This window comes from Loxodonta africana, chromosome 23 (assembly GCF_030014295.1).
Source record: "Loxodonta africana isolate mLoxAfr1 chromosome 23, mLoxAfr1.hap2, whole genome shotgun sequence".
NCBI lineage: Eukaryota > Metazoa > Chordata > Mammalia > Proboscidea > Elephantidae > Loxodonta > Loxodonta africana.
In genome coordinates, this window is record NC_087364.1 from 67,378,220 (window position 1) to 67,666,577 (window position 288,358).

Genomic DNA, 288,358 nt, shown 5'->3' on the forward strand with positions numbered 1-288,358 from the left:
GTGCAGTCCATGCTGAGAACCACTGTTCTAAGTAAATATTTGACTTTATCTATTCAATGTAATCTGCAGACTAAATGTCCTCAATTTGTTTTTCTGCTAAAAAAAAAAAAGCCTGACAATACACATAATTTGTACTATAAAGCTCCTGTAAATCATACTTGTGTTACAGAAGAACAAAATTTGGAACCTCATGTTTTAAACTTTAAAATGTATGTAAAATTTGCATTATACTTTAGTTATATTCCTTTCTCCTCTCTCCTTGTTTCCCTGTCTTCCTTCAACATTTAATAGGAGTTTACCATGTACCAGTCACAGTGACAGACACCAGGGAAACAGATGAAAACAAGAAAGACACAGTTCCTATAGTCCAGGGGAAAAATGGTAATTAATCAAGTAATTACCGCAAAACCTGATGACTCTGGTGATAAGGCAGTACAAGGTACCAGGTAAGCGGAGCCCAAACCAAACCAAGCCCATTGCTGTCGAGTCAATCTCGACCCATAGCAACCTATAGCACAGAGCAGAACTGCCCCATAGGGTTTCCAAAGCTGTAATCTTTACGGAAGCAGACTGCCACATCTTTCTCCCATGGAGCAGCTGGTGGATTCGAACTTCCAACCTTTTGGTTAGCAGCTAGCACGTAACTACTGTGCCACCAGGGCTCCTTGCACGCAGAGCAGGGGCTCTGAATCTCCTGGAGGAAATAATGTTTAAGTTGAGACCAGGAGAGTGTATATGAGTTACCTGGGCAGATGATGGGGAGAAAAGGGCCCAGACAATGGAAGCATCAAGTTCAATGAAGAAGCAAGGGAACTGAAAGAACATGAGAACGCTGGAGAGAAAAGGCTGAAGATAAAGGCAGGAACTAAATTAGGAAGGGTTTTATAAGCAATGTTAAGAAGTCTGCACTTTATCCCAAAAGCACTGCAAATCTACAGAAGACTTTAAGCACATGAAGGACGCGATTTCTCTTTCTGGAAGATAATTCTGGCTGCTATGTAGGGAATGCATGGCTGCGTGTGTGTCAGGTGGGGCGGCAGGGGGGACAGTAGAGTCCTTAATAAGAGGGAGTCAGGGAGACCAGTGAACTAGATGCAGACACAGTAGACCAGGCAGGGGATAATGGTGAACCAAGTAGCATGGGGGTAATGTGAATGGAGAGAAGTAGACTATTATTATTTTTAATTTTATTGTATCTTAGGTGAAAGCTTACAGTGCAGATTTTTTATTAAAAAATTTATACACAAATTGTTTTCTGACATTGGTTGTAATCCCTGCAATATGTCAACACTCTTCCCCTTTCTCTTTCCACCTTGGGTTCTCCACATCCATTTGTCAGTTATCCTGTCACTTCCTGCCTTCTAGTCTTTGCTTTTGGGCAGATGTCACCCATTTGGTCTCATATACTTGACTGAACTAAGCACGTTCCTCACGTGTTAGTTTTTTTTATGTCGTTATTGTTGTCAGGTGCCGTTGAGTAGGTTCCAACTCATAATGACCCTATGTCCAACAGAACAAAACACTGTCCCGTCCGGTGCTATCCTCACAATTGTTGCTATGTTTGAGCCTATTGTTGCTGCCACTGTGTCAATCCATCTCGTTGAGGGTTTTCCTCTTTTTTGCTGAACCTCTATCTTACCAAGCATGACGTCCTTCTCCAGGGACTGGTCCCTTCGCGTAACATGTCCAAAGTATGTGAGACAAAGTCTTGCCATCCTCGCTTCCAAGGAACACTCCACTGTACTTCTTCCAAGATGGATTTGTTCATTCTTCTGGCAGTCCATGGTATATTCAATATTCTTCTCCAACCCATAATTCAAAGGCATCAATTCTTCTTCGGTTTTCCTTATTTAGTGTCCAGCTTTCCCATGCGTATGAGGTGACCCAAAGTATCACGGCTTGGATCAGGTGCACCTTAGTCCTCAAACTGACATCTTTGCTTTTCAACACTTTAAAGAGGTATTTTGCAGCAAATTTGCCCAATCCAAATCTTCCCTAAATCTGACAAATGCCCTCAACTCAGTGGGAAGTTCTCAGGGTTTAAATAAAAAAGCATATAATACTGATCCACTTTTCTTTGGAGCTGGTTTCAGCTATGAGTTCCTTGAACAGCTTATCTGATTGGCTCCCTACCTGGTATAATTTTTGCATAAGGCCAAAAATAAAAACATCTAACCACTGGAGAATAATTCTACTAATTACTGGCTGGGAAGAAATTTCTTTCAGACTTTTCTAACTTGTATCTGGGAAGAAATTCTAAACAACAATCATGTAGAAAACACACTACTAAGTCTGCTAGAGGTTCTCCCATGAACATTGTAAAATAAAATGTAACGATTTAATTCCAGGTAAGACCAGGAATAAGACTCAATCAAATACTGTAAAAAGAGAGTATCCATACAGTGGGATATGACTCAGTCATAAAAAAATGAAGGACTGACAGACATGCTACAACATGGACGAACCTGGCAAACATTATGCTGAGTGAAAGAAGCTAGACATGGAAGGCCATACAAGATTCCATTTCTAGGAAATGTCCAGAACAGGCCAATCTACAGACACGGAAAGCAGATTAATGGCTGTCAGGGGCATTGGGGAGGGGGGAATTAGGAACGACTGCTCATGGGTGGGTACAGGGATTCTTTTTGGGGTAATAAAAAGGTTCTGGAATTATATAGTGGTGATGGCTGCACAGCTCTGGGAACCTATTAAAAACCACTGAGTTGTACACTTTGAAAGGGTGATTTTGTTACGTGGATTATATGTCAATTAAAAAAAATAATCTTTTAAAAGGGGGAGAGGAGTCTTGAAGAGAGGTCTGGCATAAAAAGAAATTGTTCCAAGGGCTCATGAAAGGCATGGAGTTTGGTATTTATGTTGGGAAAAAGACAAAGGGTAGAAGAAAAAAGCATAGAAAAGAGTACACAATAATTTTATCCTTGGGGACTTGAACTGAAAACACAAAGAACTTTGAATTATACTTCGTATACTTTAAGACAAATCACTTTGGCCTTTTTGAAAAGTATATGGTGACTTGCTCATTTTTTTTTTCAGGTACTGAAAAAATACCATCTGTAGTCTTTTTTGGTTTTCTCTTCTCCATTCTATGAATCGTGCAAGAGTCTCAGCTGCAAATGAAGCAATTCCTTATACTGCAGCATTTAAACTTGCTGGACCTTTGTAAGAACTTTGTGTTTATTTGGGATAAAAGCATACGGGTTTCAGGCTATACCAAGAAATCATATCCTAACCATCTACACTTGCCCTGATGAAACTCAAAGACTTCCCTGGATTTTCTTTTCCTCATTCTCTGGATTTCAATCTCTGTGTTTTTAGTCTTTGAGCTAACCGAGAAGCCTTTTCGTTCTGTGAACTAAGCACATTCCTTCAAAACCACAGGCATCCGCTTCTCATTGGGCTTAGGACAATCACAACACTGGAATGCAGGTAAGAGAGACCTCAATTTGCTTTTCCCATCACACCTCCGGTTACCTCAGGGAACCCCACTTCAACGGACAAGGGGTAAGAATAATTTCTGCCATCCTGGCCGTGTCCGAGTATTCTACAGTCCTCTGTAGTGATCTAGCCTTTCCTCTGCACGTTTCTACAGTGCCAGCCACTGCATCCTATCGGAGTTTTGCCTTCCAGAAGGTGGAGTTTCAAGGAAAAGTAGTTCCAACATACAATAGAGCAGACAACTCCCCTTCTCAGCACAGTCTCCTCAGCAGATCCCTTTCTGCAGCCTAATGAGCTTATGGGTTAAACTACACCAGGGGACAGAATGGCCTGAGAGCGTTCTGAACTCTGAGAAGATTTGGAATTTATCCTTTGCCTGACATACTACACAGATCACTCGCAGCTCTTAATGAATGCTTAACAAAACTGAGTCTGCACCATGTAAAAAAGAGTTACAAGAGGTTTTAAATTTTGCTTTGTTTTTCCCATTAACAAAATGCAATACCTAAGTGGATGAATTATATAGCTCAGGGTAAAAGAGAAAAAGCATTAAGATTAGAAGATTTAAAAGATCTCATATGGTTGGTTAAAAAAAGAAAAAAAAAAACCCATTGCCATCGAGTCAATTCCAACTCATAGTGACCCTATAGGACAGAGTAGAACAGCCCCATAGGGCTTCCAAGGGGTGGCTGGTGGATTCAAACTGCCGACCTTTTGGTTAGCAGCCAAGCTCTTAACCACTGTGCTACCAGGGCTTCAGAGAAAGGGCAAAAATCCTCTCTTCTGTTTTGCTTCTCTTTTTAACTGGTTGCTGGCCAGACTGTTCCATGCATAACAAACAGAACATGGCCTGTTACTCTGATGGCTGTATAATTAGTAATATTTCTAATTATAATAAATGCAATTTTTGCTATAATTATAAAAAAATAATTAATCTTATAAAAAGTTGCTTGCGTTTAGGATGGCAAAAACCCTGAGTAAAAGCCAAGTTTCAGGATACATCAATACAGCTACTCGTACTTCCGATATTTCTTTAACTTTGAGCCTATTAAGGAAAAAAAATCACTTTTCCTCTATTTCCCCATACTGGTATGTAGAATCTTATGGACTCATGCCCATAAGCATACTTCAGTCCTTTGGGTTCCTGGGCAGAGAGGAGCTAGAAAAACACAAAAACAGGAAGCCATCAGTACTCACTGATCGAATAATTAAATAGATATTACACTGCCATAAAGTTTATCACTGTTTTTGCAACCCTGAGAGCATACTGTTTTGCAAAGCGAAAAATAACAGGCTTACTCTGCTTTTATAATTAAAATTTTCCAAGCTTGTAAAGCTAACTGAACTAACCACATTAACTGTGGAGTTGAGCTCTTGTTTTTCCACTGTTGAGTCGGAATTGACTCGACAGCACAAAACAATAACATTTAAGTTTGAACACAACGTAGTGGTGGTTTTAAAGGCAAACATATTTAAATTAGAGGCAACAGAGTATGATAAACTTTCCACCCAAACATTTTCCACAGCTTGTGGAATAAAGGAAGACATGAGAGTAACCTAAGATTATGGACATGCTGGAAGAGTAAGTTAAGGAGGGACCTAGTCACATCATCTGTTTTTTAAAATGAGTACAGAGAAGAGTGAATTATAGCAGGACTTTAATACGGAAGCTGACAGAACTTCCTGGCCTGAGGGCTGTGAAAAACTACAAGGTAGTTTTACCTGTTTTCCTTTAGAGATTCAAAAGAGCAGACAATTTTCTACCTAGATGGCAATACTACCCAGAAACAGGGAACTGGCTTAATGCCTTGAGATTTCCATACTCCTTTCACTAGTGGGGAGGTGGGGGGTAAAAAAGAAGAGGGAGTCTAGACCAAGTCTAAGGAGCCCTGGTGGTGCAGTGGTTAAGCACTTGGCTGCTAACTGAAAAGCCAGAGGTTCAAATCTTTTAGCTGCTCCATGGGTACAATTCCATAAAAATTACAGCCTTGGAAACTCTATGGGGCAGCTCTACTCTATCCTATAAGGTCCCTATGAGTCAGAGTTGACTTGATGGCAATGGGTGGCTTGGGCAGACCAAGTCTGTATGTAAAACCCTTAGTCTGTCTACCTGACTCCTTTGGGGACCAAATAGTTTTGAAGAGTTTTCTAGACAGCTATATGTTTATCATCCCAAAAATAAAATTTCAGATGAAAATATTGCAAAAAAATGTATTAATATTTGTTGCCCTTTTTTCTCCTTTCAGGCTTCAATTTAAAATTATTAAGTTGCTTTTTTTTTAATATTATGAACGTCATTCAAACTCATTATAGACATCAGGAGAAGAAACGGCCATAATCCTACTACCCAAAAACAACCACCGTTAACATTTCCTCCCAGTTTCTTAGAGCATATTGGGCATAATTCAATTCAATTCAATAAACAAGAACGTTAGTAACAGTCAGCATTTACTGAGTACTTTCTAAAGCCTTGTCCTAGAATAAACCTTCTATATGTATGGGCTCATTTAGCCCCTACAAGCCAATGAGGTTAAGTGTTATTAATCTGACTTTGGAGATGAGGAAAACAAGGCTCTGAGAGTTTATCAAGGAAACACAAGAAGCCTCAGTTCAAACCCTTTTGTCTGACTCCAAAGACTGGCCTGTTAACCTCCTCACGAGATTATACCCCCTTACCCTAAATGGCCACATATTATGAATCTTAAGGGCTCCCATCCTTTACATACACTTTTAATGATTATGGAGCCCTGGTGGCGCAGTGGTTAAGAGCTCGGCTGCTAACCAAAAGTGCGGCAGTTCAAAGCCACCAGCTGCTCCTTGGAAACCCTATGGGGCGGTTCTACTCTGTCCTGTAGGGTCACTGTGAGTTGGAATTGACTCGACAGCAACAGGCTTAATGGCTTTTTCAAACTTTTCTTATTGTCAGGCTCTTATTTTTCAAAGAAGGCATATTTTCTTCTTGGGACATCCCTACCACCTTTCTAGGTTGCTCTTCCACAATTATCCAAGCTTGGAAATATTAATAACAAAACAAGCTCACTGAAATTTTGTGAAACACCATGGAGACTTCCAATGAGTGAAGTGTACAGACTCTGTAATACATACATTGGTTATTCAAGACTATTTGTCTGCTCATAGTTCTGTTCCAATAAATAAGGTATTACGATTCTGGCCTTAAGACATGAAAGACATGACACTTAAGTCTCAACGTGCATCAGCCAATCCTGAAAAATCAGCACACCCATAATCCAAAACGTTTTAATAAAAATTGACGTATAGATGTGAAGGCACGTTCCTGAGCCAGGAAACTTGGGTCATACTGGAGAGGACAACAACCACATCTGCAGATATTATGCTCAGACACAAGCAAAATAAATGTAAAATGTGCCATCAAACAAATGAGGCATGAAGTCCCCAAGGGAGAGGAATGCTTAAGCAAGAAAAGGAAGAGTCTCATAAGATGGCCTGTGCTAAAAGGTGAGCCCCAAGTTCTAAAAAGAAGTTAGCGGGACTGCTCCCAGCTCACCCTGGCCCAGAAGGTGAAGACGGCTGCACATCACAGGAAGAATAGTGGAGTAGAGAGGAGGCCGGGGGAGTTTGATAGAAATAAAAAAGACTAACCCAGCCTTCTTCTTTTGATGGGGTAAGAACAAAGGACCGAGGGGTAGAGGGAAGTTTGCTCCAAGGAAACACAGGCTATTATCTCAGGCTTGGCTGGGGTCAGCCCTGCTTATCTTCCACCCAGTGTGGCCATATAAGAAGCCTCGCGGAGCTACTTTTGTCGTATAAGCTTGGCAGGCATGTTGTTTTTGAACTTGATGACATACGCCACTACTTCCTATCAATATAAAGTTTCTTTTTGTTAGTGAGGCTGAGAAAGCTTCACTCATCAAATTATCACTATAATTAAAAATTATTTCTCATTACACTTTGCTAATATCTGATATCACAGTGTCTTGTAATTGCAGAACACATACCTGCAAGGGACACCATGGGCTGCAACGTCAAGTGTGCTTGTCTCCCACTGGACTCCGTTCCCTGGCAGTCTCTCTCCTCTCTGAGGAGAAGGAAACATGATGTGACTTCGGCCTGAAAATCTCTAATTCTTAGGTGGTGAAGTGTGGATAGAGGTTGGAGTGCAGCTTAGAGTTTGATGGCTCTAGAGGCCTTCTTGGATTGGTCTGTGGGGATAAGGCTCTCTGGATAAGGCCCTGGGTATGTATCCAAGGCTGAACCCCCATTTTCACCCTTCCACATGAATCTTCTTCCTAAGTCTGCCACTGTGTCTCTCCTATCAGGCTGGCCTAACACATCACATCTGAGTGTTTCAGGCCAATGCCTTTTGGTTACCACCTAAAAGACAAAATACAAATCAAGTGTGGATATTTACTGTTATATAATAAACATGGCCTCCTTTCCATCCTTTCACAGTTTATTCAAACAAAATTACAAAAAGGGACTGTAATCTGTATCTAGATAATCAAGAATTTACTATTGCTCCTGCGTCCCTTAGTTTAAAAATTAGTTTATCAAGGGGAGTAAGGGCATGTTTCTTAGATGCTTTGGGTACTTAGGAAAAAAACTAGTCCTTGATAAAATGCAATATATATTCATACAAGTTTGAATCCCACTCGAGCCAGTGGGGCGGGGGGGACCCATTGCCATGGAGTCGACTCTGACTTAAGCCACACGGTAAGTACTTATTATCTTCACATGCAAAGAAAAATGCATGAGCTGCCTATAACAATATAGCATTTTTAATTAAAAATCATTTTTACTTTCAGCTATGCTGTGGCTATTCACATTGTGGGGTGATTTTAAAAGTCAAAAAAACTGAACTGTCTACAAATATTCTGAATAGCAATAATATTACATTTTGAATTTTTATTTTCAAATTTGGTCGATAAGGAGGAAAAGAATGAAGAAAGTTAAGCAGTGAAAAGAAGTATCAAAAACAGGACAGTCATTCATATACACAGACAATACAAACAGCACGGGCTCATTTCCAGTTGGTTCACTTCTATTTACACGTTTAAAATACAAAACACATCTCAATCTGTCATGAAGCCGACCACATCCGGCACCAGGAAAGGAACTTCAGCTTATGATCATGATCTCAATATCCTGGCAGAGGAAAAGAAATTTCCTCTGATCTAGACGTACTTATCATTATGAATTTAAAAAAATAATATTAATTGAGAAGAGTAACTACTGTGAGATCATCAATTCACCAATGATTCAAGAGGATGAAACCCTTCAAACTGGTCCTATTTGATGTTGCGGACAACTCTCCTGCAGTGGCTTGTCTTCATCTCCTCCAGGGCTTGTTCCAGCTGCCGGACCAAGTGAAGCAGGGTAGCGGGGTCTGTCTGCAGGACCTGCGTGGTGTGATCTCCGTTCTGATTAAGGTGCAGCTTTATTGTCACTGCTGGTTTAATCTGCTGTCTGAGGCTTCTGCTTGCAAGCTTGATTTTAAACGGAACAAGAGCACAATGATGACTTAACAACCATGCTGAATACGTAATGCTTAGAATTACCCCACACCATACCCAAAAATCAAATTTCAGATGAATCATGGACTTCAAACTAAAAAGTAAACCTTAAAACCTTTGGAAGGTAAAGTAATGAGAACATATATGCAACCTTACAGTATGGAAGGATTTCTTAAACATGATATAAAAGGCACAAGCCATCAAGGAAAAAAACTGATAAATTCAACTAGATTAAAATTAATAACTTTTCTTCAAAGGATGCCTAAAGAGGGCGAAAAACCAAACCACCAACTGGGAAAAGATATTCTGCAACGCATACGTAACCAGCAAAAGATTAGTATCCAGTATGTATGAAGAACTCTTGATTTACGAAGAAAAAAAACTCAAACACTCAACAGAAAATGTGCAAAGGACCTAAACAAGCATTTCACAAGACAGCAACACAGATAAACACAGGAAAATTCATCCAATTTTATTAGAAATCAGGAAAACGGCCAATAAAACCACAACGAGATACTATTTTACACACATCCAACTGGCAAAAATTAAAAATCCGTCCATACTGAGCCCTGCAAGTAGCAGTAATGGGACCTCTCGGCTGCTGCTGGTGCGTGCTGGGAGCATACTCAGGAAAACTGTATGCCTTACTTGTAAGGCTGACAACGCACACACCCTACCGCCCAGCAAGTCCACTCCCAGGTATACACCTTACATGCTTACACATACACATTTATTCACAATAGTATTTATTTAAAACAGTCAAAAAAAATTGAAAACATCCCAAATATTCACTAGTGACATAATGAAAAAAATCAAGACTTTTCTTAAAATGAAATTCTTATCCAATGGCAGTGAAAAAAAATAAATGACAACAACATGAACTGTCATAGATGGATGTTCAAGAAAATGCTGTAACCAAAAAGTCAGTCACAGAATTAATACACACAATTCCAGTATTATAAAGGCCAAAAGCAAGTAAATCTAAAAAACATGCTGTGTAGTGGCAAAACACATGTAATAAAACTATAAAGAAGATTAATACAAAATTCAGGACAATGGTTACTTCCAGGGGGCTAGGAGAGGGGAAAATGTGGGGGAGGGGGGCACATAAGCGATTCACAGAAACTGGTTTTGTTCTATTTCTCAAGCTTGGTGGAAGGTACACTGGTACTTGTTTTATTATTATCCTTTAAATGGGTTATCTATAAATACTGGTCTCTATGATATATTCCAAATTTAAAGGACAAGTACCACTGACATATTTTTAAAAAAATATTAGAAACAATGACCAACTCAGGAGCGGTGACATTCCACCCTAGCACCGGAGTGTGTTCTCTACAATCTCCATTAAAAGGAGGCTCCTTGAAGTAATCTCTGCGATTTGTTACTAGCTGACTCAAGGTCCAGGACAGGAAATGTAGAAGACGAACCTGAAACGTCTTGTTTTACAAAAAAGCACAGAAGTTATCCCAAACTACCGAAGTCACATCAAAAGGCCAAGAAGTCAACTTAAGAGGTTTCTAATTTCAGGGTTAATTTAATGCCATAGCATAAAACATCCTGACTAATAACTTCTTCCTAATATTTCTAGATGATCTGGGCTTCCAAAGGAACCCAAGATACTGGTCCAAGGTTAAAATTTAACATCCCAAAATCATTTGGAAACAACACGCCAATCCCTTTGGGTGAGCCAGTGTCCAAACAAAATAGGTACTTTTAGGGTAAAGTATCTCTTTAAAATAATTTCTCTAATACAGAAATTCCAGGTGTAACAAATATGCAGACTATAAATATCCTATTACTCGTTACCACTGAATTATATGCTGTTTCTATTTGTTTTCCCTCTACATCTGTACTGACAGTCTATCCTCCAATTATCAGGCAACACACTATCTAAATTAATAACCTTTTCAGGTAAGTATCTATACCATTCTTTAGAATTTCTAGAAAAGAGATAATTTAACTGTGGTGCAATGTTTCCTTTATGTGGTCTTTCTGGCCCTGGGTTTACACTTCTCCCAAAATGACTGACTGAGCTAAAATCTGTCAAGTGATTGGTCTGTCTGCTACCTGCCTAAGCAGCTTGCAAGGATTGGTTGCTTTGCTAGGTGGCCTGAAATCTGCCCCAGAGGATTGGTAAGGATATAAGATAGAAAGAGATATCTGATCTACCTGTAAAGCGACTGAACTAACTCTAAGAGCTCAATGCAATCTTTCACTGAGGTTTTACATTTGCTGCCTAGCAGATCCAGGTAACCTTTCCCCCAGATTCTACCCTCCCAATCCACTGTAATTAAGGAAATGAGCTTCTTTGTGCCCAGGCTAAAGAATGTGAACACTTCATGGAAACTTCTGATCTCAGTCTCCTCCAGCTTTCTGACATTCTGGGCAAAGTGATGGATCACAGAAACTCTGTTTCTACTCTCTCCCAGAGATCCAACACTCTGAGCAAGGTGACTGTCAATCAACCATTCCTGAAGATATCCGTCATGATACTGCTTTGTAACCAACATGAACCCTCCTTGATCCCATGTCTTTCCATTATGTCTTTTAGCCAATTGATGCATTCATGTAACCAATAACGTTAAAGATTATGCTTTACTTGTCTCGCCTTTGACGGCCTTAATTACTGTAAATCAATGAGAATGCTGTAATTTTATTTTCATTGATTTACAGTAATGCACTACAATTACCAGAGACTTCTGTTTTTATCCTTGAGATCTGTGAGTTTCAGCCTGAGGTTTTGTGACCTTCCATTGCAAAGCTCTGGCTTCAATAAATCCCTTTTGATTTTACTTCAACAGAGCTGGGGGGTCTTTTCTCTACCACAGGATTGGCTGGTTTACCATCCACTATACCCACTGCTGTTGAGTCGATTCTGACTCGTTTTAAAAAGCCATTCTTGAATTAACAAGGATTTTTTTTTCCTATACGAGCAGCCAATGCACAGAGGTTTTTGGGGGACCTCCTGATCAACAAAGAAGCCATGGTGGTGCAGTGGTTAAAGCGCTCAGCAGCTAACCAGAAGGCAGGCAGTTCAAGCCCACCAGCCACATCACAGGAGAAAGATGTGGCAATCTGCTTCTATAAAGAGTGACAGCCTTGGAAGCCCCATGGAACAGTTCTACTCTGTCCCATCCGGTGGCTATGAGTCAGAATTGACTCGACGGCAGGGGGTTTGGTTTTGGTTTTGGTTCTCATCAACAAGAGCCTGGAGAGGAGTGTGTCCTCTGGATCCAAGGTCTCTGCGCTGAGAGCCTCCTGGACTCAAATAAAGGAGCTGTAATAACACTGAGCTGGTACACTGAAGACTAAGAAATGGCGGCAAGCACAGCAGAGCTGAGTGGCAGAGAAATGGTGGCAGCAGTGCAAGCAGTGGGAACTGTAAGACTGTCAATGGTGGCGATGGGCGAGGTTACCAATGAAGCCGGGCACCTCTAGGCAGGAGGTTGCCAAAAGAGCTGGTCACCTCCAGGCAGGAGGTCACCAGCAGAGCCGGGCACCTCCAGGAAGGAGGTCATCAGTGGAGCTGGGTACCCCATAAAGGGGAGGCAGCCACAGTCCAGGCCTGTGCAGACAGATGCCCAAGCAGGGCAAGCGGCAGTGAGGGGCCGAGCTGGCCTGTCTCTGGCAGTGGCCGACGTCCTAGCTGTGCTGACAGCTGAGAGGGGCTAAGAGACTGAGAGGAGGCCCTCAGAAGTCTGGAAATACGCTGTACAGGGGTTGCCTGTAAAATAGTTTTGCCTTGTCATTAATGCTGCCCTAACCATGGCCCTGGCCTAGGTCGTCCTGAAGCTGCTGGTTAAGAGCTGGACCAGTAAGCACAGGGGGCCAGACCCAGCCCAGCAAAGCCTGAAAGAGAGAAAGAGAGACAGACAGAGTGAACATCCATGCCACACCTGACCTGGGATGACAACACACCTAAGAAAGACAAAGACACACATCTGCTGACACCTGATCTGTGGCATGCCCATCCAGCGACACAAAAATGGACATGGGTAATCTGGGAAGGGTGAACGGGTCCCCTTTTGGACGTAAATGGGTTCCTCTCCTACAATGGTAAGTAGGGTACTCGTAGGGGTACAGGGGACAGGTCCAACTCAAATCCGTTCCTGCTGTCTGTGGTTTGCTTTTGATAAGTCATCTGCTCCTGTTGTTAACTGTCTACCTTCTACAAATAATAATAACAACTTCCAGCTGTCAACACTTTGCCAACTGTCCTTGTGTGTGTGACCCAACTGGATCAAACAGGAGAGTCCTCATCCTGGCAGTCTCCTGATTGCTTAGCATCTCTTAGAGGTAAAACCTGTGTGCTTATGCACACAGTCTAATAACACACTTCACACACATCTAATAACACATCATGAGGCCTAAGCTTTTCTCAAAAAGAAGCTGGATGACAGTGCTACAGGATAAAGAACAGGAGGCCGCAAAGCTCTCGACATGGGTTTACTTTCTCGTGGGTGTAAAATTCTGTCCTCAGCCCTATAAACACAGTCAGAACAACAACTTTAAAATAAAATATCACGTGTCACTGCAAATAGGAAGAAAAAAAAGGGCTATCACTGAAGAGTGCGACCTGGCAGGAAACATCAAAAAGGAAACAAGACACACAAACCATGTTTCACTCAGCTAACTTTCCTAAAAGAATTCAGTCCTATATTCAGCCTCAGAGCAAGTAACATGTGGGCCAGATAAGACCAGTATGCTTTGATGCAGTTGTAAATAGGCCAGCCCTAAAAGTGATACGCTCCTGCCCAGTCTCAGATGCTTTCACCTTACTGATGTTATTATATCATCAGCAAGGGCCACAATTGTACAGGCAATTTATGAAGCCTGGGAAACGTTTCCACTAAAAATTAAGCTATGATGATTAATTTGTCTCCCGTAGTAACCGCACAGTAATTAGACGGTAGTTGTCCATTCACTACCGGTCTCCGTAAAGACAAGTCAGTTACTCAAGAATGAAGGCTCTGTATCCTGCTGCTAGTCTCCTAGTCAGCCAGCCCGTCTTGATCTGACATGCCCATCTCCCATAAGCAGAAGAATGTACTCTAGTTAAAATCCCTTTGTAATCGTTTCAGCTAATGAGCTCAGGAACTCGTTTAGTTCTCTGGGTAGTCTTTTCAGTCCTTCAGTGCTTTTCACCAAATAAGAGACCACATTCATTCAGTACACCGTCAGCCTTAAACCGTGTCAGTCCTTACAGCAAGGCAGCAGCTCAGACTAACGACACTGGGTAAACAAGCTCTCAAGTTTAATTTTAGAAAATTCAATTTAAATTGCTAACTTCTAAAAATCTCTTCATCACGGAAAACTCAAAGCAAATTAGTAAAGCTAGGAAAAAAAAAAACTGCTAAAGGCTACTGGCCCTCAGAAGTCAAGAGACCATCCCTATACAAGATAATCACTGCTGAACGACACATACATGACCGTCCCCACGTCTCCTGTACTCAGTTATCATGAAACGACCTACAGATAAAGGTCTAAGCAGAGTCATCTCTTCTTCATGAGCCCATAGGATCTGCTGCTTCTCACGTCCCCAAGAGCAAAACTGTGCCTGATCTTTACTGTATCCACAGCACCTGGCACGACAGGTACAAGAAATATTTCATAAATTGGTTTCAGAAGCCACTTCTCTTAACCCTCTGCTAATTTTTTTATTCAGTACGGAATGCCTACTGAATGCCAGGTACTGTGCTGGGGACACAGTAGCAAATAAGACACACAACCCCTGCCCTCATGAAGCCTACAATCTGGTTTATGCCACACCTTGTGTTCACTCCTACTTAAGAACTCATCACACTGGATTATAATTGCTGCTTTTTTTTTTTTTTTCCTCCTCCTTCCACGAGACTGTGAGCCTTAAAGGCAAGGACCATGTTTCATTCACTGCCGTGTCCACAAGGCCTGACACACATCAGATGTCCCACAGTTTGATGACTGAATCTATGAAAGCATGAATGGATAAACAGGACACAAGCAACAATCTTTCCTACCGTTATCTGCACATACCAACGAATGCTCAGGAGAATGGAAAACCCTCAAGGCCATCCAGCCTATCCCAGGTATAAAACCTGAAGAAGTAGAACGGCAGCTGTGTCCTTCTTCTGACCAAATCCTAAGCCTTCTGGCTTGTCAATACTGACACCCCAGATCTTCACTCCACTGTAAATTTTCCTCTACCTTACTTTTAGTGACATTATCCTGTAATGGTAGCTGTTCTTTCCCGAAACCACCTTTACTTTAATTGCTGACTTTTCTTTCTGTTAACCACGAGTGCTGTAAGATTCAGTTCATAGGATTCAGTTCAGTTTTCAAAATATCACTCTCCTTCGTGGTTTCAGCTAATTTTACACCCAAGGTCTATGCCCACATCCTCAACTATTACAGCACATGGCAACTTAAGCCATCACCTTAAATGCCCTGAATTCTGAACTGATTAACGGAAACCCTGGGGGCGTAGTGGTTAAGTGCTACAGCTGTTAACCAAAGGGTCGGCAATTCAAATCCACCTGGCACTCCTTGGAAACCCTATGGGGCAGTTCTACCCTGTCCCATGGGGTCGCTATGAGACAGGACTCACTTGATGGCAACGGGTTTGGGTTTTTTTTTCAATTGATTAATGTCATGTGAGAGTGTGGATCCAATGGTGCCCGAACTTCTCATTTTTCAAGGGGTGCTGGAAATTAGAATGTTGATGTGAAATTTACCAACTCTTTTTAACCAATGGAAGGGCAGCGGTCATATTGTGGACATGTTCTCAATGTAGAGGTGGATTTGCTGATGATTGGATGAGGTTTTGATAGAAAGGGAGAACTCAAGAACGACTCAAAGTATTTTTGGCCTGAGAAACCATCTACTGAGATGGGGAAGACCGTGGAAGGAGTAGTTTAGGGAGGGAGGGTGGTCAGAAAAGCTAGATTCAGGTTTGGACATACTGTACTTGAGATGCCGATCAGATACCTATGTGGCGATGCCAAGGAGGCGTCAACCGTAGGACTCCAGAGTTTTGAGAGCAGGTCTAGGCTAAAGATATAAATTTGGGAATCCTGTGTATACACGGAGTGTTTAAAGCCATCAAAATAGATGAGATCAGCTAGGGAATGTAAATGGAAAAAGTATGAAGACTGAAGACTGACCTTTTCAGTGTTTCAAGGTTGATGATAAAATGGAGCCAGAAAGGAGACTGGCAAGGAGGGGCCTGTGAGGTTGGATAAGAACTAAAAGGGAGTGATTTCCCAGAAGGTAGCTGGCAAAGTGTTTTCAAGTAGGAAGGAGTGATCACTTGTGACAAACGCTGCTAATGAGTAGAATGGAATGAAAACTAAGTGATGTCAGTAGAAGACTTACATCAGTACAGTGGCAAGAATAAAAGCCTGATCACAGTGCATTCAAGGGAACAGAAAGAAAGAAAGAGCAGTCAGTGACACAACTTTTTTTAAGGAGTTCTGGGTGTAAATGGAAACAAAAAATGTGGTGGCAGTAGGAGAGATACACGGAGTGGAGGCTGGGTTTTAACCGTGTGCTGGAGGGAATGAGAAAGTGGGGCGAGGGGGAGTGAGATGCAGGAGACAGAGGCAATGATTGCTGGAACTGTGTCCTCACATGGCATAAGGGATGGATTCAAGTGCACAAGGGAATGGGCTGCCCGTAGACAGGAGCACAGGCCCTTCATCAAGAGCAACCAAAGGGAAGGAAGAGCAAGCAGGTACAGACATGGGTGGGTTAGCAGATGTCGTGGTGGGAGCATGTGAGAGGCTTCTTCTAATTGCTTCTCTTTTCATAGTCAAACAGGAAGAAAAGGCAACAGCTAAGATTGTGAACTGTGGAGACATTTAGGCTTTGAAGAAGGATATGCATGGCCTCTGCCATGCCAGAGTTTACAGTCTAATGAGAAAAACAGGTTATGCGTGAGTGAAATGACTGTCAAAAGAGAAACACAACTGCCATGAAAAAAGAAACACAGATGCCACCAGGACTTAACCACGTCCAGAAGATAAGGACTTTCTCACAAAGAGAGGCATTGTTTAAACCAGGAGTCAGCAAACTTTTGCTGTAAGGAGACAGATAATAAATATTGTAGGCTTTGCAGATCATACAGTTTCTATCACTGCTACCCAGCTCTGCTTCTGTACTGCCACAGCAGCCACAGACAATGCACAAACTAATGAGCACGGCTGTGTTCCAATAAAACTTTATTCTTCATACTTCTAATTCCCATTGTCACTCTGGTCTGCCCAAGAATGCTCAGGTTAACTTTCTTAAACGATTGTTTTAATGTCACTTTCTTACCCAAGAATCTACAAAGACTTCCTTATTGTCTGCTTTGTGAGGTCTAAATGCCTCTAACTGAATTTCTATAACCTGTTTTGACAACCTTGGAAATCTACTGCTATCAGGTTGATTTCGACTGATAGCGACCGTACAGGACAGAGTAGAACCGCCCCATGGGGTTTTCAAGGCTATAAATCTTTATGGAACAGGGTGCCACATCTTTCTCCCGTGAAGCAGCTGGTGGGTTGAAACCGCCGACCTTCTGGTTAGCAGCCAAGCGCTTTAACCTTACCTCCATTTAAATCAGGAAAAATTCACTGTAATAGCGGTTCACAAACTTTACTGAACATTAGAATTACCTGGGCAAAAAGGGAGCTTTTAAGAATCCTGCTGCCCAGGCTAACCCTCATACCATTAGATCAGAATCTCTTGGGTGGGACACAGGCGCTGGAATTTGTTAAAGCTCCCCAGGTTACTCCAATATGCAGGCAGGTTTGAGAGCCAGGGCACTCTACCACATACTCACATGCTCGTCCCTACATCCATGTGGGCCTTCAAAACTTAAACTCCTCTGTCAAGAATATATACCCTAACCATTTCCAAAGCCAACTCTTCAAATAGGGATTAGACTGGACTATAAGACAGAAAATGATACTGGTGAGGAGTGAGCTTCTTGGCTCAAGTAGATACATGAGACTACGTGGGCAGCTCCTGTCTGGAGGGGAGATGAGAAGGCAGAAGGGGACAGGAGCTGGCTGAATGGACACGGGGAATAAAGGGTGGAGAGGAGTGTGCTGCCTCATTAGGGGGAGAGCAGCTAGGAGTATATAGCAAAGTATGTATAAGTTTTTATATGAAAGACGGACTTGATTTGTAAACTTCCACTTAAAGCACACACAAAAAATTAAATACATATATATGCATACATATATAAATGCTACGAGTCAGAATTGACTCTACGGCACTGGGTTACCGGGTATAAAGAATATTACCCTATTTTTCTCTATTCATTCATCCTTCCAAAGTTTTCACCCCCTTTTGCTGAAGTTTTCTGGATCATGCTGTACATAGTGAACTCCCTGAATATCAGCTTTTTTGAACCACTCAGCACCTCTATTTAAACAATTATATTCTTTTTTTTTTCTTCTTCCAGAACCTTATGTTACAGCTATCTGTAATCACTAGTTAGTTGGGAACATCTAATATACTTCACCGGGTAACATCTTCTCCAGATGAAAAGGGGTTTTACACTTCTTCTGTGTCTCAAAGCATTTAGCACAAGTCTAATCGGCAAATAGACGAGACTCTACGAACGTCTATTAACTCGCCTTTCACTGCTTAATAAAGGGCTACAGGCAATGGTCTGAATAAACGGCTACAGGCAATGGTCTGAAAAAAGGGCTATAGGCAATGTTCTGAAAAAGTCCCTTTTCTTTATGCAGCTTTAAAACTAACCAAAGGGTGAGTCTCATAAAGACCGTGTTACTCACAAGTTAAAAAGCAGGCAAAACTAATCCATACATTAGAAGTCAGGACACTGTAGAACAAAATTCTAACTCCCAAAAAGAGACCAGACTTGCTGGTCTGACAAAGACTAGAGAAGCCCTAGGAGTATGGCCCCCAGACACACTTTTAACGCAGTACTGAAGTCACCCCTGAGGTTCACCCTTCAGACAAAGATTACACAGGTCCACAGAACAAAACAAGATTAAATGGGCACACCAGCCCAGGGGCAAGGACGAGAAGGTAGGAGGGGACAGGAAAGCTGGTAATGGGGAACCCAAGGTCGAGAAGGAGAGAGTGTTGACATGTCATGGGATGACAATCAATGTCACAAAACAAAATGTGTATTAATTGTTTAACGAGAAACTAATTTGCTCTGTAAACCTTCATCTAAAGCACAATAAAAGAAAAAAAAAAGAAGTCAGGATGCTGGTTACCTCTGGAAAGGTGGGAAGAGAGTAACTGGTAGGAGGCAAGGAAGATGCTTCTGGGATGCTGGTCATGGTTAAGTGTTGGCTTCCTGGGTATCTTCACTGTGTGGTAATTCATTCATTCATTGAGCTATATAATTATGACCTGTGTGCCTTTCTACATGTGTGTTACATTTAAAGAGAAAAGTTTTTAAAGATCAAAGCACCACCTTAAAGAAATCTGCGTAACCATCTTCTTTTCCCAAATAATCAACTTCTTACAGATTTTGCAAATTAAACTGATTTGAATATACTAAAAATGTAGGCAAATGAACACTGGTGAAATAGTCTGAAAATAAATATAAAAAAACCAACGTTTTCAATCAGAGTGTGGTTAAAGTTTGTACAGAATACAATAAGCATGAGAACATAAACTTAAAATAATTCTTATATTCTATGTCAGATTGAAAGAAAAGAAAAAAAAAGCCACACCTGTACATCTAGCCTCCACTCAAGGCTGTGGTAACTGGGAAGGTCTGGTGCCAATTCACTCAGAATAGTTCTGATCTCCTTTCTGTTGTCCAGATAGAGCTGAAGAAGTAGTCTGTTCAATTCTTCTGAGAATCCCAGAACAAAAACAGAGTCTTGGAAATCCAGTTCAGAAATCTAAAAGTGAATCGAGTTTAGCAGGGCATCAATATTTATCTTTGTCTAGTAAACGCCAAAATAACTGATATAAATAAAATACTATGACAGCCCTTAATTTCATTTCTGTGTAGTAAAAGAGACAGCATCCCTCATAGTTAAAGACAACTCTCGCCCACTATTCTAAAATGTCAGTTACTGATACATAAAAATAGAACACTTTAATGACATATAAAAAGGAAATAACGGAAGTGCCGTTTTCCCTCCTACTCTCCCTAAGCACTACGCAAAGAGAATAAACCATTTCATCAGGACACATACCATAGAAACCCAGTAAAACCCAGTCATACCACAGAAGTGATTTTAATTTACTAACAAAAGGAATTCATACTAGCAGATCATATCATAGTCAAAATGTTCAGGCATATCTTCACAAAATCAGTTACAAACCATTAAGAACACTGACATACACAAGTACCGGCCAGGATGATGATACAGAGTACCTGGACCTTTTTTAAGCAGCCCCCAGAAGGCCTTACCATGAGCTTGGAGCTCTCAGTGAGGAGGTATGTTAACCCTTCCACACCACGCTGCACGGTGTCACTACTCACACTGAGTTTTCCTGAGAAATGAGAGGCAAAAATTAGCAGATAAATTATTGTGTGATATTTATCCTTTCATTCAAACTCTCATTTTAGGAAAAAATATAATCCATTATCTCGTGTTTTCAAACACTGCAATAAGAAATGAGTTGGTCACGGTGTCTTGTTGAGACACACTCAGTGTTTCCTGAAGGTCTGGGTGGCGCATGTGGTTTGCCCACGGGATGCTAATACCCAAAAGACCGGTGGTTGGAACCCATCCGGTGGCATCGCAAAAGGCCTGCCCATCTGTTTCCATATAGACTGTTGTTGTTTTCGGTGGTGAAGTGGGATCTCAACTCATGGCGACCCCACGTGTTACAGAGTAAAAGTGCTCCATAGGTCTTCTTGGCTATCTAAGCTTTAGGAAGCAGATCGCCAGGCCTCTTCTCCCCAGCTCAGCTGGGAGGGCACTAACTGCCAACCTCTGGTTGATAACTGAATGCGAACGTGAAGAGTACATCAAGAAAGCCCTCTGGAGCAGTTCCACCCTGTAACGCACGGGATCACGCCCAGTCAGAAATGACTCCGCAGCAACAAGTTTGTTTTTTGGTTTAACCTTCTTTACAAAATTGCAGACCAATGGAGCCTGGCAGAGGAAGGACTGGACGGGGATTGACTTAGTCCGGGTAACCACCCCTCCTTTAGAGAAACACACACACACACACTTCAACACAAGCAGATGTCTGAACAATGAATAATAACCAAACACATGCACGACATTTACAGCTGACCCAGCTATTTCAGACTCTGGTGCACAAGCATCACGTCTTGAAAGGCAGGTTGTATGCTCACTTTCACACTGAGGAAAGGGGCTTAACAGACGGTTTAACAATCTCACAGCAACTTGGGGGACCGGCAGGGTTTGCGCCCTGACTGAAACGCCCTGCTGGCTTTCTTCTATCAGCAAGTCTTGGGAACAAGACCCCCGGAGTCCCAGTAGCCCCCATCTCTCCACGGCGACAGAAAACGGTCCACACCCCCCAGCGCAGCCTGCAGAGCCGCGCCCCCTCCCTTCTTACTGGCGGCGCCTTCGTAGATCTTGGGGTTCGCACCCCGCCGCAGAAACTCCACCGCAATCCGCCCAAACTCGGCGACCACTGCAACGGAAGCCAAAGGCCGTGAGCGCGGGCGCTTCTCCCGGCCCCCTCCCCAGCCCCAGAAGCCCGCCCCCTGACCCGCGTTGTCCACTCGCGGCAGGAAGGCCAGGTGCTCCTTATGCTCCTCGGACAGGTCCAGCAGCATCTTCGCGGGGTGCGGATTTCACCCCGCAGCGCCGGCCCCGCCCCTCGCTACTTCCGGATCCGGGTTCAGCGCAAAATGGCTCCGGGCGCGGCCCCGTCGCGAGCTCTGGGTTCCGCCCAGCGGCAGCCCTACGTTCGGGCGCCCTCTGCGGCTCACGCAGGGGCCAGAAGGTTGATCCATTCACAACATCTTAAAAAGATGTAATGCCTAGAGGTTGCACTGTGCTAGGCTCTGTGGGAGATGAAAAGATATTTAAAATCTAACACTCCCCCTTGGTAAATACTCTAAAGAAATAAGAGCCATGACACTAATAGACCTATGCACACCCACGTTCATTGCAGTATTAGTCACAATAGCAAAAAGATGGCAACAGCCGAAGTGGCCATCAACAGATGAAGGGATTAAGAAGCTGTGATACACACACTCAAAGGACTACGACAAAATGATAAAGAATAATGACAGCTCTGAGAAACATCTCACGACCTGAATGAATTTGGAGGACATTGCGCTAATGCAGTATATCGACAGGAACTGCCAGAAATTCAAGCCGGATTCAGAAGAGGACACAGAACCAGGGATATCTCTGCTGACGTCAGATGGATTCTGGCTGAAAGCAGAGAATACCAGAAGGCTGTACCTGTGTTTTATTGACTATCCTAAGGCATTTGACTGTGTGAATCATAACAAATTATGGATAACTTTGTGAAGAATGGGAATTCCAGAGCACTTTATTGTGCTCATGAGGAACCTGTGCATAGATCAAGAGACGGTCATTGGAACAGAACAAGGGGATACTGTGTGGTTTAAAGTCAGGAAAGGTGTGCATCAGGGTTGTATCCTTTCACCATACTTATTCAATCTGTATGCTGAGCAAATAATCCAAGAAGCTGGACTACATGAAGAACACGGCATCAGGATTGAAGGACTAATTAATAACCTGCATTATGCAGATGACACAACCTTGCTTGCTGAAAGTGAAGAGAACTATAAACACTGATGAAGATCGGTATGGATTACACCTCAACATAGAGAAAACAAAAATTCTCACGACTGGACCAATAAGTAACATCTTGATAATGGAGAAAAAGATTAAAGTCGTCAAGGATTTCATTTTGCTTGGCTCTACGGTCAACACGTATGGAAACAGCAGTCAAGAAATCAAATGACACGTTGCATTGGGCAAATCTGCTGCAAAAGACCTCTTTAAAGTGTTGAAAAGCAAAGATGGCACCTTGAAGACCAAGATGTGCCCAAGCTAAGCCATGGTGTTTTCAATCGCCTTATATGCATGTGAAAGCTGGGCAGTGAATAAGGAAGACCGAAGAAGAATTGAAGCCTTTAATATGGTGTTGGTGAAGTTTATTGAATATACCACGGACTGCCAAAAGAATGAACAAATCTGTCTTAGAAGAAGTACAACCAGAATGCTCCTTAGAAGCAAGGATGGCGAGACTACATCTTACATACTTTGGACATGTTGTCAGGAGGGATCAATCCCTGGAGAAGGACATCATGCTTGGTAAGATAGAGAAAAAAAAAAAAAAGATAGAGAGTCAGCGAAAAAGAGGAAGACCCTCAACTAGGTGGATTGACACAGTGGCTGCAACAATGGGCTCAAGCATAACAGTAATTTTGAGGATGGTGCAGCACTAGGCAGTGTTTCATTCCTTTGTATGTAGGGTCTCTATGAGTCAAGTTGATGGCACCTAACAACAACAGTAACAATGCTGAGTGAAATAAGTCAATCACAAAAGGACAGATACTGTGTGAGAACACTATTATAAAAGAACAACAAAAAGTTTACATTCAGAGAGAAAAAATATTCTTTGGTGGTTACCATTAATGGGTGGAGAGAAAGGGAAAATTGCCAGATAGAAGATACATGTTAATATTGGTGAAGGGAAAGGCAATACATAATATGGGAGAAGTCAGCACAATATGACCAAGGCAAGAGAGGACACTGAAAGGAATGCAAGAATAAAGGGCACTACTAGACAATCCTGCAACAATAGTATTAACAAACAATAATTTAGGAACGGATGCATAGGTAGATATGCCAAGAGGTGTGGAAGGGTGTAAGGGAGCACACCCACTGTCAGATACAGGTTTGGTGGTGGGTATTTTTGTATACATGACTGTAGATGTTCCTCATATATTCATATAGACAGTAGAGCACACAAGGGGCACAGTCAGGGAAACCTCGTAGACGTAGCCAAGCACGTGCTGGGATGAAATTTCTAGGGTCAAAAGCAAAGGACCATAGACTTGGGGGACATCTATTTCATAAAGACAATGTTCTGCATCCTACTTTGATGAGTAGCATCTGGGGTCTTAAAAGTTTACGAACAGCCATCTAAGATACAACGATTGGTCTCTTCACATCCAGAGCAAAGGTGAGTGGAGCAACTAGTTCAAAGGACTAATGGAACACATGAACCACAGGCTACACAATCCTGAGGCCAGAAGAACTAGATGGTACCCAGTTACCACTACCAACCATTCTGACTGGGATCACTACAGAGGGTTCCTAACAGAGCAGAAGAAAAATGTAGAACAAAAAATCAAATTCACAAAAAAGACCGGACTTACTGGTCTGACAGAGACTGGAAGAACCCTCATGACTATGACCCTAAGACACCCTTCTGACCTGGAACTGAAGCCATTCCTGGAGACCACCCTCCAGCCAAACAGTAGACAAAGCCAAATTTATTGCCATTGAGGCTATTCCAACTCATAGCGGCTCTATAGGACAGAGTAGAACTGGCCTATAGGGTTTCTAGGGGGTAGCTGGTGGATTTAAACTGCCAAACTTTTGGTTAGCAGCTGAAGTCTTAACCACTGCTCCACTGGACAAGCCTATAAAATAATTAATAACACCAGAGAGGAACGTGCCCCTTAGAATTATATGAGATCAAGAGGGCAATATTTGACCCAATGCAAAGATGAGAAGGCAGGAAGAGGTAGAAATCAGGAGCAAAGGAAACAGGGAACCCAGAGTGGAAACAGGGAGAGTGCTGACACATTGTAGGGAATGAAACCAAGGCCATGAAACTCTTTGTGTACAAACTATCAAATAAGAATCTAATTTGCTCTGTAAACTTTCAACTAATGCACAATAAAAAAAAAAAAGTCTAACACGCCTTGTCATGGAACTTACAGGAACAATATCAATAGATAACATTTATTAAGTACTAACGATGTGTCAGGAACTGTTCTTACATTTATTAACTCTAGAAAGAATTCAGAAAAACCCTATGAGGTAGGTACTATTACTATTCCCATTAGCTATAAGGAAACTGAGAGAGACGTCAAGCAACTGCAGCTAATTTTTATAGAGCTATTAGTTTGCACAGAGCTTTTGTATACATTATCGTATTTAATTTTTCTTAATTAATGCCTTCAATAGCTTTGGCCTCATTTTTACAGATGAAGAAGCAAAGTTCCACAGATTACTTAATAAGCCAGTGACAGAGCTGGGAAGAGGGTTGGATCCCTGGCCCACCCGCTCCAAAGCCCATGCTTCTACACACCAGGCTAAAAGCTGAGGGTTTGTGACAAGTTCTGCGAGTGATAGAAATTAGTATAAAGTTGATGAGGAGGAGGATAACGACTTGCAGGGTCGAGAACAATGTCTTTATTTTTTATGTTTTGAGGGTGGTTGTCATGGATTGAATTGTGTCCCCCCAAAATATCTGTCAACTTAGCTGGGCCATGAGTCTCGGTATTGTGTGATTGTCCACCATTTGATGTGATTGTCCACCATTTTATGTGATTTCCTTATATGTTGTGAATCCTACACTATGATGTAATAAGATGGATAAGAGGCAGTTATATTGATCAGGTCTACAAGATTAGGTAGTGTCTCAAGCCAATCTCTTTTGAGATATAAAAGAGAGTAACAAGCAAAGAAATGGGGAACCTCATACTACCAAAAAAGCAGTGCCAAGAGCAGAGTGCGTCCTTTGGACCTGAGGTTCCTGTGCTGAGATGCTCCCACACCGAGGGAAGACTGATGACAAGGACCTTCCCCCAGAGACGACAGAGAAAGCCTTCCCCTGGCACCGACACCCTGAGTTTGGATTTTCTAGCCTGCTAGACTGTGCGAAAATAAATTTCTCTTTGTTAAATCCAGCCACATGTAGTACTTCTGTTATACCACCATTCAATGACTAAGACAGTGTAAGACTTTGGTTCATTTTCCAACGCTCTCCTCACACAAATATAAGAAACTACAGAACTGCTAATTGATAGGAATATGACTCTCCAAATTTCACCTGTTGGTGGTGGTGACACCCGTTGGTGGTGGTAACAGGCGGGGAGAGATCATCATATGTATCTTATCAGGCTCCTAGGTAGATGTGAAAATTGGAAGCGTTGCCCAGCTCTACTCTCTGTGTCTGTCTCGTGCCTTTCATCGGACTGAAATTGTTGGCTTCTTCCACTGGGGCACAGAAGAACAGGCCCTTGGACTTGCTAGGAGGGTCTTAAAGCAGCATGTGCAGAGAGAGCACAGTTTTTACCTAGGCTGTGAATTACAGATCACCAAATGGCATCACTTTCTGAAGAGGCTTTTATTTATGCATTACTGAAAAAAATGCCCATATTAAAGAATTTTCAGAAAAGGTAAAAGCATGATTCTTATACAAATATATGATTAACACATCTCCAAGATTCTATTGAACTCATTTATGGAGGGAATCAATAAGATTACAGTAAAAACCAGTTACAGCTGGTTTAAAGGATAGTTCTAAGTACCACACATGGTTGGGGAATAAAGCATGCTGCAATGAATTTACAAAGAGACACAAAACATGTCTATCCACAGGGCAGTAACCAATTGCATTCCATCAGAATCATTTAATTTGGATTTCTATGAACAAGAATAATTTGTATTATTATTGGCTTTCTACAATTCATGGAGTTGTAAACTAGCTCAAACTCAAAGACAATGAAAGATAGAAATAAACCAGAAGAATGAGCTAGACAGGACACTTAGGTGGGAAGCAGAATAATGGCCCTCCAAAGACGTCCACATCCTAATCCCTAAAGCCTGTAAATCTGTTATTTTACAAGGCCAAAGGGACTTGGTAGATGTGATTAAGTTAAGGACTTTGAGATGAGGAGATTATTCTGGATTATCCAGATGGGTCCAACATAATCACGTGGGTCCTTATAAGAGAGAGACAAGAGGGTCCACATCAGAGAACAAGACAAAAGCAGAGGCCCGAGTGATGCATCCATGAGCCAAGGAATGCGAGCAGCTTCTAGAAGCTGGAAAAGACGAGGAACGGCTTCTCCCATAGAGCCCCCAGGAGAAATGCAACTGGGTTAACACAGTGATTTTAGTCCCACAAGGCCCATTTTGGACTTCTAACTTCCAGAGCTATAAAATAATGAATATGTGTTGTTTTACTCTACTAAATTTGCGATAATTTGTTACAACATCAATAGGAAACTAATACCTCACTAGTCTTTTTTTTTTTTTTGGTCCATTTCAAAGTATTTGACAATTTTTCCTGACAGGTTGAAAGGCCAATTGATAGAGATGGGGGAACTTAAGCCTCCTCCCCCAAAGTTAGACCTTGGCCCTGCCGCTAACGCAGTAATGCATACTATCTGAGCTACTACTGTATTTGTTCTGAGTGCAGATTTACCACTGTAATTATGAGTTATGGCAATATGAAATAGCCTTTCTTCTGTGAGATCTCAAGGGCAGAAGTGGGAGGAGGGGACATGAAGGTGGGAATTCGGGAGTAACGAAATGGTCTGGCCAAAGAGGATGTCCAAGAAGCCAAGTTACAGCCACAGGAAATCAGCCTGGGATTTACAGCTCCCCAGGATAATTTACAAAGGGGCTTTCTTGTTATCAAAGATCACACAGTTGTTTAGTGGCAATTACCTTAGTGAAAAACCAAACACTCAGATTCCAGACCTGGCTCTTTCACTTACTGCTGGTAGGACTTCTAACAAGGTGTTTTTGTGTGTAATGGGCTTAGCCTCTTTGTTTGTAAAATGGGTGTTAGGATGATGGCCACCCTTCTGTGCCTTGCAGGGCTGTCGTCATGCTCAGATGAACTCATTCACATTAGGAAATTGATAGTGATCATCAAATGAAACAATACATTAGCATTAAGCAATAGAAGGATTTGAAGCTGAAGCATTCATAATTTATAGACGTATAGTACATTGTGCACAAATGGTTGACAATGCAGTGCGTGTGATTATCCTAAAATCCATTCATTTAATTCAACAAACGTTTATTGACCAATTACTTCAAGGCTTACGCACATGCTGCACCCTGGCAATTTGAAAATGAATAAAACAATGCCTTTGGCCTGTAGGAGATCACAGGTAGAGTGAGGGAGACAGGCAACCGAGTAAGGTCAATGCTATGTGGTGAGTGATAATACTTAAGAAATGAACAGAATTACGGGGAGGAACAGAGAAGGTAGCAACGAGCTCTGATCCAATATGATCCAGGCTCAGAATAAATATCCTAAGGCAGCCTATGCATGCTAACACTAATGCTTTCCAGTTGTATAACATTTTAAGTACGTAAGTCTTAATGGGACTTCATGCTAGCTTAGTTTTTTGGGTTTTACTATCTGGGTTAAAATGAAGAAAGAATCAATATGCAGAAGAAATAGTGTTTGTTCCAGTTGATTCTGGCAGGGAATGAGGCTTCAAATCAGTCATCACCTCGAACTCTCTCTTCGTCTTTCTATCCCCCCACCTCATCCACCTTGCCTTTTCCTTGTATTTCCCCAGACGTCTTTCTCCTTCTCGGGTTTCCAGTTCCAAAATCTTTGCACAAGGCGTTTCCTTGGCTGTGTTTCAATGATACATAAAATATCAATACCCTCTGCAAAGTGTCACAGTCCAGCACCCTCTCAAGGGGACAATAGCATGGTGATACCCATCACCCCCATGAACCAACCCCTCCTGAAAGAGCCCAAGGCTGGCGCCAGTGCAGGAGTTAGCTCCTGAGCATGTTTTCTTTTCATTCTTTTTGTGTTGTTTTTTGGGTTACAAAATGCATACAGAAAAGGGTACAGATAAAAAATACAATCCTTGTTGCATTTTAGCAATTTGTACATAATCTGCCAGCCACTCCTTGGAAATCCAATGGGGCAGTTCTACTCTGTCCTATAGGGTCCCTATGAGTCAGGATTGACTCAATGGCAATGGGTTTGGTTTTGGTTTACGTAGCCAGCACCCAGAGTGTGATTCTTAGGTGCCTTCAGTTCGCTTCTGACTCATAGCGACCTCGTGTACAACAGAACGAGATACTGCCCAGTCCTGAGCCATCCTCACAATCCTTGCTATGCTTGAGCCCATTGTTGCAGGCACTACGTCAATTCATCTCTTTTTCACTGACCCCTCTACCAAGCATGATGTCCTTCTCCAGGGTCTGGTCCCCCTCGTTAGGTAGTTTCTGATAATGTTAAATGTGTATTTACTGTATAATCCAGCAAATCTGCTCCTGGGTATTTACACAAAAGAAATGAAAACATATGTCCATAAAAAGACCCTAACAATAATGTTCATAGTAGCTTTTTCATAATACCCCAAAAACCCAAGTCTCCATGCCGCTGAAATAGGTAAGCAAATTGAAGCGCATCCATACAATGAAATACGACAGAGCAACAAAAACAAAATGAACTAGTGATACAACCAGCAACATGATGGAATCTCAAGACATTAGGTTGAGCAAAAGAGCCCAGAAGCAAAAGTGAACAACTGTAAGATTCCTTGACTTGGAGTTCAAAAACAGGGAACACTTGTCCATGGCGATAGAAATCACAAGAGCGGTTACCAATAGGGGGTTGGGATTGACTGGACCGGAACTTGAAGGAACTTTTTGGGATAATGGAAGTGCTCTGCGTCTTGATTGGTCATACAGATGCATGTATGCGTCAAGCTCATTGAATTTTACACTTAAAAAAAAAAAAACACTTAAGGTCAGTATAAATCACTGTATGTAAAATTTACCTCAATTAAAAAAAGTTAATGGAAAGCAATGTTTTAGCAGAGGTTCAAACAGATATCTGACCAGTACTAGACCTAGATGGTATTTATAACTCTCTTAAAGACTTTCCCTACATAGATTTTTTTTTATTTACTTTTCATTATGTACTACATTCATAAGTTAAAAAATTAAAACAAACTCAGGAAAACAAAAAAAGAGAAACTGAAAATTCTTACTCCCATCCTTGTTCCTCATCTGCTGAGTTCCCCCACCCCACAGGCAACTACTACTCTCAGTTTCTTATATGTATTCTTCCTCAAACTTTTTAAGCAAAAAAAAATTGCCCTAAGTTTTTTACTCACAGCAATGGAGTCTGAGAAAACACGCATTTAGACACAAAACAACCTGCCGATAGTCACATAGCATTAGAATTGTTAGTATTAGAACTCCCGGTTTGCCGTCATATTTGGCCGAATCTTTGCCCAAAGTCTTTGTTGTAACTTTTCAAAGCAAGTTTTCCAGAGAATTTCCACGTGGTGTCAGACCTTTTTGGGTAGTCAGGTTGGAAATGCTCTTTTTGGCCAGGACTCTTGCTATGCCTAACTGCTGAAGCCAGGGTTTCTCTTTAAAGGCACTGCAAGAAAACAAGACGGAATTAACAAGGAGATCCAGCCAATCTTTTCCCCTTTCCCAGCTGAAAAGATGAAAATCTTTTGATTGTGTAACTGTGGCTGGTTTATCTTGTCACATGAGGTAAGATGTAAAATCGGAGGCAGCAGCCTTTCTAAAACTAGTTCCTTGTGAAGTAGTGGGACTGACATCCTCGCAAGGCAATGCTAGTAGTTGAGAGCCCACAACTGGAAACAGAAAACCGTTAATGCCATGTTGATCTCCTGAGGCTGGAACCTTTTCTATCTGTCCTCTGCTGGACATCTGCATAACCACATACTCCCTGACCTCTTCTCCCTTCTACCCCAGCCAACACCACAAACAAAATTAGGCTTTTGTCATTGATAAGGCATTGGATATTTCGACAGCCTTTAACCAAAATGTGGAGCCCTGGTGGCACAGAAGAAACCCTGGTGGCATAGTTGTTAAGTGCTACGGCAAGGGTCGGCAGTTCAAATCTACCAGGTGCTCCTCGGAAACTCTATGGGGCAGTTCTACTCTGTCCCATAGGGTCGCTACGAGTGGGAATCGACTTGACGGCACTGGGTTTAGTTTTTTGGGTTTTTTTGGTTTGGTGGCACAGTGGTTAAGGGCTATAGCTGCTAACCAAAAGGCTCACAGGTCAAATCAACCTGCTGCTCCCTGGAAACCTTATGAAGCAGTTCTACTCTATCCCATAGGGTCACTATGAGTCGGACACAACAGCAATGGGCTCGGTTTGGGTTTTGGTTGGTGGTGCAGTGGTTAAGAACTTGGCTACTGACCAAAAGGTCGGCAGTTTGATCCACCAGCTGCTCCTTTGGAAACCCTATGGGGCAGTTCTACTCTGTCCTATAGGGTCGCTATGAGTCAGAATTGACTTGATGGCAGTGGGTTTGGGTTTTTTTGGTTTCTAACTGCAATGCAATGAAACTTTATGTTTGATAGCTATTCTCTGGTTATATGCTAATAAAGACTTCTAATTTTGAATTATATGACTAATATATGACAAATTAATTTTCATATATTAAATTAACATCTCTCCACTTTCTTCACCTGGTTCACCCCTAGTTGTCCTTCAGATTTCAGCTCAAAGACTTCCCTAGGGAGGACAAGGTCCATGTTATAGACTTCTATAGAATCAAGTTCCTCTTCTTCACAGCACTTTCCTCAGTTTGCCTGTACAGTCATTTCTGTCACAATTTACTAAGCAGTTTGCTTCTCAAGTGCAGGACTGCATGTCTGCTCCCTCTCCACTACACACAGTGACCAACTGTCCACTAGGCCCCAGGGTGAGGGATTTCCTGGGAAATGCGACTTTTAGTGCTGGGAAAAGTCCTGGACAAACCAAGATGGTTGGTCAGCCTACCACTACATCTTCAGCTTAATGAGTGTTGAATGAATAACCGTTAACTGGACCATCAATTCGGCCACCTAACTGAGCTTGAGTGTTCCGTTTCAGCATAGGCATTCCAGCCCAAGCAGAAAAGGATGGTATAAGCACATACAACTTTCCCAGGCTTTTATGCATTCATTCAACAGCTATTTATTGAGCATTTACTGTATGCCCAGCACTATTATAAGTGCTGGAGATACAAAAAGTGAACAAAGTTCTTACCCCCATGCAGGAGTCAAGGAATTCAGGATGCAGGTCCAACAACAAGAGGGCAAGGGCTTAGTGACTAGATGTGTATTATCTGACAAGCTAGACTGGGAGGCTGGGCCCGCAGGATTTGGCCAATTCTCTGACCTGTCTTTGGGGATCCACCTGCCCCATTAGACTTCCTCCCTGCTCAAGCTTCTCCTACTCCTAGAATCCCCAACAAATAGGCCACTTGTCCAGAGGCGTTAAGGAGGAGTTACTCCCATATCAAGAGCAGGGCTTAGTGGCCGTGAGCAGGGCTTAGTGGCCGTGAGCAGGCCAAGCAGATTTCTTCCCTGAATTCATTTTTCCAGCTCACCCCTCCAGTCACTGCTCCAGTGGGTCCTCTATCGCCCAAAGCAGGACTGAGGGGGGCAGGCAATGCAACTAGCCACCCAAACCCAGTGCTTAGGAATGCACAAGAAGAGTAGCCCCGCTCTAGTGTCTGTGCTTTTCTAGGACCCACACGCCTACACGTCTTAGTCATCTAGGTCTGCTATAACAGAAATACCACAAGTGGATGGCTTCAACAAAGAGATGTTTATTCTCTCACAGTCTAGTAAGCTAGAAGTCCAAATTCAGGGCATCAGCTCCAAGGGAAGACTTTCTCGCTCTGACAGCTCTGGAGGAAGGTCTTTGTCATCAATCTTCCACTGGACTAGGAGCTTCTCGGTGCAGGGATCCTGGGTCCAAAGGACATGCTCTTCTCCTGACACTACTTTCTTGGTGGCATGAGGTCCCCATGTCTCTCTGCTCACTTCTCTCTTTTATATCTCAAAAGAGATTGGCTCAAGACACATCCCAACCTTGTAGATTGAGTCCTGCTCATTAACATAACTGTCACTGATCCCATCTCATCAACATGACAGAGACAGGATTTACAATATATGGGAAAATCATAGCAAGTGACAAAATGGTGGGCAATCACATGATACTGGGAATCATGGCCTACCCAAGTTAATACACGTATTTTGGGGGACACGATTCAATCCATGATGCCACCTACACAAAACAGCAAGGCCTGCCAGTCCAGGTTGCTCAGCAGAGCCTCAGCATGTGGTCCTACTGTATCCCAGCACCTAATGAAGGGGGCTGAGCAGGCAGGGAGGGGGCAGGTCATAACCCTGAGTTACCAAAGAGAAGAAATACCTACTCCAAACCCATTACATGGTGTACCCAAGAAGTGTGCATAACAGACCTCATTCTACAGGCATGTACCGGAATTGTACCTTGTTGAGGGGGTACCACTGAGAACCTCTTCTCAGGGAATGTTGGGTCATAACAGAGCACCACCACAGTTGACCTTGAGAGATTTTGTCAGGGTGCTGGTCCTCTCCTTCACTCCCTCCCTTCTTGTAATTTCCCCTGGGCCTTGGTCCCTCCTACCTGTAGCTTTGTCATTGACTCAAAAATAGCCTCTCATACTCTATCGATAGGTGCTACAGATTGAATTGTTTCCCCCCCACAAAGGATGTCGAAGTCCTAATCCCTGTATCTGTAAACATGACCCTGTTTGGGGATAGGGGTTTTCTTTTGTTATGTTAAGGAGGTCATATAGAGTAGCGTGGGTCCTGAACCTGATCCCTTCTGAGCTGTATGTTATAAAAGGGAAAACAGAGTGACACACAGACAGGGGCAAGACAGACACCAGATAAAGATACATCTACAAGCAGTCAAGGAACACCAAGAAATGCCCAGACCTACAGAAGTGGAAAGAGACAGGGATCTTCCCTAGAACCCACAGAGAGAGAGAGTTGGTCCAGCCCTGCCAACAACGATTTAAAAACTGTGAGACAATAAGTTCCTGTTCTTTAATGCCACCCCCTTGTGGTATCTGTGTTGTTGTTGTTCTCGTTGTTATGGCAGCACTAGGTAACTGAGACAATGGGAATAATTTGGTACAGCCCTTCAGGAAGGTAACTCAGAAATATCTATTAAAATTTTTAATGTGCATGTCCTTTCAACAAGCAATTTCACTTCAATTGAAATATCCTGTAGAAATATTTCTGTAAATGAATAAGTATTATATATAAAAGGACTTATTGCACCACTGCCTTCATGGTGAAAATCTAGAAACAACTCAAATTAAATCAAGAGGGTGCTGGTTAAACAAGTTATTATGCACAAAAGCAATGGATTATTCGGCAGCCATTTTTTTTTTTTTTAATGAGGTAGCTCATATCCTACAACATGGAAAAAATTTAAAGATATATTTGCGATCTATATATTTATGGGAACCCCGGTGGCACAGTGGCTAAGAGCTCAGCTGCTAACCGAAAGGTTGGTGGTTCGAATCCACCAGGTGCTCCTTGGGAACCCTATGGAGCAGCTCTACTCTGTCTTACAGGGTCGCTATGAGTCAGAATTGACTTGACAGCAATAGGGGTTTTTTTGGTATATATTTATGAATGATAAGCAAAGTAAAAGCCTTTTTATGAAAAAAAAAAAGGAGACACATACACATATCTCACATATGTAAATTGAGATACATAGAAAGTTCTAGCAATAATGGTGTATTCTGGGGAGGGGAACAGGGTGGGTGAGAAGGAGAGGAGTAGGATTGAAGGACAAGGGGAGGCTTTCATGATTTACTTTATAAATTTCTGTGTTTGTACGTTTTGCAGGGAGCATATGTTACTGTATTTTGTAATTAAAATTCTTTTTTTTTTTAAGAGCCAATATTCCATTGTCCAGGTTTCCCCTCTGCACCAACACTGCCTGTTGTCCACACAGACCTCTGCTCCACCTCCCCCATTAGATTTCCTCCTGCTCAAGCTTTCCTCTACTCCTGGAATCCCCACCTACCCAGAGGTGTTCAGGAGTTCTCCCACATGGACAGCAGACTTAGTGGCCATGAGCAGGCCAGGCAGATTTATTCCCTGAATTCACTTTCCAAGCCTGAGGCAAACACCTCCAGCAATCACAGTGGCTTGAACTTAAGGCAAGAGTCTCCTGCCCAACCCCTGGTATTTTTTGTAAAGTTAGAAAAACACAGAGCTCTACTTTTATCAAAGCGTGAAGGTCCATTAGAATCGCCACCTGGGATTACCATCTATTCCCCATCCTGTCAGGATCAAACCCTCACACTGGAATCTTCACTGCATTGGACTTCCTGGGAATCAGATAATAACTGGTAAGGAAGACAATTTTCTGGTCATACCTTGGAGATCTTTTTAATCTGTAGAAAGCCCACACTATCTTCCAGAGCCTGAGGAGTGAGATGCTCTGTGATCTCTGGCTCTAGTCGTTGTCATCTCCACACCAGCCACATGCACCCACTAACCATGACTCACACTGGCACTTGGTCTGAGCTAACTGCAGCAATACCATCTCTTAATTAACTCTAAAAGATAAATTTTTAGGAATCTAAAGATGGAGTTGCTGAATGAAATGTTGTCCAGCCAGCACCTTCATACGATACAAGATAAATTGTCTGGGGTCCTGGTTTGGGAAACACCCCCTTCCCCATATAATAAGGAACATCCAATGGCTACTTTATCCACCTTGACCTAATTTCCCTGGGCCACCATCATGAAGGATTGCATTATGGCTCTTCCCTATCTCATGGCTAGGATGCTAGCTTGGTGACGGTGGATATAGACATCAAGATGGCCATGTTCACTCCTTGTGTTTGTATTTTTTTGGCACAAGAGCTGGACTGGCTTTTTAGCAGTGTGTGATCAGGCCATCTTATTGCCTAGGTTGACGGGCTACTTCAGGTAGACATAGGTGCTTTCATGACTTTGGTGAGGGGCATGCACTAGACCAAGAAGATCCGTGGCAGGACATGAGAACTGTAGGCCTTCCCTTCCTTTCCACAGCCCACCAACAAAGGAAGGTGTGAAGGGTCGTGGGAAAGACACAGTGGAAAGGGGTGAAACAGAATGGGGAGAAAGTGGCAGATGTGAAAATAGAGAGAAGAGAAAAATATTGCAAAGAGAAAAGAAAGGGTTGGAAAGAGAATTTTCTGGGAGAATCTCTGCCGGAAGAAGTTAACCACTGCTCCCTCCAGGAGTCTACCTCCCACACTGGCCTCTTTCTTTAGCAGATTGGTTTCCCCAACAATTCCCTTCTCTGCCTTGAGTTTGCCTCTCTCTGATAACACCAATCCTTGTGAAACATACCTACAAAAATAGCACACTAGTGCAGCCTCTTTGAAAAACTGTTTGGAAGTATTCACTAAAGCTAAACGTAAACTTAGCCTATGACCCTGCAATTCCATTCCTAGGCAAAGAGTCAAGAAATGACTGCAAATGCACTCCAAATCTCAAGTACAAGAATACTCATAGCAGCTTTATTCAAAATAACTCCAAATCAGACACAACCCAAATGTCCATCAGAACCAAAGGACAGAGTAGAACTGCCCCACAGGATTTCCAAGGCTGTGATCTTTATGGGAGCAGACTACCACATCTTCTTCCTGCAGAGCTGCTGGTGGGTTCGAACTGCTGACCTTTCGATTAGCAGCTGAGCTCTTAACCACTGTGCCATCAGGGAGGAGAATGAATAAATATATTACGATATATTTACGCAATGAAACATCACATAGAAATAAGAACAACTGATACGTAAAACATATTTTGTTCAACATATTGTCTATGAATTTCATAGACAATATGATGAACAAAAAGGCCAGACATAAAAGGTGCATACCATATGACGCCCTTTATGTGAAGTTCAAGAAGGGGCAAAACTAGTCTACAGTGATTAAAAAAAACCCACTGCCATCGAGTCGATTCCGACTCATAGTTACCCTATAGGACAGAGTAGAACTGTCCTATAGGGTTTCCAAGCAGCGCCTGGTGGATTCACACTGCTGATCTTTTGGTTAGCGGCCATAGCTCTTACCCCCTACACCACCAGGGCTTCCCGTCAATGGTGATAGAGGTCAGAATAGTCGTTGTATGTCTGGAAGAGATTATTGACCGACAAGGGGCACAAGAAAAATTTTCTGGGTGCTGGAAATATTTCATATATGACCTGCGTGGTGGTTGGATGGATGGATGTAAAAATTCACCAAGCCATACATGTGAGATTAGCCCTCTGTATGCATTTTATTCAATGCTTCATAACTATTTCCAAAAAAAAGCACTTCAGATAATAGATACTGGCTGTCTTTCTCACCTGAAACCACACACACACACACACACACACACACACACACACCTGCCAACGCAGATAATTTTGCACGTTTACATCCTGCCTAGCACTGCACCTGGGCCGTAATAGGTACTTATTAGATGTTTGAAAAATAAATGCATTTTTAACACACACCTGTTGACAAAACAAATCAGCATTTCCTACCTTGTGTTTACAGCCTGATTTTTAAATCAGCTATATAACTTCTTTCAATTAATCATTTTTCTCGTCTTTTTCTAGAGTTTTAGATGATCTCTTTTTTAAATAATTTTTATTGTGGTAAAATATACATAACATAAAATTTACCGTTTTAACTTCTTATGCATGTGCGATTCCGAGGCGTTAGTAACTTCATAATGTTGTGTAACTATCACTGCTGTATGTTTCCAGATCCTTTTTTTTTAATCATTCCAGACAGAAGATGATCTATTTTTATACTCAGAGATACCTCCCAAATTATAAAGATGGAAGCTGTAAAGCAGTGTCTTTATCTGCTGTCAACTTCTGGGTTGGTTTCTGAGTTTTGCTAGTTTTACAGCCCAAATCACTCTCACCACTAGGTGGCAACAACTAGCCGAATAAACCAAAAAAACCCGTTGCCATCGAGTCCATTCTGTAAAGACCAACACAGAAAGTCAGGAGCCCTGATGGTGCAGCGGTTAAGAGCTCTGCTGCTAACTAAAGGTTTGGTGGTTTGAATCCACCAGCTGGTTCTTGAAAACCCTATGGGGCAGCTCTGCTCTGTCCTTTAGGGTCGTTATTGAATCAACTTGGCGGCAATGATTTGGCTTTTTTTTTTTAATAGAAAGGCAACTAAGTGACACAGTTTAGCCTTCTTTCTTCTTTCCTTTTCATTATGTCAAGTAAGGGGAAAAGAGTTTCATAAATCTGTATTTCTACTGTTCTATCGGCATCCAGAAAATACCTCATAACTAATGGATGGGATCTGAGATCTAATCAGAGAGTTGTCTTTTCAGTGAAATCTGATGACCAATATATAAAATTTTACCTTATGAAATAAAAAAAAAGGAGCCTGAAAATCCACTTCTAATACATTTGCCTGGCTATTTCATTGTGATCATGGATTACCTTTTTAACTGACCTATAAATATTAACATCAATTCCGTCACCGTATACAGTACAGACTTCCCTCCACTTGTGTCCCTTGCCCAGTAAGTCAGCTCAGTCTTTACGATTGTTTGTCATTTAATTTTTCCCTTCTTTTCTCTCGTTTTCATTGCCATTCAGTTTTCCCTGTGCTTTTGATGTCCCCCTCCTGCATTTTAAGTTTCCCCCTTCTCCCTTTAAATATAATTAACAATTTCTTATTAGCTTAAAAAAAAAAAAAAAGCAAGAGACCTGGCTAATTGCGACAACTCTTTTCACTGACAAGGAATCTTGAGGAACAAAGTGCTGCACAGATAGGTTTGGCCAAAAAATTAACTCATTTTGTCCTAGACGCAAAGCTAAGACGAGGTCCTTGAAGCTGGGAATTGATGTATTGGAACAACCTATATGACATGGTAGGACTTCATGGACCGTTCCCTGCCCTGTTGCTGTTTGTTGCTAGCTGCCATCACGTCAGCCCCGAATCATGGCGACCTCACGCACAATGAGGGATCAGGCCATTGTGATCCGTAGGATTTTCATCGGCTGATTTTTGGAAGTATATCCCCAGGCTCTTCTTCATCTACCTTAGTCTGGAAGCTCTGCTGAAACCTGTTCGGCATTACAGCAACATGCAAGCCTCCACTGACAGACAGGTGATGGATGCACTTGACCAGGAATCGAATGTAGACCTCCCACATGGAAGGCAAGAACCCTACCACTGAGCCTACCATTGCCCCCATTCCCCATGTTCAGCCTGTCCTATGAAAGATTCGCCCTGGTATGTTTAAAGGGAAACATTACCTTGCCACAGCTAAGCAGTAGATTGCATTCTCCCTTGGAGTCTTCCCGCTGTGCTCAGAGAAAGACGTGAAGGAGGACCTTAGCAAAAAGACGGCCCCAGGTGTTGCATAGTAATAGGATGGGTGTGAATACCCCACTTTTGACACGGGAGGGAGGGGAACTTGAGGGAGATACACATTTCTTATCAACTTTTCTTTGTTTCTCACTGTGTCAGTAGTTTTTTTCTGATTTTTTTCTTGATGTCTTTGTAATTCAGAGAACTTATTTGCATCTACCAGTGGGGGAAACACGGGGGTTTCTTCTCTTCTGCTCTGCTGTGAAGTTGCCAAAGGATTCGCAGCTTTCCTGCTCGCCCTTTGCCCCCCGAGAGGGGGTAACTTGCACAGCCTGTTTTGTGGGTCCTTGTCCCCGCACTTGTGCCAGCTTTGGGAGGTCATTTTTGGTTTGGAGAAACCATCCACCATCACGGTGTCTCCAACTCTTGCCCCGGAGACTCTGGTTCCGTAAAGCTGGCTTTTGTTAAGGCCGTGACCTTGAGCTCTCAGGACCCATTGTTTTATTTTGATATAAATTCTCATGGGGATCGAAACTTTGGGAAAAGAGACTGTGGACCACGTTTTAGTCAGCAAGTATAATACACAGTCCTTATGCTTGTGTTTGAGTGCGATGGTCAGGGGGGTTTGTCCTGCGGCATTTTTGCATTCCAGGCACAGCGCGCAGCAGTTGACAAAGGCCTTCAGAATCAACAGCTGGCCCGATTCTGCAGCTGCATGAACGGGGCATTTCGAGACATCTGCGTGAAGGGCTTCGTGGCACCATGCTCGGTAGGGGTGAACACCGACCGCCTCGTTGGGCCGCACACCCTGCTTCAGGGCCCATTCGGTGAGCTCGGCGTGCCCATAAAAGGCGGCGATGTACAGGGCCACCCTTCTCTGGTACCTGGAAACAAGCAGGAGTGAAATCAGTGGATGAAAGTCGTTATGCGAAATACTCCTGAAACCTTCTAGTTAAGATGTTCATTTCGCCCTAACGTTTACCTAAAATGTCTGCAGAGAAGGCCAACAGTAAGGCGCTGCTTAAACGGCACAGGCTCTGTTTTTCCATAGTATTTTGCTGCGCACGCGTAAATACGGTAATTCAGCAGGCTTTCCTTGGCCTGGTTGTCTGTCTTCGGACAATCAAATGCTCAGGGAAAATGTCACGCTTTATATTGCATGGGAAAATGTTGGAAAAATTCAGCACATTTTAGCAGTGTGAAAGTTCTGTAAGTTTGTTTTGTGTTTTCTAACAATCCTTATTTTCTGGCTCTCTACTGCTACCTGATCTAAGCCACCATCATGCCCTTCCCTACCACCACCAGTAGGAACGGTACTAGGGCCTCCTGACCAGCCTCTTGCCGCCTTTCATCCTCCTACGAGCCCCTCCTCACTAAGCACTCAAAAAAAAAAAAAACAGAAAAACAAACTCATTGCCCTCAAGTAAATTCTGACTCACAGGACAAAGTAGAACTGACCCAAAGGGTTTCCAAGGAGCAGCTGGTGGATTTAACTGCCAGCCTTTTGGTTAGCAGCTGTAGCTGTTAACTGCTCTGCCACCAGGGTTCCCCATTACTCAGCACTCCATAAATTGGAGGGTACTTATCCTCTGTTTTAAACCCTCCAGTAGCTTCCCTTTCTTTTAAATTCTACCCGCTCACCTTGGCCTATATGGCCTCTCAACATTGGCCTTGCTCCCTTCCCCATCCCACCGCCCATCACTCCTCTCCTCTGTCACTGCACTGGCCCCACCCTGGCCTGCCTGGTGCCCCTCCAACACCCCAATTCATCCCGACCTCAGGGTCTTTGCACTAGCTTTTCCCTCTGCCTGTATGCGCCTCCTCCGATCTCCATATTGGCTGCTGCTTCCAATCAGAGCTCGCTCAGCTTAACCATCACCAACTCCCAGAGGCCTTCCCAACCACTCTAGCTAAGAAGCACACACACTCCCATACAAAGCCAGTCACTAACTATCCCCAAGCGTTTTTCAGAGCACTTCTCGCTATCTGAAATTATATTATTTGCTTGTCTGCATGATTCTTATCAGTCCCCCTCACTAGAGTGTAACTCTTTGAAGGCAGGAACGCTATTTACTGCAGAATCCTTAGTGCTTACACAGCTTTTAGCACACAGAAGACCAAAAACACCAGTTACATTGAATCGATTCTAACTCATGGTGGCCGCATGTGTGTCAGAGTAGAACTATACTGCACAGGGTTTTTAATGGCTGATTTTTCAGACAGATCTCCAGACCTTCCTTTCTAATCTCCCCTGGGTAGATTCAAACCACCAACCTTTCAGTTAGCAGATGAGAACGTTAACCTTTTGTACAACCCAAGGAATCCTGGCATATAGTAGGTGCTCCACAAATTTTTTTTTGTAGGACTAACAGACTTTTTAAATAAAATGTTGGGATTTCAGAGGCTCTAATTTTCCTGTATGTGGAAGATTCTCTGACCTGAATTATGTGGGTCTCGGGGACCCTCAGAGTCCCCGGGTGGCACAAAGAGCTAAGCACTCAGATACTAACCAAAAGGTTGGCAGTTTGAACACATCCAGGGGCACCTTGGAAGACGGTCCTGTCCATCTGCTTCTGAGAGGTCTAAAAAAAAGTCACAGCCTTGGAAATTCTATGGAGAAGTTCTACTCTGTACACATGGGGTCACCATCAGTTGGGATCAACTCGACGGCACACAGTAGCAATAATTGGGACCCTCTTGGAGTTAGATTATAATTAATTACAGTTATAAATTAATACAGTGGCATTTTGGTTCAGACATCAGTTTCTTTTGAAATTCATTAATGCAAGTTGGCGGCTCTGAATTTGAGTAGTTTTCTTGGTCTGGGGCGAAGAGCTCCCTTCCAGTCACCCCATTATTCAAGTGGGGAGCCAGGACATCATCTTTACCTTCTCCTTCCTCTCCCTGTCTTCTTAGAGCTAATTCGTCACCTAGACTAGTTGATTCTGCCTCCTACAGGCATCTTTTTTACAGTCTGCCCACTTACCCCCTCCACCTCTCCTGGCACAGCCCCAGTTCAGGCTACCAGTACCTCTTGACTCTGCGCCCTGTCTGCCTGCTTGCCTTTCTTCCCTGCACTGCAGCCAGGGCCAATGTTCTAAAATGCACATCGTGTCAAGACCCTTCCTACCTTCAATACCTTTCTGTAACTTGAAATATCAAGTCCAAATTCATTTACCATCCTACAGGGACCTGCATAAGCTGGGCTTTTCTCTTTCCAGCCTCATCACCTACCACTAACTCTCTCTCACTCTATGATCTATACCACGTGAAACTTGAACTTGTTTCAGTTCCTTGAATCCATTCTATTGTCTCCAAGCCTCTCTGATTTCCATCTTTTTTGAAATATCTTTTTTCTTTTTCCAACCCTGATGGCACAGTAGTTAAGACCTACGGCTGCTAACCAAAAGGTCGGCAGTTCGAATTCACAGGCGCTCCTTAGAAACTCTGTGGGGAAGTTCTACTCTGTCCTATAGGTCACTATGAGTTGGCCTTGACCCGATGCAACGTGTTTGGTTTTGGTTTGTTCCACTACTTGAGTACCAATGCTTCAAGTCTCAACCGAAACTTGTCTTTCTCATGACACTTCATTGGATCCCTTAAGGCCAGTTGGAGCCCTGGTGGCACAAGTGGCTAAGAGTTCAGCTACTAACCAAAAGGTTAGCAGTTCAAATCCACCATCCACTCCTTGGAAACCCTATGGGGAAGTTCTACCCCATCCTGTAGGGTCACTGCAAGCCAGAATTGACTCGATGGCAGCGGGTTTTGTTCTGGTTAAGTCTGGTTAGTCATTCTTACTATGCATTCCCATATCACCAGCACCCATGCCACAGCACTTTCCATATTGAATGATAACAGTAACAATACCTAACACTTATACCCTGCTTACTGCATGCCAGGCCTCCTCCAAGCTCGTTATGATTAGTAAGTAATTTAGTCTCTAAAACAGTTTTTTCAGATCAGAAAAAAAAAAAACCAGTTGCCATCGAGTTGATTCCAACTTACAGTGACCCCTACGTATGTCAGAGTAGAACTGCTCTGTAGGGTTTTCACAGCTGCGGCCTTTCAGAAGCAGATTGCCAGGTCTTTTTCTTGAGGAGCCATTGGGTGGATTCAAACATCCAACCTTTTGGTTAGTAGCTGAGCACTTAACTATTTGTGCCACCCAGTGACTCCTCTATGAGATGTTGTTGTTAGGTGCCGTCGAGCCAGTTCTGACTCAGAGCGACCCCATGCTCAACAGAACCAAACACTGCCTGATCCTGCACCAACCTCTAATTGTTATGCTTGAGCCCGTCTGTCTCTATGAGATAAATACTATTATTATTCCCACTTCATAGAAGAGGAAACTGATGTACGGGGAGGTTATATAACTTGCCAAAGTTTACCCAGCTAAACACTGAGGGAGCTGGGCTTTGAACCTAGGCAGGTGGGCACCCAAGTCTGCTCCCCAACATTCTGCAATTACGTGAGTCCAGAAATTGCCTACTTGTTTGCTTCCCCCACTAGGCTGTAAGCTTGCTGAGGGCAGTATTCCTAGAATCTTGCACAATGCATAGTAAATGGAAGAATAAAAACAGCTTTGCAGTTGCGGGGGGGGGGGGAAGTGCTTTGCAGTCCCGTTTACATTATGTGAGCTCCTAGATTTTATTTAAAGATTAAGTCTAGCATAGATGGCTAAGCACATGAGCACTAAAGTTATGTCGTTAGCGTCCAATTCCCAGTTCTGTGCTTGCTAGCTGTGTGATATTGGGCAGGTTTTCTAATCTCAGTTTTCTCATTTGTAATACAAGCCAAAATAGTATCCGCCTCATAAAATGGTTATAAGTATAAAATGGAGCAATAAATATAACACAGAGACACAGAGAAAGCGTTCAATAAATATGCACTACTTTTTTTACTCAAAGTAACAATGCAGTACAATTCTTTCTTTGGATTCAGCACATGGGGAAAGGAGAGAATTATCACTATCCCCGAATGGAAATTAACTAAAAATACGTGCATGTTTTATAACATTGTAAAACTTGTTTTCCAACCTATCACTTCACAGTGTCCTCGGAGTTCTTGGTGGATGTGTGAGCGTCTGTAAAACATGATTAAAGCACCAGAGGGCGCTGTTCCAAAATACCACTGAATCAAAACCTAAAGGATAATAAAAAACCAAACCTGCTGCCCTTGAGTGGATTTCGACTCATAGCGACCTTATATGACAGAGTAGAACTGCCCCATAGGGTTTCCAAGGAGCGCATGGTGGATGCAAACTGCCAACCTTTTGCCAACCTTTTGGTTAACAGCCATAGCTCTTAACTACTACATCACCAGGGTTTCTTAAAGGATAACGCAGCCTATTTATTTGGGTTGCAGTAACACACCAGAGCCCCGGTGGTGCAGTGGTTAAGAGCTCGAAGGTTGGCAGTTCAAATCCACCAGTCGCTCTTCGGAAACCCCATGGGACAGTTCTACTCCGTCCTACAGGGTCACTATAGTGTTTAACACATTAGATTTCTACCTGCCTCTTTGAGCCCACGGCCTTCCACTGCATCAGCCACACATGCTACATTTTGTGTATGGCAAAAGTATGAATGCAGTTATTAAATGCAGTTTGAAAAATTACATCTGAGCTCAGGAAGAGGCAGCCGCTGTTTCCAGCCAATTAATTAGTTGGTGTTTTGTTTCTGCTTTGGAATAACTGAGGATAAGAAGAGCAAGGCACCTATTCTGACAGTTTTTTAAAGTGCTGTTCAAAGTCTGCCATCCAAGCCAAACTGAAGTCATCCATTTAAATAGTTGGTGTTTCTCAAGGACAGTCTACTTGAATGGCAATCTGTCACCAAAGGCTGTCAGCCCTGGTGGCATCCCTGATGTCTTTTTGCAGCAAGTATTTCAATAATAATGTCTAGTTGAGACATCCTAAGCGGAACTGTCCAGAAGCAGCACATCATCTGTGCAATCGCTTGCAGGTTCAAAGTCCTATAAATTAAAAATTACTTCAGTGACTTAGCATTTCCTTTATCTCCCATACTTGAGTACTGGTCCTTCTTCTGATAAGTAGCGTTGGACCTTAAGTTTTTGTCCTAGGAGACAACCCACGAGAAATTCCTTCCATCCATCCCAGACGTCCAAGCGAAGCGTCGTGCCTGTGGATCAAGAGAGATTCCAGTCCATCACTGTGGTTTGGCAATCTGTAAAGCTTCTAATGATAGCCTTCCCCAAACAGAGGAGTGAGTTAGATGGAAAACAAACAGTAACCTTGGGGATGCTATTTTTAGCTTAGGCATTTATTGTCTTGAAAAAGCCATTTAGCTTTTGTGCACTTCCATTTTCTCATCTGCACGATAATTGCATGTAATGCTGAAATATTTTTGCAGCTATCTTAAAACAGCCCTGTGGACATTGATTCAGTGCTGATGTATAAATGACTAGGTAAACTGAAGCCGTTATGTTGGAAGAGAAAGCTTAGTGGCAAGATCAGTGGCCTTCTTGGGCCCTTTGGTTACTAGCAGGCTCTGGGTGGAGTTGAATGATGCTCGGTAGCTAGCCTCTGGTTCTATACTTCATGAGATAGCAGGAATTCTGTGTTATAAGCACAAAAGCAATGCAATGATGCTGGAGAATTCATATGCTCCTCAAAATTCTATCCTCTCCCCCAGAAGACATGGCCTCCAGGCTCTCTGTTAACCAAGAACTAAAACCGTTCCAGAAGCCAACTCTTCAGACAAAGATCAGACTGGACTATAAAACATAAAATGATACTCACAAAGAGTGTGCTTCTTAGTTCAAGTAGATATGGGAGATTAAATGGGCAGCTCCTGTCCAAAGGTGGGATGAGAAAGCAGAAAGGGACAGGAGCTGGTTGAATGGACACGAGAAATCCAGGGTGGAAACGAGGACTGTGCTGTCACATTATAGAGGGAGCAACTAGGGTCACATAACAAAGCGTATATAAATTTTTGAATGAGAAACTAACTTGAGCTGTAAACTTTCACTTAAAGCACAATTTTTTAAAAAATCTATCCTCTCTCTCTCTTACTTAAGATTCTGGTGAAGAACCAGATGGCATCAGATGAAAAGCCAGCCCCGTGAGTTCAGAGAGTCTGCCATGGCTGCCATCTTGGGCCCCACGTACTCCAGACATTGATCATCCATATGTTATCTCCGATCTTGGATCAAAAGGAGGAAGTGATTTAGGAGATAAAATTGGAGCCATTATTCTGTGTCCTTGAGCATAAAGAATGTGACCCGGACTCATGGGGACTCACAAGGACACGTCAACTGGGCCCTGAGGCATAAAGACAATATAGCTAGGACAATCTTGAAAAACGTTTTTAGGGAATCTTTCATATAAATAAGCCAAACAGAACACAAAAGACCCACATATTTTCTACTCTTATCTTTTTTATAGGCATTTCGTGAAGAGCCAGATTTGTTGAACCAATGAAGACCTTCCTGACCGTCATACCTATACCAATGATTATTAAGAAAGACAATTCAAGACACTTGAGACTATGTTGGTAACTCCTGCCTGGAGGGGAGAGTAGAGGGTAGAGGGGTTTAGAAGCTGGCGAAATGGGTATGAAAAGAGAGAGTGGAGGGAGGGAGGAGGCTGTATCATTAGGGGGAGGGTAATTAGGAGTGTGTAGGACGGTGTATATATAAGTTTCTGTGTGAGAGACTGACTTGATTTGTAAACTTTCACTTAAAGCACAATAAAATTATTAAAAAAAAAAAAAAGAAAGACAATTCAAAACGTAGAATCACAGTGACTTGGCAGTTTTTAGCCAATCTATAAAAAGATGAAGCTTACCATGATTTTACCCATTTGTAATGTTAATAAAAAAAAAAATATGTACTGATAATTTGGTAACATCCCTTGGACTCAGGCGATAAGGCTCTGGCACCATGCTTGTCCGTTTCCCACTTTTGCTTTACCAAAAAAAAAAAAAATCTATCCCCTCCTACTTCTGTGACACCACATTCCCTTTGTCCTTCCAGCTGGTGTTTTCCAGGAATCTCCTCAGCCTTCTGCTCTTCTTACTCTACACATTCCCCGGAAAAAAAATCCAAACTCTTCCATGTGGTCGCCAAGGCCGTCCTTTCTACCTCACTCACCTCCCTCAACTCACTTTGCTTCAGCCACTCTGACCTTTCACCTGTTCTTCAAACATACTAAGACTATGCCCACCTCAGGATCTAAAGACTTAAAATGTCTTCTTCCTGAAAGGGTCTTCCTCTAGATTGTCACCAGCTGTGTCTTTCTCAAGGGATAGTGGTGGCTCAGTGGTAGAATTCTTCCCTTCCATGTGGGAGACCTGGGTTTGACTCCTGGCCAGTGCACCTCAAGAGCAGACCCCACCCATCTGTGAGTGGAGGCTTACGTGTTGCTATGATGCTGAACAGGTTTCAGCAGAGCTTCCAGACTAAGACATACTAGAAAGCAAGGCCTGGCAATTTACTTGCAAAAATCAACAAATGATCCCATTTTGCATGGGATCACTATGTGTTGGGGCTGACTTGAAGACAGGTAACAACAACAATAACAACGTGTCCTTCTCACGATTCAGCTTTCAATTTAAATGCCATGTCCTCATGGAGGACCACCCCTTGGCCACCATTGCTAAAGCAATCTGTACCACTACCACCACCCCTCTAGTACCCTTTATCTCAAGACCTCATTTTAACTTCTGTATAGCCCCTACCATCAGTACCAAAAATCAATGGACTTGTTTGGGAATATTTTTTGCATTCCTCCACTAAAAAGCAACCTTCTTTAGGCTTCAGGAGACAGCCTAGCACTCAGTAGTGCTCAATACTCACTCGTTATCCCAACCCACCTGGAGCAAAGAAAAATGAAGAACATCAAAGACACAGGAAAATAAGTCCAAGAGGCAAAAGGGACCACTTAAACCAGAGACTCCATCAGCCTGAGACCAGAAGAACTAGATGGTGCCCAGCTTCTGCCAATGACCGCCCTGACAGGGAACACAACAGGAAGTCCCTGGTGGAGCAGGAGAAAACTGGGGTGCAGAACTCAAACTCTAGTAAAAAGACTAGACTTAATGGTCTGATTGAGACTGGAGGAATCCCAGAAGACATGGCCCCTATACTCTCTCTTAATCCAGAACTAAATCGATTCCTGAAGCCAACTCCTCAGACAAAGATTAGACTGGACTATAAGACAAAGAATTATACTTGTGAAGAGAGTGCTTCTTAGCTCAAGTAGATAAAAAAAAAAAATTTTTTTTTTTAGGTACACGAGACTAAATGGGCAGCTCCTGTCCGGAGGCGAGATGAGAAGGCAGAAAGGGACAGGAGCTGGTTGAATGGAAATCCAGGGTGGAAAGGAGGAGTGTGCTGTCACATTATATGTGTATAAATTTTTGTATGAGAAACTAACTTGAGCTATAAACTTTCACCTAAAGCACAATTAAAAAAAAAAACACACACACACACTGGTTGGCTGACTATCTGGCAGCCTCAGTGACACTAATGACTTCATTCACCAGCAATGTGTCATTCACTTCCAAATCTAAATCCCTGGCCCAGTCCTCTGTTCCAACCCAGCTCCCCTTGCTGGGGATATTGACATCTGAGTGATTGTGCTACAACCCCATCATTCTACAAAACAACTTGTCATCGTTAACCCCCACCTGCTTTTCTTCTTGTATTCTTGCTACCTAAGCTAGAAATGGAAACCCTGGTGGCATAGTGGTTAAGAGCTATGGCCGCTAACCAAAAGGTTAGCAGTTCAAATCCACTAGGCGCTCCTTGGACACACTATGGGGTAGTTGAGTTATGGCTGCTAACCAAAAGGTCAGCAGGTCAAATCCACCAGGTGCTCCTTGGAAACCCTATGCAGTAGTTCTACTCTGTCCTATAGGGTCACTATGAGTCGGAATTGACTCAATAGCAATAGGCTTGCTTTTTTTTTAAAGCTAGAAATGGGGGAGTGGTTCTTCCCCCCTCCTTTTCCCCACGCCCTTCGTCTAAACAATTGCTCAGGCCTGGCAAGCTTAGCCCAGAAACATTTAGGAACTCTGTTTCCTTGCCTCCATCTCAATCAGTACAGCCCTCCTTCAGGCCTAGATTACCTCTCACCTAGATCTTTTACAAGAAGCTTCCAACAGCCACCCCCTCTCTGTATACAGGTGTCTGCTAAAACGTCTTCTCCTTTGCCGACCAACCGCCTAAAGTAGCCTCCTCACCCCGACCACATCGCTTTCTGTTCCAGCCTCCTGCTTTCCTTTTCTTCAAAGTTCTTACTCTGTTTGAAATGACATAGTTTAGATATTTTGTTCTAGATATTTAGAACCTGATGGTGCTTGTATCTCCCACTGAAATGCAAGCTCTGAGAAGGTAGAGACCTTGCCACTCTTACTCATGGCTCTGTTCCTGCTTACCCGAACAAGCCTAGCTCATAGCAAATGTTCGGTAAATATTTGTTGAATGAAGTTCTGCCTCACTCCCTAAACACTTTCTGGTCACATACTACCTACCCGATCACTTAGCTGTCTGCTAGCTGACCCGCTCTTCTCTGTGTACACCAGGCTTTTTCTTGCCTGGTGTCCTTTCTGTCTGAAAGCTTCTGACTCCTTTCCCATAGCCTTCTACCAGTCATTTATGATGTAACCCTAGCATCACCTCCTCCAAGAGGTCCTCCTTGACTATATCCCCCTTTCACCCCTCCAAATAGGCTAAGGAACTGCTTCTCTGGGCTCTCATGGTATACACTAACTCTCTTCTTTATTGAACATGCATTACTGCTTTGGAACTGCTTGGTTACAAACACTAACAGTGAACTCTCTGAGCCCAAGAATCATGGTTTATCCATTCTTGTAGGCCCTATTTTAGTTACGCCCTTGGGTTGCAAAGAGGTCCTCAAGAAAACGGGGTTTATTATATAGACAGACGATGATCTGATTTGGTGTGCGTTAGGAATCAAGGCACCTCTCATATGGTCCACTCCCTAGCTCACGCATGGGCCCCAGAACCTTTCTCTCACTCCCTCTGCATCTCTTTGTGCATCTTCTCCTCTTTCTACTGACAGGCCACCTCTCCTTATAGTTTCTGTCCCATCACAACTTCGGCATGCTCGCAGCATTGGTTTGTCATGGCCTAAACCTACGCAGTGGTTAAGCATGTGGTTGCTTAACTGCATGGCCGACAGTTCGAATCCACCAGCTGCTCCTTGGAGACCCTATAGGGACAATTCTATCCTGTCCTGTACGGTCGCTATGAGTCAGAATCGACTTGACTGTAATGGGTTTGGTTTGGTTTTGGTAACCTTACCTCATGACATCTTTCAATTCCTGCCCCTGCTGCTAACCAACTTCATTGCTCTATGTTTTCCAGTTTGAATTCACAGGACCGATAATTCATAATAATAGTAGTTAACATTCTTCAAGTGCTTACTATACGCTCTGCACAATTCTAAGTACTTTACATGAATAAACTGATTTAAAACGCATCACAACTCTGGGTCATGGGTAGTACTATTATTATCCCCACTTGACAGCTGAGGAAACTGAGGCACCAAGAGATTAAGTAACTTGCCCAGGGTTTACATAGCTGGTAAGTAATGGAACGAGGGGTTAGACCTAGGTAATTTGGTTTCTGTTTTTATCCTCTGTGTTATACTGTCTCTCCAAACAAGAATGTGTGACCCTTGACGTCATTGGACAGCCTATGGATTGACTGACTTCGAATCAAAATATGATGGCCTTGGTAGCAGGAGCTGGAGTGTGCGCATGACTTGGCTTATCCATGCATATCCTCTGGTTCAGACATGGAGTAAGTTCATAATAAATAATTGTTGTGGAAGGGAGAAAGGGAGCGAGAGAAGGGCAAGTAGGAAAGGAAAGGGAAGAAAAGGAGGGAGGGGAAGAGAAAGGACTCAGTAGCTCTTGGAGCTATACAAACTTCTAAGCCATGCTCATCTTTGTCAGCTGGGATTTTGCAACACCGGTAGTCTTAGAATCACAGAACGCTGAAGATAAAAAAGATCCTCAAAGACCAGCCCATTCAGCTGCCCTGTTATACAGGAGAGGAAACTGAGGTCCAGAGAGGTGTGTGAATTGCCTGAGGTTACTCAGCAAGCTCGGAGAAGAATTTAGCTTGGAATTCATGACTTCAGGACTCTTTCTAAAGCCTAGAAAATCTCCCCTTTCAGTTGCTTTTCACTTTTCTTTCTGTTCTTTCTCTTCGTGCCTTGTCTCCACAGGCAGACACATGCACATTACACCAATATACGTTCTCCCTGCTGGAATTGGTCCCTTCCTTTCTGAATGTTCTACATTATAACCTGTGAACTTGAAATGGAACTCTTCCCTCACTACTCCTTACTCTAGTTTTGGACTTTTGACCTTGGCCTTGCTCTCCTTTGTGAATTGATTCGTATTTCCCACGCCTGTTTACCCACAAACCCTGAGCCGCATTACTGGCCTCATTCCACTAAGCTGCCTTGATCCTGACCAATCTGGCCTTAGCTGAGAGAGTTCACTCTCCTTGCAGGAGAATTATGGACTTAATCTGTAGAGAACAATTAGCACTTCTGCAGCTATTCTGTAGAAATGCCTTGAAAAACACTGTCCAAATTATGGATCATAGTTGATACAATAGACTTACTTTCTCTAAAGCTTCTTTCTGGACTTGAACTTTCTTATAAAATCTTTAACTCCCACGAGTAGCACTGGAAATAAAAGACTTTAAACACTGCTCCAAGTGCAATGATTTCACCTCCTAGCTTAAATTATTTACTGTGTTTTTAGTTTATTGTGAACATTTCTCACAGAAGAGCATGGAAAAGCTACAGTCTGGTGTGGGGCCCCAGCTTCCTTTCTCCTCCAGAGCTGAGGCCACACAGCCTCCGTTGGAAGGATTAGCCTGGCCCCAGGTCCAGGAATCAACCCTAATTCCAGTAGGAGGGGATTTGTTAAGATTGTAGGCCAGTAGCTCAGGGGCTTGGTAGGAAGCTGGCATTCCTGTTCATCCTGCTTAGATGTTGTTCTTGTTCTAGTAACTTATTCCTCCTGACCAAGCCCCCTCCTGATTATATCCCAGAGTCTTGATATCTTACCGTACCTTTTGGGCTTTGGATTGATATCTTATCTCTGTTCTCTGAGTTTCCCTGAAACTGAAGTACCTACTCTGAACTCCATTCTCTTTTCTGTTACATATTTTCAGAGCCTCCGGTGTCAACAACCAGCTTGTCTATTTTCCTACCTCTTGTGTCATCCACTCATCCACCCATCCACCCATCCACCCATCCACCCATCCACCCATCCACCCATCCACCTACCCATCCACCCATCCAGCCATCCACCCATCCACCTATCCACCCACCCACCCACCCACCCATCCACCCATCCACCCATCCATCCCTCCCTCCCTCCCTCCATCCCTCCATCCTTTCCTCCCTCATCAGAAGCCTGCTGGATCTGCCTGAAGCTCACCCACTGCCTTATTTGACTTTGCCAATTTCTGGTTGCTAACTGACTGGACTAATCCAGGTCTCCCACCAGCAGGATTTATTTAAAGCTACTCTCAACAACAATGTCCCCCAGGTTAATTGTTTATGGATGGGTTCTTCCTGATCCATCTGCCATTACCTAGGTGGGTGGTGCAAGTGGTTTGTACTTCATTGCTAACCTGAAGGTTGGCTGTTGGAATCAACTGAACAGCAATTCGGTTGTTGTTTTTTGAGGTAGTTGCCTAGACTCAGGGCCTCAGCTCTTCCTAGCTCAATCTGTCCATTTCTGACTGAGCCCTGATTCTGAAAGCTAAAAAAAGGCTACCGTTGCTGTTGTTAGCTGCCATCAAGTTGGCCCCTAACTCATGGCAACCCCATATGTTACAGACTAGAACTGCTCCATAGGATTTTCTTGGCTGTAATATTTATGGAAGTAGCTTGCCAAGCCTTTTTTCTGTAGACCACAGGGTGGGTTTGAACTGCCTATTCTTCAGGTTAGTAGTCCATTGCAAACCACTTGCACCCCCCAGGCTCCTTATATAGAAGGCTACAGAAGACTATCTAACTTAAATTCTTTCTTATCAGGAGTGAAGCACCTCCATCAAGCCAGGTGTTTTATTTTGCTTTAATTCCATGTCTGGTAGTAAATGTTACCAGTTCTATAACTACCAATTTCAGTTCCTTACAATGAAGCAGTCCTAATTTCTCAAAAACAAAGGTAGCAATGAACAGTTTTCCTCTTTATGCTCAATTTTTGAAGATCCAGTTAATTTCTAAGAAACTTAATCAGCACCATTTATTGGATAATCCTCCCACCCCTGTTGATTTGTAATGCTTTTTTTTGTTGCACATTAAATTCCTTCAAAAACTTAGAAATTCTACTGGAAAATAGAAATCTACTTGAAAAAACTATGTTGCTCCAGGAAATACAACAGTTATTATTAAGATTAAAGTAAAATGATTGAGACTTAAGCTTCAAGGGGGAACCCTGGTGGCATAGTGGTTAAGAGCTATGGCTGCTAACCAAAAGATCAGCAGTTCAAATCCACCAGGCACTCCTTGGAAACCCCGTTGGGCAGTTCTACTCTGTCCTATAGGGCTGCTATGAGTTGGAATCGACTCGACGGCAATGGGTTTATGGGAAATTTGAAGGGCTCCTTTCTACATGAGCCCCTTCTAATGCTCTACTCTTAATTTTGGACTCTGTGTTTTTTTTTTTTTTTTAAAGAGGATCACCAAAATTTTGTAAGTTGTACAAAATCTGGGTCTGTTCACTTTTTACTTGCACACCCATCTACCGTGGGTCACACACACAACAGCAGGCACAAGCAACAGTGCCTATTCTAGGCAACTATTTCCAACCTTTTGCTACATGTTCACTGTTTTTCAAGGCTCAAGGTTCCTCATCCGTACCCTAGGGTGAATCTCTGCCCATCTGTGTTGGGCTTTCTCTTCCTGAGTGGGGCCACAGTTTCTTTTTTGGGCTTCCCCTGGCAGGGAAAAAAAATAAATAAAATAAAACATTGATCAAAACTTAAAGGGCACCAATTAAAGTAGGCTGCAATAAAAATATACTGGGTAGGCAGTACACACGATTGGAAAGAACGCAATCCTGAGCGTGTAATTACCATTAATTAGAAGGAGGAACTTGATCTGTAGTATATTTAGGAGCCCTGGTGGCGCAGTGGTTAACAGCTTGGCTGCTGACCGAAAGGTTGGCAGTTCATGTCCACCAGGTGCTCCTCGGACACCCCGTGGGGCAGTTCTGCTCTGTCCTGCATGGTCGCTATGAGTGGGAGTTGACTCGATGGCAACGGGTTTGGTTTTGGTGTTTTTTCTTTGAACAAGTCACTCAACTTTCTGAGCCTCAGTTTCCTCATCTATAAAAGGAATCAATATCCCACAGAAGGCTGCCTTGAGCCTAATGGCTGGTAGAGGGACCCTGGAGCCGTTCTGGATTTTAGGACTCGGCTTTTTCTTAATCCCTGTAATCCTTCTGTCTCCATCCACTTCATCAAATCTGTTCTCTCTGAGCTCCTCAGTAACGTTTAAGCCAGATAAAAGCTTTTTCTCACACATCGTCTTTGGCCTTTCACCAGCATCCTGAAAAATATCTCTTCATCATCTATGACAGTAAAGTCCCAGTTCTCCTCTCTCTGACAACTTTCGGCGTCTCCTTTTCTTACTCGTCTTCTGTCTCCTTGCCCTGACCATGGTGTGTCCTGAGCACCGGCCTGTGACCATCTACAGCCCTCTCTACACTAACTCTCTAAGCAACGCACTTCTCACCTGGCTTCACTCCCACTTCTGTGTGCAAGACGCTTACAGAAGAATCTGCTGACCAAGTGTCAGGTTTATGGTGGAGGAGAATTAGAAGGCCTCAGCTGTACTCACAGCTTGGCCACTAACTAGATGAGTAACCTTTGGTGGGGAAAAACTTAGTCTCTGAGTTTCTTCACATCTAAAGCGTAGGCCTCAAAGCCCAAGTGCCTTTTCTCAATTTCCCCGTTTTGTTAATGACACCGCTACTATCCTAGGGTCAGAGTTCTGGGGTTTCTGTCTCCTTAAGCATGATCCAGTATGACATCCTGTCTCTTATTTCTAAGTTTTCACTGTTAGCGACACTGCTTGAATTCAGGCCCTCATTTAATATCCGAATTCTCAAGAGTGCCATTTAGTGAATCACTCTTCCTGCCGTCTCCTCATTCGGCTCCTCTCTCTCATCTATCCTTCATACTGCTCACTCCCAGGTTCATCTTCTGCTATTCTAGAACGTATGTGGTTCCTAGTTGTATACCATACCAAGACTGAGTTCTGTGGCCTCAGCCCCAAGCCTCTCATCAATCTGACCTCAGCTCTGAGTCCCATGGGTCTCAGCGAGCCTCCTCTACTTCACTCAGAGCAGTCTCCTCCAGTCTCTCCCTCCCCTGGTGGCACTCATCTTTATGAATCTGTGGCTTATCCTTTTCTCCTGTACTGGAAGTCTGGAATGTCTGCCCCTTCTCCTCTCAGATGGTCCATATTCCCACAACTTTTTGTGCTCGACCTTACATTCTCCAGAAAGCCTTCCCTTGAGCCCTGCCGCCTACACTGAGCTGGCTTATTAGATTATACCCAATATAGCTGAGTATGTTGCATGCTTCCTTTCTACCACTTCACTGTGAACTCCCAGAGGGCAGAGCAGCTCAGGATAGTTCAGAGTGAGCTAGAGTGCTCGATGACTAACTAACTGAGCTACTTAAATCTTTTAGTCCCAGCCTGAACTTGACCGCTTCTCTAACATCTTCTGATCTTCCACTGCCTTTGGAGAAGGGGTCAGAGTTCAATTCCCAAGAGGGGGGACAGCTAGGGAAAGGAGAGAACCTGGAAGAAAGGCTAGCCACAGATTCTTTTGCCCTCCACTTGAAAACGAAAAGGGTGGACTGGCTACTTAAGGAATGCTACATAAGCTTTAGTCAAAGGCGTGAAGTATGCCAAGGAGCCCTGTCCCTTTGGAGCCCTGGTAGCACAGTGGTTAAGAGCTGGGCTACAAACCTGGCAATTCGAATCCACTGGCCACTCCTTGGAAACCCTAGGGGCAGTGCTGCTCTGTCCTACAGGGTTGCTATGAGTTTGAATCGACTCCATGGCAATGGATTTTTCCTGTTACTTTGAGGTCCTTTTTCCTTGCTTTTCCTCTAAGGCCGTGTTTTCATGGTGGCCAAAGCAGTCTACCCTGGTTATGCTCGAGCCCCTAATTTTCCTCTGAAAACCCCGGTTCTATGCCTCAGTCCTTCAAGTTCCCATTCTCAGGGGATTGATGTCTGCGACATATCCCGAGCTAACCATGTAACCATTCGGAACATTTTTGCTTTTTTCAAATCCGTAAAAGCCAGGATTGAGCCAAGCCAGTTCTAAATTCTCTTCCAGCTCTGAAATGCACAGACCAGAAGAACAGCCACTCAGGGTTTTCTTATTTATCCTCTGGGGTTTCATTAAAGAACTAGATTATAAGATGCTGGGGGACACACGGCACTGTAGCCTTTGTGGTATGGTGTAAGCCACCCCCACATTCCAGGCACAGCTGAGCCCCCAGCAAGCATGCAGAGCAGGCATGTACTTCACAGCCAGGTGCTCTGGAGACAAATCCTAAGAGTCATCCTCGGATCAAAAACAGTGGTGGCATCAAGGTTTGAGAGCTTCCATCTAGATAACATGAGAGGATAATGGTAAACAAATGAAATAGCCAGGCGGAGGAGCAATATATGGAAATTCAGAAGTTATAAAAAACAAAACTATGTAATTCCAGGATACCAACAAAGCCCTGTGTGAGAGGTCAGACTCCACCGCAATGGAAGTGCACACAGTACAACGCTACCCCAGGGTGTGCTATTTGCCCTCAAGGACTCATTCACCTCAAGAAAGTCTCTGCAAGGTTCGAACCATTTTCCAGTATGGTTAAAACAAACCCGACAGGCCTCTGAGTTGGTCTGAATACCACCTGGCTACAGCAGACACAACCCGGAAGTCCAGTAATTAAAGAGATGTTGCAACCTGTTCATCAGGGTGGGTGGGTGCTATCCCACTGAGGTAGTTGTTTGGCCTGTATGGTATTGGCCTCAGACTGTTTAAAAGGATTTTATTAAATATAATCAACTTTTTTTTTTTTTTAATCAATACTATTTTAAAAAGAGGTGGCATCAGGCAAGGTTCAAAACGCTTTGGGTCATACGCTACCACTTCTGTTAAAAAGAGAAAAAAAGAAAATATGCTTCTGTGTATGCTTAAAATATATCTGGAAAGAGAAAACAAAAAGACTAGTCTGAGTCTTGCTGGGACTTGTGGGATCACCTTGCAGAAAGCAATTTGGCCTTCGTTCTCAGTTCTTTCAAGCCAGGTCAACACCTGAGGCTAATGAGTGAGGGCTGACCAGATCAAGGGGACCACCTGGGGGCTCATTGCTGACTAAGTCTCATGCGGCATGATGTAATTATAATGGCCATCTATGGAGGCTGAAGAGTTCCCAGAACCCTAAGGCTCAGATAAGCTTCCTGGTTGGTGACCATGCACAGAAAGAGGGCAGCATGTCCCTGTTTCAGACATGGATGCTCTGGGCTGAGACCACTCTCAGGCCTCACCCTATGCATCTCTTCATTTGTATCCTTTTTGATTGTAATAAAGCTGTAGCCATAAGTGTGGTGTACTCTCTGTGAATTCTGTGAGTTTTTCCAGCAAATTAATGAGCCCACAGGGGCAGTGAGAGCCAGCAGGGGCTGGTGTCTGCCTATTTGGCAGTCTGAAAGAAGGTGTCCTTCTAACACGTGAACTCTGACCTAGCTCTGGGTGACTACCTACCTACACGTTGCCATCGAATCAATTCCGACTCATAGCAACCCTATAGGACAGAGTAGAACTGCCCCATAGGGTTTCCAAGTAGTGGCTGGTGGTTTTGAACTGCTGACCTTTTGGTTAGCAGCCGTAGCCCTTAACCACTGCATCACCAGGTCTCCTGTTGAACCATAGTCACCCAGAAAGGTGCCCTGGTGATGCAGTGGTTAAGGGCTACGGCTGCTAACCAAAAGGTTGGCAGTTCAAATCCACCAGCCACTCCTTGGAAACCCTGTGGGGCAGTTCTGCTCTGTCCCATAGGGTTGCTGTGAGGCAGAATCAACTTGATGGCCAGGGGTTTGGTATTTTGAGGTTTGCTGGGGAGGAGAGTTTGTTGTCTGGAGGCCAGGAGAGGTAAGGAGGCTTACCACTACGCCTCCTTTTGTACTTCTGGTTATTTGAACCATGTAAATGTGTTAACTATTTAAAAATACATAAGTAAATAAAATTAACAGATTGAAAATAAAAATCCAGATTTCTATCTTCTCTTGAAAAATTGGAAAATTCTTTATCAGAGAACTCCAGTGCTGAGTTGCAACTGATACCAAAAGTGCTGGGCAGTACCGATTTCTGTCTGGTAGTCCCTGAGGGTGTTACAGTCGTACATCTCCAGTCCCTGAGGGGTCCGGAGGCAGTAGACACTCACGGGGAAGCCACATCTCAGAGTCAGCAGTGTTCTCAGATCAGACACTTTTTTACCAAGAAGAGAGATGTTCTCCATTATCGGCATTGTCTCTTGTGTTACAGCATTGAACACATAGAGAGCTGGCTTGTCTTCTTCCTAAGAGGAAAGAAAAGGAGAGAACTCAGGAATGAGCCTGTCGGGAGGTAGGGATGAGTCAGACACATTTTAGAGGGTGGCTTTGAGTGCCTCTAGCTCCCACAACACGGGATGAGGGCCTTTGCTTTCTTGAAAGCTGTCTGACTTGTCTGAGTCTTGCTCTTCCATCCTGAGGCTGTGAAGGAGCCCTCCTGCTTTGAATAGTGTACAAGACTTGGCTTCTTACTTCTCAGTCTACAGACTCAGACATGTCAGAGAAGTATTTCTAATTTATATCCACACCGTGCTTTTTCAGAGGCCTTAGTTTAGAACAATAGCTCCATTTTGCTGTGATTTAATTCAGAAATGCTGTGAAATCTAAACCAGAAGTCAACTTTTAAAAGTCGTTTCTGAGAGGTCATCCTTGGGGAGTAGACCTGAGTCCAGGGTGAGAGAGGTGTTTCGAGTCTCACTTTACACTTTTCATGGTATGTACTGTTTGACTTCTTTTTTTTGTAACTGCGTGTATTTACTTTTGCTATTTAAAATGGGAAGTACTAAATAAGAAAAAAAAAGTTTTCTTTGTTCCTTTTATTTTGCAAGTGGAACCGAGATGTCTGAAGGTAGAATTAAGACAGAAAGTGTGGGGAAAATACTAATCCTCCTGTTAACAACAGTTAAATCAAAGCAAACCAGAACTAAAAAAAAAAAACCAAACCCAACGCACCAGAACTGTGCGCACAGTAAATAGGAAAAACAAGACAGGAGGGGGAGGAAGGGAGAGGGAAATATTACTACATTTTCACTTTTCTAAAAAAAAAATGGAACTGAGATTGCTTTCTTTTTGGTGAATTCAGTTTAATAATGTTTTTCTTCAACGCCCAGTTGCTAGTTTGGCAGATGGGAGTGGACCATGCTGCCTGCTAAAGAGTACTCCAGGAACGCAGGACTGAAGAGGGGCCTCCAGCAAAACTGGGAGTCTCCGAGTGATGCCAGCGGTCATCACACTCGGGTGCTAACCATAAGGTCAGCAGTTCAATTCCACCTAGAAGCTCCTCGGAAGAAAGGCCTGGCAATCTACTGCTGAAAAATCAGTCATTGAAAACTCTGTGGAGCACAGTTCTACTCTGACACACACGAGGTTGCTATGAGTTGGAATCGACTGGACTGCAAAGGGTGGGTTAAGCAAAATTGAGAAGCTGGCAACTGGCCTCTAGATTCCTCGTGGCTGCTCCAGGGGTCATTGCCCTCATCTCCTCCCTCCATCCCATCTGCTCTGCCTTCTTATCTCCCATCAGAATTTGTCTCTGGTTCCTCCCTGCTGCAAGCTTTCTAACAGATTAAATTTATTCCTCTCCTCCAAGATAACACACTGTCGTAATCTAATCAACATGCAGATCTCTGATGAAATTGAAAAGCTGCAAGAGTTTGGTCGAGGTCCCATTTCATTAAAATCAGATCTAATCACATGGAGGAGCTGTGGCCCTCTCCTGCTGAGCAGGAAGCCAGCCCAGCAAACTGAGCTGTTGGTTCTGCGTGCCAAAAGTGCTTAGGCCAATTTTTCTCGATGGCTTTTCATAAACCCACTGGACCAAATTAAGAGGACATGAGATTCACCGTTTCCCTCCCATCATGCTCCAGCTCCATGAGGCAAGTGTCTGCCTAAGCAAATTCAAGCAATACTTCTAGTCAGGCAGAAATTCCTAAGAGAATAGGTAGTAGTGGGCTGTTTGTATAAAAGTACCATTATGAATAGAAGTCAGCATTTTAAGAGATTGCTATTAATGTTGTAAATAGTTAAATCCCACCTAAAAAAAAAAAAAAAGATTATTTGCTTTATTAAAATAAGTGGTAAAGTGAAAAATTTCTTAAGTTCTATGATATGGGATAAACCAAAACCAAACCCGTTGCTGTCAAGTCGATTCCAACTCGTAGCTACCATATAGGACAGAGTAGAACTGCCCCATAGAGTTTCCAAGGAGTACCTGGTGGATTTAAAATGCTGACCTTTTGGTTAGCAGCCCTAGCACCTAACCATTATGCCACCAGGGTGTCCATGATATGGGGTAGGATACTAATTTATGTTATTTATAATTAAATGAATAACATGTAAACGAAACAGCAAAAGCCCAAGTCCTCTCAACAGCTAACTTGTTATTATATTATGTTAGAGAAATAAGTTTTAGAAAAAGATCTTAGAATATGAATAAACGTTTCTACATCTATAAAGGAACCCTGGTGGTGCAGTGGTTAAGAGCTGCCGCTGCTAACCGAAAGATCGGCAGTTGGAACCCACCAACGGCTCCTTGGAAACCCTATGGGGCAGTTCAGAAGCATCCTAACCTAAGTATACGTATAACTGACTCTGGAACAAGTAATAGCAAGGAAGAATGACAAATACCTGTCAATCTTTAGGGGAATATCAAAAGTGTAAGGAGGAAAATATTAATTATAAATGAAGCCAGGTTCTTAAATATCAAGAAAATTAATACCTACAGGCTCTGTTTATATTTTTAGCACCCAGAAACTTTGTACCATATAAATAAATAAAGGTGAGTGGCTTTCTGGGCGAACATAAAAACCCCACCAAGTCTGTAATGTATCTCGAACATCGCTCTCAGGGCACTGCTTTCACTCAGCATATGTGCCATTTTATAAACATTACTGTTGAGGGAGGGAAGACCCATTTTAAGTTCTAATGAGTCACACCATGTGGGGACAGTTCTTCACATTGGTTGTATAGAAAGGGAACAGATAGATGCTGATTAACGGCGACTCATTCACATAAGAGAAGCCATCTATCTATATGATATCCCTCCCCAGATACTCCGAATTGAGGATTGCTGGTCAGTCATAGGGAAGGAATTCAAATGCTATTCATTAAACAACACCATACACAAATCATTGTTGGACATATGTAAAATCAGATGTTTCCTTTTACAAACCAACCATGAGAAACATGGTTGGAGATAATTTAAAAAATTCATTTTCGAGTATAGTGTCTTTCTTTTCAATAAAAACAAACATGGGTATATTTCCTGGAAATAATTCCATTATTGTCTTTAAATAACAAGGGCAAACCCAATGCCATCGAGCAGATTTCGACTCACAGCGACCCTATAGGACAGAGTAGAACTGCCCCATAGCGCTTCCAAGGCTGTTAAACCTTTACAGAAGCAGACTGTCACATCTTTCTCCTGCAGAGCAGCTGGTGGATTTGAACCACCCACCTTTTGATTAGCAGCCAAGCACTTTTATCACTGCGCCGCCAGGGCTCCTAACAAAGGAACTACATAAATACACCACGCACACTAACAATGCAATAGGGAAAGCTAAAGAAAAACAGACTGAAAGGGAACAAGTTGATTTGAGTTTTGAACACTGCTGTACTTTTTCATAAGTTCTGCTTTTTTGTATTTTGCAGATTGGATTTCTAGCACCAAATGAGCAGAAACTTGCCCCAACTATTGCAGAGCAGACAAAAAGGGGAAATGATGTTTGTTTTTGTTGAACTGAGAGAGCTCTGGTAGAGATATCTTCATAAATTCCAACACTCATAGGGTGGTCATTCTGGAGAAAACCCTATGGGCCAGTTCTGCTCTGTCCTATATGTCTTCATAAGCGTCAATATTTTTCGGGTGGTCATTCTGGAGAAAACTCAATGGGGCAGTTCTACTCTGTCCTATAGGGTCGCTATGAGTAGGAAATTGGCTCGACGGCGATGGGTTTTGGTTTCATTGTGGAGAAGCTATATCTGCGGTCTAAAACAGTATGGAAACACCTTTCTTCACCATATTTTTACATACTTTTCTTGACGGCTTATCTTAGAAAAGATTGCCATTTTTTAGAAACGTGTTTTCATGTATAAAATGTAAATTTTAAAGAAACATATTTTCATACGTTTTTATGTATATTTTCACATATAAAAATATAAATTCACGTAGGTATCTCCTGGATTTGGGTGGTTATACTTAAACAGTGCCCTTTGAAAGCTAAATTATCTATCATTTTGAGTTACCTTTAGACCTACCAATATAGTACAAACCTCTCCAACTTGTCTGATAGACATCCATGCTGTGGTACCCAACTAACACAATCTGTCATCATAAAACACCTCTCATAACATTCTGAGAATGTCAGAGGGATGAACTAATTTTTACTCCAGCCCTTGGTTGGTGGAAATGTAGTTATAGTAGGAGGCAGAGAAACCAAAGGGGTCTTAGAGAGGCGAAGCCCACCTTATACTTTAGAAGTCACAACCTTCAAGCTAGGTAGTTGCTTCTCAGCCCCCTTTGCAGTAGGCACGGATGTATGACCAGGGTGCTGCCAATCAGGCCTACTTTCTACCGCACTTTGAATTCAGGACCAGTAAGGCAGAGGAGTCCTGGAGTGGGGCAAACGGCTGAGCTCTTGACTACTAGCCAAAAGGCTGGTGGTTTGAATCCACCCAGAGAAGTCTCAGAAGACAAGCCTGTTGATCTGCTTCCAAAACGTCATAGCCTTGGAAACCCTATGGAGCAGTTCTACTCCGCACACATGGGGTTGCCATGACTCAGAATCCATTGACAGCAACTAACAACTATAAGGCAAAGAAAGAGGAAGCATAGAAGGTCCTTCCTGGGAGTGGCAGCTCTGAAGCATCACTGGCGTGGCCACAGAGCTGACATCAGGGCCCAGTGCCTGCACGGAGGGTTAAGGGGTGATCTGTCTAGACTAGATCTAGGGCATGATATAGATGTCATTTCTGGCTGCATAATCTCCAAGCCTGGATCTCCGATCTTCCTGGCAGGACTGTGAACTATTTGGTGGCCTTTCAGTACGTTTATTTTCTGCTTAAATTTTCAAGGCTTTGTTTCTGCTATTTGCAACTAAGAATTCTGATATTGGATAGGGAAAAGGGCAAGAATTCTGAGGAGCATCTTGTCCTGAAGGTAAAGAAGGAGGAGTAAGGACCCAGGAAGGAGGGAATCTAATTCCTGAAATGTGTCTTGTCTAAGAGTAAGAACGTGTACTCTGTTAAAATAAAAGCAAAGCAATTTATTGAAGGCTCAAAACAGTTTGAACCAGGGACACATTTGATCTCACAAAGTGAAACCAAACACTGGTGGAGTCACAAAGGCATATTTATGAGATAAAATCAAGAATCAGGAGGCAGGAAAACACAAAGCATGGTGGGGGTGGCTAGGATGAGCGGGGAGAAGTGCTTAGTAGCTATTGGTTGGAAACACGTATGTGGGCTATTTGGATTGGCGAGTTTCCTAAATTGTAGAAACACGTGACCAAGGGTGATCAAAAGGTAAGCATAAGACATTCTTTCTGAGAACATTCTGTCAAAAATAACTTGTTTTGGGTAAAATTTCCTGAGGGCTGCTGAGGGGATTTCTGATAAGGGTCTTGGATCAAGACCCTCCCTTAGGAACATTCTTTCCATATCTTTAGTTTAACCACAGAGAAAAACTTTTCCTTCGTTACGCCCTTAAGTCTGTCTAAACGTTAATGGTTGCAGGGAAATCAGCGAAAGCTAAGGTGGAGTCGGAGTACAGGCCTAGACCAGTCATTCTGACGCCAGTCAAGTGCTGTAGTTCTGAAGCTCCCACGCAGTTTCAATACCTTTCTATGAAATTTCTGACAACAATTATGTACCGTCTTGCTGATTTTCATATTTTGCTCTTCACGGCCTTTATCTATGCATTCATTCACCACATATTTATAGATAGCCTACTATGTGCCAGGTGCTATCTAGGCACAGGGTGACAACAGTGAACAAGACTCAAAGCACAGTTTCCACAACCACACAGGTTAGAATGAAGGAGGTAAATGCTATAGCACCTCTGCACATCCGCCGGTAACCTAAGGCTTTGCAATGTGCTTCATGCCATGGTTTACGGGAACAAAGGGAACTGAACAGCATCAACAATGGATGGGCAGGGCTGCCTGCTGGAGGTACACGCCATAGAAAGTATTTCCTGTGGCTTATACAGTAGTTCTTCTCCAAGAAGGGAAAAGTTAATGCAATGTCCTTTCTCCACTATCCTAAAGTCCCCTCGCAATCACTTTTCCGAATGTGTTTGCATTATCATTAAGGGAGGAAGTGTGATATGCACAGAAACTAGGAAATGTCTTGACTATTAAAGAAACGTATTAAAGGGTAGATCACCTCTTCATCCATCTAATGTCTTCCCCTATTTTTACATGAGCAATACTTGGTAACCCATGCAAATATATAAGCACAATAACAGTATCAAATAGTTTGGATTTATTCATGGTACTTACTTACTGATGGAAACTCTGGTGGCATAGTGGTTACGTGCTATGGCTGCTAACCAAGAGGTTGGCGGTTCGAGCCCGCCAGGTGCTCCTTGGAAACTCTATGGGGAAGTTCTACTCTGTCCTATAGGGTCACTATGAGTCAGAATCAACACGATGGCAGTGGGTTTTTACTTACTGACGCCTTTCTAAAAAGAATAATTACTTACTTTACCAAGCTTTTAAACTTTGCAAAAGTTTTTGGTTCACATCATGATATTCCTCAATTTTGGCAAAACAAATTTAGAGACTCCAGCTTTCTTGAATTCTCAGAAGATAGAACCAACTTGCATAGAGTAACATTATGACCAGTCCAAAAGGAAACGTACTACTTGTATTTGCATTTATTGAATTAAGCAATGAAACAGTAGCATGACCTAGAAAGCAGCCTGTGTTATTTTGTATGTTTTGTACCTGAAGTAAATCAAACAGCAGAGAACCAGTATGAGTGCATTCTCTGAGGCGTGGGATATTCTCATGACAAGTGTTTTGTCGTTTGGGCTGTTGTTGCACATATACAGTAAATCACGTGGACTTTTGGAATCTGCCTAACTTATCTAATCTAAACAGGAACTAAAGGAGCCCTGATGTCCCAATGGTTAAGCGGTTGGTTGCTAACCAAAAGGTAGGTGGTTTGAACCCACCGTGGGAGAGAAGACCTATAAAGATTACAGCCTAGAAAACTCTATGGAGCAGTTCTACTCTGTCACATGGGGTCACTATAAGTGGAATCTGACTTGACAGCACCTAACAACAACAACAATAATAACTAGGAACTAAGTGAGGATCCCAGGTGGCATAGTGATTAAGTGCTCCGCTGCTAACCAAAAAGGCCAGCAGTTCAAACCCACCAGCCGCTCTTTGGAAACCTATGGGGCAGTTCTACTCTATCCTATAGGGTTGCTAGGAGTTGGAACCTACTCTACAGCACCTAACAACAACATATGGCCAACAGGAGCCCTGGTGGCACAGTGGTTAAGAGCTCAGCTGCTAACCAAAAGGTCAGCAGTTTGAATCCACCAGCCACTCCTTGGAAACCCTGGTGGCGTAGTGGTTAAGAGCTATGGCTGCTAACCAAAAGGTCAGCGGTTAGAATATAGCAGGTGCTCCTTGGAAACTCTATGGGGCAGTTCTACTCTGTCCTATAGGGTCACTATAAGTCAGAGTCGACTCGATGGCAGTATGTTTTTTTAAGTCAGGATGAAAACCAGGGCTTTTGCAGATAACTCTTTTCCTTCAGATCCAAGATATTCTTTTCCTTCCCAAAACCAGTGATAAGAAATTCTCTACGTGTCATTCTACTGAAAAGTGTGGTGGTTAAGATCAGGATGAGTTCCATGAACTTCAGAGTTTTTCATTAAACGCGCTGCATTGCCCAATTCCGTGACTCACATTCTGCCCTCGCTCTTAAATAAACCCTTTCACCTCTACGTTCTATTCTTGCCATTTGTTGGTGGTGGTATTACGCGCATGCAGTTGGTACCCACTCATTCTTGCCAGTAGATGTTTAGAGCTTCAGGGAAATGTTAGAGTTAAGTGAAGAGGCAGCTTGCATCACTATGAGAGAGTATCTTTTATCTGCAGAATCTGTGAAATATTTTTGTAAGTAAAACTGTGATTAAAATTTTCCTCTAGGGTCGGAAACGGGGTCAGAGGTAGGAGGGAGATTTTTACTGTGTATCCATTTGTTCCTTTCGAATTTGAGTACTGTGTGAATGTAGTACTTAGTCTAACTAAAGTTTAAAGTATTTAAATAATAATAATAATAAAACCAGAGTCAGTCCTTAGTTAAATAAAAGCACCCTGTACTCTTCGTACTATTAACACACTATCTACATCCCTGAATAGCCATGATTTAATCAGATTCCTCCATCCAGCTCAAATATGGGTAATCAGTTTATACTACTGCCTCCAAGCAAACCCTACGGGGCAGCTCTACTCTGTTCTATAGGGTTGCTGTGAGTCGGAATCTACTCGTCGTCAATGGGTTGAAAGTTCTTTAGGAGTCCCTGGGTGGTGTAAACAGTTAACAAGCCCAGCTGCCTAACCAAAAGGTTGAAAGTTGGAGTTCTGGTATCTCAGAAGAAAGGCTTGGCAATCTACTTCCAAAAAAATCAGCCATGGAATACTCAGTGGAGCACAGTTCTACTCTGACTCACAAGGGGTCACCACGAGTTGGAGTCAAATCTATGGCAACTGGCTTAGCAGTGGGAAAGGTTATCTCCATTGTATGTACAGAGCCCTGGTGGCATAGTGGTTAAGAGCTCGGCTACTAACCAAAAGGTCGGCAGTTTGAATCCACCAGGCACTCTTGGGAAACCCTATGGAGCAGTTCTACCCTGTCCTATGGGGTTGCTATGAGTCGGAACTGACTCCACGGCACCTAACAACAGTGACATTGTGTGTATACGTATTGCATGAGTTGTTACTCTGGCAGGCTTTGGATGCAGAAGCTATCCTTCCATTCACACTGTTCCTGAGAATTCTTCCCCTTCCTCACTCCTCTGGCCCTAATCATCGTGGGCCCCTGCAAGTGACCAAGTCCTTTTTCCCTCACACCTACACTATAGATCCATCCTCTGACTTTGTCCCAGCGTTGCTTGTGGTAAGCTCTGTGATGACTGGATGAGGCAGGCATCTAGAGGCCAAAGGTCCAGAGGCAGGAGAAAAGGAAAAAGAGGGAAACCCATTATAGTCTCCACCCCTACTTCCCCTTACAGCACAGATCTTGCACAGCACCAGGCATGCAAATAGAAGACAAAAGGGAAGAAGGGAAAACCCCTTTCTAAGTTAGGAAATTACTTTGGTTAAATTATCTGAAACAGTTCAAAGTGAGGCAGACAGCTTGGACAAATGCTATTCTGATCACCATACCTTCACAAAGCATTTGAGAGTTGAACAAAAAGATACCCCAACATCAGCAATACTCCAGCTGTCTTTTAGGGCTGCTCCAGCATACATCAACTCCAGATACCGCCTGCCTTGCTTGTCTTCAGAGAGAGGAATGTGGAAATAATCCTTAAAAATCAAAATAGCGTATGATGAAAACACTACATCTCTACATTACTACACTGGAGCCCTGGTGGCGCAGTGGTTAAGAGCTTGGCCGATAACCAGAAGGTCGACAGTTTGAATTTACCAGCCACTCCTTGGAAACCCTGAATGGGCAGTTCTACTCTGTCCCATAGGGTCGCTATGAGTTGGAATCGATAGCAATGGGTTTCCAGCATTACTAGACCAATGATATAATCCCTTGTCTTTCACATTTTTTCACTGAGTGTAATTTTTTTGTGACAGAGGGTAAGAAGTATTAGACAAGGGCTCTTCACTTGGAAGTCTAGAGACCTCCCCAAAATCACTTTAGGTGGGGGAAAATTACATTTTTATTTTTTATTAACTCTAAATGAAATGGAGATTTTCCTTCAGTTATGCACACAGGCGACAAATCAAAGTAGCAGTAGTCAGTCATGCCTATGTCTCTGTCACTGATAGAAATCACAGATATTTTCACATCACGTTACAGTTGCTGCTGACATCTCATTAAATACTGTGTATACTGATCATCGCTTTGCAGTAACAATTATCAGACATTCTGCTAGAATTTGTTAGCTAACGTGTTAACGATGAAGCCCATGTGTTGCTCTATCACACATTTGTTTTTTAGTATTTGCAAATTGTGTTTCAATATAACTGGCTTGCTTTTCATCCTGTGTATTTTATTTTGTGCACTTAAAGACATTCTGAGGAGTCCATAGGCTTCACTGGACTAACAATGATGTCTGTGGCACCTAAAGGTGGAGGTGCCCTGGGGTAGGAGGTCTAGATTTCAGCCACCACAGTAACTTACTGAATATCACGTAACTGTGCTTCCATGGGAAACCCTGGTGGTATAGTGGTTAAGAGCTACAGCTGCTAACCAAAAGGTCGCAGTTCGAATCTGCCAGGCGCTCCTTGGAAACCCTGTGGGGCAGTTCTGCTCTGTCCTATAGGGTCACTATGAGTCAGAATCGACTCAACAGCAGTGAGTTTGGTTTTTGGTTTTTTATGCTTCCATGAATGCTCCTTAGCAAACAGAAATGGCTGTCTCCACATTAAATGCGATTTTGTGGTCAAGACCCAAATATTTGGCTAATTCCCCATGTTAGAGTGAATATTTACAAGACATTTATAAGGAAGATACTGTGCTTAAATTGTTTCTTATTCTGACTCTGTGATCTCGATGCAATGGTCAACCTCTCTGGGCTTCAGCTTCTCCTGAGGCAACAAAGAAGTGGCCCAGAAACTCTCTGAAGTCCTCTGTCACTCTTTATAATTGCTCGCTCACCAAGAAAGGCATAGATCTGAAGACAGACACACTCTACTTGTATAGCCTACAGTGAGTGTCCTATTTTTGTCCTTTGATGAAAAATTGCAGTAATACTGCCTGGCCCGTGCACAACTTACCAGTTCCCCAAAGAGAAGTGAAACTTTTTTTTTTTCCTGAGAATGCACTGGCTTGGTTTGCTTTCCTGTCCAATACCTTCATACTTTCTATTTTCATATCAAGCTATCATGTAAGCAGATAATTATATTTTCAAAGAGTTTTAGTTCCCTGTTGTTGTTGTTGTTAGGTGCTGTCCAGTCAATTTTCGACTCATAATAATAGATCCGATAGTATCGCTACCCCGTGTACATTTTTAACTCTGCTACATAGTTAAAATTAATACACAACTCATTGGTTCAGAGACAAATTTTACATACCTTTATCATCAGCTTGACAGCCTCCACAGTTTCATCTGGAGAAACATCAAACGGCTCAAAAGATCCCTCAAAGGCTATGAAAATCCTCATTTTGGGATTGCCTTCTCAAAAAATTCTTTTTTCGAAGGTGCTGATGGATAGATGGAAATATTCCAATTCAAGGACGAAAATGACAGCCAGAGACGCCGTCACAGTCACTGCCGAAGGTGAAGTGAAAGCATGTGAGGAGACAAGTCCAGCAGCATCACAGCGTCCGGCAACACGGACAGCAGGAGCTCTGTTGTAGCAAACGTTTCTTTGCATAAGGCAGGAGTCAACCAACAGCCACCTTGTTCCTATATCACGGAAACCAGCAAACTTGATACTGGTTGAGGCAAGTGCAAACAAGGTTCAAACATGTAGCACAAGAATGCCACAGAGAAATTACACTTTTGTGATGTGCCCACCACTGAGTGACTTGAGTCTATTCAATCAAGTACAGCTAATCGAAGGACTTTTCGAAATAGGTATTTGATCAGATGCAGTGGTACCGGGTGACACAAAACAGAGTTGATTTTATTGAATGTGGTAACCCTGAAAGTTCTCTGTAAATAACTGAGCTGACGCATTCTGGTTTCCGTAACAACTCTGTATACTGGTTTCCCAGCGGTATTTCTAATCCTGCCACGGGGTACAGAACAATACCCACTTGCACCAAGGAGATGAATGTGTAGGCAAATGACTGTGGCTTTCCCTTCCCATCCCTGCATAATAGAATCTGCTGAGTACCAACGTAATACAGCTGGTACTTCTTTTTGGCCCTTGCCTTTATGCTACCTAGAACAATTGACCATTGTTAAGTCCTTCAGCCTCCCTTAGTGTTGGTGGAAAACATTTCAAATCCCACTCAGTAAGTGAGTGAAGATATCAAGCACCATCACTCAAGCCTGCAAAAAAAACATGTTACTGGAACTTAATTCTAAGACCCTGCTCTGAAACCCCTCCATATGATATACCTGGTTTAAGGCTATTATACCTGATCATTTTTTCATATACAAAAATCTTGTTCTTCTTCCTGAAATTCCTACTGACCTGGGGCAGAGTTCTCGTCTTGGCATTTCTTTTTACTCTTAAAAAAAAAAAAATTATTGTGGAGAAAAAATACGCATATGACAAAAAATTGCCATTGAACCATTTTTCAGTGTACCATTCTGTGACGTTAATTACTGTCACCGTGTTGTATCACCATCAGCACCATCTGTTTTCAAAGGTTTTTCATTACCCAAACAGAAACTCAGTACTCCTTCAGCAATAACTTTCATTCCTTCCTACAGCCAGTCCCTGGTAACCACTAATACAGTTTGGTTTCTATGTTTTTGCCTGTTCTGGATATTTCAGATAAGTGGGATCATGAAATATTTGTCCTTTTGTGTCTGATTTATTTCATTCTGCATAATGTTTTCAGGGTTCATCTCTGTCATTCGATGTATCAGATGTCATTTCTCTTTAAGGCTGAATAATATTCCATTGTATGGATATACCACATTTTATTTAGCCATTCATCTGTTGATGAACACTTTGGTTGTTTCCATCTTTTGGCTATTGTGAATAATCCTGCAAAGAACATTGGTGTACAAGTGTCTTTTTGAGTCCCTGCTTTTAAGCCTTTTGGGTATATACCTAGGAGTGAAATTGCTGGGTCATATAGTTGTTGTTGTTATTAGGTGCCATTGAGTTAGAACTCATAGCGACTCCATGTACAACAGAACAGAAACACTGCCCGGTCCTGCACCATCCTCACAATCGTTGTTATGCTCCAGCCTATTGTTGCAGCCACTGTGTCATCTATCTCATTGAGGGTCTCCCTCTTTTTTGCTGGCCCTCTACTTAACCAAGCATTATGTCCTTCTCCAGAGACTGATCCCTCCTGACAACATGTCAAAAGTATGTGAGACATAGTCTCACCATCCTTGCTTCTAGGGTCATTCTGGTTGTACTTCTTCCAATACAGGTTTGTTCATTCTTCCGGCAGTCCATGGTATATTCACTATTCTTCACTGGCACCTTTAAGCTTAGTGGGATGGCAAAACTGACCAATCCCCTTGTTAAGGCTTCATACATCTTATTTGAATGGTCCAGCCCCCACCAAGTGTTCCATGCACCTTTTTTGCATTAGCAGCAAGCTGTCCAGTCCCCTTCGTGGGCTACAAACATCTTATTTGCATAGTCCACCTAATCATTGGTGGGAGTTACAAGACCATGGTGATAAAGGCCATTCAAAAACGATCCATAGCACCACAGATCTACTTAAATAGCTGATCCCTATTCTATGAATACATAGGGTATGATGAAATTGAGGAGCAAAAAACCCTACTACCTGCCTCAGATTACACAGCAGAGTCATCTGACTCCAACCTAGGGCCTTCACTCTCATGTTGTATTGACTCCTCATTGTTTACCATTGTGGTTCAGAGCTCAGGCTCTGATGTCAATGGACTTGCATTCAAATCTCTGTTTCATTTCTCACTAGCTGCATGAGTTCAGATGAATTTTTTCATTTCTTTGAGTCATGGTTTCCTGATGTATAAAACTGAACCTAATAGTAGGACCTAAGCTTGTCATGAGGAATAATAAAATAATGTACAGAAGTACTTAGTGCAGTGTTACTGCTGCTGCTGCTGTTATCGTAATTTATTTATTTATTATTTATTTTGAAGGGAGCAGTGGAACAAAGGAGAGCGTGGGAGTGTTTGGAGGGCACTGTTCTCTTGGGGGATAGAGGGTTAGCATGGGGAAGAACAATGTTAAAAGTAAAGATGGGAAAGGTTTGAGATCAAGCTGTGCCTAACTAAAAATTTTACTTAGCACCAAACACAAAGAAATCAATGCATAAAAAGTGAAATCACTATAAAATAGCAGCTGGAGAGGTAAGGCTGAGAAGGAAGACTAGAAATAAAAAGTAGGAAAGGCTACAAATAGCAATCAACCCTAGAAATTTTTGTACAGTGTGTGTCATTTTATATTATTTGGCTATTATTACTATCTAACACACCTAGTGTCTTTATCGGATCATCTGAGCACATGGCAAATATAATTAAGCAATTCCCCTATGTCTTTCTTTTTGGAAATGAACAAATTAGGGAAGATGCATTTCATTAAATTGCCAAGATTGATAATACTTAACTATAATCAGGACGGAAGCCAGGAAATTTTCCAGGCTATAGAATTCATCATCAAATGCAAAGCCTCCTTGCAATGAAGTGAAATTGTGTAATTGACAGCTGGAATAAACTCACGCTTGATACAGGAAATAATAAGCACAAACAGGAAAGAAATCTACAATTAGGAAAACAAGCAGTATTGAGGAAAATAACAGTTACAATAGAGATAAACACAGTTTATTGTCAATTGAACTAGAACAAATAGTGGGCTGATTGAAGCACTGTGTAAGTGTCATTGTGTTGGTTGGAATATTTTATATCAATACAGGACTTTTAAATTCTAACTATAACCACTGTCCCATTTAATACAAACACATTGTATTTAGTAATCTGTTCCCTTCTGCACACACATGTTAGTACACGCACGTGCTGTTGACTTGTCTCCTAATTTGCATCTAAGTTGTAGAGAAATTTCTTAATTTTTCATCAAAGCCCCTCAGGTTAGAACAATGCCGTCTCAGATCTACTGTGTTCTCATCTTTACTGTCAAGTGCCCTATTCTATGGACTTGCCTTCTCTGCCTGAAAACTTATTTTGATCTTGCAATCTGCAAGATAGTGGCGGTAGAGGGGAGCTTATCAAAACTGAGGTGTCAATGGTTGCAGTTAAGTTGCCAATATCTGCCTTTCTTTTGAATCCAACAAAAAGACTTAATGTAGGAATTTCAGATACCATCGTAAAGTTTCCATGTGGAAAAATTTGCAGGCAGGAACCAAAGACTCCTCAAAACATACTATGTTTCAATTGCCTCATATGTATGCGAAAGCTGAGCAATGAAGAAGGAAGACAAAAGAAGTGTTTCGTTCTGTTCTGCATAGGGTCGCTATGAGTCGCAACCGACTCAACCGCACCTAACAACGACAGTACATAGGTTGCTATCCTTTAGAACTGACTCAATGGTACCTAACAACAATAAAATAATAACAACATATTATTTGGGATTTTTGCATATACATTCAAAGTGAGATTGACCTATAATTTTTCTTACTTGCGCTGTCTTGTCTTGTTTTGATATAAAGGTTATAGTGCCCTTGTAGAATTAGTCAAATAGCTTCCCCCTTTGATTCTATGAAAGTTTATAACAAGTGGATTTTCTATTCCTTGAAGGTTTTATTAACTCACCTCTGAAACCTTCTGGAGTTGATTTTTTAGGGGTGAGGGTTGCGAATTTTTGCGTACAATTTCAATTTCATTAAGCTGCTTAGGCTTCCCACATCTTCTCAGGTCAGTTTGGGCAAGTTAAAAAAATTTTTTTCTAGGAAATTGCCAGTTTGATATTTTCATAATTATTCTTGTTACTCATGGTATTCTCCTCAATATTCAAGTTGTTCACAGTATTCTCTTAAAAATTTTAAAATACCTAAAACTGTCTAAAGTTAAAACCTAATAATATAAATTGACTTCTTCTTTCCTGGTCAGTTTTGCCAGAGATTGGCATGTTTTAGTAATCTTTGATACAAATAAGGTTTTGGCTTTTGTTAGTTTTCTCTATTGCATTTTTGTTTTCTATTTCATGAATCGTTTGCTTTTGTTTTTCTTTATCTTTTATGCTTTTCTGGCTTACTATGTTGTCTTTTTCCCAACTTCCTCAGTTAACTGCTTATGTCTTTAGGTGTCAATCTTTCTCTTTTTCAGTGAGTTTTGAATTTAACCTTATAGATCTTCCTTTCTATAGTGCTTTAGCTGTGTCCTACAAATCTTGATACGCAGGTTTGTCACTGATAATCAATTTTAAATATTTTCTAACTCCAGTTATGATTTCTTCTTTAATCAACAAATTCTTTGGAGATACAGTTTCAAATTTTCAAATGTATGAAATTTGGGGGCTAATATTTGGCTTTAGTTATTGATTTCCCATTGTGTTGTATTCTGATTACAGAACACGGATTATAGATCACTGCCTCTTAGCTATTTGTTGAGACTTGCATTATGACACAATATGCTGCCATTCTGGGAAAGATTCCATTTGTGCTTGAAAATAACATGTATAGGGTGCTTTGTGTGTTCCGTGTGTTGTTCAAATATTCTATATTTTTAGTATTTTTTTATCTGCTGGATTTATCAGTTATTGAGATTGGTGTATAAAACTCTATTGTGGTCATAAACTCCTCAGCTTTTCCTTATAAGCTTGTCAATTCTTTAAATATTTTGAGGCTATGTTTCTAAATGCATGTTGGTTCAAGAATGTTATAACTTCTTTCAAATTGTTCCTAGTATCATTATTTAATAATTCTATTTATCCTAATAACAGTGGTTCTGACTTTAAGGTCTTTTTTTTTTTTTCTTTCCCCCAATAGTAATAGAACTATACTTGCTTTCTTTCAGTGGTTATTTACCTTGTATATCTTTCCTCTCCTTTTGCTGCCAACCATTTGGTGTCTTTTGAGTTTTAGTATTGCCTTTTTGTAAAAAAGCATGTAGCTAATAATCTATCTTTTAGCTGGCAAGTTTACCCCAGTCACAGTTTTTAGAGATTATTTATGTATTTCTTCCATCTCATTTTGTCTTTGCCATTTACAATTCCTTTTATTTATTAATTTCCTATCCCTTCCTTCTACTTAGTAGACTGTGCTTTCTTTATTCCCTTCTACTGGTTTGAAAATTATACTCAATTTCTCTCTCCATAGTTTCTTGTACTGCTCCCCTTCTTTCTGGGTTCTATTTTCATCTTCCTAAAGATATCCTTTATGTATATATATAGTATCTTACTGAGTTTTTGGTGAAAGTTTACATAGCAAGTCTGGTTTCCATTTGACAAATTCCACACAAATTGTTCAGTTACGTTTATTACAGCGTATCAGCATCCTCTTTAATTGTGTTCTGTTTGCTCCCTTTCCAGTGCTCTAGTTTCCCTGCCCCCTTATCTCCTCATCCTTGCTTTCGAGTAATTGTTGACCTGGTCTGGTACTAATGGTTTTTAACTAGGCCACCAATCTTACAGATAATATACTTTATTTTATGTGCCATCCTGATATTTTGCTAAAAGGTGATCATAAGGGATAGGCTTGGTTCTAGGTTTAAAAAGCATCTCAGGGTGATAATCTCAGGGAGTCCTCTGTTCTTTACTGATCCAGTTTGTCTTTTTTGTTGTTGTTGTTCCGTTTATTTAATACATATAAGAATTTGAGTTCTGCTCCATTTTTTTCTCCCATTCTATTCAGGACCAACTCTTTTGACCCTGGTTAGAACGGTCGGTGGTGGTAGCCAGGCACCATCTCGTTCTTCTGGTCTCAGGGTAGATGAGATTGTGGCTTGTGTAGACTGGGTTTCTTCTCTGACATTTTGGTTACCTTCTTAATATTTAGCTCCTGGTGAGTAGAGACCCGTAGTTGTGTCTTAGGTGGCTACTTACAACTTTTAAGACCCAGGTGTTACTCACTTCAGTAGGATGCAGACAATGATTTTTGTAAACTATGTTACATCAGTTGACTGAGTTGTCACATCAGACTATGGTCCTAAACCTTCAGACTCAGAAAACCAATCTTGGAAAGTCTTTGGTTATGTCTGAGGATTATCTGTACTTGTGTCTTCAACGAATATACATGCCTGCACCCGCATATTTGTATTTACACATATCGAGCCCTGGTGGCAAAGTGGTTAAGAGATACAGCTAACCAAAAGGTTACCAGTTCGAATCTGCCAGCTGCTCCTTGGAAACTCTATGGGGCAGCTCTACTCTGTCCTACAGGGTCACTATGAGTAAGAATCACCAACAAGTTTGTTTTTTTTTTGGTTTATAGTTATTTCTATCTGTTCTCACCTATGTGCACACCTGTACCTACTCATATACCAATTTGCCTATATCCATCATATGTGCCCAAACACTCGTTTTTACTTTGGTTGTGCTGTCCTGAATAGATTCTTTAGTTCTCTCAGTAATAGTCTCTTAGTGGTAAATGCTATCTGTTTTTCTCCCTGAAAATGTCTTTATTTTGACCTCACCTTTAAATAATAACTTACCTACACGTATAATTCTATGCTGACAGTTGTAATTTTTAGTATTTGAAGATATTATTTTATTGACTTCTAGTTTCTTTTGTTGTTATTGCAAATTCAGCCGTCGTTCCTTTGTTCATATTTTATCTTTTCTCCTCTTCGGTTGCTTAAGAACTTCTGTTTTTCTGCCATCTTTAAATTTCACTACAATGTGCTTAGTGAAGTTTGAATCTATTTCGTGCTTCTCAAGAGTGTATTTCCTGGAGTGGAATTTCTGTGTCATAGAAGTTTTTCTTTTTCAGTTTTCCTAGATAATTATTTCCCAAAGTGATAGTATCAATTTAACACTCTTGTAAGTTCTTCCATCTTTATATTATTCATACGAATTGTTGTGTGCTTGTTATTTTACATCTTTGTTAGCAAATAGAGGAAGACTGCCTCTTAATGCCACAAATAAGAAAGGAAAAAATTGAAATTGTACATCAATCATCTTGGATATTAGAGAGGGAAGCAAGTCATCTCGAGGGAAAGAAACCATAGCCGGGTCATTTGTTAAGGTATTTAACATTAAACAGACCTCTTTTTTTTTTAAAATAATTTTTATTGTGCTTTAAGTGAAAGTTTACAAATCAAGTCAGTCTTTCACCCAAAAACCCATATACACCTTGCTACACCTCCCAGTTACTCTTCCCCTAATGACACAGCCTGCTCTCTCCCTCCACTCTCTCTTTTCGTGTCCTTTTCGTCAGCTTCTAACCCCCTCCACCCTCTCATCTCCCCTCCAGGCAGGAGATGCCAACATAGCCTTAAGTGTCCACCTCATCCAAGAAACTCACTCCTCACCAGTATCCCTCTCCAACCCATTGTCCAGTCCAATCCATGTCTGAAGAGTTTGCTTCAGGAATGGTTCCTGTCCTGGGCCAACAGAAGATCTGGGGGCCATGACCACCGGGGTCCTTCCAGTCTCAGTCAGACCATTAAGTCTGGTCTTATGAGAATTTGGGGTCTGCATCCCACTGTTCTCCTGCTCCCTCAAGGGTTCTCTGTTGTGTTCCCTGACAAAGCAGTCATCGGTTGTAGCCGGGCACCATCTAGTTCTTCTGGTCTCAGGATGATGTAGTCGCTGGTTCATGTGGCGCTTTCTGTCTGTTGGGCTTATAATCACCTTGTGTCCTTGGTGTTCTTCATTCACCTTTGATCCAGGTGGGTTGAGACCAATTGATGCATCTTAGATGGCTGCTTGCTAGCATTTAAGACCCCAGATGCCACGCTTCAAAGTGGGATGCAGAATGTTTTGTTAATAGATTTTATTATCCCGATTGACTTAAATGTCCCCTGAAACCATGGAAACAGACCTCTTTTTGTTTAATTCTTCTCAACTCCTCCAAAATGAGTGAGCTTTTTTGAAAAATCCTTCTGAATGATACTTGTCTCTTTGTCTTCTGAACTTTTCACGTACTATCTTACAAAATGAGTCTACTCATTAATTTGAAACTTGGCAAGGAGATGAAAGGCTTTTCTAACCTTTGTCCAAAACTCACCTAAAAAATATTTGGACGATCTATTGATACTTTTTCAAATTTGCCTACAATGAACAGATTATATATATATACATATGTATATATTTCAAATTTGCCCACTATGAACAGGTTTTAGACATATATATATGATGTGTGTGTGTGTGTGTGTGTGCGTGCAATGGCATGTCAATACCATGGGCCACATTAACCCCTAATGTTCTTGAAAATCATAATTTATGTATCTCTCAACCTTACCGTGTCTAACCCAGTTTTGTTCTTTTTAATTAGTTCATTTTCCAAGCTATTTTCTTCCTGTTTGTGTTCCTTCAATACAGCAGGGAAAATAAATGCTTCTACAGGGTTAATATCATTCGTCTGCCTAAATGCAGTACAAATAGCACACAAATTTGTTGAGAACTGAGAGAACTATATCTACGGTGATCTGAAGAGCATATTGAAGCGGGAATTAAAATATTCGGTATTCACGATGCTTTTATTTAATGAGTAAACAAAGTACTTCTCTTTGCTTTCTTACCTGTAAAATGTATTTTTGTTCTTTACAATGTCATGCAAGAAATCTGACTTCACCTAGAAACCCATTTAAGATAGTTTAATAAAGGAATGCTTAGAGAGATCTTAACTATGTGTTTACTAGTTCTACTAATTACACTAAAAATTATGTTTATATGAATTCATAGTAATATTTCCAATCCTGGCTTTTATTCTATGATTTCCTTAAGGTGGGACTATATGTCATTTAAGTTTTGAACGTCTTCACAATCAAGGAAAATTTAAGAGTACATAGAAGAGGAAAGTACCTTTGGGCCTTATTTATTTGTTTTTTTAATTTCTTGCATTTAATTTTTGAGTAGATAAGATTCATATGGTTTGAAATTCAAAAGACACAAAGAACACGCAATAGGGAGTATTCTTCCTACCCTGTCACCTAACCACTCAGTCTCCCTGTTCCCACTTCCACCCCCACCCCTACCCCCTCAAGCAATCAAGGTTAAAATTTCAACCAATGGTGTTCCAGTGCTGGTCCCCGTGATAGCACGCCCATCCCCCACCTTTAAAGATGAGGTTGAAAAACCTGAAGTATGTAAAGGCCTCATTACCGACTGCCAATCCAAATCAAGTAGATTTCGACTCATGGTGACCCCCACATATGTCACACTAGAACTGTGCTCCATAGCATTTTCAATGGCTGATTTTTCAAAAGTAGATTGCCACTTATCTGTCTGTTTGTTGTACTATGGTGGCTTGTGTGTTGTTGTGATACCGGAAGCTGTGTCACTGGTATTTCTAATACCAGCAGGGTCACTCATGTTGGACAGGTTTCAGCAGAGCTTCCAGACTAAGACAGATTAGGAAGAAAGACCTAGTGGTGTATGTCTGAAAAATACCAGCCGGTGAAAACTTACTGGACAGCAGAAGAACACTGTCTGATACAGTGTAGAAGTTGAGGCTGTCAGGTTGGAAGGCACTCAAAATACTACTAGGGAAGAGCTAGCTGCCTTCTCAAAGTAGAGTCGTTCCTAATGATGTAGATGGAGTAAAGCTTTTGGGGTCTTCATTTGCTGATGTGGCATGACTCAAAATAAGAAGAAACAGCTGCAAAACATCTATTAATAATTGAAACTTGGAATGTGTGAAGTAGGAATCTAGGAAAACTGGAAGTCGTCAAAAACGAAATGGAACACGTATACTTCGATATTTTAGGCATTAGGGAGCTGAAATGGACTGGTATTGGCCATTTTGAATTGGACAATCATATGGTCTATTATGCCAGGAATGACAAATTGAAGAGGAAAGGGATCGTATTCATCATCGAAAAGAACATTTCAAGATCTGTCATGAAGTACAATGCTGTCAGTGACAGGAAAATATCCATACACCTCCAAGGAAGACTGGTTATTATGACTTTTATTCAAGTTTATGCAGCAACCACTGAGGCCAAAGACGAAGAAATTGAAGTTTTTTTTTTACCAACTTCTGCAGTCTGAAATTGATCAAACATACAATCAAGATGCATTGATAATTACTGGTGATTGGAAGCCGAAAGCTGGAAACATAGAAGGATTGGTAGTTAGATATTTTGGCCTTGGTGATAGAAAAGACGCTGGAGATCATATGATAGAATTTTGCAAGACCAACGACTTCTTCATTGCAAATACCTTTTTCACCAACATAAACAGCGACTATACACACGGACCTCACCAGATGGGATACACAGGAATCAAATTGACTACATCTGTGGACAGAGATGATAGAAAAGCTCAATATCATCAGTTAGAACAAGGCCAGGGGCTGACTGTGGAACAGACCATCAGTTGCTCATATGCAAGTTCAAGCTGAAGCTGAAGAAAATCAAAACAAGTCTGCGACCTTGAGTACATTCCACCTGAATTTAGAGATCATCTCAAGAATAGATCTAACTCATTGAACACTAATGACAGAAAACCAGATGAGTTGTTGAACGACATCAAGGACATCCTTCATGAAGAAAGAAAAGGTCATTAAAAAGATAGGAAAGAAAGAAAAGATCAAAATGGATGCCAGACGAGACTCTGAAACTTGCCTTTAAATGCAGAGTAGCTAAAGTAAAAGGAAGAAATAACGAAGTAAAAGAGCTGAACAGAAGATTTCAAAGGGCAGCTCAAGAAGACAAAGTGTTAAAATGACATGCGTAAAGACCTGGTGTTAGAAAACCAAAAGGGAAGAACATGCCCAGCATTTCTCAAGCTAAAAGAACTGAAGAAAAAAATGAAGCTGTGAGTAGCAATTTTGAAGGGTTCTACAGGCAAAATATTGAACAATGGAAGGAAGACACAGAGTCACTGTACCAAAAAGACTTGGTCAAAGTTCAGCCATTTCAGCCTCATAACTGGACCGATAAATAACATCATGATACATGGAGAAAAGATTGAAGTTGTCAAGGATTTTGTTTTACTTGGGTCCATCCATGATTAACACCCATGGAAGCAGCAGTCATGAAATCAGTCAACATATTGCTTTGGGCAAATCTGCTGCAAAAGACCTCTTTAAGGTGTTGAAAAGCAAAAATGTCACTTTGAGGACTAAGCTCTGCTTGACCCAACCCATGGTATTTTCAGCCACTTTATATGCATGGTGTGAAAGCTGGACAATGAATATGAAAGACGGAAGAAATGACACCTTTGAATTGTGACGCTGGCAAAGAATACTGAATATATCACGGACTGCCAGAAGAAGGAAGAACTGTCTTGGAAGTAGTCAGAATGCTCCTTACAGGGGAGAACGGTGAGACTTCCCTTAGGTACTTTGGACATGTTATCAGGAGGGACCAGCCCCTGGAAAAGGACATCATGCTTGGTGAAGTAGAGGTTCAGTAAAAAAGAGGAGGGTCCTTAATGAGATGAATTGATATGGTATAATAATGGGTTCAAAAATAGCATGATTGTGAGGATGGTATAGGATCGGGCAGTGTTTTGTCCTGCTGTTTTTTTTTTTTCTTTATGACTTAGAACCACCTGGATGGCACCTAACAAGAACACATTGCCAGGCCTTTCTTCAGTGGCACTTCTGGGGGGACTCCAGCCTCCAGTCTTTTTTTTAGCAACTCAGTGGGTTAACTGCACTACCTGGGGACTCCAAAGACCTCGTAGAAAGCATTGCTATCATATTGAAGCAGAACTAGGACCAGAATCTAGGTCTTCTGACATCCTAGTTAACCACTCTTTGCAACTTTGTAGCAAGCCACATTGCCTCTTTAAAATAAGAGCTGGCAACTGGGTTAATCAGTGTAAATGTCTAATCCAGGTAATTTAAATTTTAAAGTGGCTTGGTTTAAGGTTGGGGCACCAAGGAGGGGGAAGGCTTATCAGAAGGGCAGTAGTGGAAGATATTTTTTTGGTTCTTCAAAAGAGGCAAGGGTTTTAAAAGGATGACCTAGGGGCTGAATCACTGTTTGGCTTTTGCTGAGTCCTGGGGGTGGCAAGCGCCAGGCCCAGAGTGCTGACGTCAACGCGGCTCCGAGCCAGGCCCGGGGCAGGGGGGTTGGGGGGAGCGGGGGGACGGGACTCGGGTTCAGACCTTGGCCACTGTCACCTCTGACAACGTGACCAGGACTCAAAGGCATTGGACTCGGTCCCAGCCACCCCGATCTCAGCCTGGGCACGGTTCAGAGGCCTCGCCCTCTTCCCTTTAGCGAGTCCGATGAGTGTGGTGCAAGGAGGAGACTCCTCGGCGGCAGAGCCGGGCCCCCGCCAGTCGGATTTCGGGCTACTTCCAACAGTCAGAGTGACAACCTGGCGCTGGCCGTTCGGCCCCCCTGTTCCCGGCCCCACAGCTTCCACCCCTGGGGCCACGGTCGGCCGCAGCGCCCACAGCCCGCCCCATCGGCCGGCCTCCCTCTTCCCCACCAAGTGCGGCTTTTTCAGCACCGATCTAGCACGCTGGAAGCCCGCCCCGCCTGCCCTGCCCTTCCACGGAAGGCAGATCACGAGGCCAAGAGCGCGACTCGGCGACCTGGGCAGTCCTGCCAGCAGGGCTGGAGCGAGCGACGAGACCCGGCGTGAGAACCGGAAGCAGCCTTAACAGGCAGCCCTGCGGCCCAATGGCATCTCTCCGCCTTCGGGCGCGGGCCAATGAGGCGCGTGGGGCGGGACTTCCGTCCGGCCGCGGTGTTGTCGTCCGCGCTCCGACTCCGGGCTGTGGGGTCGGTGCGGGTGTTCAATCATGAAGTCTCGGTAGTGGCATCTCCCGCTGCGACGCGTCGGTCAGCCTGTTCGTGTCCCGGGTGCCGGGCTCCCAGGTGAGAGCCCCTGTAGGGTCTACGGAGGCCGGGGGTGGTGGGGCGGGTCGTCCCCGCGGGGCCTGGCTCGGAGAACACACCCCCTGGCCGGCCCCCCAGCGCCGGGTCTGCCCGCCGCCGACGGCCGCGCCGCTCCCCACCAGGCTTTTTGCAAAAGAGGAGTGAAAAAACAAACAAACAAACAAACAAACAAGCAAACGAAAAAGCCCGGCTCTTGGAGGACCGAGACCTCCCCTTCCCGTGTCCCTTGTGTTTAAAGTTGTTGGTTGTCGGTTTGGCTTTCCGTCCTCTGCTCCGGAGGCGGCAGGAGCTTGGGGCGGTGCCTGGAAGCCTTTTTTTTTTTTTTTTTTTTCGTCTAGCGCTCGCCCCGAAAATCCCCGGCCGGGATTGCTTGACTTTGGTTGCGGGGCTGTTTGTTTGTTTCGGGGAGCGGAGAGGACAGTCACCTCTACTTACTTTCTTTTTGCCCCCTCGAAGCTCCGATTGCACTTTGGGACGTGACCGTACTAGGGCCAGATACCCCGTCCCTGTCCTATTAAAAGCCAGCCGCTCTGCCAAGACGCTAATTGAGTTGACCCGCATTGATGAAAAGTCCCTGTCCGCCCCAGAGAGGGAGTGGACGGACACCGAAGCCAAGAGAGAGTATCGCGGAGCACAAACACAACTTTGGTGGCAGCCATTGAGTGTTCTCTGCCAGCTTTTGGGAAATCTCTCTATTTTATCTGAATCCAGTTGTAATAAAAAAAAAAAAAACAAAACTATAGTTTCACCCTGAATTTCAGCACCGTGGGCAGCTGCCCAGGTTAACTGTTGTTACCCCAAACCTGGGCGGCTGTTGGTATTCGTCCGTGGTGCAGCTTGTAAGCAGAAAGGGTAAACACCCATTGCATTCCTTTCAACAATGGTGTGTTGTTCTCCAAAGGGAACATCTGCAGTTTTTGAGACAATACAAGTAAGGCGGGTGTGCCGCCAAAGAATAGAGAAAGATCCATTCGAGATTTGAGAAGGGACTTTTTTTTTTTTAAAGCTTCATTTCAAAGTGACAAAACTGAATCGTGGTAGGAGTGAAAAAGAACTTTTAAACAAGATAAGCGAGCGCAGTGCTGCAGTGTAGGGCCAGTAGGGACTCTGGATTTTGGAATCAATTCAGTGGTTGACATAAGCAAATGAAAGAAAAGGGAGGAAAGCAAACAAGCAAGGTTCAGAGGGCATCCTGTGGAGTAAGACAATATTATTTCGTGAAGCTTTGGTTTCAGTTTTTAAAAAATTACAAAGAAATGTATGTATGAAGGCAACTTAAAGCCTAACTTAAAGCTCTAATTGAAAATAAAAACCAAAAACCAAACCCACTGCCGTAGAGTTGATTCCGACTCGTAGCGACCCTATAGGACAGAGTAGAACTGCCCCATAGGGTTTCCAAGGAGCGCCTCAGGGATTAAACTGTCGACCTTTCGGTGAGCAGCCGTAGCTCTTAACCACTACACCACCAGGCTTAATGTAAATGTGTTATGAATTATGGCAAAAATGAATGTTTCAAAATACCGGAGCCCAAATTGGGGAGTTAGCTGGAGTTCAGGATCTCAGCTCTGCTGCTTGGGAATTGTGTGACATCATCTGTAAATAAGGGTAGATTCGAGAGGATTAAATGAACAAGAATATGTCTGTTCCATAGTTAAACCTCATAGTTGTTTTGAAATGCGTGGATAGCAGCTCAGTTATTTCTCTCTGTGTAAGGAATGACAACTGCTTTATTGAAGTATTTTTCACCTCTGCCTTTATTTGAACAGACAGCTTTGTGTCTGTTCTCCTGTTAATGTACCGTAAAAAAACAACAAACTAAAAAAACAACCCATTGCCGTCGAATTGGCTCGACTCATAGTGACCTCTAGGACAGAGTAGAACTGCCCCATAGGGTGTCCAAGGAGTGCCTGGTGGATTCGAACTGCCAGCCTTTTGGTTAGCAGCTATAGCACTTAACCACTCTGCCGCCAGGGTTTCCGAATGTACCATATGTAATAGTAAATCGTGTACAAAATCTTGGTTTGAGAGGTTTAATACGAAGAGTTTGGGGTAAATTCTCATCTATCCTCATTTAAAGTTCATTTCTCTCAAGCATTTTGGAGGGGCCTAAATTGTTGCTAGCATTCACTTCTCTCCCTTGGGTATTTCTCGGCCTGCCAGAATAAGGTGAATTTATCAGAAGTTTTTCAGACACTGTTTTTAGCAAAGCAGGGATAGGACCAGGGTGTGGTAGGCTTCCGTCTTTGAATTCAGTTGGGTAAGAAGGCAGTTTATGTTTTATAGTTCTTGCCATAAAGATGTTTCAAATGATATTGCTTAGTCAGATATCGTGGTGTGTTTATTTTGTGTTGAAGTCTAAAAATGGTTGGCTTTTAAAGAAAAAGTATGATTTTGGACATTTTAAAATTTCGTAATTAGTTATGCTTAGTAGAAGGCTAATGTTTTGAACCATGTGACACGTTACTACCATATTGTATTGCATATGATAGTTTCACTTGACATAAAATAGGGAAGAAAGTAAGCTTTGTTAGTCTTCTCAAAAGGGGAAGCAGAATTAATAGAAAAGTGAATTCCTTTTAATAAATCATGATGGTGAATTATCGTTTAAAAATCCATGTATTCAGTAGATATTTATCACACATACATCAAAAATATATTAAACTTTTATATTACACAAAAATTGTTTTGGAAACAGTGAGAACATGATTTGTGTTGTCGAAGTTAACATATTATAGCATATAAATAACAACAGCAATAATTGTTCCCTATGAGCCAAATACAGTTCTAAGCACTTTGTATTCTCTCGTGTAATTCTCCCAACAGCCATTGATGTGGTAGATAATACTATTATTCCCTATTAACAGATGAGGCCACTAAGGCACCAAGGTTACATAAGTTGCTGAGGTCACACACAGGTAGGTAGTGAAAGAGCTGGGATTTGAACCCAGACATCCCGATTATAAAGCTTGTCCCTCTTGTGTCATGTTTCATAGGAGAATACAGAATGCTATGGGGCTGTTTTGGATTCTCTCCTTGCTGTTTGGGTGACCTTTGGCAAACTCCTTGGACCCTCGGTTTTCTCATCTGTAATTCCTTCCTCAGGGTTTTTGTAGGGGTTAGTGTACTTTGTAAAGCATTAGACAGAGTATGTGTTGGGTAAATTGATAGGCCGCAGCCTTTTTTCTTTCACTGAGGATATGGCCTTCTGAAAGGTTGTTAGCAGTGTGGGAAGGTGGGGGAAGAGAGGCAGTTCCATTTAGAGGATGCTGCCTGTGCAGAGGTGTAGAGGTAAGAAAGCAGAGAACATTGGCCAAGGTGGTATGTTTAGAGAGCAGCTTGGTAAAGATAGATGGATACAGATTATGGAGATACTTAAATGCCAGGTTGAGGATTTTGTACATGGTTTTTAGTTTAGAAAAGCCCTTTGTGAATATCAATCTGGAAACGGGTCCAATGGAGGAGCGGAAGCTTGGGGGTAGGAGTAGCATGGAGTTTGTAATAGTTTAGTCAAGAAGTAATGATGGTAGAATTGTAGTGGAAGGTATAGATTGGAGAAATGTTGAGATTGGCATTGAGAGCTGATATTGACTATGGGCCTAAGATACTTTTTTGGGAGGATGGTGATGCTGTTAACGGAGGTAAGGATATCATGATGAAGAACAGCTTTTGGTAGAATGTGGTTTAGAAGGAGAGAGAATGATAGGGAGTTTAGTTTTGGAGCAGAATTGTTCAGACATTTGGAAATATGAAATTGAAACTGGGAAACTTTGTATATTCCATAAAAAGAGAACCAACTAAATGTCCACATTCTGAGGAAATGGCCTATAGCATTCATTCCCCTGTGGGACAGAGTTTCACAGTGGTCGTGTGAATCCTGAAGGTCCTCAGAAATGCACTTTTCTCACTTGATAAAGGTACACCCATTATTTTTCCCTGTTGCGTATTTCGGTGTGTGTTCTGAGAAAAAGGGAGGCAAGGTAGTTGGGAGGGAAATTTTTGGAAACCTAGCAAGGCTTCCTCTTGTTATTTCAGCAAGAGAACCAGTAAATTGGAGACTAAGGATTCACACAGTAAGAACTGCAAGATTTTGTGATTTTTATAAACATTTGTTGAATTGTTTTAGCATCCCGAATTTTTTTTTGTTATTCCTTTTTTGTTACCTGGAATTGATTAATGGGAAAACCTTTAAAATCAGAGAGCCATGGTACTTGTTATGTATGGGGGGGCGACTCAGAAGAGGGGAGCTGGAGGGATTATACTCTACTTAACAGCCAAGATTGTGAGAGAAGAGCCCTCAACCATAGAAGGAGGCTTCCTGGTGTGATGGGAAGAATAGGCGTTTTGGGGATGACTCTTGGGCCCTTGACTTCAGTTTTCCCAGCCTGTAAAATGATGATGATGATGATAATGCCAGTTTTGAGAGTTGTTTAAAAATTAAAGTTAAGACATGAAAAGTGCCTGTTACGTGGTAGATAGTAATTAAGGTATTGTTTTTGTTATCATCCTCTTCACAAATGGGTGCAAACACAGAGATCCCAGATCTTATATTGTAAGAAACAAAGTAAAACATGGAGATCCTGTATACTTGAAAAGGGGCTCCTGACTAACCAGTAGAGGAAGTGCCTGTAGGCTTACTTTCTTTGCAGAGTTTCTAGGATTTGTTGCAGTTGGGTAGAGCATGTTACAGCAGTATAGTTAAACTGTTAAACAATATAATTTACCTGTCTCTGAACTATTATCAGTTTCGTGTAATGCAAGACCGAGCAAATATAAAATTTTGTGGTTGAGTATGAGTTCAAGGAAAGGTTCCACCATTTTGGAAACATTGCTTGGAACCTACTGCTTATGTTTAAAAAAAATTTTTTTTATGACGTTCATCCGTTCAACAAATATTTATTAGGTACCTACTATTTCAGGCACTGTTCTAGGCTCTCAAGAGTATACCAGTGGAGCAGCGAGAGAAATATCCTTGCCTTCATGGAGCATATCTGGGAGAAATAAGGTGCATTTTCATAATGGAAAGGTTTTAGATTTTTCTTATGCTGTGTATTTATGAAATCACAACATTTAAACGCAGTAATAAAAGTGTTATGTCAGGTTGTAACTAATTTTGTAGAGCACTTTGAAGCATATGCTTTCTTACTCATGTGTGTCTCCCCCGCCCCATTTCCTGCCACCCAGTGGAATGACTTGGGTGTATGGATGTATTTAATCCTCAGAAAATGTAGGTGTTCATTAGATGTTTATGATGGGAAGAAAGAGCTTGTCTTGAGGCTGGAAAGGTAGGCAGGGACCAGATCTTAAAGATAAAGGAATCAGCTAAATGCTGCAAGTATCAAGGACCCATGTACTCACTAGATTGCTAGTGGGGGAAAAAGAGGATACAAGGCATGGCATTGCCTTGTTTGCCTATGAGGTTGAAATGGAAATCAGGTTATACTGTAGCTGAAAGCGTCTACGTTAAGGAAATCTGGGTGTTACCCAACATGCCTACTAATTAGCTAGGTGACTTTGCATAAATACTTGACCTCTCGGTTCATTTCCTCATCTGTAAAATGAGGTAGTTGGAATTTTCCAGTTAAAAATTCTACTTTGAAGACTTCTTATAAAATGCCTATGACAGTAATGCTTGCCAGTATAGATAAAATAAAGCTAATGATTTGCTTCTGTGGAATGAGAATCAGATTAATTGTATACTCCTAGTTAGCCAACTGGACGTTTAAAGAAAGATGTCTGCAAAACAGACATTAGTGCAAATTAATGTTGTCTGCTGTTATTTGCTAAGACTGCATTGTAATTTAAAAAAGAGCAAAATATAGCCTAATATATAGTTTCCACCCTTTGCTATTGTGTAAAGGAAAAACAAGCCACAATGTTTTAGACCTTAATAAACAGTTTTAATAGTTATTTACTCTTTCTTATCTTTATTTATACAACAGTCACTTACCTTTTATTGTGCTAGATGCTAGGGATTCAGAGTCCGAAAAAGTATAGTCCCTAACTTAAGGCCCTAATTTAAAAGAGCTTAAAGAGTAATGGGAGTGATAAACAATCTTAAATTAGTTTTGTTACATTGTGGTGGCACGGTGGAGGCACAGTACCTCAAAGAATTTTTGGGGAAGATTTCTAAGATAATGCTGGACCTGAACTTTAGAACAGTAAGAGGCTGGGAGAAGAGAGAGTTCAGTAGCAGAAGAAAGACTGGAAGAATGGCAGGGGACGAAGCTGGAAATACAGGCAGGAACCAGTTTCTGAAGAACCTCTGTGACAAGTCACGATTTAGGTTTTTTTTTTTATTTAATTTTTTTTATTGTGGTGGGATATATATGTATATAAAACAAAACATTTGCTATTTCAACCACTTTTACGTGTATCATTGAATTCATTATGTTTACTGCTGTTCAGCCATCGCCACTGTTACCAGAATTTTCTTCACCCTAAACTGAATCTCTACCCCTTACTTAAACAGTAACTCCCCACTTACCCTTCCTCCCTGCCCCTGGTAACCACTAATAAACTTTGGTTTCTATGCATTTGCCTATTCCAGATATTTCATATAACTGGGATCATGCAATATTTGTCCTTTCGTGCCTGACTTATTTAACTCTGCATAATGTTTTCAAAAGATCGTTCATGGCGTAGCGTGAACTTCGTTTCTCTGTGACTGAGTGATATTCCATTGTATGTATATACCATTTTGTTTACCCATTGAGTCCCTACTTTCAAGGCTCTGGGGTATATACCTAGGAGTGGACTCACTGGATCGTATGGTAATTCTGTGCTTAACTCTTGGAGGAACCATCGAAATGCTTTCCATAGGGCATAGACATAATTGTACAGTCCCAGGAGCAATGGATTAGGGTTTTAGTTTCTCCACATCCTCGCCAACACTTGCTGTTTTCTGTTTTTCTGATAAAAACATCGTAGTGGGAGTGAAGTGGTATCTTGTGGTTTTGATTTACATTTTCCTAATGACTAAAGAAGTTGAGCATCTTTTCATGCACTTATAGGCCATTCGTATATTTTCTTTGGTGAAATGTCTGTTCAAATCCTTTGCTCAGTTTTTTGATTGGGTGGTTTGTCTTTTTGTCGTTGAGTTAATTTTCTGGATATTAAATACTTACTAGATATATGGTTCCCAAATATTGTCTCTCATTCTTCAGGCTGTCTCTTCACTTTGTTGATAAAGTCCTTTGATGCGTAGACGATTTTAATTATGATGAAGTCCTAGTTACCTATTTTTTGTCTTTTGTTACTTTTGTTTTTGGTGTCGTATTTAAGAATCCATTGTTGAAAGCTAAGTCCTGAAGCATTACCTCTGTGTTTTTGTTCTAATAGTTTCATGGTTTTAGTTTTTACATTTATTTGGGTCATTAATCTATTTGGAGTTCACTTTCATATATGGTATGAGTTATATGGGCCTAACTTCATTATTTTGCATGTGGAGACCCAGTTGTCCCAGCACCATTTATTGAAGACACTATTCTTAACTAGTTTTCTTTCTTTTTTTTAATTGTACCTTAAGTGAAAGTTTATAGCTCAAGTTAGTTTCTCATACAAAAATTTATACACACATTTTTATGTGACCCTAGTTGCTATTCCTATAACGTGACAGCACACTCCCCTTTCTACCCCAGGTTTCCCATGTCCGTTCAACCAGCCCCTATCTCTTTTTCCCTTCTCATCTCATCTCCGGGCAGAAGCTGCCCATTTAGTTGCGTGTACCTACTTGAACTAAGAAGCACACTCTCCTTGAGTAGCATTTTATGTCTTATAGTCCAGTCTAATCTTTGTCTGAAGAGTTGGCTTTGGGAGTAGTTCTATTTCTGGGTTAACAGGGAGTCTGGGGGCCAAGTATTCTGGGATTCTTCCAGTCTCAGTCAGACTGTTAAGTCTGGTCATTTTACTAGAATTTGAGTTCTGTACCCCATTTTTCTTCTGCTCCCTCAGGGACTGTCTGTTGTGTTACCTGTCAGGGCGGAAGACCCTATTCTTTCCCCAGTGAATGGACTTCGCACCCTTGACCATAGATGGGAGGGTTTATTTCTGGATTCTCAATTTTCTTCCATTCGTCTATGTATCTATCCTTTTACCAGTACAAGACTGCTTTGATTACTGTAATTTTATAGTATGGGTTGAAATTGGAAAATGTGAGTCCTCCTACTTCTTCTTTTTCATAATTGCTTTGGCTATTCAGGGGTCCTTGTACCTCCATATAAGTTTCAGGGTTGGCTTTTCCATTTCTGCAAAGAAGGCTGTTGGGATTTTGATAAGAATTGCGGTGAATCTAGAGATTGCTTTGACATGTTATTGACATCTTAACAATATTGAGTCTTCCCATTCATGAACATGAAATTCTTTCTGTTTATTTAGGCCTTTAATATCTTTCAGTAATGTCTTAATAGTCTTCAGTGTACAAGTCTTTCACTTCCTTGGTTAAATTTATTTCTAGTTATTTTTTTAGATGTTGCTGTAAATGGAATTGTTTTCTTAATTTTATTTCAGGTTGCTCATTGCAGGTGTATGGAAACTGAACTGATTTTTGTGTGTTGACTCTGTAACCTGAAGCTTTTCTGAATGCATTTATTAGCTCTAGTAGCTTTCTTGTGGATTTTTTTTTTTGGATTTTCTATGTATAGGATCATGTTATCTGCGAACAGAGATAGTTTTACTTCTTCCTCCTGATTTGAATGCCTTTTGTTTCTTTTTCTTGCCTAATTGCTGTGGGTAGGACTTCTAGTGCAATACTGAATAGCAGTGGTAAGAGTGGGCATCCTTGTCTCGTTCCTGACCATTCCTGAGGGAAAGCTGTCAGTTTTTTTCCATTGAGTATGATGTTAGCTGTGGGTTTTTCATAAATGCCCTTTATCAGTTTGAGGAATTTGCCTTCTATTCCTGGTTTTTTTTGAGTGTTTTTATTATGAAGGGCTGTTGGATTATCCCATATCTTCTGTACTGATTGAGATGATGGTGTGGTTCTTTTCCTTTGCTTTGTTAATGTGGTGTATTACACTGATTGATTTTCTAATGTTGAATCGTGCTGCGTTCCTGGAATAAATCCCAGTTGGTGATGATGATAATTGTTTTAATACGCTGTTGGATTCGGTTTACTAGTATTTTATTGAGGATTTTTACGTCTATATTTTTAAGGGGTATTGGTCTGTATTTTTCCTTCTTGTAGTGTCTGTCTGGCTTAGGTATCAGAATGATACTAGCCTCATGGAGTGAATTAGGAAGTGTTCCTTCTTCTTCCGTTTTTGGGAAGAGTTTAAAAACGATTGGTGTCATTTCTTCCCTAAATGTTTGGTAGAATTTCTCAGTGAAGCCATCTGGTCTGGAACTTTTTTGGGGGGTCGAAGTTTTTTAGTGCTGATTCAGTCTTTTTACTTGTGAATTTGTGTTTCTTTGTCAGTCAGTTTAGGTAGTTTATATGTTTCTGTGAATTTGTGCATTTTGTCTTGTAAGAGTACCTGTGTGGGGAACTGATTAAGCACTTGATTACTAACCGAAAAGTTGGTGGTTTGAGCCCAACCAGAGGCACCTCAGAAGAAAAGGCTGGTGATCAGCCTTGAAAAGCAAATTACTGTTTTACTCTGCAAGGTATGTTTGTTGGCATACAGTTCGTAATATTCTGTCAGGACCGTTTTTATTTCTGAAGGGTTGGTATTAATGTCCTCACTTTCCGATTTTAATATTTTCATTTCTCTCTTTTTTCTTTTTCGGTCTGGTTGAAAGTTTGTTGATTTTATTGACCTTTTCAAAGAACCAACTTCTGATTTTGTTGATTATCTTTATTGTTTTTGCATTTTCTACTTCATTTATTTCCTCTGATTTTTATTTCTTTCTTTCTGGTAGCTTTGGGTTTAGTTTGCTCTTCTTTTTCTCAGTCCTAAGGTTGTAAAATTAGGTTATTGATATGAGATCTTTGTTGGTTTTTTAAGGAGGGTGTTTGCTGCTAGGGATTTCTCTCTGAGCACTGCCTTCTCTGCGTCTCATAAATTTTGGTATGTTGTGCTTTCATTTTCATTCAGCTCTTAAGTATTTTCTGATTTCTCCCTTGACCCATTTGTTGTTTAATAGTGTGTTGTTTAATTTCTACATATTTGTATATTTTCTGGTATCCCGTTATTTCTAGTCTCATTCCATTTTGGTTAAAGACACTTGATATGATTTTAGTCTTTTAGAATTTATTGAGGCTTGTTTTGTGACCTAGAATATGGCCTGTCCTGAAGAATGATCCATATGCACTGTAGAATTTTGTGTATTGTTCAGTTGTTTGGTGGAGTATTCTGTATATGCCTGTTAAGTCTAGTTGGCTTGTGGTGTTGTTACAGTTCTGTTTTCTTATTGATTTTCTTTCTGTGTGTTCTGTCCATGATTGAAAGGACAGCCTTGAAGCCTCCAACTGTTATTATAGAAGAACTTTCTGTTGCTCCCTTCATTTCTGTCAGTGCTTGCTTCATATATTTTGGGACTCTGATATTAGGTGCACATGTATTTATAATTGTTATATCTTCTTGATGAATTGACACTTTTATCATTATATAATGTTCTTATAACAGGTTTTCACATGAAGTCTATTTTCTCTTATATTAATAGAGCCAAGCTCTATTTTGGTTAGAGAGCTTAACACATTTTCTTTGAAAGTAATTATTAATAAAAGAAGAACTTCCGTTTTGTTATTTTTGTGTGTATGATTTTATACCTTTTGTGTCCTGCATTTCCTTTAATACTGCCATCACTGTGTTCAGTTGATTTTTTTGAAGTGAACCATTTCGATTCCCTTCTCTTTTCCCTTTGTGTGTATTTTTTAGATATTTTCTTTGTGGTTTCCATGAGGATTACATTTAACATCTTGAATTTATAAGAACCTATTTTAACCTGTTTAACCTATTTCTTAACAGACTGGGAAGAAAGCCCTGGTGATCTGCTTCAGAAAAATCAGCCAGTGAAAACCCTGTGGATCACAGTGGTCAAATCCTGTTGTGCGTGGGCTTGACATCGGTGGGGAGCTGACTTGATGGCAGCTAACAACTACAGCAACATTTTAAGTTGATACCAACTTAACTTCAATAATATATAAAAACTCTATTATACCCCTTCTTTCTGCTCCTTTATGTAGTTGTTGTCATTAATTATGTACTCTGCATAAATTTATAATCTTTTTAAATGTTTGTCTTTTGGAATCATGTGGAACATAACTACTAAAGTTACAAACCAAAAATACCATAAAATGTCCATATATTTACCTATGGTTATTACCTTTATCAGAGATCTTTATTTTCTACATACAACCTCGAGTTATTGCCTACTGTCCTTTCAGGTCTGTTCTACCTGAAGAACTCCCTTCAGCATTTCTTATAAGGCAGATCTAGTTATCGTAAACTCAGTCTGCTTTTGTTCATCTGGGAATGTCTTAATTTTCTCCCCCCCCCCCACATTCCTGAAAGGCAGCTTTGCCAGATACAGAATTCTTGGCTTCTAGTTTTTTTCTTTCAGCTTTTTAAATGTCTTTTGGCCTCCAAGGTTTGTGAAGTGAAATCAGAATTTGATCTTACTGAGGATCCCTTGCATGTGACAATTCACTTCTCACTTGCTGCTTTTGGGATTTCTTTTTATCTTTGGTTTATGAGAGTTTGATTATAAAGTGTCTCAGTGTGGATCTTTTTTTTTTATTTAGGGTTTTGTTGAGCTTCTTGAATTTGTACATTTATGTCCTTCATCAAATTTGGAAAGTTTCCTGCTAATATTTCTTCAGATATTCTTTGTCTCCCTTTCTCTGTTTTCCTTCTGGGTTTCCCATAATGCGTATGTTGGTTCTCTTGATGGTATTGCATAATCCCATTAGCTTTTGCTCAGTTTTCTTGATTCTTTTTTCTTTTTGTTCTCAAACTCAATAGTTTTAATGGGTTTATCTTCTAGTTCACTGATTCTTTTTTCTGCCAGCTCACATCTGCTGTTGAGTCCTTCCATTGAATTTTTCATTTTATTGTTTTTCAGCTCTAGTAATTCTGTTTGTTTCCTTTTTATAGTGTCTTTCTCCTTGTTGATAGTCAAGTATCATTTTCCTGATTTCCTTTAGTGTTATGCTTGTGTTTTCTTTTAGTTCTTTGAGCATGTTTTATTGTTGTTTTCAAGTCTTCTATTCTGTCCATTATCCAGGCTTCCGTAGGGATAATTTCTCTCCTCTTGTCTTAATTAAATGGGCCATAATTTCTAGTTTCTACATATGACTTATAATTTTTTTGTTTGTTTAAACCAGGACATTACAGTATTAAAATGTGTTAGTTCTGGGCATGCATGTGGCTTTTTCAATTCCTCTGTATACATAGAGCTTTTACAAGCACTAATTTCTGCAAGAAACTGTCAGGCAGTCATAGCCTTCTGTCTTTGCTCTCTGCTCCTTCCCTTGCCATGTGTGAACTCTGATTCAGGCCAGACTAAGGCCTCAGTCTTTCAGGCCGCTCCTGGACAGATCAGAACAGACACACTGAACAGTCTGCCAGCAAGGTCGGCCCCGTTTATTCCGGAGCCAGAGGCTGGCTTCCTCTCTGAGAATGAGAGCCGTGGCCCTGCTCTGTTGCTGCAGCAGCTGCAGCCACAGTTGCCACATTGTGGGGAAGGCGGAAGGTGGAGTCGGTAGAAAAAAAATTTTTTCTTTTCATTTAAAAGCCACGCTTTTCTTGTTTCAGCATGCAGTTAGTTGCTGCATTCCTCTGCATACCTTTCATAGTTCTTACAGAGTTGATGTTACAGGTTTGTGGTTGCTTTCATCGGTGCTTCTGGACGAAGGTCAGGGTCTTAGATCTGCTTGTGCTATCGTCTTCCCAGAAAACCCACAGTTTAGTCTTAAATTTTATTCTGAAGGCTTTTGCAATCTGTTAAGGAATTTTATGCAGGGAGTAACATGATCAAGCATTTTTATACCTACCTTTACATTCCTCTTAAAAGAAAGTGATCACAAGGAAGATATTTCTGTTGTTTTCATGGTATGTTACTACTTCAAGAAATCAGTCTTTTGACATCTGAAATAAAGCCTGAGGAACAGTGTTAATTTTGTGGTTTTAGGATATCAGTAATAAGGAACTATTAGGACCTTAAAACATTTAAATGTTCTTAGCCACATTAATGAAAACTGAAGACAACTGAAGTTTGAGGGTATTCTGCTCTTTGAGATGAGGAGGATTTTGGTCAGCTACAAGAATTTGATTTCGTTTCATTTCTAAGGCTAGGAATTTGTTGAAGTTTAATTGATTGACTGTGAGTGTAGTTCATGTTCAGTTTCTAATGACTGAGATATCCAGTTAAACTTTATGGAGGTAGTGAATTTCCAGGGGGACAATCCCACAGAGGAACCAGTGATAAGTAAATATCTGGGAATACAGGTCCAGAGAGAGAGAAGAGTAGGAGCTGAACTTCTGCATTACTTAGAGATAGAAAACATGTGTTGATCTTCAATGTTGAAGAGCATTTTATTTGCCTAAAGCGTACTTGTACTTTACACATTTGACCCTCGGAAAAGAAGAACTCTTGCTTGTAATTGGCACGTTTTTCAACATGTATTATAACCGTTAATCGCTTAAAATTTTTTTTATTAACATGAAATTCACATACATAAAATTAACCATTTTGAAGTGACTAGCTCAGTGATGTTTAGTACATTCACAATGTTGTTCAGCCACCCCCCAAGGAGACCCCATACGTAGTAAGCAGTTACTCGCCGTTAGCTCCTCCGCTGGGCCCTGGCAATCCCAAGTCTGCTTTCTGTCTCTATGGATTGTCTTTTCTGGATGTTTCGTATAAATGGAATCATAATACGGGACCTTTTGTGTCTGGCCCCTCTCTCAGCATAAATGTTTTTTGAACTTAATCCGTTTATCGGATGTAGCACGTACCAGAACTGCGTTCCTTTTTTATGGCTGCATCGCATTCCTTTGTATTGATACAGCACATTTTGTTTTATCCATTCATTAGTTGATGGACTTTTGGGTTGTTCCCACCTTTTGGCTGTTGGATGTTGGTGGTTCAGTGGTAGAATTCTTGCCTTTCGTTCAGGAGACCCAGGTTTGATTTCCAGCCGATACACCTCATGTGCATCCGCCACCTGCCTGTCAGTGGTGGCGTGCATGTTGCATGATATCGAACAGGTTTCAGTGGCACTTCCAGACTAAGATGGACTCTGGAAAAAAGCCTGGCGATCTACTTCCAAAAATCATCCAGTGAAAACCCTGTGAATCACCGTGCTTCAATCCACAGCTTACCGTGGGGATGACTCAGGACCAGGTGGCATTTTGTTCTGTCGTACTGGGGTCACCATGAGTTGGGCGCCGACTTGATGGAAGCTAACAGCAACAATTCTGCTGTGAACATTCACGTACGAGGTTTTGCTTTGGTTGGTTTTCAGTTCCTTTGTGTATGCACCTAGGAGTGGATTAGCTGGCTTAGACGATGTTTTAGTTTCCTAGTGCTGCCGTAACAGGAGTACCACAGATAGGTGACTTTAAAAAGGAGAAGTTTATTTTCTCGCAGTTCAGGAAGCTAGCAGTTTGAATTCAGGGCATTGACTATAGGGGAAGGCTCTTTCTCTGTTGGCTCAGCGGTAAGATCCTTGTGTCTTTCATCTTCTGTATCCCTGACGCTCCTCAGTTCCTTGACAGTCTTTGTGTAGCATCTGTCTTCACCCTGCATGTGTTTGCCCCTGTGTCTAATCTGTTCTTTTTATAACTCTGAAGTTAATTAGGTTTAGGATTCACCTTATACTGACTTGGCCTCATTAACATAACAAAGAGAACCCAACTCCCATGTGGGATTACATCCACAGGTATCGGAGTTAGGATTCTAGCACATATTTTGGGGGGACACAATTCAGTCCGTAACATATGATAATTATATGTTTAACTTCTTGAGGAACCACCCATTTCTGTTCTCACCAGTGATGGATGAGGATTCCAATGTCTCCACCTCCTTACTAACATTTATTATTTTCTGCCTTTTTTGTTAAAGCCATCTTAGTGGGTGTGAAGCGGTATCTCTTTGTGATTTTGACTAATACTGTTGCGCATCTTTTCTGTGCTTGTTGACCACTTTTATGTCTTCTTTGGGGAAATGTCTGTTTACATCCTTGACCCATTTTTTAATTCGGATCCTTGCCTTTTTGTTGTTCAGTTGTAAGAGTTCAGATATTTTAAATACTAAAACTTTATCACATATATGATTTGCAACGAGTCTTGTTCTCTAGGTTGTGTTTTCATTTTCTTTATAGTGTTCTTTTTTAGTTTTGGTGAAGCCCAATTTATGTATTTGTTCCTTTTCTTGCTTGTGCTTTTGGTGTCATATATAAGAATACATTATTAAACCTAAGGTCGTAAAGATTTAGCCCTTTTCTTTTCCTTCTAGGAGTCTTATAATTTTAACTGCCACATTTAGGTCATTGCTCCATTTTGAGTTAACATTTTTATATAATGTGAGGTATGGGTTCCATTTCATTCTTCTGCATGTGGACATCCCAGGTGGTGCAGTGTTAAGCACACGGCTGCTAACCAGAAGGTCAGCGTTCAGACCCACCAGCTGCTCCATGGGAGAAAAGACTGGTGATCTGCTCCGTTAAGATTTACAATTTAGGGAACCCTCTGGGGTGGTTATACTCTGCCCTGTAGGGTTGTTATGAGTTGGAATCGACTCAATGGCATGCAATGATAACAACCATCCAGTTGTCCAGCATCATTTGCTGAAGACATTATTATTTCGCCTTTGAATGGTCTTGGCACCGTTGTCAAAAATCAGTTGACCGTAGATGTCTGAGCTTATTTGTGGACTCTCAATTCCAGAGTATTTTGTTGAAGTTTTTTTATATCTGTATTTATAAGTGATATTGGTCTGTAGTTTTCTTGTGGTGTATTTGTTTGGATATATGTTTATCCTATGTAAGTACCACACTGTTTTGATTACTGTAGCTTTGTACTAAGTTTTGAAATTGGGAAGCTGGAATTCTACTTTGTCATAATTGTTTTGGCTCTTTAGAACCCTTGCGATTCCATATGAATTTGAGGATTATCTTTTCCATTTCTGTGAAAAAGGCTATTGGGATTGCGTTGAATCTATATCACTTTAGGCAGTATTGGTATCTTACAGTATTAAGTCTTCCAATCCATGAACACAGGATGTCTTTCCACTTCCAAAAAAACACCCAAACCTGTTGCCATTGAGTCGATTCTGACTCATAGCAACCCCATAAATCAGAGTAGAACTGCCCCATAGGGCTTCCAAGGAGTGGCTGGTGGATTCAAACTACCAACCTTTTGGTTAGTAGATGAGCACTTAACCACTGTGCCATCAGGGCTCCTCCACTTACTTAGGTCCACTTTAATTTCTTTCAGCAATGGTTTGTAGTTTTCAATGTACAAGGTTTTCAACTTTTTGGTTGAATTTATTCCTAAGTATTTTATTTTTTTGGATGCTATTGTTCATTGCGGGTGTGTAGAAACAGAACTGATGTTCGCGTATAACATAAATTGCTTTGAATAGTCATTTACTTTGTTTTCTCACCTATATGACCTGAATCATATAGAAAAATAAGAAAGTAGAAGGTGGGACACTAAAGAATTTTATATGAGTATGAATAGGTACGGGGTGTCCTTTTAGCATAGGGTTCAGCGATTATCTGACTTAACTGTACTTGAACTTTTTCATTCCTGATGCCGCGTTACATATACTTGTTCATTATAAAAGAAGATAGAACATTTCATTTTCTTTAAACTTGGAGAAAGGTGCCAATACGTAATCCATTTTAGAAGTTAACTTTTTTGTGTGACTTAATTCTGAAGTTAAGGAGACAGTCTCAAGGATATAACCCATATATCATTGAGTATAGTTCAGAGATCCATGAATAATAAAGAAGAATGGCATGGAAGCTGATTTGAACATATAAATTATCATTGATATACATTGGTTTGAAGCCCTGGTAGCGTAGTGGTTAAGTGCTGCAGCTGCTAACCGAAGGGTCGGCAGTTCGAATCCACCAGGCGCTCCTTGGAAACTCTATGGGGCAGTTCTACTCTGTCCTATAGGGTCGCTATGAGTTGGAATCGACTCGACGGCAGTGCGTTTAGTGGGTTTTATACACTGGTTTATCTTGCCTAATTTTCCCTGGAAGCAGTTTCCAAATACTTAGCCTTAACATTTCATTATGAATAAACATAAAAAATTGCAACGTCATAAGAAAGTAAGTCAAGAAATACAAACTTATACAGTAGAATGGACCAGAAAGAAGGGGCTCTGGTGATACAGACCCATATTTCAATCCGAGCTCCAGTGTGTCAGAGGTGTCTGTCCTTGGGCAAGTTAAGAAAAATAAGAGCGAATACTTATGCTTTTTCTATGTTGGGCGCTGCTGCAAACACTTGATCTAAGTCTTAGTTTCCTTATCTTTATGGAAAGATATTGGAACCTATTGTTAGTTGCCGTCGCATCAGTTCCACACCTATGTTAATTTCCTAGGACCTCCGTAATAAACTACCACAAACCAGATGTCTTAAAACAATAGAAATGTATTTTCTCACAGTTCTGGACGGAGCCTGGAAGTCTGAAATCAGGGTGCCGCAGGGCCATGCTCCCTCTTAAGGTCCTAAGGCAGAATCTTTCCTTGCCTCTCCTAGCTTCTGGTGGCTGCCAGAAATTTTTGGCATTCCTGGGCTTGAAGCTGCATCAGTCCAGTCTCTGTCTCATTATCACCTGACCTTCTTCCCTCTGTCGCCTGTGCATCTCCAAATCTCCCTTTCCTTATAAGGATACCAGTCATTAGACCCAGCGTTACCTCATCTTAACTTGGTCACATCTGCTAACTGAAAGGTTGTTGGTTCGAACCCTATCAGTGGGTCTGAGAGAAAAAGACCTGGCAATCTGCTCCCGTGAAGACTGCAGCTTAGGAAACCCTATGGAGCAGTTCCACTCTGTCACATGGGGCCGCTGTAAGGTGGAATTGACTGGACCCTAACAACAAAAACAACAATAATATATGAAGATTAGAGGTTAATAAGGATAGCATGAACTTAAGTCAGTAAATGATGGAACCAGGATTGGAACTCTGATCTCAATACTATAGCTCTCCTTCACAGTCTTTGCAATTCAGCTTTAAAAGGTAAAGTCAATATATCAGGTTCTGAGAGAAACCAGAGCAGTTTTTTATCTAGTAAGTTTTCAGTCATCTGCACTAGTGATATTTAGATAAACCCCAAATAACTTATTTTGAACTTGTGGAAGGCATTATATGATTAAAATAAAACAATATATATATTTTTAATTTTGGAATAATTGCAAAGTTACAGAAAAGTTGTAAGAATAGTACAAAGAACTTCTTTTTTTTCCTTTTCCTGAATCATTGGGAGTAAATTGCCAACTTGATGTTCTATAACTCCTAACACTTTAGTGTAAGGTTCTTATGAATGAAGATATTCTCCTTGGAGAAACGGCTGGTATCATGGCAGGGGTAGGAAAAGTACAAGGTGGGACAGCAAAATCTTGTGCCAGAAAACAGGTGCTCAAGAATGACAGGGACATGTCAAAAACACACAGAAGCTAGCTTGAATGAGTCCCAGATGGCTAGATTAGGAACAACTTGACCATCTAGATGATAATTGCGGTGACATTATAACCTATTGAATAAAGAAGTAATTTCTTCTACTTTTGCCATACTTATATAAATAAATGAATGAATAAATAGACAATTTGATGAGAAATGGGATGACGACTGTGGAAGACAGAAAAATGGCCCCCAAAGATGTCCAGGCCCTAGTCCCTGGAACTGGTGAATATGCTACTTTACGTGGCAAAACGGACTTTACAGATATGATTAAGTGAGGACCTTTTGATGGAGAGATGACCCTGGATTATCCAGGGGCCTAATGTAATCATAAGGGTTCTTAAAAGTGGAAGAGGGAGGCAGAGAAGGAGGTTGGAATGATGTGATATGAGAAGGAAGCAATCTGCCCTTACTGGCTTTGGAGATGGAGGAAGGGGACCGCGAGCCAGGAATGTGGACAGCCTCTGGATGCTGGAAGAGACAAGGACGCCGATTCTCCCTTAGAGCTCCCAGAAAGGAACACAGGCCTACTCACCCCTTGATTTTGACCAGTGAGGTCTGTGCCAGGCTTGAACAACGAGATAATAAATTTGTGTTGCTTTAAGCCACTAAGTTTATGGTTATTTGTTATAGATTTTTTTTTTTTTATAGCAGCAGTAGAAACCAGTTACATAGTTTCAAAGTGCTCTCCCAACAAAATACTATTAATTACAAAGGGGAAATGAGTAACTTTACAGTGGAGAAACCTAGCAGACACCGTCTTAAACAATAAATTGAAATCTTAGCCCACCTGATAGGGTACACGGGAAAAATGCTGTGTCGCTTCTCAGATATTCATGCCAAAGATGTGAAACCTGAATCTTCTCCTGAAGAAATGGAAGGCAGACATACACTGAGGGAGGTTCTACGAAACATCGGGCCTATAATCTTCTAAAGTGTCAAGGTCGTTGGAGAACAAGGAACTGTTCCAGATTAAAGGAGACTGAAAGACGTGACAACTAAAGCGGTAGCGATTCTCAGCGGAATCTTTCTGAAATAAAAGGCTTAAAGAGGTAATTGGCAAAAAACCGAACGCACTTCGAAGGTTAGATGGTGGTTATATATCAATATCAGTTTTATGATTTTGGTGGATGCATTATAATTGTGATTATGTTCATGGATTGGAAGATACAGTATTGTTAAGATGTCAGTTCTTCCCAGTTGTATCTGCAGATTCAGTACAGTCCCAGTCTAAATCCCGGCAGGATTCTCCGTAGATGTAGACAAGTTATGGAAAGGGAAAGGAACTGGAATAGTTGCAATCATTTTGAAAAAGGTGAACGAAGTTGGAGGAATCATACTACCTGACTTTGAGATATACTGTAAAGCTACAAAAATTAAATAGTATGGTTTAGGTGAAAGCAAATAAACCCAAAAAAAACCCACTGCCATTGAGTTGATTCTGACTATAGGACAGAGTAGAACTGCCCCAGACGGTATCCAAGGCTATAAATCTTTACGGAAGTAGGCTGCCGCATCCTTCTCCCATGGAGCAGCTGGTGGGTTCAAACTGCTGACCTTTTGGTTAGCAGCCAAGAGTTTAGCCACTGTGCCACTGGGCTCCTTGGAACAAGATAGGATCCCAAAAAAAGGATTCACATAAATAAAGTCAATTAATTTTTAATAAAGCCTCAGAAAGGGCACTCCGATAGTTGCTGTGACTTACTTGGTAAAATAATAGCTATTTCATTGGGAGGAAGATAAAGCAGTGGTCATGCTCCAGTTCTCCCTCTGAGTTTGTTATTATATTTCTTGTATTTCTATGAATATGTTATGAATTTAATAATATTTTCATTTTTCCCACAGGTTGATTATTGGAAAAGATGTTAATAAGAGGAGGAATGTTTTGAAAATACTTTTTGTAAATTGCCTGCATATATAAAACTTTTAAGAAACTATTACAGATATTGGATTTTATAATTTTATATTCCTGTGCCTTCTACAAGGAGCTCTGGTGGGGCAGTGGTTAAGTGCTCGGCTGCTAACAGAAAGGTTGGTGGCTGGAAGCCACCAGCCAGTGTGTGGGAGAAGGTTGTGGCAGCCTGCTTCTGCAAAGATTAAAAAAAAAAAACAAAACTAGCAAAGACTCCCCCCCCAAAAAAATAAATAAATAACCAAACCCATGGCCATCAAGTCAATTCTGACTCATAGCAACCCTATAGGACAGAGTAGAACTGCTCCATTGGGCTTCAAAGGAGCGCCTATATGGATTCAGATGGCCAGCCTTTTGGTTAGCTGCTGAACCCCTAACCGCTCCACCACCAGGTTTCCTCCATGAAGATTACAGCCTCTGAAACCCAGTAGAGCCGTTCTACTCTGTCCTATAGAGAGTCATCATGAGTTAGTTGACTTGACGGCAGTGAGTTTTTTGGGGGTTTTATCTTCTACAAGGGGTTCTGGTGGTGCAGTGGTTAAGTGCTCGACTGCTACCCAAAAGGTCAGAGGTTTGAACCCACCACTCATTCCACGGGAGAAGGATAAAGGAGTCTGCGTCTGTCAAGATTACGGCATTGGAAACCCTATGGAGCAGTTCTCTGTCCCGTAGGGCCGCTGTGAGTTGGAATCCACTCGGCAGCACACAACAACATACCTTCTACGGATGGAGGGTATTTTATTTCTATGCAACGCAAATTAGTGCACCTGCACTCCTGGCGTATACTGAGTAGTGACATACTTGTGTCAGATTCCTTGCCGTGGGAAGCAGGATGTTAGTAACCCATCCAACATCACAGTTAACCAGGCTGTCACCTGAGGCTGATGATGGTGAATTGCCAGCTAACACCTGCGCCAGGATCCCACGTGGCCACTTCATTTGACCTTTATCTCTCTAAGGATGGTAGTGTGGGATGGGATCTTGTGAACACATTCGAGTGCTTGCAGAGAGAAAATGACAAGCGCGCAGTGTTAACAGCTCTGGAAACCTGCCCCTTTTTTGCTCTTTTTTGATGGCACGTTGTACTTCAGAGGAAATAATTGCATCTCCTCTCAATTGTGAATAGACTTATGAATTACAAAATTTCCTTTTGTTTGCCCATTTTTGTTGACTCATTCAGTGCCTGTGATCTTAGTGGACTTCTGTTTGCCAGCTTTTCAAAATATTGCTATGTAGTCAGGAAAACAAGATAAAAACCCTGTTTTGAATGCCGGCTGCTTTATTGTTATTTTGTCTCTGAAGAAATGGCTCGATATTATACATACAGGGGAGTGCATGAAACATCTGTGTGTGTCTTAAATAATGGTTATAAAGCAGACTGCCATCTCACCACAGCCCAGGCCAAGAAATGGAACGTTGCAAGGGCCCCAGAACGTCCCCACCCTGGTCACGCTCTCCTTTCTTATACAGTGTCCGGATTAGTGTCTGCTGTTTTGACTTTTATGATGATCACTTCCTTGCTTTTCTTTGTGTTTTTACCTCTTAAATGTGAATCCCTGTGTAATTTCATGTCTTTTACCTTTTTTAAAAAACTTCGCATAAAGGGAATCATGGTATTTGTGCTCTTTGTGACTTGCTTCTTTTACTTAGCTTTATTCTTGTGAAATTCACCCATGTTGGTCATATAGCTGCCATTCATTTTCTGTGCTCCTGAGAAATTTATTACATACATATATCATTAGTTATTAATTCCACTTTAGTGAAAAATGCTCATTGCTAAATGCTTTAATATTAAAAAGACAATTCATTGCCCGTGTCTGCATAAGGACAAGGCTACCTTTTGGGGAAGAACGGGACATGATTTCTGTCATTTAACTGTAGAAATATCCCTGATTCTATTCTGCTAGATATTTTGAGGGAAAGAGTCAAATAGTTTTTCTTTGGGGGAGGTAAAAAGGCAATTTAAGTGCCCACTAAACACTGCGAACAGTTTGTACGAAGGCCCTGATGTTGGAAAGAGTTTGATGTTTTGGAGAAACCTATTTGCTAACATTTTAAAATTAAGAATTTGTTTGCATCATATCCTGAAAAAATCTTGACTTGGAAAAATAAAATGTTAAAGCAGTTGTTATGGAATCTGAAAAAATGTTTTGGTTAATGGTAATAATTCAGAATCTTAGACGAGTCTTGTTTTTATTTTGGATGGTTTCATGTCAGAGGAATAAGCTGGTGGCCTTTTAGTTCTTGCACACAACTATTAGGCATCTTATTTTTGCTTAAAAAGTTAACAAAAAAATTTTATTTTCCTGATGAGAAACTTTTGTTCATGACAGCTTCTGAATCGTTTTGTTTGAAAGCTTTGAAGAACGGTGTTCCACAGGAATGTATCTATAGTATATGTTAGTAATTCCAGATGTCGGAACTCTTGGAAGTCATGATGCTTTTTCAGAAACAATATGAAGTTTTTTGTTAATTCTTCTGTTATATGAGTTGAGGGCAATATTGTGGTGGAAATTTTCTACTACCGCGTATGTGTTGTATACCTGTATGACCATGTGCTCGTTTGTCAATAAGAAAAAGAATCTGTTTAATGAAATGTGATTTGCTCTTACAGGCTTACAACTAAAATAGTTAATTATTTATTCACTGATTTTCCTGTTAGTGTTTGCTTCAGTGTTTTTCTTTTGATGCCCCTTGTAGCATAGGCTAAATTTTATGGAGAGAAACAAATTGGAACTACTTATCCATTAAATCTTTTCACAAATTAAGAAAAGATTACAGTTATTTTAGTGGTAAAATGTAATAACTGTAATAAAAGGTTACAGTTATTTAAGTACCAGTGAAGCTCAGGAATGTAGTTGGAGAGCCAGTGGACCTTGAGCTTACTGTGCTTTGTGGAGACAGTGGTTGTTCCATGAGTGCTGTTTGCCACTGAGGAAACCCTGGTGGCGTAGTGGTTAAGTGCTACAGCTGCTAACCAAGAGGTCGGCCGTTCGAATCCACCAGGGGCTCCTTGGAAACTCTGTCAGGCAGTTCTGCTCTGTCCTGTAGGGTCGCCATGAGTCGGAACCGACTCAACGGCAGTGGGTTTGGGTTTTTGGATTTGCCACTGCAATCATTTCTCTTAATGTAGGGAATCTCATACTGCTCCTCTCTGGCACTTTGTTTTTTTGTTTATTTTATTGAATTTGACAGAAATTGGGGCAGTTCTCTGTGGTGTCTTCTTATTTTTCTATTCCATGTATTTTTGGTAAACTGGAAGTTAGAACTAAAGGTTTGTTTCGAACTGGGTTAAAACATTTTTGTCAAGAATACATCTTAAGTGATATAGATTGAACAGAAAGTAGAATGAGAATTTGCCATTTGGTAAACCCCTTAGGTGGTGTAGTGGTTAAGAGCTACGGGTGTTAATCGAAAGGTCGGCAGTTCGGATCCATCAGGCGCTCCTTGGAAACCCTATGGGGCAGTTCTGTCCTGTAGGGTCGCTATGAGTCAGAATTGACTCTAGGGCAACGAGTTTTTTTTTCTTTTTTTCCCCTGGGTTTTTAGACAGGAAGCTGATTTCAGATAAAACGTCTGTTAGGAATTAGCAGAATTCTTTCAGATAGTAGGGATCTGGCTAGAAATTGTCTATGGTTGTGTCTGCAAGACCACTTCCAGGTTCGATGATTCGCTAGGAGGACTCACGGGACTCAGCGTATGGTCGTACCCAGTGCTATGATTCATCACGGTGAAAGGATACAAAGAAGTGTCAGCAAAGGAAAAAGGCACTTGGGGTAACTAATGTTCAGAGAAAACCAGGCAGAAGCTCCCAAACGTCCTCTTCCAGTGCAGCCATATAAGATGCATCTAATTCCTCCAGCAACAAGTTGTGACTGGGCACTAGTCATGAGTCGGAATCGACTTGATGGCAGCGGGTTTGGTTTTTGGTTTGGTTAGTTACATAGGAAGGAGCCCTGGTAGTACATTGGTTAAGCACTCAGCTGCTAACCAAAAGGTAGGAGGTTCAAATCCGCCACCCTCTCCAAAGGAGAAAGACATGGCAGTCTGCATCCGTAAAGATTTACAGCCTTGGAAACCCTATGGGGCAATTCTACTCTATCCTGTAGGGTCATTATGAATAGAAATCGACTCAGTGGCAATGGGTTTGGTTTTGGTTTTTGGTCACATGGGCATCCTCTGCCTATCATGTACCCCAAATTCCATACTCCGGGAAGGAAAAGCAGATGTTTAGCATAAATCACATTGTTTGAAAAAACAGTGTAGGCGTAATGAGCCATTCTTATCAGGGAATGATGGGAACTTTCTCGAAATCTAAGTTCCTAGATGCCAGGCAAGGGCCAGCCTGGCAAGCAGGCCTTTCTGAGGATACCAGTCTCATGCCTGCTGTGTTAACTCTCTTCTGCACAGTGGTGGATTATAAAATATACTTTACCTAAGAAGCTAATGTCAGCAAATCTATATTTTATTTTCAAGCTTTATTGAGATGTAATTCACATATGATAAAATTCACCCATTTAAAGCGTATGGTTCAGTGATTTTTAGTATATTCACCGAGTTGTGCAGCCATCACCACAATCTAATTTTAGAACATTTTTACCCACCTGAAAAGCTCCATACCCATTAGCAGTCATTCCGCTTTCCTGCCTGTTCCTTCCCCCCATACTCCCAGACCAAGGTAACCACTAATGTGTTTTCTGTTTCTGTGGAACAAATCTATACATTTAATATGTTCTAAATCTTCTACCTTTATTTCTTCTCTGATATTAATGGTTTTCCAAGATAAATATTCACAGGCATTTCTCTTCAAGTGTGTGAGTCAAAGACTCAGAGTTTGAGTCTGTCTGGAATTCTCCAAGTCCAGAGCATTTAATCAATAACAGTCATCATCAGAATTGAGATTATATGAATTGGTGCTAGTTAATGAAATGTTTTATTATAAAGGCTTCTGTCTTTGCAAACTTTGTTCTAACCTGTTTTATAGTATGCAACTGATTGAGGCTTACCAGTGAGAATTTTGATATTTACTTGGTTAACATTTAGTTTTTTCATGGTTTCTCTTTGTTCTAAGATAGGGTCTCGTGTAGAGAAATCGGGTGAGGTTGGGAGAGGTAGCCATACTGTTGCCATTAGGATGTAGAGGGGGAAAAACAGATTATAGGAGGTAAAGGGGGAAAAAACACCGCCTTGTAATAAATGACAGTAATTTTACTTTTAAAATAATCCTCTCGTGGGTACAGCATGGAAGAGTAATAAAAAGTGAGCTTACATGTGAATTTATGTGTAACCAAAGGCTAAGAAGGTGCTTGTGTTTCTTTATCGTGATTTTGATTAGAACCTGGTTTGTCCCAAAATTAGGTTAGTAGACAAGCTGCTGTTAACTGAGGGTTGTGGATGTCTCATCTGCGGTTAAAACAAGGAACTTGGAGTCAGTGTGAGTGATAAAGGAATTGGCTAACCTTAGGTATTTCTTAAACGTCCAAATCTGTGTAAATTCTAATACTTTTGAAGTACAAGCTTTTACTTTAGTGTTAATACATATTTATAATTAGAAGGGACAATTTTGGATGCCAGAATTATTATGTCAAGGGACAAAGCAGCAGCTCTCATGGTCACTCGTGCACTCATCTTGCAGGTGGTTGTCCAAGATGCTGCTCTCTATAGGAATGCTGATGCTGTCGGCCACGCAGGTCTATACCATCCTGACTGTCCAGCTCTTTGCGTTCTTGAATCTGCTGCCCGTTGAAGCGGACATTTTAGCAGTAAGTACAGTAAAATGTATTCATGGCTAAAAACATCCTTTAAAGTAAAGCTTTAAAAAAAGTTCTGAAACGATGGAGATTTGTAAGGTGTTTACGTGCCGACATACCCTGGCACATGCACACAGTTACTTGAAAGAGGAGGGGGATCTTACTTATCTTTTTCCTGGTGAATATCTAACAGATCTCATATACAGAAAGTACCTTCTCAGGTACTTCTATTGCTTTTGAGAGTGTGTGTGCATGTGAGTGTTCATGTACACATATCTATATGCTATGGGTTTAAAAATATTTAAAATGTGCATAGAAAATTCTTATCTAAGATTAGCATCAGTGAGTCGGGGAGAAGCACGGTGGTCCTGTCTTTAGTGGTGGATACAAGAGTTGGCTGGGAGCAAGATTGCTCCTCAAAATCTCCGTTGTCCTCCCCTGGTTACTTACTGTTCTGTACACTGAGAAGTGTGTAGATTTCCTATTTCTCATTTTCATGAAGGTAGAAAAAGAGAAATGAACCCTGTGTGCATTGTGTGTGTGCACACACCTATAGACACTGTGATAAGGATTTCTTGTTTTTACTTTTTGGTTGCAGCTAATTTGCTAGTTGACACTGGGTGAGAAATAGAAGGACTGAGATTTTGAAATTCCCTGATAAGGGAATAAAATTCTCCTTTTCCCTCTTCTCTTTGACTTTTTTCCCACTTTGCCTCTTTTATTCCCTGTATTGTTTCTAACCTGTGTCACTCCTTTGTCTTCCTTCCTCCTTTTGCTCCTGAAGTGGATTGTTACTCTTTCATTCAGCTGTGTGATGAACCTAACGAGTCGTGTGACCTTGATCAATTACTTAGCCTTTGCAGAGTGCCTCGGTTTCCTTATTTGTAAATGGAGATGATAACCCCAGAGCTTTGCAGTGAATATTAAGTAAGATAAACTGCTTAGAACAGTGTCTGACACATAGTAAATGTTTTATCATTATTATCTTCATTATAATTCACTCTTCACTTATTCCCTCCAGCAGTGTATGAGACCGCCTGAACTGTGTTCTTTAATGATGAGACAAAACAAAACATTAGCTGTAGAAAACAGTCACTCCTTGCCAGCAGTTTTCCCTGTGCTTCAGGCAAGAAGTATTGATGTCATGCTGTGAAGGAACTGTCCACCTGGTTGCTGCTTAAATCTGGTCTCTACGCTGACAGTGAAGAACAGAGGTTGACATGAATGAAGAGGGAGCTGGAGGGGGTGGGTTGTGAGGAAAAGTAACTGGGTTAAAGCGGAACTAAAAACTGAGACGAAAGAACTGCCTATGCTGACGTAACCCTTCAAAGGAAGCTCCCCCTATCCATTGAGTAAGAGCTTCCCGGAAACCTGAGTTTGTGGTAATACCGACTTGAGTAAGCTGAACATCAGGTTGATTGTAGCTCAGTTTTAGACAGGAGTTAGGTGTTGTTTTTGAAAAGATTAGTCAGTTTTAGGCATGCTGTCTGTATACCAGATGCCTTTTTTTGTTTGTTTGCAGTTGAATTCTCTCACTTGACTGTCAATTCCCCTACAACAGTGTTTGCCCAGCTAGTTGGTGACTTCTGAGAGGCCATGGAGATGCTAATGTAGCATGTCACTGACTAGTCAGTCAGCCCCCTAGATTATGAGTACCTGGAAGGCAGGATTGTGTTTTACTAAACTTTATAATCCTGGTACCTAGTGTCACTTATACAATAAGAATTCAGTACCTGTTTGAACCAATTACTAGCCTTCCCTTGGTGATATAGCTTCTTTTAATAGTGTCTAAATTTTTTTTTTTTTATTCCTTGGTATTTAGATAACTGTTATTTCTATCAGCAGTTAATTATTCTGTTTTAATTTCTTATCTCATCATTCCTCTTTTACCCAATGGGAAATATGAGATTGTTAATGACGTAGGTTTATGTCTAGAAATATGGTGATAACCAGATCAATGCTGAGCACTCTGAGGCCTGTAGGCCACGAGTGACTAGTCAGCTTTTAGGGGTGCCCACCATCTTGTTGAGAAGAAATATCCATCTTACGTCTTAGTTTCAGAGAGAGTCAAACTCAACCCACCTGTGGTTTACCTCTAATCTGTTTTGTGCTTCTAGTGTCTGGATTTGTCAGAGAGATTTGGTTGCCTGGTGGGTGTTTGCGAGTGGCAGTGGGCTGAGTAGCAGAGAAGTACTGGATGGTTCAGATTATGTAGCGTGGTGGTAAAGAGCCCCAGCAGTGGAGTTATGGTCTGGGTTATATCACCATTCTACCACTCTGTAGTTGCAAAACCACGGGCAAATTACCTAATACTCCGTAAGTCTTGGTTTAATCCTTGCAAAAGTATAAGAGCACATGATAGCTAGTGCTGGACAGTGGGTTAGGAGCCAGGGCTCCAGGGCCGGACCACCTGGGTTAGAATCCTGACTCCTCTAATATACTAGCATAAGTTCCTTTAAACATTCTGCGGTCAATCTGTAAAATGAGGGTGGTGAAAATAGTGGTCTGCTTCATAAGGTTGTCGTGAGGCTTAATTAAACGAATACCTATAGTCTGTTCATAATCAGTACTCCGGAACTGATACCTATTTGTTACTTTCTAAATGAAATTAAACCTTAACGGCTGCTACTTAGAAGGAGAGTTGGTCCAGGAAAAGACCTTTTTCGAAAAAAGTAGATTCAAACTGTTAAGGGATCCCAGAGAGGAGCAGCTCTGTTTTCTACTTCAGTTTTTTTTGATAGCGAACACATTTTCATTTCATGAGAAGCATTCCCTACCCACACTGAAAAAATAAAGCAGACTGAGAAACGTTTGTTTTAAAGATGTTTCTGTTTGTCTTGTTCATGATAAGAACGTGTTTTTGTTTTAAGCAATGTGATTTTAAGAGATGATGTGAGATAATCCTTATTTTACTGTTAAAGAAAAAATTGTTTCAAAATGGGTCTCAGTAACAAAACTAGTTCCAGGTCCCAGTGTTTCGAGTACTGTAGCCCAAACTAGGTATTTTATTTCTGAAATTTTAGCCTAAAAAGTGAAACTCTGAAGTAATAGAGAATATAAGATTATTTCAGTAAAGTTACGGATTTTCCATTTCCTGATTTTTAAAAGTACATTTTTTTTTAAAGTATTGCCTGCACATACTTGTATTTTTCCTTGGCCTATCTTCATAGACCAATATATTTTGCTGTGGTATCTTTGGCCCGGAGGAGTTAAATGACTTGCTCAAGTTAAATACAAAGCTGATCACATTACATTAAAGCAGTTAAAGAAAGAAGTTTTAATTAAGGGCTTAAATGATAAATTGCAGTAATGGAGTTAAATCACTCTGCCACTCCAAAACTCTTTGTAAACCATAGGACCCAAACCAAACCCATTGCTGTCAAGTCACTTCCGCCTCACGGTGGCCCTACAAGAAGAGTAGAACTGCCCTATATGGTTTCCAAGGAGTGGCTAGTGGATTTGAACTGCCAGCCTTCTGGTTAGCAGCTGAGTTTTTAACCGCTGCGCCACCAGGGCTCTGTAAACCGTGGAGCACTCTGCAGTTATGAATTATTGTTGTGATGAGGGTAATCACACCGAAGCGATGGTAGCTTCTCCTTATACTACCGGGGAGATTACCCCAGAGGTCACAGAACGGGTAGGTTCATCAGCCCGGTTCAGATGCTGAATCACAGCTTGTTCAATCAGTTAGAAGGGTACAGTGAGGAGCAGGGGGAGGATGGGTGTGCTAAGACACTCAGGACAGGAACCACATTCCCCGAATCGTGTGTTCCCTGTGGTTTGAGTGCTCAGCGTCTCCCTATGCTGCATCAGCTCTTCCTGCTGATGGTGTGGCTGGAGCCAACACCGACTTCCAATGTAGGAGAGCATCAGGGGCACTGACACCTGGCCACAGCTGTAGCTTGCTGGTTAACGGTTCAGCTGTTTTGGCCTTTATCTACATGTCTTGGCAGATGACGTGGGACCAGGATGGGTGTCACTAGTGGGTATTTCATTTAGATACAGCACAGCTGTCAATCTGGATGTGTGACCTAATCTGTGCTTTGTGAATATTTAAGGTTTTCTTAATCTTTCTGTTCTTTTCTGTCTGTACTTAACACTCTTGCTCTGTTCCAACCTTTTTTTTTTCTTTTTAAATCTATATTCAAAACAATATGCTCCATTTTTTCTGTTTCGCTTACAGGTTACAAACAACTGTCTTGACTTCAAACACATGAGTTTCACCTGTGTTCAGATGTTACTTGTTTGCTATCTATACTTAGTTTCATCTATCTTGTTTTAAAAAAAAAAAATTTTTTTTTTCTACATAGCAGAGTTGAACATTCTTAATGCAGCGAACTCTCGTTAAAATTATCATTACAGCTGTCTTTTAGAAGCACAGAGAAGCTTTGGTTTGTTTTGTTTTGGTAGGGGTCTGATAAAAATCGTAGCATAGAAATCTGTCTGTAAGGAAGGGGGAAGTTGTTAAAGAGTTTGAATACCTTCAGCTCTCTGTATATATTTCATCGTGTTTAGATTTTTCATTGTTCATCCCTGATATAAAGATATTCAGCCTATATTAAAAATGACAATGCCTTAGAAGTATGATTTAATGCTTCTTCTTTACCTGGGAAAAGGCATCTTTCATAGAGTCAGAAATCCTATAAATCTCCTCTAATAAATCAGACCCTTGTAATGTAGAGAAAATAAAATGGAACTCTCTCGCCAGAAAATCGTCTTATTTAAAAAATTCCTTGCTAGCGACTTGCCCAAGGGAAAAACTCAGAAAACAGTAAGTTGTTTAATGTTACAGAATTATTGTTGCTGTTTAATACTAATTATATGAAATAAAATCCAATTTAAGTAGTTGTGTGTGCAGTAAGTATTGTGTGGATTCTTGCTGTTTTAGTGAGTGCACATTTACAGATTTGGTTTGATTGTGATAAGCTTTGATAGTAAATGAGAATTATGAAAGTGCTGATGTAAATAATTTAATATTTTTGTTTTTAACATTATATATGAGTTGGTTTTAACTTGATTGCTTTTAATTTTTATATTTAGTATAATTTTGAAAATGCATCTCAGACATTTGATGACCTTCCAGCAAGATTTGGTTATAGACTTCCAGCTGAAGGTTTAAAGGTGAGAAAATAGCAATATAAGATGAAGACATATGGTATTTAATAAGATGACTTTTACTGCTCTTTGTTTAAAGAATGAAAATATTTCTTACTATTTATTACTATAAAACTCGTGCATACTCATTTACGTAAAGGCCTCAGACTTCAAAAGTTATAAAGAAGAAAGTGAAATTATCTGTGATCACATCGTTCTGAACTAGCCAGTGTCAACATTTTCGTGTATAATATTTCAGACCTATTTTCTAGGATGGAAACCCTGGTGGCATAGTGGTTAAATGCTACGGCTGCTAACCAAAGGGTCAGCAGTTCGAATCCACCAGGCGCTCCTTGGAAACTCTATGCGGGCAGTTCTACTCTGTCCTGTAGGGTCGCTATGAGTCGGAATCGACTCGATGGCACTGGGTTTTGGTTTTGGTATTTTCTAGGATATATACTGAGTGTGTGTATATAGGCATATGTATATTAATGTATAGGTATATTTCTGTAAATGCTTACATATAAATCTTCCTATATATTTAGTACTAATGGAAACATGCTACTTGGTTACCTGCGTTTTTCACTTAATCGTGTATATAAGACATCTTTTCATGCTATTAGATAAGGTATATTATCTATTATTATTTGCAGTAGCTGCATGGCTTTCGATGTCATGAGATATGATTGAGTTTTGAACACTGGTTTGTTAAATTTTTCACAGTATTTATTTAGGTTGTCCAGTTTTTGCTATTACAAATAATACTACAACGAATATCTTCCTTTTTGTGTATTTTGCCCATTTCCTTAAGATACATTTCCAAATTGCTTTGTTTGTGGAGTGCACGTTTAAAATTGTCTTGTGTATTTCATGTTGTCCTCCAGAAAGTTTGGGGCAATTCGGAATCCCACCAATAGCGTCAAAGACTGTCATTATTCCACACCCTCTTCAACACTGGTCGTCAAATTTTTGCTAACTTGATTAATAAAAACATCTCATGAGGTTGAACATCTAATTTTTTGCCCAGTGATTTTGTGGGTGTTGTGTGAATTGCCTATGAATGTTCTTTGCCGATTCTCAAGTTAAGGCATTCATCTTTTCCGTATTCATCTGTAAGTCTTTTTATGTATTTGAAGTAGCAGCCCCTTGTTTGCCACATAAGCTTCAGACCCTTTTTCCCAGTTTGCCCTTTATCTTTTAACTTTGTTTAAGGCTTCAGAAGCTTTGTTTATATAATTAAAAATTGCAGGTTAGGAAGTCCTTCCCCACCCCAAGATCAATCAAATCAATTTGTTATTAATTCTGTTTCCCTTTGTTCCACTTGTGTTCTGATACCAGCTGCGCATACAGCCCTCCTTCCTCTGACCTTGACCACCTGGATTTAGGTCAGCCCTCACAGGTTAGAGGGAACAGCCCTCTTTCCTCTGACCCTGACCACCTGGAGTTAGGTCAGCCCTCACAGATTAGAGGGAACAGCCCTCCTTCCTCTGACCCTGACCACCTGGAGTTAGGTCAGCCCTCACTGGTTACAGGGAACAGCCCTTCTTCCTCCGACCCTGACCACCTGGAGTTAGGTCATCCCTCACAGGTTAGAGGGAACACTCCTCCTTCCTCTGACCCTGACCACCTGGAGTTAGGTCAGCCCTCACAGGTTAGAGGGAACAGCCCTCCTTCCTCTGACCCTGACCACCTGGAATTAGGTTAGCCCTCACAGGTTAGAGGAAACAGCCCTCCTTCCTCTTCTGACCGTAACCACCTGGAGTTAGGTCAGCCCTCACAGATTAGAGGGAACACTCCTCCTTCCTCTGACCCTGACCACCTGGAGTTAGGTCAACCCTCACAGGTTAGAGGGAACACTCCTCCTTCTTCTGACCCTGACCACCTGGAGTTAGGTCAGCCCTCACAGGTTAGAGGGAACACTCCTCCTTCCTCTGACCCTGACCACCTGGAGTTAGGTCAGCCCTCACAGGTTAGAGGGAACACTCCTCCTTCCTCTGACCCTGACCACCTGGAGTTAGGTCAGCCCTCACAGATTAGAGGGAACAGCCCTCCTTCCTCTGACCCTGACCACCTGAAGTTAGGTCAGCCCTCACTGGTTACAGGGAACAGCCCTTCTTCCTCCGACCCTGACCACCTGGAGTTAGGTCATCCCTCACAGGTTAGAGGGAACACTCCTCCTTCCTCTGACCCTGACCACCTGGAGTTAGGTCAGCCCTCACAGGTTAGAGGGAACAGCCCTCCTTCCTCTGACCCTGACCACCTGGAATTAGGTTAGCCCTCACAGGTTAGAGGAAACAGCCCTCCTTCCTCTTCTGACCGTAACCACCTGGAGTTAGGTCAGCCCTCACAGGTTAGAGGGAATACTCCTCCTTCCTCTGACCCTGACCACCTGGAGTTAGGTCAACCCTCACAGGTTAGAGGGAACACTCCTCCTTCTTCTGACCCTGACCACCTGGAGTTAGGTCAGCCCTCACAGGTTAGAGGGAACACTCCTCCTTCCTCTGACCCTGACCACCTGGAGTTAGGTCAGCCCTCACAGGTTAGAGGGAACAGCCCTTCTTCCTCCGACCCTGACCACCTGAAGTTAGGTCAGCCCTCACAGGTTAGAGGGAACACTCCTCCTTCCTCTGATCCTGACCACCTGGAGTTAGGTCAGCCCTCACAGGTTAGAGGCAGCACTCCTTCCTCTGATCCTGACCACCTGGAGTTAGGTCAGCCCTCACAGGTTAGAGGCAACACTCCTCCTTCCTCTGACCCTAACCACCTGGAGTTAGGTCAGCCCTTAAAGGAAACTGTCCTCTAGACTGCCAAATCTGCCTGTGACCACATCAGAGGCACTTCAATCATTGAGTAAGCCCAAGGTTTTAGAGTATTTCTCTCAGAAATCAAGGACAAAAACCAAATTCTTTGGGTAGAGTTAACCCCGCAATACCCTAAGATGTTTTTGTGTTACGTAAATTAGTACGCGTGAGATTGTGGATATTTGTTCTAAATTGTGGATTAGAACCGAAACAGAATGGTTTTAGTTCTGACTTTCTTAAAATTTCTTACTTAAGTACTGTAAACCTATCATTCTCAATTACGGTAGTGGGCATCTCTGGGAGGGGCCTAGCAACTTTTAATGTTTTTAAAGATTTTAAATTATTAAAAAAAAATTCCAAGCACTGCATGACTATTTCTCACTGTAAAAATATTTAAATAGAAAAGAAGCATGCAGAGGAAAAAAGAAAAGCCTCCCATTACCTCTTCCTCTTGCATTGGGCACATCTGCTGCAAAAGACCTCTTTTAAAGTATTAAAAAGCAAAGATGTCACTTGAAGGACTAAGGTGCACCTGACCCAAGCCATGGCATTTTCAGTCACGTCATATGCATGCAAAAGCTGAATAATGAATAAGGAAGACCGAGGAAGAATTGATACCTTTGAATTATGATGCTGGAGAAGAATATTGAATATACTGTGGACTGGCAGAAAACAAACAAGTCTGTCTTAGAAGAAGGACAGCCAGAATGCTCATTAGAAGCAAGGGTGGTAAGACTTCTTTGGACATGTTATCAGGAGGAACCAGTCCCTGAAGGAGGACATCATGCTTGGTAAAGTAGAGGGTCAGTGAAAAAGAGGAAGACTGTTAATGAGATGGATTGACACAGTGGCTGCAGCAGTGGGCTCAAGCATAACAGTTGTGGGGATGGTGCAGGACCGCACAGTGTTTCGTTCTCTTGTACAGAGGGTTGCTATGAGTTAGGACCGACTCGACAGCTCCTAACAACAACAACAACACCCCTTCCTCATCAGTACACACCAGTCCCATTTCCCTCTTCAGAATTAAATATTATCAGGGTGTTATGTGATCTTACAGGCCTTCAGATCCTTTTCTGAATATTTAGTACTTTTTTTTTGTATTAATGGTTACTATTCATGTCTAAGAAGAGTTTTTTTTAGCTCTTATAATGAAATCTACTCTAGCTAGTTCACCCAGAAAGAGATTTATAAAGGAATAAAGATGCTCAGAGTATCACTGGGGAGCCTGGAGAATCAGTCTCCAAACTGTTTGAGGAACAAAACCCAGAACCACATTGCAGAACTGGCCTGACACAGGATTGGTGTGGCCCCTGGCCTCCAAATTACATTTTTTTTTTTTCTGACCAGGAAGCCCCTGTGATCTTACCTCAAAACATTCTGCCTGTATTTGCCACCTGAGATAATCAAAGAGATAGCCTTTATCAGACTGTTCCTTCAGCGGCCCCTTCTAGGTCCAAAACCTAATTGGTTTTTCTGATTGACAGCTCTGGGCCTGGTAGTTACTAGCCACACATGTTGCTGAGGCTGTGAGGCTGACGTGGAGATACAGTATGGGTTTTATGTGGTGGTGTTATTGTTGTTTTAGTTTACTCTGGGAAGGTGGGATTCATAGTGTGAGAAGCTGCCAAAATATGGAGAAAATTTGGAGCACTTCGAATGACAAGATACTCACTATAATATTATTCTGCAGTACCCCCCACCACTACCACTTACTGTTACGTCTTAGAGGTATTTCTATAGATCTAGCATGTTCCTGTTAAGCAGCACATAGTATTTTGTAATGTGAATGAATGTAGTTTATTAACAATTGTCCTAAGAAACCAAACCAAACCCAGTGCCGTCAAGTTGATTCCGACTCATAGCGACCCTACAGGACAGAGTAGAACTGTCCCATAGAGTTTGCAAGAGGCGCCTGGCGAATGTGAACTGTTGACCCTTTAGTTAGTAGCCATAGCACTTAACCGCTACACCACCAGGGTTTCCCCAATTGTCCTATTAAGGGATATTTTGATTTCTTATCCAGAGTGCATTTACTTCTCTAGACTGGAGGTCTGGAAGCAGAGTTGCTGAGTCAGTGGTTATGGACATCTGAAATTGTCACAGATTCTGTCACATGGACTTCCCAAGAGGTTGTACTAAAGTATTCCAGTCAGCAGTACCCGAGAAGACGTGTTTCTCTAGGCCCTGGCCAACACTGGGCATCATCAGCCTTTGTAACTTTTGCCCATCTGATGGGCAGAAAGTACTGTCTTGTTTTAATTTGCATTTCTCTGATTACCAAAGATTTTGAGCTGGCAGCCTTTTCTTTCATTCTAGCAGAAGGAGTCGGACCGCCTCATTTCACTGATGAGATGCTTAGGAAGGTCGTGTTAAGGAGCTCCGTTAACTCTTGATGACCGTGGTCTTACTGGTGCTCCTCTGGTCCCGTGTTACTGCAAATCTGGTTCACATTTACAAGATACTTCGACAAGTTTTTTTAAGAAAGAGTAGTTCAGTACCTGTGACAATATGGAGCAAACCCAGGAAGTGAAATAAGGTGACAGGGAAGAGAAAATGTTCTAACAAATTGTTGGATCTTTCCGAGTGGTTTGTACATTTGCATGACGGGCTTGGCCATTGCCCAGAATCAGAAGTCACAAATGCCAGCCTACCCATTGTCGTTCACCAGGAGGGCTTGGTGATGTCGACGTGGCTCGCTGTAGTATAATGCCTCTAAAACCAATTAAATATGTTAAAAATATAGCCAAAATAATCTTAAAATACAATGTGGTATTAGGCGATTTAGCTCAGAGATATTTACTTTTAGACCCTGCCCCGAGAGTTTAGGTGGGATATTTCCTGTAGGTCTTAGATTCTGTATTCTGTTGTTATTGTTAGCTGCTGTTGAGCCGCCCTGACTCGTGGTAAACCCTTGCACAACCAGACTGGACCGTGGTGGTCCGTAGGGTTTTCACTGGCTAATTTCCGCAAGTAGATCGCCAGACCTTCTTCCTAGCCTGTCTTAGGCTGGAAGTTCTGCTGAACCTGTTCAGCATCATAGCCACATCCAAGCCTCCGCTGACAGATGGGTGGTGGCTGTACCAAGGTGTCCTGGCTGGGAATCAAACTTGGGTCTCCTGCGTGGAAAGTAAGAATTCTACCCCTGAACCACCACTGCCCCCCTCTGTGTTCTGTGAGTTTTGTAGTATCACAGGATTCCACAGAACTGTATATAAGAGATCAGATATTTATAGTAGGACACATATCAATTGGAATTCTACGTTTATATCTCATTTACATATGCTCAGATATTAAGCTAATGGTACTTAGAGGTTTTTTTTTTTTAAGTTCTCCCCCCTTATTTTAAAAAATATCATGCAGTACAAGAAAATCGGGAAAGCTATAGCCAAAGTTTTAGCTATTTAGCTTTAGTGCAAAAATCTGTATCTTTGTATGGATTAAGACACGTCACTCTGTCCTATAGGGTCGCTATGAGCCGGAATCGACTTGATGGCGCTGGGTTTTGGGTGGGGCAGTTTTGTAGAAGTTTTAGAAGAAAGATTTTACATTTTTCCCTAGGGAAGCTTTGTTTTTAGTTACATGTTTTAATTGGCTGTTTTGGGAGGTGACTTTCCAGATAAGCTTTTTTTTTAAACATTTTTTTCTTGAGATGGTAACCTTTGTGCATCATTATTAAACTCAGTTTGTTTACAGTTTGTTTGCACAATGTTTTATTTGGAAAAAATTCAGAGCCATGAGATGGTTCTTTTTGGAAGATACAAGTTCTTTGGAAAAGTAATATTTTAAACACGTTAAAACAGTGTAACTTATGATTAAAATGACCAGTATAAGTGTAAATTTTTAATTTTCCCCTAATTAGCCTGCCCTACCACATGTTTGTTGTTAGATGTCTTTGAGTTGATTTTGACTCAGAGTCACCCCATGTGACAGTAGAACTGCCCTATAGGGTTTTTAGGCTGTCATCTTTATGGGAGTGGATTGCCAGGTCTTCTTCCCACAGAGCTGCTGGGTGGGTTTGAACCTCCAACCTTTCAGTTAGCAGCGAAGCGCCTGTTATGCCACCAGGGCTCCTTACCATGTGTTTAGTAATTATTTTATAGTATAGCATGAGATAGGATTGTATTTTTACTTTTTTTTCAAATAGATAACCAATTATTAGAGCATCATTCTTGAAGGGTCCAAGCTTTCCATGTAGATTTGTAATGCAGGTCTCTTGTCTGGTGCTCTGTCATTATCAATATAGTTAGAGTATTGGCTACGCATTGAAGGCCACTCTCTGGAGGATCAAGCTTTTCCAGGTTTCTTGTTTCTATACTTTTAAGAAGTGCCTCGAGAGGTAGAGGAGAGAGTGGTGATTACTAAGAAACTGAAAACAAGATTTCCCTCTTACAAGGAAGTCTGGGTCAGTAAGCCCAGCGTCAGGTTCCCTGAGTGCACCTTGAGTGGCAAATCTTGGTTTCAGCAACACGCCTTCTGGGCTGGCTTTGCCATGATCCTTGTATACAGCGTTTTTGTAATCTGAAGGCGAGGCTCCTGCGACTGAACCGCCACTGCCCCCACTCAGAGTATATGTATTCTTTATGCTGATGAGAAAGAAGACCCAGGGGGTGAAGGTTATGGGGTACAGATTTGTCCTTGTCTATGTCATTTTAATATCCAGAACAAAGATACAGATGAAGAGTTTTTCTTACATGATATATTTATTTTCCCACTCCATTATTCGTTAAATGAGTTCCCTGTGTCATCACTGGTTAATTTTCCACTTACTAGAGCTGTTCTTTGAAAATTAACTTGCTGGCTAGTTTCATGATTCTTATTATAAGAATTGATTTGAATGCAAAGGCTTGAGATTAGAGGAGAGATTTTTTTCCTAGTGAAGTCAGATGCCAGCGTTGCCAGGAAGTGTGGGTATTTGCAGAACCTCCTTCACTTTCTTTGCAGAGCAGATGCTCAATACGAGCTACTGTAACATGCTCTGAGAACATGCTTGAAGTTTCTGTGCTGTGAAGAGGCCTTGGTTAAGCTGACTGCTGAGTTCTTACTCTCAGGGCCTGTTAACTGTCACAGTATCGCCTTCAGTTTGTAGACTAACACAAAGGTCGGCATTCCCTCTTTGAAGGATAAATAAGGACATAAGGCCATCAAAATAAGAGTAAAATCACCTGGCCATACATAAATAGGAATTCCAATATCTAAAGACATCTTCAAACACACAAAGTTAGATGTTATAAAAAGACTCTTGAGCTTAAAATATAGAAAATATAAAATATATAAAAAGTGAATTTTGAGCTTCTAAAATAATCCTTTTACTGTTAATTTCAAAGGTAATGGTTACTCTTTCATTTATTAAATGAAACAGGGAAGATAGCATTTTATTAGTTACAGAAACTAATGAATTATTGCATCCTGGCACATTATTACTTAGAGAGGAAGGGCGAAGGTAGGGAGCAGGAGTCGGAATTGGGCCCACAGTGATGACAACGACGACGATGACTGGGAGAGAGAAAGGGAAAAGACCTGAGGGCGCTTGGGAAAGTCTACATCTCTCTTACCCATCTTAAGTGGAATTCCCAAAATCCAACCTTAGTTCCTTTTCTTTGTTTCACAGTTTGGGCCCTAGTCTCTTCCACCATCCTTGAACTCACCCACAATGTTCTATGTAGTCTCCTAGCGTCTTGGAAGTCAAAGGAGGCTCAGGTATCTGTTCTCACAAATCAGCACCCCCCCTTCCCCAGTTCATTGCTGAGCATCTTTGTTGTTGAATTAGTAGTTTTCAGTAGATTGTTTTTGCTGGCTTCCTCATTTTGATATGATACAATAGTAATTTTCTATTCTTCTACCATAAAAAAAATTTTTTTCTGATTATGAGAATAATATGTGCTCACCATAAAAGTTCTGATGATTTAGACATGTATGAAGAAGAATATGAAAACCACACATAATACTACAATCAAGCAAATACAGTGGCAGACGTTTGGGTAAAACTGTGAATTTATATATGTATTTATTCCTTCACCTAAAAAAAAAAATTATATATGCAATTTTGCAACTTTTAAATTTGGCAATATCATGGATATTTTTCCATGCTCAAGGCAGACATACTTTACTAATTAAACCAAATTTGGTTCAGAGCGGACTTCTGGGGAAAGTTTTGGTTTGAGGTTTAAGGTTTCAAGATAATCTCAGAGTAGTAGTTTTGGGTGTTCATCCAGCCTTAGTAGCTCCAGAAGTCTGGATTCCATTGAGAATTTGTCATTTTGTTCTGTTCCTCCCCCTTTTTGATCAGGATTCTTCTATAAAATCTTAGACCAAAACACTCAGTAATGGCTGCTGGGCGTCATGTAGCTCTGGTCTCGCGGCACGGAAGGCAGATGTTCATGGCGGCAACATTTCCTTCTGCGATTCCTGACTCTCCTCCTTTCTCTGCTACCCTAGGTGAATGGAGACCTATTGTGATAGCTTGGATAGCTACTTGCAAGCTTTTAAGACCCCAGGCACTGCACAATGAACTAGGAGGTAGAACTGAAGCACTAAAAGCCAGTATTAGTCCAGTTGACTGAGATGTCCCATGAGTTCATGACCCTAAACCTCCAAACCAAGAAAACAAATCCCACGAAGTGTTTGGTTATACACAAGCAACATCAGAAGCTGCTTTTTTTTTTATTTGTAAAAATAATACTACATAAAAAAAAAAAAAAAGTGTGTGTCAACTCAGCACTTTTCAGGTGTGCAGCTTAGAGATAGCAGTGATGATGGGGTGTGGTGGTGTGGTGTGTAATGTAGACATTGTCCACCAGAGGGCACAATCATTTTGTTTTCTAAAATGTCCAGCTATCTCACCCATTGAGTGAAGCAGGATCTGTGTGTGCTGTATGCAAAAGCACATACCAGCTGGCCTTTTCTTCAAGAGCTTGAATATCCTGAAATCAAAATCTTAACAATGTCTGTGTTAATTCAAAGAAAAGTCAAGGCTGCATTGAAATCTTTAAAATTTTACCCACTGTGTTGCTATTTTTAAGAATTAACTTTGATAACAGAAAGACACAAGGAGTGTCAACCAGATCTTCAGTGATGACTTTTTATTTAGACCTTTCAATGTCAATTTGAATGAAAAGGAAATCACTGATCTTATTTCTTAGCTTTATCCTGGATGTCATGATTTATTGTCCTGTCCCCCCAATGGAAAAGTTACTAGCCAACTATTTATGTCTGTGGATTAATTTAAAGTAGTAAAGTAATTTTGAGAGAAAACATTTTCTGATTTGCATATAAATGTGAAATTCTGTTTGCAGTCAAGTTAGTCTTATTTTGATTTTGATAACATAAAGGTAGTGTTTAAAGAAATCCATTTAGGTTTAGATGAGACAGTCAGTATTCCAAGACCAAGGAGGGATCAGTTAGGCATTTGCAGTATATTTCCACTCACCCAGTGTTCCTGACGTCAGAGACAAAAATGAAAAAGAAAAACAAAGAAGCATCTCCATAGGATGAAAATGTCTCCCCTGGCTTTATGCGAAGTTAGCCCTTGTTGCCCATGGATTACAATAGGCTGGAGCCCGGGCAAAGGGGTCACCCCTTCAAGGACATTTGTGAAACACTGTGAGTCGGAATCCACTCCACGGCACTGGGTTTGGTTTTTTTTTTGTTTTTGGCCTTTCTAGATGGCCTTGTATGAGGTGAGAGAGAGATGTATATACACACACACACATTACTTTTTCTTCAAGAATTTAACCATCTACATTCATAGTAAAAACAGGAATATTTAAGATACAGCCTGCAGCTGTGATCAAAAACTACCTAGTTAATTGACTGGCCTTATTTCCTTGTTTTATTAATAACAGCTCTATTGGGGTATAATTCACATACCATGTAGTTCACACATTTAAAGTCTACAGTCCAGTGGTTTTTAGTGTATTCACAGAGTTTTGTAACCATCACCACAGTCGATTTTAGGACATCTTCATCACCCACCAAAGACACCCCTTACCTGTTAGCAGTCAGTCTCCGTTCCCCACCCCTGCAGCCCCAGCCCCAGGCCACAGCTACTCTGCTTTTAGTGTCTGTAGATCTCGGGTTCAGGACATTTCATAGGAATGAACTCATTCAGTATGTGGCCTTCTGTGTCTGGCTTCTTTCATTTAGCATAGTGTTTGCAAGATTCACCCTGTTGTAGCGTGTATCAGGGCTTCTTTCCTTTTGGTGCTGAGTAATATCCGCTGGAAGAGTACACATTTTGTGTGTCTCTCCGTCAGTTGACAGATGCTTAGGTTGTTCCCACTTTTTGGCTGTCATGAATAATGCTGCTACGAACATGTTTTTCTCTAGACATATATTTTCAGTCCTCTTGAGTGTATCCCTAAGAGTGGAATTTCTGGGTCATGTGGTAAACTCAAAGGAGCCCTGGTGGTGCGGTGTTCAAGAGCTGGGCTAATAACGGAGCGGTCGGCTATTTGAACCCACCAGCACCTCTGCGGGAGAAAGATGTGTCAGTCTGCTTCCATAAAGATTTCAGCTTTGGAAAGCCTATGGGGTGGGTAGTTCTACTCTGTCCTGTAGGGTTGCCGTGAGTCGGACTCGACTCGATAGCAATGGGCTTGTTTTTTTCTTTTACCAGTAAACTCTATATTTAACCTTTTAAGAAACTGTCAGGCTATTTTTCCAAAGCGGATGCACCATTTTACGTTCCCACCATCAGTGTAGTGGTTAAGTGCTGGCTGCTAATCAAAAGGTTGGCAGTTTGAATCCACCAGGCGCTCCTTGAAAACCCAATGGGGCAATCCTACTCTGTCCTGTAGGGTCGCCATAAGTCAGAATCGACTCGAGGGCAGTGGGTTTACCATCAGTGTATGAGGGCTTCGTTTTTTTCATATCCTTAGCAATACTTTTTTCTGTCTCTCTTTTTGATTATAGGTATCATAGTGGGTGTGAAGTGGTAACATTGCGGTTTTGATTTGTATATCCTTGATGGCTAATAGAGTCTCTGGGCGGTGTAAATACACTGGGCTTGTAACTGAAAAGTTGGAGGTTTCAGTCCACTCAGAGGTGCCTTGGAAGAAAGGCCTGCCAACCTATTCCTGAAAAGTGAGTTGTCGAAAACCCTGTGGAGCGCAGTTGTGCTCGGACACATATGGGGCCCCCTGAGTCGGAATTGACTTGCCAGCAACTGGGGAGCAAAAAAAAGATGGCTAATAAAGTTGAACATCTTTATGTACTTTTTGGCCATTTGTGTATCTTCTTCGGAAAAATGTCTGCTCAGATTTTTTGCTCATTTTTTAATTTATCTGTCTTTTTATAATTGAGTTGTAAGAACTTGTTATGTATTCTGGATACTAGACCCTTATGAAATATGTAATATGCAAACATTTTCTCCCATTCTGTGGCTTATCTTTATTTTTTCATTGATGTCCCTTGAAGCACAAAAGTTTTTAATTTTGATGAAGTCCATTTTATCTATTTTTTTCTTCTGTTGTTTATACGTTAATGTCATCTAAAAAACCATTGCCTAATCAAAGTCATGAAGATATGCCTATGGTTTCTTCTAAGGTTTGTATGGTTTTGGCTTTTAGATTTATCTCTCCGATCCATTTTGAGCTAATTTTTTTTGTATAGTGTGAGGTGCGAGTCCAGTTTAATTATTTCACATATGGATACCCAGTAGTCCCAGCTCCGTTTGTTGAAAAGACTATTCTCTCCCCCATTATTTGTTTAGACACCTTATCATTCTTTTCACCTGTAATCCACTGGTGTGGGATTGATGTGATGATAAGATATGAGGCAGGGAAAGTGTTCTCTGATCCTATGATTAGGTCTTTGTCTTTTAGTGAGTTTTTGCCCCTGGGCTGTGGCCTTCACAAGTACTTATCAACTTAAAAAAAAAAAAATTTCTCCCCATTCCTTCAGTGAAACGGGAAGTCTAGAAGGGGCTGGAGTTGGGTATTTCCCTTCTCCCGTGTTAGGGAAGTGTTCTGTGATCCTATGATTAAGTCTTTGTCTTTTAGTGAGCCTTTGCCCCTGGATTGTGGCCTTCACCAGTAAGTACTTCTCAGCTTAAAAATAATTTTTTTTCCCACATTTCTTAAGTGAAACAGGAAGGCTAGAAGGGGCTGGATTTGGGTGTTTCCCTTCCCCCATGTTGGTTTGCCCTAGAGCATAGGCTATTGCTAAGGAGAACAGAGTACTATGGGTATATTAAAAAATGATTAGTTTTCCCCTCTCCTTGCCAGAAGCATGAATGGATTTTTCTCTGATCTTCACAGTGAGAACATGGTGGGGCTCCTGGAGCTAAAACTCAGGAAAGCATTGGTGGTCCTGAAGTTTGTTTTTTTTAATCTTGCAGGCCTACTCTATACTCAGTCTCTAGCAATAAGTCAGTTACCCTTTAGTTATTCCTACTGGCAGTTTGCGTTCCCGGTAAGCTATGATTCTGTGTGCCTATATCTCCATACGCTTGGTGGTTCGCCGTGTGACCCCAGCTTAGTGATGGGTCTGAACAGAGCAGGTTATTTTCAGGGTTTCCTTGTTGTGAAGACGGGAGTGATGGCTCTCACGCTCTGCGTGTTGGTCTGCAACCAGAAGTCAGTTGTCATTTTGAGGAGGGGAAGATTCCTTAGGATTTTCCTCTATGTAAGACTATACCATCTGCAAATGGAGCTATTTTTACTTCTTTTCTGATTTGGAGTTAACGTTTTTTAGGGCCTTTTATTTGTCTTGCTCCCTCCCTCCTTTCCTTCCTTGTCGAATTGCGCTGGCTGTGACTACCAGGGAAACCTGGTGGCGGAGTGGTTAAGTGCTACGGCTGCTAACCAAGAGGTCAGCAGTTCAAATCTGCCAGGCGCTCCTTGGAAACGCTACGGGGCAGTTCTCCTCTGTCGCTATGAGTGAGAATCGACTCGACAGCAGTGGGTTTTGGGTATGACTGCCAGTACGATGTTGAAGAGAAGTGTTAAAAACAGACGTTCTTGTCTATTTTCTGATCTTAGGGAGAAAGCATCCAGTCTTTGACCGGTAAGTATGGTGTTAGCTTCAGGTTTTTCATAGTTGCCCTTTATCATGCTGAGGAAATTTCCTTCTAGTCCTAGTTTATTGAGCATTTTTTTTTTAATCATAAATGGTATTGAATTTTGTCAAGTGCATTTTTCTGTGTCTATTGAGGTAATCATGTGTTTTTTGTCTTTTGTTGATGTGGCCTGTTACATTAATTAATTTTGTGTTGAGCTAACCTTGCCTTCCTGGGATAAATCTCACTTGATTATGGTGTATAATCTTTTAAATATATCGTTGGATTCCATTTGTTAGTATTTTCTTGAGGGTTTTGTGTCCGTATTCATAACAGGTATTGATCTGCAGTTTTCTTGTGATGCCTTTGTATTTTTGTATTAGTGTAATTCTGGCCTCATACAATGAGTTGGAAAGGGCTTCCTCCTCTCCTGTTTTTTGTGAGACTTGTGTTAAAAGATTTGTGTTAATTCTTCCTTAAATGTTTGGTATAATATGCCAGTGAAGCCATCTGGGCCTGGGCTTTTCTTCGTGGATAATTTTTTGAATATGAATTCAGCCTCTTGTTATAGGTCTATTTAGATTTTCTATTTCCTCTGGCATCAGTTTTAGTAGTTTCTGTCTTTTTTAAATTTGTCCGTTTCATTCAGGCTATCCAATTTGTCGTCACACAGTTGTTACAGTATTCCCCTGTAGTCCTATTGAGGTATCAGTCTGCATGTGCTGTGCTGTTACTGTCTGCTCCCCTTGTTTAATCCTCAGAAGATTACAACAGTAAAGAAAAGCGGGGGTATACAAGGTCTGAGTTTTGTGGCCATTTTTGATTTTCTTAGGCCTCCTACATTTTAGTGTCTGTATGAAGAAGAACACAGCATCAGGATCGGAGGAAGACTTATTAACAACCTGTGATGCGCAGATGACACAGCCTTCCTTGCCAGAAGTGAGGAGAACTTGAAGCACTTACTGTTGAAGATCAAAGACTACAGCCTTCAGTATGGATTACACCTCAACATAAAACAAAAATTCTCACAGCTGGACCAATAAACAACATAATGATAAGGGGAGAAAATACTGAAAATAATGAAATCAAGGATTTCATTTTACTTGGATCCACAGTCAGTGCCCATGGAAGCAGCAGTCAAGAAGTCAAATGATGTATTGCCTTGGGCAAATCTGCTGCAAAAATCCTCTTTAAAGTGATAAAAAGCAAAAATGTTACTTTGATGACTAAGGTGCATCTGACCCAAGTCATGGTGTTTTCGGTCGCTTCATATGCATGTGGAGCTGGACAACAAATAAGGTACACTGAAGAAGAATTGGCGCGTGTGGATTGCGGTGTTGGTGAAGAATATTGAATATACCGTGGACTGCCAGAAGAACGAACAAACCTGTCTTGGAAGAAGTACTGATACAGTGCTCCTTGGAAGTGAGGATGGTGACCCATTGTCTTTGTCTTGCTTACTTGGCACACATTATCAGAAGGGACCAGTCCCTGGAGAAAGACATCATGCTTGGTAGAGTTGAAGGTCAGTGAAAAGGAGGAAGGCCCTCAGTGAAATGAATTGACGCAGTGGCTCGCACAGTGGGCTCAAACATAGCAATGATCGTGAGGATAGCGCGGGACCAGGCAGTGTTTCATTCTGTTATACGTGGGGTTGTTATGAGTCGGAACTGACTCGACAGCACCTAGCAACAACATTTTAGTATAAAGTGCCCCTGTAAGAAGGTAGAGATGAGAAGGATCCTTGATCACAGAGCAGGCAACCTTTTAATGAGAAGGGATTAGCCAAGGAAGGTGGCACTAAGTGTGTGGACCTGCGCTCTCTGGCTTAAGCAGTAACTTTTTTTCCTGGACACTCTGATTTGAGGCACCAGAGAGATCTGCAGCGTTGGCTGGCAAAGCTACTTCTGCTGCCTGGCAGACGTGGGGGTGAAACTAAGTAAGTTTATACTTAGCTTTAACTGACTTATATCTGAGGAATAGATAGACATCGTTAAGCTCTTTCAGCAAATTACCCTTTTCAGCATGACCCGCAGGAAGGATAATCGGTAATTATTTAAAACCTTTTTTTTTTTTTTTAAAAAAAAAACCCTTTGGGGCAGCTCTGCTCTCTAAAAGTTTCCATCTATTTTTCATTAAGGCTAGTAGATTGTTTTTTGGACTTTTAGGTTGTATGTATTTGATTTTTATAAAATTAATTAAGTTTAAAAATGATACATGCTTGTTATAACAGATTCAACAATACAGAAATAATTAAAAAGTAAAAGAACCCCGTTTCCAGTTCTACTCGTGGACCCTGTTTTGTGTTTGTATGTGTCATATTTCAATGATTCCAAGATGTATTTTACTGCTCCACATTTTAAACATCACTGAAACCACGATGCGTCTTTTAATTGCTGTCAGCCAGGTGGTAGTCATGACGGAGTTGTTGCTACCTGGTTGTGGGGTATTTGGCTGTACCTGTTTGTGTTGTCTTCACTTCAGTTAGGTTACTTGCCTTGTTAGTCCTACATGAATTGGGCTTAATTACCATTCTAAGTGTCTTGAAAACAATCAAGCGTAATGTGTTATTTGGCGGGAAAGCAAAAAGTTACTGAGTGTCAGAAAGGCAGAGAAAAGGCAGCAGGGTAGATTTAATATGAGGAGAAGCAAATAATCATTGTTGGAAGGATGACCACCAAGCAAAAACCAAGTGCTTTAAGCACCAAGAAAGGGAGCTAGTCTATGAGAAGATGGCTGAGTTACCTAGTGTTGGTGCTACAATAAAATCCCACAGGTGCGGGGAGTTTAAAGAATAGAAATTTATTTTCTCACAGTTCTGTGGGCTAAAAGTCCCAGTCAGGCTCGGTAGTGTTGATTCCTTCTAGTTTCTCTGCTAGTTTCTGTCGTATGCTGGCAATCCTTGATGTTTCTTTGCTCGTAGACACATCTTCCCACAGCACCTTCCCCCTCTGCATGTGTCTGTATCTGTTCTGCTGTAATTAAAAGATAACTTTCTGAGGTGATTGGGGTTAGGACCTACCCTATTTCGGTATGACCTCATTAACCTAGCCAAAGACAACTGTATTCCCAAATAGGGTCATGTTCTCAGGTACAGGAGTTAGAACTTAGACATTTCTTTTGGGAGGACACAATTCAGTCAATAAGCAGTAGATAAAGTTATGATATGTTCTGTTCTGGAAATTCTGTGCAAAAGTGTTCCATATCACATGCAATGCAGTGCAGTTTAAGGCAGGAGAAATTGCCAAATCTCATGGACCAGATGGTTGGTGTGATCAGTTCAAGTGCCGTATAGGACTGTTACTAAGGCATGGTGTTATAACTTTGTCAGTTTCTTCTCATAAGGAAATTTAACGAATTTGGTCATCTTTTTATGTGTTTGTTCATTTTTTATATCTGTTGAGAGAATTATCTGGTTTTTGTATATTGATATGGTATTATGTACTAATACCTTTTCTGGTATCAGACAACCCTGCATTCCTGGCAAAGCAACTTTCTATTCTCTTTTTAAATTAATAGTTACTGTGTGGACATCTTTTCAATTTTGTGTGTATCTCCCTAATTCCTTTTAATACGCCCAGGTAGCATAGTGGTTAAGTGCTACGGCTGCTAACCAAAGGGTCGGCAGTTTGAATCCACCAGGTGCTCCTTGGAAACTCTATGGGGCAGTTCTACTCTGTCCTATAGGGTTGCTATGAGTCGGAATAGACTCAACAGCCCTGGGGTTGTTTGTTTTTTTTTTTACATTTTTTTTGTATGCATATACTATACTTTATTAAATGACTGCCTTGTTGACGTGCATGGGTTTCAGTTTTTGCTGCTAAAAAGCAGCGTAGTAATGAACAGCCTCCTACATAGACCTACATAGGCTGGTGTCTCTGCAAGATAAATTCCTGGAAAAGCCGTGCGTTTTCATTGTTTTGATAACATGAAAGTTAATTTAAAAAAAGATTTACTTGGTTTTGAATCATCAAACATTATCGGAAAATATACCAACATATTAACAGTGTCACTGGATTGATTGGCTTATGAATAATTTTCTTTAATAATTAAAAAGAATGGAACTTATTAAAAAAAACTGAATGTTTCTGCAACCAAGCACTCCTTCAGAAGATCTGTGGTGTAAGCATCTGGAGAACAGGAGCGGTTAGAGTCCCTAGATACTGCGTCTGGCGTCACAGGAGCGGTTAGAGTCCCTAGATACTGCGTCTGGCGTCACAGGAGCGGTTAGAGTCCCTAGATACTGCGTCTGGCGTCACAGGAGCGGTTAGAGTCCCTAGATACTGCGTCTGGCGTCACAGGAGCGGTTAGAGTCCCTAGATACTGCGTCTGGCGTCACAGGAGCGGTTAGAGTCCCTAGATACTGCGTCTGGCGTCACAGGAGCGGTTAGAGTCCCTAGATACTGCGTCTGGCGTCACAGGAGCGGTTAGAGTCCCTAGATACTGCGTCTGGCGTCACAGGAGCGGTTAGAGTCCCTAGATACTGCGTCTGGCGTCACAGGAGCGGTTAGAGTCCCTAGATACTGCGTCTGGCGTCACAGGAGCGGTTAGAGTCCCTAGATACTGCGTCTGGCGTCACAGGAGCGGTTAGAGTCCCTAGATACTGCGTCTGGCGTCACAGGAGCGGTTAGAGTCCCTAGATACTGCGTCTGGCGTCACAGGAGCGGTTAGAGTCCCTAGATACTGCGTCTAGCGTCCCGCGTAAACGCGAAGCGGGTTCCAGAGGTGTTTGCAGTCGTGAGCTGGGCTGATGTATTGAGTGAGACGGAGAGATAACTTCTTGTCACTTCTTTTTCAGGGTTTTCTGATTAACTCAAAACCGGAGAATGCCTGCGAACCCATAGTGCCTCCACCGCTAAAAGACAATTCATCTGGCACTTTCATCGTGTTAATTAGAAGACTTGATTGTAATTTTGATGTAAAGGTACTATATGCTTTTTCTTTTTTTTTTTAGTTTTTTTTTTTTGTTACTGTTTAGTTAGCTGATTTACATTCTTCCTTGTTTCAGAAAGGATTTAAGGCAGTATAAAATTCATTCAGTTTTTTTTTTTTAAAAAAGAAATGACAAGGAGATGGTGAAGGCAAGAAAGACAGGAGCAGGGTTACTAAGGCCTCCTGGGTGGTGCACATGGTTTGTGCTTGATTTAACCTAAAGGCTGGCAGTTTGAATCCACCCAGTGGCGCTCTGGAAGAATGGCCTGGTTATCTGCTTCCGTAAAGATTATAACCAAGAAAAACCTATGGAGCGGGTCTACTCTAACACATGGGGTCACCACGAGTCAGAGTTGACTCGACAGCAGCAGGTTATATGTTCATTACAAATTTTGCTCTACGTTCTTAGCAGCCAGTACAAAGAGGGAGACATGGTCAGAGTCATGATTCACAGTGTTGGTGAGACTGAAAACAAACAGATTGACTAGGATATAAATAATTACTGTTGGTTCTAAGAATTTTCAGGTGGCTGTTGTGCACCTTGAAGTGTGATTTAATGGTGGAATCTTGTGTGATCTGACGTGGGAATGGGAACATTCGCCCTAGTTTTATGTCTCGACCTTTCCAGTACCAATATCCCACCTCAATCTACACCTATACCTACATCAACAGTTAGAGTTCTCTTCTGTAATAAGCTGACTCTATCCCATGTGTAGTCTGTCTCCCTGGAGTCAGTGAAGCTGGCATCTCAGATAGTAAAACAGAATTTCCCATAGGCCCTCCATCATTATCACCAGTGGTGTGGTTTTCGCGACACTCTTGTTATTTTTTTTGACACTTTTGGTACTGTCTTCACAAGTCTGTTTTTGAGTTGGCCTTGGCAGAAGAGCCACATCGTGGCCTGCATAAAGCAAGCCCAGGTGTTACTTTTACTGGATGACCTCAGATCTGTTACAGAGGGTCTTATATCTCACCCAGTGGGCACAGTACTTCCTGTACTTCCCGTTGCTTGATCTTAGGTGATTTTTCTGTTCAGTAGAAAAGCTTGCCTGACTCCTTCTGTGCGTAAATCTTGTCTCTGCTCTTTTTTACAAGTAACATGAAAGAAATGATACCTCCACAATAAATTCATGAAAGGAATTTGAAAACGTAGAGTACTTGGTCAATGATAGGTATTTTTTCTATTGCTTCAGATTTAGATTCAAATCAGTTGTCTTTCAAAGGGAAATAAATTAGAGCTTGCAGTCAGATGCAGTAAATTTCCTGCTCGTCAGAGTTGCTTGTTACGTGGCTTTTATGATAGTTAAATCCAAACCTATGTAAGAGTTGATCTAGAGCTAATATAATTCCAGGTTGTTCCAAGCAAAATGAAATATTATTACAACATTTCATTAATTTCTTGTTGCTGAGAAATTCATAGTAAACTGTCATTCTGCTGATTCCAGGGTTTATTGATTCTCAGGTAATTTCTCTCTCAGTTTAGTCTGACCAGAAACTTGAATGCCTTTTTTTTTTTAAATAACTTTTTTTAGGCGAGGAAAGGAGGTGGCTCACTGTGAAATTTAAGGAAATACTGTCCTTGAATATTTATTTTTGAGAATGAGAACGCAACTCAGGAATGAATGAGTAGGCTTGTTAGCCCTTCCGTCCCTTCTGTGCATCCTGATCTTCAGGCTAAGTACTTCTGATGGAGTTTTATAAGTTAGCCATTACTCCAGCTCATGTCTTTCTGCCTCCTGCCATGAATTTTATGGTCCAGCCATACCACTTGCTTGAGGTCTCTTAACTTGGCGTGTCATGCTGACCACCCCTTTGTGTCGAAGGTCTCTGTCCAAGAGGACCTCTGCCACCCACTTTTTATTTAAGTGCTTTTCATTATTTTGAAGTGCTGGCTGAGGATATTGTCTCCTCTAGAAACCTTACTTTTCTTCCCCCCTCTGGTAGAACCAACCATTCTAGCTCAATGTGCCACCCTTCCATCACTCAGTAAATATCTCCTTTATTGTGCCTCATCACTGTCTTAGTCTGGGTTCTCTAAAGGAACAAAACCAGTGAAGCATATATATAAATATATACAGAGAGAGATTTACTTCAGGGAAATGGCTCACACAGTTGTGGGGAAATGGCTCACGCAGTTGTGGGCAAATGGCTCACGCAGTTGTGGGGAAATGGCTCACGCAGTTGTGGGGACTGGCAAATCCCAAGTCTATGGGTCAGGCAACAGGCTGAAGACTTCTGCTGGCTCACGTGGTTGCAGGGGCTGATGAACCCAGAATCTGCAGGTCAGGCAGCTGGCTGAGGACTTCTACAGGCTTACACCCCAAGAAGCAGAGGTCAGGCAATGAGAAGAGTGCAGAGTCGAGAGACAGAGAGAGAGAGGGAGTGAGTGAGAGTGAGCTTTTTGGGAACATCCATTTATATACTGGAGGCAGGCCACACCACCTAGAAAACTTAACTTTCAGCTGATTGGCCGCTCACATTAGATCACAAAATGGAAGGTGATTACATTGTGAGAGTGCACATGCCCAACCACTGAGAACATAGCCTAGCCAAGCTGACAGATAACATCAGCCATCACAACCACGTTGTTATCTTACCAAACCACTGAGAACATAGCCTAGCCAAGCTGACAGATAACGTTAGCCATCACAACCACGTTTTTATTTTTGTATGTGTGTGTGTATTTCACTTATATGTAAGCTTACTGTGTTTAGAGTTCATGTTTTAATTATATTTCTATATCCAGTTTGTCTCATGGTGTTTAGTACATAGTAAACCATCAGTAACATTTTGTTAAATCAAACTATCCTGCCATCGAGGCGATTCTGACTTATAGGGATCCCGTAGGGTTTCCAAGACTGTAATCTCTACAGAAGCAGACTGCCACATCTTTCTTCCACGGAGTCGCTGGTGGTTTTGAAGCACCAACTTTTCGGTTAGCAGTCCAGCACTTTAACCACTGCCCACCAGGGCTCCTTTATACAGTAGTAAGCCTTCTATTTATGTGTGTAACGCATTCCAAAAAACATGCACATGTAAACATCCTGTTAAAAAGTTCAAATTGAGGCACTCTTATCTTAGAACAACATTAAATTTTCACTTACACCTCACCGTGTAGACACAGTCTGTCTTAAAAGGGTTCTATCTATTGTACATGCTCTTTAGCTTTGTGATTTTTCCTTCCCAGAAATACAGTGGGCTATATTATGACCACCCAAGGCTAAAGATTCATGACCTGTGTCGTTCCTGACGGTGTCCGTCTTCTGCTCAGTTGTGTTAAATTTATGAGGTAGTCGGTATACAGGGGAGGGGTTACAAGCTGGGTCTGAAAGCAGACCGAATTCCAGCTTTCTCACTGACTGGCAGTGTCATCTGCTAGTGACTAACCTCTGTGTGCCTCAATTCTTTATCTAAAATAGGAATTATATTGTTTCTGACATCCTGGCATTGTTGTGAGGATCAAATGAAATGATCGATGTTAAATGCCTGTTAAACACTGCTTTGGACTCAGGAGTAGACAGAGTGTTTAGATGTTGATGTTTTTCCACTCTTACACTGCCTTATACTTTGTCTCGCCATTGGTGTAAGATGGGATATGGGTGGAAAAGAGTAGAATACTTTTCTGGCAGAGATGCCCACTCTTCAGCTGATAGGCCTCCTGGTAATATAGCAGCTCAGCATCACTTGATGCATAAAATTTCTCATTTGGCTCATAAAGGACAGTGTAGTCATGCTAGCGTGTAATGTATGAATTATATGTTGCATAAATTTACGAGAGTAAGAATCGTAGATCACCTTTCAGGTATGAATAGGTAAAGATGAACTCATCACGGGTACTGGGAAAACAACTTGAAACCCCATCCCAAAGAGAATCTCCTTTCTGGGCTGGCTACTGGTGGGTCAGCTCTTGGCTTTCTCACCTGTAATCTTCAGATCAGATACCTATGGCTGCATTTTCTTGCCTTCCAAATTGATGATTACATACAGTTTTGTATTAATTATGTTATAGAACCTGATCATTTACAACCTATGTACAGTATTTAATTGCAAAAATAGCTCTTTGTAGATAATAAATACTGATTCATTCATGTATATCCACAATTTTGTATGAATACATTGGCATAAGAAAATATTTAGAGATATGATTCATTTCCTTATTTGTTACATAGCACTGTGGGTCTGAGCCCTGAGAAAAGTGAATTCAGCGTCATATGTAATGCAAAAGTTGATGGTAATTGGAAGGTTACTTTTGCCATGTCTGCTAGTCAAAGTGACACCCAGATTATCTCAGACAGATGAGATTGGCTCTGTCTTCCAAAGCTTTCCTTAGAGAAAGGAACCCTGTGCATTGCAGACAACAAGAGAAGAAAGAAGCAATGAACAAAGTTTAACAAGTTATTTCAGAGTATTAATGGTGGTTGGTATTTCTGGATTTGCTTTTTGCAATTTTTGCTTTAGATTTTTTTAAAAATACATTTTGTACTGTAATGGAAGAGACATATGCTTTTCTTATTTCTTCCTTAAAGTAAATAATGCAGTGGAAGCAGTGTGCTGCGACAAAGGAATGGCAGATGCTCTCTGTGCAGTCCCTCCCGGGTGATTTGTGACTCAGTAAGTCATGTTAAGACAGAAGGACTAAGCAAGTCAAATCCCTGGGTGGTGCAAACACTTAATGTGCTTGGCTGCTAACTAAGAGATTGGAGGTTCTAGTCCAGCTAGAGGTACCTCAGAAGAAAGGCCTGACAGTCTACTTCCAAAAAATCAGCTTTGGAAAACCTTATGGAGCACAGTTCTACTCTGATGCACATGGGATCACCGTGAGTCAGAATCAACTTGATGGTAGCTGTTTTTTTTTTTTTTTTTTAACTAAGAAAGTAGATTTGACCTTGAGTAGAAATTAAACTCTTCAATTAGCAATTCTCAGAGAGTAGGGAATTGCATAGTTGCGGCACAGTGAATTATTTAATATGGCCCTTCTAACTATAGTCTGTGATGCCCACCAAATGACTGGGTGGAACTATGCAAATGAGGTGCTCGTGGCCCTCTAAGGGGATCAGATAGCTCGCTAACAATATAAATTAAGGTGTATGGCATGCTTGTGGGGTGGGACCAAGCAAATAAGGTGTATGGAACCCTAACGAGGAGATTGGTCAGTTTTGCCATCTCGCTAGGCTTAAAATGAGCCATCCCAGAGGTGGGAAGGGAGTTTCTCACCACCACTAAGAAATAAGAGTCAGGAGTAGAACATGTCCTTTGGACCTGGGATCCCTGTGCTGAGAAGCTCTGGAACCAGGAGACAGAGAGAGAGAGCTGTAACACCGAAGATGACAAGAAGTGGCGGTAGGAGACCAGCAAGAAGCGGTGTGGTTGGCTTCCTGGCCCATGGAGTGAGAAAGCTGAGCACCTTCAGGCAGGAGCGTTGCTGGTAGAATAGGATGCCTTTCGGCACTTGGTGGAGCTAGGTTTGCTGACCCACAGAGCTAGAGCTGAGCACCTTTGGGCCAGGGCTTACTGGCAGAGTGGGGTGCCTCGGGACACTGACCGACAGAGCTAAAAAAGCCTTGTAACACTTGCCCGAGCAGGGGCAGAGGCTGAGGGTCCAGAGAGAGGTGTGCCTATGGGCACAGCTGAAAAGAGGATGTCCTGCTAGAAGAACTGTATCCTGAGTGTTCCTGAACCTGAATTATAACCTATTACTTCCCTAATAAACTTTCATAATTGTGAGTATGGTCTGTGAGTTCAGTGTGGCCATTGCAACAAATTATTGAACTTCGCAGAGAAGTAAAGAGGGACATTTGGTGGGAGGGAGGCTTGGTGTCAGAAGTGGTAAAGATGGTAGACAGAGGAGGCATGTCTGACACCTGCCTCATAGGAATCAGCCTTGGGCTGTTGATCTTTTTTTTTTTTTTTTGGTGGGGGGCTGTTGATCTTGATTCTCCTTCCCCCTCATGAAGCTAGAGGAGGTCAGATGCCCCCACCACACCATTTTTATAATAGTTTACAACATTATAAAATAAAAAGAGCACTGTTTTAATATATCTTCTGTGGAGAGGAGCACGTGTGAGCCTTTCTGTCTTGCCCTGAAGGGATGCGCAGAACCCATAGTGAGAGTCAGTACTGGGATATGAGGAATATCCAAAAGGCCAGTAAGAGGAACTACTGATTACACGCCAGCTGCTTATTTAGAAAACAGTCACTCACACTGACATAAACTGTATCCTCTGAAAACTACAGCTTTTTAGAGGAAAAGCAAACAGTGTTATATTGTTTGTCTTTATACACTGCTGTTCTTTACTGTGACAAAATACAATTGTTTAGAAATGTTAGTTTTTGTTGAGTATTTGAGGTTAAAACATTATTGGCTGTTTGGTAAAATAAATCGAGGCTACATGAAATCTTTAGTTAGAAAAGCGACTTTGTAGCATTCTGAGGCAAAGATAATCTCAGAAGGCTTGAATCGACCCCCAGTGGTAAATTTGACTTTTTAAAAAAAATTGTAACAATTCCTAAATATTAAAATAAAACAGTCATTTAAAATAGAACTTTTCAGAACTAAATAAATTTCTGTCTTTCTAACCAAATAAAGATTGTTGTTGTTAGTGTTGCCTATTTGGTTCCAACTCATAGTGTACAACAGAATGAAACACTGTGGTCCTCCGCCATCCTCACAGTCATTGCTGTGTTTGAGCCCCTTGTCGCAGCCACTGTGTCAGTCTACCTTGTTGAGGGTCTTCCGCTTTTTCACTGACCCTCTACTTTACCAAGCATGATGTCCTTCTCCAGGACTGGTCTCTCTTGATAACATGTGAGACAGAAAAAGTACATGAGACAAAATCTCGCCATCTTGGCTTCTAAGGAGCATCCTGGCTGTACTTCTTCCAAGACAGATTTGTTTGTTCTTCTGGCAGTCCATAGTATATTCAGTATTCTTTGCCAACACCATAATTCAAAGGCATCAATTCTTCTTCGGTCTTCCTTACTCATTGTCCAACTTTCACATGCATATGAGACAACGGAAAACACTATGGCTTGGGTCAGGCGTACCTTAGTCCTCTGCTTTTTAACAGTCTAAAGAGGTCTTTTGCGGCAGATTTGCCCAATATAATACATTGTTTGATTTCTTGACTGCAGCTTCCGTGGGTTTTGATTGTGGACCCATGTAAAATGAAATCCTTGGCAACTTCAATATTTTCTCCATTAATCATGATGTTGCTTATTGGTTCAGTTGTAAGAACTTTTCTTTATGTTGAAGTATAATCCCTACTGAAGGCTGTAGTCTTTGATCTTCATCAGTAAGTGCTTCCAGTCATCCTCACTTTGAGCAAGCAAGGTTGCGTCAACTGCGTATGGCAGGTTGTTAACGAGTCTTCCTCCAATCCTGATGCCCCATTCTTCTTCATGTAGTCCAGCTTCTCGAATTATTTTCTCAGAATACAGATTGAATAAGTATCGTGAAAGGATATAACCCTGATACACACCTTTCTTGGTTTTAAACCACACTAAACCAAAACAAAACCTATTGTCATTGAGTCAATTCTAACTCATAGTGATCCTACAGGCCAGAGTAGGACTGCCCGATAGGGTTTCCAAGGAGCAGCTGGTGAATTTGAACTGCCAATCTTTTGGTTAGCAGCCAGGCTCTTAACCACTGTACCACCTCCCCTTATTCTGTTTGAATGATTGCCTCTTGGTCTACGTACAGGTTCTGCATGAACACAATTAAGTGTCCTGGAATTCCCAACCTTCGCAACATTATCCGTAATTTGTTAAGATCCACACAGTCAAATGCCTTTGCATAGTCGATAAAACACAGGTAAACATCCTTCTGGTATTCTCTGCTTTCAGCTAAGATCCATCTGATTAGTTATCAGAAAGATAACCATTTTCATTGCAGTTCAAGGTATTTCTACCATATAGTTATAATGTTAAATCAGCTTAGTTTATTATATTTTGACTGGACTCTAGTGAAGCTTGGTAAACAGAAATGATGTATTTCTGCCAGATTTTATTAACATCTTATGGCCCAAGGATTACTTTTGAGAAATACCACTGCAGAGCTATCTAGGCCAGTTACAAGAAGACTGAAAGGACTTAGGTAGAATTCCGCCTCCCCCACCGTTGCTGTGAGTTGGAATCAGCTCAACGGCAGCGGGTTTTTTACTGGTGGGTGGAGGTGTATTTGGTATTGCATATGATGAGAAATGGGTTGGTGCTCTTCAGAGCTATTTTCTGTTGGAACACAGCTTTACAGAACTTGACTAAAGTACTGATGCCTCCTTTCCTGGACTTCTCCTTTTCTCAAGTCACATCTGGGTTTTCCCCTTCTTCTTGTTTGTCCTTACCAGTCAAGAATTCACAAGTTCTGTATGTACTGAGCAGTCTGTCCCCTCCGTGTCTTGGTATCCACCATGTTCTTCATCTGGGATGCCCTGCTTCTGCTTGTCTCTGGCAAACCTGACTTTATTTTAGATTGAGTGTCTTCTCCTCTTGGGAACCTTTCCTGATTTCTCCTCAGGTAGAATTGATCACTTCTTTTATATAATTCTGTATCCATCTCTGCTGCTAGAAACTCTGGTAGACTGTGAGGGAAAAGGTCATGTTTTAGGTTTTGTAGTTCTTAGATGGCACTTGGGATTAATAAATATTTACTGAACGAACTAATTTATAAAACCTTAAGATCCTACCAAAAAATGTAACTGCATTGAGGAAGTAAACAATATTATAGGAACCTTCCATTGGTTTCCTGTTCATTTCACTTAATGCTCTTGGAAGTGTTTTCTAAGTCTGGACACTCATTTATCCCACGAACGTTTTTCTCCAGGTCCAGATATTCTGTGAGAATTTAGAAATCACCGTAAACATTTTCCGTATCATCTGGATGACTGCATTATAATAAAGTATTTTTTCATGAATTTCAGTTATCACCTTATAAAAACAGTCCTCCAATTTTCCTCACCAGGCTTGCCCTTCATTATCCGTTCTGAGGCCTCCAGGCAAGCACGTTACTTGGTATTCCCCAGCATGCTCCGTACTTCCAGTGCAGCAGTACTAAGCAAGCAGATGTGACCTTGAGTAGGAATTAAACTCTGCAAATTATCTGAAAGTCGGTTAATGTCATTGTGTAATGTTTCCAATTCATTTCCACATTCCTATAAGATAACTATAACATTCGTTATTTATTTCAGAACCATGTTTAAAACATTCTGTGGAATGAATGTGCTCAGAGACACCCAGTGAGTAGAAACAGCTCCATCCCACATGGTTCATTCAGCAGCTTGGTGTTCCTAGTTCATTCGCTCATTTGCTGTTCCTTTCATCCTTTGATGGAGAAACGTAGCTGCGTTTTCATGATTAGGGCTCTTTATACATAACTTATTTTGTATTAAAATAACAAATCCAAATGCCCTTGTTGTAAAGGGAATTACCAGGAGCGTGAAAGAAAAAAAAAAAGAAAAGCTGAAAAATATTAGTTACATTTTGTCTTAATACAGCTGTGAATGCCAGTAACCTGATTTACATATCCTTTCCCCATGCATTCTTTTGCTTCAGAATTTTTACACTGGGTCTCATTTTATCACAGACTTCAGGATTTTAGGTCACATGATTTTCATGAGACTTACTGCTTTATTTTGGAGCCAACCTCAGGTACACCGTCAATGAAGAGTATCTAGGAAATAAGGAAAGGCGAGATGCAAAGAAAGATGGCAAGTCTGACCTACTTGCTGTTGGTGAGAGAATTGTCATTAGTGCCTAGTGCTCTCTTTCGTGGCATAGCTCTTCCCAGCGTGGCCTGCAGTGATCCTAAAATAATGTGCAGGGAAGAACGGCATGGGAATGGTGTTTAATGTTGGCAGGTCTGGATCTTATGTCAACAGTTGGGTATTCCCTACTTGTGAGAGCACTTGGCTGCTTTTAGCAGAAGGTTAGTGGCTCGAATCCACCAGCCACTCCGTGGGAGGAAGATGTGGCAACCTGCTTCCGTAAAGATTACAGCTTAGAAACCCTATGGGGCAGTTCTGCTCTGTCTTGTAGGGTCTCCATGAGTCAGAAGTGACTCGACGGCAATGGGCTTGGTTTTGTACTATCTATAATACTTTCATATAGGGAATTCATTTTCATTAAAGAGAAAAAATTCCCCAGAAAAAAATTCTCCCGAGTCAACTAAATGATTTCGCTACTGCGTAATGGATCAGGACGAACAGTTTGTAAAATGCTGATTTAGGCGAATGTTTCCTTTGTGACAGTGAAATTCTTCAGGGTCACCACCAGGTATACTCTTACCTAAACAGTTCTAAATTCAAAAGTTGCTTTTTATTTATAATTTTAGTATTAAATTATATCTACCAATATTTTAAAATTACCTTTTTGTATACCATGGAGCTCTGGTGGTGGTGCAGTGGCTGTACTAATAGAGCTCAGCTGCTATTCAAAAGGTAGGCAGTTGGAATCCACCAGCCACTCCTTAGAAACCCTATGGGGCAGTTCTGCCCCATTCTATAGGGTCACTGTGAGTTGGAATTGACTGGACGGCAGCAGGTTTTTTTGGTTTAAGTTATACACTGTATTAGTTTCTAAGGGCTGCTGTGATAAAATACCACATACCAGGTGGCTTATATAAGAAAACAGAAATTTATCGTCTCACAGTTCTGGAGGCTAGAGTTTGAGACCAAGGTATGGTCTGTGTTGCTTCCTTTTGAGGCTTTGGGGGAAAACCTGTCCCATGCCTCTCTTCTAGCTGCTGGTAGGCATTTCGTAGCTTACAGCTGCAGAATCACATGGCATCCATCCTCTGTTTGTCTCTCTCTATCTGTTCTCTCTAATATGAACAACACTGGGATGGGATCAGGACCCATTCTACTGTAGTGTGACCTCATGTTAACTGATAACATCATCCAAGACCCTATTTCCAAATAAGGTCAGGTTCAAAGGTACCAGTGTTAGGACTTCAGTATATCTTTTTGGGGGGACACAATTCAGACCATAACATATATAAAGGTTTGGCTTTAAAATGATGTAATTGGAACACAACCGAAAATCTTTTATTAATATTTTAAATTCCAAATATTCTGACTTCTGTTTTCTGGTATACTTGAGACAAATACATATATATGGCTTTGCATATAAACACAAAAGCTTTTACCAGCCCCTCCAAAAATATTTTCTAATGAAATAAATAAATGCAACTTACTTCTAAGCCTTCAGTATAGTTGTGATTTGCTACTTGTCTGAAGATCAACTCCTAGAACCTAACCTCAAATGAGAGAAGGAAACATGTTTTGTGCCACCATAATTGTCACAAAGGTTCAGCATTAAAACCATGTATTTTCCTGAGTTTTTCCCAGCATTTTTTTAAAGAATAGAATTCTTACCAGGTTTAGTTCTTCATTTCTCTTCTACAGAAAAGAACGTAAGGGTGGAGTGAGGTGGGAATGACTATTATTGGCCTGCTGATAAGCACACAGGGCGAAGTAACATTTGACACTTAGCATTGAGGAGAAAACCCAGAAATTCTACAGAGCTGATAGCTGTGGTCCAGTGAAGCATGTTCACAGTGATCCCTGAGTCACTGGAAAAGGTCAATAATGTTCAGCACCCTTTACTTAAGAAAGCTGGGAAGATACAATGTATTTTATGAAAATTTTCATCCACAATGACTAAGGTGAAATATTTGCTGTGGTTTTTTTTTTTTTTTTTAGGGGGAAGTAAGCAACGTATATAAAGAAATTTTATTTTTGTGGCATGTATCTTATTGGGTAGGGCTGGATAAGCAGTTATCTTAGTTGTGATTTAGTTTAATTAACAAATATTTATGTAAAAGATATTTTTCTAAGCTTGAGGTACATACAAATAAATGAGCTAGTTCCTTTTTTTAAGGAACATAAAGCCTGGCATTCAAAATGCTCTAAATGTTATTTTTATCATACGTCTCTGTCAAGATGATGATAGACTTGCTTTTCTAATAATGTTTTTACCAAGAAGAATGAAAAATCATTAATTTTAAGGTAAGATTCTAAAATATAAATTAGCACAAATTTAATTATATGATATTGTAATTTTCACTTATCTTTAAATGCAGCAGCTTTTGTCTTTATTATCTTTTTGAAAGCATGGTGAAATTAGTCTATATATATGTTACTTTATTAATTAATCGTGACAGTTGAAAATTATTTCATTTAAAATTAAATTGTGAAGTTGGACTAATGAAAGTGGGTTAAGTTGTTAAAGTACCTGGCTGGTTATTAAAAATGCCGTCAAGACCAAAGCTTGTAGTTTATGTAGTAACAAAGAGGAAAACTTAAGTATCTCGATGAAGCTTACTCCTTTGTTAGTAACTCTCGAGTGCTTTGTCTTAAACTATTTTAAAATCAGCTCCAGCTTTTATGTCTTACTATCTTTCCTATAGCAGCATTCATCAACATGTCCACGATAGTTACTACACTTAAAAAATTTAATGTCGATAAATACTATTATCTAATAATAATAAAAAAAGAACCCCGTTGCCATCAAGCCAGTTTCGACTCATAGAGACCCTATAGGACAGAGTAGAACTGCCCCAACTGGGTTTCCAAAGAACAGCTGGTGGATTCAAACCACTAACCTTTTGGTTAGCAGCCGAGCTCTTAACCACTGCGGCACCAGGGCTCCTACCTAATAATGTTGTTGTTATGTGCTGTTGAGTTGGTTCTGACACATAGTGACCCCATGTACAACAGAACGAAACACTGCCTGGTCCTGCCCCATCCTCACAATCATTGTTATGCTTGAGCCCATTGTTGAAGCCACTGTGTCAGTCCATCTCAGTTGAGAGTCTTCCTCTTTTGCACTGACCCTCTACTTTACCAAGCGTGCTGTCCTTCTCCAGGGAGTACATATTTATAATATCTAATTGTCTCCAATATTCTCTATAGCTGTTAGTTCTTTTTTTTTTTTTTTCCTGCTATTCTAAGGTCCAGTCACGGATCACATGCTGAGTTTAGTTGTCTTGTCTCTTTTAATCTGCAGCTGTTCTTGATCCTTTTTTCTTCAGCCTTTTCTTCATCTGTGTTTCAGTTTAAATATTGTTTTGTCTTCATGTTCTTGTTGTAGTCTTCTGTTAAGCTCATCCATTGAACTTTTCGGGTAGTGTACAGGCATACCTTGAAGATATTGCGGGTTTGGTTCCAGACCTCTAGTTTTGTCCATATGTTATCTTTCAGGAACTTTATAGCTTTAGCTTTAACATTTAGGTCTTTCATCCATTTTGAGTTAGTTTTTGTATGTAGTGTGACGTATGGGTCCTGTTTCATTTTTCTGCAAATGGACATCCAGTTTTGCTGGTACCGTTTGTTAAAGAGAATGTTTCTTCCCTCATTCAGTAGACTTCAATCCTTTGTCGAAGATCAGCTGTCCGTAGGTGGGTGGATTTACTTCTGGGTTCTTAGCTCTATTCCATTGGTTTATGTGTGTGTCTGTCATTGAACCAGTACCAGGCTGTTTTGATTACTGTGGCTGTATAGAAAGTTTTGAGATAGGGGAGTATGAGACCTCCTATTTTGTTCTTCTACTTCAATATTGCTTTAGCTATTCAGGGCCTCTTTTCTTTCCATATAATATTGGGAATTAGTTTTTCTATTTCGTTAAAAAATGCTGTTGGGATCTGGATAGGGATTGCATTACATCTGTAGATCACTTTTGGTAGTACTGACATTTTCACAATGTTATGTCTTCCAGTCCATGAACGTGGAATATTTTTATGTTTGTGTTGTCTCTTGGTTTCTTGCAGTAGTGTTTTATAGTTTTCCTTGTATAAGTCTTTTACATCCCTGGTTAGATATATTCCTAGTTATTTTACTCTTTTGGGGGCTATTGTGAATGGTATTGTTTTCTTGATTTCCTTTTCGAAGTCCTCCTTATTAGTGTAGAGGTACCCGACTGATTTTAGTGTTGATCTTGTACCCTGCCACTTTGCTGAGCCCTCCTATTAATTCCAGTAACTTTCTTGAGGAATCGCTGGGATTTTTTATGTATAGGGTCATATCATCTGCGAATAGGGATAGTTATACTTCTTCCTTTCCAGTATCAATACCCTTTATTTTCCTTTCTTTATTGCTCTGGCTAGGGCTTCCAGTACAATAATAATAAGAGTGGTGATAATGGGCATCCTTGTCTTATTCCTGTTCTCAGAGGAGGATGCTTTCAGTCTCTCTCCATTGAGAATAATATTGGCTGTTGGTTTTGCATATATATCTTTAATTATCTTGAGGAATTCCCCTTCTATTCCTATTTTGCTGAGAGTTTTTATCAGGAAACAGTGTTGGATTTTATCACATACCTTTTCTGCATCAGTTGAGATGATCATGTGATTCTTTTCCTTTGGTTTATTTATGTGGTGAGTTATGTTGATTGGTTTTCTAATGTTGAACCACCCTTGCATCCCTGCTATGAATTCCACCTAATCATGATGTATTATTTTTTTGATATGATGTTGTATTCTGTTGGCAAGAATTTTGTGGAGAGTTTTTGCATCTATGTAGCCAGGGTTGCTTAATGTCCACGAAATGTTCTGTGGAATAGGACATTATATGATTTGCATGTTGTGCGAACACCATTTTATATAGAGTTCACCTGGAGGCGTGGCTGGTGGAAGTGATCTTCAGTCCAGGCGGAGAGCACATCCCGCACATCAAGTATGTGTCACAGACCATTCTTCACTTGAGTCGGTTGAACCCCAAAAGCGAGGCTGAACTCTTGGTATTTGGATGATGTGTTTGTAAAAATTTGTCCATTTCTTCGAGGTTTTCAAATTTGTTGGAGGACAGCTTTTCATCATATTCTGTTAGGATCCTCTTTATCTCAGTTGGTTCTGTTGTGGCATCCCCCATTTCGTTTCTTATTTTGGCTGTTTGCATCTTCTCATTTTTTTTTCCTTTGTCAATTTGGCCAGTGGTTTGTCAATTTTATTGATGCTCTCAAAGAATCAACTAGTCTTGTTGATTCTTTCTATTGTGTTTTGCTTTTATTTCATTTATTTCTCCTCTGATCATTAGTATTTCCTTTCTTCTGGTAGCTGTAGCCTTCTTTTGCTATTGCTTTTCTATTTGTTCAAGTTGTTGAGCTATATTACTGACTTCGGGCCTTCTTTCTTGATATGTGCATTTATTGCTATAAATTTTCCTCTGAGCAGTGCTTTTGCTGTGTCTGAAAGGTTTTGGTATGTTGTGTTTTCATTCTCATTTGATTCTAAGAATTTTTTAATTTCATTTTGAATTTCGTCTGTGACCCAGTAGTTTTTAAGTAAGGTGTTACTCAGTTTCCATGTACTTAATATTTTTTTTTCTTTGCTCTTTGTTTTTGATATCTAGTTTTATAGCGTTCTGGTCAGAGAAGATGCTTTATTGTTTCAGTGTTTTCCAGTTTGTCAGGGCTTATTTTGTGGCCTGAAATACGGTCCATTCTGGAGAATGATCCCTGTGTAACAGAAGAATGTGCTCTGTGCTCCTATGGGGTAGTGTGCTCTGTGTATGTCTGTGAGGCCAAGTTGGTTAATTGTGTTATTTAGATCTTCTTTATCTTTGTTTCTTTATAGTTGTTTGGTCCATTGTCGAAAGTGGTGTGTTAAATTCAACTATATTGTAGAGCTGTCTGTTTCTCTTTTCAATTCTGTTAGAGTTTGTTTTACATATTTTGGAGCTCTTTTATCGGGTGCATAAATATTTATCGTCATAGCTTTTCGTGAACTGATCCTTTAATCATTACATAATGCCCTTTTTTGTGTCTTATATTGGATTTTGACTTAAAGTGTATTTAATCAGTATTATTGCCATTTCTGCTGTGTTTCAGTTACTGTTTGCTTGATTTTTTTTTCCATCCTTTGATTTTTAACCTATGTATATCTTTGTGTCTAAAATGTGTCTTTTGTAGGCAACGTATTGATAGGTCATGTTTTTTTAATCCATTCTGTCACTCTGTGCCTCTTCACTGGTACATTTAATCCATTTACATTCAGTGTGATTACCATGTTTTTATACAAATAACACACCCCTTCTGCTTTGTTTGCCAGTCACGCCCTCCGCTTACGAGGTATTTTCATAAGTGTGCTATGCTAATTTTTTTAACTCAACATGTGAAAGAGGATTGGTATGCCAGTGTTTGTGAGGCTACATCACGGGGGAGGGTGGGAGGGCATAGCCAGCAAACAAACAGAGAAGGCACGTGTTATTTGCAAAGAAGTACGGTATCAGTAGGTATGAATTTACTTGTGCTATTTTGTTATACCTTTTTTGTGTGTGTTATCAATGGTTTCTTTGTTCCTCTTGATGATTTTTTCTTATCATTTGTTGTTGTTTTGTGTTTACTGAGTCTTTTTGATTTTCTTCTTTATTTTGATGAATAGATTTATTAACTTTCTTTGTAGTTACCCTGAACTTTATCTTTATCCTCCTAAATTTGTCTTGAAATTGCCGTGATTTTCTCTCCATATGGAAGTTCTATAACTATACCATTTATTCCCCCTTTTTGATTTGAAGTTGTCATTGTTTACAGCTTAGCAGCTCTTGATCCCTGTAATAGTTCTGTAGCTTTATTTTACTTTTGTGAAATCTTTGTCTGGGTTGGTATCTGGGTGATACTGTTGTGTAGACGTCTTTATCTCAGGTTGTTGTCTGATGTTGTTGGTTCTCTGTCCAAAGGACTCCCTTTAATATTTCTTGTAAGACTGATCTGGTTTTTACAAATTCCCTTAACTTATGCTTATCTACGAGTGTCCTAGTTTTGCCATCATTTTTGAAACAATTTTTCTGGGTATATGATTGTTGGTTGGCAATTCTTTTCCTTCAGGATTTTATATATGTCATCCCGTTGCCTTCTTGCTTGCATGGTTTCTGATGAGATATCTGCACTTAGTCTTATTGTTGCCCCCTTTAAAAAAAAAATTTTTTTTTTTTTAGGTGATATTTCGTTTTTCATGAGCTGCTCTCAATTCTTTCTTTGTCTTTGATTTTAGAAAGCTTGATTATGATATGTCTTGGTTACTTTCTTTTGGGGTCTATCCTGTGTGGAGTTCGTTGCGCTTCTTGGATGGAAACCTTCTTGTCTTTGATGATATTTGGCAAGTTTTCTGCCAATGAATTTTCAAAAATTTTTTCAGTACTTTTTTTCTCCTTCTCTTCTGAAATTCCCATTACCCATAAATTATTTCTCTTGATGGTGTCTGACATAACTCTTTGGCTTTCTTCAGTTTTCTCATTCTTTTTTCTGATTGTGCCTCAAACAAATTAGTATCAAGAGATTTGTCCTCTATTTTGCTGACTCTTTCTTCATTGATTCGATTCTACTTCTGTGTCCTTCCATTGTGTTACCTATTTCTGGTATTGTATTGTTAATCTTCTGAAATTCTAGTTGTTTTTGTATGCTTTTTTTTTGTCTGTTGAATTTGTCATTTCGTTTGTATACTGTTTTCCTGAGTTCTTCTAAGTTTCCCTCTCCCCCCCGCCCCGCCCCTGTATTTTCCTTGATTTTTTCAAGGAACCCAAATATAAAACCAAAAAAAACCCAAACCTATTGCCATCAGTTTTGCTAAAGATCATTCAGAAATGGCTGCAGCAGTATATTGACAGGGAACTGCCAGAAATTCAGGCTGGTTTCCAAAGAGGACGTGGAACCAGGGATATCATTGCTGATGTCAGATGGATCCTGGCTGAAAGCAGAGAATACCAGAAGGATGTTTACCTGTGTTTTATTGGCTATGCAAAAGCGTTCGACTGTGTGGATCATAACAAGTTATGGATAACATTGCAAAGAATGCAAATTCCAGAACACTTAATTGTGCTCATGAGGAACCTTTATATAGATCAAGAGGCAGTTGTTCTGACAGAACAAGGGGATACTGATTGGTTTAAAGTCAGGAAAGGTGTGCGTCAGGGTTTTATTCTTTCACAATACCTATTCAATCTGTATGCTGAACAAATAATCCAAGAACCTGGACTATATGAAGAAGAACAGGGCATCAGGATTGGAGGAAGACTCATTAACAACCTGCATTATGCAGATGACACAGTCTTGCTTGATGAAAGTGAAGAGGGCTTGAAGCACTTACTGATGAGGATCAAAGACCACAGCCTTTAGTATGGATTACACCTCAACATAAGGAAAACAAAAATCCTCACAACTGGACCAATGAGCAACATCATGATAAACGGAGAAAAGGTTGAAGTTGTCAAGGATTTCATTTTACTTGGATCCACAATCAACAGCCATGGAAGCAGCAATCAAGAAATCAAAAGACACATTGCATTGGGTAAATCTGCTGCAAAGGACCTCTTTAAAGTGTTGAAGAGCAAAGATGTCACCTTGAAAACTAAGGTGCGCCTGACCCAAGCCATGATATTTTCAGTCCCATCATATGCATGTGAAAGCTGGACAATGAATAAGGAAGACCGAAGAAGAATTGGTGCCTTTGAATTGTGGTGCTGGCGAAGAATATTGAATATACCATGGACTACCAAAAGAACGAACAGATCTGTCTTGGAAGAAGTACAACCAGAATGCTCCTTAGAAGCAAGGATGGCGAGACTGTGTCTTAGATACTTTGGACATATTGTCAGGAGGGCTCAGTCCCTGGAGAAGGACATCATGCTTGGCAGAGTACAGGGTCAGTGGAAAAGAGGAAGACCTTCAACGAGGTGGATTGACACAGTGGCTGCAACAATGAGCTCAAGCATAACAACGATGGTCAGGATGGCTCAGGACCGGGCAGTGTCTCGTTCTGTTGTGCATAGGGTCGCTATGAGTCAGAACTGACTGGACAGCACCCAACAACAACAACAACAAAGCCATCAAGTCAATTCTGACTCATACTGACCCTATAGGACAGAGTAGAAGTGCTCCATTGAGTTTCTAAGGAGTGCCTGGTGGATTTGAACTGCTGACCTTTTGGTTAGCAGCTGTAGCTCTTAATCACTACACCACCAGGGTTTCCAACCTAAATAGGAGTCTTTTGAATTCCTTATCAGATAGCTCTATTACCATTTCTTCCTGAGGAAGGTTTTCTGTCCCTTTGCTCGCTTGATGAGCCATCTTATCCTATTTCTTCATAGGGTTTGTTATTATCTGCTGTCTCCAAGGCATTAAGGTGCTTATTTATTTATATATTTATTGATTGATTGTGTGTGTATTTGTTTTGTCCTGATTTTGTTTTGTTTCGTTTTGCTATATCAGGAGCTTCGTTTCTTCTCTTTAGATTGTCTGTTTTTCCTTTGTATTATTTTAATTGTTTTTGTTTTGTGGTTCTGGTCTTGATATGACTTTGATAGTGTCTGTTGACCAGGTGTGATTTCCTCTCAGTAGTTAGTTTGGTGGGTCACACCCATGTGTGAGTCCTTTATCGTTAGGTTTGTGTGTCTCCACTCGCAGGATTAGAGTGGCGGTATGAGAGCAGGTTCTTTCCCTGATGTTGGGTGACAGGTGTTGGGAGGTCAGGGTCCTTTCATTGCTCTTTTGGGACCATGGGGGTCCTTCTGCTACCAGTTAGTGCATCCTCTGGAGGTCAGGTCAGGATGTCTCCATAGCCACTGTGAGGCAGTGCTACCCAAATGGACAGGATAGGCCCTCTGTGCGTGCCCGAGTTGGATCTCAGTAGGCAGTACGGGATCAAGGGGTTCCACTGAATGTGCATTCGCCGTGCAGAAACTGGCTGGGTGTGTGATATGTGACGTTGCTGCCAGGCGAACGTTGGATGAGGGCACTAGGATCTCCTGCTTGTCATTAGCCAGAGGTGCAGATGGCGCCTTGCTTTACTCCGGGTTTCTGTACCAGTACCTCTGTCTCCTGTTGGGAATTCCATGAAGTTGCCTTCCTGTGCTACTTACCGAAGAATGCTGCTCGTTTTGTCTCAAGTTGGCCATGCTGCTGGGCAACCTAGTAGGGCACCTACCAAAAAAAAAAACCAAACCCAGTGCTGTCAAGTCGATTCCAACTCATAGCGACCCTATAGGACAGAGTAGAACTGCCCCATAGAGTTTCCAGGGAGCACCTGGTGAATTTGAACTGCCGACCGTTTGGTTCGCAGCCGTAGCACTGAACCACTGTGCCACCAGGGCACCTACTATCCATAAATCTCCTTGTTTGCTGTTTTCGTTCAGTTTCTTCTTCCCTGTGGTGTTCAGTCTAATTCTTCACCCTTCTGTTTGTTCCCAGATTGTCGCCTGTATCTGTTTCATGTGGTTTCTCAGGTCTTTGCTATAGGGGGATGGCATGGTGTGTCTGACTAAGCTGCCTTCTTGAACTGTCCTCCTGTATTGTTTTGTGTTTTTAGTATAACAAAAGATCCTGCCTTTTGTCTTGTTATTTTTCTCTTCTTACCATATGAAAAATCTCCCCCAATTCTTTTCACTGGTAACTCAAATTACCTCTTTTGAAGGTGTAATGAAATTCCATAAAATCTGCCATAGGTATTTTTACCCGTAACTTTTTCCCCTCTGAGTCTCTACAAAGTCTTCCATAATACTTTAACACTTTTTTTCCTGGCTTGTACTCTGTTTTGTGTATAGGTTAAATTTACTCACCATGTGTTTTAGATTAATGTTGTCTTGAGTCTTGAAGCTTTCTCAGATCAGTTCCTCTTCTTAGACATTTGTAAAATGTTAAACGAGGTTTGGGATCCTAGGCCTCACCCTAATCCACTGGGAAACCCCAGGCTTCTCTATCCAGTCAGATAAAGTTGCCTTACAATCCCAGCTCTGCCTACATGTGACCTTAAGGAAGTTTCATTTACCCTCCTTTCCTCATTTCTAAAATATAAAAAAGAATATCCACATTGTAGAGTTTTTCTTTTCTTTTTTTTTTTGCGCATTGGTGATATGTGTAAAGCACTAGCACATAGAAGCTTCTTTTATCCATATAACCTTTGGCCTGGAGCTTTCTTATAACATTATATCAGTAGTTTTCCCTTGCTTCTCATGCCTCTGTGTCCCTTAAAAGGTATCTGTTTATGATCAGCTGGGCAGCACAGTGGCCTCTTCTTATAAGGCATGTTTGGTTAGTGTCAGTATTACCTATTTGTACAGTCTGGGGAAAAATGGAGTGTTGTGTCATTTTCAGGGTTCATTTTGAACTTGTCTTATCAAAGACTCTTTCATTAGCAGCCTTTTGACATTCTAGCTATTTACACCAACAAGGGTGCATTCCCTCTTTCTTTAAAACTCTTGGTTAGGTGCCACTGGTTTGGATAATTTGTTGATTAAGGATCCCTGGGTGGCGCAAACAGTTAAGCGCTCAACTGCTAATCACAAGGTTGGTGGTTCGAACCCACTTCTTACCAAGACAGGCCTGGTGATCTGCTTCCAAAAGGTCAGAGCCTTGAAAATCTTATGGAGCGGTAGTTCTATACTGCACACATGGAGTTGCCGTGAGTCGGAATTGACTCGATGTTAGCTAATGACAACAGTTTGTTGATTAGATATAAAATATTCAGTGCATTTACCCCAATTTGAGCTAAGAGTGCTGATCAGTCTCCTTACGAAGACAGATTGGCAATTCAGTTCAAAAGGCTTTTTTTTACTGCATTTTTCAGTTTTGATGGCTGTTTTTGAATTCAAGTTTGTTCACTGTGCATTCTTTTTTATTCATGAGTCTTTCTTTTAGTTTTTTGCTTCCATCTGACACCATGTGTTTGAGGTTGTATTTATAAATGTGAAACCTTGCACATGCTTACAAAGTGACTTAGGTTTTATTTCTGCCTCGTGTGTTCCTAAAAATACCAGCTGCTGCTTGGTTGAAAATGTAATTTAACTTGACTGACACGTGAATTTTGTAGTTTGTAAATACGGATAAATTTTCCTTGTTTGTGTTCATAAGCTCGTTGGTCCATATGTTAATGTGTTTCTTGATTTAATTTCATCTCCTTGTTTTAAAAATCAATAAAAACAACAACAAAAACCTTGGGGGAAGCCTTCATAACTTCTTAAATTTTTGAAAACATGTTTTTATTTTTTGGAATTCACACTTTTGCTGACAGAATTTCTTCTCACTTTAGGATTTCCCAAGCATTCTATTTTAGGAATTTTGTTAGTAGGCAGCAGCTTTTGATATTGATGTAATTTTATATTGTGTTTGTGGAAACAATTGCTTTTTGGATGAATGAAAGGGGCAGTTGTTTGGTAGGGTTTTAAGAATCTAATGGCTCGACGTAGTTACACACTTAGCAGATTGTTTTAAATCCACTAATTTATATTGGTGGCTCTTAGATATCTGGGGATCAGAAAGCCTGTTGCAAAATTGATGATTAGTTTGTCTCTTCGCGCCAGAAAAGTACACACATAGCTACTACAGGAGATTTCAAGACCCCATGAAGGCGTGTTTTAGAAATGGGATAGCACATGTACACATAAGGAGAATATGAGGCACTATATAAAAGCTTTAAGAAAAATGTAAACAAATGGTCAGTATCCTAAGCAGGGAGCAGTCAATGCGGGTGGTTGGGGGCAGCTTATGGAACAGGGCACGGGGATGGGCAGGCTTCACGGAGATGAGGGAATTTGAAGGCCTGATGGGCATTCAGAAGACAAAACCCATTCCAAGCAGAGTTGATAAAATAAGCATGAGTAAATAGAGGGGACGGGAAAGTGCCTGGCCTGTTCGGATATCCGTGAATATTAGGACCTCCTTCAGGAGAATGACTGTTACTGATCGGCTTCTGAGTCCTGTTCTGTGCCCAGCATACAACACTTCTATGCACTCGATGAGTACATGTGAAGCTACACTTCAGACTCTTTGTTATGATTTCTGAGGCCACGGTTCTGTGTTCTATCACATTGCATCTGTGCTCTCATATATATATACTTCTGTAGAGAAACAAGTTAAATGTGTATTGTTTCAGTGACTGTGTGCACTAATTGACTTTAAAAAGAAAATTAAAACTTAACTAAGGTGTGATAGCATGATCGGATGCTTTTCAGATCACTAATGTGAAAAATTCCACCAGGCATTCACCCATCGTCTCATGGTGCAAAGATTGCTGTTTTGGAGGCTACTTTTAGGCAAGACTAAATGGCTAGATAGAACCAGAGTGTAAGCAGCTTCTGGCCGGAAGTATTTTTGATCTGTGCAAAGTGTTAGGAAGGAATTTTAAAGATGATTATTGATGGCCAAGATAATAATGAGAATGGCTTTTATTTGTGTCTTTTTTACGTGTTAGGTATGGTATTAAGCATTTAAAAATATTATTTTACATAGAAGAACAATGTTATTATTCCCCTTTTACAGACAAGGACACTAAGAACTAAAGAGGGAGGGGAAAAGTAGTTTGTCTAAGTTCATCCCATTGGTAAGTGGCAGAGGTGGGATTTGAGTGCCCAAGATCTGGTAACGGCTAAGCCTGATCACAGCAAGACGGAGCTAGACAGATTTATCGCTTTTTTTTTTTTTTAAATAACTATTTTAGCTTGTATTCCTACTCTCATTTGATTCTGATTTCACTTAATGCCATGAATGAAGTCAAGAAGATCTATAAGGAAGTCCTTGATACAGAGCAATTGTAAAACACCCATTATGTTTCAAGAACACACCTGAGATGTATTCCTATTTATGCATACAGTATAGTTCTAGTTATAGCATATAGGCTTGTTGATTTATATTTGCTTAAGTTGAGGAACTTTATGGCAGAGTTCTTTCTTCTTTTGTGACATGGCTGTTTTCTGACTTTCAGGTTTTAAATGCACAGAGAGCAGGATTCAAAGCAGCCATAGTTCACAATGTTGACTCTGATGACCTCATTAGCATGGGATCCAACGACAGTAAGTACAGGTATCACTTTTCTTCTCTCCTGTTTGACAGATCATTCCAAACTAAAGATTAGCAGGATTTCCCTTCTTTTATTTTCTGTTTACAAAGCAAAATTTCTTACATATCGGAAAGATAATTACCAATTCTTAATTCTCTTGGAACAATTTTATTCACAATAAAGGTGGAATTAGCTTGTTCTTTTCTGAACAGGTTTGTTTTTTTTAACCTATGTCTTTTACTTTAGAAGACTTGTTAACATTTTGGTGAGCACCAAAGAAAAACTAAAGCTCTAAATAGATGTAAACATGCTGAGTTAAGAACGCTGCAGAAGGATTTCACGATTTATGTAGAGATTCACGTCATTACATTTTAGGATATGCGGCTGTCCTGAGTAACTCCCTCCTGTATTCTTGTGGAATTTCCAAAGCCACGTACGTGTTCTTCCTTACACCAGTTGGTTGTTAGCCACTTAATATACGTTAGCACATCCGTAGTTTTTCATGTGAAATGGAAGCATCTTTCCTTACTCTACACTGAATACTAGCCTGTAGGGAAAAGGAGCCAATTTTAGTGAAGTAACTGGCTTTAATCAGACTGTTACTTCCAAGCTGTATGCTTTGACTTTAATTTCTGTCACTCAGGACATCGTGGGTTTGTTTTATCAAAACCTTTGTGTTACTAAGATGATTTATTGTCAACATTCATGATTCAAAGGTCTTATTTTTATTTGTCATTTAGTACATAGCCATAATATCTCTCGGTATTAAGTCCCATTAATTCATATATATAAGGAAGAACTTGGAGCAAAGGGCATAAACCTATGGACTGATACAGTACACTGGAACATATTTAGACTCTAAATAACTACATCCTCAACAGCAAGCATTTTGCATTCCGCGACCAAAAAGTTGTCTTTTTATACCCTAAAACAGTATTTTCGTTGTAGTTGTTATTTGAGTAGAATTCTTCCTTTACTCCTAAAATAATCTTAAGCAAAATTATGATAAACCTAAAACTTACTGAGCTCTTCAATTAATTTCTTCATATTTTAACTATTATTATAAGCTTCTAGTTGATTAAATCTTCATTGATTGTAGAAACCATGATACTTTTAAGAAGTTCTAGCATTTCAGGGGCAACGTGACAAGCACTGCTTGGGAAGAAGAGATGATGGACACAGTTTATTTACCAAATGTGGCACAGTGGTTAAAGCACTTGACTGCTAACCAGAAGGTCGGTGGTTCAAAACCACCAGCAGTTCCACAGGAGAAAAATGTAACATTCTGGTTCCATAGAGATTTACAGCCTTGGGAACCCTGGGGGGTTGCTGTGAGTCAAAATCAACTCAGCAGAAGTGGGGGGTTGTTACTGCAGATTTATTATATTTTCCTTCTCCTCCTTTAACTATTTCCTCCTTTTTTTTTTTTTTTTTTTTGTAATTATTATCCCGTGTCAGTAACTTTCATGCCCTGTATGCATTACTGGCAAAATGGAAAGCACACATACTCTGGAAACTAGACAGTCCCGAATTTAAATTCAGGCTGTGCTTGTATTAGCTGTATAACTTTGAGCAAGTTACTTTTTCTCAGTTGTCTTGCCTTTAGCCAACCTTCAAGACTTTCTCAGGGACTAAATGTGTTTTACATTGAACAAACCAGTTGGTATTTGTATACTGATACTTATTCTTTTGACATGTTTTCAGTAAAAGTTTTGCAAGCTGTAAGTGTTATTTCCCTGTAACTCATGCTCTGCCTTTGGAATACCATAAAGCCTTATTGTGATAACGTGTCCTAAGAAAATCATCCCAAGGAGAATGTGCTGATTTTAAAACAGCACATAGCACATGATCCTGCTGTTGCCATGGAAATACCCCAACTTAGTTATTATGTTTCCAAGATTGTTCAGAATTTTGATCATTGACTTTATTGCTTGGATTACTTTCTGTGACATTTTGCCCCATCCTGCGTCTGGATATTTGTGTTTAAACACTTCATGTAATCCCAAGACCAAAGTAAAGATTTCACCATTTTCATCTTTGCTGTTACTTGGTAGGGGAAGGGGAAACATGAATTTATGCAAAGGACCATGTATCTCTTCTTCTTTCCAAAGCTGAGTTCCTAGCTACAAGGAATCTTGCAAGTGTTATTCTACAGGAGAAGTTCTCGTATCTGGCAACAAGGAGGTTTTAAAAGCCCCTTGCCGCCAACGCCTCACACGAGGAATGTATCAGTTTCTGTGTCAGCCAGGACACGGGGTGGGTTAACTAGGTGAGCCAGTAACACCTGTCGTCTTCAGGAGGCAGCAGAATGGTGGAAAAAACACCAGCTTCCAAATCAGGAAATGTTGGCTTATTCCAGGCTAGTTGACACAGGAATTAGCCTGTGCCCTTGGGAAAGTTACTTAACCTTTCTGAGCCCATTATTTTCATCTATAAGAGCGTGAATAATTTGAATGTTATTGATCTTCACAAGGTTGGAAGGCTGTATGTGAAACGGTATATGAGAAAAACCCATGCCATGGCCGAGTGGGAGGGCCTAGATGGAAGCGAGAACCCTCGGGCCTGAGTCCAGGCTGTGCAAATTCCTAACCGTATAACCTGGGCAAGTTTTCTTTTTCCTCTCTCTCTGTCTCTTTTTTTTTTTTTTTGCTTCCTTCCTTCAATAAATATTTTTTTGACTGCCTACTCTGCATCCTCAAAGCGGGACCAATAAACAACATCACGTAAATAGAGAAGAAATTAAAGTCGTCAGTGATTTCATTCTACTTGGATCAACAATACACGCTCTTAGAAGCAGCACTCAAAAAAATCAGCGTGCTGCATTGGGCAAATCTGATGCAAATGACCTCGTTAAACTTTAAAAAAGCAGAGATGTCACTCTGACGACTAAGGTGCATCTGACCCAAGCCGGGGTCTTTTCATTCGCCTCTTAAGCCCGTGAAACTTGGATAAAGAAAAAGAAAGGAAGAATTGACGCGTTTCAACTGTGGCGTTGGCAAAGACTATTGAATATACCATGAACTGCCAAAAGAATGAACAGATCAATCTTAAAGAAATACAGCCAGGATGTTTCTTAGAAGCGAGGACAGTACGACTTTGACCTGCTCATTTTGGACACGTCATCTGGGAGGACTAGTTGCTAGAAGAGGGCATTGTGGTTGGTAAAGTAGAGGGCCAGTAAAAACCAGGGAAGAAGTCAGTGAGACGAATCGACAGAACGGCCACAACAACAGTGGACTCAGGCGTACCAGCAATCAGGAAGGCGGCGCAGGACCGGTCAGCATTTTGTTCCGTCAGACGTAAGGTCACCATGAGTTGGAGCCAACTCTATGGCAGCTCGGACAGCTCTCTGTGAAGCATCGGTTTAGGCACTGTGCCTACAGCAGGGTGTGATTTCTGGGTACCATTAGCCAGAGTTTGAATTCCGGCTCTACCACCTACCAGCTGTGTTACCTTGGGTAGTTTACCCAACACCTCTATGCCTAAGTTTTCAGACCAGGAAAGTGGTATAACAGTAGTACGAATCTCATTGAGTTTTTGTGAGAATTAAGTGAATTAAGACATGTAAAGCATCTAGAGTGTACTGCATGGTTTTTAGTAATCATTCAGTAATCGTTTAGCTATTATTTTTGTTATTATGATTACATTCTAGAGTAGGAGGGGGAAATGAACACAATTACAATCAAGTAGTGATAAGTACTATGAAGAAAAATACGTCAGACAAAGGGGATGTAGAGAGACAGGGATGGGGGTGGAGGGTGGCTGTGTTAGATATGGTGGTCAGCGAAGGCTTCTGTGAGGCCTTAGCATTTGAGCCTAATCTACAGTGAGGGGCTAAGCCATGCACGTTTTTAAAGGTGGAGTCTTCTAAGCAGAGAGAACAGCAAGTACTAAGGCCCTAAGGTATAGCAGGCTTGGTGTTTTCAAGGCATGGTGGAAAGCCACAGGGGCCAGAGAGGATTGAGCCAAGGAGAGAGCAATAGAGGATGAGGTTAGAGAGGGACTCAGGGGCCAAATGAGGACTTTGGAATTTATTCTAATTAGATTTTGAACAGGCATGAGGTGATCTGACTTACATTTTAAAATGATTACTTTGGCTGTTCTTTGGAGAACAGACTGTAGGTAGCCCAGCAAGAGGTGACAGTGGTTTGGGGTATTAGCAGTGACTGAAATGAGAAGTGGTAGGATCATGGCTATGTTTTGAAGTTGACAGGATTTGCTGTAGGAAGTAAAGGAAAGGAAGGAGTCAAAGATGACTCCAAGGTGTTTACCCTGAGAAACCAGGCAAATTGTGACGCTGTTTAAGAGATGAGAAAGACCAGGAGTAGAATTAGTTGAGAGGATAGAGACGTTGAGAGTTCTGTTTGAGAAGCGCTAAGTTTCAAGCAACTATTAGGCCAAGTGGAAACATTGAGCAGGCAATTGGGTATATGAATCTGGAGAGGTTGGGGCTGGTGATTTAACCTATAAAATAGCCATGTTCTTACGATAATACTGTTTGGCAGTGAATAAAGTTGTTTTGTTGGTCAAAATTAAGATTTAGTGTTTTTTTTTTAAGTACTTTGTGTACGAAAACATGTTTGAGTTTGCTTTTCATAGAGAAATAGTGTTGCAAAATCTCCAAGATGGCAATTCAGATTTGCATGTAGCATTTTTTTCCCATTTCTCTTAAACGTCAGACTAAAGTAAGGAACTTTCTACATCTCTTTAGGTATCATAACGAAAAGAAGCTATGTTACTTTCAGTGACTGTGAGCCAGTAATTACAAGCCAAAGGTTCCTCCTTGAGTTTATTAAAGTATTATCATAAAAGCATAAAATATCTCACAGAAGGTTTATAATTCCAAGTTTTAAGTATCAAAAGGAATTTAAATTGATATGTGATAGAGAAAAATCTCTTAGCAAGGTCAAAAATATTTCCTTAAAATAAATATAGTCATACAGCAGTGCCTCTGCAGCTGTTAAAAATGATAAGTACAGTGTAACAGGATAGAAGGATACCTGAGTTGTATCATTAGGTGGAAAAAAAAAGTTTACACATTTTTCCGTTATTATATGATCCTATTGATATAAAAAATAAGTTTTTTACTTATTCTACTGATATAAAAATAATGATTAAACAGACATTCCTTGACTAGCCATTTTGGTTCCTGCCCTCATGGTGCCTGCATGGTGTACTTCTGAGGGAGTGAGTGAGTGAGTGAGTGTGTGAGTGAGTGAGTGACTGTACGTGAATGACTGTAAGTGAATGAGTGTGTAAGTGAATGAGTGAGTGTGAATGAATGACTGTGAGAGTGAATGTGTGAGTGACTGAGTGTATGTGAATGACTATGTAAGTGAATGAGTGAGTGAATGAATGAGTGTGTGTGTGACCTTGTGAGTCACTGTGAGTGTGTGAGTGAATGAGTGAATGTGTGAGTGACTGAGTGGCTGAGTGACTACGTGAATGACTATGTAAGTGAATGAGTGAGTGAATGAGTGAGTGTGAATGAATGACTGTGAGAGAGTGAATGAGTGAGTGACTGTCTGACCTTGTCAGTCACTGTGTGTGAATGAGTGAAGGAATGACAGAGTGAATGTGTGACTGAGTGTGTGACTGTGATTGTGAGTGACTGACTATATGTGAATGACTATGTGAGTGAATGAGTGAGTGAATGAGTGAGTGTGAATGAATGAGTGACAGAGAGTGAATGAGTGAGTGACTGTCTGACCTTGTCAGTCACTGTGTGTGAATGAGTGAAGGAATGACGGAGTGAATGTGTGACTGAGTGTGTGACTGTGACTGTGAGTGACTGACTATATGTGAATGACTATGTGAGTGAATGAGTGAGTGACTGCGAACAAGTGACTGAATGAGTGAGTGACTGTGAGAGAGAGTGAGTGAGTGTGACTGTGAATGAGTGAGTGACTGTGAGAGAGAGTGAGTGAGTGTGACTGTGAATGAGTGAGTGACTGAGCGAGTGAGTAGGAAGAAGGGAGGTGAGTAGGGAGGAGGGATGAATGTTTATATTTACCTAAAACAATCTAGACAGAAAAATAAAACCCCTTCTCTACCAAGGATACCAAGGTTTTAAAACTTGTCTTCATTAGGAGAGAAGAACAGATCGGTGGTTGCTGAGGTTGCGGGGAGGGGTTGAGCGTACAGGGGCGTGAGGCGATAGAACATTATGTCGTGATTGCATGTGTTCGTCACAAACATAACTGTATGTGGTTGCCAAAACTTACAGAATTGTTTATTTATAAAAATTTCACAAACCCTTGTCTTTGTGTGGGAAAGATTATGATTGTTTTTGCTTTCTTCTTCTTGTGTTCCCCTCGCCCTCTTTAAAAATGCATCATGAACAGGCATTTTTTTTTTTTTAATAACAAAAGAAAACAAACAGACTTTTTCTTTAAAGCCAAATCTGTTGAATTAACTCACATCTAATAATAAGGCTGCATTTTCTGTAGTAACATGAAGAGGATTGTTTATTTTTACTCATTTGTAATGGCTAATTTTTGTAAAATTTTTTACGCATTGACGTTTGATCATGCTTTTGAATGTGAGCATAAGAGTTGCATTTCTTAGACACCGGTCAAAACTACAGAGCTTACAATAGACTCTATGTTTAAAGGAAGTAGGGATTTACCCAGCTTCCCTAACCTATGTCCGTATCAACTCCTGTCAGCCCTTCACTCTGATGAGCTGGGGATAAGTCGTATCATTTTGCAGACTGTTGTAAAGCGAGCTTTTCTTAAACTCTCTGGCTTACACCTCTCCTGGGAATGGATTTGTAAAAAAAGCTTTTTTACTTTTTCATTTAGGAATTCAGTTATGTGTGGAAAAAAAAAAACCCTAAGATTTCTTTCTTCCTTCTCTAACCATTAAAGTTATAATGTCCATAGAGGAGTAAATTAAATAGAAATGTTAAAAATAAAAGTCATGTCTTAATTTCACAGAATTAAGTTGAGAAAATTAAGTGGGATTTGAGAAACACGCACACGAAATGTTAGCTTTTATTGTGCAAATGGTAGCATGTTTCTCAGCCACTTTGAAAACAGTGTAAACCTGACATCTGGAAAATGAACCAGTAGACAGTTAATGTTGGTTATAATTGTTTCCCACTACGTATGTTGCCATTTGGAAGACATTAAATTGATTGTACATCCAGTGTGGACTTTTAAGAACAATTATATTATTTTATACAGTCGAGGTGTTAAAGAAAATTGACATACCATCAGTTTTTATTGGGGAGTCATCAGCTAATTCCCTGAAAGATGAATTCACATATGAAAAAGGGTAAGTAATGAATATAAAAAATAACCAGGTAAGCTAAAATCCTTCTTTATATCCATGTAAAATTATATAATATTAGTTGTAAACTGGTTATGTCTTAGATGGCTTATATATTAAGACTTTACCATATCATACTATTTCTTTGTATTGTAAGTTGAAAGTATATTCATGCTAGGGAGAATAAGGTACCCATGTTGCTAAAAAAGATGGCACAGTTTTTAATTTTACAGTGTCATCAAACCGCAAGTGTTTAAAACAATGCAATTTGCATTTGTCTGACATTTTCCATTAAGGAATGTCTGTGTTTTATTTAAAAGGAATTTATTTTATAGGCACAGAATTCAAAACACAAATGTGCTAAGTGACTGACTTTTACAAAGACAAAAAGTTAGTTTTCATGTTAAAAAGTTCTCAAAACAACTCATTATAACTAAGACGCCTAGAATAAAAAAAAAAATAGAAAACAACAGGAATTAGCAAGGATGTGAAGAAATTGGGACCCTCGTCCATTGCTGGTAGACTGTAAAATAGTACAACCTCTGTGGAAAACAGCTTAGAGATTCCTCAGAAAATTAAAACATAGAAGCACCATATGATCCAGCAATTTCTCTCCTAGGTATAGACCGCAAAGAATTGAAAACGGGAACACAAACAGATACATATACACTAGTGTTCATTGCAGTACTATTCACAGTAGCCAAAAGATGGAAACAACCTATTTGTCCATCCACACATGAATGAATAAAACAAAATGTAGTACATACACACAATGGAATATTACCCTGCTATGAAGAAAAATGAAGCCCTGATACATGCTACAATGCAGATGAACCTTGAAAGCATTGTGCAAAGTAAAATAAGTCACACACAAAAGGACAAATATTGTATGATCTCACTTACATGAAATATCTGAAGTAGGCGACTGTATAGACACCAAAGTTTTTTACTAGTTACCAAGGATGAGTGAGAGGAACAAAGGAGAAGTTACCACTTCGGGGGCACTGAGCTTCTGTGAAGGGTGATGGAAAAATTTGGAAATGGCTCGTGGTGGTGATAACAACCTGATGAACGTAAGTGATGTCACTGAGTTGCACATGTAAAAGATTTTGAAATTGCAAATGTTTTGTTTTACCACAATAAAAAAAAAAGTTTTTAAATCTCATTGCAAAGGAAACATATAGACTAAAAATATCTGAAAGTACAGCTGTCTCATCTAATGTTGAAAACAGTACAACTAATACTTTAGAGCTTCCCCAAAATGTAGGAAGTGGAAACAGACTAAGAGGAACAATAACAATATTAATAATAATAGCAGCAAACATCTATTGAGTAACAAGTGCCAAGTACTGATGAAGCAAGGACTTCTACATTTGTTGTCCACTAAATTCTCACAACAACCTTTTAAAGGTTGTTATTATTATCTCTTGTTATCCACATTTGCCAAAAGAGGAAATTGGCACAATGAAATCCGATTCTAATTAGAAGATAAAATACACCCACTCCTCGCATATCCACATGGGTACGTTCCAAAGACCAGGTCATTGTGCAAAAATCAGCATTATGTGAAAATGGAGGATGAGCACATCAGATCACAAAATGGAGGATGACTACATCATTACATAACTGCCAGATTGCATCATTATATAACAGTCAAACCACTGAGAATCTTGGCCAGCCATGTTGACACATAACCTCGACCATCACAGCTAGCATTACTCTTGCCTCACACCTTAGTATTCGTTACTGCCAGATGTACGTCGTTAATGCTCAAAATAGTCAGATAATAGATTTTTTCCTAGTGATGTAAATGCAAAATATTGGAATAGCGAGATAGTTGATAAGTGAGTAGTAGGTGAATATTTGAGTAGGTACATGAATATATGAGCTGGCAAATGTATAAAAGTAGGAGGACGAGGTTTTCTGTTTACCGATTTTGTCTTTTTTCTCACACAGCTTTTATTTTTAAAAACTGTTCACATATTACATGTGCAGAACATTTTTATTAAGATAGGAAGTGTAATTTTGGATGTTGTATTAAAAAAGTATTTATGCAAACTGCTATTTTGTCAGCCGTGTTTGTGTAGTTAGTAGAGAGGGGAGAGCTAATACTTGATTTTACCTCAGTATTATTTCTTCACTTAGAAATCTGCATATTTTCGTATGTATTTTAAATAATCTTTTTTTGTTTGTTTTTAATTCTAAAACTGTACCTTTTTAAATTGAAAAATCATACATCTATGCTGGCAAAATATGCAAAAATTCAGAAATATAAAACATTCAAAGTCACCAAGATTCTACTCTGCAGTAAGAATGACTGTTTAAAAAAACCTTTCTTTCCTGTATTTGAATACTACTTTATTAATGATTATTTACCCAAAAAATGGAACTGTACAATACATAACATATTGTAACATGCTTAACATTCACACCCTTTCCGTGTTAATACAAGTCCACAAAATTACTTTTCCCAACTCTTGGGGACAGATATATTATGGAATTGAACATGTCTCAGGTTTTTAAAAGTTAAGTAACATTCCACGTGGGGTTTGAGACAGCGTCCCATAATCAAACAAACGAATGTATCTGCGGTAAACGTGTGAGTGTGTTCTCCTGTCGGTTCAGTTCAGGTTGACTGTCAAAGGAATTGCAAACATTATTTTTTTTTAAGTGTCCTGGATTTCAGAATTGTGCATGAGAGATTATACACCTGTACACATAGATTAAAATTAATTCATTTGTTCTACTTTTTATTATGAAAAATTTTAAACATATTTAAAAGTAGGGAGATGAGTATAATAAACTTGCATGTACCCATTATTTGGAGCGCTGGTGGCGCAGAGGTTAAGAGCTCGGCTGCTGACCAAAAAAGGTTGGTGGTTTGAATCTACCACTCACTCCTTGGAGACCTTATGGTGCAGCTCTCCTCTGTCCTATGGGGTCACTATGAGTTGGAATCCACTCGAGAGCAGTGGGTTTGATTTTTGGTTTAGTGAAACTAAACTGCCGTGGAGATATCTGAGGCTTCCTCCACAAGACAGAGCAGTACACTGGCGTGAGGCAGGAGACATGGGGCTGACTGCCGGGTTCGTCTAGTAGAATGTAGGATGTTTGGTGAGACATCTGTGAGCGCTGCCTGAGGGTCAAACTCAGGGAAGCAGCCAGCTGAAATAGTGGGTGCTGCCTGACAGTTGTGCCAATCACAGGTCCTGACCTGGAAAATTGATCTGTAGGAAAGGAGACTGAGGTTCAGTAGTGTGGCTTTAGCCCTTTGATCCAAGATCGTAGGGGTTAGATATCAGAAAGAACAGATGACAAAGAAGACATCATGCATAAACAGGAATGAGGACATTAGTCAGGTTATTGTTATAAAGGTTGGCAATTCAAATCTACCAGGAGGCGCCTCGGAAGAAGAGCCTGGCACTCCCAAAAGATCATAGCCATTGACAGCCCTACAGAGCACAGTTCTACTGTGAAACACATGAGGTTGCCATGAGTCCGAATCAGCTCGACAGCAACTGTGATTTTTGTTACAAAGCCTAGGCCCAGGCACCGGAACACGGTACGGTTTGAAATCAGCCTGGGAACTCAGGCAGAGAAGGATAAGACCCCACTACCTGAGTTGCTTAGGGCTCTACTTAAGTGGACAGGGCTTAGCCTCAGAGCCCTTGGAGACTGTGTTAGGGATGGACGTGGAGACAGTGTGGGAAGACACCAAAGCTGTTTAAACACCCCTTCCTCCAGTACAGATTGGTCCGGCACTGGGATGGGGATGAGTTTGTAGACTCAGCTGTGGGAGACCTGGGCAGGCCGGGGAAACAGGATTGAAGCCAGAGGACAGATATTCTGTGAGAGTTCTTTACCCGCTAGGTCAAACCTCCATCATGAGCAGTTTGGTTAAGTGATATCTTGAATGTTCATTGAGCTTTTGATTCAAGATGCTTCAACCTTTTGTGACTTGTAGACCCCTTAAAATTCTTACAGTGTAGCTTCACAGTTCACTGGCATGGTGTAAGAGTGGCCGGCAGGCATCCATAGGACGTGTAGAACCCAGACCTACGAATCTTAACATAATTCTGTACTGGAAAACTATGGAATTGATTCCATTCCTGTAATTCTAGACACATTAGGAAGTTTCCAGTAAGTTCTCTTAATTTCTAGTTTACTGGGCCTTCCTGCCTTGTTCTTTTACCTTGATGTTTCTTACCTAGCAGCTCTGTTGATTTATGAGCAACCCTGGGGCTCGTCTTATAGGGCAGTATTTATTATTTTATCTCATCCAGGCAAAATATACCTTAGGAAGACATTAACATAAGAGGAAAAAGAAAAAAAATAACAGAATAAAAGAGGCATAAGCTTTGCTGTTGCTGAGATATTAAATTTAGGCTATGGGCTTAGTGTTGGTTCTAAACCCCAACGTTGTAATTGAGAGCAGGTTGGTGGTGGTGGGTGGGAGATTTCAGGGAACTATAAACTCGTGGAAGGGCTCTGACACTTAGAAGTGGCACCACTGTCACTGTTTCTCAGCCCTGGCCCGGCGGTTTCAGAGGTTCGTGCCAAGAACAGGGCCGTTGTTTACAGAGCTGACCTCACGCTGGAAGAGATGGTATCAGGTGGAGCAGTGGCGCCTGCTGCTGGAAGAGATGGTATCAGGTGGAGCAGCTGCGCCTGCTGGAGCTTCTTTTCCCTTTTTACACTGATGACCCATCAGTCACTTCAGTATGTTATAAAAAGCTCCAGAAATGCACGCGATTCCTTTGTCTTCCCCTATTCTGCTGGAAAGCGATAAAAAGAGAAAGTGACTTGTAGTCTAGCAGTCCTTTCAGTTTTGGAAAAATATTGTTTGAATTATTGAGGGCAAATTGCTAATCTTATCTTTTTGTTTGTTTTTGTTTTGGGTGAAGCTTTTTAAGAGTTCCTTGGATATGAGTGTAATAGCATAAAAAACAACAAAACCAAACCCGTTTCCATTGAGTCGATTCCGACTCCTAGCAAACCTAGAGAACAGAGTAGAACTGCCCCACAGGATTTCCAGGGAGCAGCTGGTGGATTCGAAATGCAGACCTTTTTTGTTAGCAGCCAAGCTCTTAACCACTGCATACCAGGGCTCCTAATAATAGCATGAAGTCTTAAAAAAAGCATTTAAATAGAAATAAATTTGCTTTCATATTATTTTTCTTAAGTAGTATGGTGTCCTAAGCAACCCCATATGGGGGAAGGAGTCACCCTGTTTTTTATTTCTGTGTATACTGTGTACACTGAGGCATTCCCCCGCAGGCCATAACAGAGGAGTATTCCTGGGACCGTAGCATACCGCTTGCTGTCCAACTCGTAGCGACTCTATAGGACAGAGTAGAAGTTCCCCATAGGATTTCCAAGGCTGTGCATCTGTACGGAAGCAGCCTGACACATCTTTTTCTCGTGGAGTGGCTGGTGGGTTTGAACCATTGACCTTTTGGTTAGCAGCTGAGTGCTTAACCACTGCACCACCAGGTTCCTTCCTAGTAGCACAGTGGATCCAATATAGAGATCAGTCATATTACTGAACATCACACAGATCCTTCCCTAGACTGTGGAGATTTTCGGATGCATTATTTCGCTTCCATGTAAAATTTGCTCATGCAACACAGATAATGTGCTTATTCTGATCGCAGTTTTATCTCACGCATCCCTGTCAGATTTTTACAATAGTAACATCACAGTAACTACAGAAAGGATTAATAACAAAGGAGAATAAGGCAGGCAGCATTTTCCCACCAACATACACATTTCTGTGTATTCCAGTCAAGCAGTGGAGGTGTTGGGGAACAGCCAAGTCACAACACTTGTGAATTCCTTTACCAGTCTTCCATCCCCTATTTCAGAGATGAATGTGAAGTACAGAGGCTGTGCTCGTTATCCTTACCTGGTCCAACAGGTCCATGAAAAGCAGACAGGTATAGGAGGGAGTACAGTTTTCATCAGTGGGGCTCTGTAATTTATGAATTTGTTTGGCATGAGGGTTCTTGTTGACATATCAACTAAGGTACTACTATCATGATTTATTATGTAGATTTTGCATATAAAACATAGCTTTTGCCCAGGTTGCTAAACTCAGTAAATGATCTCTCTCCAAGACAGACACGGTAAGTATTGGTTGGCTCCTTTTAAATTAGATAGGAAGTTATCTTGGCAAATATGTAAAATCAACTTACAGATGAAGAAAAAGTCCCTTAAATTTTTGGAAGTCATATGTTAGAAAATGAGACATGTGTAGTGGATTGAATTGTAGTGTCTAAATGTCTTTTTCTTTTAGTATTTTTTCTTGTTTTTAATTAACATCATTTTCAACAACTCTTAGTATTTCTCAATTATTAATTTTTGTTTTCTTCCAGGGGCCACATTGTCTTAGTTCCAGAATTCAGTCTTCCCCTGGAATACTACCTAATCCCCTTCCTTATCATTGTGGGCATCTGTCTCATCTTGATAGTCATTTTCATGGTAGGTGAATTAATTTTAAATGATTTTTAAAAAAACATCACCAGGTATATAGAAAGCCGTGGATGGATCTAACAAAACATTGTGGCAACTGAAAGAAGAGTACGTATTATATGAGTCCATTTATATGAAGTTCTGGTAAAAACCAGAAGAGTGGTTGTCCCTGGGGCATTGGGGAGGGCTGAGGATTTATTGGGAAGGGTTTGAGGGAACTTTCTGGGGCCGAGAGTAATGTTCTGTATCTTAATGAAGGTGTGAGTTGCACAACTGTGTACATTTTTCTGAACTCAGCGAATTGTACACTTAAATTTTGTACATTTCATTATATGTAAATTTTACCTAAAGGGAAGAAAAATGTAAACAAATACTAAACTCTAATTAATGATATGTGTATTGAAGCATTTGGGGGAAAGAATACAGATGTCTACAGCGTACTTTGAAATGCACTGTAAGAAAAAAAAAAGAGGAAAAAATAAGACATATTGATGGGTTAAGAGTTCAGCTGGTAACCAAAAGGTCGGCAGTTCGAATCCACCAGTTACTCTTTGGAAACCCTACGGGGCAGTTCTACTTTGTTCTGTACGGTCACTATGAGTTGGAATCAACTTGACGGCAGTGAGTTTGGTTTTATCGATGGGTAGATAGAAGGATGGATAGATGGATAAGATAAGTGATTTTTGAAAAGTATACCAAAAATCAAACCCGTTGCCGTTGAGTCGATTTCGACTCATAGCAACCCTTTAGTAAGATGTTAATTACAGAATCTAGGTGGTAGATACATGAGTGTTCATTGTAAAATTCTTTCAACGTTTTCGTGTGTTTGAAAACTTTCATGTTAAAATGTTAAAAGTGGCACAAAAAATGTAAAAAAAAGAATAGTAGGAGGGTTTGAGGTTAAGGAAGATAACATACTGTTTATCCAAAACGATCATTACCAGAGTATAGTCCCAGAGCCCTCTGGGGTTCTAGAGGGTTAAAACTATTTTCATAATAATACTGAGACATTAATTCGTGTTGGTCACATTCGTTCAGGTTTCTAGAGGCTGTGTGATATGTGATATCAAAACAGATTGAATGTGGAAGCGGATAGGAGAAACCATCTGGATTTTATGGAGAGATAGTAAAAGAAATGTGCAAGGATATCAGGCAGTCCTACTGTTTTTCCTACATTTTTTGTTCATTTTGCGTAAAAAATTTATGTTAACATAATGTGTTCATTATTACATAGAATTTATATTTTAATTTATAGACTGGATGCTGTCTTTAAAATGTGCAGTCTTCCCAGGATGCCATGGCATTTTTTTTCCATTTATTTAGGTCTTTCATAGCCTTCAGTTTGATAATTTTTTTTTTTAAAACCTGTAAAGGTTTTGCACGTCTTTTATTAGATTTATCCCATAAATATAGTTCTTGTTGCTATTGTGACAGGGGTATTGAAATTACATTTTCTAAGTGGTTATTGGAAACACTAGTGGTGTAGTGGTTAAGAGCTGCAGCTGCTAACCAAAAGGTTACCAGTTCGAATCCACCAGGCACTCTTTGGACACCCTATGGGGCAGTTCTTTCTGTCCTGTAGGGTTGCTATGAGTCAGAATTGACGTGACAGCAACGGGTTTGTTTAAGTGGCTATTACTGGGACATAAGAATATTTCTGATTTTGTAAAAAATAAACATAATTTTGGGGTAATATTACATTTATAGAGAAGTTACAAAGAAGGGAGTTCCTGTACACCCCTCACCCAGCTTCCTCCATTGTGGGCATCTGACACTACCACGGGGCAGTTAGTTGTCAGAGCTAAGAGTGTGACATTGGTACATTCCCAGCAAAAAATTGGTACATTACTGCTAACTAAACTCCAGACTTTATTTGGATTTCACCGGTTTTTCCATTAATGTTTTCTTTCTGTTTCAAGATCCAACCCAAGGTACCACACTGTGTTTAGTTTCATGTCTTCTCAGACCTATGACAGTGTCTTAACCTTTCCTTGTATTTCATGACCTTGACAGTCTTAAGGAGTACTGGTCAGGTGTGCTATAGAATGTTCCTGAATCTGATGTTTCTCTCATAATTAGACTGGGTTATGAGTTTTTCAAGGAACGCTGGTGGTGCAGTTGGTTACGTGCTTGTCACCCAGCACCTCCACAGGAGAAAGACCTGGTGATCTGCTTCCATAAAGAGTACAGCCAAGAAAACTGTGAGGCAGTTCTACTCTGTTGTACGGGGTCGCTAGGAGTCAGAATCAACTGGACAGCACCTAACAACAACAGTATTGGGTTTTTCAAAAGAATGCCACAGAGGTGAAGGGCCCTTCTTATCACGTATCAGGAGTACATGAGGTCCACATAACATCACTGATGATGTTAACTTTCATCCCTTGGTGAAGACAGTGTTTGCCAGGTTTCTCCACTGTAAGTCACTCTTTTTCCCTTTCCTTACTCTCTTCTCTGTAAGTCAGTAAGTGTAAAGGTGGGAGGGGTGAGAATTAAGCTTCACCTCTTGGAAGCGGGAGTATCTACATACATTATTTGGAGTTCTTCGGTGAGGAAAATTTGTCCCTTCTCCATGTTATTCAATCATTTATATTAGTATACACTCATGTAAATATATCTTATATTTTGGGTTGTAATCCAACATTATTTTTTTTAATTTTCTTTAAAAATTTTATTTAGTTTGTTGTTACTGAGAATATATACAGCAAAACATACAGCAGTTTAACAGTTCCTACATATACAATTCAGTGTCATTTATTACATTCTTCGAGTTGTACAACTGTTCTCACCCCCCCCCCCTTTTCTGAGTTGTTCCTGCCAGCTTAACATAAACTCACTGCCCCCTAAGTTTCCTGTCTAATCTTTCGAGTTCCTGTTGTCAATCTGATCCCAAATAGATAGTTTTTAAAAGAGCATAATGGTCAAGGCAGACATTTCTCACTAGTTAAGCTAAACTATTGTTTGTTTTTCAGAAGACTTGAAGGGGTGTTTTTGGTTTAAGGTTTAAAGATTATCTCAAGGCAGTAGTTTCAGGAGTTCATCCAGCCTGCATGGCTCCAAAAAGCCTGAAGTCCATGAAAATTTGAAATTCTGTCCTACAGTTTATCCCTTTTGATCATGAGTCTTCTATAGAATCTTTGATCAGAATGTTTGGTAATAGTAGCCAGGCACCATCTAGCTCTTCTGGTCTCAGGGCAGAGGGCAGTTAGCCACATGTTCCATTTCCTTCTTCTATTCTTGACACAGAGCTCTGGTGGGACAATGGTTAAGCATTCAGCTGCTAACCAAAAGGTGGCCAGTTCGAATCCACCAGCTGCTCCTTGGAAACCCTATGGGGCAGTTCAACTCTGTCCTGTGGGGTCGCTATGAGTCAGAATCAACTCGATGGCAATGAGTTTTTTGGTATTACAGATTCTCCTTCCTTTCTTGTTTCAGGTGAATAGAGACCAATTGTTATGCTTTGAATGGCTGCTTGCAAGCTTTTAAGACCCCAGACACTACACAAGGAACTAGGAGATAGACCAGAAGCACTAAATATACTATTAGGGAGACCATGATCCTAAACCTCCAAACCAAGAAACCAAATCCCATGAGGTGTTTGGTTATACATAAGCAACCTCAGCAACTACTCCTTTGTTGTTGTTGTTTCAGTGTTTCCAGCTTTGGTCGTTGGGAGCTTTGTCAGGTTGAATCCTCTGTCCCTTTGATTTGTCCCCATCCTTTTGTAAACACTTCTTACTGCCTGGTATTTCAAGATGCTGCAAGCTCTTGTATTTTTCCTGCCTTGGCCCTAAAATCAGACATTTCTCCAAGAAGCCCTGGTTTCTTTTATTGAAGAGTTGTATTTAGAAACCAAGATTTGGGCACTGGGCATTATTGTTTTTGTATATTTATCTTTTTTTTTTTTTAATAATTTTTATTGTGCTTTAAGTGAAAGTTTACAAATCAAGTCAGTCTGTCACATATAAGCTTATATACACCTTACTCCATACTCCCACTTACTCTCCCCCGAATGAGTCAGCCCTTCCAGTCTCTCCTTTCGTGACAATTTTGCCAGCTTCCAACGCTCTCTACCCTCCTATCTCCCCTCCAGACAGGAGATGCCAACACAGTCTCAAGTGTCCACCTGATACAAGTAGCTCACTCTTCATCAGCACATCTCTCCAACCCATTGTCCAGTCTCTTCCATGTCTGATGAGTTGTCTTCAGGAGTGTTTCCTGTCCTGGGCCAACAGAAGTTTTGGGGACCATGACCACCAGGATTCCTCTAGTCTCAGTCAGACCATTAAGTCTGGTCTTTTTATGAGAATTTGGGGTCTGCATCCCACTGATCTCCTGCTCCCTCAGGGGTTCTTTGTTGTGCTCCCTGTCAGGGTAGTCATCGGTGGTAGCCGGGTACCATCTAGTTCTTCTGGTCTCAGGATGATGTAAGTCTCTGGTTCATGTGGCCCTTTCTGTCTCTTGGGCTCATAGTTATCGTGTGACCTTGGTGTTCTTCATTCTCCTTTGATCCAGGTGGGTTGAGACAAATTGATGCATCTTAGATGGCCGCTTGTTAGCATTTAAGACCCCAGACGCCACATTTCAAAGTGGGATGCAGAATGTTTTCATAATAGAATTATTTTGCCAATTGACTTAGAAGTCCCCTTAAGCCATAGTCCCCAAACCCCCGCCCTTGCTCCGCTGACCTTTAAAGCATTCATTTTATCCTGGAAACATCTTTGCTTTTGGTCCAGTCCAGTTGAGCTGACCTTCCATGTATTGAGTATTGTCCTTCCCTTCACCTAAAGTAGTTCTTATCTACTAACTAATCAGTAAATAACCCTCTCCCTCCCTCCCTCCCTCCCCCCATCGTAACCACAAAAGTATGTGTTCTTTTCAATTTATACTATTTCTCAAGATCTTATAATAGTGGTCTTATACAATATTTGTCCTTTTGCCTCTGACTAATTTCGCTCAGCATAATGCCTTCCAGGTTCCTCCATGTTATGAAATGTTTCACAGATTCGTCACTGTTCTTTATCGATGCGTAGTATTCCATTGTGTGACTATACCACCATTTATTTACCCATTCATCCGTAGATGGACACCTTGGTTGCTTCCAGCTTTTTGCTATTGTAAACAGAGCTGCAATAAGCATGGGTGTGCATATATCTGTTCGTGTGAAGGCTCTTATTTCTCTAGGGTATATTCCGAGGAGTGGGATTTCTGGGTTGTATGGTAGTTCTATTTCTAACTTTTTAAGAAAACGCCAGATAGATTTCCAAAGTGGTTGTACCATTTTACATTCCCACCAGCAGTGTATAAGAGCTCCAATCTCTCCGCAGCCTCTCCAACATTTATTATTTTGTGTTTTTTGGATTAATGCCAGCCTTGTTGGAGTGAGATGGAATCTCATGGTAGTTTTAATTTGCATTTCTCTAATGGCTGATGATAGAGAGCATTTTCTCATGTATCTGTTAGGTGCCTGAATATCTTCTTTAGTGAAGTGCGTGTTCATATCCTTTGCCCACTTCTTGATTGGGTTGTTTGTCTTTTTGTGGTTGAGTTTTGACAGAATCATATAGATTTTAGAGATCAGGCGCTGGTCGGAGATGTCATAGCTGAAAATTCTTTCCCAATCTGTAGGTGGTCTTTTTACTCTTTTGGTGAAGTCTTTAGATGAGCATAGGTGTTTGATTTTTAGGAGCTCCCAGTTATCTGGTTTCTCTTCATCATTTTTGGTAATGTTTTGTATTCTGTTTATGCCTTGTATTAGGGCTCCTAATGTTGTCCCTATTTTTTCTTCCATGATCTTTATCGTTTTAGTCTTTATGTTTAGGTCTTTGATCCACTTGGAGTTAGTTTTTGTGCATGGCGTGAGGTATGGTTCCTGTTTCATTTTTTTGCAAATGGATATCCAGTTATGGCAGCGCCATTTGTTAAAAAGACTATCTTTTCCCCAATTAACGGACACTGGGCCTTTGTCAAATTTCGTATGTGGATGGATTTATATCTGGGTTCTCAATTCTGTTCCATTGGTCTGTGTGCCTGTTGTTGTACCAGTACCAGGCTGTTTTGACTACTGTGGCTGTATAATATATTCTAAAATCAGGTAGAGTGAGGCCTCCCACTTTCTTCTTCTTTTTCAGTAATGCTTTACTTATTTGAGGCTTCTTCCCCTTCCATATGAAGTTGGTGATTTGTTTCTCCATCCCATTAAAAAATGTTATTGGAATTTGGATTGGAAGTGCATTGTATGTATAGATGGCTTTTGGTAGAATAGACATTTTTACTATGTTAAGTCTTCCTATCCATGAGCAAGGTATGTTTTTCCACTTAAGTATGTCCTTTTTAGTTTCTTGCAGTAGTACTTTGTAGTTTTCTTTGTATAGGTCTTTTACATCTTTGGTAAGATTTATTCCTAAGTATTTTATCTTCTTGGTGGCTACTGTAAATGGTATTGATTTGGTGATTTCCTCTTCAATGTTCTTTTTGTTGATGTGGAGGAATCCAAGAGATTTTTGTATGTTTATCTTATAACCTGAGACTCTGCCAAACTCTTCTATTAGTTTCAGTAGTTTTCTGGAGGATTCCTTAGGGTTTTCTGTGTATAAGATCATGTCATGTACAAATAGAGATAATTTTACTTCCTCCTTGCCAATCCGGATGCCCTTTATTTCTTTGTCTAGCCTAATTGCTCTGGCTAGGACCTCTAGCACAATGTTGAATAAGAGCGGTGATAAAGGGCATCCTTGTCTGGTTCCCGTTCTCAAGGGAAATGCTTTCAGGCTCTCCATTTAGAGTGATGTTGCCTATTGGCTTTGTATAAAAAAAAAAAAATTTTTTTTTTTTTTTTTTTAGATGCCCTTTATTGTGTTGAGGAATTTTCCTTCAATTCCTATTTTGGTGAGAGTTTTTATCATAAATGGGTGTTGGACTTTGTCAAATGCCTTTTCTGCATCAATTGATAAGATCATGTGGTTTTTGTCTTTTGTTTTATTTATATGGTGGATTACATTAATGGTTTTTCTAGTATTAAACCAGCCTTGCATACCTGGTATCAATCCCACTTGGTCGTGGTGGATTATTTTTTTGATATGTTGTTGAATTCTATTGCCTAGAATTTTGTTGAGGATTTTTGCATCTATGTTCATGAGGGATATAGGTCTATAATTTTATTTTTTTGTGATGTCTTTACCTGGTTTTGGTATCAGGAAGATGGTGGCTTCATAGAATGAGTTAGGTAGTATTCCGTCATTTTCTGTGCTTTGCAATACCTTTAGTAGTAGTGGTGTTAACTCTTCTCTGAAAGTTTGGTAGAACTCTGCAGTGAAGCCGTCTGGGCCAGGGCTTTTTTTTTGTTGGGAGTTTTTTGATTACCTTTCCAATCTCTTTTTTTGTTATGGGTCTATTTAGTTGTTCTACTTCTGATTGTGTTAGTTTAGGTAGGTAGTGTTTTTCCAGGAATTCATCCATTTCTTCTAGGTTTGCAAATTTGTTAGAGTACAGTTTTTCAAAATAATCTGATATGATTCTTTTAATTTCAGTTGGGTCTGCTGTGATGTGGCCCTTCTCGTTTCTTATTCGGGTTATTTGTTTCCTTTCCTGTATTTCTTTAGTCAGTCTAGCCAATGGTTTATCAATTTTGTTAATTTTTTCAAAGAACCAGCTTTTGGCTTTGTTAATTCTTTGGATTGTTTTTCTGTTCTCTAATTCATTTAGTTCAGCTCTAATTTTTATTATTTGTTTTCTTCTGGTGCCTGATGGATTCTTTTGTTGCTCACTTTCTATTTGTTCAAGTTGTAGGGACAGTTCTCTGATTTTGGCTCTTTCTTCTTTTTGTATGTGTGCATTTATCGATATAAATTGACCTCTGAGCACTGCTTTTGCTGTGTCCCAGAGGTTTTGATAGGAAGTATTTTCATTCTCATTGCATTCTATGATTTCCTTATTCCCTCCTTAATGTCTTCTATAACTCAGTCTTTTTTCAGGAGGGTATTGTTCAGTTTCCAAGTATTTGATTTCTTTTCCCTAATTTTTCTGTTATTGATTTCCACTTTTATGGCCTTATGGTCTGGGAAGATGCTTTGTAATATTTTGATGTTTTGGATTCTGCAAAGGTTTGTTTTATGACCTAATATGTGGTCTATTCTAGACAATAGTGCGCTAGAAAAAAAAGCATACTTTGCAGCAGTTGGTGGAGAGTTCTGTATAAGTCAATGAGGTCAAGTTGGTTGATTGTAGCAATTAGGTCTTCCGTGTCTCTGTTGAGTTTCTTACTGGATGTTCTGTCTTTCTCCGAACGTGGTGTGTTGAAGTCTCTTACTATAATTGTGGAGGTGTCTATCTCCCTTTTCAGTTCTGTTAAAGTTTGTTTTATGTATCTTGTAGCCCTGTCATTGGGTGCATAAATATTTAATATGGTTATATCTTCCTGGTCAATTGTCCCTTTAATCATTATGTAGTGTCCTTCATTATCCTTTGTGGTGGCTTTAAGTTTAAAGTCTATTTTGTCTGAAATTAATATTGCTACTCGTGCTCTTTTTTGCTTATTGTTTGCTTGATATATTTTTTTTCCATCCTTTGAGTTTTAGTTTGTTTGTGTCTCTGAGTCTAAGGTGTGTGTCTTGTAGGCAGCATATAGATGGATCATGTTTCTTTATCCAGTCTGAGACTCTCTGTCTCTTTATTGGTGCATTTAGTCCATTTACATTCAGCGTAATTATAGATAAATATGTGTTTAGTCATTTTGATGCCTTTTTATGTGTGTTGTTGACAATTTCATTTTTCCACTTTTTTGTGCTGAGTCATTTTTCTTTGTAAATTGTGTGTTCCTTATTTTCATAGTATTTAACTTTATGTTTGCTGAGTCATGTTTTTCTTGGTTTTTATCTTGAGTTATGGAGTTGTTATACCTCTTTGTGGTTACCTTAATATTTACCCCTATTTCTCTAAGTAAAAACCTACTTGTATTCTCCTATATCGCCTTGCATCCCTCTCCATATGGCAGTTCTATGCCACCTGTATTTAGTCCCTCTTTTTGATTATTGTGATCTTTTAATATTGACTTCAATGATTCCCTATTTTGAGTGTTTTTTTCTTTTTAAAATTAATCTTAATTTGTTTTTGTGATTTCCGTATTTGAGTTGATATCAGGATGTTCTGTTCTGTGACCTTGTGTTGTGCTGGTATCGGATATTATTGGTTTTCTGACCAATTTCCTTTAGTATTTCTTGTAGCTTTGGTTTGATTTTTGCAAATTCTCTAAGCTTGTGTTTATCTGTAAATGTTTTAATTTCGCCTTCATATTTTAGAGAGAATTTTGCTGGATAAATGATCCTTGCCTGGTAGTTTTTCTCCTTCAGTGCTCTATATATGTCATCCCATTGCCTTCTTGACTGCATGGTTTCTGCTGAGTAGTCTGAACTTATTCTTATTGATTCTCCTTCGTAGGAGATCTTTCTTTTATCCCTGGCTGCTTTTAAAATTTTCTCTTTATCTTTGGTTTTGGCAAGTTTGATGATAATATGTCTTGGTGTTTTTCTTTTTGGATCAATCTTAAATGGGGTTCGATGAGCATCTTGGATAGATATCCTTTCGTCTTTCATGATATCAGGGAAGTTTTCTGCCAACAGATCTTCAACTATTCTCTCTGTGTTTTCTCTTATCCCTCCCTGTTCTGGGACTCCAATGACACGCAAGTTATTCTTCTTGATAGAGTCCCACATGATTCTTAGGGTTTCTTCATTTTTTTTAATTCTTTTATCTGATTTTTTTCCAGCTATATTGGTGTCAATTCCCTGGTCTTCCAGATCTCCCACCCTGCATTCCATTTGCTTGAGTCTGCTCCTCTGACTTCCTATTGTGTTGTTTAATTCTGTAATTTTATTGTTAATCTTTTGGATTTCTGCATGCTGTCTCTCTATGGATTCTTGCAACTTATTAATTTTTCCACTATGTTCTTGAATAATCTTTTTGAGCTCTTCAACTCCTTTATCAGTGTGTTCCTTGGCTTTTTCTGTAGATTGCCTTATTTCATTTCTGAGGTCATCCCTGATGTCTTGAAGCACTCTGTAAATTAGTTTTTTATATTCTGCATCTGGCAATTCCAGGATTGTATCTTCATTTGGGAAAGATTTTGATTCTTTAGTTTGGGGAGTTGTAGAAGCAATCATGGTCTGCTTCTTTATGTGGTTTGATATCAACTGCTCTCTCCGAGCCATCACTAAGATATTGTAGTGATTTAGTCTATATTTGCTCACTGAGTCTTATCTTGTTTTGTTTTCTTTCAATATACGTAGATGGGCTACTAGATTGTGCTGTCTTGATTGTTGTAGCCCTTGACTCACTTATGTCCTATTACCAGCTGGTTTGGGCTGCTACCAGATATATAAGCCTAAGAGTCCATTCACTATTCTTGAGTAGAATCTGATTTTGGGTCATCAAGTGTGTGGTGCAGACTGCCACCTATCCACCTAGAGAAGTAGTGGTGATAGTTGTGTGCACCAGATTCTAGTAGCAGCAGGGGTTCACACTCCAGGGGGGGCAGGATGCTGACAGGCTTCCCCCAAGTGCCAGTGAGGTAGGTGTGTCTCTATTCCTAAAGCACTTTGGTGGGTGGGCTCTGCAGCTGTACCTTAGGCCCCCAGTGCAAGTACCTCTACAGAGTGGTAGGTGTTACCCTCCTTAGACCCCTAAGGCAGGAGGCTAGGTGGGTCTGGGGGGAGCTTCAGCCCTCAGTTCCCTGTTGTGGATCAGTGAGGGCTCTGTTGAATTTGCGGAGATATCAGACCTGGGAAACTTATCTTTCCAGTAATCCACTAAAACAATTATAGTCAGATCCCTATCAGAATTGCCTTTGCATTATAATAGCCGCCTTGTTCCCTGTAGGGATGAAAGCCCAAGACTGTGGATCACATATGCTTGGCTGAAGCTGGTTCTGTGTTTTTAGTCCAATTAGGGAAGGATTTTTGGTCCCTGGGTTTTTTGTAGCTGCTTCTTTCAGGCCAGGAGAATGGGTTAGGAAAAGACAAAAAAAAAAAAAGAAAGAAAGAAAAACCGCAGCGCGCTTCACTCTCTGGCTCAGGAAATTCCAATGTTAATGAAGCTGCCTGGGAAGGGGAGGGGAGGATTCAGATAAATAGGAGAGAGTAGCACCCCAGAATATAGACAAAGTTACTTATCTTGCTTGGGATGACTGTTTTATTTGAGATTCCTGAGGGGCGCATCGACTGTGTGCGCTGGCTGGGTGGAGATTGCCCCCGAGGGTCAAGCCCGCGTCCCCTGCTTGTGCTGTCTCAGGAGCCACGGTTAGTTCCTCAGCTCCCAGTCCAAAGCCCAGCGCCAAGGTTCCCCGGCTGGGACGCCGCACTCCTGGCTCCAAAACCAGTCGCTGCCTCCCAGTGACTTCTCGTCCTGTCAGCCGCATCGCTGTGCTGCCTGTTTGCACTTGCTGGGCTTCCCCCGAGGTCACTTCTGGGGGCTAGGGCTGCGCCCCATGTTTGCGCCATCTCAGGATGCCGTGCTCAGCTCCCCTGCGCCCAGTCCATAGCCCGGCGCCAAGGTTACCTGACTGGGACGCTGGCTCCAGGCTCCGAAAACAGTCGCTGCTTCCCCGTGGTTGTTCGTTCTCAGTCTCTGTCACTCAGGTCAACTCTTTAGATCTGTGTTTGAGGGTCAGGGTTCATAGATTGTCACGTATGTGATCGATTCACTTGTTCTTCCAAGTCTTTGTTGCAAGAGGGATCCGAGATAGCTTCTACCTAGTCAGCCATCTTGGCCCCGCCTCTCATGAGTCCTGTATATTTATCTTGTATCCACAAACTTGCTGAATTCTGTTCTGGTAATTTCTTGATTCTCTTGAGCTTTCAGTGTAAAAGCTTTGAAGTATAGAAAGTTAGAAAAACAAACAACAAAAAATGCCCTTAACAAACTAGGAGTAGGTATAAATTCTCTTAAGCTGAAAAGGTTATTGACTGAGAACTTAGAACAAACATCATTAAATAGTGAAGTATTAGAAGGCTTAACTTTAAAGTCAGAACAACAAAGGATGCCTATTGTGGCTACTACTAGCATCATGTTATATTTTCTGGTAAACAAGGAAAAAAACAAGACACTGTAAAAATAGTATTTCTATTACTAGAACTAAAGAAACCAAGTTTTTATCTTTTTTGTTGTTGCTAGTAATGCATAGGTGCTGAATTATATATGTCTTCCTTCTATTGAAATGATCATTGGTTTTTCTGTCTTGCTCCACGCTTATGTTGGATTAGATTAATTTGTTTTGTGATATTAAAAATCCTTGCTTTCTTAGGATTAAAAATCCTTGCTTTCTTAGGATAAGCCCTGTTTAATTATGATGCATAAATTTTGTGCTTTTATTTTTGGATTATTGAGATTTCAGTTATGGGCCAATCTTACACTTGAACATAGATGTAAAAATTCTAAATAAGATGCCAATTTCAGTGTCCACATAAGGGAAGGCTTTAGTTTTATGGGACTAGAATAATCTCGATTTCAAAACTACCCCATTGCTGTCTGGTTGATTCGACTCATAGTGACCCTATAGGACAGAGTAGAACTGCCCCACAGGGTTTCCAAGGAGTGGCTGATGGATTTGAACTGCCGACATTTTGGTTAGCAGCTGAGCTCTTAACCACTGTGCCATCAGGGCTCCGATATCAAAACGAGATAACCAGTATTACCTAGCCCTATAGAACTGTTTCCTCTTATTTTCTAAAATAATTCTTAAATACAATTTGGTTTATCCTATTATTTGACTCTTTAGATCTAATGATCTTTTTCATAGTTACCTGGGCATTCAGATGTTTTCCTACTAAATTGTATTTCTAAGAAATTGTTTTGTCTGTTTTCAAATGTAGTAGCATAAAATAGTTTATCATATCTTTAGGATTTTGTGGTTAAGAGCTCAGGCTGCTAACCAAAAGGTCAGCAGTTTGAGTCCTCCAGCCGCTCCTTGGAGATCCCATGGGAGAGTTCTGCTCTGTCCTATAGGGTCACTATGAGTCGGAATCAACTTGATGTCAGCAAGTTTGGTTATGGTTTATATATGCCGCACAATACGTTCTCTTTACTCATATTCATCCTTGCCTCACTCAGCCTTGTCAGAAGCTTACCTATTTAATCTTTCAAAGAAGTAGTCTTTGAGGTTTGTTTTTTCCTTTCATTCAACAGATATTTATTCTACACCTACACTGAACTCTAGGGCTCTAGGGCTTATCAGTGCACAGAATGTATAAAAATCCCTGATGCCAAATAGCTTACATTTCAGTGGAACTTAAATTCTTTGCTTTCTTTTTAATCTATCTCACTAATTTCTCCTTTTACTGACTTTGTTTTCTTTCTTCTACTTTGTTTAGATTTATTACTTTTCTAGCTTGTTGAGCCATATGCATACTGAATTCTTTTTCTCCAGTATATGCATTTAGGTTATAACTTTCCCTTCAGAGTCACTTTGGCTGCACACCACAACTATTGACAAACAATCTTTTTGTTCTTGTTTGGTTTAATTTCTTTTTTTATATAGGATGCTTCTTTACCACTCTTGATGTTTCCATCTATGTGAAGTGGGAACTTAGTGTAGTTCCTGGCCCTTGTCATAGAGGAAATGAAATGACTTATCTGAGTAGTACATTTGGGAAGAATCAGTTGGGCATTCTTGGCTTACCTCCATCTTCTTTGTCTTTGGACCAACCTTTCTTCAGGATTTAGCTGTTCATTAGCTCCTTCTGGGTAAGGGGGAAGGGAAGGCCTACTTTATCCCCTAGGTGTCTGTTGTCTATATCTAGGTGGGTAAATCAGCCTAATTCTGTGGTTCAGTTAAAAGTTCTGTTTCTTTCTACATTGAGTTAGGTACTTTCCTTTGCCTCCACCTGCCAGTTCATGGTCTTATTTCTCAAGTCATTTAGAATCCAGGTGGGAAAAGATAAGCTGATGATAAGGCCCCCTCAGACATTAAAACATCTGTTATGATTTCTTCTGTGATGTATGAGTTTAGTGAATTTTTAAATTTTACAAGACTTATTTTTTTAAATTAATTTTTAATATAGTTGCATTGTGGGCAGAAAACATGGCCTGTATGTTATGGATTCTTCAGTTATTTCCAAAGATCTGTTTTGTGGCATAGTTATATGGTTAAATTTTTAAATGTTTCCCAAGGGGGGAAAATGTGGAGTACAGAGTGCTATATATGTCTTATTAGTTTAAGCTTATAAATATGTTTTGTCTGGTCTTTTTTAAAAGTATTTTTTAAAAACTTATTGTGAAATAATTCACATACCACGCAGTTCACTCATTTAAAGTGTACAATCCATGGTTTTTAGTATATTCAGAGTTGTGCAATCATTGCCTCAATTCTCTTTAAGTTTTTTGCATTCTTCTATTTTATAAACCGTCAAAGATTGATATCCTAGGCATTAGTGAGCTAAAATGGACCGGTGTTGGCCATTTTGAATTGTACAGTCATATGGTCCGCTATGCCAGGAATGACAAAGAGCTGTGTGACATTTATCATCAAAAAGAGCATTTCAGGATCTATGCAAAAATACAACGCTATAAATAATAGGATAATATGCATATGCCTACAAAGAAGACCAGTTAATATGATTGTTACTCAGATTGACTCACCAACCACTTAATGCCAAAGATGAAGAAATTGAAGATTTTTACCAACTTCTGCAGTCTGAAGTTGATCAAATATGCAGTTAGGATGTATCGATAATTACTAGTGATTGGAATGCAAAAGTTGGAAACGAAGAAGCATCAGTAGATGGAGAATATGGTCTTGGTGATAGAAGTGACACAGAAGATCGCATGATAGAATTTTGCAAGACCAACGACTTCTTCATTGGAAACATCTTTTATCAGCAATATAAATGATGACTATACACATGGAATTCACCAGATGGAATACACAGGATCAAATCAACCACATCTGTGGAAAGAGACGAGGGAGAAGCTAAATACCATCAGTCAGAACAAGGCTAGGGGCCGATTGGGAACAAACCATCAATTGCTCGTATGCAAGTTCAAGTTAAAGATGAAGAAAACTAAAGCAAATCCATGAGAGCCAAAGTACAACCTTGAATGTATCCCACCTGAGTTTAGAGACCATCTCTAGATTTGATGCATCGAACTCTAATGACCGAAAACCAGATGAGTTGTGGGAGGACATCAAGGACATCATTCATACATGAAGAAAGCAGAAGGTCATTAAAAAGACAGGGGAAAAAAAAAAAAGAGACCAAAGTAGATGTCAGAAGAGACTGTAAAGCTTGGTCTTGAATGTAGAGTAGATAAAGTGAATGGAAGCAATAATGATGAAGAACTGAACAGAAGATTTCAAAGGGCAGCTCGAGAAGAAAAAGTAAAGTATAATGTAATGTGCAAAGACCTGGAGTTAAAAATCAAAAGGGAAGAACAGGTCAGCATTTCTCAAGCTGAAAGAACTGAAGAAAAAAAATCAAGCCTTGATTTGCAATTTTGAAGGATTCTATGGGCAAAATATTGAATGAAGCAAGAAGCACCAAAAGAAGACAGAAGAAATACACAGAGTCACTATACCAAAAAGAATTGGTCGATGTTCACCCATTTCAGGAGATAGCATCTGATCAAGAACCAGTAGGTTCTTGAAGGAAGAAATCCAAGCTGCACTGAAGGCCCTGGTGAAAAACAAGGCTCCTGGAATTGATGGAATATCAGTTGAGATGTTTCAGCCCTGGCGGTGCTCACTTGTCTATGCCAGGAAATTTGGAAGACAGCTACTCAGCCAACGGACTGGAAGAGATTGGTATTTGTGCCCCTTGCAAAGAAAGGTGATCCAGCAGAACAGGGAAATTATCACACAGTATCATTAATATCACATGAAAGTAAAACTTTGCTGAAGATCATTCAAAAGCAGTTGCAGCAGTACGTAGACAGGAAACTGGCAGGAACTGAAGCTGGAATCAGAGGAGGTAGTGGAACGAAGGATGTCATTGCTGAGGTCAGGTGGAGTTTGGCTGAAAGCAGAGAATACCAGAAAGATGTTTACCTCTGGACTACACAAAGGCTGTTACAAATTACAGATAACATTGTGAAGAGTCCGAAGTCTAGAACATGTGATTATGCTTATGTGGAGCCTGTACTCAGACCAAGAGGCAGTTGTTCGAACAGAACAAGAGGGTACCGGATGGTTTAAAATCAGTAGAGGTGTGTGGGTCAGGGTTGTATCCTTTCACCATACTTATTCAGTTTGTATGCTGAGCAAAAAAATCTGAGAAGCTGGAAAATATGAAGAAGAATGTGGCATCAGGATTGCTGGAAGACTCATTAACAACCTGTGATATGCAGATGACATGGCCTTGCTTGATGAAAGCAAAGAGGACTTGAAGCACTTACTGATGAAGATCAAAGACTACAGCTTTATCTATGAATTACAACTCAACATAAAGAAAACAGAAGTCCTCAAAAATGGACGAATAAGCAACATCGTGATAAAGGAAGAAAAGATTGACGTTGTTGTCAATGATTTCGTCTTACTTGGATCCACAATCAACACCCATGGAAGCAGCAGTCAGGAAATCAAACAACGTATTGCATTGGGCAAATCTGCTGCGAAAGACATCTTTAAAGCGTTAGAAAGCAAATATATCACCTTGAAGACTACAGAAATCTACGTTGAGAGCTGTCTGGACATCTGTTATTTTCTGTCCTTCCTATTGCTGTAGAGAAGCCTGTTAGTATAAATATTCTCGGTAGGTAATTTGAATTTTCTTTCTGATTTTTTTTTTTTTTGGGTGTGTTGCAGTTTCTACTCTTTGCCTAGGTTTGAGTTTATTTTTATGTATCTTGCCCAGCACTGACTATGAGGACTTTTTTTTTAATTTCAGAGAGTTCTCAGCAGTATTTCTTGAAATATTGCTTCTCCCTTGTTCTCTGTATCCTCCCTGGAAATCCTTTTATACCTATCTTATACCTTCTTATTCTTTTATCAGTCTCTCTTGACCTGTACTCTATGTCTCTCTTTTTTTTTTGCCTCCTTTACTTTCAGTCTAGTATATATACAGATCTTTCTTTCAGGTCATTGGTTCTTTTTAGCTGAGTCTAATCTTTAAACTCATTTATGGAGTGTTTAGTTTCAGTGATTTATTTTTTTCTTTTTCAAAGTTGTAGTGTCTTTTCAGAACTTCTGATTCTTCTTTCCGTGGGGGAAGGGATCATTTGTTTCTCGCTAGTAGTTCATATTCGTATCTTATGCTCTGTTTTCACTTTATACACGTTTACACTCCTTGTGGGGCTAACTGCCTCATTTATCATATCTTGACTCTTGCTCCTGGTGCTTCATTTCTTCTTGGTGGAGAGGGAGGGTAGTTTATTCTCAGTAGCAATTTGTTGTTGTTGTTAGCTGCCACTGAGTCGCCCCCCAACGCATGGTGCCCTCATGCACAACACAGCAAAACACTGCCTGGCCCCGCGCCACCCCACGATCAGTTGCAGATGGGACCGTTGTGATCCACAGGGCTTTCACTGGCTGATTTTCAGAAGTTGGTCACCGATCAGTTGCAGATGGGACCGTTGTGATCCACAGGGCTTTCACTGGCTGATTTTCAGAAGTTGGTCACCGATCAGTTGCACATGGGACCGTTGTGATCCATGGGGCTTTCACTGGCTGATTTTCAGAAGTCGGTCACCAGGCCTTCCTTCCTAGTCTGTCTGAGTGCGGAAGCTTTATTGAAACCTGCTGAGCATCGTATCAACGTGCAGGCCTCCACTGACACACAGATGGTGGCCGCACGTGAGGTGAATTGGCTGGAAACCACCCCACATCTCTCACATGGAAGGCGGGAATTCTACCACTGAAGCACGAGTGCCTCGCCCACAGCAGCTCATCACATGTTACCTGGTCGTGGAAGTGTCTCTGTGGAATGATCTTGCATTTACTTTGTCAGGATCCCCATGACATCACATGTTCTGGACCCGTTTTAGTTTCTCAGCTTGAGGGTTCCCACCATGTAAAGAGTATAATTCAGACTGAAAACCCAGCGTGGGGCAGACCTCTGGTTTCAGTCTCTCAGAGGAACTTGTTCTTCTTGCTCAAAATACCTTAAAAAGTTAAGCAAACATCTTTGTAATGTCCTTGAACTGAGGGAAAATGCCTCTTAATTTAGAATTTGGGCGTTCAAAGATCTTGGTTTTCTGCATAATTTCCGTTTCAGTTCTCCTTTTCAGCGGGCCTTAAGGCCTGGTCACCTGTCCCCGCACGGGAGTGCACGCCCAGACACTCAGCCCTCAGGGCCTTTGTCCGTGTCCAGTAGACCCCAGAGTTGCCAGGGCATCGGCTTGTGCATTTGATGCTCTCTCCTTGGCTCTGGCCCCTGTGGACTTCTCTTTCATTTTCACAAGCACAGTAACTTGTGGTGAAAAACGTTTTGTATGTTTTATCCAGCATTTCTAGATATTTGTAGTAGGGGAATGCTGTGTTAGTTTGTTACATTGTTGGAAGTAAAAGTGCAGTAACTAACAAGTGCATGTTTGAAAATTTTACTAGTTTGTAATGTATGGGAATCTGAACCCTCCCATTCATCTTGATCCGTTGGAGTCTTGGTTACGTATAGTCTACCATTTGTATTTTTGTAAGGAAACAGTTATTTATAATGCCTCTGTCAGAGTAAGTTAAAGATTTCAAGGTCAATGATTAAAAATTCAAAGGAGCATTTATGGCTTAACTAATCACTAATTTTGGAAAGCCTGGTGGTGTAGCAGCTACGGCTGCTAAGCTAAAGTTTGGCAGTTCAAATCCTCCAGGCGCTCCTTGGAAACTCTATGGGGCAGTTCTGCTCTGTCCTATAGGGTCACAATGAGTCGGAATTGACTTGATGGCAGTGGGTTTGGTTTGGTTTTGGTTAATCACTAATGTAATTTAATGCTTTAAGTAATCATATTACTGCAATTAGGATTTAAGTGACTTGAATTGGTTTGCAGCAGCTATCTAGAAACTTAAACGCATTTGGTATTTTAATGGCCATTTCCTATTTGCATGTTTAATATCTGGCCCCTTTTTTTCTCTTTTACTTTTAGATCACAAAATTTGTCCAGGACCGACATAGAGCTAGAAGAAACAGACTTCGTAAAGATCAACTTAAGAAACTCCCTATACATAAATTCAAGAAAGGTAAGTGAACACTCTTGTTTCCTAAAGGATCACCCTTAGTTTACTTAGGAATACATGGCCACCACATTCTAATGCTGCCTTCTGAGTCCACTGTACACTATGCCCAACACACGCAGTCAGTTAGGAGTCAATGTGGAAGAGGGTCTCCTGCCGGGGTGCCTCTGACGAAGGCAATAAAGGGGGCGTGGTCTGCAGAGAGTTTAAAAACAATAATAAAACCGACCCAAATGCTTTTTATCATCACCACGTGCCAGCAGTTCTAAGCAGTGTCAGTGGATAAAATACTTCTTTGCGCCAGGGTGGTATGCTCCCACTTAGCCCACCCCCACCCCAATGGCTAACCCTGCCCCCACCTTACCACCAGGTGCCACTGTATGCTGCTTCATCAATACCTAAGTAGCCATTATGTGTCAATACACTTTACATGTATCATCTCATTTAATTTTCATACTTTTATGAATGAGTATGATTATTATTCCACTTGTACAGAGGAGGAAATCGAGGCTCAGAAGGACTAAGAGTGTTAACTAATGTCACATCGCTAGTACTGACAGAGCTGGGGTGGGTTGAATACTCCCAGCAACGTAGTCTCCCCTCATTATTCTTTGATGAACTTTTAGTGCAGGCAGATGGTTGTTAAATTATTTTGACTAGTCGTTCCAGATTTTTCCGTTTACAATTAAATTTCGATATATCAGTAAAAATCTTTTGTTTTTTAATTCAGCAGAGAAAGGGAGTAGGGAGTGAGAAGAGAAGTAGGGAAAATGGCATTAATACATAGTTCTGCCAAATTTTATTTTCCAAGTAATAAAATGTTTAAAAAACCTATAATTTACTATTACCATTATTTTATTAAAAATGGAAAATTGGACAACAATCCAAAAACAGGAAAAAGAACGTCATATTAAAATAAATAGATAAATGTATTTATAAAAAGGTACTGCGCTGCCATTATGCAGTATGGATTACCGTATTTTTTAACAAATAACGTGCTCCTTCTGCATTTGTTTGCCAGCCATACCCTCCCCGCCAGAAGCACCCTCACAAGCCGGTCCTCTTCCACATGTTGCAGTAAAAAAAAAAAAAGAGCCTAGTGCGCTCACGAAAATACCTCTTGGCGGGGAGGGTGCAGCCGGCAAACAAACGCAGAAGGTGCACATTATTTGCGTAAAAATATGGTAATGAAATTTGATCACAGACCAGAGCTATTTTGAGGACTTGCTTTAGAAACTTCTTTAGGCTCCCTTTTGTATGTTTATTTTGGTGTTTTCTAAACCGAGAAAAAAAATTGTTTTTAAAAAAAAGATTTCGATAATGTCCTGAATTTAAAAAGGGCATATGTAGTTTTTTGGTCAGTATCCTATTATCAGTGCCAATCATTTTCAATTTCCGGGATTAAAAAATTTTTTTTATTTTTAAACTTTATTGTGGTAAAAAATATATAACAAATTTTGCCATTTTAACCATTTTTAAGTTTCAATTCATTGACATAACCACTATTTTCAAAAAGTTTTTCATTACCCCAGACAGAAACTCAGTACCCATTAGACAATAACTCCTCATTCTCCCTCCCCCTCAGGCCCTGGTAACCACTGATAAACTTTTTCTTATATGCATTTGCCTATTCTCGATGTTTCGTGTAAGTGGCATCATGCAGTATTTGTGTCTGACTTATTTCACTCTGATAATGTTTTCTAGGCTTATCCATGTGATAGCGTATATCAGAGCTTTGTTTCTCTTTATGATTGAATAATAATCCGTTGTATGTGTACACCACATGTGATGTATTCATTCATCTGTTGGTGGCTGTATGGGTTCTTTCTGCCTTTTGGTAATTGTGAATAATGCTGCAGTGTTCACTGGTGTATAAGTATCTGTTTGAGGTCCTGCTTTCAAGTCTTTTGGGCATATAACCCAAACCCATTGCCTCTGAGTCGATTCCGACTCACCATGACAGAGCAGAACCGCCCCGTATGGTTTCCGAGGCTGTAAATCTTTATGGAAGTAGACTGCCACATCTTTCCCATGGAGCGGCTGGTGAGCTCAAACTTCCAACCTTTCAGTTAGCAGCCAAGTGTTTAACCACTGTGCCACCGGGGCTTCTTTTTCGGTATATACCTGGGTGTAAAATTCTCATGTCATATGGTAATTCTATGTCTAATTTTTTGAGGCACCACCAAAATGTTTTCCGAAGTGGCTGCACCATTTTACAATCCCACGTGTAATAGACGAGTGCTTTAGTTTCTCCAGACCCTCATCAATGCTTGTTAGTTTCATTGTTTTAATAGTAGCCATCCTCGTGAGGGGGAATGGCACCTCACTGTGGTTTTGATTTGCATTTCTCTCATGACTAATGATATCAAGCATCTCTTCATCTGCATGTTGGCCGTTGGTTCTTCTTTAGCAAAACGTCTATTCAAGTCCTTGGCCCATTTTTAAATTGAGCTGTAGGAGTTCTCTGTGTATTCCGGATAAAAAACCTTTATCAGTATATATGGTTTCTAAATATTTTCTCCTGTTGGATATATACAGTTTCTAAATATTTTCTCCTGTTGTACAGGTTGTTCACTTTCTTCGTAATGTTCTTTGATGTACATAAGTTGTTAATTTTGATGAAGTCCAATTTATCTATTTTCTTCTTTTGTTCCTCATGCTGTTGGTTTCATATCTAAGAACCCATTGCCAAATACAAAGTCATAAAGATTTGCCTTTATGTTTTAGTCTAAGGATTTGTGGTTTTAGCTTTTACCTTTAGGTCATAGATCCATTTTGAGTTCATTTTTTATGTGATGATGAGGTAGAAGTCCACATTCATTCTCTTGGATGTGGAAATTCAGTTGTCCCAGCACCATTTGTTGAAGAGACTTTTCTTTCTGATAGACTTGGCACCCTTGCTTAAAATCAGTTGACTACACATCTATGGATTTATTTCTTTGAACTCTTTAATTTTATCCCACTGGTCTATATGTCTGTCTTTGTTCCAGTACCACACAGTTTTGATGCCTGTAGCTTTTTAGTATGTTTTGAAGTCGGGAAGTGTGAGTTCTCCTACTTTGTTCTTTTTTTAAAGATTGTTTTGGCTTTTAGGGGCTCCTTGCCATTCTGTATGAATTTGAAGATTGGCCTTTCCATTTCTGCAAAAAAGACTGTTGGAATTTTGATAGGGATTGCATTGGATCCGTATATCACCTTGGGTAGTATTGCCATCTTAACAATATTGAATCTTGCATTCCATGAACACAAGATGTCTTTCCCCTCATTTAGGTCTTCTTTAATTTTGTTCTGCAGTATTTTATAGTTTTCAGTCTTTCAGTAAGGTGAAAGACTTCAGTTTCCCTGGTTAAATTTATTCTTAAGCTTTTATTCTTTTAGATGCTATTTTAAATAGAATTGTTTTCTTAATTTACTTTGCACTGTTCATTGCTGGTGTGTGGAAATAACAACTAATTTTTCTGTGTTGATTTTGTACCGTGCAATTTTGCTGCAATCATTTGTTAGCTTTGTCGTGAATTCGTTGGTATCTTCTCATAATGTGAATAAAGATAGTTTTACTTCTTCCTTCCTGATTTGAATGCCTTTTTATTTCTTTTTCTTGCCTAATTGCTCTAGCAGTGGTGACAGCAGGCATCCTTGTCTTGCCTCTGGGCATTCCTGAGGGAAAGCTGTCAGTCTCTCCACTGGCTATGATGTCAGCTGGGGTTTTTCATAAATGCCCCTTATCAACTTGAGGAATTTGCCTTCTGTTCCTAGTTTGCTGAATGTTTTTATCATGAAAGGATGCTGGATTTTGTCAAGGGCCTTTTCTGTGTCAATTGAGATGATCATATAATTCTTTTCCTTTATTTTATGAACGTGTTGTATTAAATTTATTTATTTTCTTATTTTAACCCACCCTTGCATTCCTGGGATAAATCTCGCCTGGTCGTGGTATATAATCCTTTATATATTGTTTGGTAGTATTTTGTTGAGGATTTTTGCATCTATATTCTTAAGGAATATTAGCCCGTAGCTTTCGTTTAGTATCTTTATCTGACTTTGGTATCAAGGTGATGCTGGCTTCACAGAATGACTTGGGACGTCCCTCCTCTTCTATTTTTTGGGAGAATTTGAGAAGGATTGGTGTTAATTCTTCTTTAAATGTTTGGCAGAATTCACCAGTGAAACCGTCTGGTCTTGGGCTTTTCTTTGTTGGGAGGTTTTTGATGACTGATTCAATCTTTTCACTTTCGGCATCCATTTAGATTTTCAATTTCTTGGGTCAATTTAGGCAATTTTTGTGTTTTTAGAAATTTGTCCATTTCATGTAGATTATTTAATTTGTTGGTGTACAGTTGTTAATAATATTCTCTTATAATCTTTGTTATTTCTGTTATGATTGGTAGTAATATCCCCTCATTCATTTATTATAACTCATTATAATTAAAATTGTCTCAACTGTCCTACTGACATACACTGTTAATTGACATTCATACAGTAAGCATGGTAATAGATTGAAAATATAAGTGCTGCTTATTTATTAACGTATTTTTTGTTTCTAATTTAAATACTCTAAGACAGATTTTTAAAAACTGTTAAAACAAAGTAAGGTAGAAACTATTAAAACAAGGGTGGCTACATTTATAGTGGAGCCCTGATGGTGCAGTGGTTAAGAGCTTGGCTGCTAACCAAAAGGTCGTCAGTTCAGATCCACCAGCCACACCCTGGGGGGCAGTGCTCCTCTGTCCTGTAGAGTTGCTAAGAGTCGGAATCAACTTGACAGCAACTGGTGTGGTATGGTGTACATTTATAGCCATCAAAATGACCATGTTCCTTAGTTCGTAGATCTTCTCCCCACTATGCCCCTAAAACTAAATTCTTTGCTTATTGTTTGTAAAGGAAAAGTTTTCCATTCAAAACAGTACATCTGTTCTTGAGACTACCAATAAAGAAGGAAATGACCATGAAAAATTTTATTGGGTTTAATTCAAATAGTTTCCTAGAACTAAGCTGCATTTTGGAATTCCCAAACTGTATGAGGGGCCTAGGACACTGCCACAACCTCATGGGGTTGCCACAGTGATTTTCGATTTTCAAGAGAAACACAGGGGCGGCCGTCAGACACTGTGGAAAGCTACTAGCCCAGCGGTCTTTAATTTCAACCTTAGATTGCCACAGTCCTTCAAATGATGGCTATGGTTTTGTGAGTCTGGGTTTTCAGTGGTTGTCGGGACAAAAAGCAAGCACAGCAGGGAGGTCAGCTGCCGCAGGAAATGCCTGTAGCAGTGTCCAGTCGGACTGCAGAGCTGTGCAGGGCCTAGCAGCACTGTTAGGACGTGAACGCTTAGACGCTGGGACCTAACTATTTAATAAACAGAACGTTTAGGCGTTTCTGTTGGCCTAGAGGTGGTGTGAAAAAGTTGGGGACAGTAACGATACGTGACCTGAGAAGGTCTGGGAACCTTTGCCATGGTCTGTCATAGTATTTCTGCTTGTAATCCCTTTGTCAGATGTTCCCTTTTCTTAAATAACAGCTCTAGGATCAGTACCAGGAGATTCCAAACGTGAACTAAAACTAAAATGTTTCGTGAGCTTTGAAAAGAATATTGATAATATGTAAAAATCAAACACAAAGGGGATATGTCATAAAACATAATTATAGTATTAGCTGGAAGCCAAAGACAGTTTTTAACACCTCATTGGTACTCACTTTGGTATTTAGTGCCTTACAGTGATGACAAAGTGAGGCTGCAAATGGAGCATAAACCGCTTCATAAATGGTATCTTATGTCTGTCCCGTAATTCCACGAATCCTTTGTTGATTGTAGCTTAAGTGCAGGCTTTACTTATAACTACTTGGATGAGAAAAAAAGATTAAAACACTCATTGTAGAAAATAAGGCCTAAAGATACTAAAGTCCCTATTAGGGGATATTATTCTGAAGTCCATGCGATAGAATGTTATGCAACTATTTTCAGATGTTTTGAAGTAATTTTTTCACTCATTCATTTATGGGATAAATATAATTCATATTTCCATTAATTAATTTAGCAGATTAACCTCCTAAATGCCAGGCACCGTTCTAGTCAAAGTATCACTTTGTAAAACAAATACCTTCATTCAGATAGTAGTAAAAGCTCTAGCTTTTCTCGAGATCTTACCCAAAATTTAGTTTGTAATGCTGTTGACAACATTTGTATAAACCTAGATTTTCATGCCCTGTAATTCAGAAATTTCATCACTAATCCTAAATTACCATCCATCCAAATTGAGAAGAACGTCTTTTTATATGAGTTCAGAAATTATCTGTTTTCGCCCTAGCCCACATAATGGCCACTTCTCTTCTCCTTTGTTCTCCTCACTTGCCCAGCTCCCACTGTTACCCAGCTAATGGTGAACAGAGAGCCATTTCTCAGAGAGAGGCAAGAGTAGCATTGGATGGCAATTATTAACTTTATTTTGAGGATGAAGGAAGGAGTTCTTCAGGGCCAGGAGGCCATGAGTACCGGGGAGATGGATAATCTTCAACGAGTACCTATGAAAACTAATAGATAATTCTGTTTTTCTTCTCTCACACTTTTTTAACAACCATTGCCCAGACCATTCTCTCCTATTTGCGGGAAATACTTTATAGAACTAAAAAGAAAAGTAGATGAACCAGAGATTTACAGAGACACGTTTATTGTGCATTACTCATCTTGATGTCATCTTGGCTAGACCCGCACCTTTCCAGATTTGATTTTGGATGTGTGTGTTTCATGACACTGCCTGACCACACACAGTATACCAAGTGCTTGTTTAAAGTGCAGTGTTCAAAATGACCTGTTGTTAAAAATGCTGGTGCAGACAGTAACTGGGATGGCCCCAAAATACATGAAATAGTATTCACATTCACCAGTAAAGAAATGACAAAACAAATGCCATGTTTTCCCGCCTTTCACACTCTCAGGTGTTTAAAATCACTAAGCATCTGGTCTTTGTGAGGGCCGAGAAATGGACATTCTCATACTTTTCACTGCCAGGGATAGTACAGGTTGTCAGAATCCCCACCGGGAATATACTCTGGCAGTGTGTAAAAGAGCTTTTAAAATGCTTATACTTCTTAAGCCAGTAATTTCAGTTATGGAAATTAATCCCAAGGAAATAATCAGAGTAATATATGAGAATTTAAAGTTGTTCATTTTTGTTACCTGTTATAGTAAGGAAAAACTAAACACAGTAACCAGTAGTAGGAATATAGTTAAGTAAATTATGGTTTCTAATACATAGAATACTATGTAATCACTTACAATTATATATTCAAAAATTAATCCTCTCATTAAGTATTTATCAAATACCTAATTATGTGTTAGGGTCGCTATGAGTCGGCATTGACTCAACAGCAATGGGTATTATATGTTAGGCACTCACCGGAGCTGTGGGTATTCACCAGTAAATAAGATAGAGTAGAACTGCCCCATAGGGTTTCCAAAGAGCGGCTGGTGGATTTGAACTGCTGACCTTTTGTTTAGCAGCCAAGCTCTTAACCACTGAGCCACCAGGGCTCCTTGTGAGGACTACAAGAGTTAATTTGTGTAATGACCTTAGGACAGTGTTCGGCACATAAGCACTCAAGGAGTATTAGCTGGTGTTACTACTATTACTACTGCTCCTAAGACTAGTATTACTGCTGCTGCTATTACTATGACTACTGCATGCCCTATTGGGTACACATGTGAGTTCTGTAGATCATTTACCTACCTAGGAGTGAAACTGCCAAGTCACAGAGGATATAGATCATCAAATGTACAACACACAGCCAAACTGATCTCCAGAGTGTTTGTACCAACTTACCCTCCCACCAGAGGTACATGAGCATGCCTGATGCTTCCAGGTCAGTCCATTACCCTTTAAAAGCTTTAGGTCTCATCATCTCCACCTGTTTTACATGGTATCTTGACTCAGTATTTTAGCACCAACAAAATTAATTATTATTGTTATTACTGTTTTATACAGAAATACTTCTTAAAAATACTGTTCTGAAGTAACGTACACATTAAGTGGCCTATGCAGTAAATTCCAGATTCAGATATCCAGGCTTAGATAAGTTTAGAGCAGAGTTGTGAGAACACTTGCTGGTGGGCTCTAGGTTTCAGACACTGGGGCTTCAGCTGTGAATATAAATGAAGAAGGAACCGTCAATTTCAGGTGTTTCATAAAACTTACCAGAAGGTATCGCCACAGGGTTTTTAAAAATATTGAATTAATAGATATAGTTTAGAAACAAAGATTTAATGCATCTTTTCATGGCTTTCTAATACATAATGAGGTGGACCTTACATTTTTTAATTGTCTGCATCTTGAAGATAACTTTCCTTTGCATAGGTTATATTATTTTTAATTTTTATAAAACATTCATATGTAGCATAGTAACTAGTGGGAACTCAAATATTTTCTCCAAATTATAGCTAAGCCACAAACCACTTAAATTCAGTTACACTGGTCCTAAAAATATTACTGAAACTACCAGCCACTGGCAGAGCTGCAGACCGTTGCCATTACACCCTGTTAGCCACTGACAGACACGATGTTTTTACATAGTATTTAGTTTGTAATTAATCCATTGTGAGCCAGTTCTGTGAACTGAGAACCAGTCACTGGATGGATGAATTTCCTCTTAAAGGCAGCAGACTAAACATATTACAGTAGACATTATTGTTTGAAAAATTCACACTGTTCTGTCATAATTAGGCCCCTTTTCCGCTTTCTTTCCCTTCTTCCTTCCATGTTTGTAGCAAACCCTGGCCTGGTTCTCAGAGAATTAACACCAAGAGTGACATTTTAAATATACAGATCGCCACCCGATACCTAACGATTCAGAATTCCCAGGAGAGAAGCAGGAACACCTGTATTTTCCTAAGCCCCGTGATTTATTCCGAGAATCACTAACATGTAGGAACAAAGTGACAACTTCTACTTCAGTGTGGCCTGAGGACCCACGCTCTGACTCTGCTTACCACGGCCGGCCTCACCCCCTGCTCTGCTCCCCTGGCTTCCTGTGCTCTAGCCTGCCTGTGCAGCCCGCGTGCCTCGGCCTTTACCTGCTTTTTAACCTGGAAGTCCCAATTCCTGTAAGCTCTGCGTTAGTACAGTTTGTGGCACCTAACAGCACTTAATCTGTGTTTGCCAAATAAGTCAATGTATGTCTGTTCCTATAATGGACACTTTAGAAAACTTACAAAGAAGAAAATTCAGTGGAGCTAGGGCAAGTGCAAATTTAAGGTAGTTCTGTGGAGAGCATGGGAGCCCTGATGGTCCAGTGGTTAGGAGCTTGGCTGCTAACCAAAAGGTCGGCAGTTCGAAGCCCAAACCCTATGGGGCAGTTGTACTCTATCTGATAGGGTCACTATGAGTTAGAATTGACTCGATGGCAATGGGTTTGGTTTTTGTTTTATGGACTTTCCATCACAGTCGTATATTTTGTATATTACAATAAATCGTGTGGTCCAGTGAGGAACAGCAGGTCTGTAAGCCATTTCTGCAGAGATAAATTTCATTCTGACACACCATAGTCTAAATAAGCTGCACATTTGTTCAGGCTGTAATTCGCTTTTGGCAGTTGTTACAGGGCATATCAGGATGAAATGTACTCACTGAACATTCAGCAGCTCTTTAATATTTATCAATTGTCTAGTTTTTAAAAACCCAGCAGCTTGTGTAGTCAGTTTGCCTCCATTTCCCCTCCTCCTTTTACATGGTGCATCTTAATAACATCACATAGCACATTGAACAGTCGGGAAACCACCATCCATTTAAAATCACATACATCGTCTTTGATTCGTCCCTCTCTCTTACTACCCATATCTGGTCACCAAATCCAGTGCCTTATTCTTTACAGAATGAATATAGGATCTGATCACTTCTCTCCCATCTGGTTGTCATTGCATCCTGCGAGTCCACATCAGCTTAGTACTTGATCCTGGGAGTGCCAAGCAGAAAGTCAGTCTTGTGGTCTTTAGACCAACCTCTGCATCCCAGACCCTGGTCACACAGCGTGCTGATGAAGAGTTCTAAGATGTCTTCATACATCAGTCGTCCCTTTGCTTGAAAGCTTTCAAGTGGCCTCTGCTGTCTGTGTGATCACATCGGAGTCCTCACCTTGGCATTCAAGGCTTTTCATAATTTGGTTCCACCATACTCATCCAACCTCATTTTCCACTGCTCCTTATTTTTAACCTGACATAACCTTGACTTTGTCATGCTTATTTCTTCTTTGCAAATGCTTTTCAATTGTTTACTCTCCCACAAATGTCTTTTCCCCCCTCGCTCCTCTCTGAGAACTCCTGTCTAACCCCTCCTGGTGCAGTGAGCTCTTCTGATTGGCTGTCAGTAGGCACAGTATCTCATACTGCACTATGAGAAGATTCTAGTCTCTATAGTACTTTGTTGTGTCTTGAGAGTTGGCTGGCATGTTCAACACTGAATTTGGAATGTAAGATGCGAGGCCAGTCAGGCTCTGTATAGAATGCATCTACATTATACAAAAGTGTTTAGCTTCTTATACTTAGATCTGATCTTCTGCTGGGGGTTAGCAGTTGGAGATAAAAATCAGGATTTCCTGGCGATAATGTGTTCTTATTCATACATTCCTTTGATAAATATTTCCTGAGTACTTTTATTGTGTACCAGGCACTGCTCTAGGTGCCGGGAAAACAGCAGTAAATAATGCAGACAAAATTCCTGTGCCTTTGTGGAGCTTTGTGGAGGCAGACAAGTAAGAGATAAGATCATGTAAAGTTTCCTGAATAGCCAGTGTAGCAGGGGCAGGGGTTTGGGGAGCATGGTTTCAGGGGACATCTAGGTCAATGGGCATAATAAAATCTATTAAGAAAACATTCTGCATCCCACTTTGGTGAGTGGTGTCTGGGGTTTAAATGCTAGCAAGTGGGGCCATCTAAGATGCATCAGTTGGTCTCAACACACCTGGAGCAAAGAAGAATGAAGAACACCAAAGACACAACAAGGTAATTACGAGCCTAAGAGACAGAAAAGGCCACATAAATCAGAGATTACATCAGCCTGAGGCCAAAAGAACTAGATGGTGTCCACCTACCACCGATGACTGCCCTGACATGGAACGCAACAGAGAACCCCTGAGGGAGCAGGAGAGCAGTGGGATGCAGACCCCAAATTCTTGTAAAAAGACCAGACTTAATGGTCTGACTGAGACTAGAAGGACCCCTGCGGTTATGGTCCCTGGACCTTCTGTTAGCCCAGGATGGGAACCATTCCCAAAGCCAACTCTTCAGACAGGGATTGGACTGGACTATAAGATAGGAAATGGTACTGGTGAGGAATGAGCTTCTTGGATCAAGTAGACACCATGAGACTATGTGGGCAGCTCCTGTCTGGAGGGGAGATGAGAAGGCAGAGGGAGACAGAAGCGGGCTGAATGGACACAGGAATACAGAGTGGAGAGGAGTGTGCTGACTCATAAAGAGGAGAGCAACTGGAAGTATATAGCAAGGTGTATATAAATTTTTGTATGAGAGACTGACTTGATTTGTAAACTTTCACTTGAAGCACAATTGAAAAAAAAAGAGAAAGTCATGTAGTGCAATGAAGGAAAATAAGTGCTGAGTGATGGGGAAGAGGAGAGACGCTATTTTAGGTGAGGCAGGAAGGACCTCTCTGAGAAAGACACTTCAAACAGATCTGAATGAAGTGAGGGAGTAAGCGGTGGGAGTGTGTGGGGGTGAACACTGCAGGCAGAGGAACAGAAGTACGGAAGCCTGGAAGCAGCAGTGTGTTGGACGAGTCAGATCCGTAGAAGTTAGTCAGCACTTTGGTGTTTACCGAACTTTGGGGACCTGTCTTAAGTCTCCCTGTCTTATTGATCTTCACATTTGCAGCTCTTTCAGAAATGTTTGTGCTGATTAATACTTAAGTGATTTAAGTACTGACGTAGCCATTTCTAGCACATGTAAAATAATAATAGCCTTTTGGTTGTTTTCTTGCTTCTGAAGCAGCCAGCTTCTTATAAATTCTTCATTACTCATTGCCCTCAAAAATAGCTCCTCAGTTGAAATTGTGATTTCCAGAGTTTCCTGCGTCATTCAGTTCACGTATTTCTCCAAGTCTGTACCCACAAGGGCTGGTTACCACATACCATGATTGCCAACAGATGGAACACCCTTCTGTTTTCACTTAGCAGCCCCTCCACCAGGCATTGCAGGCAGCTTTCTGGGAGCCGCCTCCCTTCCCCCGTTAGTGAGGGACAGAGCCAGAGCCCAGAAATACAAGTGATAAAAATGGGCTTCATAGTTGAAGTTTTAAGTTACCAGGTGTTTTTCCTTTATAGCTTCATCATTGAGATTCTCCCAAGAGAATATGTAGGGGAGAAAGATCTTTATTTCAGAGATTAGAAAAAAGCAACATAGCATTTTATAAAAGATTGCATAAAAATGGGACAATACTTCTTATGCTTTTTATAACCACATTTAACTGACCTTAATCCAGTCTTGGAGCTGTGGTAGCACAGTGGTTAAGAGCTCAGGCTGCTAACTAAAAGGTCAGCAGTTGGAGTCCACCAGCCACTCCTTGGAAACCCTATGGGGGCAGTTCTACTCTGTCCTGTGGGGTTGCTATGAGTAGGAATCGACTCAATGGTGGCAGGTTTTCCAGTTTTTAATCCAATCTTATAAATACTAGTTCTTTTGCCCAGGGCTTGAAAATAATCAGTAAAGATTCTCAAGGAAATCTGGCTTTAAAAATATTTTATCCTGTTGTCGTTTGTTTACATTTCTTGGAAACTGGTAGGAAGAAGGGGGGAAAAGCACACAAGATTCTTATTTGCTAGAAAAAGCTGCCATTGTTTTCTTTACTAGCAAAAGCAGGGGATAACGAGGAGGGCACTTTCTCTATCAGGACAGTAACATTTGCTTTCAAGCTCATGAATTCACTGAGTCGTCTTCCCTGGGCTTATTATCTATGATAATGGGTAACATTAAGTTAGTATTTCTCATGAAATTTCTATGTATTTAGTTCTGACTGTTCAATCTCTTTTATCTTTTACTTTGAAGAAATCTATTCTGGTTGACTTCAGGTCTGAACTGTTACTGGGTACCGTCAAGTTGATTCCAACTGATAGCAACCCTATAGGACACATTAGAACTGCCCCATAGGGTTTCCTAGCTATAATCTTTACGGGAACAGATCACCAGGTCTTTTCTCCGGCAGAGCCACTGAGAGGATTCAAACTACCAACCTTTTGGTTAGCAGCCAAACACTTAACCATTGCACCACCAGGGCTCCCAAGTCTGAACTAATTTTTTATAAAACTGAATAGTTAGCTCTGCATCAGTGTGTTTACACTATGATTAGATTATTGGAAACTAGCTTGGTTTTTATTTGTCTCTGAATGGTGGGTGACTCCTCTCTGTAGACCTGACTTTATGTCCCACTTGTTCCTGTTATAGCATGACTTTTGTATTTAGTGAGTTCAAAGACTGAAAGGCAGCCAGTGTGGTTGAAGCATAATGAGTGAAGGGCAGATTGTAGGAGAAGGTGGGAGAGGCCAGATCTTACAGTTATATGGAGGGTATGATGTGGAGCTCAGGTTTGGTCAGAGTGAGATGGACAGCCGTTTAAAAAGGGTTGATATGATGTGATTTGCATTTTCAGAAGACCACCCTGGCAGTGGAGAAACAGCAGGGAGCAGGAACAGATGTGACAGAGACCAGAGAGGAGGCTCTTGCAGTTGCTGTTGTTAGTTGCCATAATCAGCTCTGACTAATGGCAACCCCATGTACATCAAAACAAAATGTTGCCCAGTCTCTCGCCACCTTCACCATTGTTGGTATGCTTGAGTCCATTGTTATCAACACAGTGTATTTTGAGTGCCTTCCAACCTAGGGGGTCATCTTCCAACATTGTATCAGACAATCTTCTGTTGTGATCCATGGGGTTTTTCATTGACTGATTTTCAGGAGATCGCCAGGCCTTTATTCCTAGTCTTAAGTCTGGAGGCTCCACTGAAACCTGATGGATGAACCTGCGGTATTTGAAATACAGGTGGCACAGCTTCCAGCATCATAGCAACATGCAAGCCACCACGTTATGACAAACTAAAAGACTAATTAATCCAGGCTGTTGGACCAGAGTAGCTGAAGAGATGGAAAGGAGAGGACAGAGTCATAATTTGTTTTGCAGATCAAAGTTTACAGGACTTGGTGACAGGTTGACTCTGCCCAGGCCTGATACTCAGTTCAGGCCACTGCAATGGCTGCCTTTGGTTGCTGTTCATGTGATACACAAAGCCAGGGCCTTTGCTGTACCTCATGTAGGTTTTGGGCTTGAAATGTACTGAAATGGGGAAAAACTGGGTGAGAAGGGGAAGTCAAAGCTCTGCCCACCTCAATATATAACATTCCCAGATTGATGAGACTTTAAAGGTGATGTCATGAAATTTTTCTAAACCTTTATTCAAATAACAGTAATGCTGAAAACCTTCTAGACAGAAGCATTTCCATATTGTTCCACATAACAGACAAGACTCTCACCCCTCCCACAACATCTGCACACGTTACCCGCTAGTGAGTTAGCAGAGCCTTTGATAAAGCCCAGAGGGGTTCATACCAGGGTTTCTCAGCGTTAGCACTGTTGACACTTTGGACTGCATAGATCTTTGTCGTGGGGGCTGACCTGTGCATTGTAGTATGACCCCCCGCCCAGTCTTGACTACCAAAAATGTCTCCAGGCTTTGCCCAATGTCCCTGGAAGGCAAAATTGCCCGATTGAGAACTACTACTTTATGCTAAACAACAGAACTTTCTGACATAGTGCTAATATTAATAATCACATTTACTAAGCACTGATTGCAACTCTTACCTTGTATTACTAGAACCAGTAGGCCATTGGTTAATTTTTAAGATCTGCTAAATTTGTAAATCATAAAGTACATAAATGCCTTATCCTTAACAAATATGCATCCACTCAACAATTGATTGATGTTGGGCTGTGGTCTTGTCTTTGAATATGAATCCGCTGACTTGATTTCCAGGTTGTCTTGGTACACCACGCACTTTCTACCCTTTCTACTTTCAGTACTTGGAAGTGGTGCACGAGTTGCATTCTGCTTTCATCCTTGCTCTTTACTGACACATAAGTTTGTCCAGTCTTTTATAGTTGTCTCACCCATACCTAACTTAACAGCATTTGGCCCAGGGGGTGGGAGGTAGGGGAGACAACTAGCTTGCATTAAGTGTTTCGAATGCATTCAACCTAGCTTGCAAATAAAACCAGAAGACTTTTACACTCAAAGTTCCCGGGCTGCTGAATAGTGAATTATCTAATTACCCAACATAGAACAGTTGGGCTCAGTGACCATGACAGCTAGCTCTTTGTAAGCAGACAGTTCATCTGATGGGACAGAAGCACACAGGGGTATTAGCAGCCTCGAGCCACGGTCTTCAGGGTACCACATTCTTGAGAGCTGGTGTGCCAGTCAGTCAGGCCAGCCTTACCAGGTGGCGATTGGTTAAGAGGTACTGCGGGTGACAAGCACCATGTAAAGTACTCGACATACTTGTATTATCTCCTTTAATCCTCAATCCTAAAACATAGGTATGTTCACTTTTTTGTTTTACCTTTGAGGAAACTGAAATGGAGAGACACTAAGTAAGTGTCTTGCACAAGGTTATATAGCTAATTATAAATGAACCGGCTGTGAAGCCTAGACATTCTAATATGTGCTTTCACCCCAAGTCCAAGGCTATGGGTGTTAGCTCTGCTGCAGAGCACTAGGCTTCCATCTGGTCCATGGGTCCATGATCACAAATGACAACTCTGAATCCTGACCTTTCATTGCCAAAGTAAGTGCTGTGGCAAGAAAATGTGGAAAGATCAATGTAAGTCCATCACTTAGAACAGTTCACAGGACTGACGGGAAAGCTCATTGACTGTAGCATCAATTCCGTTGATTTAGGGAGAACTCAGACAAATATGGTTGGTTTCCTATTTGCTGCCCTAACAAATTACCACAAATTTAGTGGCTTAAAACAACATAAACTTATTTTCTTACAATTGTGGCCGGTTGGAAGTCTGACAAAGCTCTTACCAGGCTAAAATCAAGGTGTCCGCAGGGCTGCTCTTTGCCAGCTTCAGGAGGCCCACATTCCTTGGCTTGTGACCCTCCATCTTCAGAGCCAGTAGCATTCCATCTCCAGTTCTTCCATAGTCACGTCTCCCTCGGACTCTGAACTCTTCTGCCTCCTCCTTCCACTGTGATGACAGTGGATTCACCTGGGTAATTCAGGATACTCTCCCTAACTACCTTAAGGTCACCTGATTAGCAGCTTAAATTCCACCTTCAACCTTCATTCTCCTTTACCAGGTAACATATCACAGGTTTCAAGGACTACTGTAAATTCAACAGTAAGACAATTAAAATGGCAGTGACATTAATAATCACCATTTATGAAGTACTATGTGCCTGGCCCTTTGCACACACTATCTCATTTAATGCCCACAACCCTTAAGATAGAATACTTTTACAGATTAAAAAAATTGAGTGTCAAAAGCTAAGTAACCTGCCAAGCACCAAAGAACTGGTAAAGTTGGGACTGAGATTTGAAGTCCAGTGTGTCTCATTCCAAATCTGTATTTGTTAATATGTTAAAAAAAACATTTGAGTATGTTGTTTCCATCTTTATTTAAAAATAACTCAGGGACTTTTAAGAAATTTAAATAGTTATTTTTGGCATAAAATATTTCAAAACTAGCATTTGAATAGTTACAGAAAGCATTAATGGAAATACAATTCTTTGTATAAAAACCTTCTGCAAAGATAATACAGTAAATAAATTTGACATCTGTTTTTAATTACCCATTTTAGGTAAAAGGTTAATTATTTAAATGAAAAATTCAGGTCCTTTGAACAGTTAAGCAGCTGTCTAGGTTTGACAGAGAACAAACAAAAGGATCATTTAAAAATAAATCAAAAGGTATTTAAAGTAATTGACCAAGGAGGACCTAACCTGAAAAGTCTGCAAAGAACCTCGACATCTTTGCATTTTTAACCGTTTTCTGTTACAGGAGATGAGTATGATGTGTGTGCCATTTGCCTGGATGAATATGAAGATGGAGACAAGCTCAGAATCCTTCCCTGTTCCCACGGTATGAGTAATCACACGCTGGTTTAAATTTATTTTATGTACAAGTAATGGACATTTAGGATCCTCTTAGGGGGAAGAGACAGAAAAAAATTCTCTGTACTCCACAAGCCAGGCCCTGTAATAATTAGTGGTCTCATTAAAGGATGGATGCGTATTTATAAAAATTTACGAACTTTCTCCTGTTCCTACCTGCATATGGATCAGAAGAACACTGAATAAACATGGCAAGAGATTAAATGTCATGCCCTCGACCACAGCACTGTAACTAAAAGCTGTGTATTTTGCTTCAACAGCTTATCACTGCAAGTGTGTAGACCCTTGGCTAACTAAAACCAAAAAAACCTGTCCAGTCTGCAAGCAAAAAGTTGTTCCTTCTCAAGGCGATTCAGACTCTGACACAGACAGCAGTCAGGAAGAAAACGAAGTGTCGGAACACACCCCTCTACTCAGACCTTTGGCTTCTGTCAGCGCTCAGTCGTTCGGGGCTTTGGCCGAATCCCGCTCACGTCAGAACACGACAGAATCTTCAGACTACGAGGAAGACGACCATGAAGACACTGACAGCAGTGACGCCGAAAACGACATTAGTGAACACAGTGTTGTGGTCCAGCTGCAGCCTGACGGTGGACGGGATTACAACATAGCAAACACCGTCTGACCTGCAGGGGGGATCAGTTTACTTCTCTTTAAAATTATATGTAGGTATATAATTTGATTTTTTTTTTTTTTTTTTGGCTCCCTTCTGAGATTTCTGTAGAAATAGCTCATTTTTTAGTATTCTGCAGTTTAATCAGGTTACAGAAACAGGCTTTTTGATCCAGTATTGTCTGCAGGAGTGTACCTCGTTTCACTAATAATACAAAGGTGCTGTGTGACTTAAGCACCAACTCTCCTTTGGAATGAAAAATAGCCAAAACATTGAAAAAATCCTCAGTATAGCTTGCAAAAAGACCTAGACCACAGTATGCAAATATTTTGTGTTTTACACAAAAGGTCAGTGCTGCTGCTACCCAGCATGAGCTAAGCCACCGCCCCTTCCATGAAGTTACCTGTTCCATGGTTTCCAAGGAGCGCCTGGTAGATTCGAACTGCCGACCTCTTGGTTAACAACCGTAGTGCTTAACCACTACACCACCAGGGTCTCCAAAGTTACCTAGAGCTGTTGGAGTATCTTTGTTCTGGTATTTCTCCAAATAGCCATCATTAATGAGAGGTGGCAAGGTTAATTTAATATTTTTCCTCCTATTGGCACTACAAAGAAAAAGATACACTCAAAGCTGTCTTTTTCCGTCCTCTTCCCAAGTAGTCCTGTCCTGACAGGGAATACTCTGTACTAGTGCAGATATCAAAAAAAAAAAATTAAAGTTTTTTAATGCGATAGTGTTGTGTCTGAACTTGATTCAGCAACTAAAGTAATGTCTCTGGACTTTGCTTACTGAATTTCAGTATCCTTCAGGTTTTGTGTGGTTGCGATCAAAGCAAAAAGAAAACTAAAAATACTCAACTTCGGCAACTGTTTCTACTCAGACCATATACCTCTTAATAAAGAGCATCTTATGCTAACTAGCTCTGCTAAACTATGTACAGAGGAAACTGTTCAAGTATTGGATTTGAAAATGAGTGCTTATGGTTAACAGAACTAATGATGTATTTTAACAATGTATTATGAGAAGCTGAATTATACATCATTGTAACTATGTAGAAAATAATGGACTTACGAATAATCAAAATGCTAAGAATTTTTATATGGCCTTGTAAGGGGAGTTTGAATGTTAATAAACATGTTTTCCACTTTAAGAACCAGCATGTTTGTTCTACTCTAGTATTACTTACCTCATTAGTCTTATTAATATGCAAGGGCTCTACAGGTTATGACTGGGGTCAGATAAATAAATACACATCATCTTAAGAGTTTTATACAAGGTAACTGCTCACAATTAGGAAACCCCTAAGAAAGGCTGTAGCCAAAATGACTCCCACAATAGAGTACGCTGTGGTGCCCTGCTGTAAATCATGGTGCATCCCTTATAGAGGACTGGAAAACAACTGTTAATATAAAGTGAAGACAAGCATGTTACACAATAATCAGTGTACAAGGTATAGGGGCCTTTTGTTGTAAAGATATATATTTAAAAAGGAAGGATTGGAAATTGCACTTTCTGAATTTCTTTAAAAAAAAAAAACTTAAAATCAGCAAAAAAAAAAGTTATTTCCATTTTAGAAAATAAATGGTTGAATTCAACGTCTACTGTCCAATACCGTTCCACCCCCCCCCCACCCGTGCCCTTTTATTTTGTAAAATACAGACCTGAAAAGCTGGATATCAAACAATTTTCTTTTAGAGAAGTCTTTTCAGGAGACAGTTTACCATGGCAGTTAAACAAAGTACGGCCTGACCTTTCTGATCCTGTATGGTTGTCTGTCTGACTTCATTTAACCTCAGGTCGGGTGTGAGAACCAGACACTGGGCTCCGCGCTGGCACCCACATGCCTAGAGAGTAATCCCTTTCAGAGTAGTCACTAAACTAAAATAGTAGCATCACACCTAAAACAGAAACATTTTAAAATAAAGTTACAAGCTGTGGTAGTATGTACTGAGGTATCAGATGTTAACATTCCCTGGGCCCTGAAATCCACCATTCACATCAAGGTCCTGGTTCCTTTTTCTAAGGCAAAAACTACCTCTTTTTGAAACTCCAAATGATAATTTTTAGTTGTAAAAAATCTTATAAAGTATCTTAACAGCACTGGTTAGAATTGTTACTAGTTCTCTTAGTATTCACTTAAGTTCTTTTATAGCTTTCTGAATAGGGACATTAAGTACAATTAAAATTCTATTTTAATTTTTATTTTTTAAAAAAAAACTTCTTAATTTAAAATTTTTCCAATTATAAAATTAGTATTCAACACTGGAAATCAAATTATAGTCACCTGGAAACCTACCCCAAAGATAAATTTATCATCTTGATATACTGCCTTCAGAAATAATGTATGTAAAATACGTGTGTATTTTACGCTGCTGTATAAATGTATTTACACTGTATGTACAATCTGTTTATATCCTCATATAACATCAATGGTGAGCATTTTCACGTGTCCATTCTTCAATGACTTACCCTATGGATATACAATCACTTCTTATTCAACCCACATGCCTCAAAGTTGAACTTTGTTACGTTTTCCGAGTTGTCATAAGCAACACTGTGTGGTGGGCCTTCAGTATATAAATTCGTATAGCTCCCTTTTCTTATGTTAAAGCAGACGAACTAAGAAATACGCAAAGCATAACGTCTAGTTTTCCTGACTGTTTTTGCTAATGAAACGGAGGGGAGGGGGCTGATGGCTGGTTTCACTACTTGTTAGTGGTAGTTACCCTGTGTCTTCTGCTCCCCTACCTGCAAGCCCAGCACACCCCCACACACCCCTCCCAGCAGGTTTTCGTTCAGCAGGGGTTTCACAATTTTGGTCACTGCTTTCTGTAGTCATTCATCCTAATTAGCCCTTCACAACTAAAGTATGAATGTGCATTACTATAAGATCTCAAATCACCACAACCCAACGGCCAAATTTTCATTTGTAGCTTTTTGTCGCTAGTAGGGATCTTAATAGTAGGTCAACAAGCTGATACCATTTGCTTTTTGTTGTTTTATGATTCAGGATTTGCCCAACCACCAAAGTAGCCCCGAATCCCATCTTCCATACTTTTACATCCCACCTGTACAAGTCCTAATGCCTGACAATGTCGTCAAAGAAAACATTTTTAGTTATACCCAGTATATTCTAAGTAAGGTAAGGAGATTAATTCCTATTGCTTAAACCACCACTCCTAAAAGGGTAAATTTCAGGCCATTCAAGAGTCACCTGGCGATTGTTTCTATAGAGGGACTTACTGGGCCTATAGAAATCTCCACCTTCAGGAACCCCAAAGCCCAGAATCTGCGTTGTAACCAGCTCCCTGGTTTCACTTAGACCCAGTAACTTTGAGCACCTCTGCTCTGAGCCTCTGCTTGACAGTTCATGGTAATGATGTGTCTCAACAGACTAAACTTACCTACTTGCTAAACTTTAAAACTTCTCAGGGATCTCAGGACCTCTGGGATTGAACTGGACTGTTAGAGGCAGCCATTATCAACATGACACCCCAAACCAGAAACTACAGGCTTATTTGCAGTAAGTCTTCTGCTCTTAGGAGGCACAATTCCAGTTGGCTGACTTCAGCCTCCAAATCTCAAGTCCTAAGACATTTCAACACAGAAGCATACACAATATGCAGAAACCTTTCTTGGCACTGGGGCCCCTTATCACTCACTACATGTTACATCTAGAAACCAGCAACAAGAGGAAAGTATTTATGAGAGCATAAGCCGGTTTTCCTCTCATATGCCTGAAGATGAGCCTGACATGACTGGAAGTCATTTTGAATGGATCAAAGCCCATTAAAAAGAAATTCCCACTCATTTTTCATCGATACTGCTTGAAATGAAGTAGGCAATCAGCTGACTTTTTTTTTAATACAAGCTTTTGTGCAGACCTTAGCCTATTCTGTATACTCCCACGGTGTCAAAAACGAACCTTAACAGTAAGCCGACAATTTACATAAACAACAAGAGTCTAGATTATTTGGTTGGAATAAATTTATTTCATCTGTCTGTAAACAAGGTGTTTAATAGTTATGGCATTTTTTTAAATGCATATTAAATCAGATGAGTTAGACTGTATCCCAGATGTAACAAAGTGCAGGGAAAGAAATGGACAAATCAGCAACGAGATTTGTTTTTAAATCTGTACATTATCCACAAGGCCCAAACAATAGAAGCAAATACTAGAATGTCCCTAAAGTAGTGCCATTCGAAAAAAATCCTTAATAGGTCAGTTAAAATCCATCTCACAATAGCAACAGTTCATTTTAACAATAGTATGGCACAGAATACATATGAAAAAAAATTCATCACGAGACAGCCAAGTCCACAATAACGCAACTTTATATAAAAACTCAAGCTGCAAATAAAAATTGGTCCTATGAAGAACAAACTGGACACACTCCAGATGGTTATTTGGGATACCTAATGTCCACAATGGCAGCCTTTTTGTGTGTGTGTTTTTTAACAGTTTGACTAAAGAGTGGAGCTGGTGTGCAAAGAAAAAGACAGGAACAAAAATCTGAGCTATTGCCATGATGGAATGTCCCTGGGGGTTCGATCAGTATGGTTACTGTGAGGTCACGGGAGGAAGTGCCTTTTGCTCGTTTTGCAGTTGCACTCTTCGTATGTCCTGGGGACACTATGAAAAAGATATTGTCTCAAGTGCAACAACAATACTGAAAGCAAACTACCGCAGCTCTCATAGCACAGTAACAAAAGTGGTATTTATTAATCGGTTAAATAAACCAGGCACTGCGTAAGAGAAGGTGGAAGCAAACCAAATACCTTATGTGCGAAGGGAGAGATGGGAAGAGAAAAGGGGAGGAAAGACGCATGCACCGTTTCCTCCCAACCATGCGCGACAAAATAAAGACTAAATGAGCCAAGTAAATGCGCAAAGTGCTGAAAAGACACTGATCAAATTAGAGATTGTACAACCGGCACCTTGCTTAATATTATTTTAGTAATCCGTACCCCATAAATTGCTAAGACAAAGTGATGCCCAACTTGGCATGCCCCCTCCCCCCCAAATTTCAAGGTATCATGCAAATCATTATTGTGCTGCAATTATTTTGCCAGATAAGGGTTGGTTACATACAGTGGTTAACATACAAATGATCCACTGGGCAGACAGGAATCGTGACATTAGAAAATAGGTAAAGAAAAACTAGCCGCCATCTATAGTGTGGTAGCACTGTGACCGTAACTGAGGTGGTGATGAAGACAGCTGCTAGGCAGATGGGGAGAGGCTGCTTACACATCAGACCTCCTCAGGTACAAAGCGAGTTCGTATGCTTTCTTGTTAAGTGTGCCTCCGTGGACACCTTCCTTGCCCATGACTATAACCAGTGCTGGAGTACACAGGGAAACAAAACAAAAGTCAACAGAAGGATTGAAGGGGGGAGGGCAGAAGGAAAGACACCTTTCCCCACCACCAGAGGGATACAAAGGAGACACAGGTTCATACCCCATCACCCTGCATTGCTAATAAAATTTCCAGAATTAAGACTCAAGCTTACAGCTAGGAAAGTTTACGAGCAATTTTCCCCTAATACTTAACAGTCTGCCTAGCAGCTAGAACCCAGAGTCTCTCAAGTATTTTGCCATTGAGTATGCCTTCTTATTCAATCCGCCTCCATGGACCCCTTCTTTTCCCATTACAAAGACCAAGACTGAAAGAGAAAGAAGAAAAGTGTTTCAAAAGAAGTGTTAAGAAAGTCACATAAGTTTTAAGCAGATAGAACCCCGATTAATCCGTTAATATTAAGTTCGTTTCCGTGAACTGTCAAGCACTGAAGTCAACTAGACCTCCAAAAAGGAGAACCCTCAAACCGGTAATATGCCGAGACACAACAGTGATTACTGACTGCACCCTGGGGGCCCAACCCACACAGCTGCAGAGCTCTACACAACTACCTTTACACTAGCTGGGCGGGGGGCGGGGGCAATGTTTATCTTCTACTCTAGAGGAAAAAAAAATCTGGTTGATGTGACAAATACTGGCCGCAAAAGAAGTTACAAAAAAAAAAATTATTTACGAAATTCTTCACAAATTGAACACGCTGGGTGAGTATAAACTATTAAGACTCATCAGGGACACTAAATGTGTCTAATACTTCCAGAGGAAAACCAAAACCAAAATCAAATCTCAAAGGGCATTTTCAGAGCCATTCAGAAAGGGTCAAGTTTAAAAGTATTTAAGGCTTGTACTTACTGATACCATCAGCGTGCTTTGTTTTTAATCAAGGTCTAAAATCCTGAACAGGTTTACTGTTTCTAACAGGTTCCTCCCTGATGCAATACAAAACACAGACATTTTATATTCACTGCCACTAGGTGTCAGTAGTGTCGCAGGGTACAGAAATCTCATTCTGGTTTTGTCACAGGGCTGATGCTTCCGTTCCACACTTGTCTCTTGTGCTCACCTAAGGTTTAGAGATTTGTCTTCTGTTTTAAAACCATCTAATTCTGTCACGGGGAAACATTTATAAGCAAAAACTCATACCAGAGTAAGAGTAACGTCGCAGGGAGCTGGTAAGAAAGACAATGGCTTTAAATTACAGCCCAGGGCAGCTTCAGGTCACTTCATATGCCAGATCTGGGCTTAAAATTAGACGTGCCAAGTCTGCCTATATGAGATTACAAAAGCCCTTTTTATTTAAAAATATTTACACGGGTTAATACATTTAAACGTATTTGTCAATCAATTAGATGCCATAATAAACCTCAATTTCTACAAAGTTTCTTTTGAAAAAGCAGTGGCACTTCTTCAGTGAAGAATTTCTGCAAGGCTGACAACACTGATGAGACACAGGAGTTTGTGGACCAAATATACAAACTAAGCATTACTTCCTACCTTCTAAATCTCAGACACTTAGTCTTTGAAAATAATTTAAATAACAACTTAAATATTTCAGAAAATGGACAACTTCCTCACTTAAAACCCTCACTCTATTTTTCTCTTCCCAGCAATGTTCCTAATAGAAAAATGAACGAATGCTCATTTTTCCTCCTTTACACTGAGTAGTAAAATGATGAAAACACAAGCAAGAAAGAAAAGGAAGAAATCCAAAAGTTCAAACACGCAGAGGGACTTGATCTGAACAACTTAACGATATGGAGAAGGTGTGGGATCATCACTTGGCACGTCAAGCAACTTAAGAGACAAGTGTAGATTTTAAGTTTACTGACGCTGACAATAAAGGCAGGATATGGACGTTTTCTTTGAGAATAAAATCAACCCAAAAGGCTAGGCTTTACGTGCAGCTGCTACAGAATTAAGCTAAAGCAGTGCCTCTCTTCAGTGCTGGGCAGTTCACAAAAACCACCTTAGTCGCCATTACGGACTACCACTTTTATACAAAATGTGAACGGAAGTGCTCAGTAAGTTGTAATGTGGCATGCAGTTTTCCAACAGAGCACCCTGCTTACCTCTACCAGCTCTGCCGACAGCAACGTTGTATGTTGGCTCTCCACCTTGACTCTTTGTCCGGATGTCCATTGTGCAGTCACCATCCACGTACAGACTATCTCTGATCACCGAGCACTTCTTTGCACCAAGGGTCAAACCGTTGGTAAAGAAACCTTCCCGGTCTTTTCCTACAATCATATCTATTTCTATTGGCTGCCCCCAAAAAAGAACAAAAACAGACAGACAAAAAACATGAAGTTGTAATTAATTCCTTTCAGGCCTCAATATAACAGGAAGGATGGTGTGCCAAAGTTCTACTGCGACAAGACACCCACATTTCACTAAAGCAAAACCAAGGTTCGGTCTTCTAAAAAATTATCTAGTCCTACCTGGTTACATGTTTTACAGTAGTTCAGATTTCACAGTTAACAATGGTCTGCTAGCTAAAGACCAGTCAATACAAAGAATCTCTCTAGTTGGTAGTTGACCCTCCACAAACTTAAGAATTACAAACTACATCAAGTGAGGTGGTGCCTGAAGGTGTCTGTGTAACGGTAAAGATTCAGCCACAAAAGCTTTCAACAACAGTTTGTCTATCATTGTCGGTCACACTACACTCAATCATGTTGCACCAAATTTAAAGTTGCTTGACAGTCTCCCGAAATAAAGCCCATGCTCTAGAGATCTGTTTGCCTCTCTCCGTTGGAGAGCTTGAAATATCCCCCACAATAGGAGCTTCTATCGCTTGACCTCAGCGCCTCTCCAAATTCGTATTTCCCTCGTCGCTGTTTTTCTAACCACTACTCTCTCCTCCCTTCCCCTCCCCTCCCACTTCAGTAATCAGCTTTCTTTCCCGGCAAAGGACAGGAGGATTCGGTCTGAAGCGCCGCAGGAGGTGACGATAAAAGAGAGATGATGGAGGGAGATGGGGAAGAAGCCGAGGTAGCCCCCAGGACCGGAAAGGAGAGAAGGAGCATGCTAACATTCCATGAATAAGAAGGAAGGCGTCGCCCCCATCAGAACTGCAGAGTCATGGCAGGCCCCAGCCATTTCCAAGCACACTCGGGCCATCTCCCCAGCCAGACAGCGGGAGCTCCCACACAAAGACAGGAGGACTGCAGGAAAAGTTGATCGCCAGACGCCAGTCCTCCGGGAGAACTGCAGCTCCCTACGGGCACAGGAGACCCGACAGTCCTCGTGTCAAAGGCGGAGGTCTACACAATCAGACCTTAAACCCTGTGAAGCAGCAAAGGAAGGATAAGTGGCACCCGTTAAGGGGGACCTGAATTTTGGTGTTTGCTGGGAACGGAGAATGGAGACTAAGAAATGAAAGAAATGGGCCCGTTATTTGACACCATCGTCACAATTTTAGGACGAGCCTGGGGCAGAAACAGGCGACACAATAGGCAGATCCGGAGGCTTAGTGACAAATATTCCCCCAAACATGGGGCAGCCAAGTCACAACCATCAAGTCACAAGAAGCGCAGGCAGGGTGAAGCATAAACCTGCATGAGCTCCTTTAAAGCCCTGACTTAGGAGGGAGGGACTGGGGGCAGTAAGGTGTTCCCCGGGCTCCCAGATGACTGAAGCCCCCCGTCCAAGCACCCCCTTTCCGGAGCTCTGTTGCGTAACTGAGGATAACGGCGTATCGATGAGGCTCCGCGGGAGGAGGAAAGAAATCAATGGCAGTTCGCCATCTTGGAGAATTAAAAAACAACCTATACACCCGGAGCCCCAGTCGGGATTCACGGCCCCACCTACGTGCTCGGCGTGCAGGGCTCCGACCGTCCACGCCAAGTCGCTTCGAGGATCCCGGGCCCCGGCCGCCGCCGCCTCCCCCAGCCCGCCGCGGCGCGAGGTCCGCTAAGCGAGGGGCTACCCGGCCACCGGGGGACCCCGCCCGGGCCCGGGGCGCCCCGGCCCGGAACCCCGACCCCCGCGTCCCCCCCCCTCCCCCCCGGACGTGCAAAGCCACCCCGGGCTTGTAGGGGACCCGAGGGCGCCGCGCCGGGGGGGGGAAGGCGTCCCCAGCCCGGCCGGTGCGTGCCCCCTCCCCCCCGGCACCCCGACCCGCTCGGGGACTCGCCGGCGCCCCCGCCTGTCCGCGCAGCCCGGGCGACCGCCGGCCCCGGCCCCCGCACCCCCGGCCCGGCAGCTACACGCGCGGCGCCCGACCCTCGCACACCTCCGGCTCGGCCCTCCCGGCCCCGGCCTCCCCGGCCGGGCTGCTGCACGCGCGGTGCCCGACCCTCGCACACCTCCGGCACGGCCCTCCCGGCCCCGGCCTCCCCGGCCGGGCTGCTGCACGCGCGGTGCCCGACCCTCGCACACCTCCGGCACGGCCCTCCCGGCCCCGGCCTCCCCACCCCCGGCCCGACAGCTGCAAGCGCGGCGCCCGACCCTCGCACACCTCCGGCACGGCCCTCCCGGCCCCGGCCTCCCCACTCCCGGCCCGGCGGCTGCACGCGCGGCGCCCAACGCACGCCTGCCGGCACGGCCCTCCCAACCCCGGTTCCAGCCCCCGCACCCCCGGCCCGGCTGCTGCATGTGCGGTACCCGAACCTCGCACACCTGCCGGCACGGCCCTCCCGGCCCCGGCACCGGCCCCCGCACCCCCAGCCCGGCTACTGCATGCGCGGCGCCCGAGCCTCGCACACCTACCGGCACGGCCCTCCCGACCCCGGCCCCCGAGCCCCCAGCCCCGCGGCTGCATGCGCGGCGCCCGAGCCTCGCACACCTCCGGCGCGGCCCTCCCGGCCGGCCCCGCGCTGCGACGCCCGGCCCTGCTGGGGTCCGGGTCCGGGCTGCCGCCGGTCCTCACCGTAATGCTCTGGAAGACGCCCCCGGCCGTGGCGGCCCAGACGTATTTGGCGTCGCAGTAGCCGACAATGGCGGCCTCCTGGCAGCAGCCATCGCACATCAGGTTATCCACGTAGCTCTGCCAACCGGCCATCTTCGAGCCCTTCGCACTGCAGCGCGGACGGCGAGGAGCAGCAGCGCAGCGGCGGCGGCGGCGGCGGGGGGGGCGGGGCGGGGGCGGGGAGGAGGCGGCTCTGCGCAGGCACCGACCGCCCCCCTCCCCGAGGAGCTGCGGCAGGAGGACGCGGGGACGCCGGGGAGGGACGAGCCGCGGGCGCGCCCGGCTCGGCCGCCCGCCGTCCGCCCGCCGCAGCCGCGGGCTGACTAACCAGCGGCGGGAGGCTGCGGAGTGGCTGTGCCGACAGCGGCCGCGCCTGCTCCTCCCGCGGCTCCCTCAACCCTCGCGGCCGCGGCGGGATGTGCGCGCGCGTACGTGCGATCCTTCCGCGGCGCCCCGACACGGAGGGTCCCGGGAAGGGAGGGGGCTGGCGGCGCGCGGAGGGATACCGCCCCGGGACAATCACGGCCGCCACGTGCAGGCGGCGTCCGCGGGGTCGCTGGCGGCGGCCGAGCCTGGCGCCGGGGCGGCGGGGGCGTCCCCTCGGTTGCCCTCAGCGCCCCGGGGTCAGCACCTGCGGCGGCGGCAGGGATGTCCGGGAGTCCCCGCGGCCGGGCCTGGCCGTACCGCCCTCCCGCGCGCGGCGGTGCGGGATGCGGGCTCTTGAGCGTCAGAGTCGGGTTGCAGCGTTGCCCTGGCGACGCGATGCGGGGCGGTTACGCTCCTTTGTGGTGGGGCGGCTGGCGGCAGGGTCGCCCCTAGGCGTCCCCCGCGGGACCCGGTTCCCAGATCCCTCTGCTCCTCGCTCAGAAAGGTACCCAGCGGGCGCCCCGGAAAGCTGCAGTCGGCGCAGGCGTGGAGGCTCCTGGGGACCCTGCTGAGTTTTGTGGGTCCTTCATTGTTGCCTCTTTTAGGTAAAAGGGGCCTCGCGTTCTTGAGATTCTTTGCCAGGAAGAGCCCTGTTGATGTTACTAGTCAGTTGTGGTCGAATAACTTGTCAATTCCGAACAAAGCCAATAGCGACCTATATAAACTGTTTTTTGGAAACGGAGAATGATACGGGTGGGCCGAGGGAATGGCTGAAAATACAAAGAATAAAGATCTAGGAAAGGACCCACTAAATGAACATAGCGACTTCTCTGCTCTTGAGGGGTAAAATAATTTCAGGACCCAGACCTGAGAAAGGCTCGTATTTACAAGGTTAGCGGTGGGCAGAGCCCCTGGGAACGGCCTCTCGTCGTCTTCGCTACGATTAGACGCGGAATTCAGCGACGTCCCACAACCATGGCACCAGTTTTCACGTGCCAGTGAAAGAGAACAACTTTAAAACGTTGAAAAGTTGATTCTGAACTTGAAAGTTATCGTGTAAGGTCACCATTTGTGACAGGAGAATTACAAGAATGTAGCTCGGGAGAAGGAAGAAAAGAACGTTGGTAGTCCATCTAATAGGTTCTGAAATTTGTGTTTTTCTCCTGTTGGCTTTGAAATGTCCAGCTACTGCAGGGAGAAGGAAAAAAAAAAAAAAAAGCAGTAGGTTAAACCCCAAATCAGGGACCTATCAGATTGAGACTGTATTTTCTCATGTTCTGAAGACAATACCTAGGTGGTATGAAATGTGTGCAGAAATGTTTCATTTTTGCAAGTGTTCCTTCCACCTGATTTAATTACATTTACTTGGTCTTGTTAACTCCTCTGCCTTTTTGTGATTGATGATGGTTTTAGAATTTTATTCTAACATTTTATCACCTTAAAAGTTAATAGTTACAGGGTGCTGTTAACACGGATATATTCATTTTGTGAGAATTCATCACGCAGTACATTTATGATTTCGGCACTTTGTATATAATCAACAAGTTTAATCAAAAAGTAATGACAGAAAAGAAAAATAATAGTGATGATAGTTTAAAGAAGTACGTTGAAATTGAGTTTTACTTATTAATATAGCCTGAAGGTTTTTAAGATTTCATTCCAAGAACACTATACTATTGTTACAGCAAAAAGTGAGAAATAACTACATTTCATTTTTATTCTTTAATTCTTGGCTTTAAACAGCATAAGAAAATACACACCTCAAAAGATTCTAAAACACATCAGGTAAAGCATTCGTAAGGATTTAGAATTCCTGTCTTTATTTTTTCTATATTTTTCAAAATGTAACAGTACCTTCTAAAATTACTGTTTTACATTTCCAACATAGTGTTATTTTCCCAAAATGACAGTAAAATTTAAACAATTATGAAAAATATATTCTGCCTGATAGGCTAGTGGAAACCCTGGTGGTGTAGTGGTTAAGTGCTACGGCTGCTAACCAAAAGGTTGGCAGTTTGATTCCCCTAGGTGCTCCTTGGAAACTCTATGGGGCAGTTCTACTCTGTCTTAAAGGGTCCCTGTGAGTCGGAATCGACTCCACGGCAGTGGGTTTGGTTTTTTAATAGACTAACTGAATTTTACACTTTAGTTTTTTTATGTTATATATTCAGAGTCCATTTACCGTCTGTTTTCGCACTCAGATAAAATCATCTTGTGCTTGTTTTCCCTAGAGCCAGATCAGTTTCCTTCCTGGAATGTGCCTTATTTACCATTTGTTAGCTCCTTGGAAGCCCAGTGGGGCAGTTCTATTCTGTCCTATAGGGTCACTGTGAGTCAGAATCCACTCCGCTGGAAATGGATTTGGTTTGGTTTATACAGTGGTCACTTCCTATTTCATATAACTTATTGCTTACCACAACATGTTTCAAAAAATATACGTAGAGGTAGAATACTGAGACTAAAGAATAGCAATATAAGTTAAAACAAAATTAAAAAAAAAACTCATTGCCTGTCCTGTTGATTCCTGACTCATTATGACTCTATGGGCACAGTAGAACTGCCCCATAGGGTTTCCAAGGCTGTAATCTTCCCGGAAGCAGACTGCCACATCTTCTTCCTGCGGTGCTGCTGGTGGGCGTAAACCAACTCTCCACTAACCTTTGGGCTAGCAGCCCAGTGTTTGACCACCACGCCACCAGGGCTCCACTTAAGTCCAAAGGAGTATCAGTTATGGAAAAAGAATCACCAACCTGTAACTTAAGTGCAAAGGAGCCCTGGAGGCACAGTGGTTAAGTGCTTGGCTGCTAATCAAAAGGTCTGCTAACCCACCAGCCGCTCCACGGGAGAAAGTTGTGGCAGTCTGCTTCCATAAAGATTACAGCCTTGGAAACTGTGGAACAGTTCTACTCTGTCCTATAGGGTCGCTGTGAGTAGGAATCAAAGGGATGGCAATGAGTTTGGTTTTGGTAACAAGTGCAAAGTGGTAACAATATTAGAAAATGAGTTACCAACCTGTGTCTTTCTCTAAAGGAGCCATGGTGGCACAGTTCTACTCTGTCCTCTAGGGTCGTTATGAGCTGGAATCAACTTGACCGCACACACAGCATTTTTCTCTAATTTTTTCAACAATAATAGCAACGTCTGGGCAAAAGCTGAGAAAAATTGTGGCTCTTTTGTTGATACATATACCCAGAATGATCTAGCCATCAACAATCAGTATGTTTAAATTTGGGGTACATTATTATGCATTCTTTCCAAAATTTTTTATTCTTATTTAGTAAAACGGAAACAGTTCAGCATACCAGATTGTTTAATGTATACGTCAAATACTGCCTGAGCCATGTAAGTCCATGAATAAATCATTTGATATTTCAGCAAAATATAAAGAAACAAGAAATTAAGTTCTTATTGTTAAAATGTACTCAACTTGATACATATTGTGGTAGGAACTAAAACTGTAGAATATAATTGCTCAAACTATAATAAAACCATAATTAAATAAACTCACTCCAACACTTCATTTTTGGAAAAAATGTTTCCATTATAAAAGTAATCCCACAACAGCCAAGAAAGTTTTAAAAATAGAGAAAAATCACAGCTATTCATGCAATCTAATACAAATGTCACCTTTTGAGTTTATTCGCTTATTTTATGTATGATTTTTATAAGAAAGAACAGTAGTACCTACAATTTTCAATTTGTCAATTTTTCTCTGAAATTCTGTGAATTTTTGCTTTCTGTTTCGAGGCTAATTAAGTGCATGCAAGTTGACGTCGCTACATTTTCTCTCTGATGAATTTTGCCTTTATCATTAACTGCTGACCTCTTTATCACTAGTGTGTTCCTTCTTGTTGCTATATAATATTCCACTGTGTGACTACACTGTAGTTGATTCATCTGTTTCCCGGTTGGTGGCATTTGGATACTTTGGAGACTTTTGTGCATATCTTTCGGTGAGCACAGGTAAGCATAGACCTTGGAGTGGAATTGCTGGCACTTAGGTACAGGTTTAGTAAATAGTAGATACTGCCAAACAACATTCCAGAGAGGTCATGCCATTTTACCAGTAACATATCAGAGTTTCAGATGGCCCGTATCTTCAACACTTGGTATTGTCTTTCTGTTTATTTTAACCATTCTGTGGGTGTGTAGTGGTAATTTCACCATGGTTTTAATTTCCGTGTTCTCAATGAAAAATCAGGTAAGCATCTTTTTCATAGATTGGTTAGTCACTAAGATATTCTTTTTGTGAGGTACCTTTGAGAACCTTTTGCATTATGTTTGTTAATGACTGCAATAATTCATCAAGTGGATGTATCATGTTACCTTTTCTTATTGAAAATATGGGGTAAGTTGAGAAACAATCATTAAAAGGAAATCTAGTTATGAACTGTATGATGGACTTATGAAGACATAGAAATGCATGGATACATTTTTAGAAAAATGACTAATAGCAAGATTGAAAACAAAGTGTGGCATTTTATTCAACTAATCAAATATAATAGGTGCTTTTGGTTTGCCTGCCCAGAATCATGCATTTGCTTGGGGTGGTACAGTCCACTTTAAAATACCTTTCCAGATGCCGCAGCAGCTAGGGTGGTCATCTGATCCATTGGCCAATGAGCTGAAACAGAAGTTGCTGGATGGGCTTCATGGAAAGCTGTTGTTCTTCTGATTCTGTTTTTTTTTTTTTTCTTAAAGGACAGGTCAGCTGGCATAAACTTGTGGCCTTTAATCTGTCCCCTTTCTTGTCCAGATTGGGATGTAGTATTGGAGGTAGAGCAGCCATTTATGACTGTGGCAAGATGGTGGAGCAGGAAGGGAGAAGGGGCCTGCTTTCTCAAGTGGCTTCACCAGCCTTTCACTGCCTAGCCCCAGACTCTTTTTACATGGGACAAATGAACTCCTTACTTGGTTAAACTTCTGTAATCAACTTCTGTTAAGTGCAACCTATCCGAACTGCTACAACCCATACCTGTTGACATTGAGTTGATTCCAACTTATAGACACGCATTTTCCTCCTCCACCTCAGGTGCCTCGGTATTCTGGTTTATCCAGTGTTGTTTTTCTATAATGAGTTAAGGAAACCTTATGTATTTGTTTCATCCCTGTTATAATCATGACTGAATTGACCATATCATAGAAGAGTGCTCTACTGGTATTGTTGTTGTCGTTAGATGCACTTGAGTCGGTTCTGACTCATGGTGACCCTGTGTACAACAGAATGAAACACTGCTCTGTCCAGCATTATCCTCACAATTGTTTTTATGCTTGAGCCCATTACTACAGCCACTGTGTCCCCAGTTGTGTTTTGACTGCCTTCCAACCTGAGGAGCTCATCTCCCAGCACCGTATCAGATGGTGTTCCCCTGCTATTCATAAGGCTTTCACTGGCTCATTTTTTTGGAAGTAGACTGCCAGGTCCTTCTTCCCAGTCAGCCTTAGTCTGGAAGCTCAGCTGAAACCTCCACCATGGGTGACCCTCTTGGTATTTGAAATACTGGTGGCAAAGTTGCCAGCATCACAGCAATGTGAAAGCCACCACAATACAACAAACTGACAGACGCAATGCGTGGGACACGGGTGTAGTTGCAGCCATACATTAAATAGTGTCCTGGAGCCTTTAAGGATTTCATGTATCTCCCTAAATGCCTCATGAGATGGTGGAGAATTCTCTGTGAGCTTTGGCTCACTTTCTCTGCTTCATCAGATGTGGAAAGAGGATTCTGGAATCGCACGTGGAGCACTTCATTCTAGGAAAGTTACACTTGATTTTGAGAGATGACTTACATTCATTGTAGAATTCCAAGGGGAAGACACAGCCTCTGAAAACACTGGTTATTTGTTTTCTGATATGTGAGCTAAATGCAACACTCCGTCAGAGCACCTCCAAAATATAAAGTGGAATTTTTCGTGATCTCAGTCCCAGAAGACAAGCAATGAAATTTAATTAAGTAGTTATTTCCTTCAAAAAAAGCCTGTTTTTCTCCAGGAAAGCTTAGATTTCACGTCTAAGCCAAATTGCTTGAGTCCCCAAGCATACCAATGACTAGAAGACTAAAAATTTAAATTGAGCGATGATATGTTGCATCTAAAGCAATTATTAAAGTTAATGATAAAATACAGGTGTTTATTCCAGAGTAAGAAAAGGGAGACATAGGACAAGACTTGGGGGGGGGGGGGGAGGCTAGCCAAGAGCTTTGGTATTTATTGGGCAGATAAAATGTTATAATAAAAGGAAAGGAAAATTGGATCACAGTTTCTATCCAATCTGTGAGAAGGTGAAACTTTCAAAGGCTATGCCCATTTGTAATGTTAACATATACCGGTGACTGTGATGTCCTTGGACTTCGGCAGACATGGCTCTAGCAGCATGCTTGTCCATCTTCCCATTCTTGCCTACTCTGTAATATTTCCTTGGATTTGGGCAGACGTTAGCTCTGGCAGCATGGTTGTCCCATTTCCTACTTTTGCTTCTTTGAATATATGCCAAATAAAGTTTCTTTTTTGCTTTACTAAAAAAAAAAATACAGGTGTTTAAAAAATGCCATTAGATATTTGAATAGCATTGCCGTCTTCATCGCCACCATCAGCAGCGGCCCTGTTCTTATCAAGAAGCAAATTATGTACGTAACAAGACTCTCAAAGGCCGGAGGGATGCTTGATAGTGCCTTACCAATTCAGGCAGGTTCAGGCGCATGGTATGAATGGGTGTACATTGACCACAGAGCCCAACAGCAGAACCAAAGTATAAAGAAACGCAAGAGTGGGGATTGGGATAATCATACCAACTCTAGGTCGAAAGTAAGTGTTTTGAGGGGTGAGTAAGGAAACAAGACTAAGTAGAAGACTAAGGTTGTATTCAGGACTATTAATAAATGGAATTTTAAAGAGTCCATTGAACGCTGACCAATTTATTATTATTATTATTATTATTATTTTGGTACAGTGACTCTGTATTTCTTCCATCTTCTTTTGATGCTTCCTGCGTCATTCTACCTTTTCCCATAGAGTCCTTCAATATTGCTGCTCAGAGCTTGAATTTTTTTCCTCAGCTCTTTCAGATTGAGAAGTACCATGCATGTTCTTCCCTTTCAGTTTTTTAACTCCAGCTCTTTAAACATATCACTATAATACTTTACTTCGCCTTCTTGAGCTGCCCTTTGAAATCTTCTGTTCATCTCTTACGTGAACATTTCTCCTGTTTGCTTTAACTAGTCTATGTTCAAGAGCAAGTTTCAGAGTCTCTTCTGACATCCGCTTCGGTCTTTTTTTTTCTTGTCTTTTTAGTGACCTTTTTCTTTCTTCATGTATGATGCCCATTTACTTGGATGCATAATCAATACCCATGGAAGCAGCAGCCAAGAAATCAAATGACGTATTGCATTGGGCAAATATGCTGTAAAAGACCTCTTTAAAGTGTTATCAAGCAAAGATGTTACCTTGAGGATTAAGGTGTGCCTGATTCAAGCCTTGGTATTTTCAGTCAGACTCAAATGGATGAGAAAGCTGGACAATAAAAAAGTCCAAAGGAGAACTGATGCCTTTGGACTATGTGGTGGCAAAGAATATTGAATATACCCTGGACTGCCAGAAGAATGAACAAATCTGTCTTGGAAAGTGTACAGCCAGAATGCTTCCTGAAAGCGAGGATGACAAGACTTTGTTTCATGTACTTTGGACATGTTATCAGGAGGGACCAGCCCCTGGAGAAGTACATCATGCTTGGTAAAGAAGAAGGTCTGAGAAAAAAAAGGAAAACCCTCAATGAGATGGATGGACCCAGTGGCTGCAACAATGGGCTCAAACCTAGCAATGATTGTGAGGTTGGTGCAGGACCAGGCAGTGTTTCTTTTTGTTGTACATAGGGTCACTATGGGTTGGAATCGACTTGATGGCATCTAACAACATGTTCATCAAGATATAGTATTTCATGCCATAATCTGCCCAGTTTTGGAAAGGAGAATGTTTTTGTCAAATTGGAAACATCCCTTTTTCCTAGTTGAAATCTTATTTTTAGAATATTTAATACTTAACATATTTCACGCAATCTGTTGATTTTTCACTAGGGAACTATGAGGGCACACTCAGTCTCCAGACCTGAATGTTATATGACATAATGAAAATCAGTTAATTTCTTCAAAAAGAATCCTCTAGGGTGCAGGCAAGCTGTGGCTTGTGAGCAGCTGCATGAAGGGAATTGGGACACGTTACAGAACAAGACCTGGAGCACACCTTTGTTCATGTCAGGAAGGCCACAGATAATGGTCACCAGGCTGGGATGAGTCTGCAAGGTCACCAGGGGACTGTGTGCCGTGGATGCACACCTGAGGCAGGACACCACTGGCTGTCTTCACACACGTGTGGTGATGGCCCTGCAACAGGAGCAAGTAAAAACAATGCATCATACCAGAGCCAGGAAGAGAAGCCCCGTTCTTTCTGAAATAGACATCCAAGTACCCTCTACTAATGAAGCTTAACATCAGGGTCACTATATAGGAGAAATGCTTAAAGAGTCCAACCTATTTTCACAGAGCAAGTATTGAAGCGTGAATTTGGAGTTAAGAGGCAAGAAATTGCTAACAGTAACACATGCAAAGAAACAGCAAAATATGATCTATAGTTAAGGGAAGAAGCAGTCAGTGAAAGCTAACCATGGGATTAAATGTTGAAATTAACAGACAAGGACTTTGAAGCAGCTATTACACACGTGTACAAAGACCTGAAGGGAAAGATGTCATAATAATTGTATAGGTGGAAAATACCGGCAAAAAAAAGGATGCTATATAAAAAGAATCCGATGGAAATTCTAGATCTGAAAAGTACAATATCTGAAAAAAATTACTTAATATCATGTTGGAAATAGAACAATAAAGGCCAGTAAACTTGAAGGCAGGTCAGTAGGAATCACCAAATCTAAAAATGAGGGTGTAAGAAATTGAAAAAAGAATAAACAGTCTCAGTGATCTCTGGAGTAATATCAAAAGTCTGACAAGTGTAGTTGGAATCTAAGGAGAGCAAATAGAGAATGGGACGGAAAAAAAATTTCAAGAAATAATGGTGAAAAACATTAACCTGGAGAACCAAGAGTCTCAACAAACCCCCAAGCAGATAGATATAAAGAACACCATGCTTAGTAACATCATAATCAAACTGTTAAAAGATGAAGAGAAAATCTTGAAATTAGCCAGAGAAAAAAGACATTGCATACAGGGAACAAGAAGAAAAAAAAAAAAAAAAAGGAAGCTGGAAGACCATCGAATGACATCTTCGAAGTGCTGAAAGAAAATAAAACTGTCAACCCAGGTATTTTCAGATAAACAAAAGCTGAGAGAATTTGTCACTAAGAAACATGTGCTACAAGAAATACTAAAGGAAGTCCTTCTGGCTGAAGGAAAGCAACCCCAAACAGAAATTTGATCTATAGGAAGGAATGAAGACCACTAAAAAAAACCCACTGGATATGGTAAATATTTGGATAAAAGACTACCTTTATTTTCTTTTAATTTGTTTAAAAAATAACTGATTAAGATTTTTAATGTTAATAAATGTAAAATATATGGCAATAATAGCATAAAGATGGGGTGGCATAAATGGAATTATACTGTTGCATATTCTTATATTTTGAGTGAAGTGATACAATATTAACTCTGAGTAAACTGTGATAAGATGCATATTGTAATCCTTAGTGCAACCAATAAAAAAGTAATGAATACTCAAATATATTTGATTAACTCAAAAAAAAAAAAAAAGGCAAAAAAGGAGGAACAGAGGATGGGACAAATAAATAGGAAAATGGAGACCTAAATCCCACTGTGTCAATAATTACATTAAATGCAGATGGATTAGATACCCCAGTTAAAAGGCATAGACTGTCAGGGCAAATTGAAAAATAAAAAAGAAAACAAGACCCAACTATATACTCTATACAAGAGTTATACTTTAAATATATAAACAGGTTAATTTACCACTAAATCAGTGTTTCCTAATTTGTACTGATGAGATTAGAAAAAGTTTTGGTTTTAAGTACTATACATGTGTTTAAGATATTTGGTGAATCAATTAAATTGTTAGTTTCCTCTGAGGGTCGGAGGAATCCCTTGAACAGAAGGAATCTGGGGATCCCCTAAGATGACCTGGTTTCTGCTGCTGAAGTATTTGTTCACCTCTCTTCCCTGCCCCCTCTATAACTAGATGCATTAACATATAGGGTTTAAACTTCAGACGTTGTCTAATATCTAAAAACTACTCTTTAAACACAGAAAATCATGGTTTGAGATTCTAATAGTCTTCAGGAGAGAGAAGTCAGTTAAATCGGTGAACTGGGAGCTGAGTGCTCCACGCTGGCACTTCCTGCTGGTGCAGAGAGGCAGTGTGGGGTGGTTAGATCTGGTGCAGAGAGGCAGTGTGGGGTGGTTAGATCTGGTGCAGAGAGGCAGTGTGGGGTGGTTAGATCTGGTGCAGAGAGGCAGTGTGGGGTGGTTAGATCTGGTGCAGAGAGGCAGTGTGGGGTGGTTAGATCTGGTGTAGAGAGGCAGTGTGGGGTGGTTAGATGAGTGGGCACTGTGACTCCAACGGACCTTGCTCTGATGCTCGTCTCCTTGTTTCTGTGAGTTCCAAGACAAGTTCAGTTTTCTCACCTGCACCCTTTTCTTTTTAGGGACCAGACTGCTGACTTTGGGCTTCTCTATGCCTTAGTTTTCTCATCTTTAAAATGGGTATAATGATAGCACCAGTCTTAGTAGGTTTGGAAACCCTGGTGGCATAGTGGTGGTTACGAGCTATGGGTGCTCACCCAGAGGTTGGCAGTTGGAATCCATGAGGTGCTCCCTGGAAACTCTGTGGGGCAGTTCTATTCTGTCCTGTAGGGTTGCTATGAGTTGGAGTCGACTCAATGGCAATGGTTTTTTTTTTTTTTTTTAATTAGATTTATGAGAATGAACAGAGTATTTATAGAGCATTTAGAACAATGCCCGGCATATATTAAACATTATATATAAAATATATTCTCTTTGGGTTTTCATGGCAATTAATTAGGAAGACCCAAATAAGACACTAAGCATTATGTCCGGCACATAGTAGGCACTCAGTCAACGGTAGTTTCCATCACTTCTGCTCGAGGTTCTCACAGTGGTGGTCGTCCTGCATTAGGGTGATCTGATTGATACACTTCCTAGCGTCCACTGGGGAGAAGTCTGTTTTCTAATTAATAGAGTTGGTAACCTTTATGCAGTATTTTTTTTTCTTTATAAACTGTTTTATCAAGTATAAAAGTGGTGGTATAAAATTTGTCTACAAAGAGACCCCTAAGAAGTGCACAAAAAAAGGTGGTGACGGGAGGGTAAGGCTAGTAGATAGAAGGTTGCAACTGTCAAGACTTCAAAGCTGATGGAAATGTTAGTGAAGGACAAAACTGTAAAAACTGTTATCTTTACGGGTCTGACTAATGGGGGAGGAAATCAACCTTTCAAAGACCTTGCTACTCAAAGTTTGGTTGAAAGAATGGTAGCAGTAGCATTCCCTTTGCTATGGATTGAATTGTGTGCCCCCAAAATAAGTGTTGGAATCCTAACGCCTATGCCTGTGGATGTGATCCAGTTCAGAAATAGGGTTTTCTTTGTCATGTTAATTGGATCATACTGAGTAGGCTCTAAATTTAGTCACTTCTGAGTTGTGGGTGGGAGTTATAAAAAGAGCAGATTAGACATGAAGATACCACACGTGGGGGAAGACCGAGGCCATGTAAGGATTATCTCCAAGGCAAGGAACCAAGGATTGCCCAGGGCTACCCACAAGGAAGGAATCACTATGGCAGAGACCCTGATTTAGACTTTTAGCCTCTAGTACTGTGAGAAAATAAATTTCTGTTCTTTGAAACGACCCACTTGTGGTATTCTCTTATAGCAGCAGTAGGGAACTAAGACGTTCTGGGAGCTTGTTAGAAATGCAGAATCTTGGGCCCCACCCCAGCCCTACTGAATCAGAATTAACAAGATCCTCAGGTGATTCTTCGGCAAATTAGAATATGGGAAGCATTATTATAGAATATGTCAACTTTCCAAATTTTTCCCTGTGGCTTATTTGAATATGTTGTTAGTGCCGTCCAGTCGGCTCCGACTCATAGTGAACCTATGCACAACAGAACTAAACACTGCCCGGTCCAGCACCATCCTCACAGTCATTATTGTTCTTGAGCCCATTGTTAAACCACTTTGTCAATCCATCCCGTTGAGGGTCTTCCTCTTTTTCATTGGCCTTCCACCTTACCAAGGATGATGTCCTTCTCCAAGGACTGATCCCTCCTGATAACATGTCCAAAGTATGTGAGATGTAGTTTTGTCATCCTTGCTTCTAAGGAGCATTCTGGTTGCACTTCTTCCAAGACAGATTTGTTCGTTCTTTTGGCAGTCCATGGTATATTCAGTATTCTTCGCCAACACCACAATTCAAAGGTGCCAATTTTTCAGTCTTCTTTATTCATCATCCAGCTTTTGCATGCATATGAGACGATTGAAAACACCATGGCTTGGGTCAGGCGCACCTTAGTCTGCAAAGTGACACTTTGCTTTTCGACACTTTAAAGAGGCCTTTTGCAGCAGATATGCCCAATGCAACGCATCTTTTGATTTCCTGACTGCTGATCCCCTGGGTGTTAATTGTGGATCCAAGTAAAATGAATGTACGATATTAATAATATTGATACTTGGGTAATATTATGCATTTTTAACCTGATACATCTTCCTCTGAAGACATAACTTTAAAATTTGGCTACGTGTATGATTTTATTATATCCCAGGGACCAATTTTTCTAATCAAAAGCTACTTCTGGTTTTATAATGCAAACCAGTACGAGAGGCATTTCCAAGCAGGGCTTATAGCAAAGTCACTGGAGTTTCTCAGCTTTATTATGTGAGGGAGGCACGCTTTTTAAAAACCATCTCTGAATCATGATGCTTCAGAATTTTATCACTGTTCCCTCTTGCTCAGCCTCAAGATGAGAAACAGGAGATGAAAACGGGTCCCCGATTTGTGCTTCCATTATAATAAAGCCACAGCTCACTGACTTTTAAAATAGAATCTTTCAAAACCAAATATTTTATTTGGATGTGTCTGAAGAGCTAAAATACTTCTGTTGAAACTCTCTGTGAGAAAACATTTTAGATATGAAACATCTGGTTTTGGTCATTTCAGTTACGGACTAATATTTGCACAGGGCAGGGAGGCCCATGGTGATATTATGTTGTTCTAAGTACAGTATTTCCATGCTGGAGTATTCCTGAAAGATTGGGTAAAAGTATTCACCCCATTGACATGACTCAAGCATTCCCAACATATTTGGGATTGCCTATGAGTGAGGATATCAAATCCCACTTCTCTGACACCAAACTGTGAAGATAAATCAGTGTATTTTCCATTCTGTTCTCTGTTCTGACATTGGTCGCTCATGCAGCACTTCTTCCTCAGACCCTAACCACCTGGAGCTAGGTCAGCCCTCACCAGTTAAAGGGCATAGTTCCCCTGACCGCTAAGACTGCCCAAGACCTCAGATGCCAGCTTCAAGGCTGCAAGTCCCCACAACACTGTCAGCTCTGTCCTGCTGGCTACAAATACAGGGCTTTCCCACTTCCCTCTCAGGTCGCTAGCCCTAAGCTCTAGGGCCCCCAGGGCTTCCCTCACTTCTGACTTGCTGGCTCCCACTACTCTTTCTGGTTTGAGAATTCACTAGAATGACTCACAGAACTCACAGAAAACACTGTCCTTAGATTACAGTTTTCTTATAGCAGAAATGATGCAGATGAACAAACTTATAGGGTGAGGTCTGGGAGAGCTCCCACCATGCCGCTTCTGAGTTCCAAAATGGAATATGTTACCCTCCCGCATGCAATGTTGCCTTTCACCAACCAGGAAGCCCACAGAACCTTTACTGGGGCCTCATTATGTAGGCATGATTGATTGTATGAGCCTCCTTCCCCTGAGGTTTAGCTAATAACCCTGTAATGGATCTTTCTGGCCTGGCCAGCCCCCACCTATGAGGTACCTTATTAACATAAACTCTCAGATGTGACCTGGAGACCTCATTGAAAATACCTCAGTCACCTGGGAAATTCAAGGTTTTAGAGGTTATCTCAAAAACGAAGGAAAAAGACTAAATGCTTTGAGTAAAGTTACATTCTTTATCCACACTATGTCTGCAAATATATAAAAGTCTTCTTTTCACTCCTTCCTTTCTTTTTTTAGTGGGTGTAGTTGATGGGGAGGGTGGGAAGTGGGGGTTAGTTAGACAGAGGTATGGAAACACCTCTGGGCTCAAGATCCGGGGCAGAGTGGGAAAAGTCATGGGAGATAGGAGTATGAGTCTAAGTATTTCTCAGGAGGGGTCATTTCCACCATGGCGCTGGACCCTCTGGCCCAGAATCAACATGACCAAGGCACCTGCCTTTGACTTTGGTGTGGGATGGGAACCATCCAGTTTTCACCTTCAGCAGTTGAAGGGATTGAAAAGTTACACTCCCTAGGGTAACTTTCCCCATGAGTTGTAGAGGAGCACAAGAGCTCATGATCAAACTTCAAGTTTTCAACAATTGGAATTACCCGGGGAGCTTTAAAAATTACTGATGCCCAGATCTCACCCTCAAACATTCTGATTTAATTGTTCTCAGGTATGACCTGGGCATTGTGATGTTTAAAAGCCTAAATTACATTCAAGGCAGAGGGAATTAAGCTCCTTTTTTTTTTTTCCTGGAGGAAAGAATATGAAAGAACTATAGATACATGTTAAAACCACCACAGTAATAAAAAATATTTTGGAGGAGATACTTTGAGACTATGAAAATATCTTATTTCTCCTAAAAGTTTTACCAGTTTTAGTATTCTTCAGTGGATCTTGCTTGTAATGATTACTGTGATGTTACGTGATGGTCATTATTAAATGATTTTCTATTTCCATAATTTGTTCTACATTTAGTTTTTGCAATTCTTCTGTAAGGAAGAGGTGTCCCTTTCCACTTATTTATTTATATCAGTATGGTTTCATGAATATTTATTTTATTTTGGAGGGGGTTATAGCCCAATACTATCATTATTTATGTAGCTGCTCAAGAGTTTTTTCAGCTTTGGTCGTTGGAAACTCAGCTGATTCCTGTGTCCCTTTAACATACTCTACCCTTTTTTTTTTTTTTTGAGAATTTCCTTCTTTTTAAACAACTTTATTAAGGTATACCATAAAAATTAACCACTGTAAGTTGATGCACATGTTCACTTTTAGGAGGTTTCATCACATCGTATCAGGTGTGCATGACATCAGCATGATGTTTAGTATATTTATAGAACTGTGCAACTGTCGGGACAACCTAATTTTAGGATATATTCATTGCTCCAAAGAGAAACCTCATGCCTGTTTGCACTTGTTCTCCATTCGCATTCTCAGCCCTAGACAACCACTAATCTACTTTCTATCTCTATAGATTTGTCTTTTCTGGATACTTCCTTACTTTTTGTAACTATAAGATGCTCCAACTCATATTTTCCCTGCCACGGCTCTAGAAAACCATTTCTCCAAGAACACTGGTTCTGTTCGTTGGAGAATGGTATTTAGAAACCAAGGTCTGGGTGCTAGGTGTGCTTGTTGCTACCTGGGTGTCAGTGCTTCCAGGTTCTTGCCGTGGATAGAGCTAGGAAATATAAGCATGTACACCAGCCAATGTATTTGCACACATCTTTACTTATTTTTGTATCTATCTGTATAGAAGCCCTGGTGGCACAATAGTTAAGCTCTCGGCTGCTAACCCAAAGGTTGGTGGTTTGAACCCACCCAACAGCTCCATGGGAGAAAGACCTGGCAATCTGCTTCGTAAAGATTACAGCCAAGAGAACATGTTATAGTGGGTTGAATGGTGGCTCCCACAGATAAAATCGGCATCCCAAACCCTAGAACCTGTGAATGTGACCTTTTTTGGAGAGAAGGTTTTTGCAGATGTAACTATGTTAAATAGCTTCAGAGCGTACATTGCAAAGAATTGTATACAAAACTAGGTATACTGTGTGCTTTCTAGAATACGTGATTTTTTTCAAGAGTAAATTGGATTATATTGGTTTTCCTATTACACATTGATTTTAGAACCTATCTCCTAGGCGAGACAAGATTCTACTCTACAGGGGTTCTTGATAAAGAAATGTTTTATTCTGTTTGTATTTTGTCTGTCTCCAAACACTGATTTATTACAGTAGTTATAAAGTAAATTCTAAAGCAATATCCTAATTGTCTTAGTCATCTCGAGCTGCTATTAATGGAAATACCACTAATGGATGACTTCAACAAACAGAAGTTTATTCCCTCACAGTTTAGGAAGCTAGAAGTCCAAATTCAGGGCATCAGCTCTAGGGGGAGCCTTTCTCTCTCTGTTGGCTCTCCCGGAAGGTCCCTGTCATCAATCTTCCCCGGTCTAGGAGCTTCTCAGGCTCAGGGACCCCAGGTCGAAAGGACACATGCTGCTTGGTGGTATGAGGTCTCCCTGTCTCTCTGCTCGCTTCTCTCTTTTATATTTCAAAAGAGATTGTCTCAAGATACAATCCAATCTTGTAGATTGAGTCCTGCCTCATTAACATAACTGTCACTAATCCCACCTCATTAGCATCATAGAGGTAGGATTTACAACATAGGAAAATCACATCAGATGACAAAATGGTGGACAATCACACAATACTGGGAATCATGGACTAGTCAAGTTGATGGATATCTTGGGGGACACAATTCAATCTGTGACAGTAATTAGGCAGTTAATGTTTCACAATGTGCGTAGATTACATAGGGGCATTCTTTATTAGGTGCGTCAAGATGTTAGTTAGGAGCCTGAAGCTCACCATACAGGAGGAAGGGTGCTGTATTGGTTTCCTAAGGATGCCCTATAAATTGCCACAAACTTGGTGGCTTAAAACAACGGAAATTTATTCACTCACAGTTTGGAGGCCAGAATTCTGAAATCAAAATCCTGGCAGGGCAACACACCCTCCAAAGGATCTGGCAGACTATCCTCACTTGCGTCTTCCAGCTGCTAGTGGCTTCTGGTATCCTTAGCTTGTGGCACAGTCACTCCAGTCTCTGCCTGTGTCTTCACATCACCCTCTTTTCAGTTTGTCTCTCTGTGTGCTCTCTTGTTCTCATTGGATTTAGGGCCCATTCTAAATCTAGGATGATTTCATCTGGAAATCCTTAACTAATTACATCTGCGAGGACTCAATTTCCAAATAAAGTCACATTCTGAGGTTCCAAGTAGACCTGAATTTTGGGAGGATACTGTTCAACCCACTACAGGTGCCTGGCACAGTTCACAGAGATACCACATGCTTGGGGATGCTTATGATAAAAGTATTTTCTTGGGTTTGATTCTGTATATTTCTGACCTCGATTAAAAAAAAATATATATATATATATATATATGACATAGAATATAGTGAACAGTGAGGATGGGTAAATTTTCTTTAGATTTTTCAAAAAGGGACTGAAGGAAGTTAGTACATAAGGAACTACCTGAGGCAACAGAATAAGCATGAATATCATAGAAAAGAGAACAAAAAAAATTTATGCAAGCTGAAAAAATTGCGTGGATGTCCAGAAAGAACCTTATCAATAGACTTTCATTTTTGAAATAAATTGCTAGGCAAGAATTACAGTCTCTCAAAGAAGAAACAAGTCCACAAGACTAATAACCCACACAAACTGCGGCCTCTTCTAACCTGAGACCAGAAGGAACTAGATGGTGCCCGGTTACGACTAGGGACCCATCCATTCAGACCAGGGACACAATAGAACATCCTGAGTAGAATGGGAGAAAAATGTAGGACAGAACTCAAATTCATAAAAAAGGCCAGACCTACTAGACTGATGGAGATCAAAGGACCCCCGAGTAATGTTGCCCTAAGATAATCTTTGAACTTGGATTTGAAGCAATTTCTGTAGGTCAGCCAAATCCATAGACTGGCTTATTAAATGAACAATAGCAATATGTGATCCCTTAAACAATTAACTATGTGAGACCAAATGGTCAACATTTACCCAATACCGAAGGTGAGAAGGCGAAAAGGGGAAGGGAAGCTAGATCAATGGAAACAGAACAAACTGAATGGAAATAATGAGAATGCTGACACACTGTAAAAATTGTAACCAATGGCACAGAACAATGTGTATAAAAACTGTTAAAGGTGGGAGGCGGAGCCAAGATGGCGGACTAGGCAGACGTTACCTCGGATCCCTCTTACAACAAAGACACGGAAAAACAAGTGAATCGATCACATACATAACAATCTATGAACCCTGAACAACAAACACGGATTTAGAGACGGAGAACGAACTAATACAGGGAAGCAGCGATAGTTTCCAGAGCCTGGAGCCAGCGTACCAGTCAGGTACGGCACAAGCACAGAGACCTGCTCCACCCCCCTGAACTAACCCCGGGAGGGGGACCAGCCGGTTCCACCGGCGGCGTGGGACGCAGCCGGTAGGAGAAGTCCCCGGGAGGCAGTGACTGATCTTGGAGCAGAAAGAGCAGCATCCGAGCCGGGGAACCGTCCCGCAGGGATTTGGACTGCTCGCAGGTACGCCATAAACACGGAGAGTTGCTCCACCCCCTGAACTAACACCGGGAAGGGAACCAGCCGGGTCGCGCGGGCGGTGTGGGACGCAGCCGGTAGGAGAAGTCCCCGGGAGGCAGCGACTGGTATTGGAGTGGGGAGAACAGCGTTCCAGCCGGGACACTTGGTCGCGGCACAAGCACGGGGAGCTACTCCACCCATCTGAACTAACCCCGGGAGGGGGCCCACCTGGTTCTCGGGGGCGGCACGGCCACGCGGCTGGAGGGACGAGAAGTCCCCGGGAGGCAGCGACTGATTTTGGAGTTGAGAGTGCACCGTCCCAGTAGGGGAGCCTTGACGCTGGGCGTGGGGCTGGAAGCGGAGGATCTGACCGTGACTCCAGCGGGCCAGACCCCCTGGGGGCAATCTCCACACAGCCAGCACACATAGGCGACGCGCCCGCGGGAATCTCAGATATAACAGTCATTCCAAGCAAGACAAGCAACTCTGGCTATATTCTGAGGTGCTACTCTCCTATCTCTCTGTTCCCTCCCCCACCCTCCCCAGGCGGCTTCATTAACATCTGAATAGCCTGAGCCAGAGGGAGAACTCTGATAGGGATCTGACTGCAGTTTTTTTTAGCGGATTTTCTGGAAAAACTAGTTTCCCAGTGATGGCTCGGAGACAACAATCCATATCAAACCACTTAAAGAAGCAGACCATGACAGCTTCTCCAACCCCCCAAACAAAAGAATCAAAATCTTTCCCAAATGAAGATACAATTTTGGAATTATCAGATACAGAATATAAAAAACTAATTTACAGAATGCTTAATGATATCACAAATGAAATTAGGATATCTGCAGAAAAAGCCAAGGAACACACTGATAAAACTGTTGAAGAACTCAAAAAGATTATTCAAGAACATACTGGAAAAATTAATAAGTTGCAAGAATCCATAGAGAGACAACATGTAGAAATCCAAAAGATTAACAATAAAATAACAGAATTAGACAACACACTAGGAAGTCAGAGGAGCAGACTCGAGCAATTAGAATGCAGACTGGGACATCTGGAGGACCAGGGAATCAACACCAACATAGCTGAAAAAAAATCAGATAAAAGAATTAAAAAAAATGAAGAAACCCTAAGAATTATGTGGGACTCTATCAAGAAGGATAACCTGCGGGTGATTGGAGTCCCAGAACAGGGAGGGGGGACAGAAAACACAGAGAAAATAGTTGAAGAACTTCTGACAGAAAACTTCCCTGACATCATGAAAGACGAAAGGATATCTATCCAAGATGCTCATCGAACCCCATTTAAGATTGATCCAAAAAGAAAAACACCAAGACATATTATCATCAAACTCACCAAAACCAAAGATAAACAGAAAATTTTAAAAGCAGCCAGGGAGAAAAGAAAGGTTTCCTTCAAGGGAGAATCAATAAGAATATGTTCTGACTACTCAGCAGAAACCATGCAGGCAAGAAGGGAATGGGACGACATATACAGAACACTGAAGGAGAAAAACTGCCAACCAAGGATCATATATCCAGCAAAACTCTCTCTGAAATATGAAGGCGAAATTAAGATATTTACAGACAAACACAAGTTTAGAGAATTTGCAAAAACCAAACCAAAGCTACAAGAAATACTAAAGGATATTGTTTGGTCACAGAACCAATAATATCAGATATCAGCACAACCCAAGGTCACAAAACAGAACGTCCTGATATCAACTCAAATAGGGAAATCACAAAAACAAACAAATTAAGATTAATTAAAAAAAAAAAATACACATAACAGGGAATTATGGAAGTCAATAGGTAAAAGATCACAATAATCAAAAAGAGGGACTAAATACAGGAGGCATTGAACTGCCATATGGAGAGTGATACAAGGCGATATAGAACAATACAAGTTAGGTTTTTACTTAGAAAAATAGGGGTATATAATGAGGTAACCACAAAAAGGCATAACAACTCTATAACTCAAGACAAAAACCAAGAAAAACGTAACGACTCAACTAACATAAAGTCAAACACTATGAAAATGAGGATCTCACAATTTACTAAGAAAAACGCCTCAGCACAAAAAAGTGTGTGGAAAAATGAAATTGTCAACAACACACATAAAAAGGCATCAAAATGACAGCACTAAAAACTTATTTATCTATAATTACCCTGAATGTAAATGGACTAAATGCACCAATAAAGAGACAGAGAGTCACAGACTGGATAAAGAAACACGATCCATCTATATGCTGCCTACAAGAGACACACCTTAGACTTAGAGACACAAACAAACTAAAACTCAAAGGATGGAAAAAAGTATATCAAGCAAACAATAAGCAAAAAAGAAGAGGAGTAGCAATATTAATTTCTGACAAAATAGACTTTAGACTTAAATCCACCACAAAGGATAAAGAAGGACACTATATAATGATAAAAGGGACAATTGATCAGGAAGACATAACCATATTAAATATTTACGCACCCAATGACAGGGCTGCAAGATACATAAATCAAATTTTAACAGAACTGAAAAGCGAGATAGATACCTCCACAATTATAGTAGGAGACTTCAACACACCACTTTCGGAGAAGGACAGGACATCCAGTAAAAAGCTAAACAGAGACACGGAAGATCTAATTACAACAATCAACCAACTTGACCTCATTGACTTATACAGAACTCTCCACCCAACTGCTGCAAAGTACACTTTTTTTTCTAGTGCACATGGAACATTCTCTAGAATAGACCACATATTAGGTCATAAAACAAACCTTTGCAGAGTCCAAAACATCGAAATATTACAAAGCATCTTCTCAGACCACAAGGCAATAAAACTAGAGATCAATAACAGAAAAACGAGGGAAAAGAAATCAAATACTTGGAAAATGAACAATACCCTCCTGAAAAAAGACTGGGTTATAGAAGACATCAAGGAGGGAATAAGGAAATTCATAGAAAGCAACGAGAATGAAAATACTTCCTATCAAAACCTCTGGGACACAGCAAAAGCAGTGCTCAGAGGCCAATTTATATCAATAAATGCACACATACAAAAAGAAGAAAGAGCCAAAATCAGAGAACTGTCCCTACAACTTGAACAAATAGAAAGTGAGCAACAAAAGAATCCATCAGGCTCCAGAAGAAAACAAATAATAAAAATTAGAGCTGAACTAAATGAATTAGAGAACAGAAAAACAATTGAAAGAATTAACAAAGCCAAAAGCTGGTTCTTTGAAAAAATTAACAAAATTGATAAACCATTGGCTAGACTGACTAAAGAAATACAGGAAAGGAAACAAATAACCCGAATAAGAAATGAGAAGGACCACATCACAACAGAACCAAATGAAATTAAAAGAATCATTTCAGATTATTATGAAAAATTGTACTCTAACAAATTTGAAAACCTAGAAGAAATGGATGAATTCCTGGAAAAACACTACCTACCTAAACTAACACATTCAGAAGTAGAACAACTAAATAGACCCATAACAAAAAAAGAGATTGAAACGGTAATCAAAAAACTCCCAACAAAAAAAAGTCCTGGCCCGGACGGCTTCACTGCAGAGTTCTACCAAATTTTCAGAGAAGAGTTAACACCACTACTACTAAAGGTATTCCAAAGCATAGAAAATGACGGAATACTACCCAACTCATTCTATGAAGCCACCATCTCCCTGATACCAAAACCAGGTAAAGACATTACAAAAAAAGAAAATTATAGACCTATATCCCTCATGAACATAGATGCAAAAATCCTCAACAAAATTCTAGCCAATAGAATCCAACGACACATCAAAAAAATAATTCACCCTGATCAAGTGGGATTTATACCAGGTATGCAAGGCTGGTTTAATATCAGAAAAACCATTAATGTAATCCATCACATAAATAAAACAAAAGACAAAAACCACATGATCTTATCAATTGATGCAGAAAAGGCATTTGACAAAGTCCAACACCCATTCATGATAAAAACTCTTACCAAAATAGGAATTGAAGGAAAATTCCTCAACATAATAAAGGGCATCTATGCAAAGCCAACAGCCAATATCACTCTAAATGGAGAGAACCTGAAAGCATTTCCCTTGAGAACGGGAACCAGACAAGGATGCCCTTTATCACCACTCTTATTCAACATCGTGTTGGAAGTCTTAGCCAGGGCAATCAGGCTAGACAAAGAAATAAAAGGTATCCGGATTGGCAAGGAAGAAGTAAAGTTATCACTATTTGCAGATGACATGATTATATACACAGAAAACCCTAAGGAATCCTCCAGAAAACTACTGAAACTAATAGAAGAGTTTGGCAGAGTCTCAGGTTATAAAATAAACATACAAAAATCACTTGGATTCCTCTACATCAACAAAAAGAACACCGAAGAGGAAATAACCAAATCAATACCATTCACAGTAGCCCCCAAGAAGATAAGATACTTAGGAATAAATCTTACCAAGGATGTAAAAGACCTATACAAAGAAAACTACAAAGCTCTACTACAAGAAATTCAAAAGGACATACTTAAGTGGAAAAACATACCTTGCTCATGGATAGGAAGACTTAACATAGTAAAAATGTCTATTCTACCAAAAGCCATCTATACATTTAACGCACTTCCGATCCAAATTCCAATGTCATATTTTAAGGGGATAGAGAAACAAATCACCAATTTCATATGGAAGGGAAAGAAGCCCCGGATAAGCAAAGCACTACTGAAAAAGAAGAAGAAAGTGGGAGGCCTCACCTTACCTGACTTCAGAACCTATTATACAGCCACAGTAGTCAAAACAGCCTGGTATTGGTACAACAACAGACACATAGACCAATGGAACAGAATTGAGAACCCAGACATAGATCCATCCACGTATGAGCAGCTGATATTTGACAAAGGACCTGTGTCAATTAACTGGGGAAAAGACAGCCTTTTTAACAAATGGTGCTGGCATAACTGGATATCCATTTGCAAAAAAATGAAACAGGACCCATACCTCACACCATGCACAAAAACTAACTCCAAGTGGATCAAAGACCTAAACATAAAGACTAAAACGATAAAGATCATGGAAGAAAAAATTGGGACAACCCTAGGAGCCCTAATACAAGGTATAAACAGAATACAAAACATTACCAAAAATGATGAAGAGAAACCCGATAACTGGGAGCTCCTAAAAATCAAACACCTATGCTCATCTAAAGACTTCACCAAAAGAGTAAAAAGACCACCTACAGATTGGGAAAGAATTTTCAGCTATGACATCTCCGACCAGCGCCTGATATCTAAAATCTACATGATTCTGTCAAAACTCAACCACAAAAAGACAAACAACCCAATCAAGAAGTGGGCAAAGGATATGAACACACATTTCTCTAAAGAAGATATTCAGGCAGCCAACAGATACATGAGAAAATGCTCTCGATCATTAGCCATTAGAGAAATGCAAATTAAAACTACGATGAGATTCCATCTCACACCAGCAAGGCTGGCATTAATCCAAAAAATACAAAATAATAAATGTTGGAGAGGCTGCGGAGAGATTGGAACTCTCATACACTGCTGGTGGGAATGTAAAATGGTACAACCACTTTGGAAATCTATCTGGCGTTATCTTAAACAGTTAGAAATAGAACTACCATACAACCCAGAAATCCCACTCCTAGGAATATACCCTAGAGATACAAGAGCCTTCATACAAACAGATATATGCACACCCATGTTTATTGCAGCTCTGTTTACAATAGCAAAAAGTTGGAAGCAACCAAGGTGTCCATCTACGGATGAATGGTTAAATAAATTGTGGTATATTCACACAATGGAATACTATGCATCGATAAAGAACAGTGACGAGTCTCTGAAACATTTCATAACATGGAGGAACCTGGAAGGCATTATGCTGAGCGAAATTAGTCAGAGGCAAAAGGACAAATATTGTATAAGACCACTATTATAAGATCTTGAGAAACAGTAAACCTGAGAAGAACACATACTTTTGTGGTTACGAGGGGGGGAGGGAGGGAGGGTGGGAGAGGGTTTTTTTTATTGATTAATCAGTAGATAAGAACTGCTTTAGGTGAAGGGAAAGACAACACTCAATACATGGAAGGTCAGCTCAATTGGACTGGACCAAAAGCAAAGAAGTTTCCGGGATAAAATGAATGCTTCAAAGGTCAGCGGAGCAAGCGCGGGGGTCTGGGGAGCATGGTTTGTGGGGACTTCTAAGTCAATTGGCAAAATAATTCTATTATGAAATCATTCTGCATCCCACTTTGAAATGTGGCGTCTGGGGTCTTAAATGCTAACAAGCAGCCATCTAAGATGCAGCAATTGGTCTCAACCCACCTGGAGCAAAGAAAAATGAAGAACACCAAGCCCACATGACAACTAAGAGCCCAAGAGACAGAAAGGGCCGCATGATCCAGAGACCTACATCATCCTGAGACCAGAAGAACTAGTTGGTGCCCGGCCACAATTGATGACTGCCCTGACAGGGAGCTCAGCAGAGGACCCCTGAGGGAGCAGGAGATCAGTGGGATGCAGACCCCAAATTCTCATAAGAAGACCAAACTTAATGGTCTGACTGAGACTGGAGGAATCCCGGCGGCCATGCTCCCCAGACCTTCAGTTGACACAGGACAGGAACCATCCCCGAAGACAACTCATCAGAAATGAAAGGGACTGGTCAGCGGGTGGGAGAGAGATGCTGATGAAGAGTGAGCTAATTATATCAGGTGGACACTTGAGATTGTGTTGGCAACTCTTGTCTGGAGGGGGGATGGGAGGATAGAGAGAGAGGGAAGCCGGCAAAATTGTCAAGAAAGGAGAGACTGAAAGGGCTGACTCAAGACGGGGAGAGTAAGTGGGAGTAGGGAGTGAGATGTATGTAAACTTATATGTGACAGACTGATTGGATTTGTAAACGTTCACTTGAAGCTTAATAAAAGTTATTATAAAAAAAAAAAAAAAAAAAAAAAAAAACTGTTAAAGGTGAACCTGATTTGCTGTGTAAACTTTCACTTAAAACACAATAAAATATTATTAAAAAAAAAAAGAATTATGGTCTTTCTCGACCAGGTTGATGAATACCATCAACTCAAATCACAGACCTGTGAAGTGAATTACCAAGAAAGTCTAGAAATCAAGAGCTTGTGAAGCCTCCCCCCGTTCCACCACACCACCATCATCAATTGGCAATTATACTGAAGTATTTGAAATAACGCTTACATGAAAATTCACCTATAAACTGGCAGAAATATACACTTTGGAAAAAAATACATTTTAGAAGCCTGGAGTAAAATATATCTAAATCCAAATATTGTTTCTATTCCTTTGGAAGAAATGGGAGCGCCTCAAAAAAAGATCTGTTTTATCCACATTGCTCAGGTGATAGCTGCTCCCATTGCTATGAAGTGAAGGCCTGGTCATTAAAGGCTGTACCCAGAGTCCTGACAACAGCCTGCTGATTTACAATTCAGAGATTAGACCCCATCTGCCATTCTTGGGACGATGCTTGGAAGTGTGGAATTGAGGCCTTCTCTGCCTCAATTATTTATTTTTTTTCTGCCTCAATTGGCAACCCCTCCCAGTGTGAATGGTCACGCACGCACACACACACACTTATATACACACTCACACACACAGACACACACATATTGTGCTATGCCTTGCCCTTTGGAAAATTCTCACAGAACTAAAAACTGTGACCTATGCAGGAAAATGATACTCAAACAACTTAAGGAAAACTCATGCGGGCAGTACAATCAGATCCTGGGCTCTGAGCTAGCAGAGTTATGCTCCAGGAACGTGACAGGGAAGTCACTGTAAGTGAACAACATTGCCCTATAGTGCTTCGGAAATAATACAAGAATGAAATGCTGAGAATCAGTAAGAAAGATACGGGAAATGAAAATAAACACTGCCCTGCCTGTTTGGTAGACCTGGAAATATCGTGTGTTGTTCTGGTCACGGCATTTAAAGAAATGAAACAAAACAAAAACCCCATAGCAGGCTTGGGGAAGAGCAGTGGAGACTTCCATATGCAGACTCTGAGCCACACTGACAAAGAAAAGCATAATGAATTATCTCTTGGTGAGAAATTCTGAATATGAAAAATGTGAAATATTCTACGTACCATTGCCAATCTTGCATGTTTCTATTTGAGCCTCAGGAGAGTATAAGATGTGTACTCAGTTACTCAACCACTGAGAAATACTACGGTGATAAAGTTCGAGCTTTATAAACACCTCTTTTTTAAAAAATTTAATCGTGCTTTAGGTGAAAGGTGACTGCTCAAGTTAATTCTTTATTGAAAAATTTATGCACATATTGTTTTGCGACATTAGTTGCAATCGCTACAATGTGACAGCACACTTCCCCTTTCCACCCCAGTTCCCTGTGTCCCTTCATCAAGGTCTCGTCACTTCCTGCCTCCTCATCTCACTTTTGGACAGGAGTTGCCCAGCTGGTCTACAAACACCTTTTCAAGTGGTCTTTCTCATGACTGATGGTAGGACATCTACAGGGAGGTTTGCCATAGGGACAAAATTTATTCTGGATGTCTCTGTTAGCGTGCTCAAATAAATTTCCCTTTTAAAATTGGAAGCCACATTCCCCTGTTACTCTAGTGTCATGGAGACTCATGTGCATAGGAGATGATGCTTGCCTTCACGTACACGCTCCCACCTCTCGGAGCAGATTGGAGAGCCAAACATCATGGCGGCTGAGAGCAGGGAGTTCAAGGCAGAGTGAACAGGTGGAAGGAAATACAGTGAAGGATTTTCTGAAAACCTCCACCTCCTGGTTATCATTGTGTTCGTACCCTTAAAATTAAATTTTTATAATATCCATTTATCCCCCCACCCATCGAATACTTAATGGGGCTTCCTTCACAGGGCCAACATCAATTAGGGTCAAAAACCAGTTGCCGTTGAGTCAATTCTGACCTATGGTAACACTCTGTGAATCAGAGTAGAACTGCTCTATGGAGTTTTCAATGGCTGATTTTTCAGAAACAGGCCCTTCTTCTGAGGCATCGCTGGGTGGACTCCAAACTCCAACCTCTTGGTTAGCAGCCGAGTACATTAACTGTTTGCAGCCCCAGGGATCTGCAGGCATAGCGTCTGGGACTCACCATATTTTTAGGCACTCATGAAAAAGCTTTAATTTTTTTTTAAATCAGGGGAAAAAAATTAACTTTTAGATTGAAGAAAATATTTCAACATATAACGTTAATATATTTGTCTTTGTAACGACACAGTTATAAAATACCATTTTTAATATTTTCTTATAGAGAAAGAGGGCGGTGAAGGCAAAAGTGCGTAGGGTCCATGAAAATCATAAACTGACCCTGCTCTCCAACGTGGTCCTTGACACTCTACCACTAGCAGCAAATGAAATGGAGAAAACCAAAGTTCTAGTCTCTAAGGGAAACCTGGTGGCTTAGTGGTTAAGAGCTATGACTACTACTGAAAAGATTGCCCGTTTGAATCCACCAGGTGCTGCTTAGTCCTTCCCACATTACTTCTTTGTTTTTAGCCACTTTGTGTGGGTAACCCTGCACTTTGGTTCTGAGGTGCTAACCACTCCTGAGTTAATGGTCCACCCAGAACTAGGCTTCAAGGGCACCTTCACCAAGACTGTTGGTGCACAGTAAAGGTGCACAGTAGATAGCATGAGCTCAATACAAGTGTTTCTCCTTGTGAGGCAGCACCTCAGACTCACAGGGGAACAGTGGCGCCCACTTTGATCCTGTGGAATCTGTCTCTGGCAGAGCACCCCCTAGTTTGTTTTCCATGTGTCTGGGCTGATCACAGGATTGCTGTGGTCTCTCAGGCGCAAATCCCCTGGTATCTGGGAGATCTCAGTTCATGAGACTGACCTGAATGGGTAGGTGGAGATAACCTCTGTGCCTGTTTCCGTTTTGGCAAAGAGGGACATCTGATAAGCAACTGTACCCTGAGGGATAAAAACTCAGCAAACATCCCACCTCCCAACCCTGGGATTAAAAATAGACTTCGGAGGGGGTGTGGAATTTGATTAAACCTAGTTTCAAATTTCTCCACACCCAGGGTTTCTAGAAGGAACTTTACAAACTGTAGTCCTTGGCCTGTTAGTGAATTGTGAAATCTGTTTAGTGGGCCATGACCAATATATTTGTTTTGTTTTAAAATTTTTATCAAAAAAAAAAAAGAGAGAATAGCTCAACAACCCCCCATGTGCCTATCACCCAGTTCTAACAATTATGAACTAATGACCAATTTTTGTTTCATCTAAACCCCAACCTAGAGCCCTGGTGGTGCAGTGGTTAAGAGCTTGGTTGCTAACCAAATGCAGTTCAAATCCACCTTGGAAACCCTACGGGGAAGTTCTAGTCAGTCCTATAAGGTTCCTATGAGTCGGAATTGACTGGACAGCAACGGGTTTGGTTTTTTGGTTTTCTTGTGGGCCAGGCCTGTTCTGGGTGCTACGAATGCAGCAGTGAACAAGACAAAGAACCTACAGTCATGGAGCTCACATTCTAGTTGCAGGGAGGTGGAAAGTAGATAAGTTAAAAAATCCATAAACATGAAAGATAGCAGAGAGTCATATGTGCTATCCAAAGGATTAAAGTAGAGTATAGTCATGCTGGGTTGGGTAGTCTGAAAACAAAACGTTGCAACTGAAGGCTGAATGACAAGGAGTCAGCCAGCCAATACCAGGGGCAACAGCTGGTGCAAAGGCCCTGAAGTGGAGTGAGTTTGGCCCTTCCCAGGAACTAAAAGAAAACCTCATGGCTAGAGGATGGCTGGTGAGACCAAGAGGAGTATGAGATGAAGCCTGAGAGGCTAGGCCAGGGAAACAAGGATATGGAGTTTGAATTTTTTTTCTAAGCACTATGGATGCTACTGGACAATTTTAAGCAGAGAAGTCACGTGATGTGTTTATATTTCTAAAAGATCACTCAGTTCGCTGTGAAGAAAGGGATTTTAAAGGGGTGAGAGTGGAAGTGGGGAGATGAGCTAGGAGGCTGTTTCAGCAATCCAGGTGAGAGAGGATGGTGGCTTGGGTCAGGGTGGAGATGTTGAAGCTGAAGAGGAGTGGATAGATTCAAGAAATGGTTTGGAGGTAGAATCAAGAGGGCTGCCTGCTGGATTGAATGTAGGGGTGAGAGAAAGAGAGGAATTGAAGATAACTTCTCTATTTCAGCAAAAGGATTGGAGAGGAGGCTATTTATCGGGGCAGCGAAAAATGTGAGAGGGGTTGGAGGTAGGCCAAACACCTAGACTTCTGTTTAGGTGAGTCATGTTAGGTTTGAGATGCCTATTAGGATTGGGGCCCTGGTGGCACAGTGGTAAAGAGCTTGGCTGCTAACCGAAAGGTTGGTAGTTTGAATCCACCAGCTGCTCCTTGAAAACAATATGGGGTAGTTCCACTCTGTCCTATAGGGTCACAATGAGTTGGAATTGACTTGATGGCAGTGGTTTTTTTTTTTTTTTTGGTGGTCCTGCAGAGAGATCAAGGCTGGAGCTATGGATTCTTGAGTCATCAGCCCAAAGACAGTATTTCAAATCAAGAGCCTGGATGACATCATCTGGAATGTTTTTACTTCCTGATGGGAATGATAAAGAGATCATTGTGAAGGAGATGATGATACACAGAGCAAGAGTGGACAGGGTGACCTCCAGGGGGCACTTCATCCAGATAAACAAGAGAGATGATGGAGAATTCTGCCACGGATGCCTGTAGGTTGGGAGTCTAGGCTGATGAAGGAGTTCTGCTCTGATTGCTTCCATTTTCTCAATGAAAAAATGAAAAAAGTCACTAGCTGAGAGTGAGAGCAGGGAAGGGAGTGTTAGAAGTTTAGGGAATAAAGATTTGAAGTTGTTGATCAATTATTTGTTCAATGTCTTTCTTTCCGAAAGACTGACAGATCTGTACAAGAATTGGCTCTTTCTTGTTTACTGCGTATTCCTAGTGCCTGGCAAATTGCCTTGCATATAGCAAGTATTCAGTAAATAAAAAATTCAGTAACGTGTTAAATGAATGACTAAGTCAGTGACTGAATAAAAGTTAGACATCTAGTTATCTATTACTGCATAATAAACCATCCTAAAACTTAGTGGCTTAAAACAACCACTTATTATTTATCTCTTAACATTCTGGGGTCTTGACAAGCTCAATTGGTAGTTCAGCTTGGGATCCCATGGTTGCATTCAAATGGAATTACCTTATGGCTTCTTTTCTCATGTGTCTGGTCCTGGGTTGTGATATCTGGGCCATCTCAGGGCAGGGGGGTGGTCAGACATCTCTGTCTTCATATGGCTGCCCTTTGTGGCTAGCTTGGGTTTCCTTACATCGTGGTGGTCTCAGAGTAGTTGGATTTTTTTCATGACGGCTGGCTTCCCCTAAGGCTGACTTCCCCCAGAGCAAGTGTTCCATAAAACCCATGTGGAAGATGCAAGACTTCTTAAGACCTTGTCTTGGAAATCTTACAGCATCATATCCACTGTATTCTGCAGGTTCGAGCAGTCACAGGCCAGTCCAGATTCAAGAGGGTGAAGGATTAGGTTCTACCTCTTTATGGGGGAGTGACTTGTACGTACAGGGAGAGAAGGAACTGATGGAAAGATGTTGTGGACAGAAGCTACCTCAATATTCATATGCATGAATCCTATAGATTTGGAGTTTGGGTGAGAGGATAGAACTAGAGACAAATTAAAAATCATAGACAAATGAGAGTTGGATTCATGAGAATGGATTGGATCATTCAAGCGAGACATTGTTGAAGAAGGCTGAGCCTTGAAGGATTCCCCCTCCACCAAAGGTAAAGAAGATAGATGGCAGAAGAGGGAGAGAAACTTGGAAGGAAGAAATGGAGGAAGACGGGAGAGAGAAGAAAGAGGAATAGTAGAAACTTTGGTGTCTAATTTTAGCTTATGTCATAAATAAGAACCCATTTATCTGAAAGATAAAATCAAATTCTCAAATCTGTCTATATTTAGAGACTACTAAGTCTACTTGACAAAATTAATAGCAGCTGCTGCTTTAGCCCTACACAGATCAGAACCTGAAAGTTTTCTCCCTGACTTTTAGTTTCCACTTATATTAGGTTGTTCCAGTTTGGTTTAGGTTCCAGCCAGTGACAGTGCAGGCTAGGTTAATTGATTCTCATCGGAAATATTGTCATTCACCTACCCCGCTGCAGTGCCTGGTTAAGTTTCATAAAACCCTCAAAAAGCATCAATTTTGATTCAGTTCTGGGTTTGAAAGAAGATAATAGTTATGCCAGATTTAAAGTTGGGTTTGGGCTGGGGTCAGTTATTTGTCTCTTTCAATAATTTTCTTTTCTTCTTTGCCAATTAAGGCAATCCCTGGGTATGCTCTTTCACTGAGAAAAGAGATTTTATCTTTGCAGAGTCAGAAAAAGGAAAAGATAAAGTGGCAGTCCCTGTCAAAAGGAAAGGTGAATTCAGTGTCACATGGTGGAACTGCAAAATCAGAGAGCCAGAGGCCCTAATGAGGAGCAAGCAAAAGGACAGGAAGTGAGAGGGAGCAGCAAATGATTAAAGGGAGAGAAAGTCACTTTATCTTCACTGACCTGATACGTTTTTGCTTAGAAAACTTTCCAGGACATAGTAGTACTCCATCCTTGCACACAGGGAAAATACTTCACTTATCAGTTTATTTATTCTCAGGATCATATAATGCCTGTGATTTAAAAAAAATTAAAAATGGCAGCCAAGTTAAAGTGTTTTCCAAAAAAACCAAACCTGTTGCCGTTGAGTCAATTCTGACTCATAGCAACTCTACAGGACAGAGTAGAACTGCCCCATAGAGTTTCCAAGGAGCGCCTGGTGGATTCGAAGTTCCAACCTTTTGGTTAGCAGACATAGCTCTTAACCACTAAGCGAGCAGGGTTTCCTAAACTGTATTATAACCCTTTTTAGGGGGCATTGGTAGTTTAGTGGTAGAATTCTTGCCTTCCGTGCATGTCATGGATTGAATTGTGTCCCCCCAAAATATGTGTCAACGTGGTTAGGCCATGCATGATTCCTGGTATTGTGTGGTTGTCCTCCATTTCGTGATTGTAATTTTATGTTAAAGAGGGTTATGGTGGGATTATAACACCCTCACCCAGGTCACATCCCTGATTCATTGTAAAGGGAGTTTCCCTGGAGTGTGGCCTGCACCACCTTTTATCTCTCAAGAGATAAAAAGGAGAGGGAAGAAAGCAGAGAGGGGGGACCTCATATTACCGAGAAAAGCAGTGTAGGGAGCAGAGCACATCCTTTGGACCCGGGATCCCTGCATGGAGAAGCTCCTAGTCTGGGGGAGATAGATGAGAGGCCGACAGAGAGAGAAAGTCTTTCACTGGAGTTGATGCCCTGAATTTGGACTTTTAGCCTACTTTACTGTGAAGAAATAAATTTCTCTCTGTTAGAGCCATCCACTTGTGGCATTTCTGTTATAGCAGCACTAGGTGACTAAGACAATGGAGGAGGCCCAGGTTCGATACCCGGCCAAAGCATCTAATGCCCAGCCACCACCCATCTGTCAGTGGAAGCTACTGATCAGGTTTTAGCAGAGCTTCCAGACTAGGACAAACTAGATAAAAAAGTCCGGGTGATCTACTTCTGAAAACCAGCCAGTGAAAACCCTATGAATGACAATGGTCTGGACCTGGCAGCATTTCATTCCATTGTGCATGGGGTCCCCCAAGTCAGAGGTCGGCTCCACAGCATCTAACAGCAGCAACACGGTCCTTTAATATCAGCCCATGCCTGTAAACATGCTCACATTCTTACACATTCTCTCGTGCCTTTTGCTCCAGGCTCAGGGCTAAGTCTGAGACCAGAGGTTCCAATCCTGCCCTGAGTCTGTGAACCATTTATGAAAAGCAATTGCTCCTAGTTTAAGTTAAATTTCCCACGTTGAGATGGCCTAGAAGGTTGGTGCTGGAAGCTCATTAGTTGGAGCCCCTCACTTAACAGATGAGAAAACACAGGTACCAGGGTCTGAGGGATGAACTCACTCATTTTATTCAAGAGACTGAATTTCACAAGGAGATTTTGAAGATAAAATTACAAACAAATCATTAGTTGTCAAGTGTCATTTCCCTTTACTTTACCCAGTGCAGGGATGTTAAGTAGGGTATGGCAGGTAGGGAGCTGCTTGAAGAGGGGTGCCAATGAGCAGTTTCTATTGGCCCTTGCAGTTTCCATCGCCAGCTGTGAGAGATCATTCAGGAATTTAAAACTAAGTGCTATAGACACTATTTTCTGAAGATAGGCCCCTGCTCAAATGAACTCTCATTCTTATCATCAATGTTTTAAACTAAAAAAAAAAAAAAGCTATACCAAAATGTGAGATGTCCTTTGAACCTCACTTTCAATGTCTTTGAAGGCACTGTTCTGGGCTTTGCAAATTCTGTGGCACGATGAGTCCTCTAAGCATGAACAGAAAATATCTATACAGTAACACTGTATTCATTAGGGTAATCTCACTGCTATAACAAATAAAACTGCTAATCATGTGTTTACACAATATTTGTGCCCTTGGGATGTTAGTTACCCTCTTTGTGTGTCAATTTTTCTCATCTGTAAGTTATTAGTACCTACCTCACAGGAGGAAACCCTGGTGGTGTAGTGGTTAAGTGCTACAGCTGCTAACCAAAGGGTTGACAGTTCGAATCTGCCAGCCGCTCCTTGGAAACTCTATGGGGCAGTTCTACTCTGTCCTATGGGGTCGCTATGAATCAGAATCGACTCGACGGCACTGGGTTTTTTTTTGTTGTTGTTGTTTACCTCATGGGAGCCCTGGTGGTGCAGTGGTTAAGAACGCAAGCTGCTAACAAAAAGGTCAACAGTTTGAATCCACCAGCCACTCCTTGGAAACCCCATGGGGTAGTTCTACTTTGTCCTCCTATAGAATTGTTATGAGTTGGAATCAACTCTATGGCAATGGGTTGGGCTTTTTGTTTTGTTTTTGGAGCCTTGGTGGTGCAATGGTTAAGTGCTCCGCTGCTAACTGAAATGTCAGCTATTCAAACCTACCAGCGGCTCCTGAGAAGAAAAGACCTGAAGATCTGCTCCCGTAAAGACTTACAGCCTAGGAGACCCTATGCGGGCAGTTCTGCTCTGTCCTATAGGGTCTCTCTGAGTTGGAATTGACTGGATGGCACCCAACAACAGGGGCCTAGTCTCCTTCCTTCTTGGGGCTCTGCTTTTCTGGAGGTACTCAGAGTCTTCTCCCTCCAGCCTCAGGCACCTGGAACCCCCTCCCATCCCCAACATCAAAATGGGAAATGATCTGAAATGAGCCAAGTGGGGCAAGATCCCATTTCAGCTGCCAGTAAAGGAAAGAGACCTTACCTCTCCCCACCTGTTTCCTCATCTGTGCGATGTAGATAATGACACCCACCTCAGGGGGTTTGACACATAACACATGTAGCGTACCCAGTACACACTGTCAATCTGCCGTAGCTGTCATTAATTGGTCACGGCTTGTTTACACTAATCTTCTATATTTTAGCCTTTCTTCTGTTCCTTTTCTTCCCCCTCCCCTTCCCCAGTCTTCCCAAATATGTGCAAGTGTTTGACATTTTTTTTGTTGGTATTTAATGATGTTTTCCATATTGTTATAACTTATTTCTCAAAATTCCCCTGCCTCATCTGTGTCTTCTCAGCTGTTTCCGCCTCTAGTAGAGACTTTCTAGAGGACAGCTGTAGTCCAAACAAACTTCTTCTTTACTAGCAGAGGTCCCACTGCAGATCAGATTTCAGTTCCATTCCTTTCTAAGCCAGCAGTATGATTCCTGGTGAAGGATGAGAAGCACTGAGAGGGAAGAAAACCTCTCAGGCAGGAGAATTGAATGCCTTTCATATGTGGGCTCTATTTCCGGCTACAAAATAAACACAATGATCTTTGTTGTTTGCTTCCTTTGGGGTTGGAAGGATGAAAGTGAGACTAATGTCCTTCTAGGATGTTCACCGACCCCCCAGCTGAGCTTTTTCTTTTTTGGGGGGAATCACCTCGGGCCAAGCCCTGGCCCTCAGCCTTGCTAGGTGAAGGCTTTATCCAGTCACTCAAAATTGACTGGCATTAGAAGATTGATTGGCCCGAAGGCAATGGGTTTGGTTTTTGGTTTGATTTTTGCTTCAAATGACCCCTGGTGGAGCAAATGTCTAAACCAGAATCCCAGACTCATAGGATAGTACAGGGTTTGTGGACATGGGCTTTGGCTTCAGTCAGAGCTGTGTCCTCATCTTGACTCTGACACTGTGGTAAGCAGTGGGATCTTGGGCAAGTTATTAAACTCATTGAGCCTCAGTTTCCTCATCTGGTAAATGGAGAGAACACGACTTACCTCAGAGAATAACTGTGAAGATTAAATTAGACAGGAGTGTTTAGTGACTACAAGATGCAGAGTAAATACTGGTGGTGTTTTATGATGATTCTGAAAATGGTGATTCTACTGGGAGATAGTCTTTCAAGTGTCCAGAAGATCCATGTATAATATGCAGGTATCAGGGCATTAATCTGAAGGTTGCTCGATAAGGATGGGATCTGGCCAAAGGCCATAAAGCGGAGTGATAGATGAACAATGCCTCCCTGGAGAGGGAATCTCTCAGCGCCATGTTCTGTTCGTCAGAGTCAGCATCTCTCTCCTTTGCCTGTTTCTGCCCTACAAGCCCCCACCACTACCATTTTCCATTGAGTTGACTCTGGTCACGGCAACCTCCTGTGTGTCAGATTAGAGCTGTGCTGCATAGGATTTCCAACAGCTGATTTTTTGAAAGATCACCAAGCCTTTCTTCTGAGGCACGTCTGGGTGAACTTGACCCCCAGTCTTTCAGTTAGCAGCTGAGTGCATTAACTCTTTGCACTACCCAGGGACTCCATGTCTGCCCTACCACAGATATTCAATAAATACTTCTGTACTGACTGAGAGTACTGGACGAGCAATGTAAACCTTTTGCTCTTTGGGTTTCCGTTTACTGTGCTTCATTCATGATAAAACCGACTAGGTTTCCATTGACTAAATTACAACCATTTTTCAATTCTGCTCCTTAGAAATTAAATCTAGGTCACCTTGACTGAAGTGTTGGGTATTCTAAACCATTCTCAGTCCACTTCTATGAAGTCACACCTCAGAAATACTTACACAAAGGTACACGCAGAAAGATATTCCTGTAATGACAATACGCCAATTCAAAACACGAAGCACGAAGTTCAGGGGGAGAGGCCCAGGCTGAAAATTTAAATTTGAGTGTCATTAGCATATCAAACCAAAAAACCAAACCCCTTGCCATCAAGTCAATTCTGCCTCATAGTAACCTTATAGGACAGAGTAGAACTGCCCCCATAGAGTTTCCAAGGCTTTAATTTTTAGGGAGAAGTCCTGTGGAGCAGATGGTGGACTTGAACCACCAACCTTCAGGTTAGCAGCTGAGTGTTTAACCACTGTGCCACTAGGACTCCTTTCATCAGCATACGGTAGCATTTAAAGCCAAGAGACTGGCAGAGATCACCAAGGGAACCAGTGCAGGTAGAGGAGGGAGGAGGTCCAAGAATGAGTCCTGGAGATATCTAAGTTTGGAGCTTGGGGAGGTGAGAAAAAACCGGCAGAGGAGACTCACAAGGAGTACCCAGGGAAGTAGGAGAAAAATCAATCAGGAATGTGTGGTGTCTGGAAGCCAGGTGACGATGAAGGCCTTTCTAAGAGGAGGGATTGGGCTGCTGTGATGACCAAAGCTGATGGGCAAGAAAGACGAACACTGAGGTTTGCCACAGGATTGACCACCGTGGAGAGCCGTGATGGGCTGGATTATGTCCCCTCAAAATATAACGCCAATATAATATAATAAACGCCAATACCTGTGAATGTAATCCCATTTATAGGCACAGAGAAGGAGGCACAACTGGAAGAAGATAGCTGTCACGGCGCGTGAAGATCACAAGAACCAAGGAACAGAAGCTGAAAAGAGACAAGGACCTTCCCCTAGAGCCGACAGAGACAGAAAGCTTTCCCCTAGAGCTGGCACCCTGAATTTGGACTTCTAGCCCCTTAAACTATGAAGAAATCAATTTCTGTTTGTTCAAGCCACCCACTTGTGGTATTTCTGTTACAGCAGCTCTAAGAAGCTAAGATGAAATCTTTGGCAGACTTGTTGGTAAGGTGGTGTCGGTGAAAGCCTGGCTGGGGAGAGGATGGTGGGGAAGACTCAGAGACGGCATGCCAAAGGGAAGAGGCATGTGTGTTTGTATATGCACAGAGGTGATCTGGTAGGAGGTCCACCAAATGCCCTGAGGGCTCCCTTTGCGGGAGGAGTTCAAAGGGGCAGGTGGGCAGTGGAAGAGGGTGTAGAAATTGGAGCCTTGAAGTTCTTACTTCATATAACTTTATTTCAAGGTAATTTTTATTTTTAGGAATATTTTATTTCAATACAAAAGTATCATATGAATAATCTTTTAGTTTTATAAAAATACTAAAGAAAACTTCATAATCCCACCTTTGCGATTTCTCAGTTGCTTAGTTATTTATGCATGATTTAATTAATTTTAGCCTCGGGTAGAAAGTTATTCCTCTTATTTCCAGAAGCGTGGGGTGAGCCTTTTCTGGTACGGCCCTCTCCCCTCAACAGCAGTCCGAATACATTCACACTATAAAGTAAAAAAAAAAAAAAATTTAAAGTGCAGAGAATTAAAACAACTTTCCTGTGTCAAAAACCTCAATGTGCAGAGAAACATCAAAAATTAGTGTAACAGAATATATTTATCTTGAGTAGATACGATTTGAATTGGGCAATGTCAACCTGAACATACCAGAAAGGTGCTCTGAAGAGGGGCCAGTGAACCTGGGTAATATAGGTCATTGCTATGTTAATTTCTCAAGAGATAGCATAAAAACTCAAGGCAGGTTATAGAAACAGTCACCAAGGACATGCCATACATCCTAAAACAGCCTCTGCTCGGACCCTGGAGTCCCTGCTTCTCAAAGCTGGCTGTGCATAGATCATTTTCCAAGAGAACCCAATGCCTAAGGCCAAACAGTCTCCACGAAGCTGCTCATTAGGCTATCGTTTGACCTGAAGATGACTCCAGGGAGCCTGCTCCTTCAAGGTTCAAATGGACATCTAAGGGTGGATGGCTTGGGTGAGTTACCCCAATTCTGTGAACCCAGAAATCTGGATTCCAGGAGACTCAAAATGTCGCTTGGAAAATCTGAAATACACCTGAGATGACTAGAGACGTCTTAGACAATGTGTTGCTGGAACCATTGGTGGAGTCGGTGCCCAACAACTTACCACCGACCTCACCAACAGTGGGGTTGCTGCTTCCTCTACAGCTTAGTGCAGTGCTGTGTTAAAAAGCTCTCTGGCTCAGGCCCCGCCCGGACTAATTACCTCAGAATCTCTGACTGTGAAGCCCAGGCATAGGAATATAAATTTTTTCAAGCTCCCGATCTAATGTGTAGCTATGGTGGAGAACTAGTAGGGTAGACTTTATTTTTTTAAAAAATAAGAGTAATATCTAACTTTTATTGATTGCTTATCTTGTGTGGGGTACTGTTTCATATTTTCTCGTTGATCTCATAACAACTCTGTGAATTCTTTTTTTTTTTTAATCCCCCAAATCTCCTTTTTTTATTGTGCTTTAAGTGAAAGCTTACAATTCAAGTCAATTTCTCATACAAAAACTTATACATGCATTATTATGTGACCCCAGTTGCTTTCTCTATAATGTGACAGTATACTCCTCCCCTGCACCCTGTATTTCCAGTGTCCATTCAGCCAGCTCCTGTTCCCCTCTGCCTTCTCATCTCGCCTCCAGACAGGAGCTGCCTACATAGTCTCATGTGCCTACTTGGGCTAAGAAGCACACTCCTCACCAGTATCATTTTATGTCTTGTTGTTGTGTTGTTCTCAGGTGCCATCGAGTCGGTTTGGACTCACAGCGACCCTATGCACAACAGAACAAAACACTGCCAGGTCCTGTGCCATCCTTACAATCGTTGTTATGCTTGAGCTCATTGTTGCAGCCACTGTGTCAATCCATCTCATTGAGGGTCTTCCTCTTTTCTGCTGACCCTGTACTCTGCCAAGCATGATGTCCTTCTCCAGGGACTCATTCCTCCTGACAACATGTCCAAAGTATGTAAGACGCAGTCTCGCCATCCTTGTGTCTAAGGAGCATTCTGGTTGTACTTCTTCTAAGACAGATTTATTCGTTCTTTTGGCAGTCCATGGTATATTCAATATTCTTCACCAACACCACAATTCAAGGGCGTCAACTCTCCTTCGGTCTTCCTTATTCATTGTCCAGCTTTCACATGCATATGATGGGATTGAAAATACCATGGCTTGGGTCAGGCGCACCTTAGTCTTCGGGGTGACATCTTTGCTCTTCAACCCTTTGAAGAGGTCCTTTGCAGCAGATTTACCCCATGCAATGCATCTTTTGATTTCTTGACTGCTGCTTCCATGGCTGTTGATTGTGGATCCAAGTAAAATGAAATCCTTGACAACTTCAATCTTTTCTCCGTTTATCGTGATGCTGCTCATTGGTCCAGTTGTGAGGATTTTTGTTTTCTTTAGGTTGAGGTGTAATCCATACTGAAGGCTGTGGTCTTTGGTCTTCATCAGTAAGTGCTTCAAGTCCTCTTCACTTTCAGCAAGCAAAGCTGTGTCATCTGCATAACGCAGGTTGTTAATGAGTCTTCCTCCAATCTTGATGCTCCGTTCTTCTTCATATAGTCCAGCTTCTCATATTATTTGTTCAGCATACAGATTGAATAGGTATGGTGAAAGAATACAACCCTGATGCACACCTTTCCTGACTTTAAACCAATCAGTATCCCCTTGTTCTGTCCGAACAACTGCCTCTTGATCTATGTAAAGGTTCCTCAGGAGCACAATTAAGTGTTCTGGAATTCCCATTCTTCGCAGTGTTATCCATAGATTGTTATGATCCACACAGTCAAATACCTTTGCATAATCAATAAAACACAGGTAAACACAGGTAGCTGCTCGACACTCAAGAGCAAGTTTCAGAGTCTCCTCTGACATCCACCTTGGTCTTTTCTTTCTTTCCTGTCTTTTCAGTGACCTCTTACTTTCTTCATGGATGATGTCCTTGATGTCATTCCACAACTTCTCTCGTTTTTGGTCACTAGTGTTCAATGCATCAAATCTATTCTTGAGATGGTCTCTAAATTCAGGTGGGATATACTCAAGTTTATGTCTTGTAGTCCAGTCTAACCTTGGTCTGAAGAGCTGGCTTTAGGAATGATTTTAGTTTTGGGCCAACAGGAGTCTGGGGGCTATGTCCTCTGGGGTAGACGTTTCTAATTCTCCCTAAATTCACATAACGGGCACATGGTTATTTTATTTTCTAGTAGTGGAGAGATTACTGCTCGTTGATGATATATACATGAAGAGACCCACCAAGGTGGGATGCCCCTGAGATAACAGGGATGGAAAGTCTACCCCCTAGGTCAGGAGTCCCCCAAGCATTTGTGAGGTCCTCTATGATTTGCTTCTCAGAAGCCTTGGGTTGCCTGAGTGGGGATCCTCATGGGTTTGGGCGTCCCTGGCAGGAATGGGTGTGAGTAATGCTGCTGGTGTTACCTCCCTGCCGAGGGTCCTTCAATGGGGAAGTCTTTACTGAGGGCGCATCACTACCGTAGCTGGGTTAGTTTCGACAGCCTGACCTGCTGTTATTGCTGAACACCTTTCCCATCTTCTTTCATCCTCTCAGTCTTTCATTTAACTGGGTAATTGTGGTAAGCAAGGTCTAAGAATTGGGTCTCCCACTCAAATTAAAAAACAAACAAAATGCAACAGTTGCCACCCAACCGATTCCAGCTAATGGTGACCTCATGTGTGTTGAGAGTAGAACTGCTCCACAGGATTTTCAATGGCTAATTTTTCAGAAGCAGATCTCCAGGACTTTCTTCCAAGGCTCTCTTGGTAGATTTGAACCATTAATCTTTTGGTTAGTAGTTGAGTGCTTAACAACTTGTGCCATTGAAAATACCATGGCTTGGGTCAGGCGTACCTTAGTCTTCAGGGTGACATCTTTGCTCTTCAACCCTTTGAAGAGGTCCTTTGCAGCAGATTTACCCAATGCAATGGATCTTTTGATTTCTTGACTCCCCATCCAAATCAGGTCCTCTGTATTACCGCATATATGCTGTGAAAATAAAGGGTAGGTTTTTTTTTTTTTTATTGGGGGAGGAGACAGGATAAGGGCGTGTCATCTATTTACAAGGAGGGGAGAGCAGGGGGCAGGGAGGAGGCGAGTATTAACACAAACATTTTCTAAAGCCCTGCTTTTCCCAAGTCCAGGAATTGTGTTTGGGATGAGGCCCAGCATCATCTGTTAGAAACTCAGAATATTGGGCCCCTCCAAAAGATCCACCAAATCCTCAGGTAATTGGAATGTCTATTAACATTTAAGAAACACTGAACTCAAACACAAAGGTGACTAAGATAGGGTCCCTGCCTGCAACAAGCCTATGGCTTCCGGCCAAGTATATTTTTTAAAGAGGTAAAAACACGATTCTCATAAAAATATATTGTGAGCCTGTGTCAAAGATTTACTTAACTTACTAATGAGGGGGTCGGCAAGATGGCAAAACTGCTCCGAAGGAGGACAGAAGAAACCATATATGTTCATGGGGAAAAAAAGAGAATGTTGGAATAAAACTGTAAATTAAGTACAAATCTGATTAATTTCCTACAAGTCAATACAAACCCTAATCTTTGGGGTTATTTATTTTTTTTCTTTTGGAAAGAAACAGTCTTTACTAGATAAAAATCATTTGTAATGTATCAGTCTTTTACAAGTTAACTTCCCAGACTCTGGCTACTAGTCAACGGAAAGTAGTAATACAAAACAAAGTTACTTTCTTCATATGCTGGTTTCAGAATCCTCTTAGATAAGGCTTGAGAATGAATTCAAGTGCTCTACAGTTATCTTTTCCTCTTATTTCCAAATTTTGGATAATTTTTCTTAACTCAGAAGGAAGAAAAGCCTAGATAAATAATTGCAATAAAATATTACAGGTGATGATAACAACAGATAACATTTATGGTGTGCTAGTTTCTTTTTTTTTTAGGCGCTGTTCTAAGGACCCTGGTTGGTGAAAACAGTTTGCCCTCAGCTACTCAAAAGGTTGGTGGTTTGAACCTTCTCAGTGGCACTGCACAAGACTGGCGATCTGATCCTGTAAAGATTACAGCCCAGAAAGCCCTGAGGAGCTCAGTTCTATTCTGTAATAGAGTAGGGCGTGACTGCAACAGCTTTTGTTTGTTTTGTTTTTGAGGCACTGTTCTAAGAGCGTCCAAGTATTAAGTCTTTTAATCCTTATCCCAGCCCTCTGAAGCAGGTGCTATTATTATCGCCATTTTACAGAGGAGAGAATTGAGGCACAATGAGGTTAAGTAACTCAAGATAGTAAGTGATTGAGTTGCAGTTTGAACGCTACCAACCTGGCTCCAGAACCTGTGCACGTAACTTGTGTGTGTGTGTGTAAACTTGATTGAAGTCGGGATACAGGCTAATGGTAGCTCTAGATGGACTCCTATTTCGTATTTAAAATTTGAACTAGGCAATGAGTTGTAACAGGACAACTCTGTATTATTTGGACTATGTGAAAACCCTAAGCGGTTGGTGTGGAATGTCAGCTAAGCTTGGCCAAGTGGGGCTGGTGCCCCCAGCAATCAGAGCGCATATGTACCAGCTCATTAAGCCATCGTTCCCAAGCCTAAGGCTGTGGCAGTTCTGTTGGCGCGTCTAGTAGAGACAAAAGGGAGGGTGACCTGTGTGTATGTTATAATTCAGTGGGATGGATGTGTCAGTGTTCTTTGTGAGAAAACAGAATTTCATTAAAATCTGGCAGTTTCTGAGAGCCTGGGTGCTTAATTACAGGGCTCCACGGCTTTATTAGGTACCTAGAACCCACGTTAGCAAAAGGCCAATTGAGTCGCCGAGATGAGTGATTCTTTTCTAATTAATTAAGTCCACAATTTAACCCTCTAAAAATACCTTTGTTAATATACAGGAGAAGGAACGCCCATCACACCCAGGGTAGATTTTAGTTCCTTATCCCACTGCTCTACCTTCTTGTAGCTGGCACTTGTTTGAAGTTGGATTTATGGCTTGATAAGCCACATTGTCCTCCCCAGCCTCCTTTTGTTCTATCAAAATTAGCTGCACGTGCAGAACGGTTGTCATATCTAATTGCTCCCAACAAGGGGGTAATTGCACACAAAAGTGGCTGCTTTGCACCAATGTCAGGAGCAATTAGTAACAAAGATGCAAATAATTGCAGGCACCCAAATCGCAGTCTTTACAAAAGGACAGCCAGTAGAAGCTTGGCTACAGATTTGGCCCACCCTCTTTTTTTTCCCCCTCGCTGGAAATGAATTTGTAATTTGAAACCAGTATTGTTATCTCTGGACCTGCTTTCCACACCTCCAGGGGCCTCTTTGAAATGGTGTACATTAGGACCAAGGAAAAACCCACTCATCCCAAATGGCAGCTCATTTAAGCGCTAGAAAATGGAGTAACTTAGAGTCAAAGTTATGTACATATATATAATTGCATTTTTATCAGATCTGTGAGTCTCATATTTTTCCCGCTCCAACCCTGGAAGGAAACAGGGTCACAGAAATAGTAATAAAGTTATTTTAATTGGCTTAGCCGCTAGTCACAGAATTTCAGGAACTCTAGCTCAGCCCCCCTCCTACAGCCGCCCCTCCCGCCCCTCCCCCCCCCCCCCCATTATTCCCAGTAGAGCAGGAAGATGGAGGCTTCAAGGAGCAAGATCAGAATCTGTCCCTGTGGCTTTGCGCATGCCCGCCATGACTTCCTCCTACCGCTCACCGTCAGCATAGACCTGGGCTCTGCTGCGCCTTTGGCTCTCTGCTGCCCCTGGTGGTTGTGTTGGGAAAATACATCGCTTTCCATTCCTGTTACACACTCTTAACAGGAGCGACAAGGGACTATGTCTTTATGCTCTGAAAATCTCAGAGAGGTTTTAGTGAAGAGTCTCTCCTTTGTTTTTGTATTTCAATTTCCCTGGCTCTGGCCAGAGATGGGGAGAGAGAGTGGGGGAGAACGTTAAGGGTGGGGGAAAACAGAAAGGCGGATCCAGGGGGCGGTGTGACCCCTCCACACTCCATTGTGCCCCAAATCACCTCTCCTCTCACATATGTGCACACACAGCAGTTCTTCTATTTGGAGCTTCTCCCCCATAAGCTCTTAGGACCCTCCTGCTAACACACCTCCAATGGCTAATCTTATTGGTTCGCAGTGTTCCGGAGGTACCTGGGTGTGGCTGAACTGTCGTGGAAACTTCCCTCAGGAGAGAAAAACTTCCCTCAGGAAGACAGGAAGGGAAGGCAATATTTTATAGCAAAATGTTTTACAGTAAAGAAATAGCAAGCTCCCATTGATTGTTGGCCCACAGGGACCAATGTCACCAATAGAATGAAGAAAAGAAACTCTGGTGATGTGGGTATTGCTTAGCATTCCTATAGTAGCAATGCCTTTTCTTTATCAGGAAACCCTGGTGGCGTAGTGGTTAAGTACTATGGGTGCTAAGCAAAGGGTTGGCGGTTTGAATCCACCAGGTGCCCCTTGAAACCCTAAGGGGCAGTTCCACTCTGTGGTATGGAGTTGCCATGAGTTGGAATTGACTTGAGGCAATGGGTTCCTTTTTTGGGGAGGGGGGCAGGTGTGGGGGGGGGAGTTTCCTTTATCAGTGCCTATCCTTCCAGATAATTGTGGAAGAAATAAAGCAGTACACATTGCACTTCTCTCCACCAGAAATGCCACACTTATGTTTTTGTTTGCTTGCGGGGTAGAGGTAGAAGTTGCAATGCTTTGGGGTGAAAAGTGGGTGGTGAACTCATTCATCGACAGGAAACAGTTTGGAGAAAACAGTAGGCCAAAGGTGGGCAGAATGTATTTAAAACCCAAAGATTGGCCAGCGATGGAGATCTCACGGCTGCTGCCTCTAGGCGTGAGCTCTCAGTCAATTTAATAATAGCCTCCACCTCCCAGCGCTGGGGAAGAAATGCTGTGTTCCATTTACTCCGGCTGTTTGTAGCCTCTGGGTCGCTGCTCCATCATGCTGTCAATGTAATTCTTCCCTCCTTTACTGCTGCAGGCAGCCCTGGTCTGAAAGATTTACTCTGCAGATAAAAGAAAAGGCATTAAGTGGTCAAAAATGACTAAAGGTGAGAAGGGTTTTAAGGGGATTTTGCTTAGACTGAGAGAGGAAGTATAAAGAGAAAGAGAATTGTGCAGGAACATTTAAGAGGCTGCTCAGATAGGGTGACATCCAATGAAATGTGGTTGGGCCAACTATTTGGTTTGGGTAACCAGAGAAGGTAAAAATCATTCAGAGTCCTAGTAAATCCCACTGCCAAGTGGCTGCCGTATGTCCCAGGCCTAAAAGAAACCCTATGACTGTTTGTGGAAGGAATTCTCTGTGTACAGCTGTAGATAGATTCTGTTCTCCTACCTTGATGACCTTCAGTGTGGTCAGTGGAAGGGCTTGGCCTAGAGTGAATCTGTGTGACAGCGAAAATGCATAGGAGAAAATGGAAGTCTGCTGGACTTTCGGGTGTTGAGGGAAAGAACCCTTCTATTTGCCTATGCTAACATGAATTTAATCCAGGAATAAAGGCTTTAATTATTCAATTAGGCTTTAAATTGAAATATTACTAGGAGACACAGTGCATTAGCAGAAAATGACATTAAAATGTCAATGTTTGACATGCAATTATAAATCAAGAGGCTAGAGAAGGAGAAGGAGGATGGAGGAAGCAAAGCAGAAATGTTGTCTGTTGAGAGCACTGGGTGGGATCGAGGCAGAGCTTTTGGGTGTGAGATGGTGGGCTCTGAATGGCATCAACACAAGGGAATTCTGGGTCAGCAGAGGAAGGAGAACCGAGGGTTTCAGAGTGACATGGACTTCTCTTGATTTTGCTTGCTTAATATCTTTTCACCTTCGTCAAGTAATAGCACCCTCCTTTTCCTTTGGGGCACTATGCTTCTCATATGCCATGTGGTCCTGGAAGAACTAAATTCCCCAAGGCCTTCCTGTGGCCCATCTAGCCATCTGGTTACTGGTCTTCCCTGTGTCATGATATATGGCCGTAGATAGATATATAGATAACAGGTGTAGGCATAGAGGTAGAGAGAGAGAGAGATACAGGTACATATCAAATAGAGATGGTCTTTATTTTACTGTAGGATTTCTAGTTTTATGGATTGGGTGAGCCAGGAGTGACAGGTGGCCATTGCCCCAACAGCATGGGAGAAACAGCCTGCAGAATGAAGCCAGGCCATAGCAGAAAGCAGAGCCAAGAAGTGGAGACAGAAACACACCCAGAGCTCTGATGGCATCACTGGAGCCCCTGGATCCAGCCATTCCTAAAGGCCTAGACTTCCTAGCTAGCTACAAGAAACTCAATAATCCCCTTTTGTCTCAAGAAAGTTTGAGTGGGATTTTTGTGATTTTAAACCAAATATAGAAGGAATTACAGAATAGGAGGAGAGGCCACAGTTTTTATTTTTTAAATTTTAATTTTGATGAAAACATACATGGCAGAGAAACTAGTTTGCTCTGTAAGCCTTCATCTAAAGTATAATAAAAAAATTTAAAAAAAGAAAGAAAATATATACAGCAGAGAAACTAGTTTGCTCTGTAAGCCTTCATCTAAGGCACAATAAAAAACTTAAAAAAGAAAATATACACGGCAGAACATACATCCATTCAATTTCTTGTACAATTTACTAACATTGGTTATGTTCCTCACATTGTATCTCTGTTCTCACTGCGTCTATCCATATTGTTTCACTGCCATTGATTTAGACTCACTACCCCTGAAACTGGGGTCATCTAGTGCTGCTATAGCAGAAATATCACAAGTGGATGGCTTTAACAGAAATTTATTCTCTCACGGTCTAGCAGGCCAGAAGTCCAAATTCAGGGAGTCAGCTCCAGGGGAAGGCTTTTTCTCTCTGTTGGTTCTGGAGGAAGGTCCTTCTCATCAGTCTTCCCCCGGAGTAGGAGCTTCTCAGCACAGGATCCTGGGTCCAAAAGACTTGTTTTTCTCCTGGCACTACTTTCTTGGTGCTATGAGGTCCCCATGTATCTCCGCTTGCTTCTCTCTTTTGTATCTCAAAGGAGGTTGGCTTAAGACACAATTCAATCTTGCCTTATTAACATAACTGCCACTAATACCATCTCATCAACATCATAGAGACAGGATTTACAACACATAGGAAGATCACATCAGATGACAAAATGGTGGACAATCACACAATATTGGGAACCATGGCCTCGCCAAGTTGATGCACATATTTTTGGGGGACACAATTCAACCCATGACACTTCTCGTCTGTATTTGACAGTTACAGTTGACAATTTGATCTCATATAGATTATCCTTTAAAAGAGCACAACTCTCCTGGCAAACAGTCTTTACTACTTTAGCTGAACTGTTGTTTAAGGAGAGCTTCAGGGGTAATTTTGGTTCACGGTTTGAAGATTTTCTCAGAGCGATAGATTCACAGGTTCCCCCAGCCTCGATGGGTCCAGTAAGTCCAAATTCTGTAGGAATTTGAGGTTTTGTTCCACATTTGAGAGGCCAAAGTATTTTAACAGGAGCAGACACAGGCTCTATGTGAACACTTTTTCAAAGGACCTACTAAGAAAAAACACCAAATCTTTTGTGTGGCTTTAACTGTGACTCCACTCTGGGGCTGAGTCATATAGATCTTGGCTTCATTTTGGCAAGCTATTTAATCATTCTGTCTTCAGTTTCCTCTTTTGTAATATAACAGTAGTAGTTCTCGGGTGGAAATCCTGACTGCATAGTGGTTAAGAGCTACAGCTGCTAAACAAAGGGTCGGCAGTTCAAATCCACCAGGTGCTCCTTGGAAACTTTATGGGGCAGTTCTACTCTGTCTTGTAGGGTTGCTATGAATTGGAATTGACTCGATGGCAGTGGAGTAGTGCATAGTTCTCAGGGAGAGTCAGACATGTAGAAGTCTTAGAACTGTGCAGGGCACATGGCAAGTTCTTAGTACACTGATTCTTGTATTTGCGTACTCTCCTTGCATCTCCTTTCTCTCCCCCTTTCTCTCTCTCCTCCACCCCAAGTCTGTGTCCAAAATGGTCGAAAAGCTAGTCTACTAAAGGAAGACCTTGAAGGTTAGGGGCTGGGAAGTAGCTTAGCTGATGAAGGCAGAAAGAAGCCTCTTTAGTGGGTAGGGAAGGAAGAAAGTCTGGAAAAACAGACATTCACACAAAAAAATTAAGGCCCTCACACTAAACACAAATGAAGCATTTTATTCACACTAGCTTCTAATGTCCTTTTGGCCAAAGAAAACTCAATGCCTACACATATTTCCGGGTATAAGATTTTAAAGACAATTTGCAAGCACATAGAGAATTCATTCAGCTGAATTTCCCATGTTAACAGTGTGGGACAGTGAACAGAATGATCCTAACATGATTGACAATATTATAAGGTGATTTTTTAAAAATCACAGGTATGTACTTATTTAATGCAGAATTAAAAATGCTTGGTTCTAGAATATCTGAGTTTTAAAGTAAAAAAAAAAAAAAAAATTCTCTTCCACCAACTGTTTTACTATTTTTATAGTCAAATAAAGCTATGGCCAAGGGCAGAGGCAATTTTCCACGAAACTAATGCAGCTTAAACTTCAGCAACCGTTTCATGGATGGTCCTTCCTAAAGTCTTTAAGGGATGGGAACCATGTGTTCTTATGTTCATATATTTTTATAGAATTTGCCAAAGCAAAATATTCTTGTGTCCTTTTTAAAGGGAAGAGGCCCCAATATTGTGTAAGCTACGGGTCCCATAAAACTTGGACCCATGTCACGTCAAAGGCCTTGACACTATTATAATAAGTTTCTTAGTGTATTGTTAATAAAAATACTTATCCACATTTTGGAAATAAAACTAAGAGAGTACAGATGTCTTTCAAAAATCACACAGAGGCTTTGTTTAATAAACCTTCTAATGAGTTCCCAGTTATCTAGGAGAAAATAACTTCATTTGACTCCCTTTTTACTAACACTTAAAGGCCCCAAACTTTATAAAATGGCATGTTAACTTGCAGATATTTTGTTTGGTAGAGATACAAATGATTTCTGTCTGGGAGAAAAGGTCGTTTCAAAGATTATGGCTTTATAGGAAGACTCATACTTCAAAACATACAATAAAGCAACAATAATCAAAACAGTGTGGTACTGGTATAAAGATAGACATATAGACCAATGGAATAGACTTGAGAGTCTAGAAATAAACCCATACATCTACAGTCATTTCATTTTCAAAAAGAGTGCCAAGCCCATTTAATGGGGAAAGAGTAGTCTTTTCAACAAATTATGCTGAGACAACTGGACATCCACATGCAAAAGAATGAAGTTGGACCCCTACCTCATGCATGTATGAAAATTAACTTAAAATGGATCAATTACCTAAATATAAGAAATAAAACCATAAAATTCTTAAAGAAAGCAGGGGGTAGAGCTTTGAGATCTTGTTTTTGACAATGGATTCTTAGATACGACACCAAAAGCACAAGGGACAAAAGAAAAAAATTGATAAATTGGACTTAATCAAAGTTAAAAACTTATATGCATCAAAGGACTTTATCAAGAAAGTGAAGAGAAACCTACAGAAATGAAGAAAATATTTGGTAACCACATGTCTTTATCAGACAAAACTGGTTAATATCCAAAATATATAAAGAACTACAACTTGACAACAAAAAGACAACTCAATTAAAAATGAGCAAAGGACTGCAATAGACATTTTTCTGAAGAAGAGATACAGATGTCCAATAAGCGTATGAAACGATGCTCAATGTCATTAGTCACTAGGGAAATGTAAATCAAAACTACGATGAGATGCGACTTCACTCTCACTAGGGTGGCTATTTTCAGAAAAATGGAAAACGGCAAGTGTTGGTGAGGATGTGGGGAAATCTGAGCCCTCATCCATTGCTGGTGGGAATGTAATATGGTGCAGCCACTGTGGAAAACAGGAAGCTCTTCAAAAAAGTTAAACATAAAATTAACATATGACCCAGAAATTCTACTCCTAGGTGTATACTCCAAAAACTTGAAAGCAGGGACTCAAACAGATACTTGTACACCAATGTTCACTGGAGCATTGTTCACAATAGCCAAAAGATGGAACCAACCCAAGAGTTCATCAACAGACGAATGGGTAAAATGTGACATATCCACGCCATAGTATAATATTCAGTCATAAAGAGAAGTGAAGTTCTGATACCTGCCACGATTGGATGAACCTTGAACTCATTTCAGTGAGTGAAATAAGTCAGACACAAAGGAAAATAGTGCATGATTCCCATTATAGGAAATATCTAGAATAGGCAAATGCATAGAGATGAAAGTTTATCAGTGGTTACCAGGTACTGGAAGGAGCTGTGTTAGCACAGTGGTTAAGTGCTCAGCTGCTAAGCAAAAGGCTGGTGGTTCGAACCCACCCAGTGGCTCCACTGGAGAAAGAACTAGATGGCCATCTGTTCCCACAAAGATTACGGCCTAGAAAATCCTACGGGGACAGTTTTACTCTGTCACATGGGATCTCTACAAGTTCAAATTGACTGTCAGCATCTACCACCGACAACCAGGTTCTGGGGGGAGTGGGAAGTTACTGTTTAAAGGGGCTGAATTTCTGTCTGGGGTGATGAAAAACTTGTGGAAATGGATAGTGGTAATGGTTGTAGAGCATGAATATAGTTACAGTTATAATTATATAATAATTAATATGAATATAATAATGTCACTGGATTGTCCACTTAAAATGGTTACAAATGATGCATTTTTAAATTTATATATTTTACCACAATAAAATGAAAACAAATATTATGGCCTTATTGCTCTATAGGACATTAACCACTTTTGTATCTAATCTAGCAATCTCATTTGGTTTTTATTTCTTGATTGCCTATAAATAATCAGTTCTCCCAGTCTCTGCATCGGTTAATCCTCCCACTAGTTACCTCCTTCAAGAGCTGACTAAAATCTTTGACACATGTTCATTCTATATGTGCACAAGAGTTACGTTTTTAACTTTCTGAAAATTATACTTTGACATTGAGTTAAACTCTAAAGAAAATCATTCAGTTTATAATTCACTGTGATAGGTACAAGTATATGTCACATATTTGTGCAATTACCTTAGGAAGGGGATCAGGCTTTTAACTTGACTTGAGTTCTCACCACAAAACCTGAGAATTTATTCCATTTGATGTTCTGGTAGACTGGCACATACATGTCAGCACACATGTTACCTGTCTGAGCCTCAGTTTCCTCATCTGTAAAATGAGGGGTGCTGTTAAGATAACATGAAATGAGGTCTGTAAGGCCCTGGCTCAATACCTGACATAGTAAAACCAAGCTAAACCCCTTGCTGTCAAGTCAATTTCAACTCATAGCGACCCTATAAGACAGAGTAGAACTGCCCCATGGAGTTTCCAAGGAGTGCCCGGTGGATTCAAACTAACGATCTTTTGGTTAGCAGCCATAGCATTTAAGCACTACACCACCAGGGTTCCTCGGTAAATGTTGATATCTTCCTTGCCTTAGTCAGTACACTTCCGGTGACCTAAGGCAGCCCCAGCTTTCCCCCAAAACCCAAGTAGATTAGTAGAGAAGGTTAGACCCATAATTGTGATCCCTGGCAAGTAAACACTTCCAGCAAAAAGCAACTGGACCATGGAGTTCTTCTCTGGCTTAAATGTCTCTGGCAGCCCTAAGACTCACCTATAAGCAGAAGACAACTTCCTTCCTAAGGGGTCCCCTCCTGAACCTACTTGGTTCTCATACAGACTCAGAGACCTTGCCTGCCTTTCTAACTTCTTACTAATTGGTTAGGTCCTTTTCTCCTAAAGACCTACTTGATAATAGAAAGTCACTCCAACTCTCCCTGATATATTGATGTTTGGCACTGGACAGTCAGTTCATACTAGAGAGCTGTGAAAGATTGTGTCCAAACATGGCCACAAAAATCCCTCCCATCCTCCGTGATCTTTTACAATGTGATTTCTCTCCTTCTCCTACGCAGAGGAGGTGTTGATCTTTCCTCTTCTCGATTTTTGGCTGGACTTGTGACTTGCTTTGAACAACAGAATGTGGCAGGTATGACATCATGCAGTTTTGGAAGATAGGCCTTAATCATCAGCCCTATTGCTTCTGTTTTTGGTCTCTTGAAAGCCCTGTGCTGTCGTGTAAAGAAGTCTAGGCTGTTCTGCTGGAGAGGCCACCTGGAGAGAGAGGACCTGAAGAATGAAGGAGAGAGGTCCCAATATTCCAGTTATCTGAGCTGAGAAGCCAGAAAATAAGTGAGGCTGTCTTGGATCCTCCAGTCCTAGTAGAGCTTCTCTAGTCAACACCATGTGGAACATCCATCCCTGCTGAGCCCTGCTGGAATTCCTGACCCCCAGAATTGCTGGCAATAAAATGATTGTTGTTTAATTCACTAAGTTTTGGGTGGTTTGTCATGCAGTAAACAGATAATTGAAGCAGGGTCTTGACATCAAGTGCCAGCCACCATTCGATGAATCCCTTTATCCATTCACCAAGCGTCTACTGGGAACAGGTACCACGCTATTCCCAAGGGGCTTAACCATTGTGAATGTAAACAAACTTTCAGCAGCGTCTCAGGCTTATCTTTTTTTTAGAAGTCTGCCTTGAATGGCTTAAGCTAACTTGAGAAGAAGTATGAGGAGTCAGAAGTAGGGAGTGGGAGAAGTCAAGACCCCAAATCTCTGTTCTATTACATATACACATATATATATCTGTGTGTATGTGTGTGTGTATAGACACACATGTATGTCTCTGTGTGTGTATAGTATCTCTCTCTCTGTATGTATATATATGGAGCCCTGGTGGCACTGTGGTAAAGCGTTTGGCTACTAACCAAAAAGTCGGCAGCTCAAATCCACCAGCTACTTCTTGGAAACCCTACGGGGGCAGTTCTACTCTGTCCTATAGGGTTGCTATGAGTCAGAATCAACTCAAGGGCAATGGATTTGGTTTTATATATATATACTTGAATTAAAACTTCCCTATCCTCTCAACCCCTCTGTAATAGGCCATTAATCTTGAAATTCTATTCCTGAGTTGTTAGATTTTGTGACGTTGAATAAGCTCCTATGAGTCGGAATCGACTCGACGGCACTGGGAGTGGGGTCTAATTGATATCAGACTTTTTCCTTAAACAGCAGAGTCACAGTATCAATAAAGTTTTCTAAAATCAGAGAATCAAGGGTATTATATGAAATAATTAATATTAAATCAACTTCTTTTATAGGATGTTTGAAACATTCTCAAGCAAATAGATTAACAAAGCATTGTATACAAATGTAAATACAGGATAAACGTACGTGTATTTGTGTACATACATATGCAAATGATTACAGCTTCAGATCACATTGCTAGTCCTCAGTTCTTCCTGATCTCAAATCTAACACCAAAGGGCCAAACCCATGAAAGAGGACTGAAAAAGACTCTTGACTTATTCCGGCTGAAACCGCAGTGGACAAAATTGAAGACACTTCTGGAATTTGATGGGAATGGGTCCCGCCTGGTGGGACCCCTTCAGTCGTTGGGAGGGAGACACCAGGCCTCTGAGAAAGAAAAAGTAGACTTCATTGTAAGCCCATCAAGCAAGGGGCCCGGAGACTAAGTCTCAAATCAAGCTCCCCAAGGTTGGGGATTCTAGAACAGTTATAGGGTTCAGGATAGGGAACTTACGCACAATTCATGAAATGTCTGGGAATACGTGGGCAGTTTCAGGAACTAATTAACATGTATGGGGGTGCAGTGGGGGTGCAATACGGCGGCTAGGGGGTATGACACCTTCAGTTTACCTAAGGCCAGCTTTGCAGCTTATTGCTCATGTCCCAGTGGAGAGTAGGGGCAGTTAGTGAGTAGTGAAGTGGCCTTGAGCAGAGAAGCAGTAAAACGACCTTATGTTGTTACCCAAACAACACAGAACTGTCTTATCGAGAACTCAGAGAGCCTGGGTTGGATGGGAGGAGGGGTGGGAATAGTTTAACCCCCTTGGTTACATATCAGAAGGGGAAACAATTTAACCCTGTCAGTTATACTTCCATTTAGAAAGAACATCTTATAATGTAATAAACCACCGAGAAGTTCATCCAGGCCTAGGAAGGCAAAGATGTACCCAAGCCCATTTCACAGCACTGAAGGAAAAGATGACCATCCAGTCTTCCACAAGGACGGTACCCTCCACTGCTGAGGGGAATGAATCTAGGAAAGAGGAGCCAGTGACCATCTCTTCAGGATGTAACCACTGGGGTGGAAGAGCCCCACCTGGTTTTGCATCTATATGCTAGTTCACTCCTGAATCACACCCAGAGAAGGAGCAGCATATGATTGGCCAAGAAGCCTGAGCTATGTGTCTCCCTCTGGGCTAGAGGAAGGTAGAACATATTGGCTAACAGTATTTTGGAAGTGGCTTCCAAATGAAGAGATATAGTTCCACGAAAGGAAAACCAGAATGCGGTTAGCAAAAGAAGTGAGAAAGGACGCAGGCAACATCAACAGAGGACGTGAATTAAACGGAATAACATACATAATGTGTTTTAGTATATTGCTTGGCACTTGGCAAATGTTGATAAAGAGTACCAAAACTAAGCCTGTTGCCACCAAGTCAATTCTAACTCATGTTGACCCTATGAATCCACACGGTTTTCTCAGCTGTAATCTTTATGGAAGCAGATTACCCAACATTTCTTCTGTAGTGCCACTGGGTGGGTACAAACTACCAACCTTCTGATACAGAATAGCCATTTACAATCCCACTTGGAGCATACCTCTGAAAATCTGGGCTTTGACTCCAGATCAAAGATGGAAAAACAGTAGGACAAACATAACTTGCAAAAGATTAATTTATTTTATTTTTCTTTTTACTCAATCAAGTGTTGTCTGTCTTTCCATCATCTTGGTTTTCAATTTTGGAGGTACAAGGAGGTCTAGTTCTAGCTTAGTTTTCTAATTCTTTCAGTGAACTTCACAACAGAACCTAGCAGCACAGTGAAAACATTTTACGTGGCCCATGTTCTTGGCCAGGCTCCATGATATCAAGGGTGTGTAGTCAGAGAGAGACTGGATGGCCAGAGTGGGATATTGTTTTAGCTATAGTAACCCGTTAGCTGTGGATTCTGGCAAAGGGACTGTCTGTTCAGGACACTGAGGACCCTGGGTCATTGTTTGCCCCATTCTACCTTTATAACTCTCCCCATCTTCCCCCTCATTTTCGCCTTTAGCTGTTCAGACTTCCTCTCCTTTTCTGGTTCTGTACAGGACATTCCTCTATCTTTAGAGACACCCACGCATCCCTTTCCTCTTTCACGTATTCATTCGTTTTAAAGCTGATTGCAAAGGGAAGTCACTGAAGGGTTTCCAGCAGGCTTTTTTCCACAACTCCTTCTCAGCAACCAGACTGTCAACATTCTAGAAAATGTCCACATCACTCTGAAGGGATGTATAGTTATCGTGAAGGGCCCCAGAGGAAACTCGGGGGAGGACTTCCATCACATTAATGGAGAACTCAGTCTCCTTGGAAAGAAAAAGAAGGAGGCTTTGTCTTGACAAATGGTGGGCAGATGGAAAGGAACTGGCTACAGCTTGCACTATCAGCAGTCACAGTACAAAACATGACCAAAGTGATACACGGGTTCTGTTACAAGACGAGGTCCTTTACAAGTGTAAGGTCACTTCCCCATCAACCCTGTTATTCAGGACAGCAGGTCTCTTGTTGAAATCCAAAACTTTTTGTGTGAAAAATATATCCTTAGGGTTCAGATGAGGCCAGGTGTTTCTCATTCAATATCTCAGGCTCAGAAAGATGAATTAATTCTTGAAGGAAAAGACATTGAACTTGTATCAAATTCAGCTGCTTTAATTCAGCAAGCCATGACAGTTAAACATAAGGGTATCTAAAAATTTGGGGACAGTATGTATAATTTTGGAGCCCTGGTGGCGCAGTGGTCAAGAGTTTGGTGGCCAACCAAAAGGTCAGCAGTTCAAATCCACCAGCCACTCCTCGGAAACACTATGGGGCAGTTCTACTCTGTCCTATAGGGTTGCTATGAGTCCGAATCAACTCTATGGCAACCGGTTTGGTTTTGGTTTATATATAACTTTATTTATATAACAAAAAAAGAACCGTTCAATAGGTTGATGAATAAGATCTAAGAGTTATCCAGCTATGTACACGAGGCCGGATGATTTCTAACACCTATGGGTGACATTTTTTTTTTTTTAATAATTTTTATTGTCCTTTAAGTGGAAATTTACAAATAAAGTCAGTTTCTCACACAAAAACCCATATACACCATGCTACACACTCCCAATTACTCTCCCCTTAATGAGACAGCCCACTCTCTCCCTCCACTCTCTCTTTTCATGTCCATTTCACCAGCTTCTACCCCCCTCCACCCTCTCATCTCCTCTCCAGGCAGGAGATGCCAACATAGTCTTAAGTGTCCACCTGATCCAAGAAGCTCACTCCTCACCAGCATCCCTTTCCAATCCATTGTCCAGTCCAATCCATGTCTGAAGAGTTGGCTTCGGGAATGGTTCCTGTCCTGGGCCAACAGAAGGTCTGGGGACCATGACCACTGGGGTCCTTTTAGTCTCATTCAGACTATTAAGTCTAGTCTTATGAGAATTTGGGGTCTGCATCCCACTGTTCTCCTGCTCCCTCAGGGGTTCTCTTCTGTGTTCCCTGTCAGGGCACTCATCGGTTGTAGCCGGGCACCATCTACTTCTTCTGGTCTCAGGATAATGTAGTCTCTGGTTCCTGTGGCCCTTTCTATGGGGACATTTTTAAGATGCAATAAAATTTAACTATTCATTGGATCTTTTTATTAAGAAAAGAAAAGAAAGGTTTCCAGCGGGAAGGCAATAGGATTAGATTTGTCTTAAAAACAGCACAGTGGACACTCAGGAAACTCACTTTCAGTCAAGATGGAGAAACCAGGATCCAATTTCTTTTCTTGCCTTAACCAACTGGAAATAAATAAAATATCTGAAAACAAGAGATATACAGAACACTAGTTGTCAGAAATTGAACTAGAGGCAGTACAAGATTGTGAGAGAAGGGAAACAATGAAGTGAGCCCTCTGATAGCCCAGCCCATGGCCTACAGGTTCCTTTTAGGATGTAGCACAGCTAAGAACCCAACACAGCCCAGCAGTCTAGTCGAGTTGGGGGGTGGAGATCAGAGTGTGGGGAACCAAGGCAGCTGAAAAGTTCAGGGTATATAGTACTAGAGAGAAATGAGGAGAAAGAGAGAGAGAGAGGTGAGAAGAGAAAGAGAGGAGAAGGGAGAAGAGAAAATAGAAGAGAGAGAAACTCTGGGGGTCTATAGAGGAATATCTTCAAGTTTTTGGTTGAGTACAGATCTGTTCATGTGTGAGAAGCTGGGGAAAGAACCACTGAAAAGAAACGACAGAACAATTCCTAGAACTCACATGTTGTTTGGTGCCAGCATAGTGACCCCATGTGACACAGTAGAACTGCCCCATAGGGTTTTCTTGGCTGCAATCTTTACAGAAGCAGATTGCCAGGTCTTTCTCCCACAGAGCTGCTGGGTGAGTTTGAACTGCCATCCTTTCAGTTAGCAGCCAATAGTTCAATCGTTGAGCCACCAGGTCTCCTTAGAGCTCACATGTTGTTGTTGTTGTTGTTAGGTACCGACAAGTTGGTTCCAATACATAGTAACCTTTATGCACAACAGAGCAAAACACTGCCAGGTCCTGCACCATCCTCACAATCATTATTCTGTTTGAGCCCCTCGTCACAGCCACTGTGTCAGTCCATTTCATTGAGGGCTGAGAATGTCTCATATTCCAACCAGCCAGAGTAGAAATACCTTTTAACACAACCATTGAGTTGAATCCCCAGCAGGTCATTATTTTAGTTGTTGTTGTCAGCTACCATTAAGTTGCCCTCCACTCCTGGTGATCTCATGCAGAACAGGACCAGACTATTGTCATCCGTAGGGTTTTCATTTGCTGATATTTGAGTGTAGATCACTATGCCCTTCTTCCTAGTCTGTCTAGTCTGGAAGCTCTGCTGAAATCTGTTCAGCATCTTTAGCAGCACTAAGCCTCCACAGACAGATGAGTGGTGGCTACATTTGAAATGCCTTCACCAGGAATCAAACCTAGTTCTCCTGCAAGAGTTCTGCCACTGAATCACCACTGTCCTCTTTTATCTTAATAACCTGTTGCCATCAAGTCAATTCCAACTCGTGGCAACCATATGTTATAGTTAGAGCTGTTCCACAGGGTTTTCTAGACTGCAGTCTTTACAGTAATAAGTCACTAGGCCTTTCTTCCTCAGCATTACTGGGTGGATTCAAACTGCCAACCTTTAATTTAGTAGTTGAGCGCAAACTATTTGTACAACCCAGCACAATTAGCCCTAGACCAAAGACTGCTCTGGGCCTGTTCTAACAGAAGAGGAAAGCAAGCTTGAAAAGGATCCAAATGATTCCAAGTAATTTACCTGTGCACCAGAATAAAATCCAACACCCTTTAAAGGAATACAACAAAATTCAGCAATTAACGATGTAAACTTAACAATGTCTGGTATCTAATGAGGACAATAAATATTACCAGGAGTAAAGAGGGACATGACATAATACTAAAAGGCTTAATTCACCCAGAAGATACAGCAATCCTAAATGTGTATGCAGTTAACACAGAGCTTGAAAATACATAAAGCAAAGCTGATAGAAAGGAAAAACAGACAAATCCATAATTATTGTTGGAATCTTCAGCATTCCTCTCTCAGTAATCCACAGAATAAGTAGCCAGAAAATCAGAAGGAATATAGAAGCACAAAAACTTGAACATGGATGTTCATAGCAGCATTATTCGTAACCACCAAAAAGTGGAAACAACCCAGATGTTCATCAACTGATGAAAGGACAAACAAAATGTGACACATTGATACAACAGAATATTATTTATCCATAAAAAGGAATGAAGTACTGATACATGCTGCAACATGGACGATCCCTGAAAACATTGTTAAGTGAGTGAAGTCAGACACAAAATTTTGTTTATTTGTGATGTCCAGAATAGACAAAGCCATAGAGACAGCAGATTCGTAGTTGCCAAGGGTTAAGGAAGAGGCAAATGAAGATTAACTGCTAATGGGTATGGGGTTTCTGGTTGCCACAGGGAGGCTGGATGGAAGGAGATGATGAAGACTAAAGATCTAATACATGCCATTTATTCAGACAAAAACTAGGATTGTCGAAAAGAAACTTGACTGTGAAATTAGGAAAAAGCACAAGAAGACCAAAAAAGGAAAACACAAAAGCACATTACAGATGAGCTTCCAGAGCACAGATTTTGCATCCTAAGATAACTGAAGACAAGCCACAGATTGACATGACGGGCACAGCTCTTCGGGTACACAGACCCCTTGTTCCTTCCTCTGCCCCACTTTGGTCTGCACCAAGCTGTTCAGGCTATTACTCCAAGGTAGGCTCATGGTAGTACCACTGCTTCCATTTTCCACTTGCATTTTCAAGACTCTGTGAGGAAATGTTCTACTATTGATGGAATTTTCTTCTAAACAACTTTCTGAGACTGGAATGCCCAGTTGTCAATTGGCCCCTATGGCTACAACTTGCTTACTCTTTTGGTTCAGGGGTCCATATTTCCATTAGGCACTCACCCCGTGGCCATTTCTTATCTCGTATGATCTCACCTGGGTAGGGTTGTCTCATGCAATATTTGGTACTTTCAAACCAAAGCTGTTGCCATTGAGTTCATTCTGACTCATGGTGACCCTATGTGTTACAGAGTAGAACTACTCCACAGGGTTTGCTTGGCTGTAATCCTCAATGAAGCAGATCGCCAGGCCTTTCTTCCTTGATACCGCTGGGTGGATTCAAACTGCTCACCTCTGGTTAGTAGCCGAAAGCAAACTGTTGTGCCACCCAAGGATTTTATCTGGTACACACTTACACTAAAAAATTATGGATTGTTTATTCAAAATTCAAATTTAGCTGGGCATCCTGTGGGTTTATTTGCTAAGTCTGGCAGCCCTATACCTGGGGCCACTTCCCCCAGGCTTCTGCCTATGCCCCTTTCAGGTGGCCCCTGAGAAATGATTTTCCTCTAAATCTTGTCACTCGGGGTTTACAGTGGTCGTATGTTCACATGTCCTGGAACAAAAGTGGGCTTCTGCCCAACAACCTGGAAGAGGAGTATTGTCCACTCAAGGTTAAACTGGCCAGAAGAATGGGGGTATCTTTTTCCTAAACAACTCTCCCCTTGACACAGGTAATCCTAACTGCTATATCCCATTTCTTTGCCAAGTGAAGAATATTTCCCTTTGCATAACTAGGAAGAAATGAAAATTAAGTCTTTTCCTTAGACTAGCAGCAATAAGCTAAAGATGTGGCCAATCCAATCCAAGACTTATTTGCTTCTTTTCTTTCTTTTTGAACAAGTCCTTTTACATATGATTTGTGTAGAAAGATCTTATACGATCGGATTATTTTCCAAGTGCAGCTGAGTCTAGATGGAAGGCAATTTCATACCAAGAAAAACATCCCGAATCATGGCATCTGGTGCAAGGACTAGGAATTCTTTGTTGACTGATTAGTGCTCTAAAATGTTTTATTCATGAATAAGCCAATGATTTTCAATCTCAAGCCCAATCAACATCATTATTTGAAATCTGTGATCTTATATTTGCCATGTATTTGAGCACATTTTTTTTACCCTTATTAATGATGAAAATGAGACTGTTAATGAAGCTGAATGACATGGCTGGGGCTACAGCAGTAAGTTGTTTGTTACAGAGCCTTTGAGTCAGAAATTCTTGCTCCTTTTTCTCCATCTGAAATCACTGACCAGGAACGTGTTATATTTTTCTCTTATCCTTCTCCCTTCTGCTTCTCTATTTTTCCCAACATCCTACAAACCCCAAAATAAAAATTTAAGTTGAAAATGCTTACGATGTAAATATTTAAGAATTGGATAGAAGTATACATCTATGGGTCTTTTTTCCCCCCAAAACTATAATGCATGACCAAAAACCACATGAGTGGGTCATACCTGCATGTGTATACAGGATATGTGTGTTTCAAGCACCCCAAACCATATGAAACCCATTGCTGTCGAGTCGATTCCAACTCATAGTGACTCTATGGCACAGAGTAGAACCCCATAGCATTTCCAAGGAGCAGCTGGTGGATCTGAACTGCCAATCTTTTGGTTAGCTGCCCCAACTCCTAACCACTCACCACCAGGGCTCCATTTTAAACACTTATCATGTTGGGATACATATAACCCGTTGCCTTCAAGTCCATTCCAACTCATAGCGGCCTATAGGACAGAGTAGAACTGCCCCATAGGGTTTCCAAGGAGCAGCACATAGTAGGCTTATAGTATTTACTCCCATGTGAGTACTTGTGACGGGAGGAGATACCTGATGCCTCCCTGACTCCACTTCCCCTTACACCATTACACAAATGAGGGATGCAGCTCTTTACCTCAAGTTATTATGGTGGAGGAAAGACATCTGACTTTAAAGGTTTATGTCTAAGGTGCTCAGGCAGAGAGAAAACCACCTAAGAAAGAACAAGTCATCCTTCCTACCTCCAACCACAAAGATCCACAGGTTGTGGGAAGAGAGAAAAAAGAATTTGAGGGGAGACAAAGGCAGAGGAACTACTATGTTGGATTTTTCAGGCCTGATTTCTCCCCTAGGCTGAGCCTCTGGGCAGGGGGTGAAGGGAAGGGTGAGAAAAACACGACAGAGGATCACAGGGTCTGAGAGTGCTGAGCTCTATACTGTCCCTGTGAAGGCTGGGGAGGCAGCCAGAAGCAGGGTCCCCTGGAGTCCCAGCACACATGCTGGAGCCCCAGCATTCCCAGGTCACAGGCAGCTTCCTAGAGCCCAGGGCAGCATGGGAGCCCAGAATGGCCTTCAATGGAGCCTAGATGGCCTTCCATAGAGCTGAGCCCAGGGAGCCTGGCAGCCTCCCCGATGGACATGACTGCCTGGGTGGGGGCCAGATGAGAATGAGGACGCCTCTGTGGATGCCAGCTGGGATGGACAATGATCCAGACCAGAAGCCCCTTCCCACTTAATGCCTGGGCACACATTTCTTCCCCAGCAACTTAGAAAGGAGCGTCCTCCTTGCCGCAGATTGTTGACACATGAGACATACTAAGTTTGATTATAAGGAGACTAAATAAAGTTATACACTCTGTACTCTGAAGTTTGTGGTCTGAAATGCTTATCCACTGTGTATATTTTTTACACCTGTCTAGCATGTATTTATGAGCCCTCGTTGCACAGTGATTAAAGTGCTCGGCTGTGAATTGAAAGGTCAGCAGTGCAAACCCACCAGCCACTCAGCAGGAGAAAGACTTGGTCGTCTGCTTCCGTAAAGATTTACAGGCTTGAAACCCCGACGGGCCAGTTCTACCTTGTCCTATAGGGTCACTATGAGTCGGAATCGACTCGACAGGAATGGGTTTGGTATATATTGAAATTATGTGCACTCAGTATTTTATGCTTCTGGTTTGGATTTGGAAGTTTGCTGGGAACATAGATAATTTGGAGATTGGACCTGTCTTTCCTAACAGTTAATGGAGACTCGAGAGTGTAAACAGAATATTAATACTTTATTATTTATTAGTATTTAGTATCTAATACACACACAAATATATGCTGAGATACCACCTATCTGCCTTCAGCAGTTATTTTAAAGATGCAGAAACGCCATAACACAACAGCCTCTGTCCTGGTTGTCTAGTGCTGCTATAACAGAAATACTGTAAGTGGATGGCTTTAACAAAGGGGAATTTATTTTCTCACAGTCTAGTAGCCTCGGAAACCCTATGGGGCATTGCATAGGGTTTTTTTAGTAGCCTAGAAGTCCAAATTCTGGGCATCAGCTCCAGGGGGAGCCTTTCTCTGTCTGTTCTGGAGGAAGGTCCTTCTTGTCAATCTTCTCTTGGACTACAAGCTTTTCCACATAGGAACCCTAAGTCCAAAGAATGTGCTCTGCTCCTGATGCTGCTTTCTTGGTGGTATGAGGTTCCGAACTCTTTCCTTGCTTCCCTTTCCTTTTTATCTCATGTAAGAAAAAAATAAAAAAATAAAATAAAATAATTTTTTTTTAAGATAAAAGGTGGTATAGGCCACACCCAGTGCAACTCCCTTTACGTTGGATCAGGGATCTGACCTGAGCGAGGGTGTTACATCCCACCCCAACCCTCTTTACCCACAGGCAGAGATTATGATTTATAATACACAGGAATATCATAAAATGGAGGACAACCACACACTACCGGAAATCATGGCCTAACCAAGTTGACACATATTTTGGGGAACACAATTCAATCCATGACAGCTTCCATATAAACCTGAATTACATATCTGGCGGATTCTCCAATCCACTTTGCCAGGCTGGCTGAGCTCCTTGTCCCTAGTGCTGTCAAGCTGGATGGGTGGGATTTCTGCCTTAACTTCAGTGCTGAAACGTCCATTCTGAAACATTTAAATGGCGAGTGTGAGGCCCAGTGGCTTAATTTGGTCCAACAAGACTTTTTCACCATTAATGAGGACAGCAGGAATAAATCAAAGACCCTTTCTGAAAGTTTTGAGATGAAGCACTAATCTTGGGCTTCCATTTTCAGAAAGGATTGTATTTCTTTATAAAATAATGAGAGAAAAAAGAAAAATATCCTGGTATCTCTTTATGGATCACTTAAATCAAAAAGAGGCAGACTTGTGAATAGAAACTCAGGGAGAAGTTTTTGATTCTCAGCAAGAGAGGACCTTAAAGTCAGGTGGCATGGGTTCAAATCCCAGCTCTGCCTCCTCCTGCTAGCTGGTATTTAGTTTGCATGCCTCAGTTACCCCGTTAAGTGGGGTTTATGACAGTATCTACCTCATGAGGATATTGTGAGGATTAAGTGAGCCAAAATCTGTAAAGTATCTTCATTAGTAAGCACCATGGTGTTGTTGGAGCCCTGGTCACTTAGTGGTTAAGAGCTCAGGCTGTTAATCAAAAGATTGGCAGTTCAAATCCACCAGCGGCTCCTTGGAAACCCTATGGGGCAGTTCTACTCTGTCCTGTAGGGTTGCTATGAGTTGGTACCCACACTATGGCACCTAACAACAATGGCGTTGTTTATAATTTTTATTTATTTTAAAATGGTTAATTTGCTGAGAATGAGAATTGGGGAGAACAGACTGACAAGCAGTAGAAGAGATTTTTGGTTAGGAATGAGGAAGAACTTGGAAAGTTTTCTGATTTTTAAAGTTATGTAATGTCTACCAAAGAGGTTATATAAGTACTCTAAAAATACATATCTTTGAAAGCAGAATATTTAGTTACTCATCTGACCAGCGTAGCTTTGCTGTAGATCCATCTTACTAGGAGCCATTTCACAATGAGTACCAACCTTCCTGATCTAGATGGCTTGGAATTTCATTTAGTTGTCACAGTCTTCTCTGATGTAAATTAGCTATGTCCCTGGTGATGATGGTGGATGATTTTTCATTTCCTAAATGTACACTTGGAAACCCTGGTGGCTTAGTGGTTAAGTGCTAATGGCTGCTAGCCAAAGGGTTGTCAGTTCGAATCCGCCAGGCGCTCCTTGGAAACTCTATGGGGCAGTTGTACTCTGTCCTATAGGGTCGCTATGAGTCGGAATCGACTCGATGGCACTGGGTTTGGTTTGGTTTTGGTAAATGTACACTTGCCCTGGAGGTGGACCAACTGCATAATAAGTCCCTAGAGAAGAAACTGGCAGTAGGACAGGGTCAACGTTGTTCTAGTATTCAAGATGATGAAGTTTTACAAGCTGTTTTCATGCTCATTTCGACTATTCAGGATGATCTTACGTGTGAGTTGATGCTATCGAAGAAAAGAGAAGGTGTCTTAAATTTTTTCCAAACCCAGTTTTGTGACTTGATACATACATCTCAGTTGTTTAAAAAAAAAAAAGTAAAGAAGACACAGTACGGGGTAATAAAAATAGACTTCTAAAGCTAGGTTCCTGAGACTGTCTGTGAAATGCTCGTCACCTGCCACCAAACCAAAATAAATGAAACCCATTGCCGTTGAGTCGAATTCAACTTATAGTGACCCTATAGGACAGGGTAGAACTGCCCCATAGGGTTTCCAAGGAGTGCCTGGTAGATTCAAACTGCTGACCTTTCGGTTAACAGCAGAACTCTTAACCACTACGCCTACAGGGTTTCTGACTTGCCACCAGGAGCCAAAAACAATCTGTGGCTGCTAGTCTTTGGCCACCACCAGCCCAAAGGAACACACTGAGATAGGAGGAGTAAAGGATTCCACATCTTGGAGTCTGGGTGGTATTGTAAGTAACTCCCACCTAAAGACGAACATACAAACAAGCAAGCACACAAACAAAACCATATCATCTCTAAGAGTTGTACTTGAGTCCAGCTTTGTCACCACGGGAAGCATAAAACTGCATTCAATCTATAAGCAACTAAACTCATAAAGTTGAAAGAACCCGAAAGATTATCAAGGTCAACCTATCTCCCCACTTTCCAGATGGCAAAACTGAGGTTCTAAGAGCTTAAGAAATTTATCCAAAGCCAAACAGCTTGCTGACAGCAGAGCTCGGACAGGAACTCAGAACATTTGCCAGGCCCCCCAACTACATCTTGTACCACTCTCCCCCGTCCACGTTACACTCCGGCCTTACTTGCCTGTACTGTTCTCCTAACAGAATAATCCATTAATCACTGTCTGTTACCTCACCTGGTTTCATTTTCTCCCCGGCACTTAGGAATAGCCGAAACTGTCTTCTGGGCTAGTTATTTCCTCTTCTATTTCATTCACAGGTAAGTTCCAGGAAAGCCGAGGCCTTAGCAGTCTTGTTCCCTGCTGAATTTCTAGCTTCTAGAATGGTGTCTGGTACAAAGTAGGTGCTCAATTAATGCTGCTGAATGCCTAAACGTAGTCAGAGAGAGCGTTTTAAGAATTGCTCTAATCTTTTACCGGCATCTTCTGTTTATGCTTTTTGTCTCTTATTTCATGTTACATAATAACTGAGAGCATTCTGTGTTCAAATACTATGTGAAGCCCTTGACAAGTCTTATTTCATTTAATCTTTACAACAACCCTAGGTCACCCCATTTCACTAATGCAAAAGCTGAGGCTCAGAGAATTTAAGTAGCTCAACTACTGGGTTCAAACCCATGTCTGTCTGCCCCGGAAGTAATTATACCTAAGATTCGCGGCATCTTTTATTTATCGTATCTGCTCCCAAGTGCTCAGTATCAGGGCGATATCAGTAAATACAATTACAGAACACTTAAGAGATTGTAAGAGCTCAGAATGTGTTTTAATCTCACATTAATAATGAAGCGGCACAAAGATGATTGTAATTGTATTGATCTTTTTTTTTGTTCACAGAAGCTTTGGCATTCTCACTTATTTGAGTTTTGATTTGTTTGTGGTGTCTGCTAGGGCTCATGAGCGGAAAGGGGAAAAAGAGATCTGTGAGAAGATGCTGTTGACTCTGGCCTGTCCATCCCGGCGGAGCTGAAGCTAAGTTTTAGGTTCAGCCTGGCAATCGCGCTGGGGCCTTGATCCGAAATCAACTGAGCCGGATCTTATTCATTCAGGCTACGGGATCTTAAGAAGAATTGAAAGAAGACCACAGACGGCCCTAGTCTTGTCCTCTGTTCTGACTGCTAATACTGATGGCCCTTCAACTCCACGATATGTAAATGCGGAGAGTTGTGTAAGTGTTGTTGAAGGACAAACAAGTTGTGAGGTGGTTATGCATCATTTTGATATGGTAGCCTTTAAAAAATAAAAAAAATAAAATTTTTTTTTCAGGGCTAATATAACTTTCTACCTTGGCCCTTACCTCCCAGCCCTTTTTGAAGGAGGGAAGTGGGAAGGGCAAAGACGGCCGTTCACTTCCGGTTCAAAGGACGCTCCAGGGGGAGAAATTCCGGGTTATTTCCAATCCTGGCCCTGGTCACGGGTGGTGACAGGTGGTCACAGGCGGTCATGGGTAGTCACTTTGTGACCAGATATGCAGGGCACGTCCTGCACAGACCCTCACCCTCACCCACCCACCACAACTGCTCAGTTCTTCATGACCCCTGACCTCCTCCTGTGAGCCCGCTTCTTTCCCAGCCTAGAGTTCCATGGCAAGAGCCCACTTCCATGGTCGTAGCTTCAGAAAGTGTAATGTCTCATTACGTTTGTTTTTATGCAAATATTCCCTTTGAAAAAAAGCCCATTTTATGTAGCTACATGAATGCGAAAAAGGACACCCAAGGATTCAATGGAAAGGATGGAAGGTACAGTTTTAGAAACCTGTAAAGACCAGAACGTCTTTTGTACTTCACCTGGTAAAGTAGGACTGTGGGGAACAGATTATAAGCCTGTCTATTGGGGTACCCCAGAGTAGGGGGTCAAAAGTGATAAAATATGAAACTGAATTTTTTAAATATCTTTTTTTTTTGGTAATGTTAAGAGGAAAGAACATTACATTTGGATATCTAAATTTAAAAATTAAAAAAACCAACTCAGGGTAGAATCCATTCTGATTCATAGCAACCCTGTAGGACAGAGTAGAACTGCCTAAGGAGCAGCTGGTGGACTCAAACTGCGGACCTTTCCATTAGCAGCTGAGCTCTTAACCATTGCACCACCAGGGCTCCTGTCTAGGGACAGTGGCTTGGAATGTTACTTAGGAGGGGCTTCTCTTTGGAGGCAGCAGCCCACACCAAAAGCTTAACACGCAGCCGAGCAAAGTAAGTAATGGTGCTTTCAAGGTGAACGGTGGAGATGTTGTCCTCTTGTGTTTGAGAGCATATGTAAGGAATTAAGATTTTGGTTAAGAGCTCAGGCTGGTAACCAAAAGGTTGGCAGTTCGAATCCACCAGCTGCTCCTTGGAAACCCTATGGGGCATTTCTGTTCTGTCCAGTAGGGTCACTATGAGTCGAAGTTGACTTGATAGCAACGGGTTTGGTTTGGTTTTTTTGTGGACTTTTTTTTTTTTTCCCCTGGAAGAGTGGGAGGTGGGTCAGAATTTCTTGTGCTCTGCTAAACATAGGGCTGAACTTGTCTGCAAGACTGGAAAGAGCTGACAAAATTGGCCCTTCCAGATTGTTCTCTAACTTCTGAGAAAGTAAGACAGCCCCAAATACCACAAGCTGGCTGACAGTGGGTGGTGCCAGGAGAAGGCACAGAAGTGTTCCTGGTAGACATACCCCTGCATGATATTTGCAAAAAGAATGTGCTCCTGGGGACCAGAAGCCATTCTGCAGCCTCAGCTGCTGAGTCTTAAGGGCCAGAGGCATATCTGCAGGCTGCTCTTCCCAGTTATTGTTTGGCTGGGGCTCGAGAGGCACCCCAGCATCCCAGAAGCTGCACAAATAGGCAGTCCTATTTAGTGGACTGATTTCAGAGGGCAAGGGAAGCTCCCCTGGACCTCTGTACTTCTTCCATTGGCTTGTAGTTTTTCCAGTGCTAAAATGCAAATAGGAAACCCTGGTGGCCTAGTGGTTAAGTGCTACGGCTGCTAACCAAAGGGTCGGCAGTTCGAATCTGCCAGGCACTCCTTGGAAACTATGGGGCAGTTCTACCCTGTCCTATAGGGTCACTATGAGTCGGAATCGACTCGATGGCGCTGCGTTTTGGTTTAAAATGCAAATATTCCCTAAATTGTATAATCTTCTCTTACTATGAACTAGTTCCTCAAACCCTTCCTTGAGAGCAATTGTGGATTTATGGAGAGGGCAGAGAGCATGAAGGCACTACTCAGACTGACCGAGAAGGAGGAAGGAGAAGCGAGAAATGATCGTAACCAGCTGCTGTATGTTGAGGCTCTTTTATACATCGCCTAATTTAGTGTTTCCCAAGGAAGGTGCTGAGATACTGTAAGATACTGTATAGACTTCCATTTTTTTTTTTTTGCTCATCTACCTCCTAAAAGGATTGTTAAAAATTATATATACCCTCTTACACCAAAGTTACCATCTAAAAATTTACCTCATCAGTTTGAAGATTCCTTTTTCTTGCGAAGAGAAGTAGAAAATATTAAATATTTGATACCATAAAATCAGGTAAGGACTGATGACCATTGGCATGAATATTTCACAAATATGATTTGGTAAGATAAGTTTTGACCAGGCTTATTGAATAAAAAGAAGCCCATATCTGAAAGAAATGATGTAAAATTTTTACCCATAAGTTTTATTTTATCTATCTTGAAAAATTGGGTAGTCTCTCCCAGTATTCCAATTATAAGCTAAAGATTATTAATCACAAACCTGTGCCACTTCAGCTATTCTGAATTCAGAGTGTCTCAGCATGCCCCAAATGCTTCATTAATGCAAAGCTCCAGGCTTAACAAAAATCTGTATAAGATGG

At 41.3% G+C, this 288,358-nt stretch overlaps 4 protein-coding genes across 14 annotated transcripts; 1 reads left to right on the forward strand and 3 right to left on the reverse strand.

The window, feature by feature from the left end:
* Positions 1–748: 748 nt before the first annotated feature.
* COMMD2 (COMM domain containing 2) lies at positions 749–21,719 on the reverse strand. Of its 4 annotated transcripts, XR_010319155.1 has the most exons (7): positions 21,603–21,719; positions 21,447–21,524; positions 20,323–20,405; positions 19,631–19,804; positions 8,688–8,921; positions 7,434–7,513; positions 749–4,615 (listed from the first exon to the last, which is right to left on the reverse strand). XR_010319155.1 is itself a non-coding variant. In XM_064275586.1 (6 exons), exons 1-5 carry the CDS (start codon positions 21,667–21,669, stop codon positions 8,724–8,726), a joined length of 600 nt encoding a protein of 199 aa, XP_064131656.1. In that variant the 5' UTR covers positions 21,670–21,719; the 3' UTR covers positions 750–4,615; positions 8,688–8,723. The 4 variants fall into 4 exon arrangements, 3 of the variants coding, with proteins under 3 accessions (XP_064131656.1, XP_064131655.1, XP_064131654.1); XM_064275586.1 differs by lacking the exon at positions 7,434–7,513 and having other exon boundaries at positions 750–4,615; XM_064275585.1 differs by lacking the exons at positions 749–4,615; positions 7,434–7,513 and adding an exon at positions 7,520–7,809.
* Positions 21,720–28,600: 6,881 nt separating this feature from the next.
* ANKUB1 (ankyrin repeat and ubiquitin domain containing 1) lies at positions 28,601–79,316 on the reverse strand. The gene is made up of 6 exons (XM_003416159.3): positions 69,672–79,316; positions 67,806–67,949; positions 58,430–58,646; positions 45,056–45,170; positions 38,979–39,917; positions 28,601–30,272 (listed from the first exon to the last, which is right to left on the reverse strand). The coding sequence occupies exons 1-6, from the start codon at positions 69,759–69,761 to the stop codon at positions 30,143–30,145; spliced, it is 1,635 nt and encodes a 544-aa protein (XP_003416207.2). The 5' UTR covers positions 69,762–79,316; the 3' UTR covers positions 28,601–30,142.
* A 3,663-nt stretch (positions 79,317–82,979) lies between these two features.
* RNF13 (ring finger protein 13) lies at positions 82,980–208,785 on the forward strand. Of its 7 annotated transcripts, XM_023555427.2 has the most exons (11): positions 83,017–83,122; positions 88,060–88,145; positions 109,268–109,394; positions 114,423–114,503; positions 133,072–133,197; positions 156,886–156,973; positions 164,148–164,238; positions 170,607–170,712; positions 189,760–189,853; positions 206,903–206,983; positions 207,276–208,785. In XM_023555427.2, the coding sequence occupies exons 3-11, from the start codon at positions 109,281–109,283 to the stop codon at positions 207,638–207,640; spliced, it is 1,146 nt and encodes a 381-aa protein (XP_023411195.1). In that variant the 5' UTR covers positions 83,017–83,122; positions 88,060–88,145; positions 109,268–109,280; the 3' UTR covers positions 207,641–208,785. The 7 variants fall into 7 exon arrangements, with proteins under 7 accessions (XP_064131657.1, XP_023411194.1, XP_003416206.1 ...); XM_003416158.4 differs by lacking the exon at positions 88,060–88,145 and having other exon boundaries at positions 82,982–83,122; XM_064275587.1 differs by lacking the exons at positions 88,060–88,145; positions 133,072–133,197 and having other exon boundaries at positions 82,980–83,122.
* A 2,746-nt stretch (positions 208,786–211,531) lies between these two features.
* Positions 211,532–218,031, reverse strand: PFN2 (profilin 2). 2 transcript variants are annotated; one of them, XM_064275593.1, is made up of 3 exons: positions 217,856–218,031; positions 215,055–215,247; positions 211,532–212,974 (listed from the first exon to the last, which is right to left on the reverse strand). In XM_064275593.1, exons 1-3 carry the CDS (start codon positions 217,985–217,987, stop codon positions 212,877–212,879), a joined length of 423 nt encoding a protein of 140 aa, XP_064131663.1. In that variant the 5' UTR covers positions 217,988–218,031; the 3' UTR covers positions 211,532–212,876. The 2 variants fall into 2 exon arrangements, with proteins under 2 accessions (XP_064131663.1, XP_064131662.1); XM_064275592.1 differs by lacking the exon at positions 211,532–212,974 and adding an exon at positions 212,988–213,295.
* Positions 218,032–288,358: the final 70,327 nt, after the last annotated feature.

Excerpts from the sequence above, each read along its gene's own strand:
- COMMD2 (XM_064275586.1), bottom strand. The coding sequence starts at position 21,669 with ATGCTGCTGGACCTGTCCGAGGAGCATAAGGAGCACCTGGCCTTCCTG. Across the intron at positions 19,805-20,322 it reads CTGAGAGCTCCAAGCTCATG|ATTTCTGAACTGGATTTCCA; the intron begins GTAAGGCCTTCT and ends ATTCACTTTTAG. Across the intron at positions 8,922-19,630 it reads AGTGGAGGCTAGATGTACAG|CTTGCAAGCAGAAGCCTCAG; the intron begins GTGTGGCTTTTT and ends TTTAAAATCAAG.
- ANKUB1 (XM_003416159.3), bottom strand. The coding sequence starts at position 69,761 with ATGAGGATTTTCATAGCCTTTGAGGGATCTTTTGAGCCGTTTGATGTT. Across the intron at positions 67,950-69,671 it reads CTGTCAAGCTGATGATAAAG|GATTATTTCCACATTCCTCT; the intron begins GTATGTAAAATT and ends TTGATTTTTAAG. Across the intron at positions 58,647-67,805 it reads CTCTCAAATGCTTTGTGAAG|GAAGAAGACAAGCCAGCTCT; the intron begins GTATGGTGATCA and ends CTTTCCTCTTAG.
- RNF13 (XM_003416158.4), top strand. The coding sequence starts at position 109,281 with ATGCTGCTCTCTATAGGAATGCTGATGCTGTCGGCCACGCAGGTCTAT. Across the intron at positions 114,504-133,071 it reads TTCCAGCTGAAGGTTTAAAG|GGTTTTCTGATTAACTCAAA; the intron begins GTGAGAAAATAG and ends CTTCTTTTTCAG. Across the intron at positions 170,713-189,759 it reads TCTTGATAGTCATTTTCATG|ATCACAAAATTTGTCCAGGA; the intron begins GTAGGTGAATTA and ends TTTTACTTTTAG.
- PFN2 (XM_064275593.1), bottom strand. The coding sequence starts at position 217,987 with ATGGCCGGTTGGCAGAGCTACGTGGATAACCTGATGTGCGATGGCTGC. Across the intron at positions 215,248-217,855 it reads GCGTCTTCCAGAGCATTACG|CCAATAGAAATAGATATGAT; the intron begins GTGAGGACCGGC and ends TTTTGGGGGCAG. Across the intron at positions 212,975-215,054 it reads TGTCGGCAGAGCTGGTAGAG|CACTGGTTATAGTCATGGGC; the intron begins GTAAGCAGGGTG and ends TGTGTACTCCAG.